This window comes from Ranitomeya imitator, chromosome 3, assembly GCF_032444005.1.
Source record: "Ranitomeya imitator isolate aRanImi1 chromosome 3, aRanImi1.pri, whole genome shotgun sequence".
NCBI lineage: Eukaryota > Metazoa > Chordata > Amphibia > Anura > Dendrobatidae > Ranitomeya > Ranitomeya imitator.
In genome coordinates this window covers 704,886,344-705,174,701 of record NC_091284.1, presented here as the reverse complement: position 1 = coordinate 705,174,701, position 288,358 = coordinate 704,886,344, and the positions used below count along the sequence as shown (strand labels likewise).

At 44.7% G+C, this 288,358-nt stretch overlaps 1 protein-coding gene across 2 annotated transcripts; it reads left to right on the top strand.

Annotated features, from left to right (window-relative positions):
• The first annotated feature begins 63,670 nt into the window (after window positions 1-63,670).
• POU6F1 (POU class 6 homeobox 1) lies at window positions 63,671-233,600 on the top strand. Of its 2 annotated transcripts, none has more exons than XM_069758624.1 (12): window positions 63,671-64,002; window positions 108,749-108,850; window positions 111,158-111,245; window positions 112,773-112,953; window positions 117,945-118,054; window positions 120,483-120,708; window positions 123,878-124,128; window positions 145,974-146,102; window positions 155,028-155,246; window positions 169,702-169,843; window positions 182,408-182,576; window positions 232,126-233,600. In XM_069758624.1, exons 3-12 carry the CDS (start codon window positions 111,192-111,194, stop codon window positions 232,469-232,471), a joined length of 1,827 nt encoding a protein of 608 aa, XP_069614725.1. In that variant the 5' UTR covers window positions 63,671-64,002; window positions 108,749-108,850; window positions 111,158-111,191; the 3' UTR covers window positions 232,472-233,600. The 2 variants fall into 2 exon arrangements, with proteins under 2 accessions (XP_069614725.1, XP_069614724.1); XM_069758623.1 differs by lacking the exon at window positions 232,126-233,600 and adding an exon at window positions 211,203-212,122 and having other exon boundaries at window positions 63,883-64,002.
• Window positions 233,601-288,358: the final 54,758 nt, after the last annotated feature.

Genomic DNA, 288,358 nt, shown 5'->3' with positions numbered 1-288,358 from the left:
TAGATGTGTAAAGTGACTCAATGTCGATGGTGACTAATAATGTCCCATCGTCAACTGTCACACCATCAAGTTTGGTATGTATATTCGTTGTGTCTCTGACATAGGAAGGGAGCGTTTCAACTAAAGGTTTCAAATGAAAATCAATAAATTAGCAAATATTCTCGCTCAACCCTCCTATGTCAGAGACTATAGGTCGGCCAGGTGGATTCACTGCATCCTTATGCACCTTTGGTAGAAGGTAAAATGTGGCCACCTTGGGAAATTTAGGTAGCAATGCATCAACCACCTTCTTAGTGATAGTACCTGACTCATAGGCATACGTCAAAATAGATTCTAATTCGGCATGAAATGGCTGCATGGGGTTATTGGACAAGGTGTGGTAAGTATCCTTATTTCTGAGCTGTCAAAAAGCTTCTTTTTCGTATTTCTCGACCGGCCAGATCACGACACTCCCTCCCTTGTCTGCTGGTTTGATGACTACCGTGTCCAATGACTGCAGTTCTCTTAAGGCTTGTCTCTGTCTAGATGTGAGATTATCTTTACATATATTTTGAGGTATTTTTTTAAGATCCTCAGTTACCAGTCTACAAAATATATCGACTGGTGGACAAATGGACAAGGGAGGGAATGTCGTAGATCTTGGTACGATCGAAGGTGGAACAGTACCTGTGGTCTCAGGTTGCTGCTCATTGAGTAAGTCCTCCAAATCCACCAAAGTTTGTTGTTCAGTAGCATCTAGTCGTGTATCGGTCTGGTGATATAATTTCTTAAGGACAAGCTTACGGCAAAATAAATGGACATCTTTCAAAGCTGTGAAGAAATCGAAACCATTACGTGGCACAAAATTCAAACCTAATTTTAGTAGATCGCTCTGGGTTTCAGACAAGGGATATAAGGAAAGGTTAATTACCTCAAGATTGGTGCTTTTCGCCTTCCGTTCATATTCAGGGGAGGGTTTCTGTTTCCTTTTCTTAATGACTTGGCGGTTTCTCAAGTCATGCGTGTTTTTAGATTTTTCCTGACCCCCAATCCTGATACTTTCTGATGCTACACTCGACTCCTCAGCTGATGTAAATGAGGATATAGAGCCTGACCTCTGTTGTGCAGTAAAATGGCGGCCAGTGCGATTTCCTTTCCATCTATATACCTTGTTTTATTGATAGTCAAGATTGTCCCGCTGCAATTTTTTAGCTGTAAATGTCCCAATTTCTTGTTCCTATTTGGAGAAATCTTTCTCAAGATCCGCATTTAGTGTGTCCAAGGCGTCTGGGGTTAATTCACCCTTAAATTTCGCCTGGATGTTGTCAATATCCTTTTCCAAGTCACCCAATTTGGCCTCATCAAGCTTCATCAGAAGCTCTATAAATCCACGGGAACATTTAGTTGCCAACTCTTCCCATTCCTTTTTAAAATTATCATCCTCACCTCAAAGGATGGGAATATTTGTATACGAAGTCCCCTAGGGATCAACCCACGTGCCAAGTACTGTCCCAGGGAAGCCCTGTTCCACCACAGCTTTGTCCGTTTGTGCAACAGACTCTTTAGTCTAACAATTTGTTCCTTGGAATCCCTAGTACATAGATCAGAAATACCGGTTAGGTCCTCCTTAAAAACCTCATTCAAACGAGAGAGCCAGGTTTGATCCCGGCCACGGAAGTCCATATGCCTGGGATTGGATGCTGTGAAAGACACAGATAAGATACAGACAAATACAATAATCGATAAGCATACAATATGAGTGGCCGAGAGCATATTCAATAAAAAAGCTCTCCCAAATATGAGCAAAGAATATTCATAAAGCAGTGTCACTTACTAGCTTAGAGTAGTATTATACCAGCGAAAGAGGGAGCTTGGACACCAAAACATATAAAAATATATAAATATTTTATTTCATTCACATTATCAAAAAAAAGGACAAATAACATACACATAAATATACACATGACAGAATATATAAAAATTCCAACACGTGGAAAGGAGGAAAAACCAACCAGTACACTAAATGGTAAGGCACACGTCCATAAGACAACCTGGGTAAGTAGCACAGTGTTCCTAAATGCACCTGATCCTACAATAAGGAATCAGTCCTGAGGGACCACAACCTCATATCCCCACGAGAATCATATAACTACGTAGCGTAGAGGAAAATTGCACCTACCCATAACAAGTCCGGACTCCTGTGTGACCTTGCCACAACCCCTGACGCGCGTTTCGCCAAGTTGCTTTCTCAAAGGGGAGTGATACAAGTGTCTCACCGCTGCTGCACCCTTTATAAGACACCGGCCCACCAATGTAATTGGCGCTTGCGCACCTGAATCCCACACACAGAAAATTGTCCATTCATTAGGCGTCATTATGCGGAGCACATGAGGGCGAAATATCGCCTATGGTACCTGTAATCATCCGCACAGCATAAGGAAAAGACGCTCATAATGATTGGGCTGTGTCGGATAGGTTAAAGCGCGCATGCGCACCACCGGTTACCTTCCTCAGCGATCTAACCCGGAACTAAATTCGTGACTATGGTAACCATTACCCCAGTGTTATGATCTGGTGGCCTAGGAGCAGCATGTGACGTACTCTGGAGAAGGTGGTACCTGTACTGACCGCAGACCCTGAACTTAGCACCGCAACTAGAAGTAGCCGTGGGATGTACCTAACACTCCCTAGACACCTCGACACAGCCTAAGGACTAACTTCCCCTAAAGATAGAAATGGGAAAACTATCTTGCCTCAGAGAAAATCCCCAAAGGATAGACAGCCCCCCACAAATATTGACTGTGAGAGGAGAGGGAAATGACATACGCAGACTGAAATCAGGATTTAGCAAAGGAGGCCTTTCTAGCTAAAAAGAAAGAATAGGACAGAGAACTATGCGGTCAGTATTAAAACACTAGAAAATATCCACCACAGAAAATACAAAACTCCACATCTGACTAAAGACATGGAGGGTATATCTGCATCTCCAGAGATACAGCTTGGCTGCAAAAAATCCTAACACAGACAAAGCTGGACAAGACAAAACATGAAAATGCACAGAACTATAAGGCCCACAGCATGTGGACAGCAAAAACAAAGCCAGAACTTATCTTTGTTGAAAAGAACAGCAAACAGGAGAGACCAGTCAGGGATGTGAATCCTCCAAAAACAATGGACAACTGGCACTGGCTAAAGGATCAAGCAAGACTAAATAGCCCAGTCCAAATTGCAATTTGTCCAAGTGGACACACCTGATAAATGCTGCGATCCAAAGACAGCAGCACTACCACTCATAACCACCGGAGGGAGCCCAAGAGCAGAATTCACAACACCCCAGGCCATGTTATGCCTCCGTTGTCATGGAGGTCTCCGTCCTAGTGCGCACGCGCACACAACACATCGCACACGCGTAGTGCATCCTATCTCTTAGGACACGCCGTGACTCCATCGCCATGGTGATCCCACTCCCAGTGCGCACGCGCGCGCCCAGCCACACACCGCCGCAGGTCTGGAGACGTAATCAGACAGATACTCTTACTGCCGGCGTTGTATAAATACACCATACGAAAAAAGTACCGTGCCAAAAGTACACTATCTACAGTCCAGATGGACACTATCTCCATAAACCGGTCAAAACTGCACAATATAACATCAATAATTTAGTAAAAATTACCCATCTGTGGCTGCAGATCGGAAATTGCTGAGCAGGGAGAAAAAAAACAATACGGGTAATAAGAGGAAAGGAAGGAAACGAGCGAAAAAAGGGGATAAACAGAAAAAGAGACCCACCATAAGGGTCAATCTATAATCATAATAAGAAAAAATAAAATAAAAAATGAAAAATAAAAAATAATGAATAAAAAAAAAAATATTATTATTATTATTATTTTTATTATTTATTAGCGAGGGAGCTGGGTGAGTATTTTAATAACAGCGAGTGGGCGCACAGGGGGTGGGCACAAGGAGCTTTATTTTAAACACGATTATTCATATCTTCTTTTTCCAAAGCGTTTGATACCGTGCCGCACAAGAAGTTGGTACACAAAATGAGAATGCTTGGCCTGGGGGAAAATGTGTGTAAATGGGTTAGTAACTGGCTTAGTGATAGAAAGCAGAGGGTGGTTATAAATGGTATAGTCTCTAACTGGGTCGCTGTGACCAGTGGGGTACCGCAGGGGTCAGTATTGGGACCTGTTCTCTTCAACATATTCATTAATGATCTGGTAGAAGGTTTACACAGTAAAATATCGATATTTGCAGATGATACAAAACTATGTAAAGCAGTTAATACAAGAGAAGATAGTATTCTGCTACAGATGGATCTGGATAAGTTGGAAACTTGGGCTGAAAGGTGGCAGATGAGGTTTAACAATGATAAATGTAAGGTTATACACATGGGAAGAAGGAATCAATATCACCATTACACACTGAACGGGAAACCACTGGGTAAATCTGACAGGGAGAAGGACTTGGGGATCCTAGTTAATGATAAACTTACCTGGAGCAGCCAGTGCCAGGCAGCAGCTGCCAAGGCAAACCGGATCATGGGGTGCATTAAAAGAGGTCTGGATACACATGATGAGAGCATTATACTGCCTCTGTACAAATCCCTAGTTAGACCGCACATGGAGTACTGTGTCCAGTTTTGGGCACCGATGCTCAGGAAGGATATAATGGAACTAGAGAGAGTACAAAGGAGGGCAACAAAATTAATAAAGGGGATGGGAGAACTACAATACCCAGATAGATTAGCGAAATTAGGATTATTTAGTCTAGAAAAAAGACGACTGAGGGGCGATCTAATAACCATGTATAAGTATATAAGGGGACAATACAAATATCTCGCTGAGGATCTGTTTATACCAAGGAAGGTGACGGGCACAAGGGGGCATTCTTTGCGTCTGGAGGAGAGAAGGTTTTTCCACCAACATAGAAGAGGATTCTTTACTGTTAGGGCGGTGAGAATCTGGAATTGCTTGCCTGAGGAGGTGGTGATGGCGAACTCAGTCGAGGGGTTCAAGAGAGGCCTGGATGTCTTCCTGGAGCAGAACAATATTGTATCATACAATTATTAGGTTCTGTAGAAGGACGTAGATCTGGGGATTTATTATGATGGAATATAGGCTGAACTGGATGGACAAATGTCTTTTTTCGGCCTTACTAACTATGTTACTATGTTACTATGTTCTCTACAGCAAACGCTGCTGCAGGGAAGATATGAATCGCGGCTTCAGCACCAGTGGGGGGGACAGCGCTTACAGTAGCGCTGTCTCCTGCACGGCACACGGACTGCACACGGACAACGTACTACGCACAAACTTTTCAGAATATTTTCCCACGCTCGAGTTCATATGAGGACATCCAGCAGAGGGCGCATCACCACGACTCAAGGCAACTACAGGTCATTCCCCTGCATTCCATTCATTCCCACGGGTTTTTACAGGCAGTGGCGACTGCATTAGCAGGCTTCTGCTTGTAAAATTAGTTAACCCCTTCAGATGGATTTACAGCGTGGGACATGACTGATCAACGGAAGGTATGGCATATTGTTGTTTGTTTTGTTTAACTTTGTTTCAGGTGACAAGAGTCTTCAAGTGGATTAAGAGTATAATAAAATATTAAAACAACCTGTGTCTTTATTTCATTAAAATACTTTGTAATAATGTGTGTGTGTTTTATTAACCATTTCATACTATTGGATTAATAATGGATAAGTGTCATAATTAAGGGGGGGACATCACAGATCGCTGATCTGACAGTTTGCACAGCACTGCAGGCTTACCAAGCGCCTGCTCTGAGCAGGCACTTGTTAAGCCACCTCCCTCCCTGCAGGACCCGGATGCCGCGGCCATTTTGGATCTGGGCCTGCTGCAGGGAGGAGAGGTAAGAGACCCTCGCAGCAACGTGATCACATCGCATTGCTGCGGGGGTCTCAGGGAAGCCCGCAGGGAGCCCCCTCCCTGCGCGATGCTTCCCTATACCGCCGGCACACCGCGATAATGTTTGATCGCGGTGTGCCGGGGGTTAATGTGTCGGGGGCGGTCCATGACTGCTCCTGGCACATAGTGCCAGATGTCAGCTGCGTATGACGTTCTATCCCGTCGGTGGTCATACGGGCCCACCCCACCTCGACGGGATAGTACGTCATATGTCAGAAAGGGGCTAGGGGAAGTGGTCATCAGAGTGGGAGGAGGGGAGGTTAGGAGACCTTTTACCTTGGATCTCTGACCCATTCCTATTATTTGGAGGCAGAGGGTTCAATAGGGGGGCACCATTGCCTTCATCTTCCTAGGGCATCAAAATACATTGTCCCTACGTGCATGTTAGGGACCAGCCATACCTCCAGGCAAGCTTCACTTATATCGGCATCCCTAGTACACTGATGCAACTAAGGGAATTTGTGTACACTTACTATTATAATAATATTACAAGTTCTTCTCATGCACTTGTTAGTGTCACCTTCCTCACAGACTGCACAACCATCCATTCAATAAAATGGCTGCTGGCATCGTAGCATGTGAACAGACCTGTTTATTAGCCTCCTCCAATAGAAAAGCAGCTTTCCCATTTGAGGTGTTTTTCTATTTGAGGAGGCTGATGCACTAATCAGGCCACATGCTCCTCCTTTAGAAGCTATTGTATGGACTGGAGCTCTGTTCAGTCTATGAGGAAAGCTGAACTGACTAAAGCAGGAGGAGAATCTGTAATACTTATACATGTGTGGACTGTCCCACAAGGCAACAGGTGGGCCCCCAACATGTGCAGTGCTTGGCATAGTGTAACACAGGTACTAGAATGCAGTGACATAGAGGCACAGAGCAAGGGTTAACAGGGGGAAACGATTACTTGCTTAAGTAAGTTACAGTTAACCTACTCGCAGGGAGCAAACAGGAAATAAACACAATGAAAGTTGAAGAGTGCAAATGGAAAGATAACTGCACTTATCTTCACAATTGCACTTAATGTAACTCGAATGTCTTCCGCTCTTTCTGGGTTGAACGACTGCCTGCCGGTTGAGGCCGGTGTTGAGTTCCGGCTTTCCCGCATAACAAGTCGGTCTCACTTCTGGAGGCAGCAGGCGGTCACCGGTCTGACCCGCTGAGCCCCTAGTCCTTTATGATGCAGTACAGCAGGGAGTAATTCCCTGCGATCCTCCACTCAGCGTATGTGGCTCCACACGCCCGATGAGATCTGAGAGTCCTTGGTGCACCCGGCCGCAATCAATTCTGTGCAGCCTATATCTATGCGCAGCTCAGCGCTGAACCCTCCTGATTTCTCTCAGGTGGGAAACCCATCACTCTTCCTGCTCAAACCCTCTTATACTTTTTTGGCTCACCACGCCCCCTCTACACAGGTCAAGGGTCTGCTCCGTCCTCAATCTCCTCCTCCCTGCAACAGTAGGCCCGGCCCAAGCAGATCCGGACCCGGTGCCTTGTCAGCACCCACAGCCTGGTCTTCTCCTCTACAATAGCACACAAGGTGCCCTATATCGTTGTAAGGCAGGTGTCTGGATGCAACAGAGATCAAGAGGCGGGAACAGTCAGGTGTTGATATAATGCTATTTATATCCAACAGTAACATTAAAGAATCAGTGTTAGTAACTATGCAAATCAACAGTAGAATGAACAATAAGTTTAGAATAACCAAGAAAGTCTTTCACTATTTAACGTTAATGTCCTTTTCACAAAAGTGGTGCGCCCAGTGACGGGAGTCACCACATATGTTCCCTCTCAAAGTTCTGGGTTGGGGGTCACTGGGAATTCCCACTAGGCCCCAATTCTCTTCCTGACGTAGTTATCAAGGCCCGTTGAGTCTCCCACGCACCAACTGGCCCCCTGCCAACCTGTAATCCTAGTCCCAGCAGACTCGGTACTATAGGTGATTGCAGGAAGTGATGGCCCTGCTCACTTTTGCTGTTCCTCCGCAATCACAGGCATGCTTCTCCTGTCGCAGTCTCCACATGGTTCTTCTTGGCTTGACTGTCGACGGAAGTCTCTCAGGCTCGGGGCAGAGAGGACAGGGCCTCAGCTCTTGACAGGCATAGTCGGGCCTTGGAGGCTTGGCCAGCACAGGGCACAGATCCTGGATCTGGCCAGTGTAAGTGGTATTTGGGGATATCCTCCGGCGAATCCTGACCTTGCTAGGCAGTGACCGGCGCCTGGGTGACACAGACTTCTCGCTGAGGCCTGTCACGTTGGTCTCAGTAGTGTCTCTGGAGCACGTCTACTCTGCTCTCTTCCCTGGCACCAAATCTCCTTTTGGTTGGGCTCGCAGAGCTTTTGTATCAGGGAAGTCCTTCCTGTGGGTTACCTGATCCAATCCAGTACCCAAGGCCACTCCCCCTGCAAATCTTAAAGCACACTTTGATTTATCTTGATTTCGGCTGGCCAGCAGATGGCAATCTCTCATTAACCCCTTTCTGCCAGCTGACGGAATAGTACGTCAGCTGACAGATCCCCCGCTTTGAGGTGGGCTCCAGCGGTGAGCCCACCTCAAAGCCGCGACATGTCAGCTGTTTTGTACAGCTGACATGTGCGCGTAATGAGCGCGAGCGGAATCGCGATCCGCCCGCACCCATTTACTAGTTAAATGCCGCCGTCAATCGCTGACAGCGGCATTTAACTAGCGCTCCCGGCCGCGCGGCCGGTGTTCCTCGCACCGCTGACCCCCGTCACATGGTCGGTGGTCAGCGGTGCATTGCCATAACAACCAGAGGTCTCCTTGAGACCTCTATGGTTGTTGATGGCCGATTGCTTTGAGCGCCACCCTGTGGTCGGCGTTCAAAGTACACCTGCATTTCTGCTACATAGAGGTGATCTGTGCTTCACCTCCATGTAGCAGAGGCGATCGTGTGAAGCATGCCAAAATTAAAAAAAAAGTCTTTAAAAATATAAAAAAAAATAAAAAATATTTAAAAGTTCAAATCACCCCCCTTTCGCCCCAATCAAAATAAAACAATTTAAAAAAATCAAACATACACATATTTGGTATCGCCGCGTTCAGAATCGCCCGATCTATCAATAAAAACAAAGGATTAACCTGACCGCTAAATGGCGTAGCGAGAAAAAAAATCAAAACACCAAAATTACGTTTTTTTGGTCGCCGCGACATTGCATTAAAATGCAATAACGGGCGATCAAAAGAACTTATCTACACCAAAATGGTATCATTAAAAACGCCAGCTCGGCACGCAAAAAATAAGCCCTCACCTGACCCCAGATCACGAAAATTGGAGACGCTACGGGTATCGGAAAATCGCACAATTTTTTTTTTTTTATTTTTTTTTTTAGCAAACTTTGGAATTTTTTTTCACCACTTAGATAAAAAGTAACCTAGACATGTTAGGTGTCCATGAACTCGTAATGACCTGGAGAATCATAATTGCAGGTTAGTTTTAGCATTTGGTGAACCTAGCAAAAAAGCCAAACAAAAAACAAATGTGAGATTGCACTTTTTTTGCAATTTCATCACACTTGGATTTTTTTTCCCGTTTTCTGTTACATGGCATGGTAAAACCAATAATATCGTTCAAAAGTACATCTTGTCCCACAAAAAATAAGCCCTCACATGGCCCTATTGACGGAAAATTAAAAAAGTTATGGCTCTGGGAAGGAGGGGAGCGAAAAACGAAAATGAAAAAACTGAAAAAGCTCCGGGGGTGAAGGGGTTAATGGCACATCCTTATTGGTATACTGTATGCAGACAAAGGCAGCATACAGCATCTTGTTTATTATTTTATGGAAGTATAAGAGACAGGACAGGCTGGTGGTTACTTCCGTGTCCCTATACAACCTACCACAGTACCCCTGAGTGTGCGTGTGCTTTATAGGAGTTTGCTGCTTACCCCTTTTCAGGTTACAAACATTAAATGGAATAAGGACCTTGGTCCTTCTTGGCAAGGAGCCCAGAATTGAGGTAACACGTAGTCCAGCACATCAACAACAGTTCAATACCCATGTTGGTGTCCTTGATCCAGCAGAAAAGGGCGCAACAAAAAAAAAAATATATATAAGTTCAGCCTCCTCGGAAATTACAGACCCACTTGGCCATGAGGGTCAAAACACACCAACCCTCAAAAAGCCTCTTCACCTTCAACTTGTAGACATCTTCCGAGACCCAACTGGTCTCATGCCTTTCAGAACAAAGGGGTTCCCCGGAATTTGCCCCTTAAACACAGTCTACCGGCCAAATAGGATCTTAGGCTATAAAGGAAGGACAATCTTGTTCTTTTCAATCCTCTGGATCATTTCAGTTTTAAGAAACTGGTCTATATGGCGATCTCATTCCCCTCCAGGATTGTTTAGCTGGCAGTAGGATGGCTGAAGCTGGTTCACACAAACACAATCCATTGTGTCTTGAGTCACCTGGACATTTCTGAGGTTGGTGCAGGCCTGAGTTCTATGAACTGGGAAAATACACTTTGTTCTTTGTAGTTGTAGACAAGGTGGTCAGACGTGTCTCTTCTCTTGGCTGTAGACAACCCCCGCAGAAACGGTTTTCTTCCTCTACCCACTCTTCTACTTTCCAGAAACGTCTCTCCTCTGTGTTTTTCTTCTTCTCCATCTTCCACTTCTCCATATTGGTGGGGGAACAAGGCCACTCCACATCAACATCATACCAGCCTCACTGTCCATTTTCATAAAGTTGACTGTTTCACCTGGGTATAGGCTATGCAACCTCTGTGGGATATGGTTGTGCTTGACATCACTCCCGTTCAAAAGACATCATCAGCCATTCTGTATTCACAGATGAATCTGGACCCACACAGAACATAAAAATTTAGGACCTCACCATCGAAGCACTGTGCCTCGAAGTTCATTGCGCAATGTCTCTCTCTCCATTCTTGAGCCATCAGTTTGGCCTCTTGATTTTCTCTGTTGGACTGGTAATCTTCTATGGCATAATTCTCCGACTTCCTTAGGAGTCCCCTGCCTTGTCCGGTTTGCAGAGACCTGAACTTCGAGCTTCTCGGTTCTTCCGTGTCACATTGTGCAGAACTGGGCGGATCCCATGCCTCCTAGGCTTTCATTTTCTTAAGGTACCGTTACACTAAACGACTTACCAACGATCACGACCAGCGATACGACCTGGCTGTGATCGTTGGTAAGTCGTTGTGTGGTCGCTGGGGAGCTGTCACACAGACAGCTCTCCAGCGACCAACGATCCGGGGAAAGACTTCGGCATCATTGAAACTGTCTTCAACGATGCCGAAGTCCCCAGGTAACCAGGGTAAACATCGGGTTGCTAAGTGCAGGGCCGCGCTTAGTAACCCGATATTTACCCTGGTTACCATTGTAAAAGTAAAAAAAAAACACTACATACTTACATTCCGATGTCTGTCACGTCCCCCGCCGTCAGCTTCCCTGCACTGACTGTGTCAGCGCCGGCCGGAAAGCAGAGCACAGCGGTGACGTCACCGCTGTGCTTTACGGCCGGCGCTCACAGTCAGTGCAGGTCGATGCCCTGTCACTTGTGGCATCGCTTCGTGAGTAAATTCTCATGCAGCTGTAGTGCTGTAAAGTGAGAGCATGAACTCCGATGAACTACACTGCGGGAGTATTATCTCCGGTCAGTGTATCATCGTAGGCCCTGTAGAGCGGTCACATCTCCCACTGTGATCATGACATACAGCGCCTCCAGACTTGTCTCTCATTGAGCACATTTAAAACATCATTGGTAGTCAATTGCAAATAGAGCTGCCAGGGGTGGATCTTGATGATTTGTCTGTCCAAGTGCATTCAGCGCGGCAGAACATTCCTCAATCAACCATTAATAACCTCATTGATAGCAGCCAAGGCATATAAGTGCCTGTATTTCTGCACATGGTGGTTATACTTAATACTAAAAAAATCTAGATGTTTTGAAAATGTTATTTCTATTTTTTTCATCATTTGCATATCATTAACATGTCTATCCATCCAATGATTCCATAATTCTATGACTTTCCCCTATTGGTGGTGAAATGTCAGTGTTGAGGAGTTTATGTTATTTTTTTCTTTCTAGGGTATAACTAATTTTAATTAATAATTCAGGGGTCATTATTACTCATTAGGAGGGTATCCTGGCCATTACTATTATTAGTTAAAGGGCATCTGGGCATTATTATTTATTTACGTTGAACTTTGGGTATTATTATTGACTTAGGGTAAACTATAGTGATTATTTCTTATTAAAAGGTCATTATGGCTATTATTATTTTTGATGGTACTTTATTGTAAACTGTTAATTTTAAAGGGAACCATGTATGTATGTATGTGCATATAGGCAGATGCTTGTCAGTCACAGGGGCAGGGACCTGTCTGTATAACTTGTGCAAAGTGCAGCTCGGTCCCCAGCAACTATTAAAGATATGTTTTTCTCTGAAATGCCGCCAGAGTCAAACATACATGGCTGTGATCATACAGCCAGCGGCTGATACTGTGGCAAGTAAAAGTTTGAAGATGAAATGATCTTTTAAAGGCCCAAAGTTAAAGATAACACATTTCCTTTGTAATTTAGGGAAAATATATATATTTCATCTTTTTCATATTTAAAGTTGCAAAATGGAAAATGGGCCGATGCAAAAGTTTGGGCACCCTACATGGTTAGGACCTAGTAGCACCCCCTTTTGAAAATATCACAGCTTGTAAACACTTTTTGCAGCCAGCCAAGAGTCTTTCAATTATTGTCTGAGGGTTTTTTATCCATTCTTCCTTGGAAAATTCTTCTAGTTCAGTGAGATTCCTGGATCGTCTTGCATGCACACTATTTTGAGGTCTAGCCACAGATTTTCAATGATGTTCAATGATACCTTCAGCTTGCATCTTTTGAGGTAATCTGTTGTGGATTTTGACATGTGTTTAGGATTATTATCTATTTGTAAACGCCATCCTCTTTTCAACTTCAGCTTTTTTACAGATAGTCTTATGTTTGAATCAAAAATGTTTTGAAATTTCCTTGAACCCATTTTTCCCTCTACCCATGAAATGTTTCCTGTGCCATTGGCTGCAACACAACCCCATGCTTGATGGTTGGCGAGATATTCTTTTTCTGAAATTCTGTGCCCATTTTTCTCCACACATACCTTTGATCGTTGTGGCCAAAGAGTTCTATTTTAACCACATCAGTCCATAGGACTTTTTTAAAAATTCATCAGGCTTGCTTAGATTCTTTAGGTTCTTTTGCATACTTCTGACACTGAATTTTATGGTGAAAAAGCGGGAGAGGTTTTCTTCTGATGACTCTTCTATGAAGGCCATGTTTGCTGGTATCTCTGAACAGTAGAACAATACAAAAACTCCAGAGTCTGCTAAGTCTTTCTAAAGATCCTTAGCAGTCAAGCAGGGGTTCTGATTTACCTTTTTAGTAGTCCTATGAGCATCTCTCACTGGAATTTTTATTTGTCTTCCAGACCTACATTTTTAACTGAGGAAAGGGCAGCATAAAAACACTTTGCTATTGTGGCACACCAGGAGTTCAGGTACCACAGTAGTGCTGCCTTCCTCTCGGGGAGGGTAGGGCTATGCCTGGAGACAAGTGCAATTCCCTTTGGCAGGTTATCACACACACACAACACCTTCCAAATCCAGGCCAGGAGGGGGAGCACAAACCCTGTTTTAGGGCAGCTTCCCTGGAAAAAGATCCTGGTTTGGAGGAGGAGCTAGTTTAGTTTGTACAGACAGTCTGTGAGCGAGGACAGACAGGAGAGGAGCAGAGGAGAGATCGAGGGCTCAACGAGGCTGAGAATAGACCTCCGAGAAGCCAGAGCTTAGTAGCCAGGTACCGGGAGCCCGAGTCTAGAGTGGAACTATAGGACACTCAGCAGAACCGGAGGGCATAGGATTACACGGATATTGCCCGAATTTCGCCTGTGGCACAGCAGCATCCTGGAGGCTGGAGTCACCCTGTAGAGACCCCAGAAAGTACAGCTCAAGCTGCCTGCCATACAGGTACCTGTCCAGGACAGGAGAAAGAACTGAAAGAATTAGGACCTTGTTTGGAACACTTTAGGCAGCAAGGGACTTTAGCAAGCATAGAGTGTGAGGCTCCTAACCTGACTTGCCAAGGGTATTTCGCTTGTTTCCGGGCTGCCTAGACTCCTATCTACCTGTTGCCGGTGCCCTGGACTGTGGCCTGCCAACTACAGTAAACCAGGTAAAGATTTACAACTTGTGTCCTTTACTTATTTGCCGGCAACCGTCATCACCACCATACAATGAAAAAATCCGGCACTCCAAAAACGATAATTATATTTTATTGATTATAAATCCAGTTTTCAGTTATAACGTAACGTTTCGGCCAATTATGGCCTTCATCAGACTAGAATACAAATAAAAAATATAACAAAATTTCACAAACAACATCACTCCATAATGTATAAAACAAAAAAACAAATACACAATAAGAGAACAATTTCTATCTCATACTACACATATTTTATCATATAGCAAAAAAGCCTTGTATCACCAAGGTGATAATGATGTCCATAATTAACAAAAAGAACAGTCAGCGGAAGTGGTTTTACATAATGAACACAGAAATACTATATGTGGCCAATTTTCTTCAATTACAATTATCCCCTTCCCTGGAATCACTCCACTTTAATCACCTGTACTCTCAATAATGTACAAAATACCCCAAAAAAAATTTATACAAAAAAGAAAAAACTTCATATGAAAACTAAAATATAAAAGGAAAAAAGTATTATTTCATACATTACACCTATGTAGAATCCTACCAAATACTAATAGTCCCTAAGGTAGACATATAAATGCTTACCGCAATATGCAGAACTTGTATAGACCACCATAAGTGTACTAAATGTGACTCCGTCAGGAGTTCTATAAGAGAAAGACACAGCAGTCCAATCAGTAAAATAAAAAGCGAAAGTGAAACTAAGAAAAAATAAACCACCGGCCAATATCCAAAGGTTATCGACTAACTACATCAGAACCCAAAGAGGGGGTTTACCGCAAGTGTGTCCGGTGAATCACAGCAGTAGTCCGCGGTGTGCGGTGAAAGGAATGTCTGTGCACCCTTCCTTTTGAATCCCCGCATTAAGTAACCCTCAACCCGGAAATGACGTCAGTGAAGAGCGGCTGAACCGCTTGGTGGAACGCATAGAAGGAGGCGGCGCTACCGGAAATACGTCACCGCAATGAAAAAAAGGGCCGTGCTCCTCCCGGGGAAAGAGAACCAGGAGAGCAAGTAAACGGTGAATATAATAGTGCACTGCGGGAGTCCCCAGAGTAGGTGCAGCAATAAAACTAACGCTGGAACGTGCAGGCCAGGTAAGTATAATGTGGAAATAAGAAATCAAGCGGCAGCCTAGAAGAAACAAAAAGACAAAAGCAAATGAATAATAGAAATGAACATGAATAAACATTCAATACGAATCATATCATCAATCATGGTTCCCTATATATCGATAACATATATCACCAACTGTAATGGTTCAATTAGCATTAATAGAGACAGGAAGGAATAAAGGACAAAAAAGAAAAAGAAAAAAGAAAAAATGCCACATTACATGTCTCCAAGTCAGCGTATCCAAAATAATTCTGTTCCTTATTGTGATCCTGAATGGAAATATACCTTAATCATTAATTTTAATCATTAACTCCTAAGTTTTAAAAGAGACCTGAGAGATTATAATCCCTATTCAAGCCTTTAGGCTCCAAACTTTGTAACGAGTAAATCCAGAAGGCCTCCCTCTGCAATAATTTCTTACGTAAATTGCCCCCTCTCCTATTTAAGGACACCTGTTCCAGTACCAAAAATCGTAATTGAGCCACTGAGTGACCTGCTTCGCGGAAATGATTTGGAATAGGAAGATGATATTTCCCACAACGGATATCCGACTTATGATGTGAGATACGTTCTTTAATAGCTTGGGTGGTCTCACCCACGTACATTTTGCCGCAAGGACATTTTATGGCATATACCACATCTTTAGAATTGCAAGTGAAAAATCCTTGAATTGGAATATCCGAACCTGTCTGAGGATGGGAAATTTTTGGTCCTTTCATTACATTCGCGCATTGTGCGCACTGCAAACAAGGAAAAGTACCTTTCTGTGAAGTTTGTAAAAAAGCTTGTCGTGAAACCTTGAGACGTGAGCCAATGTCTGCTCTGACAATACTGTTTTTTAAATTGCTGGGCCGCCTAAAACAAGGTAAAAAAGGAACATGAAACTCCGGTATGTCTGGAAAACTCTCCTGTAATATATGCCAATGTCTGCGGATCTTACTATGTAATTTATACATATAAGGGTGGAACGTATGTACTAGTGGGATTCTTACTGAAGATCTAGTATTACTATCCCTACTTACATTTCTGCGACTTTGGTCTAAAATGCGATGTGGGTAGCCTCTCTGCAAGAACTTGGCCTCCATCTCGTCCAACCGTTGAGAACATAAGGTACTATCACTCACTATTCTACGTACTCTCTCAAACTGAGATTGAGGAATCGACCTCTTAACAGCTTTGGGGTGGCAACTTTGATATAACAAAAGATTATTGCGGTCCGTATCCTTCACATAGAGATCTATTATCAGAGTACCATCTGACTTTTGAATGACCTTGGTGTCCAAAAAGTTAATCTCCGTGCGATCAAATTTTAAAGTAAAAGAAAGTTCAGGCCAGACCGAGTTGATCTGGCCAAAAAACTCCTGTGAGCTCTCACCTGTGCCTCTCCATAAACAGAACACATCGTCGATGTATCTACGCCATAATATACAGTGGGACTTAAATAATGTATTACTGTATATGTAATCCGACTCAAAAACCGACATGAAGCAGTTAGCATAGGGTGGGGCCACATTGGACCCCATTGCCGAACCTTGGGTCTGCACATAGAAGGTGTCTTCAAAAATAAAGAAGTTTTCTGTTAGAACTATTTCCAATAAATCCAATAAAAATGAAATTACATTGGGTTCCATATGGGAATTGATAAGAACCTGCCTAGTCGCACTCATCCCTTTAGTGTGCTGAATGGAAGTATATAAATTATTTACATCTAATGTAACTAAAAGAGTATCTTCCGGTAATTTACCCAATTCACTAATGATTTGTAAGAAGGCTCCTGTGTCTAACAAAAAGGCTGGTGTTTTTTTGATAAGTGGTGTCAATACTTTTTCCAATAAAATAGACAATGGTGATAAAATTGAGTCCGTAGACGCCACTATTGGCCTACCAGGAGGTCTCTCTAAATTTTTATGAATTTTGGGTAAAACATAAAACACTGGGATAATTGGATATTCATTAGTCAAAAATTCTTTAGTTTTCTTATCTATAATCCCTGTCGATAATGCTTCGTCCAGTAATATCATTATTTTATTTCTAATAGATGGAGTAGGATTATTAGAAAGTGGCTGATAAACATCTCTATTCGCTAGTTGTGATAAAATTTCTGAACGATAGAAAGCATGGTCCATAATGACAATTGCACCCCCCTTATCCGCCGCCTTTATCACTATATCTCTATCCTCCATTAATGTCTTGAGAGCCATTCGTTCCGTATGTCCCAAATTGGATCTAAACATGAAATCTCCTCTTACAATCTGTTTACAAAAATTAGTAACTTCCTTATCAATCAATGTTATAAAAGTCTCTACTGGTGCACAGTTCTTAGGTGGTGAAAAATTACTACGTAATTTTAAACCCAGATCTTTCAAATTAATAGGTGTAGCCTGAGTTACTACAGCCTGTGTAGTCATAGGTGTTTGTTCACAGAAGTATGCTTTTAATCTTAAATTTCTGTAAAACCTCTCTAGATCTACATTCAACTGAAAAGCATTAAATTTATACGTCGGACAGAATGATAACCCCTTTTCCAACAGACGTAATTGTGATGTATTTAATGACTTATTGGATATATTAATCACTAAATTGGACTCATTACCTGAGACCTCGTGTTCATGGTGTGACGATTTGTCTCTGAAACATTGGCCACCCCTCCTCGTCCTTTTCGTGTGTTGTATCTCCGACCTTGGCCTAAAAAAGACCGCTGGAAGTCCATACGTTCATTATCTGAACTTGAAGCCGAAGAACCATCCGTATATCTATATCCTCGGTAATTCGGACGGAAGGAGGGATTTTGCCATCTATACACTCGTTTTTGTAGATAATCCTGGGTGTCTCGTATAAATTTCTGTCGTTTACGTTTTTCTGTTTCCTTCCTGAAGTTATCCACGTTCTCCTTCGTACGAGTCTTTACTGAGTCAAATTCCTCTTTTGATAATGAGTCTTTCAGCTGAGTTTCGATACTGGAGACTTTATCCTGGCTATTTTTAATTTCTTTATTCAACTGATCCAAGGTCAAAGTCATTAGGTCTACTGAGCATTGATTTAGTATCTGCTCAAATCTAGAGCAGAAATCAGAATTGTCTTGAAATAAAGTGGGTCGCAATGATACTCGAAGGCCTCTCGGAATTCGTTGAGTCTTAATATATTCAGCTATAGTAATACTATGTAGCTCCAAACTCACCAAATGACGGGTTTCTCTCTCTAGGTCTCGTGATTTGAATTCACTGCCTGAGACTTGTAAAAAATCACTACTTGCAGTGACCTGTGAAACAATATTAGCCACTTCCGTTTCACTGTAAGAAAAACTGACTGCAGACATATTCCAATTTTTTTTCACCACCATACACCTTAGGACCCCTGGGGACCCCACCTGTGGGATGTATATCATCAGTGCTGCAACAACATAACCCAGAGGACCCCTTTAACGCAGCGTCGGTCCCACTATTGACCGAATACCACAGGTGGCGTCATAACAGACTTTACCATAATTCTCTTAAAAAGACCTTTCCTCTTTTACAGTGAGTCCCAGGGCCACGGAACGGGTCGCAGCCACCATGACATCCCCTTTAATAGCCGACTGGACCTGGCACCGAGTACCCTGCCCTGGTGGGCGACTCACTATCTTCTTATAGCCTTCTCCTGCTTTGTGGCCTCCACCAATTTCATTTTCAGAGTGCTAGGCAGCTGCTTAGAAGAACAAATGGCTACTATATTTTGGCACAAGGTTAGAGGAGGCTGGGTTTTTATAAAGCTGGGGAATTTGCTTCACCTTGCCTTTCCTAAAGATGATAGTGAGCAAGCCATAACCCTAACAGGCTAATTAAGGTCTGAAACCTTAGTCAAAGTTATCTGAGCACACAAATCTCCAAAGGTGCCCAAACTTTTGTATCCGCCCATTTTCCTTTTTGTAATTTTTAAAATGAAAAAATGACAATATACTTTTTTTGCCTAAAATACAAAGGAAATGTGTCATTTAGAGATCATTTCCACAACTTGATTAGCTGTTCACAATAACAGTAATTTTGACTAGGGGGTGTGTTGTGAATTCTGTGGCAGAGTTCACTCCTGTGGTCACAAGTGGTACTTCGGCTGATTCTCTCTGGGATCTTCCGTTTGTGGAGGAAAGTGGTACTGCAGCTTCTGAGTTTCCTCCCTCAGGTGATCTGGTGAGCTCGTTAGCTTCTTCTCTACTTAACTCCACCTGATGCTTTGATCTATGCTTCCTGTCAATGTTTCAGTGTGGGACTTGTTTTTTCCCTGGATCATTCCTGTGGCCTGCTGCTCTGCAAAGCTAAGTTTTGCTTATGTTTATTTGTTGCTATTTTTCTGTCCAGCTTGCTTTATTGGTTTTTCTCGCCTGCTGGAAGCTCTGAGACGCAGAGGGACCACCTCCGTACCGTTAGTCGGTGCGGAGGGTCTTTTTGTCCCCTCTGCGTGGTTTTTTATAGGTTTTTGTGCTGACCGCAAAGTTATCTTCCCTATCCTCATTCTGTTCAGCTAGTCGGGCCTCACTTTGCTAAATCTGTTTCATCTCTATGTTTGTGTTTTCATCTTACTCACAGTCATTATATGCGGGGGGCTGCCTTTTCCTTTGAGGAATTTCTCTGAGGCAAGGTAGGCTTATTTTTCTATCTTCAGGATTAGCTAGTTTCTCAGGCTGTGACGAGGCGCCTAGGTTCTGGTCAGGAGCGCTCCACGGCTACCTTTAGTGTGGTTTGATAGGCTTAGGGATTGCTGTCTGCAGAGTTCCCACGTCTCAGAGCTCGTTCTATTATTTTGGGTTATTGTCAGTTCACTGTATGTGCTCTGACCTCCACGTCCAATGTGATTCTGAATTGCCTTTCATAACAGTACAGGAAGCAAAAGTGCTAATGATTCTCAATAGAGGGAAAAAAGAAGTTCTGAGACCATTTTTTTTTCTTTGCACTGTGTTTTGTCTTTTTTTTCCCCTAGACATTTGGGTGGTTCAGGACACAGGTGTAGCAATGAACATTAAAGGTCTGTCTTCATGTGTGGATCAGCTCACGGCAAGAGTTCAAAATATTCAAGATTTTGTGGTCCAGAATTCTTTGCTTGAACCGAGAATTCCTATTCCAGATTTGTTTTTTGGAGATAGAACTAAATTTCTGAGTTTCAAAAATAATTGTAAACTATTTCTGGCTTTAAAACCTCGCTCTTCTGGTGACCCAATTCAACAGGTTAGGATCGTCATTTCTTTTTTGCGCGGCGACCCTCAGGACTGGGCGTTTTCTCTTGCGTCAGGAGATCCTGCATTGAGTAGTGTCGATGCGTTTTTCCTGGCGCTTGGGTTGCTGTACGATGAGCCTAATTCAGTGGATCAGGCAGAAAAAAATTTGCTGGCTCTTTGTCAGGCTCAGGATGAGATAGAGGTATATTGTCAGAAATTTAGAAAGTGGTCAGTGCTCACTCAATGGAATGAATCTGCGCTGGCAGCAATATTCAGAAAGGGTCTCTCTGAAGCCCTTAAGGATGTCATGGTGGGATTTCCTATGCCTGCTGGTTTGAATGAGTCTATGTCTTTGGCCATTCAGATCGGTCGACGCTTGCGTGAGCGTAAACCTGTGCACCATTTGGCGGTATTACCTGAGCTTAAACCTGAGCCTATGCAGTGTGATAGGACCTTGACCAGAGTTGAACGGCAAGAACATAGACGTCTGAATGGTCTGTGTTTCTACTGTGGTGATTCCACTCATGCTATCTCTGATTGTCCTAAGCGCACTAAGCGGTTCGCTAGGTCTGCCACCATTGGTACTGTACAGTCAAAATTTCTTCTGTCCGTTACCTTGATCTGCTCTTTGTCATCATATTCTGTCATGGCATTTGTGGATTCAGGCGCTGCCCTGAATTTGATGGACTTGGAATATGCTAAGCGTTGTGGGTTTTTCTTGGAGCCCTTGCAGTGTCCTATTCCATTGAGAGGAATTGATGCTACGCCTTTGGCCAAGAATAAGCCTCAATACTGGACCCAGCTGACCATGTGCATGGCTCCTGCACATCAGGAGGTTATTCGCTTTCTGGTGTTGCATAATCTGCATGATGTGGTCGTGTTGGGGTTGCCATGGCTACAAGCCCATAATCCAGTATTAGATTGGAAATCCATGTCGGTGTCCAGCTGGGGTTGTCAGGGGGTACATGGTGATGTTCCATTTCTGTCAATTTCGTCATCCACTCCTTCTGAGGTCCCAGAGTTCTTGTCTGATTACCGGGATGTATTTGATGAGCCCAAGTCCAATACCCTACCTCCGCATAGGGATTGTGATTGTGCTATCAATTTGATTCCTGGTAGTAAATTCCCAAAAGGTCGATTGTTTAATTTGTCCGTGCCTGAGCACACCGCTATGCGCAGTTATGTGAAGGAATCCCTGGAGAAGGGGCATATTCGCCCGTCATCGTCGCCATTAGGAGCAGGGTTCTTTTTTGTAGCCAAGAAGGATGGTTCACTGAGACCTTGTATAGATTACCGCCTTCTTAATAAGATCACGGTTAAATTTCAGTACCCCTTGCCATTGTTATCTGATCTGTTTGCTCGGATTAAGGGGGCTAGTTGGTTCACAAAGATAGATCTTCGTGGTGCGTATAATCTGGTGCGAATTAAGCAAGGTGATGAATGGAAAACTGCATTTAATACGCCCGAGGGTCATTTTGAGTATCTCGTGATGCCGTTCGGACTTGCCAATGCTCCATCAGTGTTTCAGTCCTTTATGCATGACATCTTCCGAGAGTACCTGGATAAATTCCTGATTGTGTACTTGGATGACATTTTGATCTTCTCGGATGATTGGGAGTCTCATGTGAAGCAGGTCAGAACGGTTTTTCAGGTCCTGCGTGCTAATTCTTTGTTTGTGAAGGGATCAAAGTGTCTCTTTGGTGTGCAGAAGGTTTCATTTTTGGGGTTCATCTTTTCCCCTTCTACTATCGAGATGGATCCTGTTAAGGTCCAGGCCATCCATGATTGGACTCAGCCGACATCTCTGAAAAGTCTGCAAAAGTTCCTGGGCTTTGCTAATTTTTATCGTCGCTTCATCTGCAATTTTTCTAGTATTGCTAAACCATTGACCGATTTGACCAAGAAGGGTGCTGATGTGGTCAATTGGTCTTCTGCTGCTGTGGAAGCTTTTCAGGAGTTGAAGCGTCGTTTTTCTTCTGCCCCTGTGTTGTGTCAACCAGATGTTTCTCTTCCGTTCCAGGTCGAGGTTGATGCTTCTGAGATTGGAGCAGGGGCTGTTTTGTCGCAGAGAGGTTCTGGTTGCTCAGTGATGAAACCATGCGCTTTCTTTTCCAGGAAGTTTTCGCCTGCTGAGCGTAATTATGATGTGGGCAACCGAGAGTTGCTGGCCATGAAGTGAGCATTCGAGGAGTGGCGTCATTGGCTTGAAGGAGCTAAGCATCGCGTGGTGGTATTGACTGATCATAAGAACTTGACTTATCTCGAGTCTGCCAAGCGCTTGAATCCTAGACAAGCTCGTTGGTCGTTGTTTTTTGCCCGTTTTGACTTTGTGATTTCGTACCTTCCGGGCTCTAAAAATGTGAAGGCGGATGCTCTGTCTAGGAGTTTTGTACCCGACTCTCCGGGTTTATCTGAGCCGGCGGGTATCCTCAAGGAAGGAGTAATTGTGTCTGCCATCTCCCCTGATTTGCGGCGGGTGCTGCAAAAATTTCAGGCTAATAAACCTGATCGTTGCCCAGCGGAGAAACTGTTTGTCCCTGATAGGTGGACGAATAGAGTTATCTCTGAACTTCATTGTTCGGTGTTGGCTGGTCATCCTGGAATCTTTGGTACCAGAGAGTTAGTGGCTAGATCCTTTTGGTGGCCCTCTCTGTCGCGGGATGTGCGTGCTTTTGTGCAGTCTTGTGGGATTTGTGCTCGGGCTAAGCCCTGCTGTTCTCGTGCCAGTGGGTTGCTTTTGCCCTTTCCGGTCCCGAAGAGGCCTTGGACACATATCTCTATGGATTTTATTTCTGACATTCCCGTTTCTCAAAAGATGTCAGTCATTTGGGTGGTCTGTGATCGCTTTTCTAAGATGGTCCATCTGGTACCCTTGTCTAAATTGCCTTCCTCCTCGGATTTGGTGCCTTTGTTCTTCCAGCATGTGGTTCGTTTGCATGGCATTCCAGAGAATATTGTTTCTGACAGAGGTTCCCAGTTTGTTTCGAGGTTTTGGCGAGCCTTTTGTGGTAGGATGGGCATTGACTTGTCTTTTTCCTCGGCTTTCCATCCTCAGACTAATGGCCAGACCGAGCGAACCAATCAGACCTTGGAAACATATCTGAGGTGCTTTGTTTCTGCTGATCAGGATGACTGGGTGTCCTTTTTGCCTTTGGCTGAGTTCGCCCTTAATAATCGGGCCAGCTCGGCTACCTTGGTTTCACCGTTTTTCTGCAATTCTGGGTTCCATCCTCGTTTCTCTTCTGGACAGGTTGAGTCTTCGGACTGTCCTGGTGTGGATACTGTGGTGGACAGGTTGCAGCAGATTTGGACTCAGGTAGTGGATAATTTGACCTTGTCCCAGGAGAAGGCTCAACTTTTCGCTAATCGCAGACGCCGTGTGGGTCCCCGACTTCGTGTTGGGGATCTGGTTTGGTTATCTTCTCGTCATATTCCTATGAAGGTTTCCTCTCCTAAGTTTAAACCTCGTTTTATTGGTCCGTATAGGATTTCTGAGGTTCTTAATCCTGTGTCTTTTCGTCTGACCCTTCCAGATTCTTTTTCCATACATAACGTATTCCATAGGTCATTGTTGCAGAGATACGTGGCACCTATGGTTCCATCTGTTGAGCCTCCTGCCCCGGTTTTGGTGGAGGGGGAATTGGAGTATATTGTGGAGAAGATTTTGGATTCTCGTGTTTCAAGACGGAAACTCCAGTATCTGGTTAAATGGAAGGGTTATGCTCAGGAGGATAATTCCTGGGTTTTTGCCTCTGATGTCCATGCTCCCGATCTTGTTCGTGCCTTTCATGTGGCTCATCCTGGTCGGCCTGGGGGCTCTGGTGAGGGTTCGGTGACCCCTCCTCAAGGGGGGGTACTGTTGTGAATTCTGTGGCAGAGTTCACTCCTGTGGTCACAAGTGGTACTTCGGCTGATTCTCTCTGGGATCTTCCGTTTGTGGAGGAAAGTGGTACTGCAGCTTCTGAGTTTCCTCCCTCAGGTGATCTGGTGAGCTCGTTAGCTTCTTCTCTACTTAACTCCACCTGATGCTTTGATCTATGCTTCCTGTCAATGTTTCAGTGTGGGACTTGTTTTTTCCCTGGATCATTCCTGTGGCCTGCTGCTCTGCAAAGCTAAGTTTTGCTTATGTTTTTTTGTTGCTATTTTTCTGTCCAGCTTGCTTTATTGGTTTTTCTCGCCTGCTGGAAGCTCTGAGACGCAGAGGGACCACCTCCGTACCGTTAGTCGGTGCGGAGGGGTCTTTTTGTCCCCTCTGCGTGGTTTTTTATAGGTTTTTGTGCTGACCGCAAAGTTATCTTCCCTATCCTCGTTCTGTTCAGCTAGTCGGGCCTCACTTTGCTAAATCTGTTTCATCTCTATGTTTGTGTTTTCATCTTACTCACAGTCATTATATGTGGGGGGCTGCCTTTTCCTTTGGGGAATTTCTCTGAGGCAAGGTAGGCTTATTTTTCTATCTTCAGGATTAGCTAGTTTCTCAGGCTGTGACGGCTACCTTTAGTGTGGTTTGATAGGCTTAGGGATTGCGGTCTGCAGAGTTCCCACGTCTCAGAGCTCGTTCTATTATTTTGGGTTATTGTCAGTTCACTGTATGTGCTCTGACCTCCACGTCCATTGTGATTCTGAATTGCCTTTCATAACAGGGGTGCCCAAACTTTTACATGCCAGTGTACATGAAGCCCTAGAGTTGGACAGCTTGTTTGACCTGTCAGGTTCTGTGGCGCCCCTGAAGGTCCAGTCACCACAGAGGTACTGCACCTGAACCAGAGGTCTGGTGCCCCCACTCTCTGGTAAGGAGGGAACACTGTACAGAATCCTAACACTTGCACCCATCACTAGACCTCTCCAGGCCAGGGAGGGAATAGGTAGAGGGTGTGGGTGGAGAAAGTGGAGAAGAGGGGAGGAGTGAGTGAGAAAGTAGACAGAGCTGGGGACTGGAGCTGTGAGGAGCTTGTCCCAGCACGAGAGAGAGAATAGCAAGAGAGAACAGAAAAGAGAAGCGAGAGAAGTTCCAAGAAGGAATGAGGGGTCCTAGGGGCATGGGAAGTGTGGAAACCACCCATGGGGCCCGTATCCACGTTGAACATCGCCAGGTGGAGGGACCAGGTCACCGTAGGGGAACCGGCCCCTGAACTAGTGGAGGTACTACAAGTCCCAGCTAGGAACCCGGAGACTGTCATGTCTGCAAGTGCGACAGCCACATACACATCTATTTCGCTGAAAAGGTAGACACAGAGGGTCAAGGGGACAGCGAAGACGTCGCCCGACAGGACCCGCGACTACCAGCTTGAGACACTGGGTGTGAAGCGCAGGGTAGGAGATTCGGAAGCCAGCGCAGTGAGTCGACCAGGAAAAGGCACATACTAAGGGAGTTCTGGCCAAGTGCCCCAAGCTACTGGAGAGTTGGCTGGACCACTGACCCAGAGGACACAGCACCCGGCTTGGTACCGTACTCTGAGAACTGTGAGTAAACTGTGAAGACTGCACCCTGCTGTGTACTCTCAATTCTTTCCTGCGTCACTTGTCCTGCACCGCTACCATCCAATAGTAACTTTACTATACATCTTTAACTTCCCTGGAGCCCCGCTCCACCTGTGGGGAGCAGAACCATCCCAGCTGCATCACCAATGGCCTCAGCGGACTCCTCAAGCAGCGTCAGCCATCTATAGCCGAACATCACAGTTGGAGTCACGAATAGTGTTGAGCGATACCGTCCGATACTTGAAAGTATCGGTATCGGATAGTATCGGCCGATACCCGAAAAGTATCGGATATCGCCGATACCGATATCCGATACCAATACAAGTCAATGGGACACCAAGTATCGGAAGGTATCCTCATGGTTCCCAGGGTCTGAAGGAGAGGAAACTCTCCTTCAGGCCCTGGGATCCATATTAAAGTGTAAAATAAAGAATTAAAATAAAAAATATTGTTATATTCACCTCTCCGGCGGCCCCTGGACATCAGCGCGAGGAACCGGCGTCCGGCACGGCTTCTTTGTTCAAAATGAGCGCCTTTAGGACCTGCGGAATGACGTCGCGGCTTCTGATTGGTCGCGTGCCGCCCATGTGACCGCCACGCGACCAATCAGAAGCCGCGACGTCATTCCTCAGGTCCTTAAGGCGATAATTCTAGGAATTTATCTGAGGAATGACGTCGCGGCTTCTGATTGGTCGCGTGGCGGTCACATGGGCGGCACGCGTCCAATCAGAAGCCGCGACGTCATTCCGCAGGTCCTAAAGGCGCTCATTTTGAACAAAGAAGCCGTGCCGGACGCCGGTTCCTCGCGCTGATGTCCAGGGGCCGCCGGAGAGGTGAATATAACAATATTTTTTATTTTAATTCTTTATTTTACACTTTCGATACCGATACCCGATATCACAAAAATATCGGATCTCGGTATCGGAATTCCGATACCGCAAGTATCGGCCGATACCCGATACTTGCGGTATCGGAATGCTCAACACTAGTCACGAACAATCCCCTTTCCTATATAAACTTTATTTCCTATTTCCTTCATCACTTTTATTGTGCACCCAGGGCCACGGACCGGGTCACTGCTGCCGTGACCACCCCTTTAACTGGGTCAGTCCATCCTGTTCAACACGCCAAGTTGCCACGCCCGCTAGGGCCGTGGGGTACTTGGAACCAGGTTGGACGGTTCGTCCAACCTGGTTCCAAGTACCCCACGGCCCTAGCGGGCGTGGCAACTTGGCGTGTAGAACAGGATGGACCGACCCAGCAAACTGAGTCCTGTGCATCAGGGACTGTACTGAACTATTTAATCCTATAAACTGCATGCTCGCAAACGCCAGAAGCCTGACAAACAAGATGGAAGAACTAGAAGCAGAAATATCTACAGGTAACTTTGACATAGTGGGAATAACCGAGACATGGTTAGATGAAAGCTATGACTGGGCAGTTAACTTACAGGGTTACAGTCTGTTTAGAAAGGATCGTAAAAATCGGAGAGGAGGAGGGGTTTGTCTCTATGTAAAGTCTTGTCTAAAGTCCACTTTAAGGGAGGATATTAGCGAAGGAAATGAGGATGTCGAGTCCATATGGGTCGAAATTCATGGAGGGAAAAATGGTAACAAAATTCTCATTGGGGTCTGTTACAAACCCCCAAATATAACAGAAACCATGGAAAGTCTACTTCTAACATAGTAACATAGTAACATAGTTAGTAAGGCCGAAAAAAGACATTTGTCCATCCAGTTCAGCCTATATTCCATCATAATAAATCCGCAGATCTACGTCCTTCTACAGAACCTAATAATTGTATGATACAATATTGTTCTGCTCCAGGAAGACATCCAGGCCTCTCTTGAACCCCTCGACTGAGTTCGCCATCACCACCTCCTCAGGCAAGCAATTCCAGATTCTCACTGCCCTAACAGTAAAGAATCCTCTTCTAAAGCAGATAGATGAAGCTGCAACCCATAATGAGGTCCTGGTTATGGGGACTTTAACTACCCGGATATTAACTGGGAAACAGAAACCTGTGAAACCCATGAAGGCAACAGGTTTCTGCTAATAACCAAGAAAAATTATCTTTCACAATTGGTGCAGAATCCAACCAGAGGAGCAGCACTTTTAGACCTAATACTATCTAATAGACCTGACAGAATAACAAATCTGCAGGTGGTTGGGCATCTAGGAAATAGCGACCACAATATTGTACAGTTTCACCTGTCTTTCACTAGGGGGACTTGTCAGGGAGTCACAAAAACACTGAACTTTAGGAAGGCAAAGTTTGACCAGCTTAGAGATGCCCTTAATCTGGTAGACTGGGACAATATCCTCAGAAATAAGAATACAGATAATAAATGGGAAATGTTTAAGAGCATCCTAAATAGGCAGTGTAAGCGGTTTATACCTTGTGGGAATAAAAGGACTAGAAATAGGAAAAACCCAATGTGGCTAAACAAAGAAGTAAGACAGGCAATTAACAGTAAAAAGAAAGCATTTGCACTACTAAAGCAGGATGGCACCATTGAAGCTCTAAAAAACTATAGGGAGAAAAATACTTTATCTAAAAAACTAATTAAAGCTGCCAAAAAGGAAACAGAGAAGCACATTGCTAAGGAGAGTAAAACTAATCCCAAACTGTTCTTCAACTATATCAATAGTAAAAGAATAAAAACTGAAAATGTAGGCCCCTTAAAAAATAGTGAGGAAAGAATGGTTGTAGATGACGAGGAAAAAGCTAACATATTAAACACCTTCTTCTCCACGGTATTCACGGTGGAAAATGAAATGCTAGGTGAAATCCCAAGAAACAATGAAAACCCTATATTAAGGGTCACCAATCTAACCCAAGAAGAGGTGCGAAACCGGTTAAATAAGATTAAAATAGATAAATCTACGGGTCCGGATGGCATACACCCACGAGTACTAAGAGAACTAAGTAATGTAATAGATAAACCATTATTTCTTATTTTTAGGGACTCTATAGCGACTGGGTCTGTTCCGCAGGACTGGCGCATAGAAAATGTGGTGCCAATATTCAAAAAGGGCTCTAAAAGTGAACCTGGAAATTATAGGCCAGTAAGTCTAACCTCTATTGTTGGTAAAATATTTGAAGGGTTTCTGAGGGATGTTATTCTGGATTATCTCAATGAGAATAACTGTTTAACTCCATATCAGCATGGGTTTATGAGAAATCGCTCCTGTCAAACCAATCTAATCAGTTTTTATGAAGAGGTAAGCTATAGGCTGGACCACGGTGAGTCATTGGACGTGGTATATCTCGATTTTTCCAAAGCGTTTGATACCGTGCCACACAAGAGGTTGGTACACAAAATGAGAATGCTTGGTCTGGGGGAAAATGTGTGTAAATGGGTTAGTAACTGGCTTAGTGATAGAAAGCAGAGGGTGGTTATAAATGGTATAGTCTCTAACTGGGTCGCTGTGACCAGTGGGGTACCGCAGGGGTCGGTATTGGGACCTGTTCTCTTCAACATATTCATTAATGATCTGGTAGAAGGTTTGCACAGTAAAATATCGATATTTGCAGATGATACAAAACTATGTAAAGCAGTTAATACAAGAGAAGATAGTATTCTGCTACAGATGGATCTGGATAAGTTGGAAACTTGGGCTGAAAGGTGGCAGATGAGGTTTAACAATGATAAATGTAAGGTTATACACATGGGAAGAGGGAATCAATATCACCATTACACACTGAACGGGAAACCACTGGGTAAATCTGACAGGGAGAAGGACTTGGGGATCCTAGTTAATGATAAACTTACCTGGAGCAGCCAGTGCCAGGCAGCAGCTGCCAAGGCAAACAGGATCATGGGGTGCATTAAAAGAGGTCTGGATACACATGATGAGAGCATTATACTGCCTCTGTACAAATCCCTAGTTAGACCGCACATGGAGTACTGTGTCCAGTTTTGGGCACCGGTGCTCAGGAAGGATATAATGGAACTAGAGAGAGTACAAAGGAGGGCAACAAAATTAATAAAGGGGATGGGAGAACTACAATACCCAGATAGATTAGCGAAATTAGGATTATTTAGTCTAGAAAAAAGACGACTGAGGGGCGATCTAATAACCATGTATAAGTATATAAGGGGACAATACAAATATCTCGCTGAGGATCTGTTTTTACCAAGGAAGGTGACGGGCACAAGGGGGCATTCTTTGCGTCTGGAGGAGAGAAGGTTTTTCCACCAACATAGAAGAGGATTCTTTACTGTTAGGGCAGTGAGAATCTGGAATTGCTTGCCTGAGGAGTTGGTGATGGCGAACTCAGTCGAGGGGTTCAAGAGAGGCCTGGATGTCTTCCTGGAGCAGAACAATATTGTATCATACAATTATTAGGTTCTGTAGAAGGACGTAGATCTGGGGATTTATTATGATGGAATATAGGCTGAACTGGATGGACAAATGTCTTTTTTCGGCCTTACTAACTATGTTACTATGTTACTATGTTAATCATTGCCATTGTTGCACCGCGTGGTGTGCGAGAAATGGAGGACATGAGTTGTCGTGGGCAGAGCCTGAGAAAAGGCGTGAAGACTGTACCCACCCACTGTAAAGACAAATAGAGAAGGAACTTGTCCGTCAGGGGGACGGATCCGCTTCCTGATATGGCTGGTGGGAAAGAAGAGAAAGAACCGCCCACAAAAGGAAGTGAAGGAAAAGAGCGCAAGAAAGTGTGAATCAAGCATGGAGGAATGCTACCCGGTGACTGCGATGGCGAACAGTGGATGGAAGCCTCAGGAGTATACAGAGGGAGGAGTGGATTCCCCCGACCAGCGAGATAAAGCCCCGGAGCAGCTGCCAGCGGTAGATCTGGAGCTCCTCGGCATTGAGATGGAGGAGCTGACACGCCAACTTCTGCGGTCACAGCTGGCCGCGGTGACAGCATGGAAGGAGGCCCTGCTGAAAAGGGTGACGGCACTAAAGACCTTGCAACCAGCGTCCTCAACCCCAGTGGTGGCGGAGGAAGAGACCAGCACCATAGGAGCAGGTATAAACGTTGACCCGGTGGCAGAGTAGAACCTGGTGGGACCTTGAAGACCCCCGCCGACCCTAGAACCCGGCCAGGTAGTGAGGGATGTAAACTGGGACCGGATGGCAAACTTAGGGGGTGCACTGGTGGATCCGTTGCTACCTGAACCCTTGCCCCTGGAGGTGCATAGTAAAGGAGAGGTAATCCGCTGGAAGCACCCGGGGACAGACTTGATGGTGTTTCCGGAGGAGGTCCAAGCAGGGGCAAACCATGTGGAGACCAGTAGCAGGGAGGACTTCTGCCAGCGGCAGGTGCTGAAGTTAGAGGCGGAAGAGCAGGATCGCAGGGCCCAGTGGAAGGCTATGGAGAAGCGCAACATGCAGGCGAAGGCCCAGACCCGCAAAGTCAGACCTGCTGATCGGGGTCCGCTAAGGCAGGGTACTGTGGTCTCTTTCAACCTAAACAAGGGCTGGGGATTCATCAAGGAGCCTGGTGAGTCCTTGGAACTTTTTGTAAATCGCCGGGACGTGGAATCAGATCTCTTAAAGGGACACCCGTACCATGACCTATACCTGGGAGATCAGGTGACATTCACCCTGCACAAGGGTGAAAGGGGGTGGTGGTACGCACTCGATGTAAAAGATGCACAGGGGAGCGTGCTGATTCATCTGTAGCAAACGAAACAGCAGAGCGGGCACAGGCAACGCAGACCCCAGTTGCTGGACTAGCCCCGTTTGTATCACCCGCAGTGATACAGGAAAAGGAACTTCCCCAATCAGGAGGCTGTGGGCACCAGGAACTGCCCTGGAAAAGTAAGTAAATGCAGAGAGTAAATGTTAATAGTTGGTTAACCTGGTTATGTTTGTGCAGTAAGGTTTTGTTAACTTAAAGGGCCACTGTCACCCCCTCCAGCCATTATAAATTAAAAGAGCCATCTTGTGCAGCAGTAATGCTGCATTCTAACAAGGTGGCTCTTTTAGTTTTTGCTTCTGTTATTCCCTCAATAAAGCATTTTATAATTTTCCCCAAATACCTATCTTTAGCCAGGGAGGCAGGTCTGAAGCCCCCTCTTTGAAGCGCCCAACTGCCGTCACTCATCTCTTCTGGAGCGCTGGTCGCCGCCCCTTCAGCGCTGTTTTCGTCTGAAATCCGGCGCCTGCGCTGTGCGTGCCTGCCAAGGTCAGGCGCATTGAGTAGTGGCCATCATAGCTCAGATGCTGGGTTCCTGATGGCGCCTGTGCGGGCAGTGCGGCCACCCTGTTGCTGAATCCCCGCCCCGCACTGTGTTATGCATTATGCACAGTGCGGGGCAGGGATTCAGCAACAGGGTGGCCGCACTGCCCGCACAGGCGCCGTCAGGAACCCGGCATCTGAGCTATGACGGCCACTACTCAATGCGCCTGCCCCTGGCAGGCAAGCACAGCGCAGGCGCCGGATTTCAGACGAAAACAGCGCTGAAGGGGCGGCGACCAGCACCCCAGAAGAGATGAGTGACGGCAGTTGGGCGCTTCAAAGAGGGGGCTTCAGACCTGCCTCCCTGACTAAAGATAGGTATTTGGGGAAAATTATAAAATGCTTTATTGAGGGAATAACAGAAGCAAAAACTAAAAGAGCCACCTTGTTAGAATGCAGCATTACTGCTGCACAAGGTGGCTCTTTTAGTTTATAACGGCTGGAGGGGGTGACAGTGGCCCTTTAAAGACATTGTGATCATGAACAGTGAGTGATCAGAACTTCATTGTAAATAGTTAGCACTTAAAATGCTCCTTATTGGTTTTACCTTACATTGTCGGTGTGAGTAGAACCTCCTTTGTTTAACTTCGGACCAAGAACAAAAACGAAAAGGCAACGACCAACAGCACTCAGGTGACTAGGATGCACGATCCAAAGTCCACAGACCCCATTGGACAGATTATCACAACTGAAGAAAGAAGGGGCAGCATCCAATCCAGGTGAAAAAATTAGAAAAGTCTTTATTCTGCCATCAAGTCAAACAACGTTTCGACCCAGCATGGTCTTTGTCAAGTATACAATACGGTGCAAATCACCATCAAGGGGCAGTCTTTATTAAATACATCTAAATCACATAGAAAAACATAACAATGTGTACACAACATATATAGTATTATCATTATGACAATGTAAAAAACAATTCCATATAAGAATTATACATTAAACATACAAAGCATCAGGGCAGGACGCAACCCCTAAGTGCATATCCCAATCATAGGAAAGCTGTCCGGTTGTCATGGTATCCCTAAACCAATCAACAGATCCTCATTTGTAAACAATCACATTGCCCAATACCAGATTGTTAATGAATCGGCGCTCAAATCTAAATAGCCCAATCCCCACATTCCTTACAAATACATTCCGATAGTAGTGTCCATAGGCCGTCCAGCCAACGCCAGCGCATGCACACAAGCTACATCCGGCGCGCGGACACGCACGATCACGTGACCACATCACCGGGCACAGCCCAATGCGCACGCGCCAGCGGCGCACAGCGGCACGTCAATCCACAGGGGCGCTGGATACACAGCGCGTCCATGACCGAGCCAGGGAGGCGCCAGAGTGTACAAACACCTGGCCACACCCCCGGCACACCCACGGCCCGCACCAGCACCGCGCCCCCCTGGAAGATCAGGACAAAGCATTAAGCCAACTCCATGGCAACTATACAACTAAGGAATATGACTCTACACTCAGAGTTCTCCATATACATTATATAGGGATTTGGCAGGCAAGGAAGAAAAATGGGGTACAGATAGAAATAATACAAGGAAAATTGAAGTGTATTAGCGCCCGTAGTCTCCAATCGTCCCTGGATGTCAAATCCCATAGATACTAGAAATGACAAGAAAGTACATATCAACAAATATAGTAAAAACAAATACAGACCAAGACACAACCTGTAAAGAGGAGGATCACGACATACATATCTGAAGATTATAATCCAGATTAAGGCCTTTCGGCTGCAAAGTTTCCAATACAGAGATCTATCTAAGTTCCCTCTGTTTAAGTTTTTGTATCCTATCCCCACCTCTTCTCAGCATAGGGACTCCATCAATAACCATAAATCGCAACTGGTTTATAGAATGTCTGCAACCATTAAAGTGCTTAGGGATCGGTAGTTCAATCAGTTTTGTTCTAATAGTACTCTTATGTTTACTGATACGTGCTCTAACTTCCATTGTGGTCTCACCCACATACAGTGGGGCAAAAAAGTATTTAGTCAGTCAGCAATAGTGCAAGTTCCACCACTTAAAAAGATGAGAGGCGTCTGTAATTTACATCATAGGTAGACCTCAACTATGGGAGACAAACTGAGAAAAAAAAATCCAGAAAATCACATTGTCTGTTTTTTTAACATTTTATTTGCATATTATGGCGGAAAATAAGTATTTGATCAGAAACAAAATTTCATCTCAATGCTTTGTAATATATCCTTTGTTGGCAATGACAGAGGTCAAACGTTTTCTGTAAGTCTTCACAAGGTTGCCACACACTGTTGTTGGTATGTTGGCCCATTCCTCCATGCAGATCTCCTCTAGAGCAGTGATGTTTTTGGCTTTTCGCTTGGCAACACAGACTTTCAACTCCCTCCAAAGGTTTTCTATAGGGTTGAGATCTGGAGACTGGCTAGGCCACTTCAGGACCTTGAAATGATTCTTACGAAGCCACTCCTTCGTTGCCCTGGCGGTGTGCTTTGGATCATTGTCATGTTGAAAGACCCAGCCACGTTTCATCTTCAATGCCCTTGCTGATGGAAGGAGGTTTGCACTCAAAATCTCACGATACATGGCCCCATTCATTCTTTCATGTACCCGGATCAGTCGTCCTGGCCTCTTTGCAGAGAAACAGCCCCAAAGCATGATGTTTCCACCACCATGCTTTACAGTAGGTATGGTGTTTGATGGATGCAACTCAGTATTCTTTTTCCTCCAAACACGACAAGTTGTGTTTCTACCAAACAGTTCCAGTTTGGTTTCATCAGACCATAGGACATTCTCCCAAAACTCCTCTGGATCATCCAAAGGCTCTCTAGCAAACTTCAGACGGGCCCGGACATGTACTGGCTTAAGCAGTGGGACACGTCTGGCACTGCAGGATCTGAGTCCATGGTGGCGTAGTGTGTTACTTATGGTAGGCCTTGTTACATTGGTCCCAGCTCTCTGCAGTTCATTCACTAGGTCCCCCCGCTTGGTTCTGGGATTTTTGCTCAACGTTCTTGTGATCATTCTGACCCCACGGGGTGGGATTTTGCGTGGAGCCCCAGATCGAGGGAGATTATCAGTGGTCTTGTATGTCTTCCATTTTCTAATTATTGCTCCCACTGTTGATTTCTTCACTCCAAGCTGGTTGGCTATTGCAGATTCAGTCTTCCCAGCCTGGTGCAGGGCTACAATTTTGTTTCTGGTGTCCTTTGACAGCTCTTTGGTCTTCACCATAGTGGAGTTTGGAGTCAGACTGTTTGAGGGTGTGCACAGGTATCTTTTTATACTGATAACAAGTTTAAACAGGTGCCATTACTACAGGTAATGAGTGGAGGAAAGAGGAGACTCTTAAAGAAGAAGTTACAGGTCTGTGAGAGCCAGAAATCTTGATTGTTTGTTTCTGACCAAATACTTATTTTCCACCATAATATGCAAATAAATTGTTAAAAAAACAGACAATGTGATTTTCTGGATTTTTTTTTCTCAGTTTGTCTCCCATAGTTGAGGTCTACCTATGATGTAAATTACAGACGCCTCTCATCTTTTTAAGTGGTGGAACTTGCACTATTGCTGACTGACTAAATACTTTTTTGCCCCACTGTACATAAGGCCACATGGGCATACTATCAGGTAAATAGCAAAACTAGAGAAACATTTATAGCGTTCCTTGATCAAAAATATTTTACCAGTCCGAGGATGATTAAAACTATCCCCCTTAAGGATAGGCCGGAGCGAGCCGCCCCCTCCCCCCGCGGCCTAAGCGAAGGCCATCATGACATGGGTTAGGAGAGGAGGGGGTGGGCGGTTTTGAGGCTAATTACATGGGAGGGGGGTTAGTGGTAGGGGGCAATGTAAGGGGCAGGGGCGGGGGCCGGTCAGTTCCCGCTCACCTTCGCAGAAGCATCATGGCCAGCGTGGACGCCGTCCTTGAGAGCCTGAGGGTGGCTGCAGCTTCTCGCCCTCCTGGCTGGCTGGAAGCGCAGGTGGCTCACCTGGTGGATGGCAGCGGTGGTGGGTCCTTGCCAGCGGTCCACCCTCTGGAGCGGAGAGCTCGGCGATCACGGCCCCCTGAGAGGCTGTCGCCGGATTCCGGGCCACGTGCCCCCCGCAGGCGCAGGAGCCCCTCCCGGGACCCTCCAGGCCGGGCACCGGTAAGGGCAGCGGCGAGCAGGCCCTGGGAGGAATCCGACGGCCAGGCGGGCACAGCGGCGGTTGCGAGGCAATCACCTCGTGGTGCGGTGGGGGCGGAGCCAAGATGCGCCGGGCAGCTTCTGGCGCCTAGAGCATCGGGAGGCCGCGGCGGTGATGTGCCTGCCGCGTGGCCTGCCTCGGCAACTTCAGCTGGGTCCGGAGGATCGGTGGAGGTTAGAGGGTCGGGCGGCCTGAGGCTGGACTGCGCCGGGCCGGCCTCTTCAGCGGTGGCGGGGGGTCCCCCTGCTCCAGGGCTGCGGTCTGGACAGCCTTCTGCGGCGGCCGGGAGCGCGGCTGGCATTGGCCAGCGCGATTCATGCTCACCAGCCCAGACAGCATCATCCCCTGGCACCTGGAGTCTGAATCCGGTGCATCATGTATCGGCGACGTTCCGGAGCAGCAGGTCGGATGGGCAGCTCCAGGGTCCAACGGTGGACGGGTCGGTGGTGGATTGGGCAGTCCGTGGACGTCCAGATACCAGCACTCCGGCTGGAGGAACCACAGATCCCTTGCAGCCCGGTGAGTATGCGTCTGTGTCTCGTTTTTGTCCTTCTGATGCGTGTTCGCCTGCAGTTAGTGGTAGTCAGGGGGCGCTTAGAGGTGTAGCTGCGGCGGGGTTTGCAGTTGGCGGTGAAGCGGCAGGGGTCCAGGAGCTTTTGGCTAACGTGCAGAACTTGCTGGCGAGATTGGATCGCGGTGTGGGTTCGCAGGGGTACTTGGGAGCTTGGTCGGGCTCACAGCGTGGACTGGTTAGTGCAGAGGCGGCACAGGCTGAGGTCACAGAACCGGTTTCCGTTTCTGTGCAGATGGAAAAAGAGAAGGAGTGCAGGATCCACTTAGATGATAGGGCGCACGGGGAGGTATACGTGTGTTTTGAGGGCCCGTTGGGGGCGCATCTTAAGAAAGAGGTTAGGGAAAAGATAAGTAAAGATGAATATGTGGAAATTTTTTCACTGCTTCCGCTAGAAAAATTTAATCTGGATAAGGGGAAGAAGGAGGATATGAAAAAGGAGGAGGAGGAAAAACGGCGGTGGCGTTTGATTCCCCAGAATTTTGCTAATTGGCTTCAGGCTTTCGCCATCCTGGCCAGTGTCATTGGCGAGAAGGCTCCCGAGAATTGTTCGGGTTTATTTTGTTACATGGATTCCATCAGTGAGGCTCACAGGGTGTATGGCGGTCAGGCGTGGCTTAGGTGCGACAAGCAGTTCAGACAGCCATTAGATGGGACCAGAAAGATATTGGTTTCTGGTTGCGGGTAATGGCGCAGTACAAGTTCGGCCATCCCTTTCATGGGGGGAGTGGCGTGGGGGGGGGGCGGTGGTTCCGGCCATGGTTCACAGCCCGGTGCTGCGGGTACCTCAGGTAATGCGGGACAGGCAGGCGGACAGAAGTTGGGCGTCTGCAGGCAATTTAATGAGGGACAGTGCAAATTTGGAGTCAATTGTAAGTTTAAGCATTTGTGCTCCCACTGCAGCGGTTCCTCCCACGGAGCCGCAAAATGTTTTAAGAAGGGCAAGGCAAAGTCAGGTTCTGGTAATTTCCATGGGGGAGACACCGGTGAAGGTGGAAAGGATGGCCCCTTATCTAAATAGATACCTGGATAGGGAAAAGGCGTCCTTGTTGTTGTCAGGTTTTACGGAAGGTTTTGTTATTCCGGCCCCTTCATTTGCGGTTCCCTTTGTTAGAAAAAAATTGCGATCAGCTTTGTTGCACGCTGAGGTGGTTTCGGAAAAATTACGCAAGGAGGTGGCGCTGGGCTGCATGACGGGCCCATTTGAACATGCTCCGTTTGAGGATTTAGTCGTTTCCCCTTTGGGGGTAGTCCCTAAGAAGGAGGCAGGAAAATTTCGCCTGATTCAGCACTTGTCGTACCCCAAGGGTCGATCGGTAAACGACGGCATTGATCCTGAGCTGTGTTCGGTGGTGTACGCATCGTTTGATGAGGCGGTGGTTTGGGTGCAAAAATGCGGGAAAGGCGCCCTTCTTGCCAAGACGGACATAGAATCCGCCTTCCGCTTGTTGCTGGTTCATCCGTCTAGTGTTAGACTTCTTGGTTGTTTTTGGGAGGATCGATTTTTTTGTCGATAGATGTTTGCCCATGGGCTGTTCGTTATCTTGTGCCCTGTTCGAGGCATTTAGTTCCTTTTTGGAATGGGCGGTACGGTATGTTTCTGGTTGTGATTCGGTTCTGCACTACTTAGACGATTTTTTGTGCGTCAGCCCGGCAGTGTCTGACTGTTGTTCCAGGATTTTGAGTGCAATCCAATGGGTGGCTTTTCGTTTCTGCGTTCCGCTGGCTCCTGGAGGGCCCGTGCACATGTTTGTGTTTTTTAGGTATCGTCATTGATACCGTTTGGTGGGAGTTTCGGTTGCCCGAGGACAAAGTGGCAGGCCTTCGGGACGATGTGTGGCGGGCTGGTCGCCTGCGCAAGTTGCCTTTGCAAGAGTTGCAATCACTGCTAGGAAAACTTAATTTCACTTGTCGAGTCATGCCGATGGGCCGAGTTTTTTCTAGGAGGTTGGCTAGCGCCACGGCGGGAGTCAAGGCTCCTCACCATTTTGTACGGTTATCGGCTGAGCACAAGGAGGATTTGGCGGTTTGGAGTGAGTTCTTGAAGACTTATAATAGCAGGTCCTTGTTTATCGAGGGTGTGATTGACAATGAGTCTTTGGAATTATTTACCGATGCAGCCGGTGGGTCGGGTTTTGGAGCATACTTTCAGGGACAATGGTGTGCGTCAAAATGGCCAACGAGTTGGATTTCTTCTGGCTTGGTTCGTAACATTGCGCTTTTGGAAATTTTTCCCATTTTGGTAGCCGTGCATTTGTGGCAGGGGTTTTTTCGAAACAGGCGAGTTCATTTTCACTGTGATAACATGGGGGTGGTTTGCGCGATTAACAGCTTGTCCGCGTCATCGCCTCCGGTGATGTGTGTGTTAAGGCAGTTGGTGTTGTTGTGTCTGACTTTAAATGCACACGTAACAGCGTTGCATGTGCCGGGAGTTCGTAATTCCATCGCTTACTCTCTTTCTCATATACAGTTCAATCGTTTCCGGTCTTTGGCCCTGGGGGCGCAGATGGTCGGGTTGGAGTGCCCTGCGGAACTTTGGGTAGTGGTATCCGGGACGCTGAGGCATTGATTAAGGTGTCGTTGGCTCCTAGAACTTGGGAGGCTTATCAGGCAATTTGGAGTGAGTGGGAGGACTTGTTTTCGGCGTTGTCCGGTGGGTCGAGCCAGCAGGATCAGGTGGGGTTCTTGCTGTCATGATTGAGTCGTGGGGCATCGGTTGGATGGTCATCTTCTAAAGTGTCAAGAGTCATGGCGGCTTTGGCCTTTGGGTTCAAATTGCGTGGTCTGCGCGATAGTACCAAGTCCTTTTTGGTGCAGCGAGAAGAAAGGTTTCAGGCGGTGGCCGGAGAAAAAGGATTCTAGGCGGCCGATTTCCTTTATTGTATTAGAGAAGTTGGGTGAGGTATTGTCATCCTTATGTTTTTCGGTTTTTGAGCTTTGTTTGTTTCGGCTGGCTTTTTCGTTTGCCTTTTTCGGGGCATTTTGAGTGGGTGAGTTGGTGTCGCCTAGTAAACAGGTGTCAGGGGGACTTTTGGCCAGGGATGTGTTTTTGTCTGATGGTCGCGTGGAACTGTGGTTGCGGCAATCGAAATTGGATCAGGAGGGCCGGGGTAGCAGGATCTTGTTGGGCTCAGTCGTGGGTTCGTCTATGTGTCCTGTTGCCTTTCTGCGCCGGTTTTGGGGCCTTCAGCCTAGGCGCGATCGATCATTATTGTGCCATCAAGATGGTTCCTGTTTGTCTCGCTACCAATTCACAGCGGTTTTTAAAAAGGCGATTGCGCTGTTGGGTTTGGATGGGGCCTGTTTTGCCCCCCATTCTTTTCGGATTGGGGCCGTGACTGAGGCAGCACTTGTGGGTTTGGGGGCTTCCTCCATTCGGCGGATCGGCAGGTGGCCCTCAAACAGATTTCGTAGTTTTGTGCGGCCACAGGGGATGGTCAAGGGGGTGCTATAAGAGTTGCATTGAGGGCTTTTCTATGGTTCGTGGTTCATTTTGAGTTTGTGTTTTGTTTTCCAGGTCCCCAGACATTACTGGTGTGGATTCCCGGACACTCATATGTTCATTGGGGAGCTCTGCGCTCCGATGTGCGGACGGAGGGCAGACAGCTTAGTTTTGACCGAAGTGTGGCAGTGATCCGGTGGCTTGGTTTTCGGGGGATGGTCTGGAATCAAGTGTTGCGCGAGATCCATAACAGTGTGAGATTGGACAGAGCCCCGGATGTGTTGGTTTTACATGTTCGGGGTAACGATTTGGGGGTCCAGCCTTTCCGGGAGTTGATAAAGGATATAAAGCAGGATTGCTTGAGGTTATGGGTCTTGTATCCAGGCTTGATCATTGTCTGGTCTGTAATTGTGCCACGAAAACGGTGGAAGCATATGCGGTCTTTGGAGAAAATCGATAAGGCCAGGATAAAAGTTAACAGGGCGGTGTCCGCCTTCATGTCTCGGAATGGGGGCATGGCGGTGAGACATTTTGAATTGGAAAAAGGTAAAGGGGAGTATTGGTTGGCTGACGATGTTCATTTGAATGCCGTGGGCATGGATTTTTGGACTCTGGGTTTACAGGAGGGCATTGAAAGGGCCATGGCTTTTCGTTTTGGTGGGGTCTCGGGCCTTTAAGGTGTTCAAAGGCCTCTCATTGTGGCGGCTGGGGGAGTCCTTGGAGTTGGTGGAAATTGGTTTGGGGGGTCCATTGGCATATGGCTCCCCTGTTTGGAATTTAATATGTTTCGGATCTGGTGAATGGTGGTGGGAGTTCCGGCAGGGGTCTCTGTCATTAATTGGAAAGGGGGTGGGTAAATGGTGGGTTGGTAAAAAAGGTGAACTAACAATTGGTTGGACCAAGGGGTATTTGCCATTTCCCATGGAGCGCCTTCGACTATACCAAGGTCAAGGACAGGCCGGAGCGAGCCGCCCCCTCCCCCTGCGGCCTAAGTGAAGGCCATCATGACATGGGTTAGGAGGGGGTGGGCGGTTTTTAGGCTAATTACATGGGAGGGGGGCTAGTGGTAGGGGGTAATGTAAGGGGCAGGGGGCGGGGTCCGGTCAGTTCCCGCTCACGTTCGCAGAAGCATCCCTCCCTCCCGCCCTAATTTTGTTTCTCTCTGGGGGTTACATCGCTCGGGTGGAGCAGGTAGTTATAGTGCTATTCATGTTTGTTTTTAGTTTCGGGTCATTGTGGCCTAGGCGGCTGGGGGGAGTCCTTGGAGTTGGTGGAAATTGGTTTGGGGGGTCCATTGGCATATGGCTCCCCTGTTTGGAGTTTAATATGTTTCGGATCTGGTGAATGGTGGTGGGGAGTTCCGGCAGGGGTGGTCGGATCTCCAGATTATTACTGTGAACAGTAAACCCTCTTGTGGGTTTTTTGGTGCTCCCGAGCCAGGGTTACAACGGCTGGGAGTAAAACATTGGTTAAGTTATGTTCACATTATGGGTAGTTAAATCACCAGATTCTTGGGGGCTCCAAGGACTTCTCCTAGTTTTAAAATGTTAATGTTTTTTACATTTATTGTTAATGTTTTATGTTTAATAAAAGAGGCTGCTGTGGCCTATACTATTCCAAAGAAAATTATGGTCTCTGTCGTCAATTGGAAAGGGGGTGGGTAAATGGTGGGTTGGTAAAAAAGGTAAACCAACAATCGGTTGGACCAAGGGGTATTTGCCATTTCCCATGGAGCGCCTTCGACTATACCAAGGTCAAGCATATTGCCAAAACAAGCACAACCAAGACAGGGGAAGTTGCCCATACGAGGTGGACACAATGTCTGTTGTAGGGCAACTTTCCCTGTGTCCACATCAGACTTCACCAATTTATCCCTCAGATTATGTCCATGTCTATACGAAAAAATAGGACGTGAGGCAAAATCTTGAATTTGAGGCATACACTTACTGAGAAGACCCCAGTGTTTATTCAAAATGTTCGCAACACCATTACTGGCTGGACAATACATAGAAACAAATGAAACACGTTTCTGTTTGATCTTATTTTTCTTAGTGTGCAACTCATCTGATGTTAAGTCAACAACCCTATTCTTATGGTGAATCACTTTCCTCTTAGGATAGCCTCTTTGAACAAATTTGTTGCACATTTCGTCAAGTCTCACATCACATTTTTCTTCATCAGAAACAATTCTTCGTACCCGAACCAGCTGGCTCCAGGGAAGAGAGTCCACCATCTTTCTCCGGTGATGGCTACTGTAACATAGAAGACTATTTCTGTCAGTTTCCTTGGTAAATAAATCCGTACATATCACATCTCCCTGTTTATACACCATCGTGACCAAAAATTATATTTTATCAACAGAGTACGATATAGTAAACTTAAGCTCCGGAAACACATCATTAAGTTCAGTCTTAAAGTCAAGAAGATCATCTTGGGTCCCTTCCCATATACAAAAAATGTAATTGATGTAGCGCCACCAAACCGTCTGGCATGGCTGAAGAATGGTCCAACAACTTAACCGGACATGCCTTGTAGCCACGCCCAAGGCGCACTTTGGGGGTTTGAGACGGGTTCCCCATGTTACCGTTAATGAGAAGAACACCCCGCTGCGGGATCTCACAACCTGCTGCACTTAAAGGGAAATATTATTTAAAGTAAATGTTATGTTTTGCACTTTTAAATATTTTAAATGTAACGTTTAAGAAAAAGTACCTCCCTTAAAGGGAAGAAGAGTTAATGTTTTACCTGTTTACCTGTTGAAATGCATTTCACAAAATTTTTGTATGTTGTTCACCTGGTTTTGCTTTGTTCCAGCCCGGGGACGTTCTGTGTTTAACGGGGGGTGGGTGGGGTATGTGGCGCCCCTGAAGGTCCAGTAGCCACAGAGGTACTGCACCTCTCTAACACTTGCACCCATCACTAGACCTCTCCAGACCAGGGAGGGATTAAGTAGAGGGTGTGGGTGGAGAAAGTGGAGAAGGGGGGAGGAGTGAGAGAGTAGACAATTGGAGCTGGGGACTGGAGCTGTGACGAAAGAGAGAATAGCACGAGAGAACAGGAGAGAGACGGGAGAGAAGCTCCCAGAAGGAACAAAGGGGTCCTAGGGGCACAAGGAGTGTGAAAACCACCCGTGGGGCCCGTATCCACACTGACCATCACCAGGTGGAGGGACCAGGTTGCAGTAGTGGAACCGGCCCCTGAACTAGTGAAGGTACTACAAGTCCCAGCTAGGAACCCGGAGGCTGTCGTGTCTGCAAGTGCGACAGCCACATACACATCTATTTAGCTGAAAAGGTAGACACAGAGGGTCAAGGGGACAGCGAAGACGTCACCCGACAGGACCCGCTACTACCGGCTTGGGACACTGGGTGTGAAGCGCAGGGCAGGAGAAGCGGAAGCCAGCGGAGTAAGTTGGCCAGGCAAAGGCACTTGCTAAGGGGGTTCTGGACAAGTGCCCCAAGTTACTGGAGAGTTGACTGGACCACTGACACAGAGGACACAGCACTCGGCTGGGTACCGTACTCTGAGAACTGTGAGTAAACTGTGAAGACTGCACCCTGCTGTGTCCTCTCAATTCTTTCCTGCGTCACTTGTCCTGCACCGCTACCATCCAACAGTAACTTTACTATACACCTTTAACTTCCCTGGAGCCCCGCTCCACCTGTGGGGAGCAGAACCATCCCAGCTGCATCACCATCGGCCTCAGCGGTCTCCTCAAGCAGCGTCGACCACAGGTGGCGTCATGAACAATCCCCTTTCCTCTATAAACTTTATTTCCCATTTCCCTCTTCACTTTTATTGTGCGCCCAGAGCCAGGGACTGGGTCACTTCTGCCATGACCACCCCTTTAAGAACTGTCCGACCCAGTTCTGAGTACCCCACAGCCCTAGCGGGCATTGCAGTTCCCTTTAAGGGGGCACTCTATACATTATTATTCATTAAGGGTCATTTGGGCATTATTATTATTTATTATCGGGGTCTCTCTGGACACTATTACTAGCTTAGGGGGCACTGTGGGCCTTATTATATAGTAGGTGGACATTATTTTTTAAGAGGACACTAAACAAGTATTGTTATTTTTAGGGGGCAGGATACAAAATTGGGAATATTAGCAGGATTTGGTGCTTGTATAGATTGGAAATAGATGTGGGGTTGCTGTAAATTTGAGAAATGAAATGTGTCTACGTTGCAATCTCTGCAGACAATTCGAGGCTGGAAGAAGTTGTCTGGGCCACATGAAAAAAAGGAAAATTGAACAACTCCAATCAGTAAAAAACATCTTCTGTGTGAAACTTTATATAACTGTATTGAAAAATATTTAGAATTAAGAGTCCTCAGTGGTTGATACCTTTTCAGGGCTAACTGAAAAGATGGTAAATTGCAAGCTTTCGAGACTACTCAAGTCCCTTCATCAGTCATAAACTAATAGAAATTCTGAAGAATCACATATTTATGCACAATACAGCCTAGAAATAATGCCATAGATAAGACAGGCGACGTGAAACAGAACTACCATTATGTGAGCGAGATAAACAGTTGTGTCCATAAATATTGGAACAGTTCATAGATGAGGAGTGTGAATGTTTTATTGTCCTCTGATTGGGGTCTTTTTCAGTGTTATGATGCCCCCACGCAGTCTGAGGAGCAAATTCCCTATTTGATGTAAAAAGACATCTCATCGCCACACAATAAGAGAAAAAAGAATAGATCTATCTGTGGTAAAACATTTTTGTCTTCCTGATCACAGCACCATGGACATGAGATTACTTGTATTAAAGGGTAATTTCAAATCTCAGAGAGACAGAAGAGTCTGAGAATATAAACTGATGATGACCTTTGACACACTCAGTGCAGGAATGAATGTGTTGCATGGATTTATGTCTTTTTACATCAATTAAGGAATTTGCTCCTCAGACCATGTGGGAGCATCATAACACAGAAACAGACCCCAATCAGAGGACAATAAAACATGCATACTCCTTATCTATTAACTGTTCCAATATTTAGGAACACAACTGTTTATCACTCTCACATAATGGTAGATCTGCTTCACGTCACCTGTCTTATCTATGGCATTATTTCTGGGCTGTATTGTGCATAAATATGTGATTCTTCAGAATTTGTATTAGTCTATGCCTGATGAAGGGACCTGATTAGTCTTGAAAGCTTGCAATTTACCCTCTTTTCAGTTAGCTATTAAAAGGTATCAACCACTGAGGACCCTCAATTCTAAATATTTTTCTATCTACTGGCTAACATGGTACCAAGATATATATCTTTCCTATATAACTGTATTGTAATCACCGTTAGAATGGTATCTACCACCATATGTGCACTGTATGGAGGTAATATTAGTCTTGGTCCCTGTGTTCTGCTACGGTCACCCTGATACCCCCTGTGATTATGGTGCTCCTCCATAGTTCAAAATATGCCCTACTTTGGGGAACCCTCTCAGACAACGATCTGCTCCCTCTGTACTAAATCCATAGCTGTGCATCTGGCTAAAACATAATTTTCTTGATAGATGTATTGATAGAGTCAATACAATCCAATTACATTGTCTCATTTTTATTATTTTGATGGAAAAATACAAGTATGTCCATATATATGGAGGATTGTTAGTTATTATGTTAATACAAGTAAAAATGTATTCTACACACAGGCAACAGCTGTATAACTAACTGTTTGTGAGGCCCTCATGAATTAGGTATGCCAGACTTATGAATATGCACACCGGCTATTATGCCTGGAAGGGCCTCATGTATAATGTATAAGTATGCAATGTTCTTTACCTAGTGTCTGTACAGTGAACAGAAAAATATTTTTAAAAAACTAGATTTTTGTAGAATACATAAAAAATGTAAGTTATAACAAAAAAATAGTTACCCATATCTGTGCAATGCATAATTTCTTGTGTGTTCTAAATTATAGAGAAACAAACTATTCATGACGATAAAATATCATGCCTATCCTTTTAATTATTTTTCAAAACACACAAAAAAAAACAGTCTGAAGTGCACTAAACAAATATACTGTACTAGATGGTGGCCCGATTCTAACGCATCGGGTATTCTAGAATATGCATGTCCACGTAGTATATTGCACAGCCCACGTAGTATATTGCCCAGTCACGTAGTATATTGCCCAACCACGTAGTATATTGCCCAGCTACGTAGTATATTGCCCAACCACGTAGTATATTGCCCAGTCACATAGTATATTGCCCAGTCACATAGTATATTGCCCAGTCATGTAGTATATTGCCCAGTCACGTAGTATATTGCCCAGTCACGTAGTATATTGCCCAGCGACGTAGTATTCAGCACAGAGCCACGTAGTATATTGCCCAGTCACGTAGTATATTGGCCAGTCACGTAGTATATTGCCCAGTCACGTAGTATATTGCCCAGCCATGTAGTATATTGCCCAGTCACATAGTATATTGCCCAGTCACGTAGTATATTGCCCAGCCACGTAGTATATTGCCCAGTCACGTAGTATATTGCCCAGTCACGTAGTATATTGCCCAGTCACGTAGTATATTGCCCAGCGACGTAGTATTCAGCACAGAGCCACGTAGTATATTGCCCAGTCACGTAGTATATTGCCCAGCCATGTAGTATATTGCCCAGTCACGTAATATATTGCCCAGCCACGTAGTATATTGCCCAGTCACGTAGTATATTGCCCAGTCACGTAGTATATTGCCCAGTCACGTAGGTATATAACACTGCCCACGTAGTGTTTAGCAGTGTGTGCACCATATCCCTGTTAAAAAAAAATAAAATAAAAAATAGTTATATACTCACCCCAGGGATCAAGCGAAGCTGTGTGATGCGGCCGCCATCTTCCGTTCCCAAGATGCATTGCGAAATTACCCAGATGACTTAGCGGTCTCGCGAGACCGCTAAGTCTTCTGGGTAAGTTTGCAATGCATCTCTGGGAACGGAAGATGGCGGCCGGCGCGAGCGCATCGTCCGACGATGGAAGGTGAGAATAGTAGGTTTTTTGTTTTTTTATTATTTTTAACATTACATCTTTTTACTATTGATGCTGCATAGGCAGCATCAATAGTAAAACCTTGGTCACACAGGGTGACCGGCATAACACAGTCCGTTACCGCTGGCATTAACCCTGTGTGAGTGGTGACTGGAGGGGATTATGGAGCGGGCACTGACTGCGGGGAGTATGGAGAGGGCAACGGGGACACTGACTGCGGGGAGTATGGAGTGGGGAGTATGGAGCGGGCGCCGGGGACACTGACTGCGGGGAGTATAGAGCGGGCGCCGGGGACACTGACTGCGGGGAGTATGGAGCGGAGCGCCGGGGACACTGAATGCGGGGAGTATGGAGCGGAGCGCCAGGGACACTGACTGCGGGGAGTATGGAGCGGGCGCCGGGGACACTGACTGCGGGGAGTATGGAGCGGAGCGCCGGGGACACTGACTGCAGGGAGTATGGAGCAAGCGCTGGGGAGACCGACTGCGGGGAGCATTGAGCGGGAGAATGGAGAGGGCGCCGGGGACACTGACTGCGGGGAGTATGGAGTGGGGAGTATGGAGCGGGCGCCGGGGACACTGACTGCGGGGAGTATGGAGCGGGTGCCGGGGACACTGACTGCGGGGAGTATGGAGCGGAGCACCGGGGACACTGACTGCGGGGAGTATGGAGCGAAGCGCCAGCCGGGGACACTGATTGCGGGGAGTATGGAGTGGGGAGTATGGAGAGGGCGCCGGGGACACTGACTGCGGGGAGTATGGAGCAGGCGCCGGGGACACTGACTGCGGGGAGTATGGAGCAGAGCGCCGGGGACACTGACTGCAGGGAGTATGGAGCGGAGCGCTGGGGACACTGACTGCGGGGAGTATGGAGCGGGTGCCGGGGACACTGCGGGGAATATGGAGCGGAGCGCCGGGGACACTGACTGCGGGGAGTATGGAGTGGGGAGTATGGAGCGGGCGCCGGGGACACTGACTGCGGGGAGTATAGAGCGGGGGCGCCGGGGACACTGACTGCGGGGAGTATGGAGCGGAGCGCCGGGGACACTGACTGCAGGGAGTATGGAGCGGAGCGCCGGGGACACTGACTGCAGGGAGTATGGAGCGGAGCACCGGGACACTGACTGCGGGGAGTATGGAGCGAAGCGCCGGCCGGGGACACTGACTGCGGGGAGTATGGAGTGGGGAGTATGGAGAGGGCGCCAAGGACACTGACTGTGGGGAGTATGGAGCGGGCGCGGGGGACACTGACTGCGGGGAGTATGGAGCAGAGCGCCGGGGACACTGACTGCGGGGAGTATGGAGCGGAGCGCTGGGGACACTGACTGCGGGGAGTATGGAGCGGGTGCCGGGGACACTGCGGGGAGTATGGAGCGGAGCACCGGGGACTGTTATGGACCTGGTGGTTAGGAGCACCCGGAATGACCTGATGGTTAAACTAACACAGGACAAGCTCTGGGAAGAGGGAGCTCTGCTGACCGCAACCCCTAATCCTATCACACACACTAAAAATTGCCGTGGAGGGTACCTATCTCTGCCTAGACGCCTCTTCACAGCCTAAGAGCTAACTAGCTTTGCAAAAATGAAAAAAAAAAGAAAAAAAAAAAAAAAGAGCATGAACCGCACATCTCAAAATCATACGTTGATCTAAAGCCGCTAGGCAAAAATTAATATAACTGAATATGAGGTTTTCAGTTTAACATTCTGATCAGACTGTATGAAGCCCACTGCCCCTTCACGGCAAACCTCGTAGTGGGTCCTATTGCCCTAAAGGAGCGGAGCCGTGCGGCGCCCACCGCCACAGCGGCCATGCACCAGCAGGGCGGACGGCCTGTTGCCCCATAGCACCCATGCTGCAAGACTGAGTCCCCAAGACTCCAGACCGCGCCGCCCCACCAGCACAAAGCCACAGCAACAATGGCCGCCACACAGCACCAACACCAAAATGAAAGGAGCACTTAAACTCACCTTCCTCCAGCTCTTCAGTGAGAGCCAAAATGGGCTAGACCCCTTACTTTGCAGTCTCCTGCTAATTAAAATCACCTGAGCCAAATGGGAGGAGTGCTGGTCCAAGAAGAAGACTAGAACATGCTTTGCAAAAATGAAAAAAAAAAAAAAAAGAGCTAAGAGCTAACTAGCCCTAGAGATAGAAAATAAAGCCTATCTTGCCTCAGAGAAATTCCCCAAAGGAAAAGGCAGCCCCCCACAAATATTGACTGTGAGTTAAGATGAAAGTCACAAACACAGGGATGAAACAAGTTTCAGCAAAGGGAGGCCAGATTTACTAAACAGACTGAGGATAGGAAAGGTATCTTTGCGGTCAGCACAAAAAACTACAAAAAGACCACGCAGAGTGTGCAAAAAGACCTCCGCACCGACTCACGGTGCGGAGGTGCCACTCTGCATCCCAGAGCTTCCAGCTAGCAAGGCAAAATCATGATAGCAAGCTGGACAAGAAAACAATGAACAAATAATTAACTAGCAGGGACTTAGCTTCTGCTGGAGTAGACAGGTCACCAGAAAGATCCAAGAGCGAACTGAACCAGTACAAGAACATTGACAGCTGGCATGGAGTAACGATCTGAGTGGAGTTAAATAGAGCAGCCAGCCAAAGAATAAACTAAGTCACCTGTGGAAGGAACCTCAGAAGCAGCAGCTCCACTCACAGCCACCAGAGGGAGTCCATGGACAGAACTCGCCGAAGTACCATTCATGACCACAGGAGGGAGTTCAATAACAGAATTCACAACAGGGGACACTGACTGCGGGGAGTATGGAGTGGGCACCGGGGACACTGAATGCGGGGAGCATGGAGTATGGAGCAGAGCGCCGGGGACACTGACTGCGGGAAGTATGCAGCGAGCGGCGGGGACACTGACTGCGGGGAGTATGGAGCGGAGCGCCGGGGACACTGACTACGGGGAGTATGGAGCGGGCGGCGGGCACTGTGACTGTAGGGGAGGGACTAATTGGACTGTGCCCGTCGCTGATTGGTCGCGGCAGTCATGACAGGCGACGCGGGATTTCCGTTACGTAAGTTGAGGACAGAAAGACAGAAGTACCCCTTAGACAATTATATATATAGATAGTAGCCACCTTTTGCTTTGATGACTGCTTTGCACACTCTTGGCATTCTCTTGATGAGCTTCAAGAGGTAGTCACCGGAAATGATCTTCCAACAATCTTGAAGGAGTTCCTAGAGATGCTTAGCACTTGTTTGCCCTTTTGCCTTCACTCTGCGGTCCAGCTCACCCCAAACCATCTCGATTGGGTACAGGTCAGTGACTGTGGAGGCCAGGTAATCTGGCATAGCACCCCATCACTCTCCATCTTGGTCAAATAGCCCTTACACAGCCTGGAGGTGTGTTTGGGGTCATTGTCCTGCTGAAAAATAAATGATGGTCCAACTGAATGCAAACCGGATGGAATAGCATGCCGCTGTAAGATGCTGTGGTAGCCATGCTGGATCAGTATGCCTTTAATTTTGAATAAATCCCCAACAGTGTCACCAGCAAAGCACCCCCACACCATCACACCTCCTTCTTCATGCTTCATGGTGGGAACCAGGCATAAAGAGTCCATCCGTTCACCTTTTCTGCCTCGCACAAAGACACGGTGGTTGGAACCAAAGATCTCAAATTTGGACTCAAGTGCAGTGGCAAAAACCATCAAGCGCTACAAAGAAACTGGCTCACATGAGGACCTCCCCAAAAAAGGAAGACCAAGAGTCACCTCTGCTTCTGAGGATAAGTTTATGGGAGCCACCAGCCTCAGAAATCGCAGGTTAACAGCACCTCAGATTAGAGACCAAGTCAATGCCACACAGAGTCCTAGCAGCAGACACATCTCTACAACAACTGTTAAGAGGAGACTTTGTGCAGCAGGCTTTCATGGTAAAATAGCTGCTAAGAAACCACTGCTAAGGACAGGCAACAAGCAGAAGAGACTTGATTGGGCTAAAGAACACAAGGAATGGACATTAGACCAGTGGAAATCTGTGCTTTGGTCTGATGAGTCCAAATTTGAGATCTTTGGTTCCAACCACCGTGTCTTTGTGCGACGCAGAATAGGTGAACGGATGGACTCTACATGCCTGGTTCCCACCGTGGAGCATGGAGGAGGAGGTGTGATGGAGTGGGAGTGCTTTGCTGGTGACACTGTTGGGGATTTATTCAAAATTGAAGGCATACTGAACTGGCATGGCTACCAGAGCATCTTGCAGCGGCATGCTATAGTAGTGTGTATATATATATATATATATATATATATATATATATATATATACTGCTCAAAAAATAAAGGGAACACTAAAATCCCACATCCTAGATATCACTGAATGAAATATTCCAGTTGTAATTCTTTATTCATTACATAGTGGAATGTGCTGAGAACAATAAAACCTAAAAATTATCAACGTAAATCACAACTAATATCCCACGGAGGTCTGGAGTTGGAATCATGCTTAAAATCAAAGTGGAAAATGAAGTTACAGGCTTATCCAACTTCAGTGGAAATGTCTCAAGACAAGGAAATGATGCTCAGTAGTGTATATGTGGCCTCCACGTGCCTCTGTGACCTTCCTACAATGCCTGGGCATGCTCCTGATGAGGCAGCGGATGGTCTCCTGAGGGATCTCCTCCCAGACCTGGACTTAAGCATCCGCCAACTTCTGAACAATCTGTGGTGCAACGTGACGTTGGTGGATGGTGCCGGACATGATGTCCCAGATGTGTTCAATCGGATTCAGGTCTGGGGAACGATCGGGTCAGTCCATAGCTTCAATGCCTTCATCTTGCAGGAACTGCTAACACACTCCAGCCACATGAGGTCCGGCATTGTCCTGCATTAGGAGAAGCCCAGGGCCAACCGCACCAGCATATGGTCTCACAAGGGGTCTGAGGATCTCATCTCGGTACCTAATGGCAGTCAGGCTACCTCTGGCGAGCACATGGAGGGCTATACGGCCCTCCAAAGAAATGCCAACCTACACCATTACTGACCCACTGCCAAACCGGTCATGCTGAAGAATGTTGCAGGCAGCAGATCGCTCTCCATGGCATCTCCAGACTCTGTCACGTCTGTCATATGTGCTCAGTGTGAACCTGCTTTCATCTGTGAAGAGCACAAGGCACCAGTGGCAACTTTGCCAATCCTGGTGTTCTGTGGCAAATGTCAAGCGTCCTTCACGGTGTTGGGCTGTGAGCACAGCCCCTATTTGTGGACATCTGGCACTCAGACCATTCTCATGGAGTCGGTTTCTACTCGTTTGTGCAGACTGTTGTGAATTCTGTTGTCGGGCTCCCTCCTGCGGTCATGAATGGTACTTCGGCTGGTTCTGTCCATGGACTTCCTCTGGTGGGTGTTTCTGAGTTTCCTTCCACAGGTGACGAGGTTAATTCGTTAGCTGGCTGCTCTATTTATCTCCACTTAGATTTTTGCTCCATGCCACCTGTCAATATTCCAGTATTGGTCTAGTTCACTCCTGGATCGTTCTTGTGACCTGTCTTCCCAGCAGAAGCTAAGTTCCTGCTTGTATTTTCTTTAGTTTGCTATTTTTCTGTCCAGCTTGCTATTTTTATTGTTGTCTTGCTTGCTGGAAGCTCTGGGACGCAGAGGGAGCGCCTCCGCACCGTGAGTCGGTGCGGAGGGTCTTTTTGCACCCTCTGCGTGGTCTTTTTGTAGGTTTTTGTGCTGACCGCAAAGCAACCTTTCCTATCCTCAGTCTGTTCAGTAAGTCGGGCCTCACTTTGCTAAATCTATTTCATCTCTGTGTTTGTATTTTCATCTTACTCACAGTCATTATATGTGGGGGGCTGCCTTTTCCTTTGGGGAATTTCTCTGAGGCAAGGTAGGCTTTATTTTTCTATCTTTAGGGCTAGCTAGTTCCTTAGGCTGTGTCGAGTTGCATAGGGAGCGTTAGGAGCAATCCATGGCTATTTCTAGTGTGTGTGATAGGATTAGGGATTGCGGTCAGCAGAGTTCCCACGTCTCAGAGCTCGTCCTATATTATCAGTAACTATCAGGTCATTCCGTGTGCTCTTAACCACCAGGTCAATTATTGTCCTGACCACCAGATCATAACAGTACAGGTGGCCCAAAGTACTAATGCATCTCAATAGAGGGATAAGAGAAGTTCTGAGACCATTTTTTTTTCTTTGCAGTGTGTTTTGTCTCTCTTTTCCCCTTTACCTCTGGGTGGTTCAGGACACAGGTGTAAACATGGACATTCACGGTCTGTCCTCTTGGATGGATAATCTCACTACAAGGTTACAAAACATTCAAGATTTTGTGGTTCATAATCCGATGTCAGAGCCTAGGATTCCAATTCCTGATTTGTTTTTTGGTGATAGATCTAAGTTCTTGAATTTCAAAAATAATTGTAAATTGTTTCTTGCCTTGAAACCTCGCTCCTCAGGTGACCCTGTTCAACAAGTAAAGATCATTATTTCTTTGTTACGTGGTGACCCTCAAGACTGGGCATTTTCCCTTGCGCCAGGAGATCCGGCATTGCGTGATGTTGATGCGTTTTTCCTGGCGCTTGGATTGCTTTATGACGAACCTAATTCAGTGGATCAGGCAGAGAAAATCTTGCTGGCTCTGTGTCAGGGTCAGGATGAAGTGGAGATATATTGTCAGAAGTTTAGAAAGTGGTCTGTGCTCACTCAGTGGAATGAATGTGCCCTGGCAGCAATCTTCAGAAAGGGTCTCTCTGAAGCCCTTAAGGATGTCATGGTGGGATTTCCCATGCCTGCTGGTCTGAATGAGTCTATGTCTTTGGCCATTCAGATCGATCGACGCTTGCGTGAGCGTAAAGCTGTGCACCATTTGGCGGTACTATCTGAGCATGGGCCTGAGCCTATGCAATGTGATAGGACTTTGACCAGAGCTGAACGGCAAGAACACAGACGTCGGAATGGGCTATGTTTTTACTGTGGTGATTCCACTCATGTTATCTCCGATTGTCCTAAGCGCACTAAGCGGTTCGCTAGGTATGCCACCATTGGTACGGTACAGTCTAAATTTCTATTGTCCGTTACTCTGATTTGCTCTTTGTCATCCTATTCTGTTATAGCATTTGTGGATTCAGGCGCTGCCCTGAATTTGATGGACTTGGAGTATGCAAGGCGCTGTGGTTTTTTCTTGGAGCCCTTGCAGTATCCTATTCCATTGAGAGGAATTGATGCTACGCCTTTGGCCAAGAATAAGCCTCAGTACTGGACCCAATTGACCATGTGCATGGCTCCTGCACATCAGGAGGATATCCGCTTTCTGGTGTTGCATAATCTGCATGATGTGGTCGTTTTGGGGTTGCCATGGCTACAGGTTCATAATCCAGTATTGGACTGGAAATCTATGTCTGTGTCCAGCTGGAGTTGCCAGGGGGTACATGGTGATGTTCCATTTTTGTCTATTTCGTCTTCCACTCCTTCTGAAGTTCCAGAGTTTTTGTCGGATTATCGGGATGTATGTGATGAGCCCAAAGCCAGTGCCCTACCTCCTCATAGGGATTACGATTGTGCAATTAATTTGATTCCTGGTAGTAAGTTTCATAGTAACATAGTAACATAGTAACATAGTTAGTAAGGCCGAAAAAAGACATTTGTCCATCCAGTTCAGCCTATATTCCATCATAATAAATCCCCAGATCTACGTCCTTCTACAGAACCTAATAATTGTATGATACAATATTGTTCTGCTCCAGGAAGACATCCAGGCCTCTCTTGAACCCCTCGACTGAGTTCGCCATCACCACCTCCTCAGGCAAGCAATTCCAGATTCTCACTGCCCTAACAGTAAAGAATCCTCTTCTATGTTGGTGGAAAAACCTTCTCTCCTCCAGACGCAAAGAATGCCCCCTTGTGCCCGTCACCTTCCTTGGTATAAACAGATCCTCAGCGAGATATTTGTATTGTCCCCTTATATACTTATACATGGTTATTAGATCGCCCCTCAGTCGTCTTTTTTCTAGACTAAATAATCCTAATTTCGCTAATCTATCTGGGTATTGTAGTTCTCCCATCCCCTTTATTAATTTTGTTGCCCTCCTTTGTACTCTCTCTAGTTCCATTATATCCTTCCTGAGCACCGGTGCCTAAAACTGGACACAGTACTCCATGTGCGGTCTAACTAGGGATTTGTACAGAGGCAGTATAATGCTCTCATCATGTGTATCCAGACCTCTTTTAATGCACCCCATGATCCTGTTTGCCTTGGCAGCTGCTGCCTGGCACTGGCTGCTCCAGGTAAGTTTATCATTAACTAGGATCCCCAAGTCCTTCTCCCTGTCAGATTTACCCAGTGGTTTCCCATTCAGTGTGTAATGGTGACATTGATTCCTTCTTCCCATGTGTATAACCTTACATTTATCATTGTTAAACCTCATCTGCCACCTTTCAGCCCAAGTTTCCAACTTATCCAGATCCATCTGTAGCAGAATACTATCTTCTCTTGTATTAACTGCTTTACATAGTTTTGTATCATCTGCAAATATCGATATTTTACTGTGTAAACCTTCTACCAGATCATTAATGAATATGTTGAAGAGAACAGGTCCCAATACTGACCCCTGCGGTACCCCACTGGTCACAGCGACCCAGTTAGAGACTTTACCATTTATAACCACCCTCTGCTTTCTATCACTAAGCCAGTTACTAACCCATTTACACACATTTTCCCCCAGACCAAGCATTCTCATTTTGTGTACCAACCTCTTGTGCGGCACGGTATCAAACGCTTTGGAAAAATCGAGATATACCACGTCCAATGACTCACCGTGGTCCAGTCTATAGCTTACCTCTTCATAAAAACTGATTAGATTGGTTTGACAGGAGCGATTTCTCATAAACCCATGCTGATATGGAGTTAAACAGTTATTCTCATTGAGATAATCCAGAATAACATCCCTCAGAAACCCTTCAAATATTTTACCAACAATAGAGGTTAGACTTACTGGCCTATAATTTCCAGGTTCACTTTTAGAGCCCTTTTTGAATATTGGCACCACATTTGCTATGCGCCAGTCCTGCGGAACAGACCCTGTCGCTATAGAGTCACTAAAAATAAGAAATAATGGTTTATCTATTACATTACTTAGTTCTCTTAGTACTCGTGGGTGTATGCCATCCGGACCCGGAGATTTATCTATTTTAATCTTATTTAGCCGGTTTCGCACCTCTTCTTGGGTTAGATTGGTGACCCTTAATATAGGGTTTTCATTGTTTCTTGGGATTTCACCTAGCATTTCATTTTCCACCGTGAATACCGTGGAGAAGAAGGTGTTTAATATGTTAGCTTTTTCCTCGTCATCTACAACCATTCTTTCCTCACTATTTTTTAAGGGGCCTACATTTTCAGTTTTTATTCTTTTACTATTGATATAGTTGAAGAACAGTTTGGGATTAGTTTTACTCTCCTTAGCAATGTGCTTCTCTGTTTCCTTTTTGGCAGCTTTAATTAGTTTCCTAAGGGCCGATTGTTCAATTTATCTGTGCCAGAACACGCCGCTATGCGGAGTTATATAAAGGAATCCTTGGAGAAAGGCCATATTCGCCCGTCGTCATCACCGTTAGGAGCAGGGTTCTTTTTTGTGGCCAAGAAGGATGGTTCTTTGAGACCTTGTATTGATTACCGCCTTCTTAATAAAATTACAGTCAAATTTCAGTATCCTTTGCCGTTGCTGTCTGATTTGTTTGCTCGTATTAAAGGGGCTAGTTGGTTCACCAAGATAGATCTTCGAGGGGCATATAATCTTGTGCGTATTAAACAAGGCGATGAATGGAAAACAGCATTTAATACGCCCGAGGGCCATTTTGAGTACCTGGTTATGCCATTCGGGCTTTCCAATGCTCCATCAGTATTTCAGTCCTTTATGCATGACATCTTCCGAGAGTACCTGGATAAATTCCTGATTGTGTATTTGGATGATATTTTGGTCTTTTCGGATGATTGGGAGTCTCATGTGAAGCAGGTCAGAATGGTGTTCCAGGTCCTTCGTGCGAATTCCTTGTTTGTGAAGGGGTCAAAGTGTCTCTTTGGAGTTCAGAAGGTTTCATTTTTGGGGTTCATTTTTTCCCCTTCTACTATCGAGATGGACCCTGTTAAAGTCCAGGCCATTTACGATTGGACTCAGCCGACATCTGTGAAGAGCCTGCAAAAGTTCCTGGGCTTTGATAATTTTTATCGGCGCTTCATCGCTAATTTTTCTAGTGTTGCTAAACCGTTGACTGATTTGACCAAGAAGGGTGCTGATGTGGTCAATTGGTCTTCTGTGCTGTAGAGGCTTTTCAGGAGTTGAAGCGTCGTTTTTCTTCTGCCCCTGTGTTGTGCCAGCCAGATGTTTCGCTCCCGTTTCAGGTTGAGGTTGATGCTTCTGAGATTGGAGCAGGGGCTGTTTTGTCGCAAAGAAGTTCTGATGGCTCGGTGATGAAGCCATGTGCTTTCTTTTCTAGAAAGTTTTCGCCTGCTGAGCGCAATTATGATGTTGGTAATCATAGTAACATAGTTAGTAAGTAAGGCCGAAAAAAGACATTTGTCCATCCAGTTCAGCCTATATAACTCTCCTAATCGAGAGTTGTTGGCCATGAAGTGGGCATTCGAGGAGTGGCGTCATTGGCTTGAAGGAGCCAAGCATCGCGTGGTGGTCTTGACAGATCACAAGAATTTGACTTATCTTGAGTCTGCCAAACGGTTGAATCCGAGACAGGCTCGATGGTCGTTATTTTTCTCCCGTTTTGATTTTGTGGTTTCGTACCTTCCGGGCTCTAAGAATGTGAAGGCTGATGCCCTGTCAAGGAGTTTTGTGCCTGACTCTCCGGGTGTTCCTGAGCCGGCGGGTATTCTCAAAGAGGGGGTAATTTTGTCTGCCATCTCCCCTGATTTGCGGCGGGTGCTGCAAAAATTTCAGGCTGATAGACCTGACCGTTGCCCAGCGGAGAAACTGTTTGTCCCTGATAGATGGACTAGTAGAGTTATCTCTGAGATTCATTGTTCAGTGTTGGCTGGGCATCCTGGAATCTTTGGTACCAGAGATTTGGTGGCTAGATCCTTTTGGTGGCCGTCTTTGTCACGGGATGTGCGTTCTTTTGTGCAGTCCTGTGGGACTTGTGCTCGGGCTAAGCCCTGCTGTTCTCGTGCCAGTGGGTTGCTTTTGCCCTTGCCGGTCCCGAAGAGGCCCTGGACGCATATTTCTATGGATTTTATTTCGGATCTCCCTGTCTCTCAAAAGATGTCGGTCATTTGGGTGGTTTGTGATCGCTTTTCTAAGATGGTCCATTTGGTACCTTTGTCTAAATTGCCTTCCTCCTCTGATTTGGTGCCATTATGTTTCCAGCATGTGGTTCGTTTACATGGTATCCCGGAGAACATCGTTTCTGACAGAGGTTCCCAGTTTGTTTCGAGGTTTTGGCAATCCTTTTGTGCTAGGATGGGCATTGATTTGTCTTTTTCCTCGGCTTTCCATCCTCAGACAAATGGCCAAACCGAACGAACTAATCAAACTTTGGAAACATATCTGAGATGCTTTGTTTCTGCTGATCAGGATGATTGGGTGTCCTTTTTGCCGTTGGCTGAGTTCGCCCTTAATAATCGGGCCAGCTCGGCTACTTTGGTTTCGCCGTTTTTCTGCAATTCTGGTTTCCATCCTCGTTTCTCTTCAGGGCAGGTTGAGTCTTCGGACTGTCCTGGTGTAGATACTGTGGTGGATAGGTTGCAGCAGATTTGGACTCATGTGGTGGACAATTTGACATTGTCCCAGGAGAAGGCTCAACGTTTCGCTAACCGCCAGCGCTGTGTGGGTCCCCGACTTCGTGTTGGGGATTTGGTTTGGTTGTCGTCTCATTATGTTCCTATGAAGGTTTCCTCTCCTAAGTTTAAGCTTCGTTTCATTGGTCTGTATAAGATTTCTGAGGTTATCAATCCTGTGTCATTTCGTTTGGCCCTTCCTGCTTCTTTTGCCATCCATAATGTGTTCCATAGGTCGTTATTGCGGAGATACGTGGCGCCTGTGGTTCCATCCGTTGATCCTCCTGCCCCGGTGTTGGTTGAGGGGGAGTTGGAGTATGTGGTGGAGAAGATTTTGGATTCTCGTATTTCGAGACGGAAACTCCAGTACCTGGTCAAGTGGAAGGGTTATGGTCAGGAAGATAATTCCTGGGTTTTTGCCTCTGATGTTCATGCTGCCGATCTGGTTTGTGCCTTTCATTTGGCTCATCCTGGCCGGCCTGGGGGCTCTGGTGAGGGTTCGGTGACCCCTCCTCAAAGGGGGGGGGGGTACTGTTGTGAATTCTGTTGTCGGGCTGCCTCCTGTGGTCATGAATGGTACTTCGGCTGGTTCTGTCCATGGACTTCCTCTGGTGGGTGTTTCTGAGTTTCCTTCCACAGGTGACGAGGTTAATTCGTTAGCTGGCTGCTCTATTTATCTCCACTTAGATCTTTGCTCCATGCCACCTGTCAATGTTCCAGTATTGGTCTAGTTCACTCCTGGATCGTTCTTGTGACCTGTCTTCCCAGCAGAAGCTAAGTTCCTGCTTGTATTTTCTTTAGTTTGCTATTTTTCTGTCCAGCTTGCTATTTTTATTGTTGTCTTGCTTGCTGGAAGCTCTGGGACGCAGAGGGAGCGCCTCCGCACCGTGAGTCGGTGCGGAGGGTCTTTTTGCGCTCTCTGCATGGTCTTTTTGTAGGTTTTTGTGCTGACCGCAAAGCAACCTTTCCTATCCTCAGTCTGTTCAGTAAGTCGGGCCTCACTTTGCTAAATCTATTTCATCTCTGTGTTTGTATTTTCATCTTACTCACAGTCATTATATGTGGGGGGCTGCCTTTTCCTTTGGGGAATTTCTCTGAGGCAAGGTAGGCTTTATTTTTCTATCTTCAGGGCTAGCTAGTTCCTAAGACTGTGCCGAGTTGCATAGGGAGCGTTAGGACCAATCCACGGCTATTTCTAGTGTGTGTGATAGGATTAGGGATTGCGGTCAGCAGAGTTCCCATGTCCCAGAGCTCGTCCTTTTATCAGTAACTATCAGGTCATTCCGTGTGCTCTTAACCACCAGGTCCATTATTGTCCTGACCACCAGATCATAACAGCAGACACATGCACATTTGTGGCCTGCTGGAGGTCATTTTGCAGGGCTCTGGCAGTGCTCCTCCTGTTCTTCCTTGCACAAAGGCTGAGGTAGTGGTCCTGCTGCTGGGTTGTTGCCCTCCTACGGCCCCCTCCACATCTACTGGTGTACTGGCCTGTTTCCTGGTAGCGCTTCCAGCCACTGGACCCCACGCTGACAGACACGGCAAACCTTCTTGCCACAGCTCGCATTGATGTGTCATCCTGGATGAGCTGCACTACCTGAGCCACTTGTGTGGGTTGTAGAGTCTGTCTCATGCTACCACGAGTGTGAAAGCACAACCAACATTCAAAAGTGACCAAAACATCAGCCAGAAAGCATTGGTACTGAGATTTGGTCTGTGGTCCCCACCTGCAGAAACACTCCTTCATTGAGTGTGTCTTGATAATTGCCAATAATTTCCATCAGTTGTCTATTCCATTTGCACAACAGCATGTGAAATTGATTGTCTAACAGTGTTGCTTCCTAAGTGGACAGTTTGATTTCACAGAAGTTTAATTTACTTGGAGTTATATTCTGTTGTTTAAAGGGACACTGTCACCTGAATTTGGAGGGAACAATCTTCAGCCATGGAGGCGGGGTTTTGGGGTTTTTGATTCACCCTTTCCTTACCCGCTGGCTGCATGCTGGCTGCAATATTGGATTGAAGTTCATTCTCTGTCCACCGTAGTACATGCCTGCACAAGGCAATCTTGCCTTGCGCAGGCATGTACTATGGAGGACAGAGAATGAACTTCAATCCAATATTGCAGCCAGCATGCAGCCAGCGGGTAAGGAAAGGGTGAATCAAATACCCCAAAACCCCGCCTCCATGGCTGAAGATTGTTCCCTCCAAATTCAGGTGACAGTGTCCCTTTAAGTGTTCCCTTTATTTTTTTGAGCAGTGTAGTATGACTGTCCCTCCAACAGACCCCTATATAGTATGAAGGTACACCCTACAGCTCCTGCGTAGTATAATAATACCCCCAACATCCCCCATATTGTATGATGGTTCATCTCATAGCCCCTACATAGTATGACGGTCCACCTCTCAGTCCTCCATAATAATAATAATTTTTATTTATATAGCGCCAACATATTCCGCAGCACTTTACAATTAAGCGGGGACATGTACAGACAATAAATTCAATACAAGTTAAGACAATTTAAACAGTGACATTAGGGGTGAGGTCCCTGCTCGCAAGCTTACAATCTACAAAGAAATGGGGGGACACAATAGGTGAAAAGTGCTTGTTATTTCAGGTCTGGCAATTATAATAAATAGGGATTTTCATATAAAGCTTCATGATCCGGTCATCAGCCCGTGTGTTTAAGTGCAATAGTCAAGTATCAAATGCAGTTATCGTGTGCATGGAGGGTGAAGAGACAGATGAATAGTAGGGTGCATATTCAGATGCAGATAATATTTGGAAGGAGGGAACAGGACAAAGTTAGTTTACTGAGTAGTTGATGTGGTAGGCTTGTTTGAAGAGATGGGTTTTTAAAGCGCGCTTGAATAGGTCGGGGCTAGGTATCAGTCTGATCGTCTGGGGAAGTGCATTCCAGAGAGATGGCGCAGCATGAGAGAAGTCTTGGAGACGGAGGTGTGAGGTTCGGATTATGGGGAATGCTAGTCTTAGGTAATTTGTAGAACGGAGGGCACGTGTAGGGCGATAGACAGAGATGAGAGAGGAGATATAAGGCGGTGCAGAACTGTGGAGAGCTTTGTGGGTGAGAGAGATGAGTTTATAGTATGATGGTCCTCAGAACAGCCCCTATGTAGTATGATGGTCCCCTCAACAGTACTCATACACATAGTACGGTGGTCCACCCCACAGTTCCTTATATGCTATGATGATCCAGTTCACAATCCCCCCAAAATAAAAAAATCTATATACTCACCTAATCCAGACACCTCAGCAGCGCAGCGTGTAACTTCTCTTCTATCCATTCTCGCAGTGGAAGTTGACGGTGCAATGCAGTGACATCATTGCAACTACAAATGACCCCTGTTGGTGCTGGGCTCCGGCAGGTCGCAGGCAGCGACTTTGTGCTCCATAACAACTGTTAACACTATGGGCATCTTGAGGATGCAGATTTTGATAACAATGTAGCAGAGAATTTGGCCCACAATCAGACAGGCCCTTCTGGCATTTGCCACAATTGCCAGATGGCCAGTCCGGCCCTGCCTATTACTGAACACCCTTAGTTTCAGGGAGAGTCGGCGCCGACCCACCCCAATGACTGAACGCCCTTAGTTGCAGGGAGAGCCAGCGCTGACCCACCAACGCCCTTAGTTGCAGGGAGAGCCAGCGCCGACCCACCCCAATGACTGAACGCCCTTATTTGCAAGGATAGCCAGATCAGACCCACCTCTATGACTTAAAGCCCTTAGCTGCAGGGAAAGCCAGTGCTGACCCACCCTTATAACTGAAAGCCTTTAGTTGCAGGGAGAGCCAGCGCCGACCCACCCCATGACTGAAAGCCGGAGGCTGCTTAGCTGTAGGGAGAGCTGGTGCCGACCCACCCCCATGACTGGACGCCCTTAGTTTCAGAGCGAGCTGGCACTGACCCACCCCTATGACTGAACGCCCTTAGTTGAAGGGATAGCTGGTGCCGACACTGCTGGAACAGCGCCTAATATAGGTGCTATTATTCAATTAGGGGGAAACATAGTGATTGAGAAGGGGTTGTCCGAGTAGTGGACAACGCCCTTAAAAGTGACCTGACCATTTTTCAGGTGTTCTCCGCTCTGAACTTTACACGTCAATAAGAAAGCTAAAAAGACACCTGGTGTCTGTTTCGAATGATTTGCTTGAAAAAACGATAGAAAATTCTTCATTATTGAATAGTTAAAAAACAAAAGATGCCACATAAATAATAATAATAAATAAAATGAAAAAGCACTGCCAGATGTTAAAAAAAGTGCTGAGGAAAAAATTGCCTAAAAGTACAATTCAGGGGAAAAAAACTCTCGCTTGAAGCGTCTACCTCTTGAAAAACACGGAGGGATCGCCCGCTTGTATAAGACGTTGTGTGCACGTAACCTTTGAGCGGTTTTTCAGGCATCTGTTGAAAAGACTCCTAAAACCTAGTAAATGGAGTGTTTTCTGTCACGCAGACAGTGACTGCACTAGAAATGGTGCAGTGGCTCTTTAAGAGGAGCAGCACTCCCCCAGACACTCCATATTCAGCCTCAGTATGCAGCGCTCGTCCTGCATATATTATGTTCATGACGCAGCTGCAAAAAAATGTTCATGTAAAAACTGCATTCAACTTTATAAGAGGAGACGGCGGATTTGTGTATTTCCGTGTGTAACATTAGAGCGCCGGAGCCTCCAGCCGCCGCCGCCGGTGCCCGCGCCAGACCGGGAGGGATGATTACATATTAATAAGCGGTGTCCCTGCACCGAGCCCTCGTTATTCATGCAAATGCCCCATTGTGCGGAGCCCCGGCTACAAGTGCGGCGCTGTGACGGGAATTTATAATGAGCCGTCCCGGGTCACCGGAGCTGTGAGACCGCCACAAAGGCAGACGCGTAATAACCCCGCCGGCCGGAGCCGCCTGACGGGTGAGTCATTCTCTATCACACAGGGGTTGGCGGCTTAGTACCAGTGCGCTGAAAACGGGTTTCTCACAAATTGGTTTTTTTTTAGTTGTGTTTTTATTAATATGCAATGTTGTTAATTAGCATAATTTATATATTTATGATAAGGGGGGGCGGGGAGCACAGGCCGCCGTTTTGCATGGGTCGTGTTGTGACTGCAGGACACGGGGGAGAAGTGATGAGGAGGGGCGGGGGCTAGAACACAAGTAATGGAAAAAAGAGCGCCCGGCAGCCGGGGCGCGGATGGATACTAGTGTTATGTGGCGCACTATTTTCCCTCCCTCTAAGCAGGTCACAGGCTTTTGCTGGCATTGCTCGCACTCTGTCCTGCAGAGCAGCCTAAGGGGGTCTCCTCAGTTAACTCTTTTAGTTCTGGTTGACATTATACTTCCCTTTTAGATTACATAGGAATTTGGGTATGCAGTACTATGTGCCCTCTGTAGCCGTGGCCCATCATACTTAGGCTACGTTCAGATTTGCGTTCCGCCGGGCTGCGTCGGGCGCAGCTGCGGCGATGCATGCGTCATGCGCCCCTATATTTAACATGGGGGCGCATGGACATGCGTTGTGCTGCGTTTTGCGATGCATGTGTTTTTTTTGCCGCACGCGTCAGGGCGCAATGGACGCAGCAAGATGCATTTTTTTTGCGTCAAAAATTTGGCATAAAAGGACGCATGCGTTGCAAAACGCAGCGTTTTAGCGTGCGTTTTGGTGCGTTTTTATTTGCGTTGTGCGTTGCGTCGCCGACGCAGCGGCGCACAACGCAAATGTGAACGTAGCCTTAGTGCATCTGAATATTGTGGGTGACCAACATCAACACCATAATTTTTTTTAGCCTTATGTTTACTTCAAAACTCCCATGGGGCTCTACTGCCGGAGATGGGGCACAAAAAAAATGCCTTTTTGGCTTTAGTAATCTATTGCCCCCGTAAAAGTATGGGATACCAGACTGGACTATGATTTTTAATTCTGCAGGATCCAGTAAAAAAAGGATTTGTTATACATGTATACGGCCTCGTACAGACGTCCGTGGGTCATGAACGGGTCTATGGTTGCTTTTCACTGATGGACCCATTCTAGCCTATGGTGCTGTCACGTGTCTGGTTTGTTGTTTTGTGGACCAGGTAGTATGCAACAAATCCGTTATTGATTGGACTCACGGAATATAATTACAATAATGGTATCTGTGTGCGGTCTGTGATGAACATTGTAAGGCCTGGTTCACACATGAGTATTTGGTCAGGATTTTACATCAGTGTAAGTCAAAATCAGGAGCAGAAACAGTCAGAAAAGGTAGGACAGAAACACAGCACCACTTCAGAATTTTTGGCTTAGAAATACTGATTTTAAGTACTGACCAAATAACAAACGTGAACATGGCCTAATGGATAGGAGAAGCTTTACAGTTTGTTTTCCTCAACAGTGAAAAACACTGATGGTAAAATCTGACACACGGACCAAACACTGGTGAAATTCAGGTCCAAAATACCGATGAAACATGAACAGTTTTTATACACAAGAAAAATCACTTGTCTAAATGAGGCCTTGCATTAAAGTTCATAGTGGAGGATGACTTGAGTTGGTGCTCCTCTTGTCTTAGGACCCTTTCCAGGAGTCATGTACCTGTGGTTTCTGGACAGAAGTCTTGAGAATCACTTCCAATCTCCCGGCATCCACAGCCCTTCTTTTGATTAACCTGTCTGGTGCGACATCGCATGGGTATCATACCGCAGTGATGATGTTACACCAGGCGGGCTAATCAGAAGAAGAGCCATGGATGCCATCAGGTAAAAGGTGGCTTCTCAGGGCTCCCATCCTGGGACCTCAGATTATTGACGTGGCTGATGGACCTAACTCAAATAGCCTTGTACATAGCCCGAACAAAGCAACCGTGAAATGCATTTGTTCACAACACACCATGGGACTCATAATTTGGTCTTTGGAGCTAAGGTACACACCAAGACAATGTGTCTACATCTAGGACTTCCATCTGAATCCCAAAGAACCAACCCAGTTGTGCCCTTGGCAAAGCCATTAAATAAGGCTTTCTGAGCCCAAGTGATGAAACTTTGTTCTCTGCACGTATTTCGCGTGGTCTGCCTGTTCATAAAAACATGGCAGACTACATTTTTCAGGGATTTAGGTGGAAGCCCCAGACAGACATGAAGGCACTGCCGAATTTAGCATGAAAGACCCTAAATACCCTGGCAATAGCAAACCGGCATGCTGGCATCCCCATGGCATGTTCCCTAGATACTCCTCCATAGCTGTGCCCCTGTGCTAGGGCCAATATTTTCATATCCTCTGTGTGTTTTTGGAATATGAGGTGAGTGTACAAATCCTTTTAATGTCGTAACGTCCTTGTGGAGTTTGAACGAAGAGCACAATGGTTGTAAACACTAAGTCGCCAATATGCATAAAGAAAAATACCCCAGTGACTTGTACACTGGGAATCAGATTCTGGAAGCCTCTCCTTCGCACGATAATAAGGATGTCTAGGTTGTTGGCACCCTTACATGTGGAGCATTATATAGGGAAACAGGAGTTAACACTGAGGGGGAGTGGTGGTGGAGGATGTGGGGAGAGGTCTGCAAAGTGAGCTATAAATTATGTGCTCTTGGGAGGGTGAGAGGAGTCCTCTGCTGTGTGTCTGAGGTCTGATTATGTATTCCTGAAGGGCTGAGCTATCATTAGCATGCTACTTACAAGTCTCACACTGTAACCATGCTTGACAGACAACTTGGAGTCTGCTCTGTGAAATGCTGATGTGCGCTGGCACTGTGCATGCCTATACTGCATTTACAACTTGCTCTCGCTGACATTACAGCACTTCTTTAATGTATGCTTTTGAATACGCAGGCCATGGGATTTTCTGAAACAATATTAAAAAGATGTTTACAAGCCCCATTTCAATTAATTAAAGTCTTGGCATTTGGTATGTTACTAGATGATGTCTGTGTGTGAGCTCTGGATTAAGTGTAGCTTTTATAGGGTGCAATAAAGAAGGCTGGACTCTTTTTCCTGTAATTATTAAAACCCTGAAGGTTTGTGGTAAATAGCAAACCAGGTTTTCTTTGTCCATGGACCTTTTTTACTTTGCAGTCTGATTATAATTTAAAAATAGAGTAAAAGTGAGACTTGGCTCTTGTGATATCGCTGGTGTCATAATTAGAGAATTTTCAAGACAGTTTGATGTTGTAGGTAGTGATGAGCGAATATACTCGTTACTCGAGATTTCTCGAGCATGCTCGGGGTCCTCCGAGTATTCTTTAGTGCTCGGAGATTTAGTTTTTCTTGCTGCAGATGAATGATTTACATCTGTTAGCCAGCATAAGTACATGTGGGGGTTGCCTGCTTGCTAGGCTCGAGAAACGAGTATATTCGCTCATCACTAGTTGTAGGGAAAACATAATCTTGTTTAAGGTTTTTATTTTTATTATGTTACTGTCCACATAAAAATACTGCCACTTGTTTCTAGGGTATTTCCTCTTTTCTGCAGCTCAGATTTCAGCTTTGTTGTGTGGCTTGGGACTGGGTCAGCAGAGTCCCCTCCCCCTATAGTTACAAGGCAAATCAGGGCTGTGGAGTCGGAGTCGTGGAGTCGGAGTTAGTTTTGGTTGGAGTCGGAGTCGGTAGAAATGTACCGACTCCGACTCCAGCTTTTAAAAAAATGTATTAATATTTCATAATTGAACTTTCATATGAATTTTATAAATGTTACTCAAATATATATGTTCTATCAAACTATGAACAACAGTGATAAGCAGTTCTGCTGGAGATAGAGACATTTCTTACGTCTTGTGTGTCAGGGTATGTGCACACGTCCGGATTTTTTCCTGACAAAATCCTGAGAATTCTGCCAGAAATCCGCGTGCTTTTTTCGCGCGGATTTCTCGCGGAATTTGCACGTTTTTGACGCGTTTTTTGCGTGGATTTTTTGCGGATTTTTCCGGAATGTCCATTTTGATAGGAAATCCGCAGAAAATCCGCAAAAAGATAGAGCATGTCTGGATTTTTTGCGGTATGCGTTTTTTTTGCAGAAAAAAAAGCTAACATATGCACAAAAAATGCGGAATGCATTCTAAATGATAGGATGCATAATGTTAGCGTTTTTTTTAGCGGCTTTATAGCGTTTTTATGACGAAATTCCGCAAAAAAAACGCTAAAAATCCGGACGTGTGCACATACCCTCACTGTTCTCCACTGCCCTTATCTAATCTTATACTTGGTTAACCTCATGCTGCCCCAACCTCCCTACTTACAATGTATGAAACTGAAAGTAACATAGTAACATAGTAACATAGTTAGTAAGGCCGAAAAAAGACATTTGTCCATCCAGTTCAGCCTATATTCCATCATAATAAATCCCCAGATCTACGTCCTTCTACAGAACCTAATAATTGTATGATACAATATTGTTCTGCTCCAGGAAGACATCCAGGCCTCTCTTGAACCCCTCGACTGAGTTCGCCATCACCACCTCCTCAGGCAAGCAATTCCAGATTCTCACTGCCCTAACAGTAAAGAATCCTCTTCTATGTTGGTGGAAAAACCTTCTCTCCTCCAGACGCAAAGAATGCCCCCTTGTGCCCGTCACCTTCCTTGGTATAAACAGATCCTCAGCGAGATATTTGTATTGTCCCCTTATATACTTATACATGAAGTGTATAAAGTGAAAATGTGTTGCAAATTCTTAGTAGTAAAGCTCCTCCTCTAGACCAGATGTTTGGTGTGCGTCTTCCAAGCATCTCACAGCTGCTACTCAGAAGAGGAAGACTGTAAGAAGTATTACCCTTTCAACAAACTTTGCATCAGTTAACTGTGAGTACATGAGGAATAACAGTATTACTGACCACTATATCAGTTGTACGACCTGGCAATAATTTTGTACAATTGTTTTTAGGAAAAACAATTGTCATTTGGATTGTGAATGCAGAATTAAAAACCTGAGAATGTCAAAGAAGCGTCACATTAAATCAGCTGTATTTGAACATTTCACCATCACTCAAGATAGAAAACATGATGTCTGTCAGTGTATGACAAATGATCCAGACGAAAACAAATGCTGTGAAGCCAAGATCAGTGCATATTCAGGCAAAGATAAAAATGCTCCTACCAGAGCTTCTAATCTAATGAGAAATTTACAGCGCTTTCTGTTATGGTCTGGTGATTAAGGAGCGACATGCGACTAGCTCTGAGCAGGTGGTAACTATACTGACCGCAGTCCCTAAGCTCGACAACACTAGAAGTAGCCGTGGAATGCTCCTAACTCTGCCTAGGCATCTCGTCACAGCCTAAGAGCTAACTACCCCTAAAGATAGAAGCAGGAAAACTATCTTGCCTCAGAGAAAATCCCCAAAGGATAGATTAGCCCCCCACAAGTAATGACTGTGAGAGGAGAAGGAAATGACATACGTAGTATGAAACAAGATTAAGCACAGGAGGCCACTTCTAGCTAGATAGAAATAGTACAGGACAGAACGCTGTGCGGTCAGTAATAAAAACTAGAAAAAGTCCACCGCAGAGGAATGCAAAAATCTCCACACCTGACTAAAGGTGTGGAGGGCAAACTCTGCTGCCCAGAGCTTCCAGCCTAGCTGAATAGATCCATACTGATAAGCTGGACAAATGAACAAAACATAGAAAGTGCTGAACAACAAGTCCACAACAAGTGAACTGCAAAAGGACAAGCAAGGACTTAGCTTTTGCTGAACTGGTCAGAGTGTCAGGAAAATCCTAAGAGCAATGACTCCAGGCAGGAACAATTGACAACTGGCATTGAATGAGGGATAAGGCCAGATTAATATAGCCGAGCCAGAAAGACGATCAGTGAAAACAGCTGCTGAAGCTAAATCCAAGAAGCAGCCATACCACTCAAAACCACAGGAGGGAGCCCAAGAGCAGAACTCACAAAAATGCTACTTACAACCACCGGAGGGAGCCCAAGAGCGGAATTCACAACAGCTTTCATCCAGAAGTACTGAAAGCAGTGGATGAGAAAGACTGCATCCAAACCAATGAACCAGTGCCCAGCTCTTCCAGCCAAACCAAGGAGCAGAGAACTTTGCAGCCATCAGTTGCAAGATATTTTGTCAGTGACAAAGTTACTGTGACAATGACAGTAGATACATTTAAAAAACACCCTTGGCATCTTACACCAAGCTGCCTTGTGGGAACACAGCTCAGCACAGGACATTTGCCGGTAATATCTGCAACTCGGTAAGAGTCTATATTGATTATCCTTTTTAGCACGTAAGTGCGGCACCATCAACGTTTGTGGGCTACACATCCACGCATGTTTGTCCTTGTACTATAAGGCAGCAATAGTTTGGCAGCATACACATCAACTCGTATTTGGGGTTACCGTTCCTGGTCGGGTGCTTCACACTATATTACTGCATACATGTGTGGTTTTTAGATGGTATTTCTGTGGCCAGAGGTACTGGCATTTTAGTCACCCTAGTGCGGTTTCTGTTTTTAGTAATTTTTTTTGTTTTTGACAGGAGTGGCACAATTTCTGGAGATAGCAGCAGCTGGGAGCTAATTCCATTTATCTCCACTTGTCGAGTGGACTATAGTGGTGAGCGCCAGTGATATTTGTATATCAAGATCATAGAGCTTGTTGTAAAGGATAGTGTGCCTATTTCATTATTTTCACGACCAGCTTTTATGTGTCTGAATGGGGAAATGGCCCGCAAGCTTGGTGTTTCTCTGGAGAGAGAGTATTAGAAAATTAATAATCGAAGAAGCTTTTAAACAAAAGGAAGAACTTAAAAAAACTCTCAATTGATTCTTTCTGTTTCTTAAAATGGATGCCTGCACACGTCACAGAGTGAACTATTTTGCCATCAATGTCCGATTTGTTTGTGACAAAAATGAAATACCGTATATACTCGAGTATAAGCCGACCCGAGTATAAGCCGACCCCCCTAATTTTGCCACAAAAAACTGGGAAAACTTATTGACTCGAGTATAAGCCTAGGGTAGAAAATGCAGCAGCTACCGGTGAATTTCAAAAATAAAAAATAGATGCTCCATACCGTTCATTATTGCCCCATAGATGCTCCATATACAACTGTGCTATATAGAATGCTCTGCACTGTTCATTATTGCCCCATAGATGCTCCTTATAAAGCTGTGCCATATAGAATGCTCTGCACCGTTGATTATGGCCCCATAGATGCTCCTTATAAAGCTGTGCCATATATAATGCTCTGCACCTTTGATTATGGCCCCATAGATGCTCCTTAAAATGCTGTGCCATATATAATGCTCTGCACCTTTGATTATGGCCCCATAGATGCTCCTTATAATGCTGTGCCATATATGCTCTGCACCTTTGATTATGGCCCCATAGGTGCTCCTTATAATGCTGTGCCATATATGCTCTGCACCTTTGATTATGGCCCCATAGGTGCTCCTTATAATGTTGTGCCATATATGCTCTGCACCTTTGATTATGGCCCCATAGGTGTTCCTTATAATGCTGTGCCATATATACTCCGAACCTTTGATTATGACCCCATAGGTGCTCCTTATAATGCTGTGCCATATATGCTCTGCACCTTTGATTATGGCCCCATAGGTGCTCCTTATAATGTTGTGCCATATATGCTCTGCACCTTTGATTATGGCCCCATAGATGCTCCTTATAATGCTGTGCCATATATGCTCTGCACCTTTGATTATGGCCCCATAGGTGTTCCTTATAATGCTGTGCCATATATACTCCGAACCTTTGATTATGACCCCATAGGTGCTCCTTATAATGCTGTGCCATATATGCTCTGCACCTTTGATTATGGCCCCATAGGTGCTCCTTATAATGTTGTGCCATATATGCTCTGCACCTTTGATTCTGGCCCCATAAATGCCCCTTATAATGCTGTGCCATATAGAATGCGGCTGCAATAAAAAAAAAATCACATACTCACCTCTCTTCTCAGGGTGCCGGTGCTTTCAATATTTACCTGCTCCTCGTGCGGCTCCGTCTCCAGCACTGACGCTCAGCAGAGGGCGCGCACTGACTACGTCACAGCGCCCTCTAACCTGAGCGTCACTGCTAGAGGACGCTGGAGACGGAGCCGCACCGGAGCGAGGAGCAGGTAATTATAGCGCTGCGCTCCCCTTACCTGCTGCGGCGCGGTCCCTGCAGTTCCTGGCTTCTCCGGCGCTGCGGCTTCTTCCTGTAATTGAGCGGTCACATGGCACCGATCATTTACAGCAATGAATATGCGGCTCCTCCCCTATGGGGGTGGAGCCGCCTATTCATTTCTGTAATGAGCGGTGCCATGTGACCACTCACTACAGGAAGAATCTGCAGCGCCGGGGAAGCCAGGGACTGCAGGGACCGCGCCGCAGCAGGTAAGTATGATTACACAGCCCCCGTTCCCCCTCCCCTGCCGACACCCGGGTATATGACTCGAGTATAAGCCGAGAGGGGGACTTTCAGCCCAAAAAAGTGGGCTGAAAATCTCGGCTTATACTCGAGTATATACGGTAGTTACCAAGACATTGGCAGTAAAAGACACCAAAGCTCATCACACCAGTGAGTTTCTCCAGGTCTTGGTGGAAAAGGTTCTGCAAGACTATGAACTTAAAAAAGAGCAAGTTCTTTCTGTCGTATCTGACAATGCTTCAAATATGATAAGCACTATTAAGCTAATGAATGAGAGTAATGATGGTGACCAGCAGCTAGAAGAACATTCTGGGTCCACAGACACAGAAATGTTTGAAATAGAGGAACACAGTATTGTAATTGAGGAGCAAACTGAAGTTGCTTCAGATGAACAGCAACATGATAGTTTAGATGATCTTGTTGAAATTGTGTCAATACGTTCTTTCATTCATCACATGCGCTGTGATGTGCATACGCTACAGCTGGCTATAAGAGACAGTCTGCAAGAAGGACATGCTGCTGCACTGATTGGCAAGGTGAGAAAATTGGCTACTGTTGCCAGAACCCCTAAAGTTGACTCAATTTTGAAGAGACGTGATCAAGTCACAAGATGGGGCAGTACTTACTTAATGATTCAGTGCTTGGTTGAACTGAAAACCTTTCTTGTAGACATGGCTAACCCTCAACTGACGCCCAATGAAAGTCAGTGGAATCAGGTGACTGAGCTGGAAAAATTGCTAGAGCACCCATTTACAGTGACTAAAAAATTACAAGCAGAGGACTTAACTCCAGGTATTTTCTTAAAGGAGTGGAAGAACCTGATGTTTCGCCTGTCCCAAAGAGGAGGGTTAATTGCAAGTGGCATTGCTGCATCAATGAAACGGAGAGAGGAGCTACTATTACAAAATAACATTCTTTTGGCAGCTGTTTATGCAGACCCAATGCATCAGCTTCTTCTAGATGATCAACAGCTAACTAAAGGAAAAGAAGCTCTGTTTGAAATAGCAGTAAGGATGAAAGGGTTGCAGAACAGTCAGGAGGAACAAGAAGAATTTGGTCGTCCTGCCACATCTTCACCCTCATCAACTGATGAAGAATTTCATTTCGAAAAATATTTGGATCACAAGGACCGTGCAAAGCGTTCCCGCATAGAAGAGTCCTCGCCATCAAAGAACACAGCAGAATTTTTCATGTGCACTAAAAGAAATTGAGAAATTTGACCGTTCATCAAAAATAACAGTGGAGCAAGCGATTCCTCTGCATCCTGACATTGTCAGAGATGTTGCCCGAGTGGTTACTGCTTTGCCACCAACCCAAGTTAGTGTAGAGAGGTTGTTCTCTGCTCTCAAAATAATTAGATCAGATTTGAGGGCATCCATGAAGGAGGATCTGACAGAGGCAATACTTTTGCTGAGGACATATTTATAGATTTCTTCTTATTAACTGCATAACAGTGTTTACTGCATATTTACTTACAAGAGTTTAGAAAAGTTTAGAAAAGTTATTTGCTGTATTCTAATTGTATTCTAATAAATATAGTTTTTGCTCTAAGTGGTCTGATTACTTATATGATGGTGAGAAACTGAATAAGCACGATGTTAATATTTGACAACAGTAAATTTATTGTTACGAATTGGCCATTTATGAAGGAGCCGGAGTCGGAGCCGGACCCTGATAAAATCCAGGAGTCGGAGTCGCAATTGTGGCTTACCGACTCCACAGCCCTGAGGCAAATACACCTTCATTGTGTTAGTAGTGGCCTATATATGACAGGATAGTGGCACAAAATAATTAGATAAAGCTGTGTATACTGTACATCTTCTGAAACTGCTTGCGTTCTGGAAAATAGAGCTACAGTATACTTACTTCCTTTCTTCCTACTGTGGTCATGTCTAGCCACCACCATGTTGCCCAATCAGTGTGTAATAAACTCACCTACATCCATTACTTTTTCCTTTAAAATTCTCAACCTTCTGGCTCTTACTGAAACCTTGTTCCTGCAGACATCAGTACTGTTGCTGCTCTGTAGTATGGTGGCTTACATTTTTCGTATACCCCTAAACCTGAGAACAGTCAAGGTGGAGATATTGGTCTACTTCTTTCATCAAAATGCACTTTCAGGTCATCACCCCAATACCCTCAATTATCTTCTCTTCTTTTGAGGTCCACACCATCACGTCAGACTTTTCCACCACTTCTCCCTGCGACAAGCAGTGGTATACCACACTCGGAGCTCATCCCACCAGTTTCTGGATCACTTTGCTGCCTGGTTTCCTCACTTTCTATCCTGTGATATACCCAATCTCGTCATGGAAGACATTAAAATCCCTATTGATAATTCATTCTCCTCATCTGCCACACTTATCTTCTATCTCTAACCTCCTCTTTCAGCCTTTCACAGTTTACTAACTCTCCTACACATAAAGATGGGAATGCACTGGACCTAGTCTTCTCCCGTTCTACTCATTTCATGATTTTACTAACTTTGCTCGTCTGCTTTCTGACCACAACCTTCTTTCTTGCGCTCAGGACACCCCTACTTACCACACTTATAGAAATATATGTGAAATTAATACCCAGCAACGTATGAAGAATTTGAATTCATCGTTGGCCCCAATCTTCTCCCTCTCATGCCCAGGCTCAGCTTTGAAACATTTAAAAAATACTGGAAAGCACCCTTGATGAAGCGGAACCCCCTATATAGAGAACAACCCGACACAGATGGCTGCAACCCTGGCACACACATTTCTCCAGCAATGCTCTAGATGTGCCGAACGTCTGTGGAGAATATCCCTTTTTGCCAAAGATTTTACCCATTATTTAAGTTTATGCTTAAAACTTACAACTCTGTCCATCACCTCTTCAAACAAGCCTAGTTCTCTACTATAAAAAAAACCTCTATGGTTATTTAGCACTGAAGTGAAAAGTGTCAAATTGCAGGCCTCTATCTACCAACCTCAGTGCTGACGATCTAGCCAATTATTTCAAAGAAAAAAATTGATCATATCCAACAGGAAACTTTATTCTAATTGAGTCGTGGAGTCAGTGTTCATTTTGGTGGAGTTGGTATAAAATGGACCAACGCCTAAAATATACCGTATTTTGCAGATTATAAGACACACCCCAAATTTGGAGTGGTGGCTGCGGTGAAGTGGGGTCCCAGGGTCACTGCTGGAGGAGGCAAGAGTGGGACGTTGCTGCAGGCTGGGATGAAGGGGATGTTCGTATGTGCGCCGCTGCGGGTGTTCGGTGGTGCGAGTGCCCTGCTGACATTTTGTGAAAACCCAGAGCCCCGTACTTACATGGTTTACTATGCGGAGGACTCCAGGAAAATGGCTGCCGGGGGCGGCGCATGCGCAGATGGAGACCTCTGCACCAAAATCTCAGGAGATGAGATCTCAGTGCTCACTTTGTTTCAATCTATTTCTGGGTACTTCTTAAAGTATATTGGGGGTCATTGTTCTGCTGGGAGACCCATGACCTAGACACAAAACCAGCTTTCTAACACTTTGCATTACATTGTGACCTAAAATCCGTTGGTAATCTTCAGATTTCATGATGCCTTGCACAGAATCAAGCCGCTCATCCCAGCCTGTAGCCTTCAGCAACGCTCCACTCTTGCCTCCTCCAGCTGGGACCCTGCTCCACCGCAGCCGGTAAGGTATATCCACATTATAAGATGCACCCCCATTTTCCCCCCCAAATTTTTGGGGAAAAAGTGCGTCTTATAATCTGAAATATACGGTATAATAAATGAATTGGGTTCAGTATTTCAGTGCAGTACGTGCTGTAAATATTTTCATAAGAATTTGGGAAAGTTAGAAAATGTCCTATAAATGTCTGTTCTGTTCCTGATCTAAGGATCTGGGCTTTTAGTAAATCAGTAGTGAGGCAGTGCTGTGGAGTTGGAAATTGAAGAGTCTGAGGTAAGCCTTACCAACTCCTGCCCTACATGTACCACTCCGTGATCTGTGCAGTCTTAGTGCAACTCCACACAATATTGCCAGATACTAAAAGTCAAAAAAGTCCAAGGCACCGGACATTCTTCAAGGAACCTCTTTATTGGTTGCCACGTACAAAAGTAAGAAGTTTTGATCGCACCGGGCCTTTTTAATCCAAATACATGAAGAGGTGTACACAGGGCCGCCATCAGGGTATCACTGCCCTGACTAGCGTATGGAGCCCGATGGGCAGAGGGGATTCTGCAGATGCATTAACTGAACCTGCATCCGAGACAAGCCAATAGTTAAAGCCCAGCCAATCAGGCTGGCAGCTGACGTCAGCCCGCATGGCGCCAGCATATGACGTCATTGTCATTCGCCGGTGAGTCCATGCTTGAAACGCCAGGAGGGATCTTCGCTGCAGGAGCGCGACCAGGTAAGGAGAGATTTTTTTTAAAATTATTATTATTATTTTTGAAAGCGGCAAGCCGCAATGTGTTTCACCAGCAGAATGGAGACACATGGACTATGTGTCTCCCTCCTGCCCTGCGCAGAATGGAGACACTGGGGGGCAGGATGGAGACACGGGGGGGGGGGGGGCAGGATGGAGACACGGGGGGGCAGGATGGAGACACGGGGCAAGATGGAGACACAGGGGGCAGGGTGGAGACACGGAGGGCAGTATGGAGACACGGAGCAGAATGGAGACACGGGAAGTATAGAGACACGGGGCAGAATGGAGACAAAGGGGGCAGGATGGAGACACTGGGGGGCAGGATGGAGACACGGGGGGGGGCAGGATGGAGACACGGGGGGGGGGCAGGATGGAGACACGGGGCAAGATGGAGACACAGGGGGCAGGGTGGAGACACGGAGGGCAGTATGGAGACACGGAGCAGAATGGAGACACGGGAAGTATAGAGACACGGGGAAGAATGGAGACAAAGGGGGCAGGATGGAGACACAGCAGGATGGGAGACAGATGGGGTAGGATCATGGTGCAGGATGGAGGTAGGTGGGGCAAGATCATGAGGCAGGATTGATAGAATGGAGACAGATGGGGCAGGATCATAGGACAGATGGGGCAGGATCAAGGGACAGATGAGGCAGGATGGGACATCAAATGAGGGCAGAATGGATACTCATGAGGGCAGGATTGAAGAACATATGGCTGGAGCCAGGAATGAGATACACGGGGCCAGGATGGGGGATATTATTACCATAGGGGCTAATTAAGGGACATTATTACTGCAGTGATGTATTTATTTTATTTTTTTTAGGATACTGTTTTAAATGGGGGAGGCGGTCCTGTTACTGTGCACAGCGACACTGTTACTGTGCACAGCGACACTGTTACTGTGCACAGCGACACTGTCACCTTTTTTTTCTTCATCTGATGTAGCTTAGAATTTGGGAAAAAAATAAGTAATGTGTTTTGCAAGCGGAGCTCTAGATAACTGTGTTATTTCCTGCAGAGACGAGAGCTGGCTGGAAGAAGTGATGGAAGTCTGTGCTGGATGAAGATGAAAAGCAAAGATGAAGGACTTCACCTCGAGACATCACTGGTGAGTCAGTGTGCTACCTCTACACTGACACTATACACTGTATACTATATACAGCGGTCCTGTGTACAATGTCACCAGTGATCACTGTATTACCTTTACACTGACACTATATATACAGAGCTCCTGTGTATAATGTCATTGATCACTGTATTACCTGTACAGTATATACAGTTCTCATGTGTATAATGTTACTGGTGATCACTGTATTACCTGTACACTGACACTATATACAGAGCTCCTGTGTATAATGTCACCGGTGATCACTGTAATACCTGTACACAGACACTGCATGATTGTCATGATCTGTACTTTTTTCCCTGTCCTGTATTTTGTATAGTATGTCATGATGTGATGCGACTTCTCTTTCGTTGTATTTACTGTACATTTTGCAATGTCCTGGGGTGTATGTAACTAACCTGTCTCCTTCCCCCAATACTTGCAGCCCTGAGCTCTAATGTAATTAAGCTTTGTCCACACCACTAGGGAAGGAATAGCCATTCTTCCTCACAGCAGGTGGCTAGTCAAATGCACACAATGAATAGACTAAGTGGAGCCACCAGTCTAGAATCTTCTGGTGGACCCAACCATTGAATAGAAGGTGTGACCTCTACCCCCCTTCTTGGGCGGATCCCTGGAGCTCAGACAATCCATTCTTATTTTGAGATCAGATGTGAGTTGATCCTTGAAGGAGAAGGAGTGGGGATTCTTAGCTGAGGCAAGGCCCCATGTCCATCTGGGACTGCGGAAGCGAACGGGGCGAGACTTGAGCTGAGGACATATCTCGTCGTTCGTGAGATTGTTTTGGGATCCCTTGGACTAATTGTGGACTATTGCTTTGTTACCTGGCACAAGGATTATCGGGAGGTGCCCCCGAACCTGTTCCACTGGACTAACTGTGGACTCTGTAGATCTACCTGCATGTGTTGCTCCAGCGTTCTTGATAATAAATCTGTGGAATCATCCCTCGGCCTGTTGTCCCTTCTTGCTCTGCCGTACACCCCGTCACAAACTGGTGGCAGCAGTGGGATCAGAGCAGAAGGAATGGAGGACAATGGCCCAACATCGGGAACCAACACCGCAGAGTACAAGAACTGGACTTTGGGGAGCCTACAATCAAAGGCCCATGAAGTAGGAGTCCGTTTTAAGGGACTCTCCAAGGAGCAGCTTATTGAGGCTTTGGAAGGAGTTCGCCTGCAAGATGATGCTGAGGAAGGACCCTCACAGCAAATGGAGGAAAGACTGCAGCCGGAGGTAAATACCCAAAAAAGTCAGTGGGTTGTGTGGTACGAGGAGGAGTTGGCATTGCTGGGAGAAGAGGCCACCATGGACGATAAGAGGGAGGCCATTCACAGAGCTCAGGAGAGGGAGGCCATTCACAGAGCCAAGGAGAGGGAGGCCATTCACAGAGCTGAGGAGAGGGAGAGGGAGGCCATTCACAGAGCCGAGGAGAGGGAGAGGGAGGCCATTCACAGAGCCGAGGACAGAGCTCAGGAGATAGCATTGCTGGAGAGGCAGATCGCTTTGGAAGCAGCTAGAAGCTCCAGACAGACTGTAACCCCAGCACCCACCATGAGGGAACTCCCCAGAGTGTGCCGCAAAGACTTCAAGCCCTTTAATGAGGCTGCAGGCGACATTGAGGGCTTCTTCCAGGACTTTGAGCATCAGTGTCGATTAATGGAAGTCCCGGAAAGGGACCGAGTCCGACATCTGGTAGGGCTCTTAGAGGGTAGAGCTGCCGCAGCCTATAGAGCTATGGACCCTCAGGGAAACTGTGAGTATGCGGAGATTAAACGGACTATTCTAGAACATTATGCTGTTACCCCAGACACTTACAGGACTCAGTTCCGTACTTTAGCCTGTGATGAGGAAGTGTCTTTCAAGATGTATGCCCACAGACTCAAGCAAATATGTCATCGCTGGCTGGAGGCAGAGGAGGCCTTAACCTGGGAGACCTTCCTCCAGGTTATCTTAAAAGAGCAGTTTTACTTCAAGTGCCCTGCTGAGATCCGGGAATGGGTGCGTGAGAGGAGACCAGCCACTGTGGAGGAAGCTGCAGCTCTAGCTGATGAGGCTCTCACCATCAAGCCTCAGTGGAGGGTTCTGTTGGAGGATGGAGAGAGGCCTACCAGCTCCACAACACCGGTGGCCCCCTGTTCTTCTGTCCCCATTGTTCCCCGTTCCTCTAAGCCACCACCTCATGCTGATACCCGTGTAAATGTGCCTCCAGTTGCTTCTACTGCGTTTTCTGGAATACGACGAGGAGAGGAAGTAGCAGAGCGCAGGTGTTATGTTTGTGGGCATCTGGGGCATCTGCAGGCCTCATGCCCAGCCAGCTCATGGAGAAGTCGTCATAAAACCCCTACAGCACCTTCAGGTGGGAGCCGGCCTCCAGGTTCCCTTACCCCTCGCCCAAGAGGACGCCTTGGATGGAGTGAGACCCAGCAGAGATGCTATCGATGTGGACAGCCGGGGCATCTGCAAGCCTCCTGCCCAGCTGTTCAAATGAGGATTAATCCTGTACCCAGTCGTATTATTAATTATGTACACCCAAGTGCCATGGAGGACGACGTGTCACCACTACGTGAGGACTGGCCTAGTGCCTCACCCACCCATGTTGCACCACTAGGAGTTTATGGTGTGCGACCCGCAGCTATGACGACTTCTGCTCATCGAGGTAAGCACTTGCAGGAGGTCGTGCTGGATGGACAGAGACTTATTGGATTTTGTGACTCAGGGGCTTTCCTCACACTGGCTGATCCCCGAGTGGTTCGGCCTGAGGCAATCCAGCGAGGACCTGGGATTGTCATTGAACTGGCTGGTGGACAATGGAGGACTATTCCCACAGCCACTGTGGATCTGAACTTTGGTTTTGGGGTCAGTCGATGTGTGGTTGGGGTGATGGGTGGTCTGCCTGCAGATGTTCTCCTGGGCAATGATGTGGGAGAGCTGCGATGCCAATTCGTGGCTGCATGAAGCCACATGTAAGTTACGCTCTGCCTGTGTGTACTTAACCAGCGACCTGTAGAGGTCCCTGGTACGTACACAAATTGGGAGGGGAAGGGATTGTCATGATCTGTACTTTTTTCCCTGTCCTGTATTTTGTATAGTATGTCATGATGTGATGCGACTTCTCTTTCGTTGTATTTACTGTACATTTTGCAATGTCCTGGGGTGTATGTAACTAACCTGTCTCCTTCCCCCAATACTTGCAGCCCTGAGCTCTAATGTAATTAAGCTTTGTCCACACCACTAGGGAAGGAATAGCCATTCTTTCTCACAGCAGGTGGCTAGTCAAATGCACACAATGAATAGACTAAAGGTACCTTCACACATAACGATATTGTTAACGATATCGTTGCTATTTGTGACGTAGCAACGATATCGTTAATGAAATCGTTATGTGTGACAGCGACCAACGATCAGGCCCCTGCTGGGAGATCGTTGGTCGCTGAATAAAGTCCAGAACTTTATTTCGTCGCTGGACTCCCTGGAGACATCGCTGGATCGGCGTGTGTGACACCGATCCAGCGATGTCTTCACTGGTAACCAGGGTAAACATCGGGTAACTAAGCGCAGGGCCGCGCTTAGTAACCCGATGTTTACCCTGGTTACCATGCTAAAAGTAAAAAAAAACAAACACTAGATACTTACCTACAGCCATCTGTCCTCCAGCGCTGTGCTCTGCTCTCCTCCTGTACTGTCTGTGAGCCGGAAAGCAGAGCGGTGACGTCACCGCTCTGCTTTCCGGCTCACAGACAGTACAGGAGGAGAGCAGAGAAGCAGAGCGCAGCGCTGGAGGACAGACAGCTGTAGGTAAGTATCTAGTGTTTGTTTTTTTTTTACTTTTAGCATGGTAACCAGGGTAAACATCGGGTTACTAAGCGCGGCCCTGCGCTTAGTTACCCGATGTTTACCCAGGTTACCGGCATCGTTGGTCGCTGGAGAGCTGTCTGTGTGACAGCTCTCCAGCGACCAAACAGCGACGCTGCAGCGATCCGGATCGTTGTCGGTATCGCTGCAGCGTCGCTAAGTGTGAAGGGGCCTTAAGTGGAGCCACCAGTCTAGAATCTTCTGGTGGACCCAACCAGTGAATAGAAGGTGTGACCTCTACCCCCCTTCTTGGGCGGATCCCTGGAGCTCAGACAATCCATTCTTATTTTGAGATCAGATGTGAGTTGATCCTTGAAGGAGAAGGAGTGGGGATTCTTAGCTGAGGCAAGGCCCCATGTCCATCTGGGACTGCGGAAGCGAACGGGGCGAGACTTGAGCTGAGGACATATCTCGTCGTTCGTGAGATTGTTTTGGGATCCCTTGGACTAATTGTGGACTATTGCTTTGTTACCTGGCACAAGGATTATCGGGAGGTGCCCCCGGACCTGTTCCACTGGACTAACTGTGGACTCTGTAGATCTACCTGCATGTGTTGCTCCAGCGTTCTTGATAATAAATCTGTCGAATCATCCCTCGGCCTGTTGTCCCTTCTTGCTCTGCCGTACACCCCGTCACAATACTAAGTACAGATCTCCTGTGTATAATGGCACTTATAGTGATACTAGATGGTGGCCCAATTCTAACGCATTGGGTATTCTAGAATATGTATGTATGTTTGTACGTTGCGCTTAGCACAGCCATGTAGTATATAGCACAGCCACGTAGTATATAGCACAGCCACGTAGTATACAACACAGCCCACTTAACACGCACAGCCACGTAGTAACATAGTAACATAGTAACATAGTTAGTAAGGCCGAAAAAAGACATTTGTCCATCCAGTTCAGCCTATATTCCATCATAATAAATACCCAGATCTACGTCCTTCTACAGAACCTAATAATTGTATGATACAATATTGTTCTGCTCCAGGAAGACATCCAGGCCTCTCTTGAACCCCTCGACTGAGTTCGCCATCACCACCTCCTCAGGCAAGCAATTCCAGATTCTCACTGCCCTAACAGTAAAGAATCCTCTTCTATGTTGGTGGAAAAACCTTCTCTCCTCCAGACGCAAAGAATGCCCCCTTGTGCCCGTCACCTTCCTTGGTATAAACAGATCCTCAGCGAGATATTTGTATTGTCCCCTTATATACTTATACATGGTTATTAGATCGCCCCTCAGTCGTCTTTTTTCTAGACTAAATAATCCTAATTTCGCTAATCTATCTGGGTATTGTAGTTCTCCCATCCCCTTTATTAATTTTGTTGCCCTCCTTTGTACTCTCTCTAGTTCCATTATATCCTTCCTGAGCACCGGTGCCCAAAACTGGACACAGTACTCCATGTGCGGTCTAACTAGGGATTTGTACAGAGGCAGTATAATGCTCTCATCATGTGTATCCAGACCTCTTTTAATGCACCCCATGATCCTGTTTGCCTTGGCAGCTGCTGCCTGGCACTGGCTGCTCCAGGTAAGTTTATCATTAACTAGGATCCCCAAGTCCTTCTCCCTGTCAGATTTACCCAGTGGTTTCCCGTTCAGTGTGTAATGGTGATATTGATTCCCTCTTCCCATGTGTATAACCTTACATTTATCATTGTTAAACCTCATCTGCCACCTTTCAGCCCAAGTTTCCAACTTATCCAGATCCATCTGTAGCAGAATACTATCTTCTCTTGTATTAACTGCTTTACATAGTTTTGTATCATCTGCAAATATCGATATTTTACTGTGTAAACCTTCTACCAGATCATTAATGAATATGTTGAAGAGAACAGGTCCCAATACTGACCCCTGCGGTACCCCACTGGTCACAGCGACCCAGTTAGAGACTATACCATTTATAACCACCCTCTGCTTTCTATCACTAAGCCAGTTACTAACCCATTTACACACATTTTCCCCCAGACCAAGCATTCTCATTTTGTGTACCAACCTCTTGTGCGGCACGGTATCAAACGCTTTGGAAAAATCGAGATATACCACGTCCAATGACTCACCGTGGTCCAGTCTATAGCTTACCTCTTCATAAAAACTGATTAGATTGGTTTGACAGGAGCGATTTCTCATAAACCCATGCTGATATGGAGTTAAACAGTTATTCTCATTGAGATAATCCAGAATAACATCCCTCAGAAACCCTTCAAATATTTTACCAACAATAGAGGTTAGACTTACTGGCCTATAATTTCCAGGTTCACTTTTAGAGCCCTTTTTGAATATTGGCACCACATTTGCTATGCGCCAGTCCTGCGGAACAGACCCTGTCGCTATAGAGTCACTAAAAATAAGAAATAATGGTTTATCTATTACATTACTTAGTTCTCTTAGTACTCGTGGGTGTATGCCATCCGGACCCGGAGATTTATCTATTTTAATCTTATTTAGCCGGTTTCGCACCTCTTCTTGGGTTAGATTGGTGACCCTTAATATAGGGTTTTCATTGTTTCTTGGGATTTCACCTAGCATTTCATTTTCCACCGTGAATACCGTGGAGAAGAAGGTGTTTAATATGTTAGCTTTTTCCTCGTCATCTACAACCATTCTTTCCTCACTATTTTTTAAGGGGCCTACATTTTCAGTTTTTATTCTTTTACTATTGATATAGTTGAAGAACAGTTTGGGATTAGTTTTACTCTCCTTAGCAATGTGCTTCTCTGTTTCCTTTTTGGCAGCTTTAATTAGTTTTTTAGATAAAGTATTTTTCTCCCTATAGTTTTTTAGAGCTTCAATGGTGCCATCCTGCTTTAGTAGTGCAAATGCTTTCTTTTTACTGTTAATTGCCTGTCTTACTTCTTTGTTTAGCCACATTGGGTTTTTCCTATTTCTAGTCCTTTTATTCCCACAAGGTATAAACCGCTTACACTGCCTATTTAGGATGTTCTTAAACATTTCCCATTTATTATCTGTATTCTCATTTCTGAGGATATTGTCCCAGTCTACCAGATTAAGGGCATCTCTAAGCTGTTCAAACTTTGCCTTCCTAAAGTTCAATGTTTTTGTGACTCCCTGACAAGTCCCCCTAGTGAAAGACAGGTGAAACTGCACAATATTGTGGTCGCTATTTCCTAAATGCCCAACCACCTGCAGATTTGTTATTCTGTCAGGTCTATTAGATAGTATTAGGTCTAAAAGTGCTGCTCCTCTGGTTGGATTCTGCACCAATTGTGAAAGATAATTTTTCTTGGTTATTAGCAGAAACCTGTTGCCTTTATGGGTTTCACAGGTTTCTGTTTCCCAGTTAATATCCGGGTAGTTAAAGTCCCCCATAACCAGGACCTCATTATGGGTTGCAGCTTCATCTATCTGCTTTAGAAGTAGACTTTCCATGCTTTCTGTTATATTTGGGGGTTTGTAACAGACCCCAATGAGAATTTTGTTACCATTTTTCCCTCCATGAATTTCAACCCATATGGACTCGACATCCTCATTCCCTTCGCTAAGGATCCTTAAAGTGGACTTTAGACAAGACTTTACATAGAGACAAACCCCTCCTCCTCTCCGATTTTTACGATCCTTTCTAAACAGACTGTAACCCTGTAAGTTAACTGCCCAGTCATAGCTTTCATCTAACCATGTCTCGGTTATTCCCACTATGTCAAAGTTACCTGTAGATATTTCTGCTTCTAGTTCTTCCATCTTGTTTGTCAGGCTTCTGGCGTTTGCGAGCATGCAGTTTAGAGGATTTTGTTTTGTTCCAATCTCCTCACTGTGGATTGTTTTAGAAATGTTCTTACCTCCCTTCTGAGTATGTTTTCCTGGGTCGTCTTTGTTCGAGTCTAATGTTTTTCTTCCCGTCCCCTCTTCTTCTAGTTTAACGCCCTCCTGATGAGTGTAGCGAGTCTTCTGGCGAATGTGTGTTTCCCAGGTTTGTTGAGGTGTAGTCCGTCTCTGGCGAGGAGTCCATCATACCAGTAATTCACACCGTGGTCCAGGAATCCAAATCCTTGTTGTCTGCACCATCGTCTTAGCCAGTTGTTTGCATCAAGGATCCTGTTCCATCTCCTGGTGCCATGCCCGTCTACTGGAAGGATAGAAGAAAAAACTACCTGTGCATCCAGTTCCTTTACTTTCTTCCCCAACTCTTCAAAGTCCTTGCAGATTGTCGGTAGGTCCTTCCTTGCCGTGTCATTGGTGCCAACATGTATCAGAAGAAATGGGTGGACGTCCTTGGAGCTGAAGAGCTTTGGTATCCTATCGGTCACATCCTTGATCATCGCACCTGGAAGGCAGCATACTTCTCTTGCAGTTATGTCCGGTCTGCAGATGGCTGCTTCGGTGCCTCTGAGTAGTGAGTCTCCCACCACCACCACTCTTCGTTGCTTCTTGGCTGTACTTTTTGCTGTCACTTGTTGCTAGTATATAGCAGAGCCACGTAGTCTATAGCAGCCACGTAGTATATAGCACAGCCACGTAGTATATAGCACAGCCCACATAATATATAGCACAGCCCACGTAATATATAACACAGCCCACGTAGTATATAGCAGCCAGGCAGTATATAACACAGCCCATGCAGTATATCATACAGCCCATGCAGTATATAACAGTCCACATAGTATATAGCAGTGTTGGCACCATATCCCTGTTAAAAAAAAAATTAAAATAAAAAATAGTTATATACTCACCCTCCAGCATCCACCGAAGCTGTCCCAATGCGTTTGATGCTGCCTCCAGCTTCCGTTCCCAGTGATGCATTGCGAAATTACCCAGATGACTTAGCGGTCTCGCACGCATCGGTGGATGGCTGAAGGTGAGAATAGCACAATTTTTTATTTATTTTTTATTATTTTTAACATTATATCTTTTTACTATTGATGCTGCATAGGCAGCATCAATAGTAAAAAGTTGGTCCGGGATGGGGCGACACACTGGCACTGACTGGAGGGGAGTAGGGAGGGGGCACTTACTTGAGAGTAGGGAGGGGCCAATTTGCGGCCGGACTAAGCCTGTCGCTGATTGGTCGCGGCCGGCTGGCCGCAACCAATCAGCGACTCGGGATTTCCGCAACGGACAGACAGACAAACAGACGGAAGCACCCCTTAGACAATTATATACTGTAGATAGACTAGTATTGTGGCTTTTTTTTTATTAATGATGAGTATTGTAATATTCAGTCTCTATGTGGTGGTGATATGTTGTCCGGCCATGGTGTGGCGATATTTTTTCCTTGTATGTGCTATTATTTGGTCACTATATGGTGGTAATATGTGGTCTGGTCATGGTGTGGTGGTATTTATTCCTTGTATGTGGTATCATTCGGTCACTGTGGTGGTAATATGTGATCTGGACATGATGTGGCGTGTTGTGAATTCCGCTCTTGGGCTCCCTCCGGTGGTTGTAAGTGGCACTTTTGTGAGTTCTGCTCTTGGGCTCCCTCTTGTGGTTCCAAGTGGTATGGCTGCTCCTTGGATTTAGCTGTCAGCAGCTGCTTCCACTGATTGTCTTTTCTGCTCGGCTATTTATGCCTGGCTTTTTCCTTCAGCCAGTGCCACTTGTAAATGGTTCCTGGTTGGATTCACATCTCTTTGGATTTCCCTGTTATCCTGACCAGTTCAGCAAAGCTAAGTCCTTGCTTGCTCTTTTCTGTCCACAGATTGTGGACTTATCCGTTCTGTGCATTCAATGTTTGTCCAGCTTATCAGTATGGATTAATTCTGTGTTGCTGGAAGCTCTGGGAAACAGATTTACCCTCCACACCTTTAGTCAGGTGTGGAGATTTTTGTAAACTCTGTGTGGACTTTTTGTAGTGTTTTATACTGACCGCACAGTATTCCATTCTGTCCTTTCTATCAAGCTAGACTGGCCTCCTGTGCTCATCCTGGTTTCATTCTGTGTATGTCTTTTTCCCTCTACTCTCACAGTCATTTGTGGGGGGCTAATCTATCCTTTGGGGATTTTCTCTGAGGCAAGATAGCTTTCCTGTTTCTATCTTTAGGGGTAGTTAACTCTTAGGCTGTGTCGAGGTGCCTAGGGAGAGTTAGGAGCATCCCACGGCTACTTCTAGTGTTGTGTTGAGCTTAGGGACTGCGGTCAGTACAGATACCACTTCCTTCTGAGCTCGTTCCATGTTGCTCCTAAACCACCAGATCATAACAGTGGCGGTCTTTGTTCCTTGTATGTGGTATTATAGGTCTGTTTGTGGTTGTAATATGGTGTCTGTTCATGGTGCGGTGGTATTTGTCCCTTGTCATTTTAAAAAATACCTAAATTGTATTGGATATTTTAGCAAATTGTTAATAGGTTAGAGTAGAGTAGTGCTTGGCCAAAAGGGTCTACCTTGTTGTGATGGCGTCTTAAAAAAATCTTTTGGCCAAAACAAAAGCTGCTGGCTATGTGTGATCTGGTAATGGGAACTGTTAATGTGTGATTGGTGAGAAGTGGAGTTTTTCCAAGAGAGAGAGGTGGGACTATGGACAGTTCGAGGGGTGGAGGCGGGGCCGGGGTGTAGCCTGGGCAGAGTCTCAAGGGGGCCCCGAAAATTTTGCCAGTATGGGGCACTGAAATTCCTAGTGGCAGCCTTGGGTGTACATAAGAACATACATGAAAACACATTGGACAACTCCTCATAACTTCTCCCATAAGTCTAACCTTCATTGACCTAGAAGCACTCTACAAAGATTAAAAATAAAACGAAAATAGAAATTAAAATCTGCGTGAATTGAAAGGGTTGCATATAGATACAGCGTGTTAAATTAGTAAGTTTCTAAGTTAATATATTTTTAAAAATGCTATTGGCATGAAATTCTCACCAGATGCTGGTAACAACCCATCCAATCCATGCAGGCAAAGAAATCAAACGATAACTGTCAATAAATTAACTTATGTGTAATAATGAGAAATGACACAGCGAAAAAGTATTGAACACGCCTAATAAATTTTTTTTAATTCTTCCTACAAAAGCCTTTGTTGGTTATGACTGCATCAACTTACCTCCTGTATGGGGAAGCTAGTCACATGCATTGCTCAGGTGTGATTTTAGCCCATTCTACCACACAAAAATTCTTCAAATTCTGAAGGTTCCTTGCCGCATGGCTTAGGTTAAAAGCCAAACCAGAATCTTAATTTGCAGACATTTGTTGCCCCCCAACAGTACAAGTTACTCGCCTGATATGCCAGAGTAAGCAACTATTATCGACCTCTCTGCAAAGCCATTTAGATCCTAATATCACTAACTTTGCACGACAAGAACACATGTAGCCAGATGTACTATGGTCTGAATATTTTGACGATATTATGGAGTAGGCTATCAGGAAAATCTTGCGTTGCATATCAGTAGTTCCTGATATCCTTGTTGTACAAGCCTCTAAGAGATACCGTCAAGATTTTGAGAGCTGGAGTAGTGTATTAAATGGACTTCGTCGGACCAGGTAGTATTTGTGTTGGTTTATTTTGTTGTTTTTTTTTTGCAGGAGATTGAGGGCGTTGCAGGTTGCAGGAATAAGGCGTACAATAAAGATGGGAAAAAATGTGTTTAGTGTTTTATTTCATTAAAATACTTTTTCTGGCTGTGTGTTTATTTAACCCTTTAACATCTATAGGATTAGTAAGGATGGGTGTCTTATTGACACCTCCATTACTAAGCTGGCTTGATATCACTTCTCCCTTCATTTTAAAACATTCTTATGCTTTATTTATACATACATACAGTGCATTGAAAAATGTTTCATATAGTAACATAGTAACATAGTAACATAGTAACATAGTTAGTAAGGCCGAAAAAAGACATTTGTCCATCCAGTTCAGCCTATATTCCATCATAATAAATCCCCAGATCTACGTCCTTCTACAGAACCTAATAATTGTATGATACAATATTGTTCTGCTCCAGGAAGACATCCAGGCCTCTCTTGAACCCCTCGACTGAGTTCGCCATCACCACCTCCTCAGGCAAGCAATTCCAGATTCTCACTGCCCTAACAGTAAAGAATCCTCTTCTATGTTGGTGGAAAAACCTTCTCTCCTCCAGACGCAAAGAATGCCCCCTTGTGCCCGTCACCTTCCTTGGTATAAACAGATCCTCAGCGAGATATTTGTATTGTCCCCTTATATACTTATACATGGTTATTAGATCGCCCCTCAGTCGTCTTTTTTCTAGACTAAATAATCCTAATTTCGCTAATCTATCTGGGTATTGTAGTTCTCCCATCCCCTTTATTAATTTTGTTGCCCTCCTTTGTACTCTCTCAAGTTCCATTATATCCTTCCTGAGCACCGGTGCCCAAAACTGGACACAGTACTCCATGTGCGGTCTAACTAGGGATTTGTACAGAGGCAGTATAATGCTCTCATCATGTGTATCCAGACCTCTTTTAATGCACCCCATGATCCTGTTTGCCTTGGCAGCTGCTGCCTGGCACTGGCTGCTCCAGGTAAGTTTATCATTAACTAGGATCCCCAAGTCCTTCTCCCTGTCAGATTTACCCAGTGGTTTCCCGTTCAGTGTGTAATGGTGATATTGATTCCCTCTTCCCATGTGTATAACCTTACATTTATCATTGTTAAACCTCATCTGCCACCTTTCAGCCCAAGTTTCCAACTTATCCAGATCCATCTGTAGCAGAATACTATCTTCTCTTGTATTAACTGCTTTACATAGTTTTGTATCATCTGCAAATATCGATATTTTACTGTGTAAACCTTTTACCAGATCATTAATGAATATGTTGAAGAGAACAGGTCCCAATACTGACCCCTGCGGTACCCCACTGGTCACAGCGACCCAGTTAGAGACTATACCATTTATAACCACCCTCTGCTTTCTATCACTAAGCCAGTTACTAACCCATTTACACACATGTTCCCCCAGACCAAGCATTCTCATTTTGTGTACCAACCTCTTGTGCGGCACGGTATCAAACGCTTTGGAAAAATCGAGATATACCACGTCCAATGACTCACCGTGGTCCAGCCTATAGCTTACCTCTTCATAAAAACTGATTAGATTGGTTTGACAGGAGCGATTTCTCATAAACCCATGCTGATATCCCATGGTGAACCTTTCCACATTGTTTCACGTTACACCCACAAATTTTAAATGTGCTTTATGTGATATACAAACACAAAGTAGTATTTGTGAAATGTAAAGGAAATGATATGTGGTTTTGTCACGCTGGTGGGTGTGGACCCACTGCGCCACGAACTGGACTTACCCTGGCTGTGCGTAAATGAGCGGCTACCTTGTCTTTACTAGAGCCTCCGATGGTGAGGTTAGGCTTGATCACAAGTAGCCGCCAGGTAGCACTCCAGGGCAGTTCCTGGAACTGCAGCAACTGACCCCAGGTGTCAGGGATGGAGGTACAGACTTGGAGTGTCAGGCAGGACAGGATCTGGATCACTAGTAGTTTGGACACTGGTTGTGTTCAGATGATACTGGTGCTGGTTCTGACAGAACGGGTTCAAGATCAGGTTCGGGTCCAGACTGTACTGGTTCAGGTTATGGTTAGTAGGGAGGATTCAGAGATACAGGATATACTCAGGTACTGGGTCACAAAACGAATTCAGTATCAGGAAGTTGACAACTAGCTAGTAAGCTGAAGACACACTTGGTACTGAAGTTGCTCAGGCACCTCCCTACGGGGGAGGGTGCCTTAAATATCCAATACCTCCCAGCTATAACTTGGGGATATTTCTGAAGTACTCGTGCTGCCTCTTTAAGAAACGGGGACTGCGTGCTCCCTAAGCGCATTCCCGGGAGACCTGTACCATGAGCGCGGGCACTGAGACCTGGGAGCCGTGGCAGGGAAAGCCGCCAAGTGGCAGTGAGCATATCTCAGTCAATGCAGAGGGGAAGAAGGGGAACCATGCAGGTACGCCAGCGTTATAGGTTTTTTAATTATTTTAAAGATATAAATCCGAAAATTGGGACATGCATTTGTATTCAGCTCTCTGTAGTTTGATACCCCTTAATATAATCTTGAGTGAGCAATTGTCTCCAGAAGTCACATAAATAGTTAATTGAGTCCCCCTGTGTGAAATTTGTTCTCTGGATAACTACAGTTGTTCTGAGAAAGCCTTGGTTTGAGAACATTAGTGATCAAACAACATCATGAAAGCCAAGGAACACACCGGACAGGTCAGGGAGAAAGTTGTGGAGAATGTTATAGCAGAGTTAGGTTATTAAAAAAATAAAAATAGCCCAGGCTTTGAACATTTCATGGAGAAAATTCAATTCATCATCCAAAAATGGATGTAGCATGGCACATGCCTTCCACCTAAACTGACATCCCAAGCAAGTAGAACACTAATTAGAGAAGCAGCCAGCAGATTGGTCACTCCTCTGAAGGAGCTACAAAGATCCACAGCTTAGTTGGGAGAATCTGTCGACAGGACGGCTATAAGTCGTATACTCCAGAAATATTCTGTGTTGCAGAAATCAAATACTGCACATCACCCTGATAACATTCCCACCATCATATATGGTGGTGGCATCATGGTGTAGGCATATGTTTCTTCAGCAGGGACAGGGAATTTGGTCAGAGTTGATGGGAAGATGATTGGCATGAAATACAAGACATTTGTAGAGGCTGGAAAAGATTTGAGACTGGGGCCTAGGTTCACTTTCCAGCAGGAGGACTGTTGTGAATTCTGCTTTTGGGTTCCCTCCAGTGGTTGTAGGTGGTAATGCAGTTGTCCCTGAGTTGCAGTCCTGGTCAGGTGTTTCTGCTGATTGCAGTTCTGACTGGGGTATTTAGGTATGCAGGATTCATTAGTCCTTTCCAGTTGTCCATGGTTCTGGGAGGTTTTGGATCTTTGTCTGGTTCCTCCTGCCTTGCTGCCAATTCAGCAAAGATAAGTGTCTGGTTTTTGTTTCTGTGGCACACATGCTGTGTGCTTAATATTTCTGTGCTATTCATTTGTTTTCTCTTGTCCAGCTTAGACTGTGTCAGTGTTTTCTTAGTCTTGTTGGATTCTCTGGAGTTGCAGATATACGCTCCACATCTTTAGTTAGATGGTGGAGTTTTTTTGTATTTTCTGCTGTGGATATTTTTGGAAGGATTTTAATACTGACCGCTTAGTATTCTGTCCTATCCTTTCCTATTTTAGCTAGAGTGGCCTCTTTTGCTAAATCCTGTTTCTTGCCTGCATGTGTCTTTTCCTCTACTACTCACAGTCAATATTTGTGGGGGGCTGCCTATCCTTTGGGGTTCTGCTCTGAGGCAAGGTAGAATTCCTATTTCCATCTATAGGGGTATTTAGTCCTCCGGCTGTGTCGAGGTGTCTAGGATTTGTTAGGCACACCCCACGGCTACTTCTAGTTGCGGTGTTAGTTCAGGATTTGCGGTCAGTACAGTTTACACCAACTCCAGAGAAAGTTCCATGCGGCTCCAAGGTCACCGGATCATAAAAGTACAACTGGCCAATAATGAGTTAAATGCATCTCAGAAGAAGGGAAGAAAGGTGTTGAGCCATTTTTTTTTCCGCACTCTGTTTTGTCTTCTCTTCCCTCTTTTTCTCTGGGTGGCTGAGGAGTCTTGTGCTAGCATGGATATTCAGGAATTAGCTTCTTGTGTGGACCAGCTTGCTGCTAGGGTACAGGGTATTTCTCATTATATTGTTCAGACTCCTGTTTTAGAACCGAAGATTCCTACTCCTGATTTGTTTTTTGGTGACAGGTCCAAATTTTTGAGTTTTAAAAACAAGTGTAAACTGTTTTTTGCTCTGAGACCTCGATCTCTTTGGGGTGGAATGGTGATTCCATTCAGCAGGTTAAAATCATCATCTCCCTGCTGCGTGGCGATCCACAGGATTGGGCATTTTCCCTTGAATCTGGGAATCCGGCTTTGCTTAATGTAGACTCTTTTTTTCTGGCTTTAGGATTATTATATGATGAACCTAATTCTGTGGATCAAGCGGAGAAGACCTTGTTGGCCCTGTCTCAGGGTCAAGAGGCGGCAGAATTGTATTGTCAGAAATTTAGAAAATGGTCTGTGTTGACTAAATGGAATGATGATGCTTTGGCGGCAATTTTCAGAAAGGGTCTTTCTGAATCCGTTAAAGATGTTATGGTGGGGTTTCCCACGCCTTTCGGTCTGAGTGATTCTATGTCTCTGGCCATTCAGATTCATCGGCGCTTGCGGGAGCGCAGAACTGTGCGCGCTGTGGCGTTGTCCTCAGAGAAAATTCCTGAGCCAATGCAGTGTGATAGGATTCTGTCTAGAACGGAACGACAAGGTTTCAGACGTCAGAATAGGTTGTGTTATTATTGTGGCGACGCTTCTCATGTCATTTCTGTCTGCCCTAAGCGGACAAAGAGGATCGCCAGTTCATTTACTATCAGTACTGTACAACCTAAATTTCTGTTATCTGTGTCCTTGATCTGCTCATTGTCATCATTTTCTGTCATGGTATTTGTGGATTCAGGCGCCGCCTTGAACTTAATGGACTTTGAGTTTGCCAGGCGTTGTGGTTTTCCCTTGCAGCCTTTGCAGAACCCTATTTCTTTAAGGGGCATTGATGCTACACCCTTGGCAAAAAATAAGCCCCAGTTTTGGACACAGGGGACCATGCGCATGGCGCCAGCCCATCAGGAAGATTGTCGATTTCTGGTGTTGCATAATTTGCATGATGCTATTGTGCTGGGTTTTCCGTGGTTGCAGGTACATAATCCTGTGTTGGACTGGAAGTCTAGGTCTGTGACTAGTTGGGGTTGTCAGGGGATTCATAATGATGTTCCTTTGATGTCAATCTCCTCTTCTTCCTCTTCTGAAATTCCTAAGTTTTTGTCTGATTTTCAGGATGTATTCGATGAGCCCAAGTCCAGTTCCCTTCCACCCCACAGGGACTGTGATTGTGCTATTGACTTGATTCCAGGCTGTAAGTTTCCTAAGGGCCGACTTTTCAACCTCTCTGTGCCTGAACATATCGCCATGCGGAATTATATTAAGGAGTCTTTGGCGAAAGGGCATATTCGGCCATCTTCTTCACCGTTGGGAGCGGGATTTTTTTTTGTTGCTAAGAAGGATGGCTCCTTGAGACCCTGTATTGATTATCGCCTCTTGAATAAGATCACGGTCAAGTTTCAATACCCTTTACCTTTGCTTACTGATTTGTTTGCTACGATTAAGGGGGCTAGTTGGTTTACTAAGATTGACCTTCGGGGGGCTTATAATCTTGTTCGTATTAAGCAGGGTGATGAATGGAAAAATGCGTTTAATACACCCGAAGGTCATTTGAATATCTTGTGATGCCATTCGGGCTCACTAATGCTCCATCTGTTTTTTCAGTCCTTCATGCATGATATCTTCCGGACTTGTCTTGATAAATTCTTGATTGTATATTTGGACGATATTTTGATTTTTTCCGATGATTGGGAGTCTCATGTGCAACAGGTCAGGATGGTATTTCAGATCCTTCGTGACAATGCTTTGTTTGTGAAGGGGTCTAAGTGTCTCTTTGGGGTGCAGAAGGTTTCTTTTTTGGGCTTCATTTTTTCTCCCTCATCTATGGAGATGGATCCGGTTAAGGTTCAGGCCATTCATGATTGGATTCAACTCACATCCGTGAAGAGCCTTTTGGGTTTTGCAAATTTTTATCACCGTTTAATTGATAACTTCCCTAGCGTGGTTAAACCCTTGAACGATTTGACGAAGAAAGGCGCTGATGTGGCAAATTGGTCCTCTGCGGCTGTTGCTGCCTTTCAGGAGCTTAAATGCCGATTTACTTCTGCTCCGGTGTTGCGCCAACCGGATGTTTTTCTTCCGTTTCAGGTTGAGGTTGACGCTTCTGAGATTGGGGCAGGGGCCGTTTTGTCTCAGAGGGATCCTGTTGGTTCCTTAATGAAACCGTGTGCCTTCTTTTCCCGTAAGTTTTCGCCTGCTGAACGCAATTATGATGTCGGCAATCGGGAGTTGTTGGCTATGAAGTGGGCGTTTGAGGAGTGGCGACATTGGATTGAGGGAGCTAAGCACCGTATTGTGGTCTTGACCGATCATAAGAATCTGATTTACCTTGAGTCTGCCAAACGGCTGAATCCTAGACAGGCTCGATGGTCCTTGTTTTTTTCTCGTTTTGATTTCGTAGTTTCGTATCTTCCGGGTTCTAAGAATATTAAGGCTGATGCCCTCTCTAGGAGTTTTTTGCCTGATTCTCCTGAGGTCCTTGAACCGGTCGGCACTCTGAAAGAAGGGGTGGTCCTTTCTGCCATTTCCACTGATTTACGACGGGTTCTTCAGGAATTTCAGGCTGACAGACCTGACCGCTGTCCAGTGGGGAAACTGTTTGTTCCTGACAGATGGACTAGTAGAGTGATTTCTGAGGTTCACTGTTCTGTGTTGGCTGGTCATCCTGGTATTTTTGGTACCAGAGATTTGGTTGGTAGGTCCTTTTGGTGGCCTTCTTTGTCGCGTGATGTGCGTTCTTTTGTGCAGTCCTATGGGACTTGTGCGCGGGCCAAGCCTTGTTGTTCCTGTGCTAGTGGGTTGCTTTTGCCATTGACAGTCCCTAAGAGGCCCTGGATGCATATTTCTGTGGATTTTATTTCTGATCTTCCGGTTTCCCAGAAGATGTCTGTTATCTGGGTTGTTTGTGACCGGTTCTCTAAGATGGTTCATTTGGTGCCTTTTGCCTAAATTGCCTTCCTCTTCAGATTTGGTTCCATTATTTTTTCAGCATGTGGTTCGTCTGCATGGTATTCCGGAGAATATTGTGTGTTATGATCTGGTGGCCTAGGAGCAGCATGAGTCGGACTCTGGAGAAGGTGATCCCTGTACTGACTGCAAACCCTGAACCTAGCAGCGCAGCTAGAAGTAGCCGTGGGGGGTACCTAACACTCCCTAGACCCCTCGGCACATCCTAAGATCTAACTACCCCTAAAGACAGAAACAGGAAACCTATCTTGCCTCAGAGAAAATCCCCAAAGGATAGATAGCCCCCCACAAATATTGACTGTGAGAGGGAAATAACATACGCAGATATGAAATCAGATTTTAGCATAGGAGGCCATACTAGCTGAAAAGAAAGAATAGAACAGAGTACTATGCGGTCAGTATAAAAACACTAGAAAATATCCACCACAGAAAATACGAATCACCACATCTGACTAAAGACATGGGGGGTATATCTGCATCTCCAGAGAAATAGCTAGGCTGCAAAAAATCCTTCACAGACTAAGCTGGACAAAACAAAAACATGAGAATGCACAGAACTATAAGGTCCACTGCAGGTGGACAGCAAAAACCAAGCCAGGACTTAACTTTGAAGAAAAGCACAGCAAACTGGAGAGACCAGCAGGGAAGTGAATCCTTCCAGAACAATGGACAACTGGCACTGACTAAAGGATCCTGCAAAGCTATATACCCCAGTCAGTTTTGCAATTAGTAGATACACCTGTCCACTCCTGCAGTCCAGGCACAACTGCATTACCCTCTACAACCACCGGAGGGAGCCAAAAAGCTGAATTCACAACAGTACATCCCCCTTGAGGAGGGGTCACCGAACCCTCACCAGAGCCCCCAGGCCGATCAGGATGAGCCCGATGAAAGGCACGAACCAAATCAACGGCATGGACATCAGAGGCAGAAACCCAAGAATTATCCTCCTGGCCATAACCCTTCCACTTGACAAGGTATTGAAGCTTCCGCCTCGAAAAACGGGAATCCAAAATCTTCTCAACAACATATTCCAACTCCCCATCGACCAATACAGGGGCCGGAGGATCAACAGAGGAAACAACGGGCTCCACATATTTCCGTAACAAAGATCTATGGAAGACATTATGAATAGCAAAAGAGGCCGGAAGTGCCAGGCGAAAGGACACCGGATTAATAATCTCAAAAATCCTATAAGGACCAATAAATCGAGGCTTAAACTTAGGGGAAGAAACCTTCATAGGAACATGACGGGAAGACAACCAGACCAGATCACCAACCCGAAGCCGGGAACCAACACACCGACGACGGTTAGCAAAACGCTGAGCCTCCTTTTGAGACAGCACCAAATTGTCCACCACATGAGCCCAAATCTTAGGCATAAAAACTTCAACAACATTATGTTAACGTTACATCTGTGGCTGTAATAAGTACAAGCCACCTCGGCATACAACACAAAACCCGCTCAAAATAATAATTATAAATACGGAGGACACAAGAGCAAACAGGTATATAAAAAATAGAAAATTTATTGACACACTATACATATCATAATGAACAAAAAATACATATTAAGTGCAGGAATAACACATGAGAGCACCAGGGACTCCACACCGAATACTTAGCTGGGTAGCTGCCACATCCCAAACAAAGTGTTATGTGCTATTAGTAGATCACATACAGGCAGCCTGCCCGCACCCATAGACCTAACAGTAACCCATGGTCTAATATTACATTATCCTGAGATTATAAGGGTGCTCACCTGTAAGCACACGATGGGGAGTCCAGGACCGGGCGTGAGTGCCCCCGACGCGCGTTTCGCGGGTGTAAAACCCCGCTTTTTCAAGGGGATAAGCCCAAATCTGCTGCAACCTGTCGACCACAGAATCCACACCAGGAAGGTCAGAAGGCTCAACCTGCCCAGAAGAAAAACGAGGATGAAAACCAAAATTACAAAAAAAAGGCGAAACCAAAGTAGCCGAACTAGCCCGATTATTAAAGGCAAACTCGGCCAATGGCAAAAAAGCCACCCAATCATCCTGATCAGCAGACACAAAGCATCTCAAATAGGTCTCCAAGGTCTGATTAGTTCGCTCAGTCTGGCCATTTGCCTGAGGATGAAATGCAGAGGAAAAAGACAAATCAATGCCTAGCTTGGCACAAAAGGCCCGCCAAAACCTGGAAACAAACTGGGAACCTCTGTCGGACACAATATTCTCCGGAATACCATGCAAACGCACCACATGCTGAAAAAACAACGGAACCAAATCAGAAGAAGAAGGCAATTTAGATTTAAGATGAACCATCTTAGAAAATCGGTCACAGACAACCCAGATAACCGACATTCTTTGGGAAACAGGAAGATCGGAAATAAAATCCATAGAAATATGCGTCCAAGGTCTCTCAGGGACCGGCAATGGCAAAAGCAACCCACTAGTGCGGGAACAGCAAGGCTTAGCCCATGCACAAATCCCACAGGACTGCACAAAAGAACGCACATCCCGTGACAAAGAAGGCCACCAAAAGGACCTACTAACCAAATCTCTGGTACCAAAAATCCCAGGATGGCCTGCCAACACAGAACAATGAACCTCAGAAATCACTTTACTAGTCCATCTATCAGGAACAAACAGTTTCCCCACAGGACAGCGGTCAGGCTTATCAGCCTGAAATTCCTGAAGAACCCATCGCAAATCAGGGGAGATGGCAGAAAGAATCACCCCTTCCTTCAAAATGCCGACCGGCTCAAGAACCCCAGGGGAATCAGGAAAAAAACTCCTAGAGAGGGCATCCGCTTTAACATTCTTAGTACCAGGAATGTACGAGACCACAAAATCAAAACGGGAGAAAAACCGGGACCATCGAGCCTGTCTAGGATTCAGCCGTTTGGCAGACTCGAGGTAAATCAGATTCTTATGATCGGTGAGGACCACAATACGGTGCTTGGCCCCCTCAAGCCAATGTCGCCACTCCTCAAATGCCCACTTCATAGCCAACAACTCCCGATTGCCGACATCATAATTGCGTTCCGCAGGCGAAAACTTCCGAGAAAAGAAGGCACACGGTTTCATCAAGGAACCATCAGAATTCCTCTGAGACAAAACGGCCCCTACCCCAATCTCAGACGCGTCAACCTCAACCTGAAATGGAAGAGAAACATCTGGCTGACGCAACACAGGGACAGAAGTAAATCGGCGTTTAAGCTCCTGAAAGGCAGAAACAGCCGCTGAGGACAGATTCGTCACATCAGCGCCTTTCTTGGTCAAATCAGTTAGAGGTTTAACCACACTGGAGAAGTTGGCAATGAAACGACGATAAAAGTTAGCAAAGCCCAAGAATTTCTGAAGGCTCTTCACAAATGTGGGCTGAATCCAAGCATGAATGGCCTGAACCTTAGCCGGATCCATTTCTATAGATGAGAGAGAAAAAATGAAACCCAAAAAAGAAACCTTCTGCACTCCAAAGAGGCACTTTGACCCCTTCACAAATAAAGCATTATTACGGAGGATCTGAAATACCATCCTGACCTGTTTCACATGAGACTCCCAATCATTGGAAAAAATCAAAATATCATCCAAATATACAACCATGAATTTATCAAGATAACTCTGAAAGATATCATGCATGAAGGATTGGAACACAGATGGGGCATTAGAGAGTCCGAATGGCATCACAAGGTATTCAAAATGGCCTTCGGGCGTATTAAATGCAGTTTTCCATTCGTCACCCTGCTTGATACGAATAAGATTATATGCCCCTCGAAGGTCAATTTTAGTAAACCAGCTAGACCCCTTAATCCTAGCAAACAAATCAGTAAGCAAAGGCAAGGGGTATTGAAATTTAACCGTGATCTTATTCAAGAGGCGATAATCAATACAGGGTCTTAAGGAGCCATCCTTCTTGGCAACAAAAAAGAACCCCGCTCCCAACAGTGAAGAAGATGGCCGAATATGCCCTTTTTCCAAAGACTCCTTAATATAGCTCCACATGGCGGTATGTTCAGGCACAGACAGGTTGAAAAGTCGGCCCTTAGGGAACTTACAACCTGGAATCAAGTCAATAGCACAATCACAGTCCCTGTGCGGTGGAAGGGAACTGGATTTGGGCTCATCGAATACATCCTGGAAGTCAGACAAAAACTCAGGAACTTCAGAAGAGGGGCAAGAGGAAATTGACATCAAAGGAACCTGATCATGAACCCCCTGACAACCCCAACTAGTCACAGACATGGATTTCCAATCTAACACCGGATTATGTAGCTGCAACCATGGAAAACCCAGCACAATGTCATCATGCAAATTTTGCAACACCAGAAAACGACAATCTTCCTGATGGGCTGGCGCCATGCGCATGGTCAGCTGTGTCCAAAACTGAGGTTTATTTTTAGCCAACGGTGTAGCATCAATGCCCCTCAAAGGAATAGGGTTCTGCAAAGGCTGCAAGGGAAAACCACAACGTCTGGCAAATTCTAAGTCCATTAAGTTCAGAGCGGCGCCTGAATCCACAAATGCCATGACAGAAAATGATGATAATGAGCAGATCAAGGTCACGGATAACAGAAATTTAGGTTGTATAGTACTGATGGCAACATAACTAGCGATTCTCTTTGTACGCTTAGGGCAATCAGAAATAACATGAGCAGAATCGCCGCAGTAAAAACACAACCTATTCTGACGCCTGAATGTTTGACGTTCAGCTCTAGACAAAATCCTATCACACTGCATAGGCTCAGGGCTCCGCTCAGAGGGCAATGCCACAGTGTGCACAACTCTGCGCTCGCGCAAGCGCCGATCAATCTGATTGGACAGAGACATAGAATCACTCAGACCAGCAGGCGTGGGGAACCCCACCATAACATCTTTAACGGATTCAGAAAGACCCTTTCTGAAAATTGCCGCCAAGGCATCCTCATTCCATTTAGTCAGTACAGACCATTTTCTAAATTTCTGGCAATACAATTCTGCCGCTTCTTGACCTTGACACAGGGCTAACAAGATTTTTTCAGCCTGATCCACAGACTTAGGCTCATCATACAACAACCCCAATGCCTGAAAGAAAGAATCAACATTAAGCAAAGCAGGATTGCCAGATTCCAGGGAAAATGCCCAATCCTGTGGGTCACCACGCAGCAGAGATATGATGATTCTAACCTGCTGAATAGGATCACCAGAAGACCGGGGTCTTAATGCAAAAAACAGTTTACAGTTATTTTTGAAACTCAAAAATTTGGATCTGTCACCAAAGAATAAATCAGGAGTGGGAATCTTAGGTTCTAAGGCAGGAGTTTGAACAATGAAATCTGAAATACCCTGTACCCTAGCAGCAAGCTGATCCACCTGAGAAACTAACTCCTGAACATTCATGTTAATACTAGACTCCGTAGCCACCCAGAGGTAAAGAGCGAGGAAAATACCTAACAGGCTAAGGAAAAAAAATGGCTCAAAGTCTTCCCGCCCTTCTTCTGAGATGCAATTAACTCATTGTTGGCCAGTTGTACTGTTATGATCTGGTGGCCTAGAAGCAGCATGAGACGGACTCTGGAGAAGGTGGTCCCTGTACTGACCGCAAACCCTGAACCTAGCAGCGCAACTAGAAGTAGCCGTGGGGGGTACCTAACACTCCCTAGACCCCTCGGCACAGCCTAAGATCTAACTACCCCTAAAGACAGAAACAGGAAATCTATCTTGCCTTAGAGAAAATCCCCAAAGGATAGATAGCCCCCCACAAATATTGACTGTGAGAGGGAAATAACATACGCAGATATGAAATCAGATTTTAGCATAGGAGGCCATACTAGCTAAAAAGAAAGAATAGAACAGAGTACTATGCGGTCAGTATAAAAACACTAGAAAATATCCACCACAGAAAATACGAATCACCACATCTGACTAAAGACATGGGGGGTATATCTGCATCTCCAGAGAAATAGCTAGGCTGCAAAAAATCCTTCACAGACTAAGCTGGACAAAACAAAAACATGACAATGCACAGAACTATAAAGTCCACTGCAGGTAGACAGCAAAATCCAAACCAGGACTTAACTTTGAAGAAAAGCACAGCAAACTGGAGAGACCAGCAGGGAAGTGAATCCTTCCAGAACAATGGACAACTGGAACTGACTAAAGGATCCTGCAAAGCTATATACCCCAGTCAGTTTTGCAATTAGTAGATACATCTGTCCACTCCTGCAGTCCAGGCACAACTGCATTGCCCTCTACAACCACCGGAGGGAGCCAAAAAGCTGAATTCACAACAGCAGGCGTGTACTATGGAGGACAGAGAATGAACTTCAATCCAATATTGCAGCCAGCATGCAGCCAGCGGGTAAGGAAAGAGTGAATCAAACACCCGAAAACCCCGCCTCCATGGCTGAAGATTGTTCCCTCCAAATTCAGGTGACAGTGTCCCTTTAAAAGGTAGCTTCAAATCTCAGAGAGACAGAAGAGTCTTGGAATATAAACTGATGACGACCTTTGACAGCCTTAGTGGAGGAATGAATGTGTCGCATGGATTTATGTCTTTTTACATCAACTAAGGAACTTGCCCCTCAGACTATGAGGGGTCATCATAACAGAGACCCTAATCAGAGGACAATAAAACATTCTTTATCTAAGAGCTGGCCCAATGTTTATGAACATAACTGTTTATCACTCATGGTAATCCTGCTTCATGTCACCTGTCTTATCCATGGTTTTCCCCTTTTTTTTTTTTTTTTCTTTTTTTTCCTCTGTGCTATGTTGTGCATAAATATGTGATTCTTCAGAATTTATTTTAGTCTTTGCCTGATGAAGAGACCTGTGTAGTCTCGAAAGCTTGCAATTTGTTACCATCTTTTCAGTTAGCCATTAAAAGGTATCAACCACTGAGGAGAGGACTCTCAGTTCTAAATATTTTTTTGTTTTCAGACAGGCAAAGAAACTTTTCAGACCACAATGACAACGCTTTCGGAGAAAAGAAAACACGAACAGAGCTCCCTAGAACTCTGTATCTGCTGTCAGGGGGTCACCAGCCAATTTTAGGAGGATTTAGGCATAAGCCCACATGCATCGTAAAAATACAATTTGAACAAGGCCTTACATATGTCAGAAATTATTATCCTTCATAAACGTATTTGGGCAGATATTAACAGATGGCATTTTGTGTTTTGTGCATTGCTAGTATAATAGAAGATAAAACACCCCTTCGTCTAATATATGCTGGGGAAAAGTAACATCCTTTAGAGCAGTTCCCTAGGTAACGTTGTACATGTGCTGCTACAGTATACAATAGGTGAAATGTATGCATGCAATAATTAGGATCTGAATGTCATCCAAGCTGGTGATTCAGGATGCCAATGAAGTAAAAATAACACGAGTGCAGCACTAATGGAATTTACAGCTTCAGGAGCACAGAAGATGAGCACATCTCACAATGAGCACTTTTACTTTGCAGCATTTAGAATATTTATTCTACAAAATAAACATATGCATAACAAATGACTGAGAATATTGATGCAGTGATGACAGCCAGTCGCTACCTTAGATGCTTTCCTCATTGATGCGGATGTGAATACTAAACCCCTTCACCCCCGGAGCTTTTTTAGTTTTTCACTCCCTTTCTTTCCAGAGCCATAATTTTTTCGTCAATATGGCCATGTGGGGACTTATTTTTTGTAGGAAGAGTTGAACTTTTGAACGATACCATTGGTTTTACCATGTCGTGTAGCAAAACGGGAAAAAAAATCCAAGTACGATGAAATTGCAAAAAAAGTGCAATCCTACACTTGTTTTTTGTTTGCCTTTTTTGCTAGGTTCACTAAATTCTAAAACTGACCAGCCATTTTGATTCTCCACGTAATTACGTCTAGGTTCTCTTTTATCTAAGTGGTAAAAAATATTCCAAAGTTTGCTAAAAAAAAAAAAAAATTGGCGCAATTTTCCAATAACGGTAGCGTCTCCATTTTTCGTGATCTGGAGTCGGGTGTGGGCTTATTTTTTGCGTGCCGAGCTGACGGTTTTTAATGATACCATCTTGGTGCAGATATATTCTTTTGATCACCCGTTATTACATTTTAATGCAATATTGCAGCGACCAAAAATATGTAATTTGGGCATTTTGATTTTTTTTCTTGCTACACCGTTTAGCGATCAGGTTTTTTTTATTGATAGATTGGCCGATTCTGAACCCGGCGATACCAAATATGTGTAGGTTTGATTTTTTTTTTTCTATTTTGATTGGGGTGAAAGGATGGTGATGATTTGAACTTTTATATTTTTTTTAAAATATTTTTAAACCCTTTCTTTTTTTAATTTTGGCATGCCTCAATAGCCTCCATGGGAGGCTAGAAGCATGCACTACTCGATCGCCTCTGCTACATAGAGGTGATGCACAGATCACCTCTATGCAGCAGAATTGCAGACTTGCTATGAGCGCCGACTACAGGGTGGCACTCATAGCAATCTGCCATCAACAACCATAGAGGTGTCAAGGAGACCTCTGTTTGTGATGGCGACGCACCGATGACCCCTGATCATGTGACGGGGGTCAGCAGTGCGAGCCGCGCGGCCGGGAGCGCTTGTTAAATGCCGCTGTCAGAGTTTGACAGCGGCATTTAACTAGTTAATGGGCGCGGGCGGATCGCGATTCCACTCTCGCCCATTGCGCACACATGTCAGCTGTTGAAAACAGCTGACATGTCGCAGCTTTGAGGTGGGCTCACTGCCGGAGCCCATCTGAAAGCGGGGGATACTGCCAGCTGAAGCACCATTCCGTCAGCTGGCAGAAAGGGGTGAAATATATTTAGTTTAAAAGAAGCACTCCCATCAAAATTGTTATCCTCTTAATATACACACGTGGTCAAAATTGTTGGTACCCCTCGTTTAATGACATAAAAATCCCCAATGGTCACAGAAATAACTAGAATCTGACAAAAGTAATAATAAAAAAATCTATGAAAATGAACAAATGAAAGACAGACATTGCTTTTCAACTATGCTTCCACAGAATTAAAAAAAATAATAAAACTCATGAAATAGGCCTGGACAGAAATGATGGTACCCCTGAAAATAATGTGACAAAGGGGACGTGTTAAATCGTAGTGTGTCCACTAACTAGCATGACAGGTGTCTACAATCTTGGAATCTGTGAGTGGGCCTGTATATAGGGCTACAGATACTCACTGTGCTGTTTGCTGACATGGTGTGTATCACACTCAACATGGACCAGAGGAAGCAAAGGAAAGAGTTGTCTCAGGAGATTAGAAAGAAAATTATAGACAAACATGTTAAAGGTAAAAGTTATAAGACCATCTTCAAGCAGCTTGATGTTCCTGTGACTACAGTTGCACATATTATTCAGAAATTTAAGATCCATGGGACTTTAGCCAACCTCCCTGGACATGGCCGCAGGAGGAAAATTGACGACAAATCAAAGAGACAGATAATATGAATGGTAACAAAAGAGCCCAGAAAAACTTCTAAACAGATTAAAGGTGAACTTCAAGCTCAAGGAACATCAGTGTCAGATCACACCTTCCGTCGTTGTATGGGCCAAAGTGGACTTCATGGGAGACGACCAAGGAGGACACCATTGTTGAAAAAAATCCTAAAAAAAAAGCCAGATTGGAATTTGCGAAACTACATGTTGACAAGCCACAAATCTTATGGGTGAGTGTCCTATAAACAGAGGATATAAAAATGGAACTTTTTGGCAAGGCACATCAGCTCTATGTTCAGAGACGGAAAAATTAAGCATATCAAGAAAAGAACACTGTCCCTATTGTCAAACATGGAGGAGGCTCTGTTATGTTCTTGGGCTGCTTTGCTACATCTGGCACAGGGTGTCTAGAATCTGTGCAGGGTACAATGAAATCTCAAGACTATCAAGAGTTTCTAGAAAGAAATGTTCTGCCCAGTGTCAGAAAGCTTGATGTCAGTCACAGGTCATGGGTCTTACAACAGGATAATAACCCAAAACACAAAGCTAAAAACACCCAAGAATGGCTAAGAGGAAAACACTGGACTATTCTGAAGTGGCCTTCTATGAGCCCTGACCTAAATCCTATTGAGCATCTTTGGAAGGAGCTGAAACATGCCGTCTGTAAAAGGCAACTTTCAAACACGAGACAACTGGAGCAGTGGGCCACAATACCTGTCGAGAGGTGCAGAAATCTCATTGAAAGTTACAGGAATCGTTTGATTGCAGTGATTGCCTCCAATGGTTGTGCAATAAAATATTAAGTTAAGGGTACCATCATATCTGTCCAGGCCTATTTCGTGAGTTTTATTTTTTAAAGGGAACCTGTCACCCCCCCAGGCGTTTTTAACTAAAATAGCCCACTTGTGCAGCACTAATGCTGCATTCTGTCAAGGTGGCTTTTAGTTCGGATCCCTGCCAAGGCTGAAATAATCGTTTTTAGAATTTGCCCCTCATACCTGCAGTTTGTCAGGGGGGCATGTCTTTTCTCCCCTGACACAAACGCCTCCCAGCCATCACTCAGGGCTTTCGTGCGCCGCCTCCATTGCCTTCCTGAACATCTCCGGCGCCTTCGCTGTAAGTTTTTTTTTGTTTGTTTTTTTTTCTGGCATGCGCAGTTTGCGCTGCTCTTCGACTCCCATCACATGATGGGAACTTACAGCGCAAGCCCCGGGGACGTTCAGTAAGGAAATGGAGGCGGCGCATGGAGGCCCAGAGTGATGGCTGGGAGGCGTTTGTGTCAGGGGCGAAAAGACATGCCCCCGTGACAAACTGCAAGTATGAGGGGCAAATTCTAAAAACGATTATTTCAGCGTTGGCAGAGACCCGAACTAAAAGAGCCACCTTGACAGAATGTAGCATTAGTGCTGCACAAGGTGGCTCTTTTAGATAAAAACGCCTGGGGGGGGGGACAGGTTCCCTTTAAATTCTCTGGAAGCATGGTTGAAAAGCAATGTCTGATTTTCATTTGTTCATTTTCATAGATTTTTTTTATTTATTACTTTGTCAGATTCCAGTTATTTCTGTGACCATTATAGGTTTTTCTGTCATTACACAATGGGTACCAACAATTTTGATCACGTGTATAATATATTTCTATCATCTATCTATATCCTTATATAAGATTGCTTTATTATTTATGACAAATAGAATTAATTTACATAGAGTTGTTATACTGTATAAAAGATGATGTTAAAAATGCATTACATTTGGATGCTAGGCAAGAAAAAAAAAGCGCACACTCGCATGATATACGAAATCACATACGCATGACATTTGCTAAACTTTTCTGGCTGAGAATCTGAGCAGTATTATATACACAGCAATGAGTGAACCATTATTTATAGCATTACATACCAAAAAGAGACAAAAAAACAAAGCGTCAAATATAGAATAAAAACGCATATAAAACATACACGTAATTGACCAAATGAGTGCAGAAATGCTGCAAAAAAATCTGCAACGTCAAAAGTCACCAAATATTCGTAGCAGGAACATAGCCTAAGAGCGTATAAGACAATATGCTGTAGGAGTGAGGCACTAAATTGCATTAATAGAAGGTTATAAAAGTTTGACAACACTTATGCTCTTCATATAATAAACAGTCACAGCCGCCTAAGTAATGATTGTGATTATTACTAGGTTTTAATACAGAGTAGGATTGTTCCAGTTGGAAATTGCTTCAGTATTACGTTAGTGTTGACTAGGCCTCATTCAGACTTCAAGTTTTTATTTCACGTTTGAGAAAAACGGACCAGGTTTCACCTGAAATTTTCAGCAGATTGACATCCAAGTTTCATAAATTTTTCTCTGATAGGAGAAACCTTTTTTTTTCCCCATCAGTGTGTCAATAATGGACAGCACACATATAGCATCCAAGTGCTGTCTATTTTTTTTTTTATATCATGGACTTGCATTTCCACTTTGGATCCGACACAGGGATTAATATCGGATGTGTCTCTGAGATTTTGCACAGACCACTCAGTCGGAGGGGGAAAAAACCCCCGACGTGAACAGCCCCATAGTTTCATAGGTACGAGAAACAGCACTTGTATGAGGGGAACTGACATCTGAATGAGGTCTTATTCTAAACAAAACTTGACTGAAAGTATACACCGTTTCTTGGTGTTGTAGTTTTTAAGATTGAGAGTAGACAGAAGTCCATGAAGTTCAACCTATATAACATGTTGATCCAGGTGAAGGCAAAAGCCCCATGAGTCAGGAGCTAATTCCTTCACAACTCCTCCTACCACATTCAGACTAGTTATAACTAACCACGTACTCTGGAGATATTTTATTAACATGTTTTACTTTTTTTATGTCTATTTGCAGTTGTGATATTCAATTCTTTGCGGTGAAATGGATATTACAGAATCCGATCATCAACCGGAAACTGCACAAGTTACATCAAGTACTGAGGATCACTAAGGAAGGGTAACTTGTCATGTTCTCTTCATTGTTAGTGAAGAAGTACACACCTGATTGATACATCTTGCTCATTGTTTTCCACAAATACTGCAATCCTTTTGTGGGATCCATCTTGGGTTCTGTTCACACTTTTATACAGGTCACAAGTTTCATCTTCAAAGGATCCAGAGATTTGATCCGGTGATATTGTATTGATTTGGTTCTGTCTGGTTTCTGAGTCGTTTTGACCTTTCCTGGCAGAATAGTACACCAGTTTAATCTATTCTACGTGTTGGGAAAACCTTACCTGCTGATATTTCGTGAGAAGTTACAGGATTAGGTTTAACATTGTGTATTATGACAACATAGCATTTCCTAATATTAAAGGGGTTTTCCACTATAACAATAGTGATAACCTAACCTTAGGCCAATCTTCTGATATCACCTCTGGTGGCAGGATGTAAACTGTGTACAGAGCTGGATCACCAAAGTTAGCACACTCTGTAGTGATCAGAAACCGCAGCTCCGATTCCATTCACTTTAATAGGAGCTGAGCTGCAGGACACAAGAATGGCTTCTACACAATAAATGGAGCTGTGCTATTCTGCCTTTAACATTCGTCTGCCAGAGCTGATAACAGATGATCGCGGAGGTACCAGGTATCATCAGTACATCATTATACAGGTGAACAACCCCTTTAAGCTAGGTTCATACTGGTGTCGGGGCATTTGCTTTAACTAAATCCTTAACCGATTCTAAAATTCCTTTTACTTCTCGTATTCTGCCAGTGGATCCTCTTGTAGCTTACCTCCACTGTCATTCATTTTTGTGTTGATTCCACTTTAACCCCTCAGTGACCAGGCCAAATTTTTTAAATCTGACCAATGTCACTTTATGTACATTTTTAATTTATGATAATGGTAATGGTAAATTTAATATGTTTTGTGTTTATTTATTAAAAGAAAAATCTGAATTTTGAGAAGTTTTAAAAAATTTGCAATTTTAAAACTTTGAATGATTATCCCTTTAAACCATATAGTCGTACCACACAAAAACATTAATAAATAACATTTCCCTCATGCCTTTTTTACATCAGCACCATTTGTAAAATGTTATTTTATTTTGTTAGCCTTTTAGGCTGCCGTCACACTGGCAGTATTTGGTCAGTATTTTACATCAGAATTTGTCAGGAAAAACCAGGAGTGGAACAATCAGAGGAAAAGTATAATAGAAACATATTCACCACTTCTGCATTTATCACCCACTCCTGGTTTTGGCTGAGAAATACTGATGTAAAATACTGACCAAATACTGCTAGTGTGACGGCAGCCTTACGAGGTTTTTTTTTTTAAAAAAAAGGTAGCAGTAATTTTTCCTTTTTTTTTTCTTTTTTCAAGGAAATTTACTAACTTTTTTTTTTTTTTGAAGGACCAATCCAGGGTTCATGTAACTTTGGGGGCCCTATATATTGGAAAACCTCCAAAGGTGATACTTTTTAAAAAAAAACAGTACCAAACACACACATCCTGACATATTGAAAACTGCTGTTAGCAAACATCAGGACTATACAATCATGACCTCAAGGTACCGATGGGGTTAATGAAGGAGCCCCCCACACTCTGTTGACCATTTATATGATGTAGTCACTATTGACAGCAGCATCTAAGGGGTTAAACAGATATGGACGGTGTCAACGCTGATTGTGGCTGATACAGCAAGTTGTCAGCTATAGCGTAGAGACTGACAGCCGCTGGATTGTCACCTGTATAGGGATGCTAGTCTCTTATATCTCAGGTCAGTAAAACGATGTATCGATGGTCATTAAGGGGTTAAACCATGAGTGTTCTGCAGATTATAAGAGCCATAGCGTGCACATTTCTTTTCCTCTGTATGTGAAATGTCAGGTAATTTGATGAGGACTTGGGTGTGTGAACTCACACCTAAACCATCCTACAATACAGTGAACTTTCTCACGATGTAAACATGGGGCGGAACCTCAAGTTAGTGGGTTTTTCTACAAAAAATCTTTTTGTAATTGATTGTAATGGCGTGTTCACAAATTTTAGGGGCTTTTCTTCCTGAGTTTTTTGAGTACAAACTCTCCAAAAAGCAAGAGGCATTAAAAAACCACGAGTTTGGAGAGTTTCTTCTCTGAGAACTCCGTGTAAACACATCCTAATAGTTTCATGTCGGCTACTGAAAGTTGATTTGCTTCTTTTAATCTGTTGCAGTGGGGAAACACGTAGGATATATGCCCTTTTGCTTGCCATTGACAATACTGTTCTTTGTTAATGTAGGCTGGTATTCTGATTAATACATACATTTGTTTCTCAGCATGCAGGAGGCGTGAGGGACACTAATAACCACAATGGATACTGCTACTGTCAAAAAACATGATTCACCACCTACAGTCAATGAACAGGTAATAATATTATATTCATAATAAATAGTATCAATTTCACACCATTTAGGATCCATCATACGCCTTGGCGGCTATCAATGAAGTTATTAATGGTTGACGAATATTCTGCCATGCTGAATGCACTTTAGTATGCAAATCATCCCGATCGATGACATTCCCTGATATACATGATGGGAGACACGTCCGGAGACGCTGCAGGCCATAGTAGCAGATTTAGGTCACGCAATCTGCTTACAGTAACACAAACATGCTGCCCGGCATTGCTGACGGCAAACTTTGGAGAAATAACTTTGGAGGCCGTAGCTGTGGGTCCACAGCTAAATCAATATAACGCTAATTTGTTTGCGTACCTGGAATGAAGACAAGAGGGGTCTAGGTACCATATATTAGGCCACACCATAATCCCAGTAGTAGGACCGATGTGATGTTTGCTCATGAAGGCCTCATTAAAGTGATGCTCAAGTGGTCTCCAGACTAATCTCCAGCTATCATTGTGTCCAAGTCAAAAGCTGGACTCCTCACTGAAGATGATAGCCCTCCATTGGCGTTTTGCTCTGCACCATGATCATCTTTGAAATCGGTTCCATGAATTCAATGGAACACCTGTAACTAAATGTTTGGGTCGTAGCCCAATGTCGTGCAACCACCTTTTGATGGTTTGCGTAGATGCTTTAGGCTTAGCATGTGATGTCCAATTTCACTTGAAGTACAGAATGGATCAATCTTGGAACAAACAGGTGGTATAGCCATTTCACCAAAATGTCCCAGGAGCCATGCACACCTGGAATGTCATTGATGAGCAATGGCAAATGGAGCTGCCAGCAGTAGATCTTGATGATTTGCCTAAGGGCATTCAACATGACAGAACATTCCTCAGACAACCATTAATAACCTCATTGATAGCAGCCAAGGCAAGTTGTGGTTTTGTAAATTTTGTTGGAAAAAATGAGAAATTGATTGTCAACTTTTTAACCCTTATTATGTCCTAGCAAAAAAAAATTATGTTTCCAAAATTGTGCTGATGTAAAGTAGACATGGTGGAAATGTTATTTATTAACTATTTTGTGCGATATGACTCTCTCTCTGATTTAAGGGCACAAAAATTACAAGTTTGAAAATTGCTAAATGTTCGTAATTTTTTGCCAAATTTACATTTTTTTTCAGAAATAAACACAAGTCATATTGAAGAAATTTTACCACTAACATGAAGTACAAATATGTCATTAAAAATCAGACTCCGAATGATTGGGATTCGTTGAAGCGTTCCTCAGCTATAACCTCATAAAGTGAAAGTGGTTAAAATTGTAAAAATTGGCTTGTCATTAAGGACAAAATTGGCTCTGTCACTAAGCGATTAAAATAGCTCAATGATTATAGAAATGTTGATAACACACAAGTCCAATGTACACATTTCTCTCATTCTAGGTGCCTGTATCATGTATGAAAATTATCCCATTATTAATAGTTTGTTGCATTCGGTTATGTGTGTTCTGAGAATTTGTCACCACGCTCCTCTTTACCTTGCAGGTGATTGTGATGTCCGGTCATGAGACTATTAGGGTGTTAGAAGTAGGTGTGGATAACCCACCACAACCTGAAGAGTCTGGAAAGGCCTTGGACCCTCCAGTATCTGAACCTTCAGTCACTAATAATTTGACAAGGGAGACGGTCCTATGCCAAGCGGAAAATTCAAGTGCAGAGTCTGTAGGTATGGATCTAGTGAAATTCGGTAATACTTTGTCAATCTAAGAACGTCACTTTTACAGTTGTATATTACAGTTTCCTAATAATGTAGAAGACCACAAGTAGACATATGCACTCATCTGGTTTTACAGAGGATCACCATATGAGACTGTCAAGAATAGCTATCGCCCTGTTCATGGGGTTAAAAAAATAAATAATAAAGGACAGAGCACAGTGTTAACGATGGAGGGAGGAACCTTCAGGGTATGTGCACACATTGCAGATTTGGCTGCGGATCAGCAGCGGATTTAACGCTGCGGATTTGCAGCAGTTTTCCATGCGTTGTACAGTACCATGTAAACATATGGAAAACCACATGCTGCGGAAAACTTTGTGCGGAAACACTGTGGTTTATTTCCCGTAGCCCTAGACACACACATAGACCCATTCAAGTGAATGGGTCTGTGCACGGCAGTGTGTTTCTAGGGACCATGTGTCCGTGGGCAAAACACGCTGACAGGTACGTTTTTTTTAACATCAGCATGGGCTGCACTCTGATAACACATGAATGACATCCGTGTGTCATTAGTGTGATACGTACCAGCACCTGGGAATCAGCGGTACAGTTCACGCTGTTCCCCGATGCCAGTTGCTGAAGACAACTCACATCACTGTCCCCTGCTCGCACTGCAATCAGCGCGAGCAGGGGGAAATGTTGAGCTTTGTATTCAACTGTTAACAGCGAGAAAAGGTGGCCATACTATTAAAAAAAATCCTTTTTTTTTTTAAATTTATGTGGGGTTCCCTACATTTTAGATAACCAGACAGGTAAAACTCACAGCTGTTGGCTACAACCCTGCTGTGAACTCAGTGACTTTTTCTCACAATGAGGGTTGCAGCCCACAGCTGTGAGTTTTGCCTGGCTGGTTATCAAAAATACAGGGTAACCCCATGTCATTTCAGAAAGATAAAAATGTATTTATTTATTGCTCGGGTGGCTGATTGCAGCACGAGCAGGGGACAGTGATAGGAGTTGTCTTCAGCACCCGGTGCCTGGGAACAGCGCGAACTGTACCGCTGATTCCCAGGCGACGGTATGTGTGAAACTGTTGCGGGACACGGTTGCCACACGTATTAAACACACGGACACTGGTTTTTCCAGTACCGGAAATATCAGGACATGTGAAAGAGCCCTAAAATACTGGCAATACATTGAGTTTGTAGGGCACTGTTTACTTTCGCACTTTGGTCCACAATTGAGTTTCTCAGGCATTATTCAATCTCACACCTTGGTTGGCCAATGTTTACTTTAACCCTTGTCAGGCTGCATAATTTTACAACCTTAACAGGCTGCATAGGTACAATTGTACCTTCACATATACCTCCACTGTGGGAAGACTTTACTTGGTTTCAGAAACTAAAGTTCATTCAGCTACAAATGTTATGCTGATATCTATTGTTCAGTGTTGTTACTGGTCACTTATGTTGCTGTCAATTAAGTTAATTCAAACTGGGAGTGGCTTCTACTTGTCTTCCTGCCTCCCTCCTCTCATTAGCCATTTTGCTGTTCATCTCATTGCTGTGAGCACACATTTCTAGGCTTGTGAAGTCTTCAATTTCTTGGAAACGAAGGTAGGAAAGTCTCACAGCATCTAACAGCCAGTTATACCTTTATTCTCATTATGTGGGGACAGAACAGTCAAATTGTCTTTCAGCCTGGACTTGGCTTACATATATTTTGTATGAAACTTATCACTATAGGTATAATTTTTATACGAAAAATGGATAATAATTAGTATCTACATATTGTTTTACGATGTTTTATTTATATTCAGCACAAAATACGAAGCCAAAATTCATCTAGCAAGTCATCATGAGTGATAGTAATGCTGGATCTAGTTTCCGCCATAATCCAAGAAAACGTGTTTGCAGGTTAGTATAATTTTGTGAAAAGCCAATAATGTAGTATTTCGGAAAATTATTTATTTTACATTTTTTCATATTTACAGATTTACGTCTGACGAAATAATGCGAATGCTAGAAGAATCTGATTCTGAGCATGAGGATGAACCATATGTTCCATCTGATGATGAAAACTATGTACCACAAGTGGATGTTACTGAAGAAGATTCAGACATTGAACAAGAAATGGTAATAGAGCATGAAAATGAATACGAATCAGACGAAAGTGTTGAGGATGATTCTGTGCCTCAAAGTGCAGGCGACATTTGGACTGCTAAGGATGAAACTCAATGGTGCAGTAATCCACTGCCAAATGCACAAACAAAATCTCGTAATGTCCTACGACAAAGAGGTGGCCCTGCAGCAATCAGCAACCTATATACAGCAAAAGAGCTATTCAAGTCCATCATGACTCCCGAGATGTGTGACATCATATTACGGGAAACGAATCGAAAGGCCAAGAGAGTTTGTGATGCTTACAACAACGAACTGGTACAACGTTTTCCTGATTCTTCCAAACGGCCACCACAAAAAACATTCAAGCAATTTACTGAAACTGAACTTCATGCATTTTTGGGCATACTGATTGCTGCTGGTGTGCACAGAGCCAACAAAGAGAATCTGGAGGAAATGTGGAATGTTGCTGCTCTGCCTCTTATACGTGCAGCCATGTCTCGTGACCGCTTCAAGATGATACTCAGATTTATCAGGTTTGACAACGAAAATACACGTGCAGAACGTGTGCAAACAGATAAAGCTGCACCAATACGGGACATCTGGACAATGCTGAACAGTAATCTGGAGAGAGCCTACAAGCCATATCATTGTATCACCGTCGACGAGCAATTATTTCCATTTAGAGGTCATACTAAATTTACCCAGTATATACCTTCAAAACCAGCTAAATATGGCATAAAGATTTTCTGGGCTTGTGACTCATCAAATGCCTACGCTTTACAAGGTCAGCTCTACACTGGGAAACCAACTGATGGTCCTCGACAAGTAAACATTGGAGAACGAACAGTATTGGACCTAGTGAGCTCGTATAAAGGCTCTGGAAGAAATGTCACCACCGATAACTTCTTTACAACCATGGAACTAGCTAAGGTATTGAACTCCTGGAACATGACACTAGTTGGTACAGTGAGAAAAAACAAAAGGTTCCTACCTAACAACATGCAGCCTGCCAAAGAAAGGCCTGTATACTCGAAAAATTTTGCCTACAATCATGATGCAACAGTCTGTTCATATGTACCAAAGAAGAACAAATCAGTCGTGCTTCTATCATCTATGCACATGACGGGAGAAGTTGAACAGACACTAGCAGCCAAGCCAGAGATAATAAAATACTACAACATAACAAAAGGTGGCGTTGATGTTATGGATAAAATGTTGGGAGAGTACACTGTGAAACGACGAACATCACGTTGGACTTTGGCATTTTTCTACAATATGATTGATGTCAGTGGGTTAGCATCCTACATCATCTACAGAGAACACAATCCAAGCTTCAGGGCAAAGGATCAACGAAGAAAGTTCCTGAAAGATCTCGCAAATCAGCTGTGTATGATTGCAATTGAAGATCGTAGTACAAACAAAATGATAATGAGAAACCATTTTCTTCGAGGTGCAGTAGAAATGGTGCTTGGACGATGCATTGTGGTAGCATCGCAGCCAGCAGCTGGCCCCAAAATACCTCATGGTAGTCGTGGACCCTCCCCTGTTGTTGGTAGTTGCTATGTCTGCAGAGACCTGAGGCGAAAACAACGCAAGACTAGAAAGTCTTGTGTGGTTTGTGTGAAACCCATTTGCGATGAACACTCTGTAGCAAAGCCAACATGCATTACTTGCAAAGAAAATCAATAAAAAAAAGTTTCTTACATTTTCTTTTATAATGTAAATGAACAGTTTTTTACTTGTTTATAATAGTTAAATAGCATTATCATTAAAAAAAAATTTATGCTTTTTCCCTTGCATTATCTTCATTCAAAATATATGAGGTACATTTGTACCTATGCAGCTTGTTATGGATGCAAAAAGATCTCGACCCCTTATCTCGGAAGCGGGTGGAGATATTTTATTGAAATTTGGCCAATATATTCTGGACCAAAAATGTAGAGATGTCACGAAATTTCAGCCCTCTACGTCTTTTCAAAAAAAAGTTATTGCAATTTTAAAACGGAATAGTTACAATTGTACCTATTCAGCCGGATAAGGGTTAAATGCGTCACTAATTTAATAAAACTGTACTAATCCAAACTGCCATCTCAGGTGACCAAGACCATATGGTAAACCTGGGATAGTCACAAAAATAAATGTGTTTCATATACTGCTGTACTTGTTTTTTTGCACTAAAAACTGAGCAAAACCTGATACCTTTGTTTTTTCAGCGCTGAAAGAAGTGACATGCTCTATTGTGCAAAAAAACAAGCAAATCACACACAAAAAAGAGCTGTGTGCATGAGATTTTTGAAATCTCATAGACTTTGCTGATACTATAAAACGCAGCTGAAAATTAGCATAAAAAAGCTGATAAAAACACCTTTGTGTGGACATAGCCTTATTCGGGTATATTTTGATTTGGTGTTCCCTCCAGGTCACATTCAGACCCCTGATAATATTTCTATATAATCAGAACTTGTTAGTGGATCAGTATTGCAGGCAAATGCATTTCCACTTGAATTTTAAAGGGAGACCTGACAAGGAGATTAATGTTGCCTGAACTTCTGGCACCATAAATCGGAGTCATGCTTCTGGGAAGGACTAAAACATTTCTGATGACTAATCCAAGGGACTGGTCCACGATTGTTTCTCTATTCCCTGTTCAACTAGACTGACCGGTCTCTCTATATGTGTATATGGGGAGAGACCTGTCAATGTTTGGGTGCCAGGAGCTGAGATGCCCTTGGGGACTGGTCCACCAAGACACATAGTCCCAGCCGGCTATTCTGAATTTGTCTTCTATTTCCACTTGTTCTAAGTATAAATGTGTCATCAGATTGGTAATGTTTGTTTTTCCTTATATTTTTGTTGTTTTCCCCTTTGGATGTGAAGTGAAATCTTCAGCCGGACTGGTCGCTCCTTCTCTGCCAACACTTTTCACTCATGCCGCAAACCATCCTCAGGCGACCCTTGCATCTTTTGCTTTACAGACTGCCCCCCAGGTGAGGTATAAACATTTTCCCCTAGTAGTTTATAAGGAGACATATTGATTGTACATATGGTAACTGTGCGGCCTGATATTGGTAGGTCATAAAACATTGTTAGGGAACATAGCATCTTTATATATTGATGCACCAAGAGAGGGATTTTATGTACATTATGATTAAATGGGTTTTCCCACAAGCGACTATTTTTTGAGGAACCCACTGTACCCCTTTATTTATCTTCCAAGATCCTTCTTATTGTTATAGGTTTATTTTGCCCTTTAGTATGCGCTGAGTGCACTCCATATCTGAACCTGGCAGTTGTGCTTGAGGTGAAATATGATCGATGTTTCATGCTCATAAACTACACTTCCCATAAGCACTTGTTGGCTTGTGCTGTGGATGGCGCATGATCACTCTACGCAAGTGTCGAAAGACAGGCCGCGAGTTCAGGCACAGTACAGAGCACTGCCATAGGGAAATAGCGCTGTGCTCCAGAAGCCGCAAGGTGAAACATCTGATCTGCTTAAGGTTGGTTTATCTTAGGTAAATAAAGGTCCGGGGAACCTCTTCAGCCACTTTATAATATAAGATTAAACAGGACAGTGTATAATTTCCTCACCATTTTCAAGACTTCTATTAGGGGGAATACCTAATTGTTTGATGAAAGTACATGAGACTATCTAGATTGGTTAAGTTTTTGTTTTTTTCATCCAAAAGCTAAAAACCTATACAGAGATTAGAAAAAAGTTTTTTCAATCACATTAAAAATAGGGTCAATGATGGGGGGGAAACCATAAATATATGAAAGGCCCAATACTTGCCTGTTATATCTCCAACACCACTGCTCCAGCTAGTCTTTTTATACTGTACTACAGCAATAACAAGCCTGACTACCCGTGTGACCATTGCAGTCACTCACTGGACTCGGCAATGTATTTTTAAGGCCATCGATTGGCTATAGTGGTGACGTGGTTCGTGGGGGACAATATCGTTGCAGGACTTTAAACAAGGACCAGTCCTGTAACGATGGCCTGTCTGACTGATCTTGTTACTACTTCACCGATCAATAATTTGTGGGTTTTTCCTTTAGAAGTGACCAAACCAGCACTGGTTAAACTTTTTTTGGTATATGCCATGAATGTCTATAATTGGAATGACCATTTAAAGGGAACCTGTTATGTTCAGAAACACTATTTACCTGCATATAAATCCTGTGTAACCGGCTTATTGGAGCAGCTGCTACAGGGGAGAAAATTATGTTTTATTCTCCGTGCAGTTATTCATTTCCTTTCATCAGGATGGGGCTGGGGGAGCAGTCATTGCTCACCATAGAGAGCATGTCTGTAATCACTCCCTGCACTGGCAGCCTGCTCTGCAGTGTGTTTGTGCAGCGTTTGTATGCAGAGCGAGCTGTCACTGAAAGTACAAGGGAGTGATTACAGCCACACTGTCATTGTAAAGAGCAGTGACTGCAACCTGCACCGCCCCGATGACTGGGAGAGAGTCATCCCTTTTCTCCCTGCAGCCGCTGCTCCACTATATCTGTAGGTAAGGATTGCCAAGTTCCCCTTAAAATAAAGGGAATACAGCAAACTCCTGCTTAGACCTCATTCAGACCTCCATATGTTACGTAAAAAGCATTGTTAATCCGTGTTTTGGGTGAGCGTTCCATCAGTGTCCGTTTTACCATCAGTGTTAGCGATTTTTGGCGATAAATAAAGAAGAATATTGTAAAGCTTCTATCCATTCCAGTGTTAATTACGGATCGCATACTGGTTCCATCCTTGTGATGTCCGTGATTTTCAAGCACATAGACTTATATGGGTCATTTTGATCCATGACTTGGATGAAAAGAGAATGTGTCTCTGTGATTTTTGTGGGCCACTCTCCGCAAGAAAAAAGCAGACAGACTGTAACAGGTACATGTCCTAGCCATGAAAAACATGGATAGATCATGTACGTGCCTGGGACATCTGAATGAGGCCTTAGAAGTCTGCTGTACATATACTTCTATGGAGGTGATCACCACTCCGGACGGTTTTTGTGTTTTTGTATCAAAATTAGAAGACTCCTTTTGACCTGTGTAGCTTCACTGCAAAACAATTGACATCGGTCCATGCTCCTATAACACTTATTAGAGGTAAGCGTGTATAATCTGGATCCTTCAAACCTATAAAAATGTGCATATACTGTTTATGCCCAAGGGATAAAAAAGGTTGTAGTGGTCAGTGAGAGAATTCTGTAGAAATGCTACACCATTGGACCATTGAATAGGACAACAAAGATTTAAAAATCCATGATTTATATTTCAACGTGACCTTTTTGTTCAAATCAATTTGAGTTCTGAATTTTAATGACTTGAATACAGTTTTGTGTAGAATAAATGTCATTTTCAGCAAAGATTTCTTAATGAAATATAAAATTTAACTATTTTTGTTTTAAGGTCTTCACTCAGGAAAACTTAGCAACACTTTTCACTGGCGTGATGGCCCCCACAGGAACAGTCAGCCAACCTGTTCTCATCCCCATCACTATTCCTGGTCAAATGAGCGGCCAGCAGGGTCTCGCTCTCTGGAACTTCCCCACCACAACTCTAGCCACTATTCCAGGATTAGCAGCTGCGCCACCTGCTGGTGGAATGTTCAAACTGCCTCTAGCAAACTTGCAAGGTAAGAAGACTCAGGGCCTATTGCTCATTATGTTTTTTATTTCGACTTTTGAATTTTCTTGTACAAGATCTTTAAAGTGTTCTTGTTTTTTTTTTTAATATGTTCTACCCGTTTTACACTTCCTACCTAGTCGTGGAGGTCTAGATCCTGGGATCCTTATAGATCAGAAAAAAAATTGCTCAGTAATTGCGCTACTCCGCAGACAGAACCGCTGCATGAGAACGTTTACAGAGAGGTGTGTGGGATCAATAGAAAGTTTGTTAGTCCGTGCACTGCCCTGTGCACTCACACTCACGCACAAAATTAGTGATTCTACTTGTAAAGATGGTTTGTGAACAATTGACCAGAGTTTGATCCAAGTGTCAGCTTCGTGTGATCCGATTGTCTCGGGTTATTGAATCGTATCACAGGTGAGAAGACGACGGAGTGCAAGATTTCTCCATCCACTGGGGGAATCTGCACTCAGACGTCATCATTTAGGCAGCACGCTGATCTGCACTGCCCCATAGAATAATATTGGTCTGAGCGCCATCCTATAAAATATCAGATGGCACTCGTCCGTGGGGAAGCATGTGTGAGCGATCCCTAAGGGGTTTTCCCAGCCGTCGGAAAAACGTTGCAATCAGCTACATCATGTGTGTAAAAATCAATCAAAATACTCAAATCTCCCGTTCAGCTAATTGTTCCCAGGTCCAGAAAGGTCTCGTTTACCCTGCTGCCGAAATGACATGTCATCCAAACACGGGACTCCAGCAGTCACTTAACACATGGCAGCCAGTGATTGGCAGCCTTGGTCGTGGTCGACCCCTCATCAGTGCAGTGGTATAGAGAAAGACTAGTGCGGGTACAGAACATTATCTGCAGGGGTGGGGGAAGGGAGGGGGTTTAAATACAAAGTAAGTCTATGCTCACGTCTGCATCCAATGCAAATTCTGTATTATGTGATGGGAAGCATTGTGCAACACGCAGCGTTGTTTTTCTACCAATGATAGACCCGCCACTAGGGGTCTGTCTGCTGTGACCCTCCTAGATAACAAGAATGTCCTCATGTCCCCCCTGTGAGTAGGCTGGCAGCGCAGATGTGTGATCATTCACTGCTGCGATATAGAGGCTGAGGAGCGCAGTAATATGTGATTTAAATTATATATATTGTTTATGGGGTTTTTAGGGTGGACTTTTTACCTATTTACATTTTTATTACTCTGTTTTTCTCTGATATTTTATAAAAATGAAATATGAAAAATCTTCCAATTTTCATCCAAAAAACACAGATGATTTTTGATCTGTATTATCATCCATGTGTCCATATTTTTCAGCCCTCATTCTACATCAACATTTTAAAATGCACGAGACTAAATACAGTTGCCTAAGTTAATAATGGCAATGTATCTGTGACAATCAGACGCAATATATGGTTTGTATGGTATCTGATTTTTTTTTTTTTTTTTTTATTTATTTTATTTTGCGCACACGTAAACTTGAATTGATTAATCTAATTCGATACACGGAAGAGAATAAATCTTCGATTTTTTTTTTTTTTGCTTGAACTGGACAATCGGTCTGTCTGAAAAAAAAAAACAGTCATAGCCCAGTTGAGTTACTTTGGTCAGTGTGATCTGATTTATACTGGTACCACACATGTCCATATTATACACTCATCAGAATGAGCCCTTAAAGGAACCTGACCGCTTCTCCAGGCCCTCCCCCGAATTGCCACTATATATTTCTTGCTATCTTCATACTCTTCCTCGCAAGTCCTTCATATTGTCTTATTGCATTTAAAAAAAAACTATTTTAAAGCTCTGGTGGTGATTTCCTAATTAGTGTGAGTGTGATTTTCCCCCCTCTCCCCCCCCCGGTGTGTATATCCCACTCGCACGTTGTCATCGAGGCAAGAGTTGTAAAGAGATTGCTGGTGGTAAGCTGCTCTTGTAAATCATGTTACTCTCACCTACATAGGTATGATAACAGGATTAGTGGGACAATTAGAAAACGGCATCCCCACTACTCGTCACCCACTAATTTGCATATCACCAAAGTTATAAATTAGTTTTTTGTAATATGCTAAAATCAATAAGGGCATTAAAAGGATTAGTTAGGTAGGGTATACAGTTAACAATAAATGTGTGGTGGCGGCTTAGGGGCCTGGAGATATCAGGTTCCCGATAATCCTGCCCTGTAAACTTACACTGGTGCTTGGTTGTTATGAGGATGATGTAGATCACTTAGTACGTTATGGTGCATATGTTGCGCCAAATTACCGTATATGCAACTTTTAGTGGAATTTTTTGTCAGTCTTGGACAATAATTTTTATATTTAAAATGATCCTGTCATGTGAAAAAAACACTATTAACCTGCAGATATGGGGTTAATCTGCAGGCTAATAGCGTTCCGAACCTGTCCAGCGCCCGCACTTAGTTCCCTGCTGGTGGGAAGAAATTAACTTTATTCCTCCGGGTAGCATTCCAGTTTCCGTCACGAGAGTGGTTCTGGCGTGGGTTCTGTCACCGTTCTGTGTATAGAGAGTGGTGGCTGCAACCGCGACTCCCCAACCTTGACAGACAGGCGGGCTGTCAGACAATGCCGGGGCGCGGTTACAGCCGCTGCTCTCTGTACACAGGGCAGTGACTGAATCAGCGGTGGCTCCGCCCCCGTGACTGAGACTAGGAGCAATACAGTTCAGCAAGGATCTAAGTGCAGGCGTTGGGCAGTGTCAAATTGATATTAAGCTGCAGTTTAACCCCATATTTGTAGGTTATTGGCGTTTTTTAACGTGACAGGTTCATTAGTCTTTTTCTGTTCCTTGCTGATAGAACCAGAAACACATGGGCTACTTGCACATTGAACAAGTCTGTAGGAACATGTTCACACCACAAAAAACTTGAAGACACAAAAAGAGCACAGTGAGGTCAAAAATTCTCTGTTGTAAAAAAAAAAATCACAGTAATAAGCAAGTGCTTGTCAAAAAATGGAAAAAAACAGGGTATTTAGTTGATACGTTTTTTTTGCAAAAAAATGTATACTAAGCTGCTCCACCAATCGTCAAGGTATACCCATATAGAGCAGTCCTAACTAATGTATATAATCCCTATCTGATGTATTTAAAAATGTCTCCTTGCTAATAGAGATGCATTTGTGTTATTTATTTTATTTCACCTGTTTTTACAGCAGCCCCAGTCCTAAATACTGCCCTACAAACCCCCGTTCAGGCAGCCCCAGCCCTCCAGGCTATTTATCAGGCACAGCCAGCAGTCCAGGCCCAAGCTGCTCTACAGGCCACCGTACAGCCACAGGCGGCGCTACAAGTCCCAACAACTCTACAGGCCCAAACAGCCATGGTGTCCAGCAACGTAGTCAAATCAGACCCTCCGACACATCTTACTGTCCAGCCTGCAAGCTTCACTTTTAATCCAGCAATTGTAAGTATGTAAATCATGAATCTAAAAAATGAGACCTCCTCCTCTTACCCCCCAGTTTTCCAAATTTTTAAGATGCCCACATTTCTATAGGATATTTTAAAATTAATGAAGAAAAATAATTTCAATCTACAATATAATTGTCTAAGGGTCACTTCCATCTGTCTGTCTGTCTGTCCTTCTGTCACGGTTATTTATTCGCTGATTGGTCTCGCCAGCTGCTGGTCATGGCTGCCGCGACCAATCAGCGACGGGCACAGTCCGGAAGAAAATGGCCGCTCCTTACTCCCCGCAGTCAGTGCCTGTCGCCCGCATACTCCCCTCCGGTCACCGCTCACACAGGGTTAATGCCGGCGGTATTCCATTACCGCCGCTATTAACCCTGTGTGTCCCCAACTTTTTACTATTGACGCTGCCTATGCGGCATCAATAGTAAAAAATGTAATGTTAAAAATAATAATAATTAAAAAAAACCTGCTATACTCACCCTCTGTAGTCCGCTGAGCCGCTCGCGCCGGCCGCCATCTTCCGTTGCAGGTTCCGGTGGTAAAGATGGTATGGAAGAAGGACCTGCCATGACGTTACGGTCATGTGACCGCGACGTCATCACAGGCCCTGCGCGATAAGGACCTGCCATGACGTCACGGTCATGTGACCGCGACGTCATCACAGGCCCTGCACGCCTGCGCTAGAAAGACCTGCCATGACGTCACGGTCATGTGACCGCGATGTCATCACAGATCCTGCGCTCATACCAACCCTGGGACCGGAAGCTGCCGTGGACTACAAGGGGCCCTCGGAAAGGGGAGTATATGTTTATTTTTTATTTTTTAAACTGTGACAAACCTGGCTGGGCAATATACTACTTCGCTGGGCAATATACTACGTGGCTCTGTGCTGTATACTACGTCGCTGTGCAATATACTACGTAACTGGGCAATATACTACGTGGCTCTGTGCTGTATACTACGTCACTGGGCAATATACTACGTGGCTGCGCAATATACTAGATCACTGGGCAATATACTACGTGGTTGGGCAATATACTACGTGGTTGGGCAATATACTACGTGACTGGGCAATATACTACCTGACTGGGCAATATACTATGTGGTTGGGCAATTTACTACGTAGCTGGGCAATATACTACGTGACTGGGCAATATACTACGTGACTGGGCAATATACTACGTGACTGGGCAATATACTACGTGACTGGGCAATATACTACGTAGCTGGTCAATATACTACGTGACTGGGCAATATACTATGTGGTTGGGCAATATACTACGTGACTGGGCAATATACTACGTGACTGGGCAATATACTACGTGGTTGGGCAATATACTACGTGGCTGTGCAATATACTACGTGTTTGGGCAATATACTACGTGGCTGGGCAATATACTACGTGGACTGTGCAATATACTACGTGGACATGCATATTCTTTGAATACCCGATGCGTTAGAATCGGGCCACCATCTAGTAATTTTATAATTTTCAAGCAGGACATGAAAACTATTTATTAAAATAACAGGCAATCAAACAAACAATCCCTGCAAGTGTTGTGGCCGTCTTACAGCTGTGAGACATGCAGCCGCTGGGACTGTTAGCACCCGAGCATGCTCAGATAACACCTTGGCTGAGTACGTTCTCTCATCTCTAGTGATTGTTACGACATCCAATACCTTTGCTGATTCCTGTGGTCAAATAACATTTTTTGTCAAAACATTTTTAAATTGTAAATTACTATGGTGGTCAATATCATCAGTAATAAGCTGTATGAGGGCAAGATGATGCAATCTTTACAGGCAAGAATTTTCAGAATATCAGAACATACGAGACTCATTAGAAAAGGGGATGATAAATTAACCTCTTGCCTCACACTTTATACATAATCATGATAAAAAGCTGTTGGCTTTTTGCTTTATGACCATTTATCTATTACAAAATATCTGCAGGGGTGGAGATATGGACAGAACCTCTATTGCAAAAGGAAGTGATGTGCAAAACGAAGCCAATCGGATACACACTGAAAACACTTGTACCGCATGGATTACATCTTAAGATTACATTTGGTTGCTTTTTGTAAAAAATAAAAAAGTTGAAACATTAAGTTTCTTCAGAAATATATCATTTATAATTTTCTTTTATTTTTCTTTTATGTTTCCTTTTCCTATTCATTTCTTTTGTGTGTCATTAATTTATATTATGTGCAATTTTTATGGTATTGGTACCTTTAGGTAGTTGAGATATATGATCAGTCACTATTGGATACACATTTTGTGAAAGTCTGAGGCTATGTGCACACGTTCAGGTTTTTTTTCGCGGTAAAAACGCTATAAAAACTCATTAAAAACGCATACATTATGCATTCTATCATTTAGAATGCATTCTGCATGTTATGTGCACATGGATGCGTTTTTTTCCGCGAAAAAAACGCATCGCGGTAAAAAAAAATGAGCATGTTCATTATTTTTGCGGATTTTCTGCGTTTTTCACGCAATTCTATGCATTTGGGAAAAAACGCACCAAAAACGCGTCAAAATCGCAGTAAAATCGCGGTAAAAATGCATGCGGATTTCTGGCAGAAATGTCCGGTTTTTGTCAGGAAAATTTCTGCAAGAAATCCTGACGTGTGCACATATCCTGAGGCTATGTGCACACGTCAGGATTTCTGGCAGAAATTTTCCTGACAAAAACCTGACATTTCTGCCAGAAATCCGCATGCCTTTTTTTCGCGTTTTTTTTCTTTTCGCGGTTTTGATGCGTTTTTTTTTGCGCTTTTTTTATGCAATTTTTCCAAATGCATAGAATAGCGGGAAAACGCAGACAATCCACAAAATTAATGAACATGCTGCTTTTTTTTACCGCGATGCGTTTTTTTCCCGGAAAAAAATGCATCATGTGCACAAAAATTGCAGAATGCATTCTAAATGATAGAATGCATAATGTATGCATTTTTAATGAGTTTTTATCGCGACAAAACCTGAATGTGTGCACATACCCTGAATGGACCAATGTCCTTTGTGTGATGCCACTGGGGATTACATATGCTAACTTCCGCTAATTAGATGCGCTGACCACCATTGTCAGAGGACTATTGTTTGCCTTTCCAGAATGGCCCCTTGCTGTCTAAAGGTACCGTCACACTAGACGATATCGCTAGCGATCCGTGACGTTGCAGCGTCCTCGCTAGCGATATCGTCCAGTGTGACAGGCAGCAGCGATCAGGATCCTGCTGTGCTGTCGCTGGTCGGGGAAGAAAGTCCAGAACTTTATTTGGTCGCTGGACTCCCCGCAGACATCGCTGAATCGGCGTGTGTGACACCGATTCAGCGATGTCTTCGCTGGTAACCAGGGTAAACATCGGGTAACTAAGCGCAGGGCCGCGCTTAGTAACCCGATGTTTACCCTGGTTACCATCCTAAAAGTAAAAAAACAAACACTACATACTTACCTACCGCTGTCTGTCCCCGGCGCTGTGCTCTGCACTCCTCCTGTACTGGCTGTGAGCGTCGGTCAGCCGGAAAGCAGAGCGGTGACGTCACCGCTCTGCTTTCCGGCCGCTGTGCTCACAGCCAGTGCAGGAGGAGTGCAGAGCACAGCGCTGGAGGACAGACAGCGGTAGGTAAGTATGTAGTGTTTGTTTTTTTTACTTTTAGGATGGTAACCAGGGTAAACATCGGGTTACTAAGCGCGGCCCTGCGCTTAGTTACCCGATGTTTACCCTGGTTACCGGCATCGTTGGTCGCTGGAGAGCGGTCTGTGTGACAGCTCTCCAGCGACCAAACAGCGACGCTGCAGCGATCCGGATCGTTGTCGGTATCGCTGCAGCGTCGCTAAGTGTGACGGTACCTTAAAACTTTATAATTGTCAGACTGCACCAGCGAGCCTCCTCTTATCTTACATGAAATGATAGGCAATGAATAGTATGACCTGTGCTTTCACACTCCATTCTGGCACCCGTTGGTTGGTCCCGACGGGGCTTACGTCTGAACTCCCCCTGCAAAACGGGATTCGGGCTTATCCTTCGACACAGACCATAACGGTGCTGACAGAGTGAACGTGCGCTCTGTTTTGCATAATTTTCAGACGTGTACACCTACTGGAGACGGACACCCAGATGACTGCGTCTGAGTGTCCGCCTACTGTAGCCATACACATCCAGCAGAGCACACGTTGGTTCTGTCAGCACCATTATAGTTTTTGGCCCCGTCGATGCCTACGCCAAAATAGAGGCTTGCGAAGAGGTTTGGGCACAAGTCCCGATGGGACCAATGAAAAGGTGCCAGAACGCAATGTGAAAGCACCCTAAGGAGTTTACAAGTGAAGGCTCCTGAATAGATGAGTGAACAGCTCAGCCTCCTCTTATCTTACATGAGATGATGGAACAAGGAAGGCTGTGATCTGTGAATTCACAGTCAGGAATTTGATGATTTCCTTGACAGGACCTCTGTTAAATGTTTAATTTCCCTGCATGAACTGTTAGTAAACAGCAGAGATTCATCATTCCACTGATTGATTGCATAGTGTGAACTATCACCTTCTTTTTTTTTTTTATCAAATAGATTTTTATTGATTTATAAAATGCAATAAACATTTAACAATAACACGTGTTTTTCAATTCCCCCGCCCCGCATTAACCCCCCCTTTACCCATCCCACCCCCCTTCATCCCCATCCCTCCCCCTTTCCCACTTAGACAGCTCATGTCCTTCTTTTAACATGTCTTGTAGCATTATATACTTTAGTGTGATTTAATGTCCTTCACTATGAATTTACCATTATTTTATAGGCGAAACCATTACCATTATTTTATAGGCGAAACCTCCTCAGGCCTATTTTCCCTTAATCTCCTCCTAACCCAATTCCAACCAAGGCGTCCACAATTTGTCATACAGAACCATTTTCCCTCTTTTCAGATATACTCCCTTTTCTAAGGCTATGACCTTCCCCGCATACTTGATGTATTCTCCCCTCGAGGGAGGCTCCTCTTTCATCCAATTTCTTGCTATGTCCTTCCGAGCCATGTATAACAGTCTATCGATTGCTATTTTCAATGTGTTATCTACAATTTTCTCATCCACATATCCCAGCACGCACACCACTGGTTCCCTTGGAATTACACATCTATACGCCCCTTCTTTCCGGCCGAGAACCACTAACCAAAAAACAGTCAACCTCGGACACGACCAGAGCATGTGGAACATTCCAGCATTATCATTCCTACACCTAGGGCATTCCGAATCGGGTTTCAACCCAGCTCTATATAGGACATCCGGAGACCTATATACTCTGTGTATAACATAAAGCTGAGAAAGTCTATACGGCTCATTCATTGATAGCTTCGGTACCCATTCTAAAACAGATTCCCATGTTTCATCCTCCAAGCGACTCAACTCTCTTTCCCATTTAGCCCTCACCCCAAACGGATATCCCAATAAGAAAGTATGGAGTAAGTCCTTATATAAGGAAGAGCTAACACCCTTCAATGTTCCCGCACCGCAGATATATTCCAATACTAAGTCACTTTGGATTTTGAGGCAATCCCCCCTAATCTGAGCCAAAAAGGCATGTCGAACTTCTGCATATTGATAACCCCCGGATGCCTCGAGGCCATACTCAGACTGCAGCTGGGAAAAGGACTTCAACTCCCGTCGCTCTAAAATCTGATAAACATATCGAATCCCTTTAGCCTGCCATCCTGACATACATCCCATTGCCAAAAATTCTGGTAAATTATTATTAAACCATAGTGGAGAAAACCTGGTAAGACAAGTGACCCCACGAATATGTTTGACTCTTCCCCATATTTTATGTATCAAAAGCAATGTTGGGTATATTTTCCCAAGCATCCCAAGGGAGCCATCCTCTAAACACTGTACCGCCGGACTTCTTTTGGCAATCTTTTCTATTAAGAGTTGTACCCCGTTGGCGGACGTCACCTGCTCCCAGCCCTTTAAATGCTGACATTGAGCCTTAAGGAAATATATCTCAGGATTAGGCAAGGCAAGACCCCCCGTGTCTTTAGGCCGCTGAAGCGTCTCCAACCTAATTTGTGGGTGCTGTCTCCCCCACACCAAACTTCTAAATAACGAGTTAATCAGTTTGAATTTCCCACGTGGTATCCAGATAGGTGAATTATGAAGAACATACAATATTTTAGGCATCAGATTCATTTTGATAAGATTAACTCGACCCACAACAGACAAATGCAGCTTAGACCAAGTCCCTACCTTAGCCTTAAGAGTTTCCAGTACCGGTGTCAGATTCTTATGCAAGTAATTTGTAATCGGCAAAGAGATTAATATCCCAAGATAATTGAATTGGTCTGCTTTCCTAAGTCTACCCCCTTCCGTAGAATCACCCAGCTCACCCCCCACATCATCCACCATGAATAAAATCGATTTATTCCAGTTTATTTTTAGTCCTGATAGAGAGCCAAATCCCTCAATGAGCCACATAGCATTGTTCAATGAGTCATGCGGGTCTCCCAGAAATAGCAGTATATCGTCAGCATAAAGCGCTATCTTTTCTTCTATCGACCCATATTTGAACACTAAACCCTCGGTGGACTGTTGAATTTTGGCGGCCAACGGTTCCACGGCCAGAGCAAACAAAAGAGGGGAGAGTGGGCACCCCTGTCTCGTTCCTCTATGCAGCTGAATCGTGTGAGAAAGCTCGCCATTCACTCACTCTAGCTGATGGTTGCTCATATAGCAGCTGAACCCAAGAGACGAAATGTGGGCCAAATCCTGCCACAAGTACCCCCATTCCACACTATCGAATGCCTTATGGGCATCTAAGAAAGCAATAACTCTATGCCCACCGTTATCAACCCCCAGTTGTAAATTCAAAAAGAGTCTTCTTAGATTCACTGCCGTAGACCTATCAGGCATAAAGCCGGACTGATCTGGGTGAATTAATTTAGAAACAACACCTGTTAATCGGGCCGCTAACACCCCGGCCAGGAGTTTAACATCTGTAGTAAGTAGAGAGATCGAGCGATACGATTCAGGCCGTCGCAGATCTTTATCTTCCTTCGGAATTACTACTATTATGGCTTCCCTCATGGAAGCTGGCAAGGTTCCCCTAAGCTTTGCCCTCTCCAATACCACTCTTAATCTGGGTATTAACACCACTTCCATCTCTTTATATATTTCGGCAGGTAGCCCATCTACTGGCGCCCTACCTCTTGCCATCGCCCTTAAAGCCCGACTTAGTTCTTCATCAGTGCTAGGGCCCTCCAAACCTTCCCTATCCTCCTCACTCAGTCTAGGCAAGGCGATGCCCTCTAAAAATGCCATATTGTCTCCCTCCGGTGGGACCATACCAGAGGAGTACAGATCCGCGTAGAATTCCATAGACTCTTAAAATCTCAGAGGTTTCCGATACTTTCATATCATTGTCAAGTTCCAATGAATGCATGAATGATTTACTCCTCTGAGCAGAAGCCACCAATGACAACATATGTTCAACTGTCTCCCACTCCTGGTAAAATTCCAGATGTTGGAACTCTCTCTTCCTCTCTACCCTGTTGTGAATTCTGCTCTTGGGTTCCCTCCAGTGGTTGTTGGTGGGAATGCAGTTGTCTCTGACTCACAGTCCTGGCCAGGTATATCGGATAATTACAATTCTGACTGGGATATTTAGGTGTGCAGGATCCTTTAGCCCTTTCCAGTTGTCAATGTTTCTCTGGAAGTGTTGGATCTCTGCCTGGCCTCTCCTGCTTATCTGCCAGTTCAGCAAAGATAAGTGTCTGTTTCTTTTCCTGTGGCACACATGCAGTATGCTTATTTTTAGTACTGTTCGTTTGTTTTTCTTTTGTCCAGATTAGACTGTGTCTGTGTTTCTCAGTCTGGTTGGTTTCACTGGTGTTGCAGATATATGCTCCTACATCTTTAGTTAGATGTAGGAAGTTTTTTTTATATTCTGCTGTGGATTTTTTGAAGGGTTTTAATACTGACCGCACAGAACTCTGTCCTATCTAGCTAGAGTGGCCTCCTGTGCTAAATCCTGTTTTTCTGCCTGTGTATGTTTTTTCCTCGCCGACTCACCGCCAATATTTGTGGGGGGCTGTCTATCCTTTGGGCAAGACAGTATTCCGATTTCCATCTTTAGGGGTATTTAGTCCTCCGGCTGTGACGAGGTGTCTAGGTGTGTTAGGTACACTCCACGGCTACTTCTAGTTGCGGTGTTAAGTTCAGGATTGCGGTCAGTATAGTGGCCACTTTCTCCAGTGAAAGTTCTCATGCAGCTCCAAGGTCACTGGATCATAACAGTACAACTGGCCAACAATGAGTTAAATGCATCTCAGAAGAAGGGAAGGAAGCTCTTGAGCCATTTTTTTTTCTCCAGTCTGTTTTGTGTTCTCTTCCCTCTTAATATCTGGGTGGCTGAGGAGCCTGGTGCAAGCATGAATGTTCAGGAATTAGCTTCTCATGTAGACCAGCTTGCTGCTAGTTTGCAAGGTATTTCTGATTATATTGTTCAGACTCCTGCTTTAGAACCAAAGATTCCTACTCCTGATTTGTTTTCTGGTGACAGGTCTAAATTTTTGAGTTTTAAAAACAACTGTAAACTGTTTTTTGACCTGAGACCTCGATCCTCTGGTGATTCCATTCAGCAGGTAAAAATCGTAATCTCCCTGCTTCGTGGTGACCCACAGGATTGGGCGTTTTCCCTGGAATCTGGGAATCCGGCTTTGCTTAATATTGACTCCTTTTTTCAGGCTTTAGGACTATTATATTATTATTATTATTTATTATTATAGCGCCATTTATTCCATGGCGCTTTACATGTGAGGAGGGGTATACATAATAAAACAAGTACAATAATCTTGAACAATACAAGTCACAACTGGTACAGGAGGAGAGAGGACCCTGCCCTCGAGGGCTCACAATCTACAAGGGATGGGTGAGGATACAGTAGGTGAGGGTAGAGCTGGCCGTGCAGCGGTTTGGTCAATCGGTGGTTACTGTAGGTTGTAGGCTTGTCGGAAGAGGTGGGTCTTCAGGTTCTTTTTGAAGGTTTCGATGGTAGGCGAGAGTCTGATATGTTGTGGTAGAGAATTCCAGAGTAGGGGGGATGCACGAGATAAATCTTGTATGCGATTGTGGGAAGAGGAGATAATAGGGGAGTAGAGAAGGAGATCTTGTGAGGATCGGAGATTGCGTGCAGGAAAGTACCGGGAGACGATGTCACAGATGTATGGAGGAGACAGGTTGTGGATGGCTTTGTATGTCATGGTTAGGCTTTTGTACTGGAGTCTCTGGGTGATGGGGAGCCAGTGCAGGGATTGACAGAGGGGAGAGGCCGGGGAATAGCGGGGGGACAGATGGATTAGTCGGGCAGCAGAGTTTAGAATAGATTGGAGGGGTGCAAGAGTGTTAGAGGGGAGGCCACAGAGCAGGAGGTTACAGTAGTCAAGGCGGGAGATGATGAGGGCATGGACTAGGGTCTTTGCAGATTCTTGGTTTAGGAATGTGCGAATCAGTGAAATATTTTTGAGTTGGAGGCGGCAGGAAGTGGAAAGGGTTTGGATATGTGGTTTAAAGGAAAGATCAGTGTCAAGGATTACCCCAAGACAGCGGGCTTGTGGGACTGGGGAGAGTGGGCAGCCGTTTACTGTAATGGATAGGTTCGTTGGGGAGGTCGTGTGAGATGGGGGAAAGATGATGAATTCTATTTTGTCCATGTTAAGTTTTAGAAATCTAGTGGAGAAGAAGGATGAAATAGCAGACAGACATTGTGGGATTCTGGTTAGTAGGGAGGTGATATCTGGTCCAGAGATGTAGATCTGTGTGTCGTCAGCATAGAGATGATACTGAAAGCCGTGAGATTCTATGAGCTGTCCCAGGCCAAAGGTGTAAATGGAGAAGAGCAGGGGTCCTAGAACTGAACCTTGCGGGACTCTGACAGATAGGGGGCGAGGTGAGGAGGTGGTGTGTGAGTGGGAGACGCTGAATGTACGGTCAGTTAGGTATGATGAGATCCAGGATAGGGCCAATTCTGTGATTCCAAGGGATGAGAGGGTCTGCAGCAGCAGGGAATGGTCCACTGTGTCAAAGGCACAGGTCCATGAGGAGAAGGACAGAGTAGTGTCGCTTGCCCTTGGCGGAAGTGATATAGGGCGATAGCTAGATACAGAGGATGGGTCAAGAGAGGGCTTTTTGAGGATAGATGTGATTGAGGCATGTTTAAAGCTTGAGGGGAAAATGCCAGTTGTTAGTGATAGGTTGAAGAGATGGGTTAGGGTTGGGATGAAGACTGTGGTGAGGTTTGGGATGAAGTGGGATGGGAGTGGGTCAAGTGCACAGGTGGTGAGATGCGATCTTGAGAGTAGAGTGGAGAGTCCGTCTTCTGTAATGGTGGAGAAGTTGGTTTTGGAGGTGGAGGGCTGGGTAGTTGGGAGGAAGGGTTCTGGGGGTTGTTTACTAAAACTGTCTCTGATGTTCTCAATTTTCTGCTTGAAAAATGAGGCAAAGTCTTCAGCTGAGATGAGTGGGGAGGGAGGAGGTGCTGGGGGATGGAGGAGAGAGTTGAAGGTGTTGAATAACTGTTTGGGGTTGTGAGACAGGGAGGATATGAGAGATGAGAAGTAGGTTTGTTTTGCTGTGGCGAGCGTGGTTTTGAAAGTAGTGAGGGACTGTTTGAATGCGATGAAGTGCTCGATGGAGTGGGATCTTTTCCATCTGCGCTCAGCAGCTCTGGAAGCTCGCCTCAGTTTTTTGGTCATGCTGGTGTGCCAGGGTTGTCTGTTGATTTTGCGAGCTTTGGTGTGTGTGAGAGGGGCAAGAGATTCCAAAGCTGCAGCTATTGTGGTGTTATATAGAGCGGCAGCATCATTCGCATTGTGTAGGGAGCTTATGTCTGTGAGAGGGAGGAGGAATTCAGAGAGTGATTGAAGATCAAGGTGTTTAAGATTTCTGCGAGAGTGTGAGAGTTTGTCGGGTGGGGGTTGTAGACAAGGAGTGGAAAGGGAAGAGAATGTAAGTAGGTTGTGGTCAGAAAGAGGAAGAGGTGAGTTTGAGAGGTTAGATAGGGAGCAGAGGCGGGTGAAAATGAGGTCCAGTGTGTGACCATCTTTGTGGGTGGCTGTAGAAGACCATTGAGTGAGGCCAAAGGAGGAAGTGAGGGATAGAAGTTTAGTGGCAGCTGAGAGGGAAGTGTCAATGGGGATGTTGAAGTCGCCCATGATGATAGTAGGGATGTCAGCGGCGAGGAAATGGAGTAGCCAGGTGGTGAAGTGGTCAAAGAAGGTGGTGGCTGGCCCTGGGGGACGGTAGATGACAGCCAGTTGGAGGGGGAGTAGATGCGCACAGAGTGCACCTCAAAGGAAGGGAGGGTAACAGAGGGTGGCAGTGGGATTGGGGTGAAGGAGCAGTTATCTGACAGAAGAAAACAAACTCCTCCGCCATGCTTGCTGCTGGGGCGGGGTGTGTGAGAAAGGTGGAAGCCACCGTAAGAGAGTGCTGCAGGGGAGGCTGTGTCAGAAGGGGTGAGCCAGGTTTCAGTGATGCCGAGGAAGGAGAGTTTGTTATTGATAAAGAGGTCATGGATAAATGACAGTTTATTGCAGACAGAGCATGCGTTCCATAGTGCTCCAGATAGGGAAATTGGGGGAGTGGGGGCTGGATGAATGGGTATGAGGTTACTGTGGTTGCGAGGACGTGTAGAGGATCGTGGCAGGGGATTAGAAATGAGTGTGGGGATGTGATGAGGAGGGCCAGGATTTGGGGATATGTCGCCAGCAATGAGGAGCAGCAGACTGAGCGTTAGAAGGTGTGAGCTGGATAGGTCATGATGTGGCCGTGTGTGCCTGGAGAGAAAGGATTGTATGTGGAGGAATAGTTCTGTGGAGGAGGTGAGCTGACTGGGGAGGATGGAGGGAGAAATGACTAGTTCCTTACTGGGTGGAGGGACTACAGGAGATAGGAAGAAATAAAGTAGTATGGGGGTGAATGTTAAAAGAAACCGAAACATTATATGATGAACCTAATTCTGTGGATCAAGCTGAGAAGACCTTATTTGCCCTGTCTCAGGGTCAAGAGGCGGCAGAATTGTATTGTCAGAAATTCAGAAAATGGTCTGTATTGACTAAATGGAATAATGATGCTTTGGCCTTCCGGTCTGAGTGATTCTATGTCTCTGGCCATTCAGATTGACCGATGCCTGCGGGAGCGCAGAACTGTGCGCGCTGTGGCGTTATCCTCAGAGCAAATTTCTGAGCCTATGCAATGTGATAGAATTCTGTCTAGAACGGAACGACAAGGTTTCAGACGTCAAAATAGGTTGTGTTATTATTGTGGCAACGCTTCTCATGCCATTTCTGTCTGCCCTAAGCGGACAAAGAGGATCGCCAGTTCAATTACCATCAGTACTGTACAACCTAAATTTCTGTTATCTGTGTCCTTGATCTGCTCCTTGTCATCATTTTCTGTCATGGCGTTTGTGGATTCAGGCGCCGCCTTGAATTTAATGGATTTTGAGTTTGCCAAGCGTTGTGGTTTTCCCTTGCAGCCTTTGCAGAACCCTATTCCTTTGAGGGGCATTGATGCTACACCCTTGGCTAGAAATAAGCCCCAGTTTTGAACACAGGTAACCATGCGCATGGCGCCAGCCCATCAGGAAGATTGTCGATTTCTGGTGTTGCATAACTTGCATGATGTTATCGTGCTAGGTTTTCCATGGTTGCAGGTACATAATCCTGTGTTGGACTGGAAGTCTATGTCTGTGACTAGTTGGGGTTGTCAGGGGGTTCATAATGATGTTCCTTTGATGTCATTCTCCTCTTCTTCCTCTTCTGAAATTCCAGAGTTTTTGTCTGATTTTCAGGATGTATTCGATGAGCCCAAGTCCAGTTCCCTTCCACCGCACAGGGACTGTGATTGTGCTATTGACTTGATTCCAGGCTGTAAGTTTCCTAAGGGTCGACTTTTTAATCTATCTGTGCCTGAACATACCGCCATGCGGAGCTATATTAAGGAGTCTTTGGAGAAAGGGCATATTCGGCCATCTTCTTCACCGTTGGGAGCGGGGTTCTTTTTTGTTGCTAAAAAAGATGGTTCCTTGAGACCCTGTATAGATTATCGCCTCTTGAATAAAATCACGGTCAAGTTTCAATACCCGTTACCTTTGCTTTCCGATTTGTTTGCTAGGATTAAGGGAGCTAGTTGGTTTACCAAGATAGACCTTCGAGGGGCATATAATCTTGTTCGTATTAAGCAGGGTGATGAATGGAAAACTGCGTTTAACACGCCCGAAGGCCATTTTGAATACCTTGTGATGCCATTCGGACTCTCTAATGCTCCATCTGTTTTTCAGTTCTTCATGCATGGTATCTTCCGGACTTATCTTGATAAATTCTTGATTGTATATTTGGACGATATTTTGATTTTTTCCGATGATTGCGAGTTTCATGTGCAACAGGTCAGGATGGTATTTCAGATCCTTCGTGACAATGCCCTGTTTGTGAAAGGGTCTAAGTGTCTCTTTGGGGTGCAGAAAGTCTCTTTTTGGGCTTCATTTTTTCTCCTTCGTCCATAGAGATGGATCCGGTTAAGGTTCAGGCCATTCATGATTGGATTCAGCCCACATCCGTGAAGAGCCTTCAGAAATTTTGGGGTTTTGCAAATTTTTATCACCGTTTCATTGCTAATTTTTCCAGCGTGGTTAAACCCTTGACCGATTTGACGAAGAAGGGCGTTGATGTGGCGAATTGGTCCTCTGCGGCTGTCTCTGCCTTTCAGGAGCTTAAATGTCGATTTACTTCTACTCCAGTGTTGCACCAACCGGATGTTTCTCTTCCATTTCAGGTTGAGGTTGACGCTTCTGAGATTGGGGCAGGGGCCGTTTTGTCTCAGAGGGATCCTGTTGGTTCCTTAATGAAACCGTGTGCCTTCTTTTCCCGTAAGTTTTCGCCTGCTGAACGCAATTATGATGTCGGCAATCGGGAGTTGTTGGCTATGAAGTGGGCGTTTGAGGAGTGGCGACATTGGCTTGAGGGAGCTAAGCACCGTATTCTGGTCTTGACCGATCATAAGAATTTGATTTACCTCGAGTCTGCTAAACGGCTGAATCCTAGACAGGCTCGATGGTCCTTGTTTTTTCCCCGTTTTGATTTCGTGGTCTCGTACCTTCCGGGTTCTAAGAATATTAAGGCTGATGTCCTCTCTAGGAGTTTTTTGCCTGATTCTCCTGAGGTCTTAGAGCCGGTCGGTATTCTGAAAGAGGGGGTGGTCCTTTCTGCCATTTCCCCTGATTTACGACGGGTTCTTCAGGAATTTCAGGTTGACAAACCTGACCGCTGTCCTGTGGGGAAATTGTTTGTTCCTGACAGATGGACTAGTAGAGTGATTTCTGAGGTTCACTGTTCCGTGTTGGCCGGTCATCCTGGCATTTTTGGTACCAGAGATTTGGTTGGTAGGTCCTTTTGGTGGCCTTCATTGTCACGTGATGTGCGTTCTTTTGTGCAGTCCTGTGGGACTTGTGCACGGGCCAAGCCTTGTTGCTCCCGTGCTAGTGGGTTGCTTTCGCCATTGCCAGTCCCTGAGAGGCCCTGGATGCATATTTCGATGGATTTTATTTCTGATCTTCCGGTCTCCCAGAAGATGTCTGTTATCTGGGTTGTTTGTGACCGGTTCTCTAAGATGGTTCATTTGGTGCCCTTACCTAAATTGCCTTCCTATTCTGATTTGGTTCCGTTGTTCTTTCAGCATGTGGTTCGTTTGCATGGTATTCCGGAGAATATTGTTTCCGACAGAGGTTCCCAGTTTGTTTCTAGGTTTTGGCGGGCCTTTTGTGCTAGGCTGGGCATTGATTTGTCTTTTTCTTCTGCATTTCATCCTCAGACAAATGGCCAGACTGAGCATACTAATCAGACCTTAGAGACTTATTTGAGATGCTTTGTGTCTGCTGATCAGGATGATTGGGTGGCCTTCTTGCCATTGGCCGAGTTTGCCCTTAATAATCGGGCTAGTTCTGCTACCTTGGTTTCGCCTTTCTTTTGTAATTTTGGTTTTCATCCTCGTTTTTCTTCTGGGCAGGTTGAGCCTTCTGACTGTCCTGGTGTGGATTCTGTGGTGGACAGGTTGCAGCAGATTTGGGCTCATGTGGTGGACAAGTTGGTGTTGTCTCAAGAGGAGGCTCAACGTTTTGCTAATCGTCATTGGTGTGTTGGTTCCCGGCTTCGGGTTGGGGATCTGGTGTGGTTGTCTTCCCGTCATGTTGCTATGAAGGTTTCTTCTCCTAAGTTTAAACCTCGGTTTATTGGTCCTTATAGGATTTCTGAGATTATTAATCCGGTGTCTTTTCGACTGGCGCTTCCGGCCTCTTTTGCTATCCATAATGTCTTCCATAGATCTTTGTTGCGGAAATATGTGAAGCCCGTTGTTCCCTCTGCTGATCCTCCGGCCCCTGTGTTGGTTGATGGGGAGTTGGAATATGTTGTTGAGAAGATTTTGGATTTCCGTTTTTCGAGGCGGAAGCTTCAGTACCTGGTCAAATGGAAGGGTTATGGCCAGGAGGATAATTGTTGGGTTTTTGCCTCTGATGTCCATGCTGCTGATTTGGTCCGTGCCTTTCATCTGGCTCGTCCTGGGGGCCCTGGTGAGGGTTCGGTGACCCCTCCTCAAGGGGGGGTACTGTTGTGAATTCTGCTCTTGGGTTCCCTCCAGTGGTTGTTGGTGGGAATGCAGTTGTCTCTGACTCACAGTCCTGGCCAGGTGTATCGGATAATTACAATTCTGACTGGGATATTTGGGTGTGCAGGATCCTTTAGCCCTTGCCAGTTGTCAATGTTTCTCTGGAAGTGTTGGATCTCTGCCTGGCCTCTCCTGCTTATCTGCCAGTTCAGCAAAGATAAGTGTCTGTTTCTTTTCCTGTGGCACACATGCAGTGTGCTTATTTTCAGTACTGTTCGTTTGTTTTTCTTTTGTCCAGATTAGACTGTGTCTGTGTTTTCTCAGTCTGGTTGGTTTCACTGGAGTTGCAGATATACGCTCCTACATCTTTAATTAGATGTAGGAAGTTTTTTGTATATTCTGCTGTGGATGTTTTGAAGGGTTTTAATACTGACCGCACAGAACTCTGTCCTATCCTGTCCTATCTAGCTAGAGTGGCCTCCAGTGCTAAATCCTGTTTTTTCTGCCTGTGTATGTTTTTTCCTCTCTGACTCACCGCCAATATTTGTGGGGGGCTGTCTATCCTTTGGGGATTTTCTCTGAGGCAAGACAGTATTCCGATTTCCATCTTTAGGGGTATTTAGTCCTCCGGCTGTGACGAGGTGTCTAGGTGTGTTAGGTACACTCCACGGCTACTTCTAGTTGCGGTGTTAAGTTCAGGATTGCGGTCAGTATAGTGGCCACTTTCTCCAGTGAAAGTTCTCATGCAGCTCCAAGGTCACCGGATCATAACACTACCCTCTCCAAACTATCACCTTCTTATTGGCACCTAATGACGGCTGGTTTCCCCATTTGTTATTCATTCATATATTCAAGAGCCTCCATTAAATCTCCATGCTTGTTGAAAGTGTGACCATTGCACTATGGAAAACTCCCTTTCCTCACTTCCAGGGTTGCTTAAACTGATTGAATGCTGATTCAGATATTTAAAGCAGTCACCCTATAATTGCATTTATTTTGGCCGTTACGCCTGCACAAAGACTGCATTATTAAATTTGTTGCTTAGTTGGTGACTATTTCAGCTCTTAGAGGGTTAATCAGTAAAGTTGGCTAAATTTGTAACTCCTTTATATGTAGATAATTACTACTTGCAAATTATTATATTTTTGCTACTTTTATTTTCTCAATGACCAGCTAATGTTTTTCATTTTTCTTCTTTTTTTATGCACATTATTTTTTCTTTATGTACAGTTTTCCAGTAATGCATTTAATGTTTGGAGAGTTGAGGGAATTTTTTTAAATAGCAAAATGTATACTAATTATTTTTCCTCTGGAATTTGTTGCTGTTTGTTAGTTCTGAACTGTTTTTCTTTTTTTTCTCTACTAATTTGAATATTAGAAAGGCACCCACATAATTAACTATTTTAGATTATTTAGAGAATTTAAATTTTCTTACGCGTGGCCCTCTATATATTTTCTTCTGTTTTTCCTTCCTTTATGTTTCACTTGTTTCTTAACTATTTCCAGACTGCCCATAGACTTAAACAACTGGGAAGTTTGCATTATACTCTTCAGTGGCATTCTACACAAGATTTTGATGCAGTGGAAGCAGAATGCTGGCTGTCAGACACAGCCGGACTCCCTGTAGCATAAAGAAGGCACAGTGGGTTTATTACCTTCTTGATTGCCTGTACAGTATTGGGAAGTACTGATAGTGCTTCTTTCTCAGGACCCAGTGATAATGTGATCTCTGTGTTTAGGGAGTAAGCAGAAGCTGCTGAGTCCTAGAAGAACAAGTCAGGTCTGCAGCCAGGAGGCAAAATTTTCACTATAACTAGGGCTAATATGCCAGCCCAAGTTACAGGGAAAATTAAATTGAAAAAAAAATTAAATTTTGAAAGTTCCCCCAAAGATGTTATCCTATAGGAGCACATTATGTAAAGTAAATGGATAAAGACCAGGCAAAAAAAAAAATTATATATATATATATATATATATATATATATATATACAGTGGGGCAAAAAAGTATTTAGTGAGTCAGCAATAGTGCAAGTGCCACCACTTAAAAAGATGAGAGGCGTCTGTAATTTACATTATAGGTAGACCTCAACTATGGGAGACAAACTGAGAAAAAAAAATCCAGAAAATCACATTGTCTGTTTTTTTTATAATTTTTTTTGCATATTATGGTGGAAAACAGGTATTGGTCAGAAACAAACAATCAAGATTTCTGGCTCTCACAGACCTGTAACTTCTTCTTTAAGAGTCTCCTCTTTCCTCCACTCATTACCTGTAGTAATGGCACCTGTTTAAACTTGTTATCAGTATAAAAAGACACCTGTGCACACCCTCAAACAGTCTGACTCCAAACTCCACTATGGTGAAGACCAAAGAGCTGTCAAAGGACACCAGAAACAAAATTGTAGCCCTGCACCAGGCTGGGAAGACTGAATCTGCAATAGCCAACCAGCTTGGAGTGAAGAAATCAACAGTGGGAGCAACCCACGCGGGGGGACCTAGTGAATGAACTGCAGAGAGCTGGGACCAATGTCCTACCATAAGGCCTACCATAAGTAACACACTACGCCACCATGGACTCAGATCCTGCAGTGCCAGACGTGTCCCACTGCTTAAGCCAGTACATGTCCGGGCCCGTCTGAAGTTTGCTAGAGAGCATTTGGATGATCCAGAGGAGTTTTGGGAGAATGTCCTATGGTCTGATGAAACCAAACTGGAACTGTTTGGTAGAAACACAACTTGTCGTGTTTGGAGGAAAAAGAATACTGAGTTGCATCCATCAAACACCATACCTACTGTAAAGCATGGTGGTGGAAACATCATGCTTTGGGGCTGTTTCTCTGCAAAGGGGCCAGGACGACTGATCCGGGTACATGAAAGAATGAATGGGGCCATGTATTGTGAGATTTTGAGTGCAAACCTCCTTCCATCAGCAAGGGCATTGAAGATGAAACGTGGCTGGGTCTTTCAACATGACAATGATCCAAAGCACACCGCCAGGGCAACGAAGGAATGGCTTCGTAAGAAGCATTTCAAGGTCCTGGAGTGGCCTAGCCAGTCTCCAGATCTCAACCCTATAGAAAACCTTTGGAGGGAGTTGAAAGTCCGTGTTGCCAAGCGAAAAGCCAAAAACATCACTGCTCTAGAGGAGATCTGCATGGAGGAATGGGCCAACATTGTGTGGCAACCTTGTGAAGACTTACAGAAAACGTTTGACCTCTGTCATTGCCAACAAAGGATATATTACAAAGTATTGAGATGAAATTTTGTTTCTGACCAAATACTTATTTTCCACCATAATATGCAAATAAAATGTTAAAAAAACAGACAATGTGATTTTCTGGATTTTTTTTCTCAGTTTGTCTCCCATAGTTGAGGTCTACCTATGATGTAAATTACAGACGCCTCTCATCTTTTTAAGTGGTGGAACTTGCACTATTGCTGACTGACTAAATACTTTTTTGCCCCACTGTATGTGTGTGTGTGTATATATATATATATATATATATATATATATATATATATATATATATACATATATACTCGGTTCATGAGTCTGATCTGTTAGAAGCTGAAAAATGGGCAAGCCACTATGCCAAGGGTTAAGTTATAATGACTAGATGACTTGGGCAGATCATCACAAAACCAGGGATCAAACATATGAGTAGGGAATGACTGCTAAACCACCTGGTCTGATCCCATAAAAAGAACTTTTGTAGCACAATTTCCTGAGAACGTAACACTGGCTGCCAGAGAACAGTTTTGGAACCCACCCGCAGAGCGCAGCCGCAGAGCGCTCCCCTCAATGACCTTTGTTTCAACAAACAGCTTGGCTATATGTTTGTGCAACACATTAAATTATTATTATTATTATTATTATTATTTATTTATATAGCACCATTGATTCCATGGTGCTGTACATGAGAAGGGGTTACATACAAGTTACAAATATCACATACAGTAAACAAACTAACAATGACGGACTGATACAGAGGGGCGAGGACCCTGCCCTTGCGGGCTTACATTCTACAGGATTATGGGGAAGGAGACAGTAGGTTGAGGGTTGCAGGAGCTCCGGTGTTGGTGAGGCGGTAGCTCCGGTGTTGGTGAGGCGGTAGCTCCGGTGTTGGTGAGGCGGTAGCTTCGATAGTGATGAGGCAGCAGCGGTGTCAGTGCAGGCTGTAGGCTTTCCTGAAGAGATGAGTTTTCAGGTTCCGTCTGAAGGATCCGACTGTGGTTGATAGTCGGACGTGTTGGGGCAGAGAGTTCCAGAGGATGGGGGATATTCGGGAGAAGTCTTGGAGGCGATTGGATGAGGAGCGAATAAGTGTGGAGGAGAGAAGGAGGTCTTGGGAGGACCGGAGATCACGTGAGGGAAGATATCGAGAGATTAGTTCAGAGATATATGGAGGAGACAGGTTGTGGATGGCTTTGTAGGTCAGTATTAGCAATTTGAACTGGATACGCTGAGGGAATGGGAGCCAGTGAAGAGATTTGCAGAGGGGGTAAGCGGAGGAGTAGCGAGGAGAGAGATGGATTATTCGGGCAGCAGAGTTAAGGATGGACTGGAGAGGTGCAAGGGTGTTAGCAGGGAGGCCACAGAAAAGGATGTTGCAGTAGTCAAGGCGGGAAATGATGAGGGCGTGCACAAGCATTTTAGTAGATTGGGGGTTGAGGAAAGGACGGATGAATTGTCTGTGTAAAAAATTAAATAAATCTTTAAAATAGCGTTAATTTATAACATCTGACCAAATAGTGGCAGTCAAGCCAAGTCACCGAACCGCTGAGGCCAGTGATTGGCTGCAGCAATCATTTGTTATAGATGAGGCATCACTGCTGCAACCTTGGGGGAAAATATGGAGGAATAGTGGAGTGACCATGCTGGAGCACCAGGGGCTTTATGATGAAAGTAATGATTATTTTAAAGGGAATCTGTCAGCAGGTTTTTTCTATGTAGTCTGAGAGCAGCATGATATAGAGAAGGGGTCGCTGAATCCATGATGCATCACTTACTGGGCTGCTTGCTGTCATTTTGATAAAAAATCAGTTTGTTCTCTGCAACACAGCTAGCAGTTCTCTGAAAGCTGAACTCTGCATAACCTCGCCCACACCACTGATTGGCAGCTTTCTGTGTACACTGTGCAGAGGCAGAAAGCTGTCCATCTGTGTGTGGCGACAGCAGAGTTATATAGAGCAGGTGCACTACATGGCATGGGATAACTTGTCTTCTAGTGATAATCTCCTGTTGATAAAACACATAGCAATATCTTATATGACACAACCACATGTTATAACAATCAATCCTGATCAATTATCAGGGCCATGTGTATAGAAAGCTAGGACTATTTATACCCTATCATTAAACTTTATCAGGGATATACACAATCAAAGGCAGTCAGGGGCACAGCCCACACCGCTATCTCTGCGCGTCCGCCCCAACGCACATTTCGGACCTTCCTTCTTCAAGGGTCAGTAGAGGTAAGATACTAATAAACCCCCATTGATATTGAATATATAATATACTCTTGAGCACCGTGTGCTCTCAGTGTGGGAGAGACCAATACCTCATAGCTACATCTCTATTCTTCTGCGTGTCCATACTTTTGCAATGTATCATTATGTGTGTTAGTTTCGTGACACACATTCTCCCTTCACTTGAGTTGTTTGTATCTTAATAAATAAAGTTTTGTAATTTTCTACCATTATGAACCCTAGTATCATTTTGTTCTGTGTTTATCCCTGTTGATAAAACACACCTATTTTATTGAAGCTACAAATAGCAGCCCAGTAAGTGACACATCACTGGAATCAGTGGCTCTCAAAGGTCAGAAAGTTTGGGGACCTCTGCTCTAAAGTATTAAACTGTGGCCAATATATTTTTATAGCAAAGGGACTACTGTTTTAACATTAGAACAATCAGCCCCTGTGTTAGATTTCCTGCTTTATGCAGAATCTTTTCCATGTTTGTCCACATTGTGTGATTATCTGGCAACTTAAAATTCTTTTTACAAGGACACATAAAGCAGTCTTCCAATTTGTCTCAGAGTAGTTTTGCAGCACCGCATAAAAATGACTACAATTCGCACTGTGTAGAACCAAATGACCAAATCGATAATCACATGTCATCTTTCACCAATTACAGAAATTTGATTGTTTTTTTTTTTTTTCAAAATGATTGTTTTTTTTCTTCTTGTCTATTTCTAGATCAGTGCTGCATCAATAGGAGGGCAAACCCAGCTGCTGAACTCCCTGGCTGCTGCTCCGATTATTGCTAATGCTATTCCTGGAGTACAGGGCATCACTAGCCAGATTATAACCAATGCTCAGGGCCAGGCAAGTACTGCTGTGACTTTACTTTTCCAATTCCATTATTTCAGTGTACGTGTAAAAATTTAAGGCTACTTTCACACATCAGTTTTTTGCCATCAGGCATAATCCGGCCAATTTTAAAAAAATCGATCTGGTGCAAATTGTGAAAAACTGACGCGCTGGATCCGTTTTGGCTGGATCCGTTTTTGTTTACCGGGCTAAAGGTACTGTCACACTAAGCGACGCTGCAGCGATACCGACATCGATCCGGATCGCTGCAGCGTCGCTGTTTGGTCACTGGAAAGTTGTCACACAGACAGCTCTCCAGCGACCAACGATGCCGGTAACCAGGGTAAACATCGGGTTACTAAGCGCAGGGCTGCGCTTAGTAACCCGATGTTTACCCTGGTTACCTGCGTAAACGTTAAAAAAACAAACACTACATACTTACATTCCGTGTCTGTCCTCCGGCGCTCTGCTTTCCTCTGCACTGTCAGCGCCGGTCAGCCGGAAAGCAGAGCGGTGACGTCATCGCTGTGCTTTCCGGCTGGCTGGCGCTGACACAGGATGCAGGAGGAGTGCAGAGAAGCAGAGCGCCTGGGACAGACAGCTGAAGGTAAGTATGTAGTGTTTGTTTTTTTAACGTTTACGCTGGTAACCAGGGTAAACATCGGGTTACTAAGCGCGTCCCTGGTTACCAGTGAAGACATCGCTGGATCGGTGTCACACACGCCGATCCAGCAATGTCAGCTGGAAGTCCAGCGACGAAATAAAGTTCTGGACTTTCCTCAGCGACCAACGATCTCCCAGCAGGGGCCTGATCGTTGGTCGCTGTCACACATAACGATTTCCTTAACGATATCGTTGCTACGTCACAAAAAGCAATGATATCGTTAACGATATCGTTACGTGTGACGGTACCTATAGAGTTTGGACTTCCTGTTCCGGGAGGGGGGGGGGGGGGGGTTTAGAGAGAGACACTCCAGAATGGAGACACTCCGGAATCGGTAGCCGGATTCACTCATTTCACCTCACGTTTCATCCGTTTATCGCCGGAACCGTCGCTGTGCGTTTTTTTTTTTTTTCGCCGGACAGAAAAAACATTCTTCTGTACATTTTCTCCGTCCACCGCAAAAATAATATTTGATGGATCCGGCAAAAAGCTGATGAAACATGTGGTCGTCAGGCACAATCCGGCACTAATACAACTCTATGAGAAAAAAACGGATCCGGCGGAAAAAAACCTGATCTGTTTTTTTTCTAAATTCGCCGGATTCTGCATGACGGCAAAAACCTGATGTGTGAAAGTAGCCTAAGAAGGACCATGCTAAGACACAGAATGGCATTTAATTACCATATTTTTCTGACTACAAGACACAATTTGCCGCAAAAAAACCAATTCTTCGCTAAATAGAGTGCATCTTCTAATCCAGAGGTAGTTTCCAGAAGAGTGCACATATTAGCGGCATTCATGATCATTGAGAGCACAGTTCTCTCCCCTCGTGTCTGACACTGGTGTGTCAGACGCAGGAGAGGAAGTTGAATTGGCACATCACTACAGCGGTATGGGATCACCACAATCCTCGCTACGCTGCAGGTCTTGAAGCAGCTGAGCACACACTGAACACTGGTGCTGAAGGACCTTCCAGTGTATTAGTTATATGATTAGTCACGTGGGAAAGAAATAAACTTGCCACCCGGTACTAAACTACTCGTGGTTAATATCCTAGTGGGATGTGTACTGCTAGTGCAGCAGTTCTGTATGTGCAGCAGAGTTGTGTGTATATGTATTGTTAGTGTAGAAGTGCTATGTGTGCTGAAGAGTTGGTGTGTATTTGTGTACCATTAGTGCAGCAATGCTGTATCTGCTCTGCAGAGTTGAGCATTTATGTCCTGTTAGTGCAGCAGAGTTGTATACAGTTGTGTGAAAAAGTGTTTGCCCCCTTCCTGATTTTCTATTCTTTTGCATGTTTGTCACACTTAAATGTTTCAGATCACCAAACAAATGTAAACATTAGACAAAGATAACACAAGTAAGCACAAAATACAGTTTTTAAGTAAAGGTCTTTATTATTACGGGAAAAGGAAATCCAAACCTACAGGGCCCTGTGTGAAAAAGTGATTGCCCTCCCCCTTAAAACATAAATTAACTGTGTTTTATCTCATTTTTGGGAAGCCAAGTTTAAATTCCCTAGCCAAACGCAGGCCTGATTACTGCCACACCTGTTCTCAGTCAAGAAATCATTTAAATAGGACCTGCCTGACAAAGTGAAGTAGACCAAAAGGTCCTCAAAAGCTAGACGACATGCCACGATCCAAAGAAATTCTGGAAACAATGACAAACAAAATAATTAAGATCGATCGGTCTGGTAAGATTATAAAGCCATTTCTAAAGCTTTAGGACTTAAGGTCAGTGTTTATGACACCACATAAGAAAGAGGCTGAGCAAAAATGGCCTGCATGGCTGAGTTCCAAGATGAAAACCACACCTGAGGAATAAGAACATAAAGGTTCATTTCCGTTTTGCCAGAAAACATCTTGATGATCCCAAAGACTTTTGGGAGAATACTGTGTGGACTGACGAGACAAAAGTTGAACTTTTTGGAAGGTTTATGTACCATTACATCTGGCGTAGAAATAATACAGCATTTCAGAGAAGGAACAGCATACCAACAGTAAAATGTGGTGGTAGTGTGATGGTCTGGGGCTCTTTTGCTGCTTCAGGACCCGGAAGTCTTGCTGTGGTAAATGGAACCATGAATTCTGCTGTCTATCAAAAAATTCTGAAGGATAATGTCCGGCCATCTGTTCATGACCTCAAGCTGAAGTGCACTTGGGTTATGCAGCAGGACAGTGATCCAAAACACACCAGCAAATCCACCTCTGAAAAGCTTAAGAAAAACAAAATTAAGACTTTGGAGTGGCCTAGTAAAGGTCTTGACTTTAATTTGATTGAGATGCTATGGCATGACCTTAAAAAAGCGTTTCATGCTCGGAAACGCTCCAATGTGGCTGAATTACAACAATTCTGCAAAGATGAGTGGGCCAAAATTCCTCCAAAATGTTATAAAAGACTCATTGCCAGTTATCGCAAACGCTTGATTGCCGTTTGTCGCTGCTAAGGGTGGCGCAACCAGCTATTGGGTTTAAGGGGCGATCACTTTTTCTCACAGGGCCCTGTAGGTTTGGATTTTTTTCCCTTAACCCCTTTCTGCCATTAGACGTACTATTCCGTCCAAACATGATCGCGATGTGCCGGCGGTGCAGGGAAGCATCGCGCAGGGAGGGGGCTCTCTGCGGGCTTCCCTGAGACCCCCACAGCAACGCGATGTGATCGCATTGCTCTGGGGGTCTCCTACCTTCCTCCCTGCAGCAAGTCCCGGATCCAAGATGGCCACGGCATCCGGGTCCTGCAGGGACGGAGGTGCCTTACCAAGTGATCTGTCAGAGTGCTGTGCAAACTGGCAGATCACCGATCTGTATTATCCCCCCCCCGGGACAAAGTAAACAAGTTAAAAAATTTTTTTACAAGTGTGTAAAAAAAAAAAAAAAAAAAAAATCCTAAATAATGAAAAAAAATATATATATATATTATTCCCATAAATACATTTCTTTATCTAAATAAAAAAAAACAAAAAACAATAAAAGTACACATTTTTAGTATCGCCGCGTCCGTAACGACCCGACCTATAAAACTGGCCCACTAGTTAACCCCTTCTGTAAACACCGTAAGAAAAAAAAAAAAAAAAAAAAACGAGACAAAAAACAACGCTTTTTTATCATACCGCCGAACAAAAAGTGGAATAACACGCGATCAAAAAGACGGATATAAATAACCATGGTACCGCTGAAAGTGTCATCTTGTCCCGCAAAAAAACAAGCCACCATACAGCAACATCAGCAAAAAAATAAAAAAAGTTAGTCCTCAGAATAAAGCGATGCAAAAATAATTATTTTTTTCTATAAAATAGTTGTTATCGTATAAAAGCGCCAAAACATAAAAAAAAATGATATAAATGAGGTATCGCTGTAATCGTACTGACCCGAAGAATAAAACTGCTTTATCAATTTTACCAAACGCGGAACGGTATAAACGCCTCCCCCAAAAGAAATTCATGAATAGCTGGTTTTTGGTAATTTTGCCTCACAAAAATCGGAATAAAAAGCGATCAATAAATGTCACGTGCCTGAAAATGTTACCAATAAAAACGTCAACTCGTCCCGCAAAAAACAAGACCTCACATGATTCTGTGGACTCAAATATGGAAAAATTATAGCTCTCAAAATGTGGTAACGCAAAAAATATTTTTTGCAATAAAAAGCGTCTTTCAGTGTGTGACGGCTGCCAATCATAAAAATCCGCTAAAAAACCCGCTATAAAAGTAAATCAAACCCCCTTCATCACCCCCTTAGTTAGGGAAAAATAAAAAAATTAAAAAAAATGTATTTATTTCCATTTTCCCATTAGGGCTAGGGTTAGGGCTAGGGTTAGGGTTAGGGCTAGGGTTAGGGCTAGGGTTAGGGCTAGGGTTAGGGCTAGGGTTAGGGCTAGGGTTAGGGCTACGGTTAGGGTTAAGGCTACAGTTAGGGTTCAGGCTACAGTTAGGGTTAAGGCTACAGTTAGGGTTGGGGCTAAAGTTAGGGTTAAGGTACCTTCACACATAACGATATCGTTAACGATATCGTTGCTTTTTGTGACGTAGCAACGATATCGTTAAGGAAATCGTTATGTGTGACAGCGACCAACGATCAGGCCCCTGCTGGGAGATCGTTGGTCACTGAACAAAGTCCAGAACTTTATTTCGTCGCTGGATCTCCCGTGGACATCGCTGGATCGGCGTGTGTGACACCGATCCAGCGATGTCTTCACTGGTAACCAGGGTAAACATCGGGTAACTAAGCGCAGGGCCGCGCTTAGTAACCCGATGTTTACCCTGGTTACCAGCGTAAAAGTAAATAAAAACAAACACTACATACTTACCTACCGCTGTCTGTCCCGGCGCTCAGCTTCTCTGCACTCCTCCTGTACTGGCTGTGAACGTCGGTCAGCCGGAAAGCAGAGCGGTGACGTCACCACTCTGCTTTCCGGCCGCTGTGCTCACAGCCAGTACAGGAGGAGTGCAGAGAAGCTGAGCGCCGGGGACAGACAGCGGTAGGTAAGTATGTAGTGGTTGTTTTTTTTAACTTTTACGCTGGTAACAAAGGGTAAACATCGGGTTACTAAGCGCGGCCCTGCGCTTAGTAACCCGATGGTTACCCAGGGACTTCGGGATCGTTGGTCGCTGGAGAGCTGTCTGTGTGACAGCTCTCCAGCGACCAAACAGCGACGCTGCAGCGATCCGGATCGTTGTCGGTATCGCTGCAGCGTCGCTTAATGTGAAGGGGCCTTTAGGGTTAGGATTACATTTGCGGTTGGGAATAGGGTTGGGATTAGGGTTAGGGGTGTGTCTGGGTTAGAGGTGTGGTTAGGGTTACCGTTGTAATTAGGGTTTGGGGTGTGTTTGGATTAGGGTTTCAGTTATAATTGGGGGGTTTCCACTGTTTAGACACATCAGGGGCTCTCCAAACGCGACATGGTGTCCGATCTCAATTCCAGCCAATTCTGCGTTGAAAAAGTAAAACAGTGCTCCTTCCCTTCCGAGCTCTCCCGTGTGTCCAAACAGGAGTTTACCCCAACATATGGGGTATCAGCGTACTCAGGACAATTTGGACAACAACTTTTGGGGTCCAATTTCTCCTGTTACCCTTGGGAAAATACAAAACTGGGGGCTAAAAAATAATTTTTGTGGGAAAAAAATGATTTTTTATTTTCACAGCTCTGCGTTATAAACTGTAGTGAAACACTTGGGGGCTCAAAGTTCTCACAACACATCTAGATAAGTTCGTGGGGGGGTCTAGTTTCCAGTATGGGGTCACTTGTGGGGGGTTTCTACTGTTTAGGTACATTAGGGGCTCTGCAAACGCAATGTGACGCCTGCAGACCATTCCATCTAAGTCTGCATTCCAAATGGCGCTCCTTCCCTTCCGAGCCCTCCCATGCGCCCAAACGGTGGTTCCCCCCACATAAGGGGCATCAGCGCACTCAGGACAAATTGGACAACAACTTTTGTTGTCCAATTTCTCCTGTTACCCTCGGGAAAATACAAAACTGGGGACTAAAAAATAATTTTTGTGGGAAAAAATTTTTGTTTTATTTTTACGGCTCTGCATTATAAACTTCTGTGAAGCTCTTGGTGGGTCAAAGTGCTCACCACACATCTAGATAAGTTCCTTAGGGGGTCTACTTTCCAAAATGGTGTCACTTGTGGGGGGTTTCAATGTTTAGGCACATCAGTGGCTCTTCAAACGCAACATGGCGTCCCATCTCAATTCCTGTCAATTTTGCATTGAAAGGTCAAACGGCGCTCCTTCCCTTCCGAGCTCTCCCATGCGCCCAAACAGTGGTTTATCCCAACATATCAGAGTGCTCAGGACAAATTGTGCAACAACTTTTTGGTTCCAATTTCTTCTCTTACCATTGGGAAAATAAAAAATTGGGGGCGAAAAAATCATTTTTTTTCACAAAAATTATTTTTTATTTTTACGGTTCTGCATTATAAACTTCTGCAAAGCACTTGGTGGGTCAAAGTGCTCACCACACCTCTAGATAAGTTCCTTAGGGGGTCTACTTTCCAAAATGGTGTCACTTGTGGGGGGTTTCAATGTTTAGGCACATCAGTGGCTCTCCAAACGCAACATGGCGTCCCATCTCAATTCCAGTCAATTTTGCATTAAAAAGTCAAATCGCGCTCCTTCGCTTCCAAGCTCTGTCATGCGCCCAAACAGTGGTTTACCTCCACTTATGGGGTATCGGCGTACTCAGGACAAATTGTACAACAAGGTTTGGGGTCCATTTTCTCCTGTAACCCTTGGTAAAATAAAACAAATTGGAGCTGAAGTAAATTTTTTGTGAAAAAAGTTAAATGTTCATTTTTATTTAAACATTCCAAAAATTCCTGTGAAACACCTGAAGGGTTAATAAACTTCTTGAATGTGGTTTTGAGAACCTTGAGGGGTGCAGTTTTTAGAATGGTGTCACACTTGGGTATTTTCTATCATATAGACCCCTCAAAATGACTTCAAATGAGATGTGGTCCCTAAAATAAAATGGTGTTGTAAAAATGAGAAATTGCTGGTCAACTTATAACCCTTATAACTCCCTAACAAAAAAAAATTTTGGTTCCAAAATTGTGCTGATGTAAAGTAGACATGTGGGAAATGTTACTTATTAAGTATTTTGTGTGACATATCTCTGTGATTTAGTTGCATAAAAATTCAAAGTTGGAAAATTGCGAAATTTTCACCTTATTTCCGTTTTTTTTCACAAATAAACGCAGGTAATATCAAAGAAATTTTACCACTATCATGAAGTACAATATGTCACGAGAAAACAATGTCAGAATCACCGGGATCCGTTGAAGCGTTCTAGAGTTATAACCTCATAAAGGGACAGTGGTCAGAATTGTAAAAATTGGCCCGGTCATTAACGTGCAAACCACCCTTGGGGGTAAAGGGGTTAAAGGAAACGTGTCCCCCCCCCCTCTTCCCCCCCCCCCGGCATATTTAACTAAAAGAGCCATCTTGTGCAGCACTAATGCTGCATTCTGTGAAGGTGGGTCTTTTTTTGGGGGGGTCCCTATCAACGCTGCATTATCACTTTTTATAATTTGCCCGCCATACCTTTATTCTGTCCAGTGGGCACGTCTTTTCCCCCCCCAGACACAAACACTTCCCAGCCATCACTCAGCCCCTCCGTGCGCCGAGTGCCACCTCCTCTGCCTTCATTAACGTCCCCGGCGCCTGCGCTGTAAGTTCCCATCATGTGATGTGAGTCGTGAGGGCAGAACAAACTGTGCATGCCCGAAGAAGGAACTTACAGCGCAGGCGTCGGGGACGTTAATGAAGGCAGAGGAGGTGGCACCCGGCGCATGGAGAGGCTGAGTGATGGCTGGGAGGCATTTGTGTCCGGGGGGAAAAAACGTGCCCCCCGTACAGACTAAAGGTATGGCGGGCAAATTATAAAAAGTGATATTGCAGCGTTTGAAGGGACCACCCACCTTCACAGAATGCAGTATTTGTGCTGCAGAAGGTGGCTCTTTTAGTTAAAAACGCCAGGGGGGGGGGCAGGTTCCCTTTAATAATAAAGACCTCCATTTACACAGGGCATTTTGTATTTACTTGTGTTATCTTTGACTAATATTTAAATCTGTTTGGTGATCTGAAACATTTAAATGTGACAAACATGCAAAAGATTATGAAATCAGGAAGGGGGCATATACTTTTTCACACAACTGTATGTATGTACTGATAGTGCAACAGTGCTGTGTGCTGCAGAGATGTGTGTATACTGTATGTACTGTTAATGCAGAAGAGCTGTGTGTGCAGAGTGGTATGTGTGTATAAATAGTGTAAGGCCACATTCACACGTTCAGTATTTGGTCAGTATTTTATATCAGTATTTGTAAGCCAAAACCAGGAGAGGAACAATCCGAGGAAAAGTATAAACACGTCACCACTTCTGCATTTTTCACCCTCGCCTGGTTTTGGCTTACAAACACTGATGAAATTTTGACCATGTGAACATGGCCTTAGTGCAGTATTGCTGTGTGTGGTGCAGAGTTATGAGAAATTTTAATTAATAGAAAATATATTTTTACTGTTTCCTGAGGTCTAAAACTGGGGTGTATGATATAGTCCAAAAAGTAGCGTACATTTATCTCATCGCTTGGGAGTTCACTTTAAATGCGTGTTTTGGCATTTTATAATGGGCTACTGCTGTATGTGTACTACTACTCTCCTACAAATAGCTTACTGTGCCAGAAAATTACATCAATTTAATCTAATATTACATGTCCCTTACAAAATTATGTTTTCTGTCAAATATCTGTGATCTTTCTATCTTCCTTGTAGGTTATCGGCGCTCTCCCATGGTTGTTGAATTCGCCAGGAATCACTGCAGGTGCTGCAACTGCTGCCGTACCAGCACCGAATGTTTTGCAAGCTGTAACCCCCCAACTTTTATTAAATGCCCAAGGACAGATAATAGCCACTCTGGCTAGCCAAGCCATCCAGCCAGCAGCGATACGGAAACAAGCCTCACAAGACCTACCAGCTAAAACTGAACATCAGGTAATACTATATGTAGAGACACAAGTACACAGACTGCCAGTACCTGCAAAGCGTGTGGTCATTTACATTATTTTAGAATTATATAATCCCCAATTCATCAAACCGATTATGCCACAATGTTTTGCGTAAATTATTTTGAAAAGTTGAAAAATGATTGCACAGCACTAAGTTGTGCAAAGATGTTGCGTTTTTCATGCCAGTTTATCCCAGCCAAAATAGGTGGAGCTGTAGCGTGCTGGGGCGCGGCGGTTGCGTGACCCCACAGCTTATCTAATTCCTGACGAGCTGTGGGGTTCCTTACTTCAGTTTCTAGCTGCAATAATTTTTGTGGCGAGGCACATGTCACTTGTCAGGTGCTCCTAATCTATAATATAATGCTGGGAGCGTCACTCTGTCCGAAACCTTTATAGACTGCGCAGGCGCGACGCTCCTAGCGTTACATTATAGAGTGTCTGGGAAAAAAAAATGGCGCCGGAAGGCGCGGACTGCTGGGAGCAGGGGGTTGGGAGCAGGGGGACACCGTGCACATATTTGCGCCCTGATTATGCTGTGGCACTTCATGCCACAGCAATTTGTTACTTACGCCATTCCTTTCCGCCCATTTTCTTCGTCCTCCTGCTGCCGGAATCGGCGCCTGCGCAGTCCGCGCTTTCCGGCGCCATTTTCTGGAAGACACACTGCAGGTGTGTCTTCAAGAAAATGGCGCCGGAAAGCGCGGACTGCGCAGGCGCCGATTCCGGCAGCAGGAGGACGAAGAAAATGGGCGGAAAGGAATGGCGTAAGTAACAAATTGCGGTGGCATGAAGCTGTGGCACTTCATGCCACAACAATTTGCTACTTACGCCACCTGATTCCTTTGTCCTGCTGCCGGAATCGGCGCCTGCGCACTGAAGTGTGTCTTCAAGAAAATGGCGCAGGAAAGCGCGCATTGCGCAGGCGCGGATTCCTGCTGCCGAGATCGGCGCCTGCACAGTCCGTGCTTTCCGGCGCCATTTTCTTGTCTTCAAGAAAATGGCGCCGGAAAGCGCGGACTGCGCAGGCGCCGATCCCGGCAGCAGGAGGACGAAGAAAATGGGCGGAAAGGAATGGCGTAAGTAACAAATTGCTGTGGCATGAAGCTGTGGCACTTCATGCCACAGCAATTTGTTACTTACGCCACCTGATTCCTTTCCGCCGCCATTTTCTTGGTCCTGCTGCCGGAATCGGCGCCTGCGCAGTCCAAACTTTCCGGCGCCATTTTCTTGAAGACACACTGCAGTGTGTCTTCAAGAAAATGGTGCCGGAAAGCGCGGACTGTGCAGGCGCCGATCTCGGCAGCAGGAGGAACAAGAAAATGGCGGCGGAAAGGAATCAGGTGGCGCAAGTAACAAATTGCTGTGGCATGAGGCTGTGGCACTTCATGCCACAGCTATTTGTTACTTACGCCCCCTGATACGGGGCATATATTATGGAGCATCTTATGGAGCAGCGTATGGGGCATATGGATGGGAGCAGCAAATTAAAGAATGGTGGCGCAGGATGGGAGCAGCACATGACAGAACGGGGGTGCAGGATGGCAGCAGCACATGACAGAATGGGGGCGCAGGATGGGAGCAGCACATGACAGGATGGGGCGCAGGATGGGAGCAGCAAATGACAGAACGGGGGCGCAGGATGGGAGCAGCACATGACAGAACGGGGGGGCAGGATGGGTACAGCACATGACAGAATGGGGGCGCAGGATGGGTGCAGCACATGACAGGATGAACGCAGGATGGAGCAGCACATACCAAGATGGAGACCATATACCAATATAAATGCTCGCCACCCGGGCGTAGAACGGGTTCAATAGCTAGTTCATTATATGAGGCGTGGACCCAGGTACGGACTGGGGCTGAAATTCAGCCCTGGCATTTGACATCACACAGGCCCATGTTGTCCCCGTCCCCATGAACCACATAGGATATATTACTAATATTACCCTGGATGGAGGAAAGGAAGATGTTCTACAAGACCATTATTCTAATCATATCAGTGGCCTGCTGGAGTAAGTGACGGAGTCATCAACTTTGTGCTTCGTCACAACTCTTAACAGTATGGGTGTCTTGAGAAAACCAATTCTGTTAACAAAGTAACAGACACAGCAGCCCATGACCAGACAGGCCCTTCTGGCATGTGCCAGAATTGCCAGATGGCCAGTCCGGCCCTGCGTGGACCTCTTAAAGAGAAGGTGCCACAATTTTTATTTTTGTAGTGATAAATATTGATTAGATAATCAATTATTTTTAATTCAAAATTAAATTCACTGTTTTAGTTTGTTGTTTATTATTATTTTTCTTCAGCTACTGGGGGATACCATTTTGCTTTGATTGTGTGTAACTATCATTACACACCTTAAATATGACAGCCCCTAGGCATAAGAGTCTGCAGTCGCCGTCCGACCGTGTCTCCTGCATTGTGGCTCCCTCAAGCTGTGACATGGGCACGGCTACTGGGCTGTCCAGTCACAGTTGTGGGAGGAGATTGTGGCCATTTTGTTGCAGCAAACAGGAGCTGCCGGAGGGAGGAGGTGTTGTGAGCGGAGGTCCGGGGTGAGGTGATTATCATAAGCGGTGATCAGCAGCCTGCAGTTAGTAGTAGATTACCAGGCTGCTGATCACTGCTGTGACCCTAGTGTTCAGAGCACAGCAGAGTAATTATCACCCTGCTGTGTCATGATCACTGACACAGCTCTATTGTGGTACTGCATCACCTCTGAAGGAAGCATACACTACCATACTAGAGCTGTGTATGTAATGCCATCGTACGTGATGCACCCCAAAGCAGTGGAAGACTATGGGGTGTACATTATACTATATGGATGACTATGAGGTGCATTACACTGTATGGAGGACTTCGGGGTGTGCATTATACTGTACGGAGGTCTACGGGCTGTGCATTATACTGTATGGATGACTACGGGTGCATTATACTTTATGAATGAATATGGGCTACTTTATACTATATGGATGACTATAATAATAATTTTTATTTATATAGTGCCAACATATTCCGCAGCACTTTACAATTAAGCGGGGACATGTACAGACAATAAATTCAATAAAAGTTAAGACAATTTAAACAGTAACATTAGGGGTGAGGTCACTGCTCTCAAGCTTATAATCTACAAGGAAATGGGGGGGACACAATAGGTGAAAAGTGCTTGTTATTTCAGGTCTGGCAATTATAATAGATAGGGATTTTCATATAAAGCTGCATGATTCGGTCATCAGCCCGTGTGTTCAAGTGCAATAGTCAAGTATCAAGTGCAGTTATCGTGTGCATGGAGGGTGTGGAGACAGATGAATAGTAGGGTGCAGATTCAGAAAAATATTTGGAAGGAGGGAACAGGACAAAGTTAGTTTACTGAGTAGTTGATCTGGTAGGCTTGTTTGAAGAGATGGGTTTTTAAAGCGCGCTTGAATATGTTGGGGCTAGGTATCAGCCTGATCGTCTGGGGAAGTGCATTCCAGAGAGCTGGCGCAGCACGAGAGAAGGGTGCACCACGACTATGGGGTGCATTATACCATATGTATCACTATGGGGTGCGCATTATACTGTTTTGAGGGCTATTGGGGGCCATTATACAGTGTTGATAGCTATGGGGACCATTGTACTGTATGTAGCCTCATTATATTGTACTAGATTATGGCCCGATTCTAATGCATCATGTATTCTAGAATATGCATGTCCCCGTAGAATATGGACAATGATGATTCCAGAAATCGCGGCAGACTGTGCCCGTCGCTGATTGGTCGAGGCAACCTTTATGACATCATCATCGCCATGGCAACCATTATGACATCTACGACGATACTGTGCCCGTCGCTGATTGGTCAAGGCCTGGCGGCCTCGACCAATCAGACGCGGGATGTCTACGTCCTTTATGACATCATCGTCGCTGTAACCGTCGCTGATTGGTCAAGGCCTGGTGGCCTCGACCAATCAGAGACGCGGGATTTCTACGTCGATACTGTGCCCGTCTCTGATTGGTCGAGGCCTGGCGGCCTCGACCAATCAGAGACGTGGGATTTCCAGGACAGACAGACAGACAGACAGACAGACGGAAAAACCCTTAGACAATTATATATATAGATGGTGGGCTGTGTGTGGGTTCCAGATCTATGTCTGACAGCCAGGCATCGGACCTGCTCCCTCTCGACAGCAGGGACATTAAACATGTGCCATAAGTTGTGACTAGAAAACTCTCTTATAAAAGTCAGATAATCTCCAAATCCCAGTTTTGTATGGTCCATGTGTTTTTATATTTCTGAATGATGGTAAAAATGGCTTAGATGATTACCCTTTGGATTATATGTTTAGATCCATCTCCTTAGCTATTATGTACAAGGTATGGCATAGCAGAAAAAGTATGCTAGAAGTGAAGGGTTCTACCAAATTTACTCCAATTCAGAATAACCTAATTTTACCTGAATTATTTCAATTAAAAAGATTGGAGATCGCCGATGGGTTGTCATGATAGTCGAGGGTCAGCAGAAGTCCCCCGTTTCTGTCATTACGATACTCCTGTGAACGTCGGCTCATGGCCGGCGTTCATAGAAGATTGTGATTTTTACTAGCACTGTTATGTATGGCACAAGCGAGTAGATGATTGCAGCTTCAAGTCTCCTAAATGGACTATCAAAGCACGACTCCAGCGTTTGTTTTTCAGTGCTGGAGTGGCGCTTTAAATATAAGCCCCTTGCTCCTAATGCTTTACTCACCCTCCGGCATCTTTACAATTTTTGCGGTGCTGCTTCGGTCCCCACGGCACCATCTTATGAGCTTAGCCTCTGATTGGCTGAAAGTCAGAAGCTATGTCGCAAGAGTCTAAGAGCCAGAACGAGGCTTTCATAGACTTGTATTGCAAAGTTACCTCCGCACAGCTCCATGAAGTGCTGAAGCTGTGGGCAGGTCACTATTTGCCTGAGACCAGTGGGTGCGGCTGTGAAAACTGTGAAATGCTGGAGTGTGAGCATCAGGCACTGGAATTACATTTAAAGGGACTCTGTCACCTGAATTTGGAGGGAACAATCTTCAGCCATAGGGGCGGGGTTTTCGGGTGTTTGATTCACCCTTTCCTTACCCGCCGGCTGCATGCTGGCTGCAATATTGGATTGAAGTTCATTCTCTGTCCTCCGTACTACATGCCTGCACAAGGCAATCTTGCCTTGCACAGGAGTGTACTATGGAGGACAGAGAATGAACATCAATCCAATATTGCAGCCAGCATGCAGCCGGCGGGTAAGGAAAGGGTGAATCAAACACCCGAAAACCCCGCCCCTATGCCTGAAGATTGTTCCCTCCAAATTCAGGTGACAGAGTCCCTTTAAAGCACCACTCCAGCAGTGCAAAAAAATGCTGGAGTGGTACTTTAAATTAAAAAAAGTTTAAAAATTTAAAAAAGTGAAAAAAAACACTAAAGTTCAAATCTCTTTTCCCCCATTGGAAATAAAACACTAATAAAACATACTGGGTATTGCTGCTTTCAGAAATTTCCGATCTATCAAAATATTAAATTAATCTGATTTGTAGACAGCATAATGAGAAAAAAAATGGAAACGCCAAATTACGCTTTTTTCCGCTGCCGCAGTATTGCAATGAAATGCAGTAAAAGGCAATTGGAACATTATATCTACCACAAAATGATAATAAAAATATTAGCTCAGGTCTTCAAAAAATAAGCCATCACACTGTACCAGATCCTGAAAAATGGAAATGCTATTGCAATTTCACCACACTTGGAATTGTTTTTTACCATTTTCCAGTACATTATATTGTAAAATAAATGGTTCCATTCAAAAGTACAAATTGCCCCCAAAAAACATAAAAAAAACCCATAAGGCTATATTGATGGAAAAATTAAAAAAGTTATGGAAGAAGGGCAGGAAAAAGCAAAAAAAATGGAAAGTCTATCCCACGAGCGTTTATCAATACCTTTAAGACTCCTTTATCGCTCAAAATAAACTCTCCATTTGTAATAATTTGAGAACATTCAGTCATTGATGCTATCACCTCCTTGGACTCTAGAGGGCTAATTTAACAGAACTATATTCAAATAAACAAGTTGCCATGAATCAAGCCGAAGGCCACTTTAAAAATAAGTGAGTAAACCAACAACTATTGTTGATTCAGATTAGGACAGATACAATGGATGTAAAGTGTAAGTGGGAAGTGGAGCTTGGAGATATTTCTTTGGAACAATGGAGAATGGTCCTTGAACGAATTCCAGGGTTATCACAAATGTATCTTGTCCATAGGTTGTGGTGACCGTCATGCAGGATCACCTTAAAAGGTATTGTGTGGTCTTCTTGTGGCACCCATTAAGGACTCTGGAAGCCACAATAAGTTTAAACTGATGGGGCGTGAGTTTACTTTCATTGGTTGCACAGCACGGAAAAACAAAACCATAAACGTAAAATCTCTAGTCTTGTCCAGGTGCTAAATACACAATGTGAACCCTGGCTACTTAGACACAGTTTAGCTAGTCCCAGTCCAGTGACACAAAACCGCTATTGTCTATAGCAGGGGTGCACAATTAATTTTCCCAAGGGGCCACATGAAAGACAGTGACAGTTGTGGAGGGCTGAACCAATAGGCTCAAATGAATTCTGCTCAATGTTAAAATATTAATTATAATTTTGTATTAATATTAATAGACTCACTTAAAATTGAGCAGAATTAAGTATGCATACATCCCCCTATATACCGTATGAGCCTGCACACGGCCCCTCATATAATGTATGAACCCACACACAGAACCTTATATACTGTATGAGCCCCCACATATCCTCCTATATACTGTACTAGCCCAACATAGCCTCCCATATAAGGAGTGAGCTCCACATAGCCTCCCTATATACAGCATGAGCCCCCACAGCCAGCTATGTGCGTACAAACATCCCATACACATGAAAAAAAACATTGCATACTCACTTTGCTCCCGTTCCCCCGGTGCAATAACTACCCGCAGTGCACAGCTGACGTGGTGAAATGATATCATCGCTTCACCTGTCTCACACCCTAATTGGTGAAAAGAGGCTAGCGGCGTATTCACCACTGTCTGCATCCCGAGGATACGTAAAGCTGTGACCACAGTGGCAAAAAAATGGCAGATGTGCAGGACACTGTTTCAGCCCTTCGACTGCCTCGGTCTGGTCTATAGCAACTACTGACACTTGCAGTTTTGAAGCACACTGCCTGTGCAGTCTCCTCTCAGAGAAATGTGGATTTTCTCCCTCCCTAGGCTGAGAGACTAAGGTGATCACCTAGCCTCGTTATATGTACAGCTAGCCAGGTCAGCTCATCAGGACCTGTAGTGCTAGGATTTAACCCTGTCATACCCAGTAATACATTACATTTCCAACCATTTTGCAAAAGTCTGTGGGGTTGAGCACTATAGTTCATCAGACAATGAGTACATGATGACCCTTAGGCTAGATTCACATTGCGTTAACAGCAGCCCGTTCAACACATACGTTAACGGGCTGCTGTTAACGTAAGTGCCGAATTGTCACATCGCTAGCGCAGATAGAGCATCTGCTAGCTCTATCTGCGCTAGCAGTGATGGACCCTGAAATGCTGCAGCCCGCGTTCCAGGGTCCGTCACTCAATGACGGCACATGACTAGCGCACGCCCATTGTGGGCGTGCGCTAGCGATGCGTCCGACATAGAACTTAATGGCGGCGTTAATGGACTACGTTACACCGCGTTATGCCGCGGTGTAACGTAGTTATCAGGGCAAACTATCAGGAGAAACCACCAGGTGGCACTCCCCAGCGGTTTATGCTACCCTGACAGTGAGAACCCAGAGTCTCAGACAGCCTGTGACAGCTGTACTCACAGCGCCTGAGAGCTGGGCAAGAAAACACCGTAACAGCAGAGCTGGAGTGAGCAGAATGCCAGGTAGTGAGTGTACTGAAAGGACCTGTGGTCACGTGACAACAGGGGGCGGGGCTTGGTGTCCTGTAGCAGGAGTATGCAGGATACTACAGGAGAAGGGAAAGGGAGTCACCGGACAGCAGGGAAAGGATGAGGCAGAGGGAGGCGCAATCCAAAACAAGCCGAGGTCGATAAACGGGAGCGGTAACGCAGTACACAAGGAGCAAGCAAATAAAGAATAGTCAGGGACGTGGCAGGAGTCAGAAAACCAGAGAAGCAGATACACAGTACAGAATCAAAAGGCAAAATCACACCAGGGAACAGAACCGAGTCAGAACCATACAAGCAAACTAGAATACTGGCACAAGGCACAAGCAAATAGAGGTCAACACACTCAGCCAATAGCAAAAGTATAACTGACAGAGATTGGAGCTTCCCAGGGCTATAAGAAGCTCACCCCGAACCAAAGAGAGGCCAATAATAAGCCCCAGGTGTGCAGGTCAGAGCCTGCACTGATCAACAAATTAACCCCTGACGTTCAGGTGAAACCCTGCACTGGGATCATGACAGTAGTCCGTCTAATGGACTGCCAAAACTAAATGTGAACCCAGCCTTAAACATTCCAATGGAGGATGGTGCGGTGCTGAACTGTAAACCTAAAAGATTAGAGGGCCAGAAACCACCGTATCACCCTACTATTCTTTTCCCAGTTATTCTGCTTCAATTTCAGTTGTGCATGGTCACTGACGAGGTGAAACTCTTCCCAGTAGATAGTACCTTAGAGCATCAAGAGCCCACTTTATGGCCAAGGCCACTTTTTCCACGGTTGCATACTGTTTTCTCATGATCTTTTAGTTTTCAGCCTTATACAACACAGGGTGCTCTTCCCCATCAATCACCCATGACAAAACTGCCCCTACCCCATTGTCTAAAGTATCAGTTTGTACAGTAAAGTTTTTGAAAATCTGGACAGACTAACATTGGTTAGGAACATAGATAGGGCTTCTTTCAGTGACTGAAACTCTTTCTGCCTCTGGTGTCATTCAATCATTGCAGAGCTCTTCCCATTTGTGAGGTCTATAACAAAGGTTGCAATAGATACGAAGTTTGGTATGAACCTCCTGTAATATCCTGCAATCCCCAAAAACACCGTTCCTACTTTTTATTGAGAGGTCTAGGCCAGTTCTGTATGACTTCAGTGTTCTTGAGGTTTAATTAGACCTCGCCCAATGGTGTACCCCAAATACTTGGCTTCTTCTAAGCCGATTGTGCATTTCTTGGGGTTTGCTGTTAGCCCTGCCGGTCTTAATGAATCCCACCACAGCTTGTAGCTTGTTAAGGTGGGACTCCCAGTTCCCCCTGTATATTATCACATCATCAAGATAGGCTGAAGCATACAGAGTATGGGCTCGGAGTATCATGTCCATAATAATGCTGAAACATTGCTGGGGCCCCTTGTAGGCCAAAATGCACCTGGGTGAATTGTTAGGCCAGGTTCAAATTGCGTTAACAGCAGCCCGTTCAACACATGCGTTAACGGGCTGTTGTTAACGCAAGTGCCGACTTGTCATACCGCTAGCGCAGATAGAGCTATCAGATGCAGTGACGGAACTGGAAACGCTGCAGCCCGCGTCCCAGGGTCCGTCAATGACGGCACATCGCTAGCGTCCGCCATAGGGCTTAATGGCAGCGTTAATGGACCGCGTTATGCCGTGGTGTAACGTAGTCCGTCTAACGGATTGCTAAAACGCAATGTGAACCTGGCCTTAGTGACCAGTGGGTGCAGAAAAAGTAGCTCTTTTTTTCTTGGCACTTTCTGTCAGTGGAATTTGCCAGTATCCTTTCAGTCAAGCATTGCTATGTATTGAACATCCTGTTAGGAAAAAAAAGAAAACTGTATTTAAAGTGGTTTTGTTTTAATAAAAATAATCTGATTTAAAAAAAAAAAATAGCTTAGGTGAATCGACTTCCCTATAATCATGAACACAAAATAGAAATTCTCTGTCTGGTGTCTGTTCACTATCATTTAAATGGAAACATTTTTGTTAACAATTATGAGGTAGAAACCCAGTATTTGTGAATCTTCAAAGTAAGGCCTCATTCATTTGTCAGGGTTTTTTTACGTACAAGAAAAACTAACTTCGTTTCCTCAGTGATTTACATGTGTTTTTCATTGATGAGAAAAAAGTTTCTCAGTCTCTTCTGTCAGTGAGAAATAGACTGCTCACGAAAGGCATCCAAGTGCTGTCTGATGTTCTGTTTGTTTATTTTTACCCATCCATAAATTTGCATTGCCAATTTTGATCCAACATTCGGATCAATATCTTACATGTTTCCGTTATTTTGCACAGACCGCTCGATCCAAGGAAAACAAAAAGACGTGAACAGCCCCATACAGTGATAGCTATGTGTGCTATCCTTGAAAAAAAAAAAGGATAGCACTCGTACACAGGAGTGGATTAAGGGTAGCCAGGGCCTCGGGCTGTTCAGATTCTGTGGGCCCCCCCACAGAGGCAAAATGTTCGGCGCCCCCTTGAGACTCCGCCCAAGCTCCACGCCAGCCTTCCTCCACCCCTCAAACTGTCCACAGTCCCACCGATCTCTCTTGGAAAAACTCCACTTCTCACCAATCACACATTAACAGTTCCCATCACCAGATCACACATATAGCCGGCAGCTTTTGTTTTGGCCAAAAGATTTTTTTTTAAGCCTCCACCATAACACTGTAGACACTTTTGGCCAGGACCTACTCTACTGTAATCTATTAAATATTTGTTAAAATATGCAATACAATTTAGGTATATTTTTATTTATTTTTCAATTTTTAAAATGACCAATAATATCACATACAAGGAACAAATACCGCTACACCATGTCCACACCACATATTACCACCACAGTGATCGAATAATATCACATACAAGGAACAAATACCGCCACACCATGACCAGACCACATATTACCGCCACATAGTGACTGAATACTACAATACTGATCAGTAATAAAAAAAACAAACAAAAAAAATAGGTATTAAGCTTACCGTTAATTATATTTCCAGGAGTCCATACTGACAGCACCCTGGAGGACGTCCTCCTTCCCTTGCTGGGACAGGAAACACACGAGAGTTCAAAAGGTCATGTCCCACCCCCAATCCTCTGTGTTGTAACAAGAACCGCCTCATGGAAATGCAGAAAAAAAATTACTTTAATGGTAAATAGAACATATTACATCATATGCTAGGAACATATTACATCATATGCCAGAAACCTAATACATCATATGCCAGGGTTACATTACATCATGCATATAAATATCACCAGGGAGGGAACTACCAGTGCTGTCAGTATGGACTCCTGGAAACATAATTAACGGTAAGCTTAATACCTATTTTCCAGGACGTCCCTCCTTACAGCACCCTGGAGAGTACCAAAGCACCTCCTCAGGGTGGGATTACCGCTTGGAGAACCTTTCTCCCAAATGCAGTATGTTGACCAGACAAAACATCAAGCTTATAATGTTTACAAAAGGTGTTGGCGCTAGCCCATGTTGCCGCCTTACAGATCTGCTCTAGAGAGGCGCCTGCCCTCTCAGCCCAAGAAGTAGCTATCCCTCGAGTAGAATGTGCATGGAAACCCTTTGGAGGTGGGAGCCCTTCTGACTGGTAAGCCTCAGAGATCACAGAAGTGATCCAACGAGCGATAGAGGCCTTCTTTCCTTTATTCTTTCCTCCAAATAAAATGAACAAATTTGGGTCAATACGCCACGAGTTGGTGGCTGCCAGGTAGTCTAAGACTGCCTGTCTGACATCAAGTGAATGGAGTGTTTTTTCTTTTGCATTAGCCGGGTTATTACAAAAGAACGGTAACACGATTTCCTGATTTCTATAAAAGAGGGATCCAATCTAAAGATTAAGCTATCCTCTCTAATCTGAAGGTACGGGTCCCTAGTGCACAGGGCTTGAATTTCCCCCACCCTCTTAGCCGTGGTAATCGCCGCTAAGAATGCTGTTTTACGAGTGAGGACTGGAATGGGCATATTATCAGGCGAAGCGTAGTCGTTTTTATAAAGGAATCTGAGGACCAGATTAAGGTCCCAGGAAGGCGACAATTGTCTAATGGTGGGGCGCAACCTCTGGGTGGCTCTGATAAATCTAACTGTCCACGGGTGGGATGCTAGGGGATAGTCAAAAAAAGAGCTAAGTGCCGAGATCTGCACTTTCAAGGTGCTTGGTTTGAGACCTTTGTCAAACCCAGCCTGCAGGAAATCTAGAATTCTGGGTAAGTCGGGAGTGCCTGCCATAACCTCAGACCTGCCACCCTCCAGACAGAAACGCTTCCAGATTTTCAAATAAATTGCCGATGTGACTGGCTTCCTACTGGATTTAATAGTGGCTATCACTTGGTCCGACAGCCCTCTTGCCTTCAGGATGTTCCCTTCAGGATCAATGCTGAGAGATGGAGTTTCTCTGGGTTCGGATGGTACACTGGACCCTGGTGGATTACATCTGCCCTGAGAGGAAGCTCTACTGGGCTCTCGATTGCCAGGTCTACTAGGAGAGAGAACCAGCTCCTTCTTGGCCAAAATGGAACAATCAATATAACTCGAGCTCGATCCTCCTTGATTTTTCTGAGAACGGCTGGAATCAGTGCTAGAGGCGGGAATGCATATAAGAGGGGTTCCGTCCATTCCTGGCTCAGACCATCTATCCCTTCCGGGAGATCTTGAGGGTTTAGCGAGAAGAATCTTGAGACCTTCGAATTTCTCCTGTTTACAAATAAGTCTATACTGGGAGTTCCCCAGCGAAGACATAGATCCTGGAAGATTTCCTGGTTGAGTTCCTGAGGATTGGGGGTGGAACATGACCTTTTGAACTCTCGTATGTTTCCTGTCCCAGCAAGGGGAGGACATCCTCCAGGGTGCTGTCAGTAGGGACGTCCTGGAAAACCACAATACGATCACCATAAGTGCCATTATACACAGGAGATCTGTACTTAGGATGCAGTGTCTGTGTACAGGTAATACAGTGATCACTGGTGATATTATACACAGGAGCTCTGTATATAATGTATAGGTAATACAGTGATCACTGGTGGCATTATACACAGGACCTCTGTATATAGTATACAGTGTATAGTGTCAGTGTATAGGACGTCTCTAGGTGAAGTTATCTCGAGCTTCGCTTGCATAACATATTACTTAATTTTTCCCAACTTCTACATTACACCACATAAAGAAAAAAAGGCGACATAGTATCACTCTACACAGTAACAGGACCCCCCCCCCCCCATTTAAAACAGTATACTCAAAAAATAAAATAAATACATCACTGCAGTAATAATATCCCTTAATTAGCCCCTATGGTAATAATATCCCCCATCCTAGCCACCGTGTGTCTCATTCCTGGCTTCAGCCATATGTTCCCCCATCCTGCCCTCATGAGTATCCATTCTGCGCCATATGATCTCCCTATCCTGCCCCATCTGTCTCCATCATATCCATCCTGCCCCATGATCCTGCACGATCTGTCTCCAACCCCGCCCCATCTGTCTCCAATCCTGCCCCCAGTGTCTCCAATCATGCCCCCATGTCTTTCATCCTGCCACATGTCTCCAATCATGCCCCGTATCTCAATTCTGCACCGTGCCTCCATTCATGGCCGTATCTCCGTTTTGCTCCCTATATCTCCAATGATGCCCCCATGTCTCCAATCATGCCCCCTGTGTCTCCAATCCTGCCCCATCTGTCTCCAATCCTGTCCCCAGTGTCTCCAGTCATGCCCCAGTGTCTCCAGTCATGCCCCCCGGGCCCGGTTTAGCCTGCGGGAAGGGGCCCGGTGAGCAGATGAGATGGGGCCCTATGCTGGCCCCCTCTACCCACCGGGCCCCATACGCCAGTCGGGGCAGTAATGCCCCAATGGTGGCCCTGTGGTGGGCCCCCCACACCACTGGGCTACCACCCAGATTGCCCTCATTATAATTCTCTGCGGATTGAAAGTCTCTTTTTTTGCTGTGGGGTCTCTCCAGAACCCATATCATTAAAAAAGTAGGGTCTAAAAAAACAAAAAAAAAACAAAGTAGTGCGTAACTGTCCAGCCATCCCAGCAGCCCGGCTTTCGGTTCCCTGTCTCTTCCTTTCCCCCGTTTTGCGCATTCTTTTCAGCCAGGCCAGCATGCTTAGTCTAAGGCCTGGTTGAGACTAAAGCCTGGAGTGAAGAAGCCAAAGAGAATGAGAACGACAGGGGAATGGGAAAACAGATGCGGCAGACCGTGCTTTGGGGATGGCAGGAGGTCAGAAGAGTGGTGAGATGAATTTTTTTTTTTTTAACAGTTTGCAGGCTTTCTGCTGTACATCAGAATTGCAGCTGCGGCTAGCCATTATTATGCTGAATTCACAGTCTGTATTGTGGAGAATATGAATTTTTGGAAAATTTAAAGAGAATTCAGGTCCACTGGAATATATTTTTTTCATCTCAAATCACAGTATGAGGAATATCTCTTACATAAAATTCCTTTGATCAAGAACATGTTTTCCTTACGTTTTTTTTTTCAATTTTAGCCTGTTCAGCAAATTCAACCTGCTCCTACCATAACACAGCCAACAGTGGTTGTCACAAATCCATCTCCAGCCAACACGTCTACTTCTAGCCAAGTCCATGTCAGCTGTCCAGAGCCCCCAACTGTGAGCCAGCTTGTGTCAAGTAAGTAGACCATGTTATCTACCGATGTGGTTGCTACATAGTTGAGGCTAGTCAGCCTCATCTCTATAGCCTATTCATGTCCTGCTGTAAATGTCAGGTGCTGCTGACAGCTGTGCCTTACTGCTTAAATATTCATGCTACTTAGTTCATACGGGCAAATCCGTTTACAATCAACTGTTTATGGAATGACTTTGACTGCTACCGAACTAAGGCAATAACTAGGACTGTAGATAACTCAGATCACAGCATTTCACACTCACAGTAGCCCTCATGCCATTTTGCATTAAAATACAATAATTTTGTAAATATGCATAAAAAGTCATATTTGGAGCTAGAAGTCTGACCCATGCAAAGGTTGATTTTCTGCAAATTAAAACTCCGAATGTGTAGAATCCATACATGCCTTATGTCTATATCTACATGTGCATATCGCATATTCTACAGAAATTATGCCAGAAAAAAAGTACCTCCCCCACCTTAATTAGAGGACTTTTTACTCCCTAATTGGTAAAAAGGCTGATACCCTATGGAAAAGTTCCTGTATTCAGAGCCTCTTCCTGTCACAAAGGTGTTGAGACTTTGGGCACTTACCAGGTCCATAGAACTAGAGGCGCCCTGGTCTATCCATGTCCCCCGGATTACTCCTCAAGTTGGAGACGCCAAGTTCTCGTTCCTTGCTATGCACCTATACAACAATCTCCAAACAACAACTCTAACCATGAACTACACCTCCAACACCAGAACCAGGCAATAAGAAGTGACACTGACAACACAGTAACTGTTCCAGTGTACCAGATACTAAAGAGATGGACACACCAAGAGAGAATCGATAATGTTCACTATCTGAAATTCCAAATTCCCATCAACAATGACCGGGGAAGGTGGCGGTGAGGTTGTTTCAGAGAACTCAATGCATTTTTTGAGTAGAGATCGGTGAAACACATTATCAGTCCTAAAAGTGGGTGACCAAACAAAGCGAAATGCTTTCTGGTTTACACGTTCAGTTTGCCTATTAGACTGTGGATAAAAGGCTGAAGAAAATGAAAGCTGGATCTCCAAACGAGCATAAAATGCTTTTCAAAATTTACCCCCCCTACCACCCCCCCATCCCCCGGTCAGAAACAACATCCGTACCACAAACCTACCTTTCAGGTGACTAAAATTGTCATTTACAAAGTGCTGAAAAATATTGGGAGCATTAGTCAACCCAAATGTCATCACAAAGTTTTCTTAAGGTACCGTCACATTAGGCGACGCTGCAGCGATATAGACAACGAGCCGATCGCTGCAGCGTCGCTGTTTAGGTCGCTAGGAGACGTCAAACACCAGCAACAGCTGAACGATGCAGGAGTGATCCAGTGACGTACTTATCGTTCTCGCTGGTTGTTAGCTTCATGAAAAACCATTGCAGGCATCGTTGCTTTTGCTGTCAAACATGACGAATCACGCCGACCTGACGACCAAATAAAGTTCCGGACTTCTAGCTACGACCAGCGATGTCACAGCGGGATCCTGATCACTGCTGCATGTCAAACACAACGAGATCGCTATCCAGGAAGCTGCAATGTCATGAATCGCTGTCGTTCTCGATGTAAGGTTGCTCAGTGTGAAGGTACCTTAAGTGTCCCTCAGGTGTATTAAAGACTGTCTTCCATGCATCCCTTTTTTTAATTCGAATGAGATTATATGTCTTCCTGAGATCCCATTTAGAAAACCATTTTGCCCTGACTATCTGGTTAAAGAGGTCCGGAATGAGAGGGAGAGGATATGGGCCGTGATCCAATCCTATCTGCAAAAATCTAGGCAGGGGTGCGTAGCACCCATCTTTTTTCTTAAAGAAAAAACCCACTGCAACGGGAGATAAAGAAGGTCTGATATGGCCATTTGCCAGACTTTTTGCATTATAGTCTTTCATGGCCTGCCTCTCTGGACCAGAAATATTATATAACCTGCTCTTAGGCAGCTTGGCCCCTGGAATAAGATTACTGGCGCAATCATAAGGACAATGAGGAGGGAGTTCTTGACACCCATATTCAAAAAACACATCCCTGAAGTCAGGTATTCCGGCAGAGACTGAGTATCCACCCTGGCTAGCCGGGTACCCAAGCAGTGTTCATAACAGTACTCGCTCCATCTTACCACCTCCCGAGTCGGCCAGGCCACTACGGGATTGTGCAGAGTAAGCAAAGGTAGTCCGAGAATCTCAGGAGAGGGCAAGTCCTGTAGCACATAGCAATCAATGTGCATGGCCACTACCTGGGTCATTCCATGGTAACTTGCGTTACGTTTCACAAGCCAAAAACTGGCTACAGACTGTTCTTTGAAGGCAGGCACAAAAAAGGAGTGAATGTATATTGTACATTAAACTATTTTCAATAGATTTCAACACATTTTGATTTTTCAACAATAAAATTAAATACAAAATACAGTGTTATTACTTGGTAACTTACGTTACAAAAAAAGGAAAGGCAATTGTCCTTCATGAGTCTGCCAATTTTCTGTTCTGGTAAACAGGGCAGAAGCACTATTTTTATTGTATTAAAACACCAAAGTTCCAGCAACTTTAAAAAATTTATTTTAACCTCTCAATTTAAAAGCAACCGTTTTTATTACAAGAAATATAGATAACTAGCGCTACCGCACACTATCGTAACTTTCGTTACTAAGCTGATGGTAACTTACGTTACAGTACGTTACCATCAAATGGATTGAACTTATTGTCAGGTAACTTACCATCATCTTTGTAACGTAAGTTACTATATTGTGTTGTAACGTAAGCTACCATGGAATGACCCACCTGCAGATGTATAATTTGAACGACCTGAATAAAATACCCCTGGCTCAAGGGTGCAGAGTCAATGGCGATTATGGGTATTGGTCTAGACAGTTTGTGGCTCGAGAACCTGGTCCTGGACAAACCGGGTTTCATTCAGATTAAAACCTGTCCCACTGTCCACAAAGGCTGAAATAACTCCCTAACTCCCCCTTTATACCCTCATAAAACCTTATTAATTTCTCCTGCGCTGTATGGTAATCTTTTCGGGCCTGTCTGATGGGTGTTCCTTCGGGCCTCTCCATCCCAGAAGATAGAAGTGTGCATGCGCCAGCAAACGTATTTCTGGTACATGGAAGTAGTTGCTGTATGAGCCGGAAATGCGTGTGCGGGGCATGCATACTTATGCTTTCATTCTTTGCCCCCAGTTGGGCAAAGCCTACAGTGCAGGCACAATAGTCGATATGTCTATGCAGGCGTGAGATGTTGCACAGATGTGGATCGTATTCCACATCAATTAAAGAAGTGGGACGGCGAGCAGCAGCCGGAGGGAGGGATGGAGAGGCTGGAAGCAACACCCATCGGACCGGACGAAGAAGATTATGTTACAGCGTGGGTGAAATTAACCCCTGAACGACCTTAGGTATTTTTGTTTTTGCATTTTCATTTTTTGCTCCCCTTCTTCCCAGAGCCATATCTTTTTTTTATTTTTTGGTCAAAATGGCCACGTGAGTGCTTGTTTTTTGCGGGACGAGTTGTACCTTTGAACGGCTTCGTTGGTTTTAACATATCGTGTCCTGGAAAACGGGAAAATCCAAGTGGGGTGAAATTTCAAAAAAGTGCAATCCCACAGTTTTTTTTTGTTTTTTTACCGTGTTCGCTAAATGCTAAAACTACCTGCAATTATGATTCTCCAGGTCATTACAAGTTCAGAGACACCAAACATGTCTAGGTTCTTTTTTTATTTAAGAGGTGAAATTTTTTTTCCAGTTTGTTAAAAAAAAAAAAAAAAAGTTGCGCCATTTTCCAATACCCGTAGCATCTCCATTTTTCGTGATCTCTGGTTTGGTGAGGGCTTATTTTTTGCGTGACAAGCTGATGTTTTTAATTATACCAAATTGGTGTAGATACGATCTTTTGATCGCCCGTCATGGTGACCAAAAAAAAACAACTAATTCTAGCGTTTTTAATTTTTTTCTCATTACGCCATTTAGCGATTGGGTTTTTTTTTATTAATTGGGTGATTCTGAACGTGGCGATACCAAATATGTGTATGTTTGATTTTTTTTTATTATTTTTGAATGGAGTGAAAGGGTGGTGATTTGAACTTTTATATTTTTTATCTTTTTTTTAAATATTTTTAAAAACCTTTTCTTTTGCTTTTTGTGTGCGTCAATAGTCTCCATAGGAGACTAGAAGCTGTAGTACTTTGATCAGCTCTGCTACATATAGGCGATCATCAGATCACCTGTATGTAGCAGAAATGCTCACTTGGTATGATGTTATGAACTGGTGATTCAGTACCACAATAGACCTGGTGGTTAAGAGCACACAAAGTGACCTGATAGTTATTAATAACATAGGACGAGCTCTGAGACGTGGGAACTCTGCTGACCGCAATCCCTAATCCTATCACACCACACTAGAGGTAGCCGTGGAGCGCTGCTGACCAGACCTAGGCGCCTCGTGCACAGCCTGAGAAACTAGCTAGCCCTGAAGATAGAAAAATAAGCCTACCTTGCCTCAGAGAAATTCCCCAAAGGAAAAGGCAGCCCCCCACATATAATGACTGTGAGTAAAGATGAAAAATACAAACACAGAGATGAAATAGATTTTAGCAAAGTGAGGCCCGACTTACTGAATAGACCGAGGATAGGAAAGATAGCTTTGCGGTCAGCACAAAAACCTACAAACAACCACGCAGAGGGCGCAAAAAGACCCTCCGCACCGACTAACGGTACGGAGGTGCTCCCTCTGCGTCCCAGAGCTTCCAGCAAGCAAGAAAAACCAATATAGCAAGCTGGACAGAAAAAATAGCAAACAAAATTAACACAAGCAGAACTTAGCTTATGCAGTGAAGACAGGCCACAAGAACGATCCAGGAGAGAGCAAGACCAATACTGGAACATTGACTGGAGGCCAGGAACAAAGAACTAGGTGGAGTTAAATAGAGCAGCACCTAACGACTTAACCTCGTCACCTGAGGAAGGAAACTCAGAAGCCGTAGCCCCACTCACATCCACCAGAGGAAGCTCATAGACAGAACCAGCCGCAGTACCACTCATGACCACAGGAGGGAGCTTGACCACAGAATTCACAACAGTACCCCCCCCCCCTTGAGGAGGGGTCACCGAACCCTCACCAGAGCCCCCAGGCCGACCAGGATGAGCCAAATGAAAGGCACGAACCAGATCGGCAGCATGAACATCAGAGGCAAAGACCCAGGAATTATCTTCCTGACCACAACCCTTCCACTTAACCAGGCACTGGAGTTTCCATCTCGAAATACGAGAATCCAAAATCTTCTCCACTATATACTCCAACTCCCCCTCAACCAAAACCGGGGCAGGAGGATCAACGGATGGAACCACAGGTGCCACGTATCTCCGCAACAATGACCTATGGAATACATTATGGATGGAAAAAGAAGCTGGAAGGGTCAAACGAAAAGACACAGGATTAAGAACCTCAGAAATCCTATACGGACCAATGAAACGAGGCTTAAACTTAGGAGAGGAAACTTTCATAGGAATATAACGAGACGACAACCAAACCAAATCCCCAACACGAAGTCGGGGACCTACACAGCGCCTGCGGTTAGCGAAACGTTGAGCCTTCTCCTGGGACAATGTCAAATTGTCCACTACATGAGTCCAAATCTGCTGCAACCTATCCACCACAGTATCCACACCAGGACAGTCTGAAGACTCAACCTGCCCTGAAGAGAAACGAGGATGGAAACCAGAATTGCAGAAAAACGGCGAAACCAAAGTAGCCGAGCTTGCCCGATTATTAAGGGCTAACTCAGCCAAAGGCAAAAAGGACACCCAATCATCCTGATCAGCAGAAACAAAACATCTCAGATATGTTTCCAAGGTCTGATTGGTTCGTTCAGTTTGGCCATTTGTCTGAGGATGGAAAGCCGAGGAAAAAGACAAATCAATGCCCATCCTAGCACAAAAGGCTCGCCAAAACCTCGAAACAAACTGGGAACCTCTGTCAGAAACGATGTTCTCCGGAATGCCATGTAAACGAACCACATGCTGGAAAAACAATGGCACCAAATCAGAGGAGGAAGGCAATTTAGACAAGGGTACCAAATGGACCATCTTAGAGAAGCGATCACAAACTACCCAAATGACCGACATCTTTTGAGAGACGGGGAGATCCGAAATAAAATCCATAGAGATATGTGTCCATGGCCTCTTCGGGACCGGCAAGGGCAAAAGCAACCCACTGGCACGAGAACAGCAGGGCTTAGCCCGAGCACAAATCCCACAGGACTGCACAAGCGAACGCACATCCCGCGACAGAGACGGCCACCAAAAGGATCTAGCCACCAAATCTCTGGTACCAAAGATTCCAGGATGACCAGCCAACACCGAACAATGAACCTCAGAGATAACTCTACTCGTCCATCTATCAGGGACAAACAGTTTCTCCGCTGGGCAACGTTCAGGTCTATTAGCCTGAAATTTTTGCAGCACCCGCCGCAAATCAGGGGAGATGGCAGACAAAATTACCCCCTCTTTGAGAATACCCGCCGGCTCAGGCAAACCCGGAGAGTCGGGCTCAAAACTCCTAGACAGGGCATCCACCTTCACATTTTTAGAGCCCGGAAGGTACGAAACCACAAAGTCAAAACGGGAGAAAAACAGCGACCAACGAGCCTGTCTAGGATTCAACCGTTTGGCAGACTCAAGATACGTCAAGTTCTTGTGATCAGTCAAGACCACCACGCGATGCTTAGCTCCTTCAAGCCAATGACGCCACTCCTCGAATGCCCACTTCATGGCCAGCAACTCTCGATTGCCAACATCATAATTACGCTCAGCAGGCGAAAACTTCCTGGAAAAGAAGGCACATGGTTTCATCACCGAGTCATCAGAACTTCTTTGCGACAAAACAGCCCCTGCTCCAATCTCAGAAGCATCAACCTCGACCTGGAACGGAAGCGAAACATCTGGTTGGCACAACACAGGGGCAGAAGAAAAACGACGCTTCAACTCCTGAAAAGCTTCCACAGCAGCAGAAGACCAATTGACCACATCAGCACCCTTCTTGGTTAAATCAGTCAACGGTTTAGCAATACTAGAAAAATTATTGATGAAGCGACGATAAAAATTAGCAAAGCCCAGGAACTTTTGCAGACTCTTCAGAGATGTCGGCTGAGTCCAATCATAAATGGCCTGAACTTTAACAGGGTCCATCTCGATAGTAGAAGGGGAAAAAATGAAACCCAAAAATGAAACCTTCTGAACACCAAAGAGACACTTTGACCCCTTCACAAACAAAGAATTCGCACGCAGGACCTGGAACACCATTCTAACCTGCTTCACGTGAGACTCCCAATCATCCGAGAAGACCAAAATATCATCCAAGTATACAATCAGGAATTTATCCAGGTACTCTCGGAAGATGTCATGCATAAAGGACTGAAATACTGATGGAGCATTAGAAAGCCCGAATGGCATGCTGTTTTCCATTCATCGCCCTGTTTAATACGCACAAGATTATACGCACCACGAAGATCTATCTTGGTGAACCAACTAGCCCCCTTAATCCGAGCAAACAAATCAGACAGCAGCGGCAAGGGGTACTGAAATTTGACTGTTATTTTATTTAGAAGGCGGTAATCAATACAAGGTCTCAGCGAACCATCCTTCTTGGTCACAAAAAAGAACCCTGCTCCCAATGGCGACGACGACGGGCGAATATGACCCTTCTCCAAGGATTCCTTTACGTAACTCCGCATAGCGGCGTGCTCAGGCACAGATAAATTAAACAGTCGACCTTTAGGAAACTTACTACCAGGAATCAAATCGATAGCACAATCGCAATCCCTATGCGGAGGTAGGGCACTGGACTTGGGCTCATCAAATACATCCCGGTAATCCGACAAGAACTCAGGGACCTCAGAAGGGGTGGATGACGAAATAGACAGAAATGGAACATCACCATGTACCCCCTGACAACCCCAGCTGGACACAGACATAGATTTCCAATCCAATACTGGGTTATGGACTTGTAGCCATGGCAACCCCAACACGACCACATCATGCAGATTATGCAACACCAAAAAGCGAATATCCTCCTGATGCGCAAGAGCCATGCACATGGTCAGTTGGGTCCAGTACTGAGGCTTATTCTTGGCCAAAGGCGTAGCATCAATTCCTCTCAATGGAATAGGATACTGCAAGGGCTCCAAGAAAAACCCACAGCGCCTAGCAAACTCCAAGTCCATCAAATTCAGGGCAGCGCCTGAATCCACAAATGCCACGACAGAATAGGACGACAAAGAGCAGATCAAAGTAACGGACAAAAGAAATTTCGACTGTACCGTACCAATGGTGGCAGACCTAGCGAACCGCTTAGTGCGCTTAGGACAATCGGAGATAGCATGAGTGGAATCACCACAGTAAAAACACAGCCCATTCCGATGTCTGTGTTCTTGCCGTTCAGCTCTGGTCAAAGTTCTATCACATTGCATAGGCTCAGGTTTATGCTCAGATAATACCACCAAATGGTGCACAGTTTTACGCTCACGCAAGCGTCGATCGATCTGAATGGCCAAAGACATAGACTCATTCAGACCAGCAGGCATAGGAAATCCCACCATGACATCCTTAAGGGCTTCAGAGAGACCCTTTCTGAAAATTGCTGCCAGTTCACATTCATTCCATTGCGTAAGCACAGACCACTTCCTAAACTTCTGACAATATATCTCTACCTCATCCTGACCCTGACACAGAGCCAGCAAATTTTTTTCTGCCTGATCCACTGAATTAGGTTCATCATAAAGCAATCCGAGCGCCAGAAAAAACGCATCAATATTACATAATGCAGGATCTCCTGGCGCAAGGGAAAATGCCCAGTCTTGAGGGTCGCCACGTAATAAAGAAATAATGATCTTAACTTGTTGAACTGGGTCACCAGAGGAGTGGAGTTTCAAAGCCTGAAACAGTTTACAATTATTTTTAAAACTCAGAAACTTAGCTCTATCTCCAGAAAACAAATCACGAATAGGAATTCTTGGTTCTAACATAGAATTCTGAACCACAAAGTCTTGAATATTTTGTACTCTTGCAGTGAGATGATCCACACAAGAAGACAGACCTTTAATGTCCATCACTACACCTGTGTCCTGAACCACCCAAATGTCTAGGGGAAAAGAAAGACAAAACACAGTGCAGAGAAAAAAAATGGTCTCAGAACTTCTCTTTTCCCTCTATTGAGAAGCATTAGTACTTTGGGCCTCCAGTACTGTTATGAACTGGTGATTCAGTACCACAATAGACCTGGTGGTTAAGAGCACACAAAGTGACCTGATAGTTACTAATAACATAGGACGAGCTCTGAGACGTGGGAACTCTGCTGACCGCAATCCCTAATCCTATCACACCACACTAGAGGTAGCCGTGGAGCGCTGCTGACCAGACCTAGGCGCCTCGTGCACAGCCTGAGAAACTAGCTAGCCCTGAAGATAGAAAAATAAGCCTACCTTGCCTCAGAGAAATTCCCCAAAGGAAAAGGCAGCCCCCCACATATAATGACTGTGAGTAAAGATGAAAAATACAAACACAGAGATGAAATAGATTTTAGCAAAGTGAGGCCCGACTTACTGAATAGACCGAGGATAGGAAAGATAGCTTTGCGGTCAGCACAAAAACCTACAAACAACCACGCAGAGGGCGCAAAAAGACCCTCCGCACCGACTAACGGTACGGAGGTGCTCCCTCTGCGTCCCAGAGCTTCCAGCAAGCAAGAAAAACCAATATAGCAAGCTGGACAGAAAAAATAGCAAACAAAATTAACACAAGCAGAACTTAGCTTATGCAGTGAAGACAGGCCACAAGAACGATCCAGGAGAGAGCAAGACCAATACTGGAACATTGACTGGAGGCCAGGAACAAAGAACTAGGTGGAGTTAAATAGAGCAGCACCTAACGACTTAACCTCGTCACCTGAGGAAGGAAACTCAGAAGCCGCAGCCCCACTCACATCCACCAGAGGACATCACTCACACATAGACAGAACCAGCCGCAGTACCACTCATGACCACAGGAGGGAGCTTGACCACAGAATTCACAACAGTATGAGCCACCACATGGCGCTTACAGCAATCCGGCAGTGACAACCATAGAGGTCTGCCAACCCATCGATGACCTGGGATCATTTGATGAGGTCACCGATGGGCGGGATTTCCGGCGCTCTTTCCAGAAGTGCAAGTTAAATGCTGCTGTCAGTGATTGACAGCGGCATTTAACTAGTTAACAGCCGTGGGTGAGTCGCGATTCCACCTGCGGCTATTGCGGGAACATGTCAGCTGTATATATCAGCTGTCATGCGCCCGGAAAGGTGCGAGCTCAGCGCTGGAGCCCTCACCAAACAGGGGGGTCCGACATCGGCGTAATATTGCGCCCTTTGTCGGAAAGGGGTTCAAAAAGATTTTTTGTGGGTATACAGGGAGAGTCAGGGGGTTATATAAGGATTTAGGGAATGCAGCGCAGACACTGAATAAGGTGATATTTTTAGCTATGTCACAAAGCTGGTGACAGATTCCCTTTAAAATAAAGTTTACAAGCCTCCCTGAAAACAACAAACTTATCCCGACCCACAGAAAACCTATCTGGTAAAGCGATCTTGGGCTCCACAAGGGGTTGCCTGAGAACTGCGGGCCTTAAACCTGAAGTGTTGGGGTGCTGCAAAATAAGTCTGCCACCTCCAGGCTGAGTTTCTACAGTTGCCCTGCGATAAGTGACCAGATCCATAATGGATCAAAAAGGTATGGACCAGTGTCACAAAGGTGTTCGAACTTTGGGCGCTTAACAGGTCCCTGTTCCCCGGATTAAGCCTAAAGGCGCTGGATTCTCATACCTTGCTATATCTTCCCTGATGTGTCCCCTCCCCCACCCAGGGTAGTGGGAAGCTGAAGTGTATGGGAACACACTAATCAAACAAACAAGGGACGACGGACAGGGATAAATGAACATGCCAACCATACAAAATACACACCAAACAGAGTGGGACACAAGGGAGTTAAGGAAGGAAAAAACAAATAGGAAAGGATAAGGATGTGCCCATAGACAAAACTCCAAGCAACACTCTCCTAAGGCCTCTTTCACACTTACGTCTTTGAGCTCCCATCGAAATCTGCCGATTTTTGAAAAAACAGGATCCAGCAAATTTTTTTGCTGGATCCTGTTTTTTCTCATAGACTTGTATTGGCAACGGATTGTGACGGATGGCCATCAGTCGTGCACTGGATCCGTCAGAAAAATGCTGTCCGTCGGGCGGGGACAACGCACAGAGGAACCTTTTTTCTGTATGTCGGAAAATTGCTCAGCAACTGATCCTGCCCTGCCCGTCGTTGGCTATAATGGAAGCCTATGGACACAGGATCCGTCGCTGACTGTCAAAAGCAGGAATCCAGCAACGGGTTCCGTATTTTAAAACTGAGCATGCGTGGAAGAATTTCCAGTCAGGGAAATTCTCGCTCGCTCGCTCTCTCTCTCTCTCTTTTTACTATTGATGCTGCCTATGCAGCATCAATAGTAACAAGATATAATGTTAAAAATAATTTAAAAAAATAAAAAAACAAAATCGCAATATTCTTACCTGCCGGCGTCCCGCGCAGCGTTACCGATGCTCGCGATGGTCCTGGCAGCTGGCATTCCCAGTAATGCATTGCAAAATGACCCGATGTCGTTGCGGTCTCACGAGACCGCGACGTCATCAGAGGTCATTGCACGCCTGGGTTGTGTTGGGTTGTATATGTGTTTTCGCAGCCGAAAACCGCTGCGAAGATGCATACACAATAGGTGCACATAACCTCGACGGGTCTGCCAGAAAAACGGGCCCAGTGCACCCGTTTTTCACAATCTGCACAGGATCCGTCTTTTCAACATTTTGACGGATCCTGTGCAGATTGTAAAAACGGAAGTGTGAAAGAGGCCTTAGCAATCTCTAAACAACAACTCCAACCACGAACTACACCTCCAACACCTGCACCAGGCAGTAAGAACTTACACTGGCAAACCCTAAGTGCCAGAGGTGAGTATATATAGCAGACTGGAGTGGCCAACACTGAACATCTAAGACAATCCTAGTAGGAAAGCTCCAGGAGCTTCACCTGAACAAACCTTGCACTGCTAGCAAGGAAAAAAACTGCACTGTTTAATTCAATGGTGAAGCACTTCTAACCACAGCAGGAGTGCGTGATAGCCCCTCTCTGTCTCGGTATCCCCATGACACTTACTCCTTCATCATTGGTGGCTGTACAAAGAAGAGATGACAGAAAGGGCTGTGCTTATTATTGCAGATGTCGCTTGTAGGTTATCCCTCCTTACCCATTCACAGAATCAGGAAGAAAAACTATTCATGCTACTCCCCAACTTAAAACGAGTGCTACAACCCAAATATTGCACGTCTGATATCATTAGTGCTTTAATATGGGCTGCAATATGATACCAAGATTTAAGCCCATACATTTTAAGAGCGACTAGTATTTTTCTGCAAGATTTATAACATTCTTGGTAGGGTAAGGATTAAAAAATATTCTCTATGTTCAGAACCGCACTCTGGAAATTACGATGAAGATGGAATAAACTTGGAAGAAATCCGTGAATTTGCCAAGGATTTTAAGATCCGGCGTTTATCTCTTGGTCTGACACAGACGCAGGTGGGTCAAGCACTGACAGCCACTGAAGGACCTGCATACAGTCAATCGGCCATCTGTCGGTAAGGTTCAAGGTTCATTGGCAAAGATTTCAATGTATAATACAGATATTTTGTTTTTTGGTACTTGGTGACCTGATTTAATAATATGGACTAATGCTTCATTCTTTGCTTAAATTAGTTTTGAGCTCCCCCACTGAGTAGCTGGATGACATCACATCTACTCAAGCAGCTTTATCGCGCTGTCTAATTCTAGCAGATAACATGTCTTTTTTCACAGTGAATGTCACAATAAGGCCACATGCACAAGATCAGTATTTGATGAGTTTTTTACCTTATTATTTTATAAGCCAAAATCAGGAATGGGTGATAGAAACGTCACCACTTCTGCATTTATTAGACTTTTCCTCTGATTGTTCCTCTCCTGGCTTTAACTTACAAATACTGAGCTTAAAAACTTATCAAATTCTGAACTTGTGCACGTAGCCTTAGGCTATATGCACATATTGCGGACTTGACTGTGGAATTTTCTGTGCAGATTCTGCATTTCTTGGCAGAAAACGCAGGTCAGAAACTGCGCTTTTTTTTGCATTTGTGTGCTTTTTTTTTTTGCAGATTTTATCCTTTTTTTTACCCCTGCTGATTTCTATTATGGAATGGGTGAAAAAACGCAGCAGATCCGCAAAAAGAATTGACATGCTCCTTTTTTGAATTGCTGCGTTTTCCATGCAGAGTTTTCTGCACCATTGGCACAGTATTTTTCTTTTTTTTTTTTTTTTACCATTGATTTACATTGTACTGTAAATCACTTGCGGATCTGCAGCGTTTCTGAGCAGAAAAAAACTCTGCGAATCCGTAGGAACTTAGTAAGAAGGAACATAAACCAGCTCACCCATGATTCAGCAACCAAACCTCGGGAGCACGGACCCGCTGTGCCCAGGCGTGCAAGATCCAAAAAAAGAGAAAGAAATGTCCAGCTTCACCGAGTCCGTAAATCATGACCATGATTAAGGGAGCCTAGTCTCCAGAAACGCGTTGAGATTCTTACCCATATGGTTGTGCTGAAGTCTGTATCCTCCATGTTTAAAGTTTAATAAAGAAATCGCCTTTTTACGGACTCGGTGAAGCTGGACATTTCTTTCTCTTTTTTTGAATCCGTAGGAAATCTGCAACGTGTGCACATACCCTTATAGTGACATTAGTTTTTTAAATGGAATCTGGATATATCACTGGTCGTTTGTAATAGTGAGGGCTTGTCCTAGATCAAATGCATATGAAAAACAAAAAGTGTCCTACAGGAGGCAGACAGGACTGAATGATAGAATATGCTGCTTCCATTCTCGTAACTCTTGAGGTTCCCGATTATCAGCGTGTCTGAACGGGCTAGCAATTACCCGAAATACGAGCAAAGCAGTCATAGGGTGAAATGATTTTTAAAGTACCTTAAAAGTTGGTCTTGGCAGCACATCATCCTGTGTAACCAGTTGATGTGCTGTAGAGAACATGTTCCTTTATGCTCACTGAACGATTGTTTTAATGGGGTTGTCCGGTCTTCTGATAATACTCTGCACTCACTGTCACTGTAGACTTCCTAATCCGTGGAAAGTTTGCGCCACACTCTATTAAGATTCTACGGTGCCCATGAGAGAGTTCAGTCATGTGATTCCAAGTATGTTATTTGCACACGTGGTCACGTGCAGTCTAGGCCTGCTCAGTCTCGCTCAATTCAAATGAGGCCTAGTACATTTAGTTGGAATGTGGCCGGAAGTATGCAAATTACATAATTGCTGCAACGTGATTTCCTGCTCTCACCAGCAGTACCGGAAAATCCTGACAGCGTGCATTGCTCACGCTGTAAGGATTCAGAAGCCTATCTATTTATATATTTGCCTTGTAATGTTTTCATTTCCTTGTCTGTCCAGATGTCACTGTATCTCAGAATTCCAAGTGGAGGAAGTTCACGGACCGCCATATTGGAACACCCAAGTGATGGGTGTCTCAATATGGAATCTGTTGCTGGTACCAACCTATTGCGCGGTACGACCAACGGAACACGGTCGCAACACACACACACACTTACACTCACACACTCACATTCACACTCAAACAGCCACGAACACGCCACCACTGGGATCAGCCGAATAATTCACTGACTGTTCACATGCGCAGTTTTAATGTGACCGCCACTATCTGTCTGCACAAAGATGGCGGCGGTCTGATTTACTGCGCCTGCGTGAATTCTGCACAGGCGCAGTGAATAATTCGGCTGATCCCAGCGGCAGATGCGCAATGAATCTACAGGCAGAGAAAGCCGGTCACATTAAAGGGGTTTTCCCACGAATGAAATTTCTTTTTAAAAATTGACTGTGTCTGACCGTGTACGGAGCATACTACATCTCCTGAGCATTGCAAAGACAATACTGACATTACAGCAGAAGATCACAGTGGATTCATTTTGTGAGGTAAAATATTTCACTGACTGTTTTTAAAAAAATATTTTACCTCACACATTTTATCTTCTGCGATCTCCTACTGTAATGTCAGTATTGTCTTTTGCTTCCTCCCCTACCCAGGGGCTGTGGTATGTTCTGTACACTGTCAGACACAGACAATATTTAAAATGAACTTTTGTTTGTGGGAAATCCCCTTTAAAAAGCAAATATCAATGCCAACATGGCTCCTCATAAAAAGTACGGCAATGATAATGAAAGGAAAGCAGCAAAGGAACAACGTCGAAGACATCAAAGGGCAAATTAGACTCTTGAAGAGCAACAGCATCGCTGGGACAAAAACAATGCATATAAGCGTAGGCATCAAGCACATGAGTCCCCTGATACAAATGTCATTAGATTATCACAGGATGCGATTAGGCAACAACAGCGCCGCATGCCTGCCCCCATCGTGACATTACCGCCCTCCCGATGCAATAGCATTAGACCTTCATCTAGTAGTTACATAAAGTGACTGCAGACTTTTAGTAGAAGACCAAACAACCACTTTAACTGGATAGTCTGCACTTTCATGTGCATAGAGCGATGAACAGGCGATAGAGTGTAAATCCCACTTTAAGACCGATCTCTTTGCATTCATCCTAGTTTAACTCGTACTGAAAAAAAAACAAAAACCTAAAGCCATGATTCTTTGGTCAGTATTGGCAACATAGCTATTCTTTAAGACCATTTTGATAAGTGAGGCGCACTGATCCTTGTATGTAGTTAACCCATTAATATGCACCCAAGTACTGAAGTTCACAGCAGCCAATAATTTGAAATGTCCCATGTATTGAACAATGTAAAGTGAGCGCTATTATCACCAGTTACTATTGTTATCACTATAATAATTTGTTGACTCATTGCCTTCTCCTTCCTAGCTGTGATTAGGTATAATTACTCCCACATACATGACTTTGTGTCTACAATTCGCGCTATACAATAAAGCTCAATATTGCTTTGCCACAGCAGTAGGACTGATAACAATGTCCCTCTCTTAGGATATGTTCACACATATACTGTAGGCATATATTGTATCAGCAAAGTGGATGACTATTTAATAAATCTCATCCATACACTGCCAAATCATTTCCACACTGAAATTGACAGAGATTCAAATCAATTACTTCTGTGGTCTTATACCACTAATAATAATAATAAGAATAATCTTTATTTTTTTTTATATATAGCGCTAACATATTCTGCAACGCTTTACAGTTTGCACACATTATCATCGCTGTCCCTAATGGGGCTCACAATCTTAATTCCCTATCAATATGTCTTTAGAGTGTGGGAGGAAACCAGATGAAACCCAGAGGAAACCCGCGCAAACACGGGGAGAACATACAAACTCCTTGCAGATGTTGCCCTTGGTGAGATTTGAACCCAGAACCCCAGCGCTGCAAGGCTACAGTGCTATCCACTGAGCCACCATGCTGCAAAGCAAAGGGAGAAATGCATGGAAAAAACTGCACGGAAAATATTTTGCCACAAAATTTGTGGTAAAATACACGGCAGATTTTTTTGGCTCGAGTTCTGGAACATGTGGGCGTAAAATCACAGAAAAACCCCAGTATTCTTTCAATATATAAAAATACCTTTTATTAATTCATTTTAAAAATTCTTAATCAGTGCGCTACTCAAACCATCACCATAACAAATCATACAATAGAAAAAGCCAGGGTGGTGCCTAGCCCTGCACTTCACTGAATGCACCCTACCCGCCAGCAGAGGTTGGCACCCCGTCGGCTATCCCTTCTACCGCCAATTAGGCCCTTAGAGGATGGGATAGAGAACTAATTATCATACATACAGTGTACCAAATGATGTGATTAGGGTCTCAACTTTTGCAAACGGGGCAAACAATAGGCTATCCCTGTTTTGACCCTGCCTACCAGTGGAGGTTGGCACCATAATATCATACTTGGCGCAAATGGCGCCCCCGCTCATCGACGGCTGTTCCCTACTCTGTCCCTTATTGATCCATTAGTGCTTTAAAGTGCCTGTTTAGAAGATGTTACTGGAGGTTTTTTTTAAATAATATATATATATGGGTCCCCCCAGTGTAACATTCACACATAGCTCATACATAACAGAGAGAACTCTCCCATAGTTGCCTCCTACAGAATGAATCAGTTGTCAATATCTTGCCTATAACTTAAAGGATAGTCATTAGTAAATCCATGTAAACAATAGTAGTAAATAATTTGTTACACTTGGTTAATCAAATACTGTAGATGCGCCCATATTAAAAACTCTACATGTCCATCAGTAAGTATGTCCGTCAAAAACTCAACGCGTTTCCCCTCTACAAAAATGTGAGGTTCATTAGGAGTAAATAAATACTGCAGGGCAATTTAGCTTATCCGTAGGTGATGAAGCTCTAAACGATATACTCCTCAGCTCGTCAGGGTGAGTCCCCTCCTGATATGGTGCTTCAGATTGAGTGCCCAGTTAATCGTAATATAGCCTCTACAATACATAATTATCCAGAACATCTGATAGTACAGCGTGCGTGCCACGATACCACATTTCCGGTCCCTATTCCGCGTTCCAGACACTGCGCATGACCGGAACTGTATACCCATATTTCCTGTACAACGTATGCGCAGGCGCAGACAATACTGCCTTCCACCAATGCACCTCAACAACTGCACATGCGCGAGCTCAGACGATGCCGCTCTACATCATTGCACTTTGGCCACCGCGCACAAACAAGCTCAAACAGCACTACGCTCCATGGATGCGCTTCATTCGCTGCACATTCCCGGAGTTAATGGAAAGAGTCACATCTTCTGCACAGGGGCTTGAATTCTGCATCATATCAACAGGCTTCATCGACTTTCCTGTAATAAGAGTGTTGCCGGAAAAAACTTGCGATACTCAGCCCCTAGAACGGTTTAACCCTGTGTTGTCCTCAATTCAAACATGAGCGCATATTCAAACGCCGGGTTTAATGGTTAGTTGAAAAAACTAAATATAGGTACATTTGGAAATTGGCGCATAGTTTAGCGCCGCACTTAATAGTTATTTGGTAACAAAGCAAGATTATATATGGATATACTGCCAATGCATTTACAACTATCAGGCTATATACCGTCTCCTACCAGGCTATATACGTATGTATACGATATGCTACATCTGTCAAGAAGATCCACTTAACAGGTATCAATAGATATATGCAGCTCCCCAGAGATCTGGTCGTTGCAGTATGACACTCTGCCACTAAGGGGAGTGATGGTACGTCTGATGGCACTGAAGGAATTCTACTGACCAGGTATCACCAGCACACATTACACTTCACACTCCGGCCACTAGGGGGAGAAAAAGGCTTTATTTATTGGGTCACTCCTCACACTGGTAAAACTAGGGGTTGGATAGGAAGTTAGTCAGAAGCTGACTGGGTTGGATTCAGGCAACATCCCGTGGCAGGGGGTGTTGCAGGGAGAAGACACAGGGGGGTCCCTGTCAGGTGTGGGAACCTGGCAGGTGCCTAGCGAACAGAGCAGAACGATATGGAACCGCGCCTGCACACCCCGAGGCAGTATCCTAAGAAAGTGACACGAAGGGAAGGATATTGTGCAACAGTGAGAAACGAGATGAAGCACAAAGGAGAGCCAGTAGGAGTCGTGCCGTGAGACCGAGGCAGCATCCTACTGAGGCGCATAGCCGGTGGCCGGAACACCGCGGGAGTAAGTGACTCTAGGCCTTACTTCGAACTCCGCAGTACAGTTAATTATAGGTTGGCTGTCTACCTTACATTTCCTACGAAGACATAGGGGGCAACTCGTGGAGAGGGGCGTCTCTAGGGTCCCGGAAGAGCTCCGAGCCTTCCCGTCATACAGGTGCGTCCTAGCCATAACATACCTGGGGGACGAGAAACTAGTAACATCTGGAACAAGCGAGAGAGAATTAGAAAGAACGAACGAACGAGAACAGAAGTTGAGGACTAGTCCGAATGCTCAGCAGGGTAGCACTACAACACACAGGCGCTAGTGGTAGGCACTGATTTCCACCTGCAAAGGGAACTCTGGATGTGCCCATCGGACTGGCTGGTCTCAGATAGCCCTGTTAATCGTGCTCTGGATTGAGGATCCTGAAGTCTTCAGTAAAGAGGTAAAGAGACTGCAACCCTGTGTCCTCGTTATTGACTGCACCTCACACCATCACCATCTACCTTACTGGGAAGCCCTGGGGACATACTTCACCTGTGGGAAGGTATACCATCCAGCTGCCATTCCATCACCCCAGCGGACCCACAGCAGCGTCAATCACCCTGACCGAACACCACAGGTGGCGTCATGAATCCCTGACAGACTGTACCACCTTTATTGGACGCCCCTTAGCAGGGTCGCGGACCGGGTCTAGCCACCGTGACAGCCTCAGAACCGAACCAGAGAGGCCCGGTACCGAGAACTCGTGGCCCTGTGTCTGGGGGTGCTCCATATACTCTCCTCAAATGAAGACAAATAATGACTCATAAATGACCTATTCTGGTCAATACTGCAGGTAAACTTATCACCGATTATGCCAACAGAGAAAAAATCACAGATAGCAGCCAAAGTTCATTTGTTCATTCAGTCCCTTTGGGGAGACAGTGTCCAGTCTGTGGATCCACTTACGTTCCTTTTGTAGGATCCTTTTATCAAAATTAACACCTCGAATAGAGGGAGCCACCACCTCAATTACTCAAAAGGAGAAAGAGCTGAGGTCCCCCCGGTGCACACCAATGCCTAGAGATGGGGGTATCCCTGGCAAGCCTGATGTCCCCCAGGTGGTCCCCAACCCTCCTCCTCAGTTCCCTCCTGGTCTTGCCCACATAATTCATGGGACAAGTGTATTTAAACAAGTATATCAGGCCACTCATCTTGCAATTAGCAAAGTGTCTACTTGCGAACACTTGGCCACATCAATAGGTGCCCAGCTGTCTTCTGTCAAGCCAAGTACCACTCCTCTTATGGGGAGTGAAGGTGCTATGAACTAACTGACCCCTTAGGGATCTCCCCCTTCTGTAAGTAATCATAGGTGTTTCAGATAAAAAAATTATTTTATATCTGTATCTGCCAATAATATGTCCCAGTGCTTCTTGACAATCTCCCTCACCTCTTGGGAACAGTCATCAAAATTGCCAATAAGTCTCACGAAGGGGTCTGGTTTATCATTAGCCTTGGGTTGAAGGAGGCTGGTTCTTGATGTTGATTCCACCTGTTTGAATGTTTCTCGAAGGATATTATTCTGATAGCCCCTCTCCAAAGAATCTATCCCTTAGGTTGCGTGCTTCAGTATAAAAAGACGAGTCTGAAGAGCAATTTCTCTTAGCTCTCAAATGTTGTCCCTTAGGGATCCCCCTCCTGAGTCCAAAGGGATGATGTCTGTTCCATCTGAGTAAATTATTTGCAGAGGTAGGATTCCTATATATACTGGTCCAAAACGGCCCTCATTGTCCTTACATCCTCGTTTTTATTCTGGGCAGGTTGAGCCTTCTGACTGTCCTGGTGTGGATTTTGTGGTTGACAGGTTGCAGCAGATTTGGGCTCATGTGGTGGACAATTTGGTGTTGTCTCAGGAGGAGGCTCAACGTTTTGCTAACCGTCGTCGGTGTGTTGGTTCCCGGCTTCGGGTTGGGGATCTGGTCTGGTTGTCTTCCCGTCATGTTCCTATGAAGGTTTCTTCCCCTAAGTTTAAGCCTCGGTTTATTGGTCCTTATATGATTTCTGAGATTATTAATCCGGTCTTTTCGTTTGGCGCTTCCGGCTTCTTTTGCTATCCATAATGTCTTCCATAGATCTTTATTGCGGAAATATGTGGTGCCCGTTGTTCCCTCTGTTGATCCTCCGACCCCTGTGTTGGTTGATGGAGAGTTGGAGTATGTGGTTGAGAAGATTTTGGATTCTCGTTTTTCGAGGCGGAGGCTTCAGTACCTTGTCAAATGGAAGGGTTATGGCCAGGAGGATAATTCTTGGGTTTTTGCCTCTGATGTCCATGCTGCTGATTTGGTCCATGCCTTTCATCTGGCTCATCCTGATCGTCCTGGGGGCCCTGGTGAGGGTTCGGTGACCCCTCCTCAAGAGGGTGGTACTGGTGTGAATTCTGCTCTTGGGTTCCCTCTAGTGGTTGTAGGTGGGAATGCAGTTGTCTCTGAGTCGCAGTCCTGGCCAGGTATCTGCTGATTGCAGTTCTGACTGGGATATTTAGGTGTGCAGGATTCATTAGTCCTTTCCAGTTGTCAATGTTTCTTGTGAAGTGTTGGATCACTTTCTGGCTTCTCCTGCTTAGCTGCCAATTCGGCAAAGATAAGTGTCTGTTTCTTTTTCTGTGGCACACATGCAGTGTGCTTATATTCTGTGCTATTCATTTGTTTTTCTCTTGTCCAGCTTAGACTGTGTCAGTGTTTTCTCAGTCTTGTTGGATTCTCTGGAGTTGCAGATATACGTTCCACATCTTTAGTTAGATGGTGGAGTTTTTGTATTTTCTGCTGTGGATATTTTTGGAAGGATTTTTAATACTGACCGCTTAGTATCCTGTCCTATCCTTTCCTATTTAGCTAGTGTGTGCCTCATTTGCTAAATCCTGTTTCCTGCCTGCGTGTGTCTTTTCCTCTACTACTCACAGTCAATATTTGTGGGGGGCTGCCTATCTTTTGGGGTTCTGCTCTGAGGCAAGGTAGAAATTCCTATTTCCATCTATAGGGGTATTTAGTCCTCCGGCTGTGTCGAGGTGTCTAGGTTTTGTTAGGCACACCCCACGGCTACTTCTAGTTGCGATGTTAAGATCAGGGTTTGCGATCAGTATAGTTACCACCTACTCCAGTGATAGTTTTCATGCTGCTCCAAGGTCACCTGATCATAACACCCCCCCCATAAAGGTGATAAAGGGATCCTAACCCTAAAGGGATCCTAACCCTACCCCTAATCCCTTTAGGGTTAGGATTAGGATCCCTTTAGGCTTAAGGTTAGGGGTAGGGTTAGGGTTAGGATCCCGTTAGGGTTAGGGTTATGATACCTAACCCTACCCCTACCCCTAACCCTAACTATTTCTGTTTATAGTGTTTTTTTTACTTTATTTTGATGATTGGCAGCTGTCACACATTTCTCAGCATGCATTTAAAAAACGCAAACGCATGTAAAAGCGTCAAAACGCGCGTTTTTTTCACCACATGCAAAAACGCATGCATCAAAAAAACGCAGCGTTTGCACGCGTTTAGGCTGGTTTCACATTGGCGTTTTTTGGGGTGCGTTTTTGCGGTAAAAAACGCATGTTGAAAAAACGCATGTAAACGCTGCGTTTTTTTGACGCATGCGTTTTTGCATGTGGTGAAAAAAACGCGGCATTTTGACGCTTTTACATGCGTTTGCGTTTTTTAAATGCATGCTGAGAAATGTGTGACAGCTGCCAATCATCAAAAAAAGTAAAAAACCCACTATAAACAGAAACAGTTAGGGTTAGGGGTAGGGGTAGGGATCATAACCCTAACCCTAACCCTAAAGGGATCCTACCCCTAACCCTACCCCTAACCCTAACCCTAAGGGATCCTAACCCTACCCCTAACCCTGACCCTAAGGGATCCTAACCCTAACCCTAAGGGATCCTAACCCTACCCCTAACCCTAAGGGATCCTAACCCTACCCCTAACCCTACCCCTAACCCTAAGGGATCCTAACCCTACCCCTAACCCTAACCATAAAGGGATTAGGGTTAGGGTTAGGATCCCTTAGGGTTAGGGGTAGGGTTAGGGGTAGGGTTAGGGTTAGAATCCCTTAGGGTTAGGGTTAGGGGTAGGGTTACGATCCCTTAGGGTTAGAGGTAGGGGTGGCATATCAGTGTGTTTTCTGGTTTTTTAATAAAAAAACGCATGCGTTTTTTTACCGCAAAAAACGCATGCACCAAAAAACGCATGCGTCCCCATTGACTCCAATGTATTTTTTGACCCAAAAAAACGCATGAAAACGCATGCGTTTTTTTTTTGTCCAAAAAACGCTTCTAAAAATACTACAAGTAGCATTTCAGAAAATGAATGCATGCAGTAAAAAAACGCATGCGTCAAAAAACGCGACCAAACGCGTACACAAAAAAACGCATGCGTTTTCAATGTTAAAGATAGGGAAAAAAAACGCATGCGTTTTTTTTAAAAAAAACGCTGCAGACAAAAACGCAAGTGTGAAACCACCCTTACATGCGTTTTTTCACCATGCGGTTTTTTTTTAAACGCATGCGTTTTGAAACGCAAGTGTGAAACCAGCCTACCTGAGCAACTTCTGTGGGTTGTAGACATCGCCTCATGCTACTGTGCAGTATCTCTAGGGTCGAGAGCAATGACAAAATGCAAAAGTGACCAAAACAACCAAAAAGGTTGAGAACAGAGAAATGGTCTGTGGTCAACCCCCACAGAAGCACTCCTTTATAGGGGTTGTCTTACTAATTGCCTATCATTTCTACCTGTTTTCTGTTCCATTTGCACAACAGCAGGAGAAATTGATTCAGAATCCGTGTTGCTTCATAACTGGACAGGTTGATTTCACAGAAGTGTGTTTGACTTGGAGTTACATTGTGTTGTTTAAGTGTTCTCTTTATTTTGTTGAGCAGTGGATATATTAAAGTGCAAGTGCAAATCAGTCCTAGTATGCTAATCCATTTAATATGATAATCCCCTTATGGTAAGGTACAGATGGATCCTAATCAGATTAGTGATCTACCAATATGGATATCACAATGAAGGTCTAAATATTGTATTACACTAGGATATGGAAGAGTGGGAATATATACCTTAACCTGTATACATCTGCATCCACGATAGGTTCCCACCCCGATACACGTCTGGGTGGGCTAATATCGTGGATGCTGCTGTTCACACCGGTCCAAGCTACAAGATTTAAGATATACATTTACTCCTCTACCATATTTGATTTGCACAAGTCATGATATTGCGTGGATACTTCAACTAGACCAGTCATACCTGTCCAGCATAAAAGGACTTGTATGTTATTTATGCAATTATTATTTTTGCATTTTTTTTTGTTTCACTTTTGTGCATTCTATATTTACGGCCAAGTAACACATACAGTGGGTACGGAAAGTATTCATGCCCCTTTAAATTTTTCACTCTTTGCTTCATTGCAGCCATTTGTTAAATTCAAAAAAGTTCATGTTTTTTGAAATTAATGTACACTCTGCACCCCATCTTGACTGAAAAAAACACAAATGTAGATATTTTTCCAAATTTATTAAAAGAAAAATTTTAATATCACATGGTCGTAAGTATTCAGACCCTTTGCTCAATATTGAGTAAAAGCAGCATTTTGAGCTAGTACAGCCATGAGTCTGCTTGGGAATGATGCAACAAGTTTTTCACACCAGGATTTGGGGATCCTCTGCCATTCTTCCTTGCAGATCCTCTCCAGTTCCGTCAGGTTCGATGGTGAACGTTGGTGGACAGCCATTTTCAGGCCTCTCCTGAGATGCTCAATTGGGTTTAGGTCAGTGCTCTGGCTGGGCCAGTCAAAAATGGTCACAGATTTGTTCTGAAGCCACTCCTTTGTTATTTTAGTTGTGTTCTTAGGGTTATTGTCTCGCTGGAAGGTGAACCTTCAGCCAAGTCTGAGGTCCAGAGTACTTTGGAAGAGATTTTCATCCAGGATATCTCTGCACTTGGCCGCATTCATGTTTCCTTCAGTGACAACCAGTCGTCCTGTCCCTGCAGCTGACAAACACCCTATAGCATGATGCTGCCACCACCATGTTTCACTGTTGGGATTGTATTGGGCAGGTGATGAGCAGTGCCTGTTTTCTCCACATATACTGCTTAGAATTATCACCAAAAAGATCTATCTTCATCTCATCAGACCAGAGAATCTTATTTCTCATAGCCTGGGAGTCCTTCATGTGTTTTTAGCAAACTCTGGGAGAGCCTTCCTTCAGGCCACTCTGCCATAAAGGCCTGACTGGTGAAGGGCTGCAGTGATAGTTGACTTTGTCGAACTTTCTCCCATCTCCCTACTGCATCTCTGGAGCTCAGCCACAGTGATAATAATAAATAAATAATAATCTTTATATAGCGCTAACATATTACGCAGCGCTTTACATTTTGCACACATTATCATCACTGTCCCCAATAGGGCTCACAATCTAAATTCCCTATCAGTATGTCTTTGGAATGTGGGAGGAAACCGGAGTGCCCGGAGGAAACCCACGCAAACACGGAGAGAACATACAAACTCTTTGCAGATGTTGTCCTTGGTGGGGTTTGAACCCAGGACTCCAGCGCTGCAAGTGATCTTAGGGTTCTTCTTTACCTCTCTCACCAAGGCTCTTCTCTCACCATTGCTCAGTTTGGCTGGACAGCCATGTCTAGGAAGACTTCAGGTGGTCCCAAACTTCTTCCATTTAAAGATTATGGAGGCCACTTTGCTCTTAGGAACCTTGAGTACTGCAGAAGTTCTGTTGTAACCTTGGCCAGATCTGTACCTTGCCACAATTCTGTCTCTGAGCTCCTTGGCCAGTTCCTTTTACCTCATGATTCTCATTTGACAGAATAGGTAGACCACAACTATGAGAGTCAAAATGAGCAAAACAAATCCAGAAAATCACCTTGTCTGATTTGGAAAGATTTATTTTGCAAATTGTGATGGAAAATAAGTATTTGGTAACCTAAAAACATGCAAGATTTCTGGCTCTCTCAGACATGTAACTTCTTCTTTAAGAAGCTCCTCTGTCCTCCACTCATTACCTGTAGTAATGGCATCTGTTTGAACTTGTTATCAGTATAAAAGACACCTGTCCACAACCTCAAACAATCACACTCCAAACTCCACTATGGTGAAGACCAAAGAGCCGTTGAAGGACACCAGGAACAAAATTGTAGCCCTGCACCAGGCTGGGAAGACTGAAACTGCAATAGGCAAGCAGCTGTGATGAAATCAACTGTGGGAGCAATTAACCCTGCTGTTCTGTTCGGTCTGGGGAGACCTATTTTGAACTTTGGTATTTTTTGGGGTGTTCAAGATGCGGTTCTGAAACTTGTGGTTGATTGACTTAAATGAGGATGGGTCGGTCGGCCACGGGTTTCAGAGCCGCATCTTGAATATTTTAAAGAATATTGAAGTTCAAAGTCGGTCATTTTTGACCAACAGAACAGCAGGGTTAAAGGAAAATGGAAGACATACAAGACCACTGATATCTCCCTTGATCTGTGTCTCCATGCAAGGTCTCAAAATGATCACAAGAAAGGTGAGCAAAAATCCCAGAACCACACAGTGAATGACCTGCATAGGATCCCCGTAATAAAGGGTACCATCAGTAACGCACTATGCCACCAGGGACTCAGATCCTGCAGTGCCAGACGTGTCCCCCTGCTTAAGCCAGTACACATCCGGACCCATCTGAAGTTTGCTAGAGAGCATTTGGATTATCCAGAAGAGTATTGGGAGAATGTCATATGGTCTGATCAGTAGCGTAGCTACCGGGGGGGGCAGAGTGTGCGAGGGCCTTGTGCTCTGAGGGGGCCCACCCGGAGCTACTCTACTGTAACTGTATCGGCGCATGCAGCGCAAGGTCAGCTGTATTGGCATCTAGCCGATACAGCTGACCACGGTGATGAGGAAGGGAGCGCTGCGCTCCTTCTCCCATCATCCCCCACATCATCTGACAGCGGGCGCGATGACGTCACCGCCCGACGCCCGCTGTCAGGAGATGAGCGGGAGCAGGGAGCGCCGCTGGAACAAGGAGGAAGAGAGGTGAGTATTTATTGTGTTTTTTTTATGGGGGTGCTGTCTTAAATACTGCATGTGCCTATGGGGGGTGCTGACTTATATATAGGATCTGCCTTCGGGTGGGTGCTGCCTTATATACAGGATCTGCCTATGGGGGGTGCTGCCTTATATGTAGGATCTGCCTTTAAGGGGTGCTGCCTTATATATAGGATCTGACTTTCGGGGGTGCTGCCTTCTATACAGGATCTGCCTATGGGGGGTGCTGCCTTATGTATAGGATCTGTCTTTGGGGAGGTGCTGCCTTATATACAAGATCTGCCTATGGGGGGTGCTGCCTAATATACAGGATCTGCCTATGGGGGGGGGGTGCTGCCTTATACTACAGGATCTGCCTATGGGGGGTGCCGCCTTACACTACAGGATCTGCCTATGGGGGGTGCTGCCTTACTTATATATAGGATCTGCCTTTGGGGGGGGTTCTGCCTTATATATTGGATCTGCCTTTGGGGGGGTGGTGCCTTATATACAGGATTTGCCTATGGGGTTGCCTCCTTATATATACAGTCATGGCCAAAAGTATTGACACCCCTGCAATTCTGTCAGATAATACTCATTTTCTTCCTGAAAATGATTGCAAACACAAATTATTTGGTATTATTATCTTCATTTAATTTGTCTTATATGAAAAAACACAAAAAGAATTGTCCTAAAGCCAAATTGGATATAATTCCACACCAAACATAAAAAAGGGGGTGGACAAAAGTATTGGCACTGTTCGAAAAATCATGTGATGCTTCTCTAATTTGTGTCATAACAGGTGTTAGCAATAACTAAATCACACTTGCAGCTAGTTGACATGGATTAGAGTTGACTCAACCTGTGTCCTTGTGTGTACCACATTGAGCATGGAGAAAAGAAAGAAGACCAAAGAACTGTCGGAGGACTTGAGAAACCAAATTGCGAGGAAGCATGAGCAATCTCAAGGCTACAAGTCCATCTCCAAAGACCAGAATATTCCTGTGTCTACCGTGCGCAATGTCATCAAGAAGTTTAAAGCCCATGGCACTGTGGCTAACCTCCCTAGATGTGGATGGAAAAGAAAAATTGACAAGAGATTTCAACGCAAGATTGTGCGGATGTTGGATAAAGAACCTCGACTAACATCCAAACAAGTTCAAGCTGCCCTGCAGTCCGAGGGTACAACAGTGTCAACCCGTACTATCCGTCGGCGTCTGAATGAAAAGGGACTGTATGGTAGGAGACCCAGGAAGACCCCACTTCTTACCCCGAGACATAAAAAAGCCAGGCTGGAGTTTGCCAAAACATACCTGGAAAAGCCTAAAACGTTTTGGAAGAATGTTCTCTGGTCAGATGAGACAAAAGTAGAGCTTTTTGGGCAAAGGCATCAACATAGAGTTTACAGGAGAAAAAAAGAGACATTCAAAGAAAAGAACACGGTCCCTACAGTCAAACATGGCGGAGGTTCCCTGATGTTTTGGGGTTGCTTTGCTGCCTCTGGCACTGGACTGCTTGACCGTGTGCATGGCATTTTGAAGTCTGAAGACTACCAACAAATTTTGCAGCATAATGTAGGGCCCAGTGTGAGAAAGCTGGGTCTCCCTCAGAGGTCATGGGTCTTTCAGCAGGACAATGACCCAAAACACACTTCACAAAGCACTAGAAAATGGTTTGAGAGAAAGCACTGGAGACTTCTAAGGTGGCCAGCAATGATTCCAGACCTGAATCCCATAGAACACCTGTAAAGAGATCTAAAAATGGCAGTTTGGAGAAGGTACCCTTCAAATATCAGGGACCTGGAGCAGTTTGCCAAAGAAGAATGGTCTAAAATTCCAGCAGAGCATTGTAAGAAACTCATTGATGGTTACCGGAATCGGTTGGTCGCAGTTATTTTGGCTAAAGTTTGTGCAACCAAGTATTAGGCTGAGGGTGCCAATACTTTTGTCTGGCCCATTTTTGGAGTTTTGTGTGAAATGATCAATGGTTTGCTTTTTGCTTCATTCTCTTTTGTGTTTTTTCATATAAGACAAATTAAATGAAGATAATAATACCAAATAATTTGTGTTTGCAATCATTTTCAGGAAGAAAATTAGTATTATCTGACAGAATTGCAGGGGTGTCAATACTTTTGGCCATGACTGTAGGATCTGCCTATGGGGGTGCTGCCTTTATATGTAGGATCTGCCTTTGGGGGGTGCTGCGTTATATATAGGATCTGCCTATGGGAGGGTGCTGCCTTTTTTACAGGATCTGCATATGGGGGTTGTTGTGAATTCCGCTCTTGGGCTCCCTCCGGTGGTTGTAAGTGGCACTTTTGTGAGTTCTGCTCTTGGACTCCCTCTTGTGGTTTCAAGTGGTATGGCTGCTCCTTGGATTTAGCTGTCTTCAGCTGCTTCTACTAATTGTCTTTTCTGCTCGGCTATTTATGCCTGGCTTTTTCCTTCAGCCACTGCCACTTGTAAATGGTTCCTGGTTGGATTCACATCTCTTTTGGATTTCCCTGTTATCCTGACCAGTTCAGCAAAGCTAAGTTCTTGCTTGCTTTTTTCTGTCCACAAATTGTCGACTTATCCGTTCTGTGCTTTCTATGTTTGTCCAGCTTATCAGTATGAATTATCTCTGTGTTGCTGGAAGCTCTGGGAAGCAGATTTACCCTCCACACCTTTAGTCAGGTGTGGAGATTTTTGTAATCTCTGCGTGGATTTTTGTAGTGTTTTATACTGACCGCACAGTATTCCATCCTGTCCTATCTATCTAGCTAGACTGGCCTCCTGTGCTCATCCTGGTTTCATTCTGTGTATGTCTTTTCCCTCTCCACTCAGTCATTATTTGTGGGGGGCTAATCTATCCTTTGGGGATTTTCTCTGAGGCAAGATAGTTTTCCTGCTTCTATCTTTAGGGGTAGTTAGCTCTTAGGCTGTGACGAGATGCCTAGGGAGAGTTAGGAGCATTCCACGGCTACTTCTAGTGTTGTGTTGAGCTTAGGGACTGCGGTCAGTACAGATACCACTTTCTTCAGAGCTCGTTCCATGTTACTCCTAAACCACCAGATCATAACAGGGGGTGCTGCCTTACATACAGGATCTGCCTATGGGGGGTGCTGCTTTATACTACAGGATCTGCCTATGAGGGTGCTGCCTTATATACAGGATTTGCCTATGGAGGGGTGCTGCCTTATACTACAGGATCTGCCTATCCTATGGGGGGTGCTGTCTTATACTACAGGATCTGCCTATGAGGGGTTCTCCTTATACTACAGGATCTGCCTATGGAGGGGCTGCCTTATACTACAGGACCTGCGTATGTGGGGAGGTGCTGCCTTATACTACAGGATCTGCCTATGTGGGGGGTGCTGCCTTATACTACAGGATCTGCCTATGGGGGGGTGCCGCCTTATATACAGGATCTGCCTATGGGGGTGCTGCTTTATACTACAGGATCTGCCTATGTGGGGAGGTGCTGCCTTATACTACAGGATATGCCTATGTCGGGTGCTGCCTTATACTACAGGATCTGCCTATGGGGGGTGCTGCCTTATACTACAGGGTCTGCCTATGGGGGGTGCTGCCTTATACTACAGGAACTGCTTATGGGGTGGGGTCCTGCCTTATACTACAGGATCTGCCTATCCTATGGGGGTGTTGTCTTATACTACAGGATCTGCCTATGAGGGGTGCTCCTTATACTACAGGATCTGCCTATAGAGGGGCTGCCTTATACTACAGGACCTGCCTATGTGGGGAGGTGCTGCCTTATACTACAGGATCTGCCTATGTGGGGGGTGCTGCCTTATACTACAGGATCTGCCTATGGGGGGTGCCGCCTTATATACAGGATCTGCCTATGGGGTGCTGCCTTATATACAGGATCTGCCTATGGGGGTGCTGCCTTATACTACAGGATCTGCCTATGGGGAATGCTGCCTTATATACAGGATCTGCCTATGGAGGGGTGCTGCCTTATATGCAGGATCTGCCTATGGGGGGTGCTGCCTTATATACAGGGACTGCCTATGGGGGTGCTGCTTTATACTACAGGATCTGCCTATGGGGAGGTGCTGCCTTATACTACAGGATATGCCTATGGGGGGTGCTGCCTTATACTACAGGATCTGCCTATGGGGGTGCTGCCTTATACTACAGGATCTGCCTATGGGGGGATGCTGCCTTATACTACAGGGTCTGCCTATGGGGGGTGCTGCCTTGTACTACAGGATCTGCCTGTGGGGGTGCTCATTATACTACAGGAACTGCCTATGGGGTGGGGTGCTGCCTTATACTACAGGATCTGCCTATCCTATGGGGGGATGCTGTCTTATACTACAGGATCTGCCTATGGGGGGTGCTCCTTATACTACAGGATCTGCCTATGGGGGGTGCTGCCTTATACTACAGGATCTGCCTATGGGGGGTGCTGCCTTATACTACAGGATCTGCCTATGGGGGGTGCCGCCTTATACTACAGGATTTGTCTATGGGGGTGCTGCCTTATCCTACAGGGCCTGCCTATGGGAGGTGCTGCCTTATACTACAGGGTCTGCCTATGGGGGTGCTGTCTTATACTACAGGGCCTGCCTATGGGGGGTGCTGCCTTATACTACAGGGTCTGCCTATGGGGTGCTTCCTTATACTACAGGATCTGCCTATGGGGTGGTGCTTCCTTATACTACAGAGTCTGCCTATGGGGGTGTTGCTTAATACTACAGGGTCTGCCTATGGGAGTACTGTCTTATAATACAGGGTCTGCCTATGGGGTGCTGCCTTATAATACAGGGTCTGCCTATAGGGGCACTGTCTTAGACTACAGGGTCTGCCTATGGGGTGCTGCCTTGTATAATATTGAGGACTATCTAGCACATTAAACTATATGGAGGTTATCTATGGGGGATATCATACAGTGTGGAGATTACAGTGAAGGGGCCATTATACAGTGTGGTAGCCATCAAACAGTTTGGAGGCTACTAAGGGGTCATTATACAGTGTGGGTGGTACCATACAGTGAGGGGGCATTATACTGTGTATAAGAGAGCATCATACTGTATATAGGGGAGCTGTACTGGGGGAGACTCGGGACATTATTAAATGTAAAGTGGGCACTTATTGTTATAGCGGAACTCAGGTTACAGTGACTATCAATGGGGCACACAGGGCAATATTACTTTCTAGGGGGCAAAATGTGGGCGCTGTTTTCTAGAGCACTTGCACCCCTGCTGTTATGATGCGGTCGTCTAGGAGCAACATGGAACAAGCTCTGAAGGAAGTGGTAAATGTACTGACCGCAGTCCCTAAGCTCAACACAACACTAGAAGTAGCCGTGGAATGCTCCTAACTCTCCCTAGGCATCTCGTCACAGCCTAAGAGCTAACTACCCCTAAAGACAGAAGCAGGAAAACTATCTTGCCTCAGAGAAAATCCCCAAAGGATAGATTAGCCCCCCACAAATAATGACTGTGAGTGGAGAGGAAAAAGACATACACAGAATGAAACCAGGATGAGCACAGGAGGCCAGTCTAGCTTGATAGATAGGACAGGATGGAATACTGTGCGGTCAGTATAAAACACTACAAAAATCCACGCAGAGTTTACAAAAAAATCTCCACACCTGACTAAAGGTGTGGAGGGTAAATCTGCTTCCCAGAGCTTCCAGCAAGACAGAATTAATTCATACTGATAACGCTGGACAAACATAGAAAGCACTGAACGGATAAGTCCACAATCTGTGAACAGAAAAGCGCAAGCAAAAACTTAGCTTTGCTGAACTGGTCAGGATAACAGGGAAATCCAAAGAGATGTGAATCCAACCAGGAACCATTTACAAGTGGCACTGGCTGAAGGAACAGCCAGGCCTAAATAGCCGAGCAGAACAGACGATAAGTGGAGGCAGCTGATGACAGCTAACTCCAAGGAGCAGCCATACCACTTGAAACCACAAGAGGGAGCCCAAGAGCAGAACTCACAAAAGTGCCACTTACAACCACCGGAGGGAGCCCAAGAGCGGAATTCACAACAGTACCCCCCCACCCCCCTTGAGGAGGGGTCACCGAACCCTCACCAGAGCCCCCAGGCCGATCAGGACGAGCCAAATGAAAAGCACGAACCAAATCGGTGGCATGGACATCGGAGGCAACAACCCAAGAATTATCCTCCTGGCCATAATCCTTCCACTTGACAAGATACTGAAGCCTCCGCCTCGAAAAACGAGAATCCAAAATCTTCTCAACCTCATATTCCAACTCTCCCTCAACTAACACCGGGGCAGGAGGGTCAACCGAGGGAACAACGGGCACCATATATCTCAGCAACAAAGATCTATGGAAAACATGAATGGCAGAAGAGGCTGGAAGAGCCAAACGAAAAGACACTGGATTAATAATTTCAGAAATTTTATAAGGACCAATAAACCGAGGCTTAAACTTAGGGGATGAAACCTTCATAGGAACATGACGAGAAGACAACCAAACCAAATCCCCCACACGAAGCCGGGGACCAACAGACCGACGGCGGTTAGCAAAACGTTGAGCCCTTTCCTGAGACAACGTCAAATTGTCCACCACATGCGTCCAAATCTTCTGCAGCCTGTCCACCACAGAATCAACACCAGGACAATCAGAAGGCTCAACCTGCCCAGAAGAAAAACGAGGATGAAAACCAAAATTACAAAAGAAAGGTGAAACCAAAGTAGCCGAACTAGCCCGATTATTAAGGGTAAACTCAGCCAACGGCAAGAAAGACACCCAATCATCCTGATCAGCAGACACAAAGCATCTCAAATAGGTCTCCAAGGTCTGATTAGTTCGCTCAGTTTGGCCATTAGTCTGAGGATGAAACGCCGAAGAAAAAGACAAATCAATGCCCATCCTAGCACAAAAGGCCCGCCAAAATCTAGAGACAAACTGAGAACCTCTGTCAGAGACAATATTCTCCGGAATGTCATGCAAACGAACCACATGCTGAAAAAATAATGGAACCAGATCTGAGGAGGAAGGCAACTTAGGCAAAGGTACCAGATGGACCATTTTAGAGAACCGGTCACAAACAACCCAGATAACAGACATCTTCTGGGAAACAGGAAGATCCGAAATAAAATCCATGGAAATATGCGTCCAGGGCCTCTCAGGGACCGGCAAAGGCAAAAGCAACCCACTAGCGCGGGAACAGCAAGGCTTGGCCCAGGCGCAAGTCCCACAGGACTGCACAAAAGCACGCACATCACGCGACAAGGAAGGCCACCAAAAGGACCTAGCAACCAAATCTCTGGTACCAAAAATCCCAGGATGCCCAGCCAACACTGAACAATGAACCTCAGAAATAACCTTACTTGTCCATCTATCAGGAACAAACAGCTTCCCCACTGGACAGCGGTCAGGCCTATCAGCCTGAAATTCCTGAAGCACCCGCCGCAAATCAGGAGAGATGGCAGAAAGAATCACCCCTTCCTTAAGAATGCCAACCGGCTCAAGGGCTCCAGGAGAATCAGGCGAAAAACTCCTAGAGAGGGCATCAGCCTTAACATTCTTAGATCCCGGAAGATACGAGACCACAAAATCAAAATGGGAGAAAAACAGGGACCATCGAGCCTGTCTAGAATTCAGCCGCTTGGCCGACTCGAGGCAAATCAGATTCTTATGATCGGTCAGGACCACAACGAGGTGTTTAGCTCCCTCAAGCCAATGTCGCCACTCCTCAAACGCCCACTTCATAGCCAACAACTCCCGATTGCCGACATCATAATTACGTTCCGCAGGCAAAAACTTTCTGGAAAAAAAAGCACACGGTTTCATCAAAGAACCATCAGACTCCCTCTGAGACAAAACGGCCCCTGCCCCAATCTCAGAAGCGTCGACCTCAACCTGAAAAGGAAGAGAAACATCCGGCTGACGCAACACAGGGGCAGAAGTAAATCAGCAATTAAGCTCTTGAAAGGCCTCAACAGCCTCAGAGGACCAATTCGTCACATCAGCGCCTTTCTTCGTCAAATCAGTAAGGGGCTTAACCACACTGGAAAAGTTGGCAATGAATCGGCGATAGAAATTAGCAAAGCCCAAAAGATTTTGAAGGCCCTTCACAGATGTGGGTTGGATCCAGTCATGAATAGCTTGGACCTTAACATGATCCATTTCTATAGACGAGGGAGAAAAAATAAAACCCAAAAAAGAGACCTTCTGAACTCCGAATAGGCACTTAGACCCCTTCACAAACAAAGCATTATCACGAAGGATCTGGAACACCATCCTGACCTGCTTCACATGAGACTCCCAATCATCGGAAAAAATCAAAATATCATCCAAATATACGACCATGAATTTATCAAGATAATTGCGGAAAATATCATGCATGAAAGACTGGAACACAGATGGAGCATTAGAGAGCCCAAATGGCATCACAAGATATTCAAAATGGCCTTCGGGCGTATTAAATGCAGTTTTCCATTCGTCACCCTGTTTAATACGAACAAGATTATATGCCCCTCGGAGGTCAATCTTAGTAAACCAACTAGCCCCCTTAATCTGAGCAAACAAATCAGTAAGCAAAGGCAAGGGGTATTGGAATTTGACCGTGATCTTATTAAGAAGACGATAATCAATACAGGGTCTCAAGGAGCCATCCTTCTTAGCAACAAAAAAGAAACCCGCTCCCAATGGTGATGAAGAGGGCCGAATATGCCCCTTCTCCAAAGACTCCTTAACATAACTCCGCATGGCGGCATGCTCTGGCACAGACAGATTGAAAAGTCGGCCCTTAGGGAACTTGCAACCAGGAATCAAGTTAATAGCACAATCACAGTCCCTGTGCGGAGGAAGGGAACTGGACTTGGGCTCATCAAATACATCCTGGAAATCCGACAAAAACTCAGGGACCTCAGAAGAGGGGGAAGAGGAAATTGACATCAAAGGAACGTCACTATGTACCCCTTGACAACCCCAACTAGTCACCGACATAGTTTTCCAATCCAGCACCGGATTATGTTCCTGTAACCATGGAAAACCCAGTACAACAACATCATGCAGGTTATGCAACACCAGAAAACAGCAATCTTCCTGATGTGCTGGAGCCATGTACATAGTCATCTGTGTCCAGTACTGAGGTTTATCCTTGGCCAAGGGTGTAGCATCAATACCCCTCAAAGGAATAGGGCTCTGCAAAGGCTGCAAGGAAAAACCACAGCGCCTGGCGAATTCTAAGTCCATTAAGTTCAGGGCAGCGCCTGAATCCACAAATGCCATGACAGAAAAGGACGACAATGAGCAAATCAGGGTCACAGATAAGAGAAATTTAGGCTGTATAGTACTAATGGTAACAGACCTATCGATTATCTTAGTACGCTTAGGGCAATCAGAGATAACATGAGCAGAATCACCACAGTAAAAACACAGCCTATTCTGACGTCTGAATTCCTGCCGTTCTGTTCTAGTCAAAATCCTATCGCATTGCATAGGTTCTGGACTCTGCTCAGAGGATACTGCCATATGGTGCACAGCTTTGTGCTCGCGCAGACGCCGATCGATCTGAATGGCTAGAGACATAGATTCGCTCAAACCGGCAGGCGTAGGAAAGCCCACCATAACATCTTTAAGGGCTTCAGAAAGACCTTTTCTGAAAATAGCAGCCAGAGCCTCTTCATTCCATTTAGTGAGCACAGACCATTTTCTAAATTTCTGGCAGTATAACTCTGCCGCTTCCTGACCTTGACACAAGGCCAACAGGGTTTTTTCTGCATGATCCACAGAATTAGGTTTGTCATACAATAATCCGAGTGCTTGAAAAAATGCATCAACATTCAATAATGCCGGATCCCCTGTTTCAAGAGAAAAAGCCCAGTCTTGAGGGTCACCACGCAGCAAGGATATGATGAATGGATCACCAGAAGAACGGGGTTTCAAAGCAAAAAACAATCTGCAGTTATTTTTAAAGTTCAAAAACTTGGATCTGTCCCCAAAAAAACAAATCAGGAGTAGGAATTCTAGGCTCTAAAGCCGGAGTCTGGACAACATAGTCCTGGATACTCTGTACTCTTGCAGCAAGTTGATCCACACGAGAAAACAAACCCTGAACATCCATGCCAAAGCATATATCCTGAACCACCCAGATATCAAGAGGAAAAAAAAGACAAACCAGAGCACAGAAAAAAAAATGGTTCAGAACTTTCTTTTCCTTCTTTTGAGATGCATTTAATTCATTAGGGCCACTTGTACTGTTATGATGCGGTGGTCTAGGAGCAACATGGAACGAGCTCTGAAGGAAGTGGTAACTGTACTGACCGCAGTTCCTAAATCAACACAACACTAGAAGTAGCCGTGGAATGCTCCTAACTCTTCCTAGGCATCTCGTCACAGCCTAAGAGCTAACTACCCCTAAAGACAGAAGCAGGAAAACTATCTTGCCTCAGAGAAAATCCCCAAAGGATAGATTAGCCCCCCACAAATAATGACTGTGAGTGGAGAGGAAAAAGACATACACAGAATGAAACCAGGATGAGCACAGGAGGCCAGTCTAGCTTGATAGATAGGACAGGATGGAATACTGTGCGGTCAGTATAAAACACTACAAAAATCCACACAGAGTTTACAAAAAATCTCCACACCTGACTAAAGGTGTGGAGGGTAAATCTGCTTCCCAGAGCTTCCAGCAAGACAGAATTAATTCATACTGATAACGCTGGACAAACATAGAAAGCACTGAACGGATAAGTCCACAATCTGTGAACAGAAAAGCGCAAGCAAAAACTTAGCTTTGCTGAACTGGTCAGGATAACAGGGAAATCCAAAGAGATGTGAATCCAACCAGGAACCATTTACAAGTGGCACTGGCTGAAGGAACAGCCAGGCCCAAATAGCCGAGCAGAAGAGACGATAAGTGGAAGCAGCTGATGACCGCTAACTCCAAGGAGCAGCCATACCACTTGAAACCACAAGAGGGAGCCCAAGAGCAGAACTCACAAAAGTGCCACTTACAACCACCGGAGGAAGCCCAAGAGCGGAATTCACAACACCCGGCATTACTATATTATAGAGGGGTGCTTTAGAATTTAGAGGGTACAGAGAACCACACAGCAGGTGCAGTAATAGGGTCACATACGGCAGCAGCGGCTCAGTATCGGGGTATCAGGTGCAGTAATAGGGTGACATACGGCAGCAGGGGCTCAGTATTGGGGTATCAGGTACAGTAATAGAGAGACACATGGCAGCAGCAGCTCAGTATTGGGGTATCAGGTGCAGTAATAGGGACACATATGGCAGCAGTGGCTCAGTATTGGGGTATCAGGTGCAGTAATAGGGACACATATGGCAGCAGTGGCTCAGTATTGGGGTATCAGGTGCAGTAATAGGGACACATATGGCAGCAGCGGCTCAGTATTGAGGTATCAGGTGCAGTAATAGGGACACATATGGCAGCAGTGGCTCAGTATTGAGGTATCAGGTGCAGTAATAGGGACACATATGGCAGCAGTGGCTCAGTATTGGGGTAGCAGGTGCAGTAATAGGGACACATACGGCGGCAGCAGCTCAGTATCGGGGTATCAGGTGCAGTAATAGGGACACATACAGCAGCAGCGGCTCACTGTTGGGGTATCAGGTGCAGTGATAGGGACACATACGGCAGCAGCAGCAGCTCAGTATTGGGATATCGGCAGGATGAGGAGTTGTGCAGGTTGGGAATAGATGGTGGTGGCTGGAATGTGAAACGTGTCTTTGTTGTAATCTCTGCAGACGAGTCCTGGCTGGAAGAAGTTGTCATATCGGTCTGGGCCAGATGGAAAAGACGTGAAAAGTGTGCTGTGATCACTTACGGTATATGTTCTGTAGGGCTGGTATCTACCACGGACCATATGGCAGTAATATCCATGTTGGTCGTTATATAGAGATTATTTTCAGTAATAGCGCGGTCATCTGCTGAGGTTCTCCTCCACTATTGGGGTGCGTCACCCAGTTGTTATCAAGGCTACCTGGTTAGGGGCCCACTCAGAAGCTTCGCCCCCCCCGAACCAAAACCCTAGCTACGCCTCTGGGTCTGATGAAACCAAAGTAGAAATCTTTGGTCGAAACAAAACTCGTCGTGTTTTGGAGGAGACAGAATGCTGAGTTGAATCCCAAAACACCATACCTACTGTGAAGCATGGGGCTAGCAACATCATGCTATGGGGCTGTTTCTCTGCTAAGGGACCAGGGCGATTGATCTATGCACATAAAAGGGTGAATGGGACCATGTATCGTGAGATTTTGAGTGCAAACCTCCTTCCATCAGCAAGGGCATTGAAGATGAAACGTGGATGGGTCTTTCAGCATGATAATGATCCCAAGCACACCGCCAAAGCGAAGGAGTGGCTTCGTAAGAAGCATATGAAGGTCCTGGAGTGGCCTAGCCAGTCTCCAGATCTCAACCCCATAGAAAACCTTTGGAGGGAGTTGAAAGTCCATGTTGCTCAGCGACAAGCCCTAAACATCACTGCTCTAGAGTAGATGTGCATGGAGGAATGGGCCAACATACCACCAACAGTGTGTGGCAACCTTGTGAAGATTTACAGAAAGCGTTTGACTTCTGTCATTGCCAACAAAGGATATATAACAAAATATTGAGATGAACTTTTGCTAATGTATTTTCCACCATAATTTGCAAAATAAATCTTGACAAATCAGACAAATCAGTTTTTCTGGATTTGTTTTCTCATTTTGACTCTCATAGTTGTGGTCTACCTATGATGTCAATTACAGGCCTCTCTCATCTTTTTAAGTGGGAGAATTTGCAAAATTGATGGCTGACTAAATACTTTTTTCCCCACTGTAAATTAATGTAAAAAATGAACTTTTTTGAATTTACCAAATGGCTGCAATTAAACAAAGAGTGGAAATTTTAAAGGGGTCTGAATACTTTCCGTACCCACTGTAGACTACACATTTAATCAAATTATCTGAGCGCATCTTCCCTTACCCCTTTTTTTTTCATTCCTTATACTTTTCATTTTACATTGATCTTTCAATATGATGTGTACCTCCTTCAGCCTTTTGTTGCCTATCGACTGCTTATATCTCGATCTATTTTATTTCTGAATAAAATTTAATTATTTGTAGATATTAATATGATCATATATCTGTTTTCTTTAGTCTCTATTGAGTTTTAAAGGTATTTAATATGCACTCTGATAGGGTTTTGTTCTACTTGTTGATACCAGCGGTCGTCACATGATCGTTCACATGTGATTCGCTGACTTGTGGTCATGTTCCTTCTGACATCTGCTGCTTCTTTCATTGTTCTAATTTTCAATTTAGAGAAGCAGTAGGAGACATCAGTTGTCACACGTCCACAAGTCTGTAAATCGAATGTGAGTAATCACGTGACGATCGCTGGAATCAGCAAGTAGAGCAAAATCCTAACAGCGCATATTACACACCTTTTAGGATTCAGCTTGTCAGTGTTAACTGACAGAATTACAAACACAGGGGACAAATGTCAGTCTAGGAGATAAAAGCAAGGAGAAGCCGCAGGTGACAGGAGTCTTGGGCTAGTCATCAGTCGCCGACTGGATATTAAATGGATGTTGTATCTGAAACGCAACAGAATCTGCATGACTGCAATAATAGAACCAATGTCTGATGTCTGCTTTCTGCTGCCTGGGGGTCGTGCAGTAGGAATAGTCTGTCAGGTACCTTATTGTGTGGCAAAATAAGGCTAGTTTCACATTTGCGTTACAATCCGCAGCATTTAATCCGCAAACGCAAGTACAGGAAAAAACGCATAGAAGCGCGTACAAACACAGCGGTTTTTAGGCACATGCGGGAACGCATGCGGTTTAAAAACGCTGCGTTTGTACGTGCTTCTATGCGTTTTTTCATGCGTTTGTGTTTTTTGTGCGCATGGTGGAAAATTTTACAGGAGAAAAATCTAGATAACCAGACACCGCCAATGGGACTACAGAGGGCATGTATTATGGGATATCTATATATAAACCCTAGGACTGCTGAAATCTTACCAGTGTGCTTCTGTATCCTGTGTCATGATGGATCTTCACATGGATAGCTTTTACTTTAACCTGGATCTAAGCATCAAGCTTTTTATTGCGTGTGCGTTTGCTTGGGAGCCACACCGAAACCGTGAAAGACAGAGGACACGGTGTAGGCGTTTTTGGCAACACCCCATTATAGAACTGCTGGAGAGCCGTGGAGTATATCACACTCTGTATGGCGAGCTTAATGCCAACCCAGACAAATTCCCGAAATATACCAGGATGTCGCAAGACTCTTTTTTGGAGTTGCTTGCTCGTGTTCAAGGAGTCATCCGGAGACAGGACACCCAGCTCCGTAGAGCGATAATAGCAGAGGAACGTCTCCTGGTTACCTTAAGGTACGTAATAATTCTAAACAAATACCAGTCATAGTTATTGTTGGTCTGACATGTATTCTTTGTATTTTCCTTTATGTCTTTAGCAGAATAACACCATAAATAGAATTGATTGTAATTTATTTTTTCTTTATTTTATTACAGATATCTGGGCTTGTCATCCCTCCACTTCCAGTACCGGCTTGGAATTTCCACCCTGTCCGGAATAGGTTTGGACACCTGCCGGGCTTTGTGGAACGTTCTCCATCAAGAATTTATACCCATACCCACCGAGGACATGTGGATGGCAATTGCTGATAAATTCTGGACTGTGTGTGATTTCCCCAACTGTTTGGGTGCGGTGAATGGAAAGCACATCCGGATTATCAAACCAGCCAGAACGGGATCAGAGTTCTTCAACTATAAAAAATATTTTTCAGTAGTTCTCATGGCAATAGCTGATGCAGACTGTCGCTTCATTGCAGTGGACATTGGTGCTTTTGGCCGTGGCAATGATTCCCAGACTTTCAAAAACTCGGATATGGGCCGACATGTTTATGGCAAAAATTTTAATTTTCCACAGCCACGACCTCTCCCCAACACTCAAGGCCCACCGATGCCATTTGTTATGGTTGGGGATGAGGCCTTTCAGATGAGTGAAAATCTACTGAAGCCATATTCAAGTCGGTACTTGAACCGCACAAAACGGATTTATAACTATAGACTCACCAGGGCCCGCAGAACAGTAGAGTGTGCTTTTGGGATTATGGTCTCAAAATGGCGCATTCTTGCAACAGCCATAAATCTAAAAATGGAGACCGTGGATGAGGTGGTAAAAGCCTGTGTGGTTCTCCACAATTACATTCTGGCTAAAGAGCGACCCACCATTGAACTTCATGAACAAGTTGCAAACCCTTTGCCTGATTACCGGCATCACCCGCTGCGGTCAACTGTTGAAGTTGGCCACATGCGGGACCAATTTGCTGCCTTTTTTGATTCTGAGATAGGACGTGTGGCATGGCAGAACAATATTGTGTAAAATGTCCTGTTGGCTTTGTGTCTGTACCAGTTATGTTTTAAATGTTACTAATGTTTGTTGTTAATAAAATACGTGTTTTATTATCTTGACTGTCTCCTATGTATTTCTTATCAAAACCACTTTGGTTTTTTGGGCTTAGGTTGTTGACGTCATTGCGTCCTGACTCGGTTCACCAGTAGCTATTTGACGCAGACTGAAGAGACGATGGCTGTTTGGTGCCATCACACTTGCAGTATTTTACATCAGTATTTTAAGCCAAAACCAAATAAATGCAGAAGTGGTGCATATGTCTTTATTATACTTTTCCTCACATTGTTCCACTTGTGGTTTTGGCTTACCAATAGTGATGTAAAATACTGACCAAATACTGACAGTGTGACGACAGCCTACAAAACAGATCTATAGTCATCAAGTCAGGTGTCAGAAATAATCAATTCATGATGCACAAATAAATGCCTCATGAATTCATTATTTCTGACACATGTCCTGGTGAGTATAGATATGCCTTGTATGACTTGTATGACCTCCATCGTCCTTTCACTTTGTGTGAAATAGATTTTATGTACACAGAAGATAAAATTGAGGTAATACAAGTCATTTCTCTACTCATCAGGTCAGGTGTCATAACTAATGATTTTTTGAACACATGACCTGTTGAGTATAGTTCTGCTGTGTATTACCACAATTTTCTCTTCAGTCTGCGACACAAGGTCACAGAGTAAACAGAAAGAAGATATTATGGAGAAAATACGAGTATTGTTTTTTTGGGCCACTTCATATCTCTATACTAAACACACACAAAGCTGCAGTGTTGTACTTACTAACTTTAAGAGCTAGGAGGTGGCAAAAAAATAAAGTGAGCGGCGCATTTTTTTATTTGGCGCACGGTGTGTGTTGCGGCGAAATACACAATTAACAAAACCTTATTGGGGGCAAAAAACATGATTATTTATTTTAACAAAACAACCAAAAAAAATTAACTGCGCCTGCTTGGGGTTGATTGATGGAAATGTGAGGGCTGGCTAACTGTGGACGACGCAGGGGTGGCTGGAGAAGGTGCAATAAAATTACTGGGGTCTGGAAGTTCGGGGATTGGGCTAGACACATGAGAGGGCAGAGACACACTGGAAGGGTGAGACAAACCAGACATTACAGATACATTGGGAGCTGAGGGGGGAGGGATAGCTTTCTTCTTTAGTTTATTTTTGCCTTTCCCTTTCTGTGATCGGCGCTGCGGTCCGGGGAGCCTCGTTTGGCTCATTGGTATCGGCCTAGCTGTGGTGGCCGACCTGTCACGGTCCGTGTGTCGTTGCAGCGGCATTGTTGTGGTGGTGGGGAACGACAGGCCAGGGTCCAGTAGCGGCATTGTTGTGGTGGCGGGGAAGGACAGGCTAGGGTCCGGCAGCGGCATTGTTGTGGCGGTTAAGGCAAGGCCAGGGTCTGGCAGTGGCATTGTTGTGGTGGCGGGTAACGCCAGGCCAGGGTCCGGCAATGGCATTGTTGTGGTGGCGGGGAAGATCAGGCCAGGGTCCGGCAGCTGCTGCATGTTAGTGGTCCTGCGGAAGGCCATACCAGGGTCCTGCAGCTGCCGCATGGTGGTGGCAGTGGAGGAGGTCCAAGCAGGAGCAGCAGTTGTCATGGTGGTGGCGGTGGGCTGTCCAACAGTACTCGGCATGGTGGTGGTGCTATAGTGGTGTCCGGCAGTGCTTGGAATGGAGGTGGCCGTGCAGTGCGATGCAGCAGAGGTCGGCATAGAGGTAAAGCGTGACAGCGTGGGCACAGGTGGAAATGCCCCCACTGTTTGCTGAAAATACCGACTCTGCTGCATAGCCTGCATGTAAGCAGCATTGCAGGCCTGCATAACACTAATCTGGAGATCAGGAGTAAGGTGTTCTGACATGCCCTGTTCAATTTGATTAAAAAAAATGTGCTGGCCTCTGGAGGTCGGCTTTCACTTGGGCAAGGGCTTTGGTAACCTCCTGGATACGTGTACTCATATGGCTAATGGCAGTATCCAGTCGGTCACCCATCGCCTCGAGTCCCTCGTGGAAAACCGAGCTCAAGTGCAAAAACTCGGGCATGAGTGACCTGTCCGCGGCCCTCTGCCGCTGCTGGAGGAGCCCCAAAAAATGGGCAGAGGCAGAGGACTGGGAAAGGGGATCACCTGATGAACCTGCTTCCGGGTCTCCAGTTAGTGTGGCAGGCCCACTTGCTGCAGCGCTGGAGGATGGCTGGGACGGGTCCGTGGTTGTCTGATGAAGGACTGCTCCAGAACCTGGGCCAACAGTGCTACTCCATGTGCTGTGAAAAAAGAAGAAAACAAATTAACCCCTTAGTGACAGAGCCAATTTGGTACTTAATGACCGAGCCAATTTTTGCAATTCTGACCACTGTCACTTTATGAGGTTATAACTCTGGAACCCTTCAACGGATCCCGCTGATTCTGATATTGTTTTTTCGTGACATATTGTACTTCATGTTAGTGGTAATATTTCTTCGATATTACTTGCGATTATTTATGAAAAAAACGGAAATATGGCGAAAATTTTTAACATTTTGCAATTTTCAAACTTTGTATTTTTATGCCCTTAAATCAGAGAGATATGTCATGAAAAATAGTTAATAAATAACATTTCCCACATGTCTACTTTACATCAGCACAATTTTGGAAGCAAAATTTTTTTTTGTTAGGGAGTCATAAGGGTTAAAAGTTGACCAGCAATTTCTCATTTTCACACCACCATTTTTTTTTTAGGGACCACATCACATTTGAAGTCATTTTGAGGGGTCTATATGATAGAAAATAATGAAGTGTGACACCATTCTAAAAACTACACCCCTCAAGGTTCTCAAAACCACATTCAAGAAGTTTATTAACCCTTTACGTGCTTCACAGGAACTGAAACAATGTGGAAGGAAAAAATGAACATTTAACTTTTTTTTGCAAACATCTTAATTCAGAACCATTTTTTTTATTTTCACAAGTGTAAAAACAGAAATGTAATCATAAATTTTGTTATGCAATTTCTCCTGAATACGCCAATACCCCATATGTGGGGGTAAACCACTTTTTGGGTGCACCGCAAAACTTAGAAGTGAAGGAGCGCCGTTTGACTTTTTCAATGCAGAATTGGCTGGAATTGAGATCGGACGCCATGTCACGTTTAGCGAGCCCCTGATGTGCCTAAACAGTGGAAACTCCCCACAAGTGACACCATTTTGGAAACTAGACCCCTTAAGGAACTTATCTAGATGTGTGGTGAGCACTTTGAACCCCCATGTGCTTCACAGAAGTTTATAATGTAGAGCCGTGAAAAAAAAAATCGCATTTTTTCTACAAAAATGATCTTTTTGCCCACAAATTCTTATTTTCACAAGGGTAACAGGAGAAATTAGACCACAAAAGTTGTTGTGCAATTTCTCCTGAGTACGTCGATACCCCATATGTGAGGGTAAACCACTGTTTGGGCGCACCGCAGAGCTTGGAAGTGAAGGAGCGCCGTTTTACTTTTTCAATGTAGAATTGGCTGGAATTGAGATTGGACGCCATGTCGCGTTTGGAGAGCCCCTGATGTGCCTAAACAGTAGAAACCCCCCACAAGTGACCCCATTTTGGAAACTAGACCCCTTAAGGAACTTATCTAGATGTGTGGTGAGCACTTTGAACCCCCATGTGTTTCACAGAAGTTTATAATGTAGAGCCGTGAAAAAAAAAAATCGCATTTTTTCTACAAAAATGATCTTTTTGCCCACAAATTCTTATTTTCACAAGGGTAACAGGAGAAATTAGACCACAAAAGTTGTTGTGCAATTTCTCCTGAGTACGTCGATACCCAATATGTGGGGGTAAACCACTGTTAGGGCGCACCGCAGAGCTTGGAAGAGAAGGAGTGCCGTTTTACTTTTTCAATGTAGAATTGGCTGGAATTGAGATCGGACGCCATGTCACGTTTGGAGAGCCCCTGATGTGCCTTAACAGTGGAAACCCCCCACAAGTGACACCATTTTGGAAACTAGACCCCCCATGGAACTTATCTAGATGTGTGGTGAGAACTTTGAATGCCCAAGTGCTTCACAGAAGTTTATAATGCAGAGTCGTGAAAATAAAAAATATTTTTTTTTCCACAAAAAAGATATTGTAGCCCCCAAGTTTTTATTTTCACAAGGGTAACAAGAGAAATTGGACCCCAGAAGTTGTTGTCCAATTTATCCCGAGTATGCTGATGCCCCATATGTGGGGGTAACCCACTGTTTGGGCGCACGGCAGAGCTCAGGAGGGAGGGAGCACCATTTGACTTTTTGAGCGCAAAATTGGCTATCGTGTTTGGAGACCCCCTGATGTACCTAAACAGTGGAAACCCCCCAATTCTAGCTCCAACCCTAACCCCAACACACCCCTAACCCTAATCCCAACCTGATCCATAATCCTAATCACTAACCCTAACCATAATCACAACCCTTACCCCAAAACAACCCTAATATCAACCCTAACCATAACCCTAATCAAAACCCTAAATCCAACACACCCCTAATCCTAATCTCAACCCTAACCTCAAACCTAACCCTAATCCCAATACACCCTGTTGTGAATTCTGTGGCCAAGCTCCCTCCTGTGGTCGAGAGTGGTACTTCGGCTGGTTCTGTCTATGAGCTTCCTTTGGTGGATGAGAGTGGTACTGCGGCTTCTGAGTTTCCTTCCTCAGGTGATGAGGTTAAGTCGTTAGGTGCTGCTCTATTTAACTCCACCTGGTGCTTTGATCCTGGCCTCCAGTCAATGTTCTAGTATTGGTCTTGCTTCCTCCTGGATCGTTCCTGTGGCCTGTCTTTCCTGCATAGCTAAGTTCTGCTTGTGTTACTTTTGTTTGCTATATTTTCTTTCCAGCTTGCTATATTGGTTTTTCTTGCTTGCTGGAAGCTCTGAGACGCAGAGGGAGCACCTCCGTACCGTTAGTCGGTGCGGAGGGTCTTTTTGCCCCTCTGCGTGGTTGTTTGTAGGTTTTTGTGTTGACCGCAAAGCTATCTTTCCTATCCTCGGTCTATTCAGTAAGTCGGGCCTCACTTTGCTAAATCTATTTCATCTCTGTGTTTGTATTTTCATCTTTACTCACAGTCATTATATGTGGGGGGCTGCCTTTTCCTTTGGGGAATTTCTCTGAGGCAAGGTAGGCTTATTTTTCTATCTTCAGGGCTAGTTAGTTTCTCAGGCTGTGCCGAGTTGCATAGGGAGCGTTAGACGCAATCCACGGCTACCTCTAGTGTGGTGTGATAGGATTAGGGATTGCGGTCAGCAGAGTTCCCACGTCTCAGAGCTCGTCCTATGTTTTTGGTAATTGTCAGGTCACTTTGTGTGCTCTGAACTTCAAGGTCCATTGTGGTTCTGAATTACCTGTTCATAACAACACCCCTAATCACAACCCTAACCTTAACCCTAATCCCAAACCTAACCCTAATCCCAAGCGTAACCCTAATGCCAACCCTAACCCTAATACCAACCCTAATCCAAACCCTAACCCTAATCCCAACTCTAACCCTAACTTTAGTCCCAACCCTAGCCCTAACTTTAGCCCCAACCCTAACCCTAGCCCTAAGGCTACTTTCACACTTGCGTTGTTTGGCATCCGTCGCAATCCGTCATTTTGGACAAGAAACGGATCCTGCAAATGTGCCCGCAGGATGCGTTTTTTGCCCATAGACTTGTATTGCCGACGGATCGTGACGGATGGCCACACGTCGCGTCCGTCGTGCACTGGATCAGTGTTTTGGCGGACCGTCAGCACAAAAAAAGTTCAATGTAACGTTTTTTTGTACGTTGCATCCGCCATTTCTGACCGCGCATGCGTGGCCGTAACTCCGCCCCCTCCTCCCCAGGACATAGATTGGGCAGCGGATGCGTTGAAAAACTTCATCCGCTGCCCACGTTGTGCACAATTTTCACAACGTGCGTCGGTATGTCGGGCCGATGCATTGCGACGGCCCCGTACCGACGTAAGTGTGAAAGAAGCCTAACCCTAAATTTAGCGCCAACCCTAACTCTAAATTTAGCCCCAACCCTAACCCTAAATTTAGCCCTAACCCTAAATTTAGCCCTATCCCTAACCCTAATCCTAGCCCTAACCCTAACCCTACCCCTAGCCCTACCCCTAGCCCTACCCCTAACCCTAACCCTACCCCTAACCCTACCCCTAGCCCTAACCCTACCCCTAACCCCAACCCTAACCCTAACCCTACCCCTAACCCTAGCCCTAACCCTACCCCTAACCCTAATTTTAGCCCCAACTGCTCTTCTCCTGCCGGCCGGCAGATGGAGACAGATGGCGGGCGCACTGCGCATGCGCCCGCCATTTTCTTTTGCCGGCGGCCAGGAGGAGCAGCAGGAGGACCCAGGGACACAGGTGAGTATGGCAGGGTCCCCGAATCCCCCTATTTCTCTGTCCTCTGATGTGCGATCACATCAGAGGACAGAGAATTACATTTTGACTTTTTTTTTTTTTTTTGCGGTCGCCGGTAAACAGTTAATTACCGGCGATCGCAAAACAGGGGTCGGTAAAACCGACCCCGATCATGCTCTTTGGGGTCTCGGCTACCCCCGGCAGCCGAGACCCCAAAGATTCTCGCGGGGCCGGCCGGCGGGCGCACTGCGCATGCGCCCGCCATTTTGAAGATGGCGGCGCCCACCGGGAGACACGAGGAGCATCGGGGGAGATAGGTGAGTATTGGGGGGCTACCTGGGACCCCTTTTCTCTGTCCTCCGATGTGCGATCACATAGGAGGACAGAGAAATTAAAAAGAGATCGCGTTTTTGGTTTTTTTTTGCGATCGCCGGTAAACGGTTAATTACCGGCGATCGCAAATGCGGGGTGGGTTAAAAAAAAACCAAATCATGTTCTCTGGGGTCTCGGCTACCCTCGGCAGCCGAGACCCCGGAGAAAATCCGACTCTGGGGGGCGCTATTCACTTTTTCCACAGCGCCGTTAATTAATGGCGCTGTGGTTTAAGTACCCTTAGCGGCCGCCGTTAAAAGGCGTATCAGCGGTCGCTAAGGGGTTAATACCAAACATTAACCAAAATGCAAACTCCTGTGGAATATAAACATACAGATTAAGGCTGCCTTCACACTAGCAGTATTTGGTCAGAGTTTTACATCAGACTTTGGAAGCCAAAACCAGGAGTACAACAGTCCGAGGAAAAGTATAATCGAAACAGATGCACCACTTCTGCATTAATCACCCAATCCTGTTTTTGACTTACAAATACTGATGTAAAATATGAAGGGACGAAGGAGGTCATACAAGGCATATCTGTACTCACCAGGACATGTGTCAGAAATAATGAATTCATGAGGCATTTATTTGTGCATCATGAATTCATTATTTCTGACACCTGACTTGATGATTATATACTGTATCTGTTTTGTAGACTATCTGTTTTGTAGACTGTCGTCACACTGTCAGTATTTGCTCAGTATTTTACATCACTATTGGTAAGCCAAAACCAGGAGTGGAACAATGTGAGGAAAAGTATAATAGAAACATATGCACCACTTCTGCATTGATCACCCACTCCTGGTTTTGGCTTACAAATACTGATGTAAAATAGTGACCAAAAACTGTTAGTGTGACGGCAGCATAATGCCATACATAACATTTTTTTTTTCACCAAAAATATACTTCCGTTCTCTGGGAAAGGACCGGTCTCAAAAATGCAAGGATGCGGTGATATTTGTATTTTCGGATCCTTGCTCCGGAACCACTAGGAAGCTGGCTCTCTTAACGCAGGTCCTTGTTGAAGCGGTCCTTCATCGAACGCCAACGTGTTTTGACTTTGAGCACTGTTGAAAAAACAAAACATAATGGTAAGGACAATGGTCTTTTGGCCGTGCTCACACAACTGTGTGTGATGAGAGAAACTCTCAGGAGTTTCTCTCATCACACACAGTTGTGTGAGCACGGCCAAGGTCTCTGCTGCTTCACACTGCATTGCAATACTTACCAAATGCATTTCGGACCCGAGTAGGGGTGTTGTCCCAGCCATCCCACATCGCTTTGGCCACCTCATTCCATAGCCGCCGGATCGTCACGTTGTCCGAGTGCTGCGGAATCCGGGTGTCCCACAACGGGACTCGTTTATGGACCAAGGAGATCAGGTGGTCATTGTCTATGAGGTCCTCATCCCGTTCTGGAACCTAAAAAAAAACAAAAGGACATTAAGGTTGGAGACATTAACATAAGGAAGAAAGAAAACAGAAGCAGAGAAATGGCATGAATATTGAAAGTCAAAAAAAGGAGTGCAGAAGTAAAAGGGAAAGAAAGAGAAAAGTAAAGAAATGAAGATTCAAGAATTGTCAAGTGTGGATACAATAAACAGTCAGCCACATATATGTACACGCTACCGCCGTGCCACCCGACTGTGACCCCGCTCCTCCTGCTCAGCCTCTGCCGCAGTGGAAGAAGTGCTCTAAAAAACATACAAAAAAATTGTCATATGTGTTGATGTGACAGTGAATACTTACCAATCTGAGGAGGTGAATACTCACTTCGCTGACATTTTCCGCTTGTGCAGGCCCAGGCATTTGATCTTCATCAGAAGAAGATGACATTCTGATGGATGCAGAAAGAAAGAAATGGCAGAAATTAGGACATGTAGAAACAGAAAATAGAAAATATAGGCATTGGCTAGGATATACTCACATTGTTCAGAGTCTTGTTTTCCTCCAAGGTTGTAGTCTGCGTTTCGTCTGGTTCACTGTCTGCTGATTAGTGACCTGCAACTGTCCACTCCCTCCCTTTATCACCTTTGCATGTGGGGGGTGGCTAATCAGTGTCTAGACATGTTTTCCTGGGATACAACGCATGCGTTCACAAACGCAAGCAAAACGCATGTGCTTGTGAACGCATGCGTTCACATAGACAGCAATGCGTTTCTTTGGCGCATTCCTTACACAATCGACCGCATACGTTTTTAGGGGGCAAATTGACGCCTCTAAAATTACTATGTGACGCCCAGGGGACCGGGGTACCCAGCACCGGACCAATGGGGTCTGTCTCTTGAGGGAGATGTCACGGGTGGCTTGACCCGGTGCTGTGGCCTCAGGCAATGCACAGTGTAAGGGGTATCATGAGGGAACAGGCACTTACTTGATCAGCAGCAGGTTCTCTCAGCGGTGATGATCCTGATCCTGGATAGATAGCTATTGCCCAAATGAAAGTCTGAGGCACTGAAACGTTTAACCAGTTTACTTCAACATAAAGGGATTTACAACCAGTCCTGTCACCGGAGTCTGTATAGGAACTCTGAGTTACTTTGACCCTGCCGGAGTCTTCGCCTCTTATTGTACGCAATTTCTGTGTGGCCCTGCTGCTGTATGTGAACTGGCTGCCGGCCCAATCTGTCCCCTCCGGGTCCTGGTTCAACGGGCAACCCGAGTCCTTTTATCAGCTTACCCCCTCCGGGAGTACCGCTGAACTCTGTGTCTGTTGCTGCGTCCGGCCCTAGTGAAGCTGATATCACCTCACGTTTTTCCGGTTGCTGTATTATATATAATGAATACAGCCACGGATCCGGTATCCGTCTTTGCGCCTGTTCTGGGTAGTGATTAATGCTACCCGGTTCTCACAATGTCCTTTTTCTCTGTCCCTCTTCTCCTCAGGCCTTTGATTTAGGCCTGGAAACCGTCATACTGCTGTTAGAAATTCAGCTGTATGACCTCTCACTTTCAGCTCCTTAGCCCAACTGCCATTTCTTCTCTCAGATCAGAATGGATCAAGGGGAGTCTCTGGAGCTCCCCCTTCTGGCCGGAGGTGGTAGTGCAGTCTTGCTATTTTAGTATTTGTGTTTACTGTCAGTAACTATTTTTGTGGCAAATACCCCTAGGGGTGCCACATTCCCCCTTAGTTAAGAACAGTACTCCGGGACTGTGGGACGATAACATTTTGAAATAACAATTAATATGCACAGAGTCTTAAAAATGAAAAGTTACAAAAACCACTCAAGGAAACAAAAATAGAGTTCTGTAAAAAGTCACTTCAAATAGCGTCCATTAATACAGTCCTATCCTTGAAGGTACTAGGAAAAGCACTGCACTTTGTGTCCAGGAATTTAGTTCCATTTTTCCAACGAAGTTGTCAATATAAAGTCTAAAGAATGTTCAAAAAGAGCAAAAAGCAAAGTTCAAAAAGCAGTCTTTCCGGAGCTTTGATTTAGTGCCTCCGGGCTGATAACAAGTTCAAGAATATGCAAGAAGTTCATACAGACAAGTCTCTGTAGGTACTGGGCTTAAACGTTGCAGAATGATAACAATGACTATAGTTTTATAATTGGTAATCTGCATACCTGGCCGGTAATTGACCCTGGGTACTACGCTGTGATCTACATAATAGCGGTATCTCTTCATGGGGTGTACTACTGTCTACTGCGGATGTAGTATCTGCCCGCTCTGCTAAAGATAATTCCACGACTATGGAGTTGGCAAGTCCACCGTGAATGGGATTACTCTGATCAGGAATCTGTTCTTCCTGGCCTGGAACCTCCTGTAGTACGGGGTCAGCCTCTTCCTGTCTTGGGACTTCTGGTATTGGGTTCGGTGTTGGGTAAAAGGCCACCATGGGAACCACTACTGCACCATGGTATGTTAGTAGGGTTTTGGGAAAGTCTCCTATACAGGTGTGATACATTTCCTCTTCTTTTTCCTTTACTGGTTGAACCTGTATGGGTTGAATAACTTCTGATTCTGGCTGGACAACTTCTGGCTCTTTCAATGCTTCCGGACACAATTTAAGATTGTCTCTTGACACTAATACAGATGTTAAGCCTCCGTTTTTGCTAATGAGACACATTTTAGGATTATCCATTCTTGTTGGTAAAACTGTGTAGGGTACGGCTTCCCACTGATTGTCTAGTTTATTGGTTCGACGATTTCTCTTGAGCACTTGGTCACCCGGTCTTAATGGGGTCGCTAGAGCATTCTGGTTGAAAGTTCGCTCTTGTCTTTCTCTAGTTTGCTGAAGGCTTCTTTCCACACTCTCTTGCACTTGGCGATACTGCTTTTGCCGTATGATATCCCAATTGGAGTCTTGAACTTCTGCGTCTGGTTTCAGAATTCCCATTTCTAGATCGATTGGTAATTGGCCGGGTCTTGCACGCATAAGGTAAGCTGGGGTGCAGTTGGTGGAGCTCACCGGGACATGATTATACAGATCCACCAAGTCAGGCAATTTCTCTGGCCATTGATTCCTTTCTGTCTCAGGTAAAGTCTTTAGTAGGTCTATTACAATATGGTTCATCTTCTCGCATAAGCCATTTGTTTGTGGATGATAGGCCGTCGTCCGGATCTTTTTGCAACCATACATATTACAGAATTCTCTGAAGATCTCTGATTCAAAGGCTGTACCTTGGTCGGTGAGAACCTGTTCCGGATATCCATGGGGTCTACAAAAGTACGTTTGGAACGCTTTGGCTGCTGTTTTTGCTGTCAGATCTTTTACGGGTACTACTACCAAGAAGCGTGAATAATGATCCACGATGGTCAAGGCATAGACATAGCCGGACCGGCTTGGTGTCAACTTCACGTGGTCCATGGCTACAAGTTCAAGTGGTTGTTTGGTGATTATGGGCTGCAGTGGTGCTCTTTGGTTCTTTTGATCGTTTCTTCTGAGGTTGCACGGGCCACAATTTCTGCACCACTGTTCGATTGATTTTCTCATCCCGACCCAATAAAATCTTTCTCTTAGAAGTACTTCTAACTTTTTCCAACCGAAGTGACCAGCACCATTATGGTAAGCTTCGAGGACCATCTTGACATCTTGTTTAGGCACGATAATTTGCCAAACCAATTCATGTGTTTTCGGATTGGTGTACCTTCTACAGAGCTTCCCTTGATACAGGAACATTTTGCCTCTCTCTTTCCAGAGTTGATGCATCTCTTCTGGGGCATCCTCATCTGGATATGCACTTTGCTCAGTCAGCAGTTCCTTCACCAACTTCACAGCCGGATTGCTGTCTTGGGTGTCAGCCCATCTATGGTGTGCTAACGGATTAAAATTCACCTCTTGTTGTTTCTGATAGGTACTTGACTGATGATGTTTTGCCTTGGGATGATGGAAGGCTGGTAGTTCAATTTCTTCAAGCTCCCCCGTTTCCTCTTCTACATCTCTCAAGTGTGGCATCCGGGATAGGGCATCGGCATTTCCATTCTTGCGACCTGCTCGATACTTGATTATGAAGTTGTAATTAGATAACCGGGCTATCCATCGCTGTTCTAACGCACCTAATTTGGCTGTGTCCAGATGGGTCAATAGATTGTTGTCAGTATAGACAATAAATTCTGCAGCGGCCAGATAGTGTTTGAAACGCTCCGTCACAGCCCAAACTACTGCCAGTAGTTCCAATTTGAAGGAGCTGTAATTTTCTGAATTTCTTTCAGTTGGCCGGAGCTTTCTACTTGCAAAGGCGATGACTTTCTCCCGACCTTCTTGCTTTTGTGACAGCACCGCTCCTAGTCCCACATTACTGGCATCGGTGTAGAGGATGAAAGGTTGATGGTAATCTGGGTATGCCAGAACCTCTTCTCCGGTTAGTGCCTTCTTTAGTTGTTCAAAGGAGTCTTCCCTTTCGTCGTTCCACTGAAAAGGAGGGTTTCGGTTTGAAGGTTTCTTCGTCTGCCCTACCAAGGCGTCTTGCAAGGGTGCTGCCAACTTGGTAAATCCTTTTATAAATCTGCGATAGTAACCCACCAATCCCAGGAATTGCCTCACTTCTTTTGCGTTGGTAGGTCTTGGCCAATCCCTTATGGCGCTTATTTTCTCGGGATCCGGTGCTACTCCCTCCGAACTCACGATGTGTCCCAGGTACTGTACCTTTGGCTTGAGAAGGTGACATTTGGATGGCTTGATTTTCATGCCATACCTGGATAAGGCTTCGAACACTTCTGCCAGGTCTATTAAGTGTTGTTCGTAAGTCTTTGAGTAGACGATCACATCATCTAGGTACAGGAGGACGGTCTCGAAGTTCTTGTGTCCGAGGCAGCATTCCATCAGCCGCTGGAAGGTATCGGATGCGTTGCAGAGTCCGAATGGCATGCGATTAAATTCACATAGACCCATTGGTGTGGTGAATGCCGTCTTTTCCTTATCTCTCTCAGCCACAGGGACTTGCCAATACCCACTTGTTAAGTCTAAGGTGGAAAAATAATTAGCAGATTTCAAAGCAGTCAAGGGCTCTTCTATCCTAGGCAAGGGGTAGGCGTCTTTATGGGTGATGTTATTAATCCGCCGGTAGTCTACGCACATTCTCATGGTTCCGTCCTTTTTTTTGACAATCACTAGAGGGGCCGCCCAGGGGCTACAGCTGTCTCTTATTACCCCGGCCTGTTTCATCTCCCTCAGCATATCTTTTGCACATTGATAGTGAGCGGGCCGTATGGGTCTATATCTTTCTTTTATTGGGGGATGGTCACCGGTGGGGATTGTGTGTTCTACCCCTTCTATCCGTCCGAAGTCCAATGGGTGTTTACTGAAGACTTGTTCATATTCCGTCACTAGCCTATACACCCCTTGTTTTTGATGGGTAGGTGTTGAATTTATGCCCACGTGTAGCTGTTGGCACCAATCCTCCAATTCTCCATCTGAGCCGTTGACTTCCACCTGACAGGTTGGTTCTAAGGGCTCAATGGTTGTGATGGCATTGTTGTCAACAGTATATAGCTTTGCCACTGTAGCATACCTTGGCAAAGTGACCTCTTCCTCTCCACAGTTCAAAAGTCGTACCGGCACTCGTCCCCGGTGTACCTCGACTACCCCTCGTGCTGGGAGTATAGTGGGCCTGCTGTCGGTGTACACTGGTTCTATTAAGGCTTGATAATCTCGTCCCTTAGTACCAATGGCTGCTCTACACCATACCAGCATTTCTGTTTTTGGTGGGATTACAATAGACGTTGGATCACTTACCCTCACACTGCCGATTTCTCCACCTGCAACTTCTACCTGTTGCCTTAACATCAATACTTTTATTTCCCTCTGGAGAACTCTCCTGCTGGTAGGATTGGGCAGTTTCAGCAATTTGCTGTAAGACAGAAATAACTTCGGCAAAGCAGTTCTCTAACACATTCATTCCTATCAATACAGTTGGTTCACAGTTCCGCCGGTCAACATCAACAACAATTATACCCTGTTTCTTCAATTCTACTTTACCAATCTTTATGGTCATCTCCCTGAATCCTAGTTTCGGTACCAACTTACCATTACTGGCCCATATATCTAGTTCAACATCAGAGGGCCCTTTATCAATATCTGCATCAGCCCAGTACCTCTTATAAAGGATATACGGTATAGATGAAATCTGGGAACCTGTGTCCATCAAAGCGTTGAGGGGAATTCCGTCCAGCACGATAGGGATAATGGGTCGTCCTCCGATGTACCTGTCGTGCCAGGGTGTTGGGCCTTGAAAGTTCATTCCTGTGAAGCGGCCCGCATTCCCAGGGGATTCCCGTTTAAATCACAATCTCGTGCAAAGTGGCCTGGCTGCTGGCAACGGCGGCAAATGGGCTGTCCATCCAGTTGGTAGCGGTCGCGGGGTCGTCCTCTCCATGTCGGGTATTTCCGGGGTCTCATCCATGGAACATCCTCTCTACGGTTTGGCAACTCCATCTTGGGTCCTCTCATCTCCTGCATGGTTTTAGCCATTGAAGCAACAACATCAGTTAAAGAGTCAAGCTTTTGTTGAAGAGCCTCATTAGTACTGGGCCCCAGGGGCTTAGCAATGGCCCCGGACATAGCTGATGTCACTTGCACTCCCTGTTGTTGAGGAGCCTCTGCCATGGGTTGCGCAGGATCCTGATCCCGAGGTGCCTCTGCCAGCTGGAGACGTATAGCGCTCTCCTTTAATTGGGCAAATGTCAATTCAGGGTTCTTAAAAACAAGCATACTCACATGCCCCCGGTGAGAAGGGGTGTAGAGTCCCTCAATAAATTGATCTCTTAGCAGTTTATCCGCCCCGGTGTTAAAAATGGGTTCAGCCAGTGTAAGTGATTTAAGGGCTTCCTGCAGGTTTAAGGCAAAGTCTCTCACGCCCTCATTAGCTTTTTGTTTGCAATTAAAGAATCGTACTTTAGCTTTGCTGCCGGCAGTGGTTTCAAATGTAGCTTTTAATCCAGCAAATATGCGTTCAACAGTGCCTTTTAGATCAGCTGCCCATGCTGTGACTTCTCGCTTAGCATGGCCACTTAACTGCATCATCAGGAGACTAACACGCTGAACTTCACCCACGGGGAACATGTCAAAATGGGCCAGCATCTTTTCTCTGAAATCGTCAAGGGTATTAGGCTCACCTTCATACATTGGAAGCCACGGGCCACCCGGGGTATATGGCATCAGCACCGACATGATGGGCGCCACTCCTTGCACCGCTGCACTGCCGGACTCTCTATCGACACTGTCTTTCAGCTGCATTAGCGTCGCCGGGTGCTGCGGCATCTCCGTGCTGCGACATACTGTGCCCCCTTAGTTAATCCGGACCCTTCCGGTCCTCCGCTTCCGTCGGGATAGTGTAGATTCGTTCCGCTGTGCAGCAGGATTGGTTTTCCCCTTGCTCTGACGTCAGAGCGATCAGCTTGGTGCCGCCCACAATGACACGCCCCCTGCTGCTCCCACCCGCCACGCGCTCTGTAATGGCGGATTCTGAAGTTTTTCAGTCAGACTGGGGCTCAGGTAATGGCGTAACTCAATTAACAGTCTCGTTATGAGGTGATGGCGGCCATCTTTACTCCATTATAACCAATGGGGAAAAGTCACTTTCAATAGTTTTTAATGGGAAATGGAATTTTCTTTAATAAAGTCAATTTTCAAGATTTTTCATCCAAGTTTTCACAATTTTGGGCTCCAATCACGGCACACAATACCCGGTATACGGGCTGGCTGAATCCTGTTCGTGACGCCAAATGTGACGCCCAGGGGACCGGGGTACCCAGCACCGGACCAATGGGGTCTGTCTCTTGAGGGAGATGTCACGGGTGGCTTGACCCGGTGCTGTGGCCTCAGGCAATGCACAGTGTAAGGGGTATCATGAGGGAACAGGCACTTACTTGATCAGCAGCAGGTTCTCTCAGCGGTGATGATCCTGATCCTGGATAGATAGCTATTGTCCAAATGAAAGACTGAGGCACTGAAACGTTTAACCAGTTTACTTCAACATAAAGGGATTTACAACCAGTCCTGTCACCGGAGTCTGTATAGGAACTCTGAGTTACTTTGACCCTGCCGGGGTCTTCGCCTCTTATTGTACGCAATTTCTGTGTGGCCCTGCTGCTGTATGTGAACTGGCTGCCGGACCAATCTGTCCCCTCCGGGTCCTGGTTCAACGGGCAACCCGAGTCCTTTTATCAGCTTACCCCCTCCGGGAGTACCGCTGAACTCTGTGTCTGTTGCTGCGTCCGGCCCTAGTGAAGCTGATATCACCTCACGTTTTTCCGGTTGCTGTATTATATATAATGAATACAGCCACGGATCCGGTATCCGTCTTTGCGCCTGTTCTGGGTAGTGATTAATGCTACCCGGTTCTCACAATGTCCTTTTTCTCTGTCCCTCTTCTCCTCAGACCGGTGATTTAGGCCTGGAAACTGTCACAGGACTGTTAGAAATTCAGCTGTATGACCTCTCACTTTCAGCTCCTTAGCCCAACTGCCATTTCTTCTCTCAGACCAGAATGGATCAAGGGGAGTCTCTGGAGCTCCCCCTTCTGGCCGGAGGTGGTAGTGCAGTCTTGCTATTTTAGTATTTGTATTTACTGTCAGTAACTATTTTTGTGGCAAATACCCCTAGGGGTGCCACAACTACATGTAACGTTTACCGCACCAAACCGCAGACGACGAAACGACGCATGCGTCGTCAAACGCCTCAGAAAGCAACCGATCGCAGACTCATGCGTCCCTAATGTTAAATATAGGAATACACAACGCATGTGGATATTTGCGGACACAACCGCAAATGTGAAACCGGCCTAACATTGTAAGCTCCTCCGTGTCATTCATTACATACTGCTATCTCCAGATCACTGGTAATGGCTCCATGTGGAAATAAAAGCCATTCTATCAATTTAATGCAATGATAACAGCTGTGTTATGATTTTCTGCAGCAGCTGAAGTGTGTATTATGAGGTTCTGCAGCAGCTGAGGTTTGAGTGAGGGCTAACATACATATTATACCGTATATTACTATGGGCATATGAGAGGACAGGGATTGCTCTTCTGTCATTTCCAATGCTGGAATGAATGATAGAGGTCAGTGCTGGGGCAGATGCTAGCGGGTGGGCAGAGGGCGGTGCGGGACATTGAGCTGTGAGCTTAAAAAAAAGCCCATGAAGCTGCCTGGTCTGAGGGAGGAGAATGTAAACAAACTGGTTGCAGGTAGTGAAGAAGAGAAAGGAAAGGTAAAAACAAAATGTATACGGGTTTTATATATTACAATACAGCACAGGTTACCTAAAAAAGAATACCGTATATAAGCGAGTATAAGCCGAGAATTTCAGCCCATTTTTTTAGGCTGAAATTGCCCCTCTCGGCTTATACTCGAGTCATACCCAGAGGTCGGCATGGGAGGTGGAGTGACAGCTGTCTAAGCATGCTCACCTGCTCGTGCCACGGTCCCTGCTTCCCCAGCGCTGGCAGCTTCTTCCTGTATTGAGTGGTCACATGGTACCGCTCATTACAGTAATGAATATGGACCCCACTCCACTCCCATAGGGGTAGAGCCGCATATTCATTACTGTAATGAGCGGTACCATGTGACCGCTCACTACAGGAAGAAGCTGCTGGCGCTGGGGAAGCAGGGACCGCGCCAGGAGCAGGTGAGTATAAGCAGTGCGCTATATGCACCTGCTCCCCGTTCCACCGTCGCCGGCCGCCGCTGCGTCTTCCCCATCCTCTGCACTGACGCTCAGGTCAGAGGGTGCAGTGATGCGATTATTGCGCGCCGCCCTCTGCCTGAGCAGTCAGTGCAGTGGACGGGGAACGTGGCGGCGGCTGGCGGCGGTGGGACGCGGAGCAGGTGAGTATAGCAAGTGCAAGGGGCATAAGCGACGAGAGGTGAGTATGTGATTTTTTTTTTTTTTTATCGCAGCAACAGCATATGGGGCAAATGACTGTATGGAGCATAGTATGGGGCATAATCAGCATTTATGGAGCATTACATGGGGCAAATGTTTGTGTGGAGCATCTTATAGGGGCATAAACAGCATTTATGGAGCATTACATGGGGCAAATGACTGTATGGAGCATCTTATGGGGCCATAATCAGCATTTGTGCAGCATTATATGGGGAAAATGACTGTAAGGAGCATCTTATGGGGCCATAATCAGCATTTGCAGCATTATATGGGGAAAATGACTGTATGGAACATCTTATGGGGCCATAATCGGCATTTGTGCAGCATTATATGGGGCGTATTTTGTATGGAGCATCTTATGGGGCCCATCATGAATTGTATGGAGCATTATATGGGCTCCTGATTCAATATGGATATTCAAAAACACTTAACCTACTGATGTCTCAATTAATTTTACTTCTATTGATATCTATTTTTGTACTTTTGACATTTACCGGTAGCTGCTGCATTTTCCACCCTAGGCTTATACTCGATTCATTAAGTTTTCCCAGTTTTTTGTGGCAAAATTAAGGGGGTCGGCTTATACTCGGGTCGGCTTATACTCAAGAATATACGGTATATGGATTTCGGGGTCAGACAACCTCTTTAATGGCATTGGCTCCAAATGTATTCTACAGTAGGAGAACCCCAACATAGAGCCAATCAGAAGCCTTCTTGATGGCATTATATGATGGATAAATATTGGCCTGTATTTCTCAGCATTGAGGTCACAATCTTGGCAAACTCCATTTGCTGAAATTTAGCTTGAGGCTTGCAATTAACCTCCACCATATTGAACTGTTGTCTGCAAACACTCATTATTGTACCACTGACCAGCTCTTCGATGATCAAACTGCTTTATGTTATAGCCTAAAATTTTACCTCATCTGTCAAAAGCACCTAGAGCTTTTTTCAACGCTCCATGTTTCATACATAGCTGCTTGGTCTTGTCTCCATGTCGAAGGTATGACTTTTTGGCTGCAATTTTTCATGAAGACGATTTTTGGTCAGTCTTCTCTGAACAACATGGGAGTAGCTGGGTCCCACTGGTTTCTTCTAGGTTTGCCCTGATGGCACTGCTGGACATCTGATTTTGAAGACAGATAAACATGATCTTTGTTGTATCTGCTGCACTAAGTTTCTTTGGCCGACCATCACGTCTACAGTCCTCAACATTGCCAATTTCTTGGTGCATCTTCAAAAGAGCCTGAACTGCACATCTTGAAATCCTAGTCTGCGTTCAAATCTTTGTCAGGAAGAGACCTTGCTAATGCATTATTACTAGCTCAGTCTTGCTATGGTGTGTGACCTGTAACCTGAAACCTGTAACCTGAAACTATCTTACACAACCTCCCCTTTAGTATGAGTATGGCTGCTCCTTTCACAGTTTTAAAACTTCTACGCAGGGGCGGACATACCATTGGTGCAACCTGTGCGGCCACACAGGGGCCCAAGAGGTAAGGGGGGGCCCATTTCTTGCTCCAAAGCAAGTGCAATTTTGCATTTTTAGGAGTTCTCGGGCTGCAAAGGGCCCATATATTGTTCTTGCACAGGGGCCCTTTTCTGACTGTGTCCACCAGCGCTTCTACGCTACTGTTTGTCTAAATTAATTACTATGTTTTAGCCTTCATATGAAAATTATGATCATTCTCACTTGTTTAGTTAAGTCATACACTTATATTTATACAAGTGTACCTAGGAGAATTTATTCTGTTTTGCAGGAAATGTGTGGTCACAGCAAATATTGATTTGATTTTAGATTTCTCTTTTGTTCATTCACTTTTTGTTTTGCTAATTAATAGAAATAAACCATTAACACTTCTATTTTTTCAAAACATTCTCTCTTTACAGCATTTTTTACAAACCTGCCTAAAATGTTTGCACAGTACTGTATATTTATTGATTGTATTTCTTCCATAGGTTTGAGAAGCTAGACATAACACCGAAGAGTGCTCAGAAGCTGAAGCCGGTGCTGGAGAAATGGTTAAATGAGGCAGAAATGAGGAACCTGGAGGGACAACAAAATTTGATGGAATTTGTAGGTGGAGAGCCATCGAAGAAGCGAAAAAGACGCACATCTTTTACTCCCCAAGCTGTGGAGGCCCTTAATATTTACTTTGAGAAGAATGCACTGCCCACTGGCCAGGAAATCACAGATATTGCTAAGGAATTAAACTATGACCGTGAGGTGGTGAGGGTGTGGTTTTGTAATAGGCGCCAGACTCTGAAAAACACCAGTAAGCTGAACGTCTTTCAGATCCCCTAGAAGGTGATGAATCAAACTCCCTACCACCACCTTGTCGCCAGCATTTCATCCTCTCCACATATGGCAGTGGAAGGGCCCTCTTTCCTTCATCTCTCAAGCACTTTTGTGGCTGTATATATGCTTAATCCATATTATAGCCGGCTGTTTTCGCCATTTTAATCATGTTTTTATACTGTATTACAGAAGTTAAGCGTGGTAAAGGCCATCGCAGCCTGATCTTTCTGGTGATATTACGCACATTTAACGTACTCTGTGTAACCATGAAGCCAGACTGATTTCTTCTATTGTTGGACTACACTTGTGGTCTTCTTTGACAATATTAACCCATTAATGTTGATGAAGTTCATTTGTGATTATGTGGAGTTCCACGTTAAGCTGATTGTATGTGTACTCCTGATCCAAGTCCATTTTTATACCAGAAACCTCCTAATTCTATGTGTTAAGGTACCTTCACACTGAGCAACTTTTCAACGAGAACGACAACGATCCGTGACGTTGCAGCGTCCCGGATAGTGATCTCGTTGTGTTTGACACGCAGCAGCGATCAGGATCCCGCTGTGACTTCGCTGGTCGTAGCTAGAAGTCCGGAACTTTATTTGGTCGTCAGGTCGGCGTGATTCGTCATGTTTGACAGCAAAAGCAACGATGCCTGCAATGTTTTTTCATGGAGCGAACAACCAGCAAGAACGATAAGTACGTCACTGGATCGCTCCTGCATCGTTCAGCTGTTGCCGTGTTTGATGTCTCCTAGCGACCTAAATAGCAACGCTGCAGCGATCGGCTCGTTGTCTATATCGCTGCAGCGTCGCTTAATGTGACGGTACCTTTACTCATTCATATTTTCATGCTTTAGATTTTATGGTATATTCCAGTTATTTGATTTTATGTCTACTTTTATGTATTTATTTTACTTTTCTACTTAGTAGAAAAAACAACAGGTACTCAACTTAAAGAGGTTGTTTGTGGCTTAAATATACACACAATGGCTCCATTCGTTTTAGAAACTTCACTTTTCATATATGTTGCATAGATTTGTAAATTTGATGGAGGCAATGTTAGTCCTGATTTTAAACAGTATTCTAATTCTCTACATTTATACTATTACATTAAAAAACTCAGACTTCCATATAATGATCTCCTTCAAGATCCATTCTTGGCTTACCACCCCTAAAGACTAAGGGAAATATTCGGTGTAAATTAACTGGTTTTGAGCAGTTCTGTTCTTTTCTATAGTTGTTTTGATCAGTGGTTGTGAATCAGTCAGTTCCCATCTTTTCTACACACTATCCAATGAAGGTCATAGTGCAAATCCACCAAATTTTCTGGGTAAAAACAAAACATTTATTCCAAATTCTCACAAATTGTGTAATAAACGAGCACTAATAGGTGTAAAACAAGTGCATGGTACGCTGATCAGTAAGCCTGGCCTATGGTTTTGCCCACACAGATTTCTTCAGTAGCATATGTGTGTGTGAGGGAAACCCTGAATCAGGCTTTAATCTATGTGCATGCAGTTTAATTTGGAATGCAAATTCAGCTTTTTACCCTGAAAATCTTATGGTTTTGCACCATGTCCTTCATATGCTAAGAAATGACATGTGTTAGAGGTGAATAGTGGAAGTGAGCATGGACCGCTTTACAACCACTGATTAAGATAGCTATAAAAAGGACTGAAGCTGCCAATTGTTTCACTAGAATGTTTACCTTGGTGTTTTAGAGGATATCGCTATCTGAATTTATCAGTTTCTCCTAATGTACGGTAGTTGTCTCTCAGACGGCCATTTAAAACAGTACTTCTCAAACTTTTTGACCTGAGACCTTCTAAAGGTACCTTCACACTGAGCAACTTTACAACGATAACGATAGCGATCCGTGACGTTGCAGCGTCCTGGATAGCGATGTCGTTGTGTTTGACACGCAGCAGCGATCAGGATCCTGCTGTGACATCGCTGGTCGGAGCTAGAAGGCCAGAACTTTATTTCGTCGCTGGATCACCCCCTGACATCGCTGAATCGGCATGTGTGACGCCGATCCAGCGATGTGTTCACTTGTAACCAGGGTAAACATCGGGTTACTAAGCGCAGGGCCGCGCTTAGTAACCCGATATTTACCCTGGTTACCATTGTAAATGTAAAAAAAAAAAACAGTACATACTTACATTCCAGTGTCTGTCGCGTCCCCCGGCATCAGCTTCCCTGCACTGTGTCAGCGCCAGCCGGCCGTAAAGCAGAGCACAGCGGTGACGTCACCACTCTGCTTTACGGCCGGCGCTTACACAGTGCAGGGAAGCTGACGCCGGGGGACGCGAGAGACACCGGAATGTAAGTATGTAGTGTTTTTGTTTTTTTACATTTACAATGGTAACCAGGGTAAACATCGGGTTAGTAAGTGCGGCCCTGCGCTTAGTAACCCGATGTTTACCCTGGTTACCCAGGGACTTCGGCATCGTTAGTCGCTGGAGAGCTGTCTATGTGACAGCTCTCCAGCGACCACACAACAACTAAACAGCGACGCTGCAGCGATCGGCATCGTTGTCTATATCGCTGCAGTGTCGCTTAATGTGACGGTACATTTAAACAGACCGTGACTGATATCTGGGCCTTACTATCTTTTGTGGATTTTCATACTACAAATGCTGAAAATGCTCTGAACTGAATTTAACATCATAATAAGTGTAAATTGCTGCATAAAAAGAAAGGACTTTGCAGAATATGATAATTATATCAGGGGTGGGAAACCTTTTTTTCTGCCAAGGACCATTTGAAAATTTATAACATTTGCCACGGGCATATTACACTGCAAGTCTCCTCAAAATGGGAAATTCATCGCTGCTCATGTTACATTTATAGAACTCTAGCAGTAGGAGGTGTGCTGTATACATCACATAGGAGACACTGGACTGGTGTATATGCACCACATAGACACTGAATCTGTTGTATATAAATAACATAGGAGACACTGAGGAAGTGAATATATAACACATAGGAGACACTGGAGCTGGATTATTTACATCAGGGGTCCCCAACTCCAGTCCTCAAGGCCCACCAACAGGTCATGTTTTCAGGATTTCCTTTGCATTGCATAGGTGATGCAATTATTACCTGGGCAAGACTAAGGAAATCCTGAAAACATGACATGTTGGTGGGCCTTGAGGACTGGAGTTGGGGACCCCTGATTTACATCACGAGAGACACTGGAGCTGGAGCATTTACATCACATGGGAGGCACTGGAGCTGGAGCATTTACATCACATGGGAGACACGGGCTGGAGCATTTACATCACATGGGAGACACAGGGGCTGGAGCATTTACATCACATGAGACACTGGAGCTGAAGCATTTACATCACATGGGAGACACGGGCTGGAGCATTTACATCACATGGGAGGCACTGGAGCTGGAGCATTTACATTACATGAGAGACACTGGAGCTGGAGCATTTACATCACATGGGAGACACGGGCTGGAGCATTTACATCACATGGGAGACACGGGCTGGAGCATATACATCACATGGGAGGCACTGGAGTTGGAGCATTTACATCACATGAGAGACACTGGAGCTGAAGCATTTACATCACATGGGAGACACAGGGGCTGGAGCATTTACATCACATGGGAGACACAGGGGCTGGAGCATATACAGTGGGGCAAAAAAGTATTTAGTCAGTCAGCAATAGTGCAAGTTCCACCACTTAAAAAGATGAGAGGCGTCTGTAATTTACATCATAGGTAGACCTCAACTATGGGAGACAAACTGAGAAAAAAAATCCAGAAAATCACATTGTCTGTTTTTTTAACAATTTATTTGCATATTATGGTGGAAAATAAGTATTTGGTCAGAAACAAACAATCAAGATTTCTGGCTCTCACAGACCTGTAACTTCTTCTTTAAGAGTCTCCTCTTTCCTCCACTCATTACCTGTAGTAATGGCACCTGTTTAAACTTGTTATCAGTTTAAAAAGACACCTGTGCACACCCTCAAACAGTCTGACTCCAAACTCCACTATGGTGAAGACCAAAGAGCTGTCAAAGGACACCAGAAACAAAATTGTAGCCCTGCACCAGGCTGGGAAGACTGAATCTGCAATAGCCAACCAGCTTGGAGTGAAGAAATCAACAGTGGGAGCAATAATTAGAAAATGGAAGACATACAAGACCACTGATAATCTCCCTCGATCTGGGGCTCCACGCAAAATCCCACCCCGTGGGGTCAGAATGATCACAAGAACGGTGAGCAAAAATCCCAGAACCACGCGGGGGGACCTAGTGAATGAACTGCAGAGAGCTGGGACCAATGTAACAAGGCCTACCATAAGTAACACACTACGCCACCATGGACTCAGATCCTGCAGTGCCAGACGTGTCCCACTGCTTAAGCCAGTACATGTCCGCGCCCGTCTGAAGTTTGCTAGAGAGCATTTGGATGATCCAGAGGAGTTTTGGGAGAATGTCCTATGGTCTGATGAAACCAAACTGGAACTGTTTGGTAGAAACACAACTTGTCGTGTTTGGAGGAAAAAGAATACTGAGTTGCATCCATCAAACACCATACCTACTGTAAAGCATGGTGGTGGAAACATCATGCTTTGGGGCTGTTTCTCTGCAAAGGGGCCAGGACGACTGATCCGGGTACATGAAAGAATGAATGGGGCCATGTATCGTGAGATTTTGAGTGCAAACCTCCTTCCATCAGCAAGGGCATTGAAGATGAAACGTGGCTGGGTCTTTCAACATGACAATGATCCAAAGCACACCGCCAGGGCAACGAAGGAGTGGCTTCGTAAGAAGCATTTCAAGGTCCTGGAGTGGCCTAGCCAGTCTCCAGATCTCAACCCTATAGAAAACCTTTGGAAAGAGTTGAAAGTCCGTGTTGCCAAGCGAAAAGCCAAAAACATCACTGCTCTAGAGGAGATCTGCATGGAGGAATGGGCCAACATACCAACAACAGTGTGTGGCAACCTTGTGAAGACTTACAGAAATCGTTTGACCTCTGTCATTGCCAACAAAGGATATATTACAAAGTATTGAGATGAAATTTTGTTTCTGACCAAATACTTATTTTCCACCATAATATGCAAATAAATTGTTAAAAAAACAGACAATGTGATTTTCTGGATTTTTTTTTCTCAGTTTGTCTCCCATAGTTGAGGTCTACCTATGATGTAAATTACAGACGCCTCTCATCTTTTTAAGTAGTGGAACTTGCACTATTGCTGACTGACTAAATACTTTTTTGCCCCACTGTACATCACATGGGAGACACAGGAGCTGGAGCATTTACATCACATGGGAGACACGGGCTGGAACATATACATCACATGAGAGACACGGGCTGGAACATATACATCACATGGGAGGCGCTGGAGCATTTATATCACATGAGACGCTGGAGCATTTACATCACATGGGAGACACAGGGGCTGGAGCATTTACATCACATGGGAGACACAGGGGCTGGAGCATATACATCACATGGGAGACACGGGATGGAGCATTTACATCACATGAGAGACACAGGGGCTAAAGCATTTACATCACATGGGAGACACAGAGGCTAAAGCATTTACATCACATGGGAGACACAGGGGCTAGAGCATTTACATCACATGAGAGACACAGGGGCTAAAGCATTTACATCACATGAGAGACACAGGGGCTAAAGCATTTACATCACATGGGAGACAGGGGCTGGAGCATTTACATCACATGGGAGACACAGGGGCTGGAGCATTTACATCACATGGGAGGCACTGGAGCTGGAGCATTTACATCACATGGGAGACACAGGGGCTGGAGCATATACATCACATGGGAGACACAGGGGCTGGAGCATTTACATCACATGGGAGGCACTGGAGCTGGAGCATTTACATCACATGGGAGACACGGGCTGGAGCATTTACATCACATGGGAGACACAGGGGCTGGAGCATATACATCACATGGGAGGCACTGGAGTTGGAGCATTTACATCACATGAGAGACACTGGAGCTGAAGCATTTACATCACATGGGAGACACGGGCTGGAGCATTTACATCACATGGGAGGCACTGGAGCTGGAGCATTTACATTACATGAGAGACACTGGAGCTGGAGCATTTACATCACATGGGAGACACGGGCTGGAGCATTTACATCACATGGGAGACACAGGGGCTGGAGCATATACATCACATGGGAGGCACTGGAGTTGGAGCATTTACATCACATGAGAGACACTGGAGCTGAAGCATTTACATCACATGGGAGACACGGGCTGGAGCATTTACATCACATGGGAGACACAGGGGCTGGAGCATATACATCACATGGGAGACGCTGGAGCATTTACATCACATGAGAGACACGGGCTGGAACATATACATCACATGGGAGGCGCTGGAGCATTTATATCACATGAGACGCTGGAGCATTTACATCACATGGGAGACACAGGGGCTGGAGCATTTACATCACATGGGAGACACAGGGGCTGGAGCATTTACATCACATGGGAGACACAGGGGATGGAGCATTTACATCACATGGGAGACACAGGGGATGGAGCATTTACATCACATGGGAGACAGGGGATGGAGCATTTACATCACATGAGAGACACAGGGGCTAAAGCATTTACATCACATGGGAGACACAGGGGCTAAAGCATTTACATCACATGGGAGACACGGGCTAAAGCATTTACATCACATGGCAGACACGGGCTGGAGCATATACATCTCATAGAAGGCACTTCGCTGCAACTGCTGCCTCAGTTATCGGGACATGAGCGCAGAGCTTACTAATTCTGCCTTCAAAGCAGGTCCTGACGCTTGCACTGGCTAGCATCTGGACATAAGCCTTCATTGCACACGTGGTAGTGTTCAGCAGTAAATGCTGCTTGCAGTGTAAGGAGGAATATAAGGTCCAGTGGCCCAGTTTTTCTAGCCCATTAATTCCTCCTTACACTGTGAGCACTCACACACAGCAGCACATGCAATGAAGCAAGCTGTCTGGTGGCTCTAGGTAATGATATCATGGGCTGTAAATGGCCGGAGTTTCCCCGCCCCTGAATTATATGAACACGGTTTCCCCAGCTATACTTCACCAACCTTCACCAATCCATGTAACAGGGCACTTTTATCCCCATTAGCATGGAGCGGCAGTTCTCATGCTTAACCGCTGTTGCATTTGCTCCCTATTGGGGCTGCCATGCGCTGCTCTGCTTTTTCCGGCGCCCTGATAGAGATTGAATAATGAATGGAGGGGCTGTCTGCTGATCTGTGTAGGTCCCATAGGTCAGACCTCCACTGATCAGCAAATGATCACCTGTCCAATGGATAGGCGGTAATAAGTTTTCACTAGATAATCCCTTTTAAATTAATCTGTGCAACTGCTTTGTTAATTCAGACATACCGTATTTACTTTTCACTGGCCAACCTCTTTAAGAGGTACCGTGAGCTATATATTTCCATCATTTTTTACATATATGGCTCTTTCTGGGATTTATTTACCGTATATGCATTATCCAATGTCTTTTTAAAGTCTTGCTTTTATAGAAAATAATGTTCATAGTGCTAAATCTTGTATTTATTCCGAAACTCCTGAGACTTCTTCCAGTGCAGCATTGGCGTAGAGTTAGAATAATTCAGTTATATTTGCAGTGTGCGCTACAGGCCATAAAGTTTATCCATATACCAACCAGTCAAGGATTGAAAAATAGGATATACGTGATGGAAAAATAAGAGTTTCCAATCTATAAAGATAGAGACATAGATATCTCCTATTTTTCAGATATATAAGGTATCCGCTATCAATGCACATTTACAGCTTTAACAAATATTTTAAGATGAAGCATGTCACTAAACTGTTTACATTTCCCGTGTGCTATGGTTGCGCAGTTTCTTTATTATTCGAGATTGTTACATGACATCACAATGTTAAGATTTATTGGACAGTTTTATTTATGAGCACCAGACGTGAAGAAGACTGCTCACAAGAGACTTTTAACATCATCTGGTGGTTATTTTGCAATCTCACAAGAACTCATGTGTTTACGAATATGCTAATATAATGTTTTATATATAAAAAGAAAAATAGTGCAACTTTAGAGATGTTTTGTTGTGTTTTTTTTTTCATTTATATTTTTTACTTGTTCTTGAACTTTACCATATAAATGTATAGAATATTTCCTTGGAGAATCCGTCAGCAGGTTTTGCTGTGTAATCTGAGAGCAGCATGATGTAAGGATATAAATCCTGATTCCAGCAATATGTCACTTGTTGGTCTGCATGCTGTTAATTTGATACAATCACTTTTTTTTCCCTGCTAGAGACCTAGCAATGTTCAAAATGCTGAGCTGCATGTAAACCCACCCACACCAGTGATTGGTAGCTTTCTGTGTGCACTATTTATTGAAAGTGATGGGGGCAGGGTTACACAAGCAGTTGACTAGGAGGCATAAAACACCTAGCCCTGTAGTGATAATCTGCTGATATAACCATGATTTTATTGAAGCCTCAACACACAGCCCAGTAGGTGACACATCAGTGGATTTAAGACTTCGCTCCCTACATCATGCTGCTCTCAGAATACATTACAACCTGCTGACGTATCCTCTTTGAATAGAAATTGAACACATTTACTATAATATATACAGCATATACGTGTGTAAAATATATATAACCCAGCTCCTTAAAAAAAGTATTCCTACCCCATGAATTTTTCCAAATTTTTTTCATGTTGCATCCTTAAACCTAAGTGCATTTTATTGGGATTTTATGTGATATACCAACACAAGTATCTGTGAAGTGTAAAGGAAATTATACAGGGTTTTCTGAATATTTATTTGAAAAGTATAAAAAATATATAAATCTGAAATTTGTGACGTGCATTTTTATTCAGCACTCCTGCCTGAGTCAATACTTTGTAGGACCACCTTTTGCTGCAATTCTGCTGCAAGTCTTTTGGGGTATGTCTCTACCAGCTTTGCACACCTACGGTCGGTGTCCTGCTGGAAGGTGAACCTATACCCCAGTCTCAAGTCTTTAGCAGCCTAAAAGGTTTCCCTCCAGGATTGCCTTGTATTTAGCTCCATTCATCTTCCCATAATCTCTGACTAACTTCCTTGTCCCTTCTGTAGAAAAGCATTCCCACGGAATGATGCTGTCACCATGTTTGGGGTGGGGGTGGTGTTTCCAGGGTGATGTGCAGTTTTAGATTTCCACCAGAGATAGTGTTTTGCATTTTGCAACAATAATAATAATAATTTTTATATAGCGCTAACATATTCCGCAGCGCTTTACAGGTTGCACACATTATCATCGCGGTCCCCGATGGGGCTCACAATCTAAATTTGCTATCAGTATGTCTTTGGAATGTGGGAGGAAACCGGAGTACCCGGAGGAAACCCATGCAAACACGGAGAGAACATACAAACTCTTTGCAGATGTTGTCCTTGGTGGGGTTTGAACCCAGGACTCCAGCACTGCAAGGCTGCTGTGCTAACCACTGCGCCACCGTGCACAGTGGTTCTAGTTTGGTTTCCTCTGATCAGAGCACCTTCTTCCACTTGTTAGCTGTGTCCCCTACAGGGAGTGTGGAAGAAGGTGCTTTGATCAGATGAGATCAAATTATAAACTTTTATAGCTAAATGCAAAACGCTATGTATTGTAGAAAACAAACACTGCACATCACCCTGAAAACGCCATACCCACCGTCAAACGTGGTGGCAGCAGAATCCTGTGGGGAAGATTTTTCTTCAGCAGTGACAAGAAAGCTAGTCAGAGTTGATGGGAAGAATGATGGAGCTAAATACAGGACAATAAAGCAGGACAACACCCCTCAAACATACTGCCAGAACTGCAATAGAATGGTTTAGATCCAAACATATTCATGTGTGTGTGTGTGAATGGTTCAGTCACAGTCCAGACCTAAATCCCAGTGAGAATCGATGGCAAGACTTGAAAATTGCTGTTCATAGATGCCTCTGTCCAATCTCACTGAGCTGGAGGGGATTTGAAAAGGAAGAATAGGCAAAATTTTCAGCTTCTAGATGTGCAAAGTTGGTAGAGACATACCACAGAAAACTTGCAGTAGTAATTTCCAGGAAAGGTGGTCCTATAAAGTATTGATTCAGAGGGACTGAATACAAATGCACAATTTTCAAATTGATATTTTTAAAATATTTAGAAAACCATTTATTATTTCTTTTACACTTCACAAATACTTTCTACTTACTGTTGATATAACATAAAATCACAATAAAATACATTTAGTTTTGTGAATGCAACATAAAAAAATGTGAGTTCAATGTGTATGAACAGTTTTTCAAGGCACTGTATTCACATTTTGCAACCAAGTTGTTGCTCTAGTGCTAGAATAGACAAGAAAATTAAGCAGTTAGTTTGATTTTTAGTATCCTACTGTTTTGTGTATACAGCTCCTATACTTATCTGTGTGTCTTAATTGTTGCAGACTACAAATATACCCTGGAGGAGATTTGGGAAAGGGTATAAAGTATGGCAAAGAAAAAGTGATGTGAACTTTGATAAATCTAATGTTAAGATTAACTTGTCTAATAGCATGAGCCAATTAGATAAATGTGACACAGTTTAAGACTGTCCAGTCTAAAGGCCCCTTCACATTAAGCGACGCTGCAGCGATACCGACAACGATCCGGATCGCTGCAGCGTCGCTGTTTGGTCACTGGAGAGCTGTCACACAGACAGCTCTCCAGCGACCAACGATGCCGGTAACCAGGGTAAACATCGGGTAACTAAGCGCAGTGCCGCGCTTAGTAACCCGATGTTTACCCTGGTTACCATCCTAAAAGTAAAAAAAAACAAACACTACGTACTTACCTACAGCCGTCTGTCCTCCAGCGCTGTGCTCTGCACTCCTCCTGCACTGGCTGTGAGCGTCACCGCTCTGCTTTCCGGCCGCTGTGCTCACACAGACAGTACAGGAGGAGTGCAGAGCACAGCGCTGGAGGACAGACAGCGGTAGGTAAGTATGTAGTGTTTGTTTTTTTTTACTTTTAGGATGGTAACCAGGGTAAACATCGGGTTACTAAGCGCGGCCCTGCGCTTAGTTACCCGATGTTTACCCTGGTTACCAGTGAAGACATCGCTGGATCGGTGTCACACATGCCGATCCAGCGATGTCAGCAGGAGTCCAGCGACGAAATAAAGTTCTGGACTTTATTCAGCGACCAACGATCTCCCAGCAGGGGCCTGATCGTTGGTCGCTGTCACACATAACGATTTCATTAACGATATCGTTGCTACGTCACAAAAAGCAACGATATCGTTAACAATATCGTTATGTGTGAAGGTACCTTAAAGGTACCTTAACACATAACAATTTCGTTAACGATATCATTGCAACGTCACGCTTTTTGTGACGTAGCAACGATATCGTTAACGAAATCATTATGTGTGACAGTGACCAACAATCAGGCCCCTGCTGGGAGATCGTTGGTCTCTGGGGAATGATCAGGACCTTTTTTGGTCGCTGATCACCCGCTGTCATCGCTGGATCGGCGTGTGTGACGCCGATCCAGTGATGTGTTCACTGGTAACCAGGGTAAACATCGGGTTACTAAGCGCAGGGCCGCGCTTAGTAACCCGATATTTACCCTGGTTACCATTGTAAAAGTTAGAGAAATAAAAACAGTACATACTCACATTCCGATGTGGTCTGTCACGTCCCCCGCCCTCAGCTTCCCGCACTGACTGTGTCAGCGCCGGCCGGCCGTAAAGCAGAGCACAGCGGTGATGTCACCGCTCTGCTTTACGGCCGGCGCTGACACAGTCAGTGCGAAAAGCTGAAGCCGGGGGACGTGACAGACATCGGCATTTGAGTATGTACTGTTTTTTTTTTTTTTTTTACTTTTACAATAGTAACCAGGGTAAATATCGGGTTACTAAGCGTGGCCCTGCGCTTAGTAACCCGATATTTACCTTGGTTACCCGGGGACTTCGGCATCGTTGAAGACAGTTTCAACGATGCCTAAGTCTTTCCCCTGATCATTGGTCGCTGGGAGAGCTGTCTGTGTGACAGCTCCCCAGTGACCACACAACGACTTACCAACGATCACGGCCAGGTCGTATCGCTGGTCGTGATCATTGGTAAGTTGTTTAGTGTAACGGTACCTTAAGTTTGCACGGTTTAAGAATTAGACAGTATTGATAAATCTGCCCCACTGTGTTTAGCCCGATTCTCCATTTGTGTGTTAAGGCCTCCATTCTAGTTAAACTAATGTTGGCTGAAACCGCTGATATTGACGAGTTCGGCTGACTGTCTTAGTGTATGGGGACGGTGGCCGACCGATGGCCGGGAGAGATGTCAATCGTGCATCTCGTTTCTGAGCCGTCAATCGAACAAGTGCTCCTATAGCAATCTAATGTGTATGGACGGCTTTACTCTTCTACTCCTTCTGCTTCCACTTGATAACCACAGGGCCAGATAGAAGGGAAAACACATGGCTCTATGATTAGGTTTTGTTTGCGCACTTGGCCTTTAACTGTAAAACAATTAGATTTTTTAAAAATAATAATTTCATTTTTAATAATGAGTTGAGCAGATCAATTCATGGGACTCCGGTCCATTGGCCAGGTCATTAGACTTCGACCACTGCGCGGGAGGGTCGTGAATCTCTTACCTTTTGGGATCTTCAGTGTGGTTTTTGATCAGCCGGGCTGGCCCGAAGTTATCATTGCAGTGTCACGCACAGATGTTGACGCACAAGCTTAATTAATCAAATGCTGCATCGAAGACTCTTGAAGGTAAGAAATTTGCAAGCCTTCCATCCTATGGCCAAGACTACTGACCTGGCCAATGGACCAGAATCCCGCGAGTCGATATGCCTAACTCTAGTTAATGATGCAAATGTGTATACATAGCATGTGTATGAATATAAAATAGCAAGAATGTGTAGAAGATTACATCCGTCACTGCTACAGCAAATGCCAATGGAAAGAAATTTAAATGGACTTTCCAAATTCATACAAAATTTGGAAAAGAGCTTATGATAAAAGGACTCGTACTCATCTGAAGTATCCCCTGCCCTAATGTTCTCGTTCGCGTTTGTTCACTTGACTGCAGTGATGACATGCCTATCTACACGTGACCATGGCCATCACTGGCAACTGGAGGTCTCGTACTGTACAGAACTGAGATCAGTGATTGGCTGCAGCGGTCACATGCATATACAGTTAACAAAAGACTGACTGGCACTTCCAAGCTAGTGTGAACAGGTGCAAACTAGGAGCAGCCATCTCCATAGACAATTAACAAAAAGTTACACTCTGTAGTGCTAAAGTATGTCAATATGAATATATGAATAGCAATACTTATTCTGGATACTAGAAAAAAATTAGACGCTTAGCATATAATTTGGCCAATTCATGCATGCCCAACAACCAAGGACAAGGCGGTCTCAAATCTGCTGGGTTCTAACGTGTCGAGTGTGAATACCTCCCTAAGGCTAGGTTCACATTGCGTTAGTGCAGTCTGTTCAACGCATACGTTAAACGGACTGCACTAACGCAAGTGCCGACTTTGGCACAGCGCTAGCGCAGATGGAGCATCTGCTAGCTCCATCTGCGCTAGCAGTGACGGACCTGGAAACGCTGCAGCCCGCGTCTCGGGTCCGTCACTCAATGTCAGATGCATCGCTATCGCATGCCCATTGTGGGCGTGCGCTAGTGATGCATCCGACATTGCATTCAATGGCACCGTTAACGGACTACGTTACACCGTATTATGCTGCGGTGTAACGTAGTCCGTTTAACAGAGACACTGAACGCAATGTGAACCCAGCCTAAGACAAGTCTGAAGTCTGAATTCCTGGGTTCATGTGAATATCTCTCTTCAAAGTCTGATTTTATGGGTAGGTAAGATCCTGCTGTATTTAAAATCCACCACATGCTATTCATGCTATTCATATTTCATATATTTCATATTGACATGATTTAGCACTACAGAGTGCCACCTTTTTTTGTTTATTTTACATGCATACACAACATAAAAACTGCAGCTAAATAAACAAAAACGAGGAATGAGAACCAGAGTGTCAGCATTCCGGATATATCAGGTAAGTATAAGCACATTTGTTATTGGCTAAATTTTTGTAATTTCTGAAAATTCCCTTACTCATTTATAGTGACATTTATGTATTCAGTGATTTTATAATTTTTTTTCAATTGTTCTGATTTTCTTTTATCTTTAATGAAAATTTGTCACTAAAGTGTTCAAGGTAATATCTTTGCTTTTGTAATAGCATGTAAATGAAAAGCACAGGTGCTCAATTACTTTGTCAATCAGAATCTGTTGCTGCCGCCATAAAATAGATTTTTACAGTGTTATTGCCATCCTTATGTGCTAAAAACAATAAGGCTATGTGAACACGTTGCAGATTTTGATGCGTTTCTGCAGCGTTTTTGGACGCGTGGGATTGCATCAAATCCGCAGTGTAGTGCACAAGCAATGTTAATCTATGGGAAATTGACAATTGGTGTGCACATGCTGCGGAAAAAAATGCGCGGATTTGCAGCGTTTTATTTTCCACAGCATGTCAGTTCTTTTTGTGGATCTGCAGCGTTTCTGCACAGATTGACTACCATTTTGTCAGGCAAAACCGCAGGTTTAAAAAGATCTGTGGTTTTCCTGTGGAGTTGGGTGCGAGAAACGCTGCAGATCGGGAGGAGGAAGAGTGAATGGGCGTAGACTTTGTGTGTGTGTGGAAGATGTTCGTGTCTGTGTGTGCGTGGGTCTGCAGGTGTGTGTGAGGCTCTGTTTGTAGTATGTGGGTCTGTATGTAGGCAGTCTTGGTCCGATGGGACTACTAGTCCCATCCAGCTATGCCTGCTACAGTGACAGCTAACCCGATGATGGGACAGTAGTATGTTATGAACTGGTGGTTTAGGAGCAACATGGGACGAGCTCTGAAGGAGGTGGTACCTGTACTGACCGCAGTCCCTAAGCTCAACACAACACTAGAAGTAGCCGTGGGATGCTCCTGTCACTCCCTAGGCACCTAGTCACAGCCTAAGAATTAACTACCCCTAAAGATAGAAACAGGAAAACTATCTTGCCTCAGAGAAAATCCCCAAAGGATAGATAGCCCCCCACAAGTAATGACTGTGAGTGGAGAGGGAAAAGACATACACAGAATGAAACCAGGATGTAGCATAGGAGGCCAGTCTAGCTAGATAGATAGGTCAGGATAGAATACTGTGCGGTCAGTATTAAAAAACTACAAAAATCCACACAGAGTTTACAAAAGTCTCCACACCTGACTAAAGGTGTGGAGGGTAAATTTGCTTCCCCGAGCTTCCAGCTTAACTGAATTAATCCATACTGACAAGCTGGACAAAACATAGAATGCACAGAACGAATAAGTCCACAACATGTGGACAGAAAAGAGCAAAGCAAGGACTTAACTTTGCAGAACTGGTCAGGATATTAGGGAAATCCAAGAGAGATGTGAATCCAACCAGGAACCATTGACAAGTGGCACTGGCTGAAGAGAAGAGCCAGGCATAAATAGCTGAGCAGAAAGACAATCAGTGGAAGCAGCTGTAGACTGCTAAATCCAAGGAGCAGCCATACCACTTAAAACCACCGGAGGGAGCCCAAGAGCAGAACTCACAAAAGTGCCACTTACAACCACCGGAGGGAGCCCAAGAGCGTAACTCACAAAAGTGCCACTTACAACCACCGGAGGGAGCCCAAGAGCGGAATTCACAACAGTACCCCCCCTTGAGGAGGGGTCACCGAACCCTCACCAGAGCCCCCAGTCCGATCAGGACGAGCCAAGTGAAAAGCACGAACCAAATCGGCGGCATGGACATCGAAGGCAACAACCCAAGAATTATCCTCCTGGCCATAACCCTTCCATTTGACAAGATACTGAAGCCTCCGCCTCAAAAAACGAGAATCCAAAATTTTCTCAACCTCATATTCCAACTCTCCCTCAAACAACACCGGGGCAGGAGGATCAACCGAGGGAACAACAGGCACCACATATCTCCGCAACAAAGATCTATGGAAAACATTATGAATGGTAAAAGAGGCTGAACGAGCCAAACGAAAAGACACTGGATTGATAATTTCAGAAATCTTATAAGGACCAATAAACCGAGGCTTAAACTTAGGGGAAGAAACCTTCATAGGAACATGACGAGAAGACAACCAAACCAAATCCCCCACACGAAGCCGGGGACCAACACACCGATGGCGGTTAGCAAAACGTTGAGCCTTTTCTTGAGACAACGTCAAATTGTCCACCACATGAGTCCAAATCTGCTGCAGCCTGTCCACCACAGAATCCACACCAGGACAATCAGAAGGTTCAACCTGCCCCGAAGAAAAACGAGGATGAAAACCAAAATTACAAAAGAAAGGTGAAACCAAAGTAGCCGAACTAGCCCTATTATTAAGGGCAAACTCGGCCAATGGCAAGAAAGCCACCCAATCATCCTGATCAGCAGACACAAAGCATCTCAAATAGGTTTCCAAGGTCTGATTAGTTCGCTCAGTTTGGCCATTAGTCTGAGGATGAAACGCCGAAGAAAAAGACAAATCAATGCCCATCCTAGCACAAAAGGCCCGCCAAAACCTAGAGACAAACTGAGAACCTCTGTCAGACACAATATTCTCCGGAATGCCATGCAAACGAACCACATGCTGAAAAAACAATGGAACCAAATCTGAGGAGGAAGGCAACTTAGGCAAAGGTACCAGATGGACCATTTTAGAGAACCGGTCACAAACAACCCAGATAACAGACATCTTCTGGGAAACAGGAAGATCCGAAATAAAATCCATGGAAATATGCGTCCAGGGCCTCTCAGGGACCGGCAAAGGCAAAAGCAACCCACTAGCGTGGGAGCAGCAAGGCTTGGCCCGGGCGCAAGTCCCACAGGACTGCACAAAAGCACGCACATCGCGCGACAAGGAAGGCCACCAAAAGGACCTAGCAACCAAATCTCTGGTACCAAAAATCCCAGGATGACCAGCCAACACAGAACAATGAACCTCAGAAATTACCTTACTTGTCCATCTATCAGGAACAAACAGCTTCCCCACTGGACAGCGGTCAGGCTTATCAGCCTGAAATTCCCGAAGCACCCGCCGCAAATCAGGGGAGATGGCAGAAAGAATCACCCCTTCCTTAAGAATGCCAACCGGCTCAAGGACTCCAGGAGAATCAGGCAAAAAACTCCTAGAGAGGGCATCAGCCTTAACATTCTTAGATCCCGGAAGATACGAGACCACAAAATCAAAACGGGAGAAAAACAGGGACCATCGAGCCTGTCTAGGATTCAGCCGCTTGGCCGACTCGAGGTAAATCAGATGCTTAGCTCCCTCAAGCCAATGTCGCCACTCCTCAAACGCCCACTTCATAGCCAATAACTCCCGATTGCCGACATCATAATTGCGTTCCGCAGGCGAAAACTTTCTGGAAAAAAAAGCACACGGTTTCATCAAAGAACCATCAGACTCCCTCTGAGACAAAATGGCCCCTGCCCCAATCTCAGAAGCGTCAACCTCAACCTGAAAAGGAAAAGAAACATCCGGCTGATGCAACACAGGGGCAGAAGTAAATCGGCATTTAAGCTCCCGAAAGGCCTCAACAGCCGCAGAGGACCAATTCGTCACATCAGCGCCTTTCTTCGTCAAATCAGTAAGGGGCTTAACCACACTGGAAAAGTTGGCAATGAAACGGCGATAGAAATTAGCAAAGCCCAAAAATTTTTGAAGGCTCTTCACAGATGTGGGTTGAATCCAGTCATGAATAGCTTGGACCTTAACCGGATCCATTTCCATAGACGAAGGAGAAAAAATAAAACCCAAAAAAGAGACCTTCTGAACTCCGAATAGGCACTTAGACCCCTTCACAAATAAAGCATTATCACGAAGGATCTGGAATACCATCCTGACCTGCTTCACATGAGACTCCCAATCATCGGAAAAAATCAAAATATCATCCAAATATACAACCATGAATTTATCAAGATAATTGCGGAAAATATCATGCATGAAAGATTGGAACACAGATGGAGCATTAGAGAGCCCGAATGGCATCACGAGGTATTCAAAATGGTTTTCGGGCGTATTAAATGCAGTTTTCCATTCGTCACCCAGTTTAATACGAACAACATTATATGCCCCTCGAAGGTCAATCTTAGTAAACCAACTAGCCCCCTTAATCTGAGCAAACAAATCAGTAAGCAAAGGCAAGGGGTATTGGAATTTGACCGTGATCGTATTAAGAAGACGATAATCTATACAGGGTCTCAAGGAGCCATCCTTCTTAGCAACAAAAAAGAAACCCGCCCCCAATGGTGACGAAGACGGCCGAATATACCCCTTCTCCAAAGATTCCTTAACATAACTCCGCATGGCGGCATGCTCTGGCACAGACAGATTGAAAAGTCGGCCCTTAGGGAACTTGCAATTGGAATCAAGTTAATAGCACAATCACAGTCCCTATGTGGAGGAAGGGAACTGGACTTGGGCTCATCAAATACATCCTGGAAATCCGACAAAAACTCAGGGACCTCAGAAGAGGGGGAAGAGGAAATTGACATCAAAGGAACGTCATTATGTACCCCTTGACAACCCCAACTAGTCACAGACATAGTTTTCCAATCCAGCACAACAACATCATGCAGGTTATGCAACACCAGAAAACGGCAATCTTCCTGATGTGCTGGAGCCATGTACATGGTCATCTGCATCCAGTACTGAGGTTTATCCTTGGCCAATGGTGTAGCATCAAAGGAATAGGGCTCTGCAAAGGCTGCAAGGAAAAACCACAGCGCCTGGCGAATTCTAAGTCCATTAAGTTCAGGGCAGCGCCTGAATCCACAAATGCCATGACAGAAAAGGACGACAATGAGCAAATCAGGGTCACAGATAAGAAATTTAGGCTGTACAGTACTGATGGTAACAGACTTAGCGACCCTCTTAGTACGCTTAGGGCAATCAGAAATAACATGAGCAGAATCACCACAGTAAAAACACAGCCTATTCTGACGTCTGAATTCCTGCCGTTCTGTTCTAGTCAAAATCCTATCACATTGCATAGGTTCAGGACTCTGCTCAGAGGACACTGCCATATGGTGCACAGCTTTGCGCTCGCGCAGACGCCGATCAATCTGAATGGCCAGAGACATAGATTCGATCAAACCAGCAGGCGTAGGGAAGCCCACCATAACATCTTTAAGGGCTTCAGAAAGACCTTTTCTGAAAATAGCAGCCAGAGCATCCTCATTCCATTTAGTGAGCACAGACCATTTCCTAAATTTCTGGCAGTATAATTCTGCCGCTTCCTGACCTTGACACAGGGCCAACAGGGTTTTTTCTGCATGATTCACAGAATTAGGTTCGTCATACAATAATCCGAGCGCTTGAAAAAATGTGTCTACATTCAGCAATGCCGGATCCCCTGATTCAAGGGAGAATGCCCAGTCCTGAGGGTCACCACGCAGCAAGGATATGATGATTTTAACTTACTGAGTGGGATCACCAGAAGAACGGGGTTTCAAAGCAAAAAACAATTTGCAGTTATTTTTAAAGTTCAAAAACTTGGATTTGTCCCCAAAAAACAAATCAGGAGTAGGAATTTTAGGCTCCAAAGCCGGAGTCTGGACAACATAATCTTGGATACTCTGTACTCTTGCAGCAAGTTGATCCACACGAGAAAACAAACCCTGAACATCCATGCCAGAGCATAAATCCTGCACCACCCAGAGATCAAGAGGAAAAAAAAGACAAAACAGAGCATAGAGAAAAAAAAATGGCTCAGAATTTTTTTTTCCTTCTTTTGAGATGCATTTAATTCATTTTTGGTCACTTGTACTGTTATGAACTGGTGGTTTAGGAGCAACATGGGACGAGCTCTGAAGGAGGTGGTACCTGTGCTGACCGCAGTCCCTAAGCTCAACACAACACTAGAAGTAGCCGTGGGATGCTCCTGTCACTCCCTAGGCACCTCATCACAGCCTTAGAATTAACTACCCCTAAAGATAGAAACAGGAAAACTATCTTGCCTCAGAGAAAGTCCCCAAAGGATAGATAGCCCCCCACAAGTAATGACTGTGAATGGAGAGGGAAAAGACATACACAGAATGAAACCAGGATGTAGCACAGGAGGCCAGTCTAGCTAGATAGGACAGGATAGAATACTGTGCGGTCAGTATTAAAAAACTACAAAAATCCACACAGAGTTTACAAAAGTCTCCACACCTGACTAAAGGTGTGGAGGGTAAATCTGCTTCCCAGAGCTTCCAGCTTAACTGAATTAATCCATACTGACAAGCTGGACAAAACATAGAATGCACAGAACGAATAAGTCCACAACATGTGGACAGAAAAGAGCAAAGCAAGGACTTAACTTTGCAGAACTGGTCAGGATATCAGGGAAATCCAAGAGAGATGTGAATCCAACCAGGAACCATTGACAAGTGGAACTGGCTGAAGAGAAGAGCCAGGCATAAATAGCCGAGCAGAAAGACAATCAGTGGAAGCAGCTGTAGACTGCTAAATCCAAGGAGCAGCCATACCACTTAAAACCACCGAAGGGAGCCCAAGAGCAGAACTCACAAAAGTGCCACTTACAACCACCGGAGGGAGCCCAAGAGCGGAATTCACAACAGTAGTAGTCCCATCATCCGGCTACTGTGTAAAAAAAAAACACATACATGTACAGTGCATGCAACATACAGTACATACTCACCATACACCTAGTACCCGAAGCCCTCAATCACCTGTAAAAAAAAATAATAATAACTAGATGGGCATTTCCTTTACAGCAGTGTATCAGATGTCGACTGTAAGAAAGTAAAGTTAGAATATGAGTGTTGTGTATAGCGATGGCACAACCTAGGATGGGTTGTATATGCAGCCAATGGGAGTGATGTAGTGATGTCACCATCATATAGTATTGGGTGCAGGCTAAAGGACCTGTTTGATGTTACCACCATTTGCTTCAAGGGGATGCTGGGACCCACAATGATGAAAGAACGGGGTCCAGGACACTTGTGAAGAACAGGCAGACTGTCCTAGGCAGAGTCTGTATGTAGGAAATTGTAGTCTATGTGTCCACTGTGTCACTAATCCGACGTAATCCATTTAATAACGAGTGTCCATTAACGATCTCCTGTGGAGAGCTGTCACATCGGCTGATGTGACCACTCTCCAGGGGCTCCGGTGATACAATGATGGCAGGTAATCCTCAGCACTGTATCCCTCTGCCGAGTTCAGCAGAGTTCATACTGTTACTTGCGGCACCGCTGCGTGATAAAAATTCTCATGCAGCAGTGCCGTAAAGTGAGAGGCTGAACTCATTGAACCCTCAGGGATAACACTGCAGGAGCCAGTGTCTGTTGTCAGTGTGTCACTAGAGGCCCTATAGAGCAGTCACAGCTGATGCGACTGCTCTTTAGGGGAGATCATCGTGGGACAGTCGTTATTAAATGGACTGCATCGGACCAGGGAGTATTTGTGTTAGTTTATTATTTTTTCTTTTTTACAGGAGAACGAGGGCGTCGCAGGAATTAGGCGTATCACTAAAGATCGCAAAACTGTGTTGTGTTTTATTTAATTAAAATACTTTATTCTGGCTGTGTCTTTATTTAATCCTTTAACATATACAGTATATGTCTTATTGAAACCTCTCCATTACCAAGCCGGCTTGATGTCACCTTAAAATACAAAGGTGACATTAACCACCTATTACTCCATATGCCACCGCTACAGGGCAGTGGGAAGAGAGAGGCTAAGTGCCAGAATTGGCGCATCTTTTCTGGGGCGGCTGTATGATGGTGTTTGTAGCCGGGGGGGCAATATCCATGGTCCCTTCCTAGGCTATTAAGGTATGTGCACACATTGCGGATTCCATTGCAGATTTTTCCGCTCAGATTCTGAAAAATCTGCAGGTAAAACGCCCTGTGTATTAATTGCGGATTTCACCTGCATTTTTACACCTGTGGATTCCAATTATGGAACAGGTGTAAAACGCTGTGGAATCCACACAAAGAATTCACATGCTGCGGAAAAAAACCCACAGCGTTTCCACCGGGAATTTTCTGCAGCATGTGGATTTGGGTTTCCATAGGCTAACATAGTACTGTACAACGCATGGAAAACTGCTGCGAATCCGCAGCATCAAATCCACTGCAGATCCGCAGCCAAATCCGCAACGTGTGCACATACCCTTAATATCAGCCCCACAGCTGTCTTCATAGCCTTTTCTGGCCATTAATTACAGGGGGGCCCCACATCGTTTTTTTTTGGGGGGGGCCTCTTTTAATAGCCATTAAAGGCTAAATATACAGCTGCGGGCTGATATTCATAGCCAGGGAAGATACATGGGTAATAACCCCTTCCTAGGCTATAAACATCGGCCCCCAGTCGCTGGCTTTCCCTCTCTGGCGCAGAAAATTGCGCGGGAGCCCACACCATTTTTCTTTTCAATTTTTTTTTTAAATTAAACAGATTGCGTTTAAGGCCGGGGTCACACTTGCAAGAAAATCGCATGAGTCTCACGCCTCAATACCCGGCACTGCTGCATGCACTTGGGACAGGCGTGTGCAGCTGCATGTATTTCTATGCAGCTGAGTGCCTGGTATTGAGGTGCGAGACTTGTGCGAGTTTCTCGCAAGTGTGACCCCAGTCTAACGCAGATTTTGTGTGTGTGTGTGTCTTTATTTAACTCTTTATGTACCTGTGAGGGAAGGCTGGGACAGTAGTTGTGGCCACCAGCATTTCTAACAGTGTGCCCTGACCTCCCATCACATAAACACGCTGCCCATCACGCAGCATACCTGCAGCGTCTTCTCCAGCTCCTTCAGGGACCTCAGCACGTGTAAGGAGGTCTTCTGGATCCACTTTGGAATAAACAGAGTCACAGTCCATTCTAACTTTAACAAGAACTTCTTTATTAGGGCTTGTGCACAGCATGAGCATATTCTTCACAGTATCATCATCAGGGTATACAGCAATAAACTCCTCTTCTGTCCCTTTCCTTCTCTTTCTACAGCTAAGCTCACTTCTGAGACGGACCATACTTTTTGATCCCTCAGTGTCCTCTCTGTCTAGTTTGCTTTCTTTATGTGAAAGTTCCCTCAACAGCTGCTTCACCTCAGCTCCGAGGGCATCAGCCCACGCAATCATCTGCCACATGATGAGCGACCTGCCTGTACTGCTTAGCTTTCTTCTACCATCAACTGCAGACCCACTTAACTGTACTGCCAGCGCAGTCACTGCTGCTATATCTCCCTCCTGAGACAATTCAGGTCCCGAATATCTGCTGGGTTCTGTGCCTTGTTAACGTTGCGTGGCACGGTGTTGCCCAGGGCTAGCCAGCCCTGCTGAGCTAATGGGCACCCTCGCCCCGACTGAGAACTATCAAGAAGTCCCTCCTGTCTTATCCCACCGTGCTCCTCCTATGTTAAACTATTTCTATACTATGTCCTATAGTTCTCCATCTAGTGGCCCATCCAAGGCAATGCTCCCCTTTTACATTGTGCCCCATCTAGTGGCCGACCAGGGGTAACACACTTTCCCTAAATATAACATGTATATTATACATATTTTACATAGTAGTAATACATCATAACAGCATGCAAATATACTTAAAGGGGTTGAGGAAAAAGTCCTTAAAGGGGTTGAGGAAAAGGTGCTACATAGATTACAACCCCTTACATACCATTTTATTATGTTTATTACTAAACATCGAGCTTCGTATTATCTATCTATCTATCCATCTATCTATAGATAGATATATTGATGATAGATATATAGATAATAGATAGATCTATAGATCTACAGATAGATCTATCTGTAGATCTATCTATTATCTATCTATTGTGGTACAGTGACTGGCGTCTTTGTGAATGGCCGATATGTGTCGCAGAGGCAGGTTGTCCTCTGCGCTGTAAGCCTGAAATGTTGCTCTGGGACTTGTAGTCCCACAAGGGTTTGTATAGTTGTAAAGGGAGGCTTACAGGGTTAGTCGGAGAGCTGGGTGGGTCTGACTAGCCATACTCACCTCCCACCTATGTGAGTGGCTACTGTGATATTATATGACTGAGGTCTGGTCACTTGGTCAGAGTGTATGGATTTGAATGGTTTGAGTGTATGGACCTGAAGGCCTGTGTGTTTGGAGGTCCTGGGTGTGGACCGGATCTCTGAATAGCACATGGAGAGGCCGCGTACCTGAAGGCCTGTGTGTTGGGCGGTCCTGGGAGTAGGACAGATATCCTGAATAGCACCCGGAGAGGCCGTGGACCTGGATGGCCTCTGTGTTGAAATGTCCTGGGAGTAGGACTGGATTCCTGAAGAGCACGAGGTGAGGCCATGGTCCTGCAGAGCCTATCATGGCTACTGTGTTGGGGAAGCTACTGTCCTTCTGTGGGTCTGGAACTGTCGGGAGGCCTGGTGAGCAAGGCATGGTCCAGGACAGTGATTCCAGTTAGGTAGATTCCCTGGGAAAGAGGACTGATGAGTCAGTGTGTGGAGCAGGAGCTCCTGGAAGCTAACCTCAGACAAGAGGGTTGTAATATAAGGCAGAGAGGTTTGTCTGCTACATGAACAGACTGGTGGTCATGATATGTTCATGGATGTAATGAAATGGACTTTGGTATGTGGTTTATGTGGAGTTAATAAACCAAATAGAATGTTTATGTGAGAAAACGTTCCTGTGTGCTTTAATCCCGTTGCCAAGCAAGTTTCCCCCAACGCACTCAGGGAGCACTATCTCACACTATCTATGAATCTATCATATCTATGTAGCTGCGTGTGTAAACATTATTCTTCAATGGAGTATGTAAATGAAGAGGAAGGACAAGAAATTACAACACAATTCTTTTTTTGTTAAATAATAGATCTTTATTTAGCTTTCAAAAATGCTTACAAATCCGCATGAAAAATCGCATCAAATCCATGCAGATTTTTACCTGCGTTTTCAGCCAAGAGATGCAGAAAATTCCACATGTGCACATACCCTTAAGTCTGTTCTCTTGAACTAGTGGCATAGTAGGACAAGTCAGAAAGAAAATAAAACAATGTACAGACGATACATTTTCCCCATTATTCCAGGATACATTTATCTCGGTTAGGTAGGCGTTTTACACTGAGCAAGTATTAATATTAGAGATGAGAAGACTGATCTGGGGAGAATTGGGTGGGAGATTAATTTGCTTATATTTGCGATTCCCCGCAAATTCGAACACTATGCATTTCAAGTTGTGAAGATCGTCAAGAAAAACAATACATGCCCACTGCCATGTCACACACCTCAGGAAACTCTGAGCATGCTAATGGCGGCAGGTGTGAGGGCTTCCCCATAATGCCCTACAGCAATTAATTCACGTGGGTCCAGCCCAGCCGATGGGGGATGTGAAGGGAAATATCACTGCCAGTATAAAAAAAAAAAATATGCTTGAACTGTGAAGAGGTAGGAGCTTAGAGCGCACAGCATAGGGATAGAAAAAGGACTAATTGTGATTGTTGTTTACAACTTCAGTGCTGATGTACCAGAATAAAGTCATGGGATCAGTCTGTGAATTCTAATCCAAATTTTCAAGGGATATACAGGGAGGTACTGTAGCTGCATTCTCAATGTGACGGATTGATATGTAATATACTGCAGTAGCAGCACTTTTAACCAACTCAAAACCTATGACATACAGATACGTCATAGATTGTGTCCCGGCATTTGATGCAGGCTCCGGTGGTGAGCCCGCATCTTTTTTGGCACATGACATTTGATTAGATCAGCTGTCATTTTCTGCTAACAGCCATGCTCACTGACATACACGCTCACTGATATTGTGGCAGGCTGTTGTTCATTATTCTTTTTGCTAATCACGTGAATCCTGCCTGGGCCCAGCATGTCTGGTTGATGTGATTCTTTTCTGCGTTTGACTAAGTTTGTCAAGAAAGTTTACAAACTAATTCAACATTATCCTTGTGGCCAAAATCTTTGCTAAACCCAAACACGGCACGAGCACTGGAGCGGGAAGGGTGATAGAAAAAATACAAACCCTAATATCATAGAAAATAATGTGTTATCCACTGGCTGTATACTCTGACAAGTGCATAAGGGATAAGACGCGGAGGCTGTAATGGATTATATGTCACATCACTAATCTAAAGCACTGCAAGATGCAGCCTCAGACAGTGACACAATCACTGGAATTAGTGCTCTGCAAGTCTATCTCTTACGCTGCCATAGCACTTAAAGTTGTACATAGCGGAATTTCCAATCCGTCACTGACACCTGCTTCTCTTCTGCCTCTTAGTCCCCTAACCCACAGCACCCTGGGGCTAAGGAACATAGTACACCAGAAAAACTTCTTCCAGTTCATTTTTTTGAAGAGATGAACAATCAGCTTTTGTTCCCAGAAGGCATGATGCCGGAGGAGATGGAGAACACCATTCTAATACCAAGCAGTGTGGCAAGTTGTGTGACGTGTGGTTGTAGGAACACTGTCAGGATTATTAGCAGTCTAAGCAAGGGCAAATATCAATGTGGTAATTAGGCAGTGGCGCAATGAGCGTTGGGCATTTCACACTTGCTAGTTTGAGATGATGATTCTGCGAAGGACGAAATCTGGGAACCAGACTGGTCATGAGAAAGTGAGGTTATCATTATCATAGGAGGTTACTGGCACTGGTTATGCAGACGACATGCAACAAAAAGGTCCTTCGGGCCAAATCAGCTGTCAGCTCTTGAGCAAGTGATATCGCAAGAAGGCAGCATACTTCTCTTGCAGTTATGTCCGGTCTGCAGATGGCTGCTTCTGTGCCTGAGAGGCACAGAAGCAGCCATCTGCAGACCGGACATAACTGCAAGAGAAGTATGCTGCCTTCCAGGTGCGATGATCAAGGATGTGACCGATAGGATACCAAAGCTCTTCAGCTCCAAGGACGTCCACCCATTTCTTCTGATACATGTTGGCACCAATGACACGGCAAGGAAGGACCTACCGACAATCTGCAAGGACTTTGAAGAGTTGGGGAAGAAAGTAAAGGAACTGGATGCACAGGTAGTTTTTTCTTCTATCCTTCCAGTAGATGGGCATGGCACCAGGAGATGGAACAGGATCCTTGATGCAAACAACTGGCTAAGACGATGGTGCAGACAACAAGGATTTGGATTCCTGGACCACGGTGTGAATTACTGGTATGATGGACTCCTCGCCAGAGACGGACTACACCTCAACAAACCTGGGAAACACACATTCGCCAGAAGACTCGCTACACTCATCAGGAGGGCGTTAAACTAGAAGAAGAGGGGACGGGAAGAAAAACATTAGACTCGAACAAAGACGACCCAGGAAAACATACTCAGAAGGGAGGTAAGAACATTTCTAAAACAGTCCACAGTGAGGAGATTGGAACAAAACAAAATCCTCTAAACTGCATGCTCGCAAACGCCAGAAGCCTGACAAACAAGATGGAAGAACTAGAAGCAGAAATATCTACAGGTAACTTTGACATAGTGGGAATAACCGAGACATGGTTAGATGAAAGCTATGACTGGGCAGTTAACTTACAGGGTTACAGTCTGTTTAGAAAGGATCGTAAAAATCGGAGAGGAGGAGGGGTTTGTCTCTATGTAAAGTCTTGTCTAAAGTCCACTTTAAGGGAGGATATTAGCGAAGGGAATGAGGATGTCGAGTCCATATGGGTTGAAATTCATGGAGGGAAAAATGGTAACAAAATTCTCATTGGGGTCTGTTACAAACCCCCAAATATAACAGAAAGCATGGAAAGTCTACTTCTAAAGCAGATAGATGAAGCTGCAACCCATAATGAGGTCCTGGTTATGGGGGACTTTAACTACCCGGATATTAACTGGGAAACAGAAACCTGTGAAACCCATAAAGGCAACAGGTTTCTGCTAATAACCAAGAAAAATTATCTTTCACAATTGGTGCAGAATCCAACCAGAGGAGCAGCACTTTTAGACCTAATACTATCTAATAGACCTGACAGAATAACAAATCTGCAGGTGGTTGGGCATTTAGGAAATAGCGACCACAATATTGTGCAGTTTCACCTGTCTTTCACTAGGGGGACTTGTCAGGGAGTCACAAAAACATTGAACTTTAGGAAGGCAAAGTTTGAACAGCTTAGAGATGCCCTTAATCTGGTAGACTGGGACAATATCCTCAGAAATGAGAATACAGATAATAAATGGGAAATGTTTAAGAACATCCTAAATAGGCAGTGTAAGCGGTTTATACCTTGTGGGAATAAAAGGACTAGAAATAGGAAAAACCCAATGTGGCTAAACAAAGAAGTAAGACAGGCAATTAACAGTAAAAAGAAAGCATTTGCACTACTAAAGCAGGATGGCACCATTGAAGCTCTAAAAACTATAGGGAGAAAAATACTTTATCTAAAAAACTAATTAAAGCTGCCAAAAAGGAAACAGAGAAGCACATTGCTAAGGAGAGTAAAACTAATCCCAAACTGTTCTTCAACTATATCAATAGTAAAAGAATAAAAACTGAAAATGTAGGCCCCTTAAAAAATAGTGAGGAAAGAATGGTTGTAGATGACGAGGAAAAAGCTAACATATTAAACACCTTCTTCTCCACGGTATTCACGGTGGAAAATGAAATGCTAGGTGAAATCCCAAGAAACAATGAAAACCCTATATTAAGAGTCACCAATCTAACCCAAGAAGAGGTGCGAAACCGGCTAAATAAGATTAAAATAGATAAATCTCCGGGTCCGGATGGCATACACCCACGAGTACTAAGAGAACTAAGTAATGTAATAGATAAACCATTATTTCTTATTTTTAGTGACTCTATAGCGACAGGGTCTGTTCTGCAGGACTGGCGCATAGCAAATGTGGTGCCAATATTCAAAAAGGGCTCTAAAAGTGAACCTGGAAATTATAGGCCAGTAAGTCTAACCTCTATTGTTGGTAAAATATTTGAAGGGTTTCTGAGGGATGTTATTCTGGATTATCTCAATGAGAATAACTGTTTAACTCCATATCAGCATGGGTTTATGAGAAATCGCTCCTGTCAAACCAATCTAATCAGTTTTTATGAAGAGGTAAGCTATAGACTGGACCACGGTGAGTCATTGGACGTGGTATATCTCGATTTTTCCAAAGCGTTTGATACCGTGCTGCACAAGAGGTTGGTACACAAAATGAGAATGCTTGGTCTGGGGGAAAATGTGTGTAAATGGGTTAGTAACTGGCTTAGTGATAGAAAGTAGAGGGTGGTTATAAATGGTATAGTCTCTAACTGGGTCGCTGTGACCAGTGGGGTACCGCAGGGGTCAGTATTGGGACCTGTTCTCTTCAACATATTCATTAATGATCTGGTAGAAGGTTTACACAGTAAAATATCGATATTTGCAGATGATACAAAACTATGTAAAGCAGTTAATACAAGAGAAGATAGTATTCTGCTACAGATGGATCTGGATAAGTTGGAAACTTGGGCTGAAAGGTGGCAGATGAGGTTTAACAATGATAAATGTAAGGTTATACACATGGGAAGAGGGAATCAATATCACCATTACACACTGAACGGGAAACCACTGGGTAAATCTGACAGGGAGAAGGACTTGGGGATCCTAGTTAATGATAAACTTACCTGGAGCAGCCAGTGCCAGGCAGCAGCTGCCAAGGCAAACAGGATCATGGGGTGCATTAAAAGAGGTCTGGATACACATGATGAGAGCATTATACTGCCTCTGTACAAATCCCTAGTTAGACCGCACATGGAGTACTGTGTCCAGTTTTGGGCACCGGTGCTCAGGAAGGATATAATGGAACTAGAGAGAGTACAAAGGAGGGCAACAAAATTAATAAAGGGTATGGGAGAACTACAATACCCAGATAGATTAGCGAAATTAGGATTATTTAGTCTAGAAAAAAGACGACTGAGGGGCGATCTAATAACCATGTATAAGTATATAAGGGGACAATACAAATATCTCGCTGAGGATCTGTTTATACCAAGGAAGGTGACGGGCACAAGGGGGCATTCTTTGCGTCTGGAGGAGAGAAGGTTTTTCCACCAACATAGAAGAGGATTCTTTACTGTTAGGGCAGTGAGAATCTGGAATTGCTTGCCTGAGGAGGTGGTGATGGCGAACTCAGTCGAGGGGTTCAAGAGAGGCCTGGATGTCTTCCTGGAGCAGAACAATATTGTATCATACAATTATTAGGTTCTGTAGAAGGACGTAGATCTGGGGATTTATTATGATGGAATATAGGCTGAACTGGATGGACAAATGTCTTTTTTCGGCCTTACTAACTATGTTACTATGTTACTAAGTACTGTTGGTAAAGGAGGCTCTACAGCATCTGAAAGGTGCACTGGCGATGGGCGTGAGTCCAATATGTGGGCTTGTTATGTTTCGAAGTTCCTTTGCACGATGCCATCTGTAACAACTCTGCTGGCATCACGGCATGGCCTCTCATTTCTCACACAATCTTACCCACTGCTCCAGGCCATGATGTGGTTTCTGTTTCATGCCAGCTGCATGTTCTGTGCCTCTGCCCTCTGCATGCTTCCTGGCTGTGTGTATAGGGGGCCGGCGCCTGAACTCTCTGGTTCTTATAGGAATCAGGTGCATCTGTCTTATCAGTTCCTGACCAATTACCAAGAGGCCTCCTGTATATAGTGCAGCTACACCCTGTGGTCTGGGCCTGTGCAATGTGTTTGCTCAGTTTGTTAATTGCTTCTGAGTTTGCCAGGCCTTGCTCTGAGTTACTCCCTCTCTGGAGGCTTTCTCTGTGCTATTGCCTTGATCTTGTTGTCCGCCCTCCAGGAGGCAGAATATCCTGGTCCCTGTATCTTTGTCCTTGTGTCTTGTTCCATTGCCTTGTCTGTACTTTGTTTTATCTTGGTCTCCTTGTCTGTGGCTTCCTTCCCTGCTGTGTCTTTCCTTGTGTTCTCAGTCTGCTTACACTCCGCACTCTTGCGGCTCTGCCTGCTCTATAGCTTTGTGGCTTGATCTCTACTCCGCACTCCTGTGGTTCTGATCCATTCTGCTCTGCTCTGCTCCCGTTGCTGCACTAATCTCTTGCTGCAGTTCCTCTCCACAATCCTTGCGGTTCCACTCTGCTTACCTTCTGCAGTATCTCTTGCTGCAGCTCCTCTCCACATTCCTTGTGGCTCTGCTCTGCTTAGCTTTTATTGCTGTGCTATCTCTTGCTGCTCTACCGCTCCTATTCGCAGCCTTGCAGTTCTCTAGCAGTCTGAACAGGTCCCAACCTGTTCCCTCTTACTTCTTTCATTCTACATTTCCGTGTCTGCACCTCCTGTGTGAACAGGTCCCTACCTGTTCCTCCATATTACATTTCCGTACCAACACCTCCAGTGTGAACAGGTTCCTTCCTGTTTATTCATTCTACATATCCATACCTGCACCTCCTGTGTGAACAGGTCCCTACCTGTTCCTTCATATTTCATATCCGTTCCTGCACCTCCAGTGTGAACAGGTCCCTACCTGTTCCTCCTAACTACATATCCGTACCTGCACCTCCAGTGTGAACAGGCCCCTACCTGTTCATTCATACACCACATCAATCAATCCTGTGTTCTCTGCTGTGCCTTCCTATCCAGTGTTCCTGCCAGTCCAGCCGTTCCTGCCATGCCTTCCAGTCCTGTGTTCCTGCCGTCCTAGCCAGTCCTGTGTTCCTGCCAGCCCTGTGTTCTCTGCTGTGTTCTCTGCCAGCCCTGTGTCTCAGCCGTGCCATCCTACTCGTCTGAGTTTAAGCCGTGCTCTTCTGCCAGTCCTGCCTGATGTCCGCACCAATGCTGGTGTTCCTGTCTCCCAAGTGGGATCAGCAGCCACAGCCAGACACCACCCTGGAGTAGCACCTGGCAGCTGCCTGCTGCACAAGCCTGACCTCACCATCAGAGGCTCCAGTGAAAACCCAGACAGCTGTTATAGTCACGCCCCTTCCAGGGTAGTCTGGTTTGTGGCACAGTGGGGCCACAAACCCCCAGAGCTCACGCCCACCAGTCAGGGCGTGAGCGTGACACCGTCAATCAATTCTTGGCATTGTGCAGGTTCTGCAAAAGGAAAATAAGCCATGCACATCCCGACATGTATAAATTACTAACTATGGCTCTGTATCACCGCAGGAAGCAACAACACATGCTCTTTTGGCAAGGTCAAGATGGCCAGCAATCATGGCAAACCTCAATGACCTCCTTCCCACATTCCTTTTTCTGTCACCCTAAAGTAGTACCTGGTTGGTGACATAATTGCCGCAATCATCGTCATCCTCCTCTGACCTCTACTACATGCCATACTCAAAGAACACCTCCTTCACAACGACAAAAATTAATTCCTCATTGTATGTTTAGAAAACAAGCGTATGTTGATAAATTAAACATGGCAGGTTAGAGTATGTGTGTTTTCCTATGTGTGTGAGCATGCACTTGTGTTTTCCTATGCATGTGAGCGTGCAGGAGTTATTTCCTATGTGTGTGAGTGTGCATGTGTATTTTGCAATGTGTGTGAGCGTGCATGTCTGTTTTCAAATGTGTGTGAGTGTTTTCTTATGTGTGTGAGTGTGCTTGTGTGTGTTTTCCTATATGATCATGCTTGTGTGTGTTTTCCTATGTGTGTGAGCGTGCATGTATGTTTTCCCAAGTGTGTGAGCATGCATGTGTCTTTTGCAATGTGTGTGATCGTGCATGTGTGTCTTTTGCAATGTGTGATCGTGCATGTGTGTATTTTCCAATGTGTGTGTGTGTTTTGCTATGTGTATTAGCATGCATGTGTGTTTTTGTGTGTGTGAGCGAGCGTGCATGTGTGTATTCTCCAATGTGTGCGTGTGTTTTGCACTGTGGGTGAGCGTGCATGTGTATCTTTTGCAATGTGTGATCGTGCATGTGTGTATTTTCCAATGTGTGTGTGTGTTTTGCTATGTGTATTAGCATGCATGTGTGTTTTCGTGTGTGTGAGCGAGCGTGCATGTGTGTATTCTCCAATGTGTGCGTGTGTTTTGCACTGTGGGTGAGCGTGCATGTGTGTCTTTTGCAATGTGTATGAACGTGCATATGTGTGTCTTCTGTAATGTGTGTGAGCGTGCATGTGTGTTTTCACGTGTGAGTGTGTGGGCAGCCCATAATTTCACTTTCAAATATCACATATGTAATGTATATATACGAGTCCCAGCGTACCCAGTATGGTGGATACATGTTGGCCCCATAATGACCCATGTGGTGGATATACGTCAGCCACGGTGTGTCCCATGTGAAGTAAATGGCATAATTAAAGGGAACCTGTCCTGAGTAACCTACAGACACTGTCAGGTTGGCGCTGTTATACTGATTACAATGATACCTTGGTTGATTAAATCCGTTTTGTGGTTGTTGTTTAATATTTATTTTCTGTTTTGCGTTAATGCTATGCTCGTGCTTCGGGGCGGCCTGTGGGGGGTCTTCATGTGGTGCTCTGCTTAGCTATTCATCTGTATGGCTTCTGACAGGTCACTGATCCCTCACTGACCTGACCCCCTATTTTACATAATGACATATTGTGAGGGAAAAAATCCCCTTCTGCAGGCAGGCACCTGTGCTGCAGCCTGATCACGTATGTAATGTATATATTATTCATTGGTGATCCAACAGCTGCTACTGCGCAGGTGGCACCATCTTTGTAGAGAAAAAAAATAAAATTTCCTCCTCCAAGATGGCGCTGCTGGTGCATGCGCAGCAGCAGCTATTGGATCACCTCTATATACACCGATAGCTGCTACTGTGCAGGCGCCATTTTCAAACGGATTTTTTTATTTTTATGAATTTCAGGATAACCTTAAACAAATGAATTATATACACATTACATATGCTGCCTGCCTCCAGAAGGGAATTTTCTTTCCCCAAGATATCTACTATATAATTGTCTAAGGCAGGGGTCCCCAACCTGTAGCTCGGGAGCCACATGTGGCTCGCGGTCCCATGAATTGTGGCTCGCGACTGTCTGCCAGCTTGGTGCATGAGCTCCAGGTCTAGCAAACAGGCATGAAGAGCAAATCTCAAAATGGTGAATTTTTGAGTAGCCCTGCACAGAAAAGCAGATCTGAATGCACATATACTGGTTTTAGGGGTTTAGAGATGTTTTAAGTATGGGTGATGATATTAACTGTTTGAACCGGTTCTTGAACCTGAATGCGATAGTGTGTTGGGAGTCCTTGATGGGAGAAAGATTGAATTGGAGCATTTTGGTAAACCTTGGATCTCAGTGCACTGCTTTGGAGTGATTTCTGTGGAAAAGCTTTGGTTATCATTATACTCGTAATGGGGGCTTTGGTTGACACTACGTTGAGGGAGACAGGAGCAGGATGTTGCTCGTGACCCCCTCTCAGAGCTGAATGTGGCTCGCGACCCTCTCTCAGTGCTGAATGTGGCTCTCTAGGTCAAAAAGGTTGGGGACCGCTGGTCTAAGGGGTACTTCCGTCTGTCCTTCTGTCTGTCACGGATATTCATTGGTCGTGGCCTCTGTCTATCATGGAAATCCAAGTCGCTGATTGGTCGCCGCAAAACAGCCACGACCAATCAGCGGCGGGCACAGTCCGGAAGAAAATGGCCGCTCCATACTCCCCGCAGTCAGTGGCCGGCGCCCGCTCCATACTCCCGGCAGTCAGTGTCCCCGGCGCTCCGCTCCCCGCAGTCAGTGTCCCCGGCGCTCCGCTCCCCGCAGTCAGTGTCCCCGGCGCTCCGCTCCCCGCAGTCAGTGTCCCCGGCGCTCCGCTCCCCGCAGTCAGTGTCCCCGGCGCTCCGCTCCTCGCAGTCAGTGTCCCTGGCACTCCGCTCCCCGCAGTGTCCCCGGCGCTCCGCACCCCGCAGTCAGTGTCCCCGGTGCTCCGCTCCCCGCAGTCAATGTCCCCGGCACTCCGCTCCCCACAGTCAGTGTCCCCAGCGCTTCGCTGCTTACTCCCCGCAGTCAGTGTCCCCGGCGCCCGCTCCATACTCCCCTCCGGTCACCGCTAACACAGGGTTAATGCCGGCGTAATGGACCGCGTTATGCCATGGGTAATGCACTCCGTTACCGCCGCTATTAACCCTGTGTGTCCCCAACCTTTTACTATTGATGCTGCCTACGCGGCATCAATAGTCAAAATAAGTAATGTTAAAAATAGTAAAAAAGCTAAAAACCTGCTATACTCGCCCTCCGTTGTCCGCTGAGGCCCTTGCGCCTGCCGCCATCTTGCTTTCCCAGCGATGCTTTGCAAAATTACCCAGAAGACCTAGCGGTCTCGCGAGACCGCTAAGTCATATGGGTAATTTCGCAAAGCATCCTGGGATCGCAAGATGGCGGCAGCCGCGTGCCCATCTGCACAGCGCCCGCCGTTGGATCCCAGGAGGCGGAGAGACGGGATGCTGAGGAGCTGCGACCAGAATGGTGAGTATGTTAAACTACAAGGGGCCCTCGGATCGTTAGGTGAGTATGTTTATTTTTTTTTTTTTTAATCTGTGACATACGTGGCTCGGTAATATACTACGTCACTGTGCAATATACTACGTGGCTCTGTGCTGTATACTACAAGGCTGGGCAATATACTACGTGGCTGGGCAATATAGTATGTGGCTGGGCAATATACTACGTCGCTGTGCAATATACTACATGGCTGGGCAATATACTACGTGGCTGGACAATATACTATGTGGCTGGGCAATATACTACGTGGCTGGCCAATATACTACGTCGTTGAGCAATATACTACGTGACTGGGCAATATACTACGTGGGCTGGGCAATATAACAATGTCGCCCTTGAAGAACAAAAAGAAATTGATGAACTCCATAGCAATAATAATATAGTTATAACAGCGGGAGGAAACATTGTTGTCTTGGATAGGGAGTTTTATAATTCAAATGGTAGAACGGATTTTGTCTGACTCAAATACATACGAAAAATTGAAAGCAGATCCTATGCCACAACATTTGAGCAAACTCAAAAATATATTGGAAAGATGAAAAGGGGAAGATCTTATTAGTGCGGATGAATATAAATGTATCCTTAATAAACATCCTACTATCGCAACCTTTTATGCACTACACAAGGTGCATAAGAATGAAATCAACCCTCCTGGGAGACCAATTGTCTCGGGGAATGAGTGCTTAAAAGAAAAGCTAGTATATACTGTATGTGGACAAAATCATTCAGCATTCATTTCTACACTCTCTTCTTCTTTAGAAGACACTGAGGACAATCTATGCAAATTACAAAATCTTTTCAGTATTGGATTATACATTTATAGGCAGTTTGGATGTAGAAATGCTATATAGTAGCATGAAGCACAATCTCGGCATACAGGCGGTAGAATGTTTCTTAAAATCACATGGTTTACATCATCACGAACACAATTCTTTTGTACTCAAACTCCTTAGATTTGTTTTGGAGTACAATTTCTTTCTTCACCAACTCGGGTACTGCTATGGGGACTGTATGTACCCCCTCATATGCCAATCTATTCCTGGGTTGGTGGGAGGGTCAGTTTGTGTTTAATGAGGATTTTTTATTTTATTCTAGTCACATGTTACTTTGGGCATATTTTTTTGATGCAATTGTGAGTTTTTGGGAAGGCTCTAAATCTCTTTTCTTTGATTTTATCCACATTCTTAATAACAAGGAACTGTGTTTGAAGTTTACCCATGAGATAAATGCCAGACTCATTTTTCTAGACCTTGCCATCTGGATTGGTGAGACTGGGGATATCCAAACAAAAACTTACAGAAAGAAAACCTCAATAGCCTCCACATTGGGACAGCTTCCATGCACCAACTCTCAAGAAAGGTATCCCAGTTGAGCAATATTTGAGAGCGAGACAAAATTGCTTGAGAGATGAAGATTTTCTAGATAAATGTTCTGGTCTTTATAAATGGTTCAAAGAGAGAGGGTATCCTTGTAAACCTCTCAAAAAGGCTTTTCACCGTGCTGTACATACACAGAGTAACCAGCTTTTGCAAATAAATGTACTTATGATCAAGGAGCATCTGAAGTCAGGAAAATACTGACTAAACACTGGCACCTCCTACAGGAGGACAATAATTTGAGAAATAAAATTACCCAATATCCCAGCATCACGTATCGAAGAGGACCAAATCTATGAAGTATGCTAGTGCTGCGATAGTTTTTACAAATGACTGTCATGATCCAGACCGGGTTTTGAATCCTGTCTTCCTTTTTCCTGGTCTGATCATGTCAGGGGTTAACTTTTCTCAGCCTCAGTCTGATCTCAGGTTTGCTATTTAGCCCCGCTGTGTCCTGCAGATCATTTCAGTTATAGTTTTTGCCTAGTGCTACTGTAAGCTGACTCTGATTGCTCCGTTTTGTCCTGCTGCATTTGCTGTCTGAACCCGTGTCTCTGTTTTCCCGTTCCCATCTTGACTCAGTGTTTCCCTTTGCTGTGCTGACTCCCCGGTTTGACTTGGCATGTATACTGACCTGTTTCTCTCATTTATCTTTTGGCTTATCCGTTCCTGACTGTTACTGACCCCCCGGCTTGTCTCTGACCTCGAGTTTGCTTTTTCCTTTGGTGCTGTGCTACAGTCTAGGATTTGGCCCTGCTTGTTTGACTATTCTGCTGTCACCTGTGGTAGCCTCACTGTTGCACTGCAGGTAAGCTCTGTTAGGTGCAGACCTGCTTCCTCTCTACTGCCATCTAGTGAAGCCTGCACTTACCTGCATTGCAGCAGCATGACACGATGAGACAAAGTGACAATTGGTTAACAAATAAAACCACAGGATGCTTTAGATGTGGTCATTATAAGGCATTTAACTTTATTCTAATAAGTAAACTATTGTCCGAAACAATGCAAAACTTTTGCCATTAAAAACTTCATAAATTGTACCTCATAAGGTATTGTCTATGCAGAAAAATTTCCTTGTACTTTTCTGTATGTTGGCAAAATGAGTTAACAATTCAGGAGAAGCATGTTGCAACATATTGGTTCCATCAGAAACAGTCATGACACTTCAATGTCGTGCCATATGATATTTCATTACGGTTCAGAACCTCTGGCTGCACAACTTTGGGGCATTCAAAAATATATTCTCAACAGAGAAAAGGTAATTGTAATGGGTTGGGTGGTGGATCCACTGTGCTGGGTCCTAAGGAAAGCCTGGAGGGGTGTAACTAGGTGCCTCACCTGATCTGACCTCGGATACAATGGCATAAGATACCGTGACCCGAGAAGAGATAAAGGAGGTGGACCAGGTGCAACACCATAACTGAACTTGGGTAGATGGCAACTGACCCCCTAGGGACAGGTAGTTGGGACGCCTGAAGGAAGGCCCAGTAGATTCAGGCAAGCATTGCAAGAACATGGGATCCACGGATGCAGACAGGACCAGCTGATGTACAGATGAGCTCTGGCTGGTGGAGTAGGACCGGCTGACGCAGAGATGAGCTCTGGCAGATGCAGGCTGGACTGGCTGGCATAGAGGTGAGCTCTGGCGGGTGCAGGACGGACCAGCTGATAGGCAGGTAGGCATGGCTGATAGACAAGCGGGCAGGCACAGCTGATAGACAGGCACTGGGACCTGAGAACTAGCAAGAGTGTTTAGGAACAAACTTATAACGTTGCACAGGCACTTCCCTTCAGGTGGACGTGCCGTAAATAATGAGTGGCTCCCAGCCATTGGCTGGGGACTTTTTAGGATAGCGCATGTTGTCCCTTTTAAGAGGACGGGACGGTACCCTAAGCACAGTGCCTGGGGAGCAGAGCGCAGTGCACGCACCCCGGGCATCAGCAGCCGAAGCAGGAAGTGAGGAATGGAGACTGTGGCAGTAAGTCGGAGTCTCTGCTGGGAAAGACGGGCAGATGTCAGAGACGCCGGTGCTACAGTAAACTAGACCAACTCATGTTGAGAGAAGAAGCTAAATGGGTTTACCGATTGGGTACCCTTAGTCCAGATGGTCTGAATGAGGGACTCTCATACGGCGCTTTTTTGCAAATGACAGTGCTGTATATACAGATAACAGGATTGTAGATATAGTTTAACTTTTGTGAATTATTTAGGGAGTTTTGTATATTATACTGTATATATTTGTAAGCAAATTTTGGGGATATGGTTTTAATGTTTTATTTTATGCACCTTAAAACCTATTTTGTATTTGAAGTATCAATTTAGTGCATAATGCTCGTCAGTAGTTAACATCTGCTTTACTAATATAAGCATGTTAGAAATATTTACTTTATCATTAGAAGAGGGGCGGCCTTTTTATTGGCGATTTATTAACAAATAACACTGCCACAAGTGAACAGGATATATAGACTTTATTATTGCAGTGTTTATATGCATAACATAATAACCGACCAATCAAAATGACAGACGCTAATGTGATGTAACCGAACTTGCTAAGTGGAGCATGCTAGTAAATCAGAGTGCTAAGCGTCATCATGATGCGATCCAATCAGAAGACGCTGTGTCATCATGATAACATTGATGACATGATTGCACCGCGTTGGAGCATCGGTGACTGTGGCTCTTTCAATTGGACTTTTGGCATATTGTTATGCCTTTTACATCAGACTTCGATATGATGTGATTGGTTGATTCTCTCGTCAGCTAGGATTGGTAGCATCATGTTTTTGGTCATTTCCTGCACTCTTAATACAAAGATTCACATTGGTTGTGAGTATACATACAGTGGCTATATATAGGTGGGGTGTCTGGCCGGCAGCCATTCATGCCAGTGTCCCATCCCCGTGCGGAGAAACATGTTGGGGGGACTTGTGATGTAATCTTCTTGTGCTAAATAAGTGATGGCACCTCAGCGTGTCATCAACTGAAATAATCTAGGCGAATACCATGAAATCAATAAATTACTGACAGATTAGGAACAATACTTTAATAATATCCCCAGATGCATTTTAGGTACAATTAACAATAAAAGTTACATTTTATAGCTTGCTAGAGAGGGATTCTAATATGGGGTTCATGCATTTCGGCTAATCTATGGAAAACTGATCCGTTAATCAGCCATCTGTTTTTCTTTCATTCATAATGGATCTGTTTTTGCTTACTGGATCCAGTAACGGATCCGTTTTTTGCTTACTTGATCAGTAAGTATAAATGAAAGGAAAACGGATGGCTAAGTAACGGATCTGTTTTCCATAGACTTCAATGTTGAAAGAACGGATCCAGCAGAGATCAATTTTAAAAAAAGACTGCACAACTTTTTGCCAACGGATTGCTGCTGGATCTGGTCTGACTGATCAGTACCGGACATGTGAACAGAGCCTAAATTCTACACCGTTCATTTTCCTATGGATTGAAGCTATAGTTGCAATGTAAGGAATCTTTCCCAAAAGACATGATTTTCCAGAATGACCAGTTCTTCCCAATTTCCCAGCTTGGTAGAGACAGACTTGCTAATAAAATGCCCATATCTGCTGATGCAGCCGGACCAAGTCTGTACTTCCCGTAATGGAGAGGTCTCCATATACGCGCCATACTGTGTCATGACTATTGGTGGTGGAGTCAGACCCGGCCCATCTTACACATTCATTCGTTTTGGTTCTATTCACATCTTCACACACATGATCCAGTATTCGTTTTGGCAGGTTTTTTTGTGTGCAAGGATGCCATCCTGACCGCGCAAAAATGTCCTTCAGTGATTTTATTTTTTAGTCTAAGCAGCAGAGAAATAGCCACAATGTGAGCACCCAGAAGCACTAAGGCTCTGTTCACACAAAGTTTTTGCATCCTGTTGAAAGGCACTGTGTGTTTTGTTTTTTTTGATTTGGTCAAATTAACATTTAAAACAGGAAACAACTAGACCATAACCCAGGGGTGTCAAACTGCATTCCTCGAGGGCTACAAACAGGTCATGTTTTCAGGATTTCCTTGTACTGCACAGGTGATAATTTAATCACCAACTCATTATTTGTGTAGGGTATTAAATTATCACCTGTGCAGTACAAGGAAATCCTGAAAACATGACCTGTTTGCAGCCCTCGAGGAATGCAGTTTGACACCCCTGCCCTAACCTGTTGCTGCCTACATTTGTCTGCCCTGATGAGAAACAGGATCCAGACATCAATTGCAATTGAATGTACCAGGATTAAAGCCCATTCCGACAAGCCGACAACCGGGAACGAGCATTCATTAGAAAACTTGTTTGTCAATTAGCAACTTGTTTAAGGCTGCGTTCACACATTGTGGCTGGGATACAATAATGAAAATCATTGTTCCCAGCAGAACACCGTCCTCTGTAGACAGGAGTTGTGCGGCCAATAGTGATGATATTCTGTGTATACAGTGCGCATTAAACTCTGGTTCGCCTTCCTTAGCAAGCCATTAAAATCCTGTTTTAAATGTACCTTTTAGAAAAAAAAAAACAATACCTTTCAATAGGATGGAGAAATGTAGTGTAAGAGTTTTTCATGTGGATTTTTAGATGAATCTTCTTCAAAATCCATATAAAAATATTTGAATTTAAACACACCCAAAAAGAAAAATAAGTGCGGAGAGCCCCGTCTGCCTGCTATCATGTGCATACTATACGGGGAATATATCTTACTCCACCCAGCCTCCATTACAAGCTCACCAGTAATTAGTGCCAGCTTCATTTTTTAGTTTTATTGGACAATTTATAAATTAAAATCGGACATTCAAAAATGTTAGGACACAATGGACAAACATAATAAATTAGTACAATTATGAAAGTTATTCAAATATCTGTCTTTTATGGTTTACAAAGGAATAACTCGGACCACTGGAGATGGAGCTAGAGCCTGGAGCGGATATGCCTGGCCTCCTCCATAACTCCCATTCATTTCTATAACATCTCTGTAAAATTATGGTAACTTTAATCTCAATAATCTGCACATGCTTCCCCATCTTTAACAATATCACAGATGGATCCTTTTTGACAGACACTGGAAAAATTGCTCTTTTTTTTTATGAACACTCTCAGAAAGTCCCGACAGTTGGCACCCCTAATGTATAGAATGCAAGTAAATGGGCAGAAAGTTTAAAGGGAATCTATCAGGTAAAATAACACCATTAACATGAAGATATGGGGCTAATCTGCAGGTTAATAGCGCTCTGACACCATGCGGGTGCCCACAACTTACAACACCGCTGCTGGGATAAAATGAACTTTGTTCCTCCCGGCAGGCTCGCTCTTTCAGTCACAGGGGTGGCGCCAGAATGGTATCAGTCACCGCTCTGTGGATAGAAAACGGTTGCTGTAACCTTGCCCCTCCCCCCACCCAGTGACTATTATTATTATTATATGATTAGCCTTGTCAGATCTACCAGATCTCTTTAGTAATGTCTTATTGATCTCAATTCACACTTTTATGAATATTTTCGTATGCTTCCTGTTTCCTGAATACAATAGCCATCAATCCCATTGATCCCAACTCACACCAGTATGTCTGTCTATTTTCGGTCAGTCTCATGTTTCTATCCTCTGCTGTGTAAATAGCAAATTAGCACTTTTCTAATTTACTTCTGTCTCTTAATTTACCCCATCCTTTGATTGTGTGTCCTTCCCTCCATGTGGCTCCTCCTTTCTGTTCACACCTGGCAGCATCCATGTACAATTTATGGTGTATACATTTGGAGCACTAGGCCTTTAAAGGGAATCTGTCAGCCGCCGAGAAGCTTTTAAGCTATTACTATGGGCATACAGGTGATATAATTGTTAAAATAGACTTACCTGTATGCCTCATAGTTTAGGAGAAATAGAGTTTTAATCTTTTATGTTAATTAGTTCTTCCAGGCTTCGGGGCATGCGGTGCTTGGAAGAAAACTCTGTTAATTTGAGTACCACCCCCCTCCTATGCATGTCAGTGTCAGATGTGACGCCGGAATCCCATCCCTGCGCCCTGCACTTGTGTGAGATTCACAAGGAGTGGACTGCTGCTGGAGTCATTGCTTCAAGAGCCACCACACACAGAGGTATCCAGGACATGGGCTACAAGTGTCGCATTCCTTGTGTCAAGCCACTCATGACCAATAGACAACGCCAGAAGAGTCTTACCTGAGCCCTAGGAGAAAAAGAACTGGGCTGATGCTCAGTGGTCCAAGGTGTTGTTTTCAGATGAAAGTAAATTTTGCATTTCATTTGGAAATCAGGGTCCCAGAGTCTGGAGGAAGAGTGGAGAGGCCACAATCCAAGCTGTTTGAGGTCTAGTGTGAAGTTTCCACAATCGGTGATGTTTTCAGGACCCATGTCATCTGCTGATGTAGGTCCACTGTGTTTTATCAAGACCAAAGTCAGCGCAGCCATCTACCAGGAAATTTTAGAGCACTTCATACTTTCCTCTGCCCATAAGCTTTTTGGAGATGGAAATCTCATTCCCAAGCAGGACTTGGCACCTGTCCACACTGACAAAAGTACCAATACCTGGTTTAAAAACAATATCACTGTGCTTGATTGGCCAGTAAACTCGCCTGACCTTAACCCCATTTCTTCTGATACATGTTGGCACCAATGACACGGCAAGGAAGGACCTACCGACAATCTGCAAGGACTTTGAAGAGTTGGGGAAGAAAGTAAAGGAACTGGATGCACAGGTAGTTTTTTCTTCTATCCTTCCAGTAGACGGGCATGGCACCAGGAGATGGAACAGGATCCTTGATGCAAACAACTGGCTAAGACGATGGTGCAGACAACAAGGATTTGGATTCCTGGACCACGGTGTGAATTACTGGTATGATGGACTCCTCGCCAGAGACGGACTACACCTCAACAAACCTGGGAAACACACATTCGCCAGAAGACTCGCTACACTCATCAGGAGGGCGTTAAACTAGAAGAAGAGGGGACGGGAAGAAAAACATTAGACTCGAACAAAGACGACCCAGGAAAACATACTCAGAAGGGAGGTAAGAACATTTCTAAAACAATCCACAGTGAGGAGATTGGAACAAAACAAAATCCTCTAAACTGCATGCTCGCAAACGCCAGAAGCCTGACAAACAAGATGGAAGAACTAGAAGCAGAAATATCTACAGGTAACTTTGACATAGTGGGAATAACCGAGACATGGTTAGATGAAAGCTATGACTGGGCAGTTAACTTACAGGGTTACAGTCTGTTTAGAAAAGATCGTAAAAATCGGAGAGGAGGAGGGGTTTGTCTCTATGTAAAGTCTTGTCTAAAGTCCACTTTAAGGGAGGATATTAGCGAAGGGAATGAGGATGTCGAGTCCATATGGGTTGAAATTCATGGAGGGAAAAATGGTAACAAAATTCTCATTGGGGTCTGTTACAAACCCCCAAATATAACAGAAAGCATGGAAAGTCTACTTCTAAAGCAGATAGATGAAGCTGCAACCCATAATGAGGTCCTGGTTATGGGGGACTTTAACTACCCGGATATTAACTGGGAAACAGAAACCTGTGAAACCCATAAAGGCAACAGGTTTCTGCTAATAACCAAGAAAAATTATCTTTCACAATTGGTGCAGAATCCAACCAGAGGAGCAGCACTTTTAGACCTAATACTATCTAATAGACCTGACAGAATAACAAATCTGCAGGTGGTTGGGCACTTAGGAAATAGCGACCACAATATTGTGCAGTTTCACCTGTCTTTCACTAGGGGGACTTGTCAGGGAGTCACAAAAACATTGAACTTTAGGAAGGCAAAGTTTGAACAGCTTAGAGATGCCCTTAATCTGGTAGACTGGGACAATATCCTCAGAAATGAGAATACAGATAATAAATGGGAAATGTTTAAGAACATCCTAAATAGGCACTGTAAGCGGTTTATACCTTGTGGGAATAAAAGGACTAGAAATAGGAAAAACCCAATGTGGCTAAACAAAGAAGTAAGACAGGCAATTAACAGTAAAAAGAAAGCATTTGCACTACTAAAGCAGGATGGCACCATTGAAGCTCTAAAAAACTATAGGGAGAAAAATACTTTATCTAAAAAACTAATTAAAGCTGCCAAAAAGGAAACAGAGAAGCACATTGCTAAGGAGAGTAAAACTAATCCCAAACTGTTCTTCAACTATATCAATAGTAAAAGAATAAAAACTGAAAATGTAGGCCCCTTAAAAAATAGTGAGGAAAGAATGGTTGTAGATGACGAGGAAAAAGCTAACATATTAAACACCTTCTTCTCCACGGTATTCACGGTGGAAAATGAAATGCTAGGTGAAATCCCAAGAAACAATGAAAACCCTATATTAAGGGTCACCAATCTAACCCAAGAAGAGGTGCGAAACCGGCTAAATAAGATTAAAATAGATAAATCTCCGGGTCCGGATGGCATACACCCACGAGTACTAAGAGAACTAAGTAATGTAATAGATAAACCATTATTTCTTATTTTTAGTGACTCTATAGCGACAGGGTCTGTTCCGCAGGACTGGCGCATAGCAAATGTGGTGCCAATATTCAAAAAGGGCTCTAAAAGTGAACCTGGAAATTATAGGCCAGTAAGTCTAACCTCTATTGTTGGTAAAATATTTGAAGGGTTTCTGAGGGATGTTATTCTGGATTATCTCAATGAGAATAACTGTTTAACTCCATATCAGCATGGGTTTATGAGAAATCGCTCCTGTCAAACCAATCTAATCAGTTTTTATGAAGAGGTAAGCTATAGACTGGACCACGGTGAGTCATTGGACGTGGTATATCTCGATTTTTCCAAAGCGTTTGATACCGTGCCGCACAAGAGGTTGGTACACAAAATGAGAATGCTTGGTCTGGGGGAAAATGTGTGTAAATGGGTTAGTAACTGGCTTAGTGATAGAAAGCAGAGGGTGGTTATAAATGGTATAGTCTCTAACTGGGTCGCTGTGACCAGTGGGGTACCGCAGGGGTCAGTATTGGGACCTGTTCTCTTCAACATATTCATTAATGATCTGGTAGAAGGTTTACACAGTAAAATATCGATATTTGCAGATGATACAAAACTATGTAAAGCAGTTAATACAAGAGAAGATAGTATTCTGCTACAGATGGATCTGGATAAGTTGGAAACTTGGGCTGAAAGGTGGCAGATGAGGTTTAACAATGATAAATGTAAGGTTATACACATGGGAAGAGGGAATCAATGTCACCATTACACACTGAACGGGAAACCACTGGGTAAATCTGACAGGGAGAAGGACTTGGGGATCCTAGTTAATGATAAACTTACCTGGAGCAGCCAGTGCCAGGCAGCAGCTGCCAAGGCAAACAGGATCATGGGGTGCATTAAAAGAGGTCTGGATACACATGATGAGAGCATTATACTGCCTCTGTACAAATCCCTAGTTAGACCGCACATGGAGTACTGTGTCCAGTTTTGGGCACCGGTGCTCAGGAAGGATATAATGGAACTAGAGAGAGTACAAAGGAGGGCAACAAAATTAATAAAGGGGATGGGAGAACTACAATACCCAGATAGATTAGCGAAATTAGGATTATTTAGTCTAGAAAAAAGACGACTGAGGGGCGATCTAATAACCATGTATAAGTATATAAGGGGACAATACAAATATCTCGCTGAGGATCTGTTTATACCAAGGAAGGTGACGGGCACAAGGGGGCATTCTTTGCGTCTGGAGGAGAGAAGGTTTTTCCACCAACATAGAAGAGGATTCTTTACTGTTAGGGCAGTGAGAATCTGGAATTGCTTGCCTGAGGAGGTGGTGATGGCGAACTCAGTCGAGGGGTTCAAGAGAGGCCTGGATGTCTTCCTGGAGCAGAACAATATTGTATCATACAATTATTAGGTTCTGTAGAAGGACGTAGATCTGGGTATTTATTATGATGGAATATAGGCTGAACTGGATGGACAAATGTCTTTTTTCGGCCTTACGAACTATGTTACTATGTTACTATGTTATTGTCAAGAGGCAGATGAGAGACACCAGACCAGACAGTGCAGACAAGCTGAAGGCTGCTATCAAGCAACCTGGGCTTCCTTAACACCTCAGCAGAGATACAGGCTGATCACCTCCATGCCCCGCTGCATTGATGCAGTAATTGATGGAAAAGGAGCCCCGACCAAGTATTGAGTGCATTTACTGAACATAGATACTTCATCCCAAACCTCACCACAGTCTTCATCCCAACCCTAACCCATCTCTTCAACATATCACTAACAACTGGTGTTTTCCCCTCAAGCTTTAAACATGCCTCCATCACACCTATCCTCAAAAAGCCTTCTCTTGACCCATCCTCTGTATCTAGCTATCGCCCTATATCACTTCTCCCCTATGCCTCTAAACTACTGGAACAAAACGTCTACCTTGAACTGTCCTCCCATCTCTCTTCTTGCTCCCTCTTTGACCGCTTACAATCTGGCTTCCGGTCACACCATTCCACTGAAACTGCCCTAACTAAGGTCACCAATGGCCTCTTAACCGCCAAGAGATAGCGACACTACTCTGTCCTCCTCCTCCTCGACCTGTCGGCTGCCTTTGACACAGTGGACCATTCTCTATTATTACAGACTCTCTGATCCCTTGGCATCACAGACTTGGCCCTATCCTGGATCTCATCATACCTAACAGATGGATCTGGATAAGTTGGAAACTTGGGCTGAAAAGTGGCAGATGAGGTTTAACAATGATAAATGTAAGGTTATACACATGGGAAGAGGGAATCAATATCACCATTACACACTGAACGGGAAACCACTGGGTAAATCTGACAGGGAGAAGGACTTGGGGATCCTAGTTAATGATAAACTTACCTGGAGCAGCCAGTGCCAGGCAGCAGCTGCCAAGGCAAACAGGATCATGGGGTGCATTAAAAGAGGTCTGGATACACATGATGAGAGCATTATACTGCCTCTGTACAAATCCCTAGTTAGACCGCACATGGAGTACTGTGTCCAGTTTTGGGCACCGGTGCTCAGGAAGGATATAATGGAACTAGAGAGAGTACAAAGGAGGGCAACAAAATTAATAAAGGGGATGGGAGAACTACAATACCCAGATAGATTAGCGAAATTAGGATTATTTAGTCTAGAAAAAAGACGACTGAGGGGCGATCTAATAACCATGTATAAGTATATAAGGGGACAATACAAATATCTCGCTGAGGATCTGTTTATACCAAGGAAGGTGACGGGCACAAGGGGGCATTCTTTGCGTCTGGAGGAGAGAAGGTTTTTCCACCAACATAGAAGAGGATTCTTTACTGTTAGGGCAGTGAGAATCTGGAATTGCTTGCCTGAGGAGGTGGTGATGGCGAACTCAGTCGAGGGGTTCAAGAGAGGCCTGGATGTCTTCCTGGAGCAGAACAATATTGTATCATACAATTATTAGGTTCTGTAGAAGGACGTAGATCTGGGTATTTATTATGATGGAATATAGGCTGAACTGGATGGACAAATGTCTTTTTTCGGCCTTACTAACTATGTTACTATGTTACTATGTAACAGACCGGACATCTCATAGAATCTCATGGCTTTCAGTATCACCTCTATGCTGATGACACACAGATCTACATCTCTGGACCAGATATCACCTCCCTACTAACCAGAATCCCTCAATGACTGTCCACTATTTCATGCTTCTTCGCTAGATTTCTGAAACTTAACATGGACAAAACAGAATTCATCATCTTTCCCCCATCTCACGCGACCCCCCAACGAACCAATCCATTACAGTAAATGGCTGCCCATTCTCCCCAGTCCCACAAGCTTGCTGCCTCAGGGTAATCCTTGACGCTGATCTCTCCTTCAAACCACATATCCAAGCCCTTTCCACTTCCTGCTGACTTCAACTCAAAAATATTTCACGAATCCGTACATTTCTCAACCAAGAATCTGCAAAAACCCTAGTCCATGCCCTCATCATCTCTCGCCTTGACTACTGCAACCTCCTACTCTGTGGCCTCCCCTCTAACACTCTCGCACCCCTCCAATCTATTCTAAATTCTGCTGACCGACTAATCCACCTGTCCCCCCGCTATTCCCTGGCCTCTCCCCTCTGTCAATCCCTTCACTGGCTCCCCATTGCCCAGATACTCCAGTACAAAACCCTAACCATGATGTACAAAGCCATCCACAACCTGTCTCCTCCATACATCTGAGACCTCGTCTCCCGGTACTTACCTACACGCAACCTCCGATCCTCACAAGATCTCCTTCCTACTCCCCTCTTATCTCCTCTTCCCACAATCGTATACAAGATTTCTCTCGCGTATCACCCCTACTCTGGAACCCTCTACCACAACACATCAGACTCTCGCCTACCATCGAAACCTTCAAAACGAGCCTGAAGACCCACCTCTTCCGACAAGCCTACAACCTGCAGTAACCACCGATCGACCAAACCGCTGCATGACCAGCTTTATCCTCGCCTACTCTATTCTCTCCCATCCCTTGTAGATTGTGAGCCTTCGCGGGCAGGGTCCTCTCTCCTCCTGTACCAGTTATGACTTGTATAGTTTAAGATTATTGTACTTGTTTTTATTATGTATACCCCTCCTCACATGTAAAGCGCCATGGAATAAATGGCGCTATAACAATAAATAATAATAATACATTTCAGTAGGCCAACATTTCGGATTTTAAAATAATTTTTCAAGCTGGTGTTATAAAGTATTCTAATTACTGAGATAATATATGTTTCACTTTTTGTATTGAAGAAGTGAAATAAATTAACTTTTTGATGATATTCTAATTTTGTAAGAAGCACCTGTATCTCCCAATCCCGGACCTCCACAGCTCATACCCGCCACATTACTATCACTATCACTCCCTGCCTACTGTATTAGAAACTACCGCAATCTCTGTAACATAAAATCCATTTATTTGACCCCACTCCGCTGCTCCTTTTCTCTGAAATGCTTTGGAAAGCCTGTTCCGTCTGCAATAACTCCACGTCTTCCATGACCTCTTTACCTCTCTAACACTATCTTTCCTGGGCCTCACTGAAACATGGCTGCTATGGTTTCACCTGCTGTGCTGTGTTATGGTGGCCTTTATTTCACCCACACTCCTCGTCCTGGCAATAGGCATGGTGGAGGAGTGGATCTTCCACTCTCCAACAACTGCATCTTCAACCCAATCCCACCTCTATCCTTCCTAATTTGAAGTGCACTCTATCCGTATCTACTCTCCCTCAAAGTGGCTATCATATACCAACTCCCGAGTCCAGCCACTGCCTTTATTGACCACTTTTCCACCTGACTTCTACAGTTTCTCTCTGCTGACTTTCCCACCATCATGGGTGACTTCAACATCCCCACTGATACCCACCAGTTGCCAGTCTTCAAACTCCTGTTCCTTTCTTCATCCTTTGGTCTTACTCAGTAATTCTACACAGCCTCCCACATTAACGTACATTAAACAACAACCAAAATTGGGACATTTTCCAAACAAAGTGCTCTTTTTGAACTTAAGACATTAGCCAGTGATTCCCACTATATGTTTAAAAAAATCCTTACTACTTCCCTATTGTGTCTCATCCACCTATACTGTTATGACCTGGTGGTCAGGACAATAATGGACCTGGTGGTTAAGAGCACACGGAATGACCTGATAGTTACTGATAATAAAGGACGAGCTCCGGGACATGGGAACTCTGCTGACCGCAATCCCTAATCCTATCAAACACACTAGAAATAGCCGTGGATTGCGCCTAACGCTCCCTATGCAACTCGGCACAGCCTAAGGAACTAGCTAGCCCTGAAGAAAGAAAAATAAAGCCTACCTTGCCTCAGAGAAATTCCCCAAAGGAAAAGGCAGCCCCCCACATATAATGACTGTGAGTAAAGATGAAAATACAAACACAGAGATGAAATAGATTTAGCAAAGTGAGGCCCGACTTACTGAACAGACCGAGGATAGGAAAGGTTACTTTGCGGTCAGCACAAAAACCTACAAAAAGACCACGCAGAGGGCGCAAAAAGACCCTCCGCACCGACTCACGGTGCGGAGGCGCTCCCTCTGCGTCCCAGAGCTTCCAGCAAGCAAGACAACAATAAAAATAGCAAGCTGGACAGAAAAATAGCAAACCAAAGAAATACAAGCTGGAACTTAGCTTCTGCTGGGAAGACAGGTCACAAGAACGATCCAGGAGTGAACTAGACCAATACTGGAACATTGACAGGTGGCATGGAGCAAAGATCTAAGTGGAGTTAAATAGAGCAGCCTGCTAACGAATTAACCTCGTCACCCGTGGAAGGAAACTCAGAAACACCCACCAGAGGAAGTCCATGGACAGAACCAGCCGAAGTACCATTCATGACCACAGGAGGGAGCCCGACAACAGAATTCACAACACTATACAGGACATTTTTCAAGAAACCATTGAAGAATTGTTGGAATTAAAATGGAGGACTAAAACACAACATCACGGCTCCCATAATCTTATACCATTAGAACAACAAAACTTGAAAAGAACTGAAAATATAATAGTCCTTCTTGTTAGAAAGGTTGATAAGGGAGGACCAGTTGTTATTTGAACTAGATGGTGGCCCGATTCTAACACATCGGGTATTCTAGAATATCTAATAATAATAATAATAATTTTATTTATATAGCGCCAACATATTCCGCAGCGCTTTACAAATTATAGAGGGGACTTGTACAGACAATAGACATTACAGCATAACAGAAATCACAGTTCAAAATAGATACCAAGAGGAGTGAGGGCCCTGCTCGCAAGCTTCCAAACTATGAGGAATAGGGGAGACACGAGAGGTGGATGGTAACAATTGCTTTAGTTAGTCGGACCAGCCATAGTGTAAGGCTCAGGTGTTTATGTAAAGCTGCATGAACCAGTTAACTGCCTAAGTATGTAACAGTACAGACACAGAGGGCTATTAACTGCATAAAGTGCATGAGAACATGATGCGAGGAACCCAATTATGTTTTTTTTTAATTGGCCACACAGGGATAGTTAGGTTAATGCGTTGAGGCGGTAGGCCAATCTGAACAAATGAGTTTTTAGGGCACGCTTAAAACTGTGGGGATTGGGGATTAATCGTATTAACCTAGGTAGTGCATTCCAAAGAATCGGCGCAGCACGTGTAAAGTCTTGGAGACGGGAGTGAGAGGTTCTGATTATTGAGGATGCTAACCTGAGGTCATTAGTGGAGCGGAGGGCACGGGTAGGGTGGTAGACTGAGACCAGAGAGGATATGTAGGGTGGTGCTGAGCCATGGAGTGCTTTGTGGATGAGGGTAGTAGTTTTGTACTGGATTCTTATCTATGTATGTATGTATATAGCAGCCACATAGTACAGTATATAGCACAGACCATGTAGTATATAGCAGGCAAATACTACGTGGCCTGTGCTATATACTATGTGGCTGCTATATACATACATACATATTGTAGAATACCTGATGCATTATTACAGGCCATGCAGTATACAGGTCCTTCTCAAAAAATTAGCATATAGTGTTAAATTTCATTATTTAACATAATGTAATGATTACAATTAAACTTTCATATATTATAGATTCATTATCCACCAACTGAAATTTGTCAGGTCTTTTATTGTTTTAATACTGATGATTTTGGCATACAACTCCTGATAACCCAAAAAACCTGTCTCAATAAATTAGCATATCAAGAAAAGGTTCTCTAAACGACCTATTACCCTAATCTTCTGAATCAACTAATTAACTCTAAACACATGCAAAAGATACCTGAGGCTTTTATAAACTCCCTGCCTGGTTCATTACTCAAAACCCCCATCATGGGTAAGACTAGCGACCTGACAGATGTCAAGAAGGCCATCATTGACACCCTCAAGCAAGAGGGTAAGACCCAGAAAGAAATTTCTCAACAAATAGGCTGTTCCCAGAGTGCTGTATCAAGGCACCTCAATGGTAAGTCTGTTGGAAGGAAACAATGTGGCAGAAAACGCTGTACAACGAGAAGAGGAGACCGGACCCTGAGGAAGATTGTGGAGAAGGACCGATTCCAGACCTTGGGGAACCTGAGGAAGCAGTGGACTGAGTCTGGTGTGGAAACATCCAGAGCCACCGTGCACAGGCGTGTGCAGGAAATGGGCTACAGGTGCCGCATTCCCCAGGTAAAGCCACTTTTGAACCATAAACAGCGGCAGAGGCGCCTGACCTGGGCTACAGAGAAGCAGCACTGGACTGTTGCTAAGTGGTCCCAAGTACTTTTTTCTGATGAAAGCAAATTTTGCATGTCATTCGGAAATCAAGGTGCCAGAGTCTGGAGGAAGACTGGGGAGAAGGAAATGCCAAAATGCCTGAAGTCCAGTGTCAAGTACCCACAGTCAGTGATGGTGTGGGGTGCCATGTCAGCTGCTGGTGTTGGTCCACTGTGTTTCATCAAGGGCAGGGTCAATGCAGCTAGCTATCAGGAGATTTTGGAGCACTTCATGCTTCCATCGGCTGAAATGCTTTATGGAGATGAAGATTTCATTTTTCAGCACGACCTGGCACCTGCTCACAGTGCCAAAACCAATGGTAAATGGTTTACTGACCATGGTATTACTGTGCTCAATTGGCCTGCCAACTCTCCTGACCTGAACCCCATAGAGAATCTGTGGGATATTGTGAAGAGAAAGTTGAGAGACGCAAGACCCAACACTCTGGATGAGCTTAAGGCCGCTATTGAAGCATCCTGGGCCTCCATAACATCTCAGCAGTGTCACAGGCTGATTGCCTCCATGCCACGCCGCATGGAAGCAGTCATTTCTGCCAAAGGATTCCCGACCAAGTATTGAGTGCATAACTGAACATTATTATTTGATGGTTTTTTTGTTTGTTATTAAAAAACACTTTTATTTGATTGGATGGGTGAAATATGCTAATTTATTGAGACAGGTTTTTTGGGTTATCAGGAGTTGTATGCCAAAATCATCAGTATTAAAACAATAAAAGACCTGACAAATTTCAGTTGGTGGATAATGAATCTATAATATATGAAAGTTTAATTGTAATCATTACATTATGGTAAATAATGAAATTTAACACTATATGCTAATTTTTTGAGAAGGACCTGTATAACTGTGGCCACACAGTATATAACGCCGCCCACGCAGTATATAGCAGCCACGCAGTATATAACACAGGCGACGTAGTATATAACACAGGCCAAACAGTATATAACACTGCCCACATAATATATTGCACAGACCAAACAGTATATAACAATGGCCACGTAATATATAGCACAGCCCACGCAGTATATAACACTGGCCACATAATATATAGCACAGCCCACGCAGTATATAACACTGGCCATGTACTATATAGCTGCCACACAGTATATAACACAGCCCACGTAGTATATAGCAGTGTGGGCGCCATATCCCTGTTAAAAAAAATATTTAAAATAAAAAAGTTATATACTCACCCGCCGGGATCCAGCGAAGCTGTGCCAATGCGCACGCGGCTGCCGCCATCTTCCATTCCCAGGATGCATTGCGAAATTACCCAGATGACTTAGCGGTCTCGCGGACTACGGAAGGTGAGAATAGCAGGTTTTTTGTTTTTTTTATTATTTTTAACATTACATCTTTTTACTATTGATGCTGCATAGGCAGCATCAATAGTAAAAAGTTGGGGACACACAGGCTTAATAGCAGCGTTAACGGAGTGCGTTACCCGTGGCATAACGCGGTCCGTTAACGCTGGCATTAACCCTGTGTGAGCGCTGACTGGGGGGGAGTATGGAGCGGGCGCCGGGCACTGACTGGACTGAAGTAGGGAGGGACTAATCGGACTGTGCCTGTCGCTGATTGGTCGCGGCAGCCAGGACAGGCAGCTGGCGAGACCAATCAGCGACGCGGGATTTCCGGGACAGACAGGCAGACAGACAGACGGAAGTACCCCTCAGACAATTATATAGTAGATGCTACGCTGTTTGAAAAATTGAATTTACTAAAGCTTAACAATCAAAAAGTGTATTGTAAATTGAATAGTAATCCAATTACTATTTAAAGAAAAAACTTTTGCAGGTGCTGTTGGAGAGTCTTAATATGGGAGCCCTTGATAAAAAAAAATCAGGGGACCTTTATGTTGAATTCCCCATCATCTGATTTTCATTCTTTGACTAAATCCTTCAAAAATGTGTTCCTGCCCTCCTCCACCCTTAGACCAATTGTTACAGGAATAGGGAGTTTAGATGAGAAATTGAGCATCTGGGTTAATCTTTAATTGCAACCTTTGGTAGTGAACCTTTCTGGTTTTATTAGACACAGAAAACATGTGGTGGTCACGCCAGATAAAACCAAGTGGCAAAAAGTAGTAACTGGATGACATGTGACGTAATAGCTCTATACCCATCCATTAATCACGAATTAGCTATTAAAGATTTACGTTATCATTTACAAAAATATAGTAAGTATCTACCATAAAACCAACAATTTATTTATGGCTACTGAGTTTTTATTACGCCATAATTATTTTTTGTTTAATGGGGATTTTTAATTACGACAAAGAGCATCAATGAGAACGGGTTTCTCCCCATCTACAGCAAACATTTTGATGTCTTATTGGAAATATTTTTTAATTTTTTCAGATGCTAATTCCTTCTCCTCCCATATCAGGTGGTGTAGTCGCTTCATTGATGACTTGCTCCTGATATGGGATGGACTGGGGTCATTTGCATCCATATTTCTGTCATACATAAATAATAATTTAAATCTAAATATTTACTCAAAATTTTCAGGAAAATGATATCAGTTTTTTATACATTTCTCTCACTTTTGATCATAATATGAGAGTTATTATTTCCCCTTATAGGAAAGAGACAGCAACCAACACAATCCTTGATGCCACCTCTTATCATAATAAATACAAAAAAGTAGTGAATAATATCCCTGTTGGTGAATTTTAAAGGGAAGGTACCGCGTTTGTAGGTCATTAATAAATCACTGTAATGTAGCATAACATGCTACTATAAGCAAGTTTGAAATGCATGTGAAACAGATTTCATGTGTTATATGAGTTTAAAGAATGCACTAGGGGCTGACA

Coding starts and splice junctions, on each gene's coding strand:
- POU6F1 (XM_069758623.1), top strand. CDS start 111,192: ATGGATACTGCTACTGTCAAAAAACATGATTCACCACCTACAGTCAAT. Junction 118,055..120,482: donor CTTTACAGACTGCCCCCCAG/GTGAGGTATAAA, acceptor TTTTGTTTTAAG/GTCTTCACTCAGGAAAACTT. Junction 169,844..182,407: donor TGTGAGCCAGCTTGTGTCAA/GTAAGTAGACCA, acceptor CTCTATGTTCAG/AACCGCACTCTGGAAATTAC.